At 34.3% G+C, this 275,552-nt stretch overlaps 17 protein-coding genes, 1 long non-coding RNA gene and 3 pseudogenes across 29 annotated transcripts; 9 read left to right on the forward strand and 12 right to left on the reverse strand.

The window, feature by feature from the left end:
* Window positions 1–456: 456 nt before the first annotated feature.
* LOC145626577 (uncharacterized) lies at window positions 457–6,622 on the reverse strand. The gene is made up of 3 exons (XM_081679031.1): window positions 6,331–6,622; window positions 3,588–4,340; window positions 457–3,172 (listed from the first exon to the last, which is right to left on the reverse strand). The coding sequence occupies exons 1-3, from the start codon at window positions 6,331–6,333 to the stop codon at window positions 1,244–1,246; spliced, it is 2,685 nt and encodes an 894-aa protein (XP_081535157.1). The 5' UTR covers window positions 6,334–6,622; the 3' UTR covers window positions 457–1,243.
* A 19,976-nt stretch (window positions 6,623–26,598) lies between these two features.
* On the forward strand, window positions 26,599–29,111 carry LOC145626578 (putative methyltransferase At1g29790). Its single transcript, XM_081679032.1, has one exon. The coding sequence runs from the start codon at window positions 27,583–27,585 to the stop codon at window positions 28,984–28,986; it is 1,404 nt and encodes a 467-aa protein (XP_081535158.1). The 5' UTR covers window positions 26,599–27,582; the 3' UTR covers window positions 28,987–29,111.
* A 576-nt stretch (window positions 29,112–29,687) lies between these two features.
* Window positions 29,688–34,148, forward strand: LOC145626579 (small ribosomal subunit protein uS8my-like). Its single transcript, XM_081679033.1, has 3 exons — window positions 29,688–29,956; window positions 32,898–33,058; window positions 33,777–34,148. Exons 1-3 carry the CDS (start codon window positions 29,827–29,829, stop codon window positions 33,873–33,875), a joined length of 390 nt encoding a protein of 129 aa, XP_081535159.1. The 5' UTR covers window positions 29,688–29,826; the 3' UTR covers window positions 33,876–34,148.
* A 732-nt stretch (window positions 34,149–34,880) lies between these two features.
* LOC145628812 (CAX-interacting protein 4 pseudogene) lies at window positions 34,881–38,144 on the reverse strand (annotated as a pseudogene). Its single transcript, XR_014111492.1, has 3 exons — window positions 37,940–38,144; window positions 36,313–37,310; window positions 34,881–35,152 (listed from the first exon to the last, which is right to left on the reverse strand). The product of XR_014111492.1 is annotated as a CAX-interacting protein 4 pseudogene (transcript).
* A 5,205-nt stretch (window positions 38,145–43,349) lies between these two features.
* Window positions 43,350–43,889, forward strand: LOC145627576 (nuclear transcription factor Y subunit B-4 pseudogene; annotated as a pseudogene).
* Window positions 43,890–53,105: 9,216 nt separating this feature from the next.
* LOC145626580 (uncharacterized) lies at window positions 53,106–56,584 on the reverse strand. The gene is made up of 4 exons (XR_014111032.1): window positions 56,465–56,584; window positions 53,810–53,909; window positions 53,344–53,567; window positions 53,106–53,236 (listed from the first exon to the last, which is right to left on the reverse strand). It is a non-coding gene; the product is annotated as an uncharacterized LOC145626580 (long non-coding RNA).
* On the reverse strand, window positions 54,217–56,393 carry LOC145626182 (uncharacterized; annotated as a pseudogene).
* A 2,048-nt stretch (window positions 56,585–58,632) lies between the features above and the next one.
* On the reverse strand, window positions 58,633–61,113 carry LOC145626581 (uncharacterized). Its single transcript, XM_081679034.1, has 3 exons — window positions 60,959–61,113; window positions 59,745–59,805; window positions 58,633–58,863 (listed from the first exon to the last, which is right to left on the reverse strand). Exons 1-3 carry the CDS (start codon window positions 61,016–61,018, stop codon window positions 58,643–58,645), a joined length of 342 nt encoding a protein of 113 aa, XP_081535160.1. The 5' UTR covers window positions 61,019–61,113; the 3' UTR covers window positions 58,633–58,642.
* Window positions 61,114–62,414: 1,301 nt separating this feature from the next.
* LOC145628813 (cyclin-H1-1-like) lies at window positions 62,415–70,164 on the forward strand. 5 transcript variants are annotated; one of them, XM_081681218.1, is made up of 14 exons: window positions 62,415–62,529; window positions 62,666–62,818; window positions 63,648–63,720; window positions 63,810–63,928; window positions 64,023–64,096; window positions 64,351–64,471; window positions 65,266–65,334; window positions 65,461–65,502; window positions 66,290–66,367; window positions 67,654–67,712; window positions 67,820–67,904; window positions 68,531–68,619; window positions 68,717–68,805; window positions 69,757–70,164. In XM_081681218.1, exons 2-13 carry the CDS (start codon window positions 62,708–62,710, stop codon window positions 68,802–68,804), a joined length of 1,008 nt encoding a protein of 335 aa, XP_081537344.1. In that variant the 5' UTR covers window positions 62,415–62,529; window positions 62,666–62,707; the 3' UTR covers window position 68,805; window positions 69,757–70,164. The 5 variants fall into 5 exon arrangements, with proteins under 5 accessions (XP_081537344.1, XP_081537343.1, XP_081537347.1 ...); XM_081681217.1 differs by having other exon boundaries at window positions 68,717–68,800; XM_081681221.1 differs by having other exon boundaries at window positions 68,720–68,805.
* Window positions 70,165–71,970: 1,806 nt separating this feature from the next.
* On the forward strand, window positions 71,971–76,615 carry LOC145626582 (cyclin-SDS-like). Its single transcript, XM_081679035.1, has 7 exons — window positions 71,971–72,789; window positions 72,908–73,078; window positions 74,649–74,815; window positions 75,220–75,348; window positions 75,529–75,709; window positions 76,160–76,204; window positions 76,317–76,615. Exons 1-7 carry the CDS (start codon window positions 71,971–71,973, stop codon window positions 76,347–76,349), a joined length of 1,545 nt encoding a protein of 514 aa, XP_081535161.1. The 3' UTR covers window positions 76,350–76,615.
* A 2,355-nt stretch (window positions 76,616–78,970) lies between these two features.
* Window positions 78,971–84,099, forward strand: LOC145626583 (cullin-1-like). 2 transcript variants are annotated; one of them, XM_081679036.1, is made up of 9 exons: window positions 78,971–79,131; window positions 80,485–80,646; window positions 80,732–80,831; window positions 81,755–81,940; window positions 82,054–82,101; window positions 82,189–82,389; window positions 82,513–82,590; window positions 82,787–82,876; window positions 83,742–84,099. In XM_081679036.1, exons 2-9 carry the CDS (start codon window positions 80,519–80,521, stop codon window positions 83,820–83,822), a joined length of 912 nt encoding a protein of 303 aa, XP_081535162.1. In that variant the 5' UTR covers window positions 78,971–79,131; window positions 80,485–80,518; the 3' UTR covers window positions 83,823–84,099. The 2 variants fall into 2 exon arrangements, with proteins under 2 accessions (XP_081535162.1, XP_081535163.1); XM_081679037.1 differs by lacking the exon at window positions 78,971–79,131 and adding an exon at window positions 80,336–80,390.
* Window positions 84,100–86,349: 2,250 nt separating this feature from the next.
* On the forward strand, window positions 86,350–100,035 carry LOC145628814 (cysteine-tryptophan domain-containing zinc finger protein 7-like). 3 transcript variants are annotated; one of them, XM_081681223.1, is made up of 14 exons: window positions 86,350–87,407; window positions 90,161–90,233; window positions 90,318–90,439; window positions 90,528–90,914; window positions 91,005–92,719; window positions 93,650–94,017; window positions 94,919–96,291; window positions 96,383–96,537; window positions 96,982–97,142; window positions 97,310–97,458; window positions 97,928–98,194; window positions 98,321–98,458; window positions 98,563–98,697; window positions 99,499–100,033. In XM_081681223.1, exons 1-11 carry the CDS (start codon window positions 87,309–87,311, stop codon window positions 98,120–98,122), a joined length of 4,797 nt encoding a protein of 1,598 aa, XP_081537349.1. In that variant the 5' UTR covers window positions 86,350–87,308; the 3' UTR covers window positions 98,123–98,194; window positions 98,321–98,458; window positions 98,563–98,697; window positions 99,499–100,033. The 3 variants fall into 3 exon arrangements, with proteins under 3 accessions (XP_081537349.1, XP_081537350.1, XP_081537348.1); XM_081681224.1 differs by having other exon boundaries at window positions 86,351–87,407; window positions 97,928–98,233; window positions 99,487–100,035; XM_081681222.1 differs by having other exon boundaries at window positions 86,351–87,407; window positions 97,928–98,233; window positions 99,499–100,032.
* An 8,931-nt stretch (window positions 100,036–108,966) lies between these two features.
* LOC145628816 (sucrose nonfermenting 4-like protein) lies at window positions 108,967–120,807 on the forward strand. The gene is made up of 14 exons (XM_081681225.1): window positions 108,967–109,275; window positions 109,378–109,736; window positions 109,851–109,938; window positions 111,773–111,955; window positions 112,312–112,437; window positions 112,545–112,604; window positions 117,131–117,220; window positions 118,135–118,269; window positions 119,188–119,332; window positions 119,425–119,598; window positions 119,754–119,817; window positions 119,908–119,977; window positions 120,226–120,343; window positions 120,431–120,807. Exons 2-14 carry the CDS (start codon window positions 109,609–109,611, stop codon window positions 120,520–120,522), a joined length of 1,473 nt encoding a protein of 490 aa, XP_081537351.1. The 5' UTR covers window positions 108,967–109,275; window positions 109,378–109,608; the 3' UTR covers window positions 120,523–120,807.
* Window positions 120,808–124,769: 3,962 nt separating this feature from the next.
* On the reverse strand, window positions 124,770–127,379 carry LOC145626585 (uncharacterized). Its single transcript, XM_081679038.1, has 4 exons — window positions 126,727–127,379; window positions 126,501–126,626; window positions 126,142–126,358; window positions 124,770–125,088 (listed from the first exon to the last, which is right to left on the reverse strand). The coding sequence occupies exons 1-4, from the start codon at window positions 126,961–126,963 to the stop codon at window positions 125,012–125,014; spliced, it is 657 nt and encodes a 218-aa protein (XP_081535164.1). The 5' UTR covers window positions 126,964–127,379; the 3' UTR covers window positions 124,770–125,011.
* Window positions 127,380–140,644: 13,265 nt separating this feature from the next.
* LOC145628817 (protein ALWAYS EARLY 2-like) lies at window positions 140,645–157,741 on the forward strand. 3 transcript variants are annotated; one of them, XM_081681227.1, is made up of 19 exons: window positions 140,645–140,838; window positions 141,402–141,500; window positions 142,601–142,699; window positions 143,051–143,113; window positions 145,006–145,083; window positions 145,605–145,773; window positions 145,902–146,140; window positions 146,254–146,599; window positions 147,801–147,878; window positions 149,344–149,474; window positions 149,557–149,610; window positions 151,033–151,335; window positions 151,438–151,616; window positions 151,702–151,984; window positions 153,029–153,229; window positions 154,104–154,265; window positions 155,077–155,268; window positions 156,247–156,537; window positions 157,169–157,741. In XM_081681227.1, the coding sequence occupies exons 2-19, from the start codon at window positions 141,408–141,410 to the stop codon at window positions 157,331–157,333; spliced, it is 3,126 nt and encodes a 1,041-aa protein (XP_081537353.1). In that variant the 5' UTR covers window positions 140,645–140,838; window positions 141,402–141,407; the 3' UTR covers window positions 157,334–157,741. The 3 variants fall into 3 exon arrangements, with proteins under 3 accessions (XP_081537353.1, XP_081537352.1, XP_081537355.1); XM_081681226.1 differs by having other exon boundaries at window positions 145,902–146,143; window positions 157,169–157,740; XM_081681229.1 differs by having other exon boundaries at window positions 145,605–145,767; window positions 145,902–146,143; window positions 157,169–157,740.
* A 24,099-nt stretch (window positions 157,742–181,840) lies between these two features.
* On the reverse strand, window positions 181,841–188,473 carry LOC145628819 (uncharacterized). The gene is made up of 5 exons (XM_081681232.1): window positions 187,734–188,473; window positions 186,654–186,771; window positions 185,859–186,211; window positions 184,758–184,856; window positions 181,841–184,109 (listed from the first exon to the last, which is right to left on the reverse strand). The coding sequence occupies exons 1-5, from the start codon at window positions 188,396–188,398 to the stop codon at window positions 182,585–182,587; spliced, it is 2,760 nt and encodes a 919-aa protein (XP_081537358.1). The 5' UTR covers window positions 188,399–188,473; the 3' UTR covers window positions 181,841–182,584.
* A 1,208-nt stretch (window positions 188,474–189,681) lies between these two features.
* Window positions 189,682–219,462, reverse strand: LOC145628818 (DNA polymerase zeta catalytic subunit-like). 2 transcript variants are annotated; one of them, XM_081681230.1, is made up of 23 exons: window positions 219,229–219,462; window positions 219,014–219,096; window positions 218,259–218,316; window positions 217,330–217,379; window positions 217,117–217,229; window positions 210,709–210,751; window positions 210,144–210,212; window positions 208,959–209,099; window positions 208,397–208,568; window positions 208,222–208,313; window positions 207,753–208,127; window positions 206,077–207,415; window positions 205,523–205,741; window positions 205,028–205,338; window positions 203,750–203,892; window positions 202,930–203,521; window positions 197,069–197,215; window positions 196,624–196,899; window positions 195,003–195,110; window positions 194,302–194,507; window positions 191,721–192,024; window positions 190,690–191,307; window positions 189,682–190,186 (listed from the first exon to the last, which is right to left on the reverse strand). In XM_081681230.1, exons 1-23 carry the CDS (start codon window positions 219,344–219,346, stop codon window positions 190,013–190,015), a joined length of 5,751 nt encoding a protein of 1,916 aa, XP_081537356.1. In that variant the 5' UTR covers window positions 219,347–219,462; the 3' UTR covers window positions 189,682–190,012. The 2 variants fall into 2 exon arrangements, with proteins under 2 accessions (XP_081537356.1, XP_081537357.1); XM_081681231.1 differs by lacking the exons at window positions 210,144–210,212; window positions 210,709–210,751; window positions 217,117–217,229; ... (2 more) ...; window positions 219,014–219,096; window positions 219,229–219,462 and having other exon boundaries at window positions 208,397–208,564; window positions 208,959–209,498.
* Window positions 219,463–220,519: 1,057 nt separating this feature from the next.
* Window positions 220,520–226,856, reverse strand: LOC145626586 (putative linoleate 9S-lipoxygenase 5). Its single transcript, XM_081679039.1, has 10 exons — window positions 226,506–226,856; window positions 224,136–224,425; window positions 223,795–224,035; window positions 223,040–223,381; window positions 222,869–222,954; window positions 222,604–222,711; window positions 222,213–222,517; window positions 221,827–222,090; window positions 221,185–221,704; window positions 220,520–221,095 (listed from the first exon to the last, which is right to left on the reverse strand). The coding sequence occupies exons 1-10, from the start codon at window positions 226,708–226,710 to the stop codon at window positions 220,862–220,864; spliced, it is 2,595 nt and encodes an 864-aa protein (XP_081535165.1). The 5' UTR covers window positions 226,711–226,856; the 3' UTR covers window positions 220,520–220,861.
* Window positions 226,857–237,769: 10,913 nt separating this feature from the next.
* On the reverse strand, window positions 237,770–243,173 carry LOC145627577 (putative linoleate 9S-lipoxygenase 5). The gene is made up of 9 exons (XM_081679945.1): window positions 242,792–243,173; window positions 241,360–241,649; window positions 241,013–241,262; window positions 240,432–240,773; window positions 240,229–240,314; window positions 239,941–240,048; window positions 239,516–239,823; window positions 239,165–239,428; window positions 237,770–238,775 (listed from the first exon to the last, which is right to left on the reverse strand). The coding sequence occupies exons 1-9, from the start codon at window positions 243,171–243,173 to the stop codon at window positions 238,037–238,039; spliced, it is 2,769 nt and encodes a 922-aa protein (XP_081536071.1). The 3' UTR covers window positions 237,770–238,036.
* A 2,176-nt stretch (window positions 243,174–245,349) lies between these two features.
* LOC145628820 (putative linoleate 9S-lipoxygenase 5) lies at window positions 245,350–250,417 on the reverse strand. The gene is made up of 9 exons (XM_081681234.1): window positions 250,063–250,417; window positions 249,000–249,289; window positions 248,649–248,895; window positions 248,199–248,540; window positions 247,996–248,081; window positions 247,775–247,882; window positions 247,358–247,668; window positions 247,005–247,268; window positions 245,350–246,376 (listed from the first exon to the last, which is right to left on the reverse strand). Exons 1-9 carry the CDS (start codon window positions 250,253–250,255, stop codon window positions 245,626–245,628), a joined length of 2,592 nt encoding a protein of 863 aa, XP_081537360.1. The 5' UTR covers window positions 250,256–250,417; the 3' UTR covers window positions 245,350–245,625.
* Window positions 250,418–256,452: 6,035 nt separating this feature from the next.
* On the reverse strand, window positions 256,453–263,548 carry LOC145628821 (putative linoleate 9S-lipoxygenase 5). The gene is made up of 9 exons (XM_081681235.1): window positions 263,293–263,548; window positions 259,904–260,193; window positions 259,521–259,767; window positions 259,068–259,409; window positions 258,867–258,952; window positions 258,304–258,411; window positions 257,908–258,215; window positions 257,550–257,813; window positions 256,453–257,448 (listed from the first exon to the last, which is right to left on the reverse strand). Exons 1-9 carry the CDS (start codon window positions 263,444–263,446, stop codon window positions 256,695–256,697), a joined length of 2,553 nt encoding a protein of 850 aa, XP_081537361.1. The 5' UTR covers window positions 263,447–263,548; the 3' UTR covers window positions 256,453–256,694.
* Window positions 263,549–275,552: the final 12,004 nt, after the last annotated feature.

A 275,552-nucleotide genomic window follows, 5' to 3' on the forward strand; every position in this document is an offset into this window, starting at 1 on the left:
ATTTATTTAATTCATTTGGACCATACAATTTCCATCCCACACACAAATGTAATGTGCCCACTCCCATTCCACCCCCCCCCCCCCCTCCCCCCCCCCCCCTCCCCCCCCCCCCCCCCCCAAGGCCCCAATATCACTTACATAACATATTCATGCCACATTTTATCGATTAGTAAGCAAATGTTTTGTGCTATGTCCTAGATCTTGAACCCACAAACTCACTACATTAACCAACAAAAGTTGAGTAGCTTAACAGAGATTTTTAACGATGCCATGAATACAACGATGCTATGTCTTAGATCTTAAACCCACAACCACCCCAACCCCGTACCACTCCAGTAAGATTTGATTCCAAAACTATTGCACGATCAAGGCACGACACAACCATGACAACACAGAGTTCCCCCAAAATTCAGCAACTCTATCAGCATTCAGGACTTGGATAGTTGGATGCTCCTTACTACCAGCGACTACAACAGACAAAGGGAGCTTAAAAATGATCAAAAAATAATTCTTGACCTCTGAGAGCACCGTAATTTACACAATCAGGAGCCAAAAGACGAAACATCAGTCACAAGCTACAAGCAAAATTCCTACAGAGTAAATGACTGATATGCAATATGAACATGAAGCTGTGAATTATTCACAGCTGGAAGGTAATTGGGAACTTTAATCAATTATATTTAGACAGAATCCTAAACCAACATTGTCGGAAAAAAAAAAAAAAAAAAAAAACTACGAAAATTTGTAACAAAAATATTACATTTATTAACTGTAAGAGACTGGTATAAAAGGAATTGTCAATCAGCAGGAATAAAAGAACTCTTTCGGGCCTTTTACCTGTGTTGAGACATGCTATTATGAACAATGCCAGTGAATGGATGACATTTTGGAGAACCAAGAGCAATGAACAATTGCTTGCTTTGAATTCAGAGCTAAAAATTCCGGCTTAACTTTCAACTTCCCTTCTCTGCTGTGATCTGCAAACTCAAGACTGACTGCTCTAATTTCTGCCTATGACTTTCCTTGCTTTTTGTGCTGTATATACAGTATCAGCAATGTTTATCAGTCATAATCAATCAGCTGTGAATTAAGGCATGCTTGGCCATATGACTTCATGTGAGCACCAGAAATTACACTTCTAACACTTCCAATGAATTCTACAGCAGGTATCAGCAAACCCTGCTTGCTGAGAGGTGGACTTTAAAATAGGATCAAAACTCGTCAAAGTAACATAAGAGCTCTACTATGTAAACATCTCCTTTGACGAGGCTGCAGGTGGAAAGGAAGTTTCTGGAAGCCCTAACAATTCACGAGTCATGGCTGTCTTCTCAGTCGGGGTAGCATTGGTCAGAACACCTGAATTCCCATTACAATTTTCATCAGTTGATGCCCTGACCTCAAAATCCATAGCGGGGGGGTACATGGAGCTTTTGCTGCGTGGTTGACGAGTACGCTTTGACTTTTGATCTAATGTAGTAGACGAAGAGCGCTTTCGACTATGCCTTACTGGGCTCAAGAACCCAATTTCAAGAGCTTCAAGGGCTTTTGTTGTTAGTGGACGATTCCTAGTGCTTTGCCTTCTTGGTTGTTGGTCTAATGAGTCTCCAACCTTGTTAACAGGCCCCACAGCAGAACTGGATGAGGGAATCTGCACAGCAGAAGAGCTGGATGAGGGAATCTGCACAGCAGAACAGTTGGATGAGGGAATCTGCACAGCAAAAGAGCTGGATGAGGGAATCCCCACAGCAGAAGAGCTGGGTGAGGGGAACCGCACAGCAGAAGAACTGGATGAGGGAATCCCCACAGCAGAAGAACTGGATGAGGGAATATTTTCTCCTTCGTGCTGCTTTACTTTGTCATCACACTCAGGTTCAGAAGAAACCTGAGGCAAGTTTAAGTCAATAACTGTCTGATTAATAGGGTTTGTTTCATTTTCCTGGGAAACATCGGAACTAACACGGTAGCTTTGGTCCTGATCCTGGAGAACATTTTCATTGGGATGTCTTGCAGCTGATTGTTCCATAGATACTACTTGCAAATTGTCAAACTGATTCACACCAGAAGGAACGGCATCATCATTTGTCATCACAACTCTAGAAGCAGCAGCCTTTTTTTTCTTTTTAGCTGGCAAGCTCAAAACACAAGTCAGATCCGCCTCAACACAAGAAGCTAATTTCCGTTTTTTTGTGACAGAGCAGCTTGAGGGGCCTGATTTTAAACGACGGCTGAATTGATGTTTAATGGTTCTCGACTTGTGGTCTGTTGGTAGATTGGCATCAGCTGGCTTTTTCAGAGGTTCTAAGTTAATGCTGCCTTGTTCGCTTCCACCAGCAACACTCTTTGATTCTTTTAAATGAGCGTGAAGAGCCGGGCTTTGAAGACTATTTCTCATCGTATCAGTATTAACCTCCGATTTCAAATCAGATTTTCTGGAAGATCTTTTAGCTTCATGAGGTAAACTCCTCAGTTCCCTCACCTTAGATGGGTTATCTTCATGAGCCAGACTGGTGTCAACTACAGTGAACTTGAAAAGATTTGAAATTTCTGAGGAGACTCGAGGCTTGAGGTAACAGTGACGCTCATGGTCAGAAGAATCTTGATCATCATCTGATTTCACTGCAATGGACCACCCATTTTCTTCTATCTTGGAGCTGCTAGGTTTAATTTCATCAGTTTCCAGCTCAAGAAGCTCTGGATCACTGGCAACTTTTGCTAAAACATCACTGATGGAATCAAAGTAGTGATCTCCCTTTGAAAGCTTCCTTCGTGAAAACTTCTTAATCCCGGGTATAAGAAAAACCAAACCGTTCTTTGTGCTAGCATAACCATCACCCCTAGGCTGCTCAGAGTGCCAACCCCTTGCTAACAAACGAGGCCAAACAGCTTCCCAGAAGAGATCATTAGATCGAGCTTTGCTAAGACGGAAGTCTCCTGTCAGATACTTTACTATCTCAGCACAGGTTAGAGAAGAACAGGCCTTGCCAGAAGGAATTTCAGGTCGATTAGTGAGTATTTGGCTATTTTTTGAACCATCCAAGATAAATGTCGTTAGATCCTCCTTTCCCTTCCCAATTCCAACAGCTTCTACTAAACCATGGATTCCAACCAAGGCTTTGAGTGAGAAAACATATTCATCTAAGGTCGTCCTTCCCTCGGCAAATGCCCTAGAAACCTGAAAATAGTTCATATGGATTTTTGTTAAGAGCAGCAAGATAAAAGAAAAAAAGAACAAACATGTAACCAATCAGTGTCTACAAATCCATCATTATAGTTTTACAAGTTAAAGAGGTATTGCATGATCTTAATAGTTTGGCTATAACAAATGCTAAAATGAGATGTTCAGTGAAGCTAATAAATGTTGAGAAACTGAGATGCATAAAATAATAAAAAGGAGGTGATGTGATCTTTTCTACTCTCAGGCTGAATCACATCATATTCTGATGTCTTTTGCTTTCTGTATCTTTCTCTTTTTGTTCTGGATTACTGCCTTCCTCCAGAGATGAAACAGACAAATAGGATAAAGACTCCATGCAACTATACTCCTTGTACTTTCAAGTAAAAAAAATAGCAGTAAACTAGTGGAGTACCTCCAACAGATTAGTTTTGGATTCTTCAGAGAGACGAGGGGCTAAACGAGCAAAGAGTTCATGCTGCCTGTATCCTGTGAAAAATCTATGTCCAAGTACACACTTCTTGTTCCTCATCTTTCGACACTCTGACCATCTACGATATCCTCCAGACCCATAAAACCTTCCATAATAGTACGCCAAAATTTGTCCCATACCCTTGCTCTCCATGAACCTCATCACTTGGAGAAGATTCTTTCCAAATAAATACAACCCAAGAAGGAAGCTATCAGCTTCAAACTCACTCCACAAAGCACTTGATTGACCAGGGACAAGCCAGTATGTTTGTTTCGGAACCTCAACTTTGACATTTGGCTCTTCTGTTACTGAAGAAATCTGGCTAATTCCCACATTCTTTTTAGACTCCAAAAATCCATTTGTGTAAATTGCATGAGGATCATTAGGGCATTCCATCCTATCCTTGATTATATAAGCCTGATTACAGATCCACATCACTGGTAAGGGGAGTCCCATTAGAAAAGAATGTGAAGAATCAGTACTGCCTTTTGATTCAGCTGGATTTTTCATCAGCTGACGAAGTTCAGACTTGTTTTGTAAAGATGGGATTTCCACCTGGTACTCATCACCAACTCGTGGATGCACCAATGGTTCTCCAAATATGTCATTTGAATCAGGTGAATCTGGAGAAAGGGATGAATCTGAAAGCGTTTCAGGCGAGCTTTTGCCCACTTGATCCAGGTGACTTTGGTCCATCTACAGCAGGAGTTGGGAAGGTTACCACATGAATATCGCAAAAGGCAAAACAAAATGTGGGGAGGGGAGGCAACATGTGAGTGGTAATCAGTAAAAAAAATCATTGGAACAATTTTTCTCAATATGCTGTACACCGATATCCAAGAAAAAAAATTCAAAATACAAGTACAGTCTATTTTGAATACTCAATTCAATAATTTGATGCAGAAATTCATAGGCTAACCAAATTCATTTATCAGATGCAGAGATTCCATAGTTTCAGTCTTCAGGCATTCAATCAAAGATACATGTTCTTAAGATTGAACAAAGAGCAGTCAGTTTCAGCTCAATTATAGTAATAGCACAATACTTGCAAGAAATGGACCAAATTCACTGTAAGAAACAGCTGTATACAGACCAATTTGCTAATAACAAATGGTTGCAAATCAACCAAAAACTATGGAAGAGCAGAGTGCATGAAGATCTTGACACTTCTATAAGTACATTACACACGGCTTGGGTACTAAATGAAGGTTATAATGTATATTGCTCCAGCTCTTTTACCCAACTCACAATACCAGCATTGAGATATAACTATTATATCGTGACAGTTAGAAGCTTAGGTTTCAACGAAATACAAATGGGACTCCTTTAACCTATCAATTTCTGAAAAACAGATCCACACCTATATGCAGGCCTTTTACGAACTCAATGTCACTTCAATAGTCATGCCGCTTCCTTTATCTCAAATGATTTATGCATAACAAAACTGATATAATATGATCAGGTTCAGCACCTAAATGCATACACATATACGAAGTATATAGTAACAATTCACATCATGAACCATTCTGTTCTGACATCTGATCAACATATGTTTCTACCAGTCTGAAGTCGTGAGGATACATTCCTAGAACTCAACAAGCTATACTGAAGAACCAACATAAGACACATTCAGAAAATTCTTAAAAAATATGACCAAATCAACACACAGAAAAATAAAAAAATAAAATACATTCAACACATTCGTGATTTCTTGACATTGAACTTTCAGGATGGGGAAATCATGTAGCAAAAACCTAATTGTCACCACAAAATTCTCTATTTTCTGCTATATCAAATCTGAATATCAATCAAACCCCGTCCTTACAGTCCAGAATGGTAAACCTCGGGACGACAACTCGACAACAAGTCGAGAAGTTCCAAACTTTCTCTCTCCACCTCCACCTCCACCTCCCAACCATTCTCTATAGTAACACACACGAACAGAGAATTTCTCTGCTGTAACAAGCAGAAATTTGACAGCAGAAACCATTTATAACAAATTAACAACACCTACATGTAAACCCAGAAACCAAATTCAACCAAAACCCATTAAACACTTCGATATCACCAACCAAAATATACAAAAACCCAACATTTTTAGATCCATTATTTCTCCAAAAATTTGCAGAAAAACCACCTAAACACGTAAAACAAACATAACAATAAAACATGTTCACACCATAAAATTAGTCACCAACAAACTCATACAAATTTAACTTGCAAAAGCAGCACAAAAAACAAGCAAAATAATAGCACAAAATTAACAAAACAACACCACATACCCAACAAATAATCCTAGAATTTCAAACAAAATATGTAAAAATAATACGTGATCCAAGTTTTTTTTAACCACATAATATCATTAAACAAAAAATACCCGAGAAAAAGTTACAAATAACACTTACATTAACACTTTTCACAACCAAAAATATACATTTGAGTATAAACATTTGCATTGACTATACCAAATTATAAAACAAGATTAACAACATCATAAAAAACGTGAAGAACCAAATTTGAACAAATGGGTATTTTGGATTTTTATTTTTTTGGAATAAAAAACTTTGATTAATATTCTTAAACTTTCTTGTAGGCAAAAAAAACAATATACCAAACCAAACAACACCTTATAAATAAAGAGTACCCAGAAAGCAAAAACTACAAAGAAAAGGGTAAAAGAGTTTACCATTAACAGTTCGAGAGTTGTAAGCTTTTGTTTGTTTGAGATGGGGAGTTTACAAAATATTTTTGAAGGGGTGGGTCGAAGAAGAATAAGGGAGCCAAAGTCTTCCTCTTCTCTCAACTTTGTATAAGAGGAGAGAGAAAGAGAGAGGGGAGAGATTGAGAGATGTATTGTGTTTATGAATTTATTTTATTTTTTTTTAAATTGATGTATTTAAAGAGAGTGAGATGGGGTATTTAAATAGTTTTATGTGTGTTTTTGGGTAGTTTTTGAGATATGATATGACAAAGTTATAGTCGTAACCGTATTTGTTGGGAGAGCTTTCGTCTAGTTGAGGCCTCACTCAGCTCGAATCTAAATATGTCAGGGTCTAATCGGCTTTAAATTAAGATATATGGTTATATAAATACGAAATACGTAGTATAAAACTTGTAGCATACTTGTCAATTTTTTCGTTCTTGTTAATAATATTATGGCCAACCAATTGTCATATAGGGATATTATAGGGATATTATGGACTTTTGGTTAAAAAGTTAGGAGATAAGTAGAATTTTAAATACAATGGGCTTGAACTCTTGAAGGCTTTTTGGTTTTAGTTAATTTGGTAAACCAAGGGTTAAAAATATGTTGCAACATAGTAAAAAACAGAAAGAAAATTAACAGATTATTGTATCAATAACAAGCATTACATTGTTGCAAATTCATAACCCATAGAAAGAAATTATAAATCTCCCTCTCTTAATTGGCAGTGATTAACACTCCCAATCAGTCATTCTCACTATATCAGGCTACATTTCTAATTTAAAATTTCCCCAAAAGAAAAAAAAAAAAAAAAGTTAATTTACAACTCTCAAATTATGAGTCTATGATAGGATTTGATGTGTAGTATCACAATCAGATACTTGTATTCAACAATTGAACAAATCATAAAGATGATTATGGTCATTTAAGCAAATTAGTTTTAAATGACCTCTAACTTTAAATGTGATCGATTAAAGTAGGATAAGGGGATTCAATTTTTTAAAATTTTATAGAAACTATTTGGCATTTTGTGCCACAATTAATTCACTCTCTTAGATTCATCATACATATACTCTTTTTTTCTAGTGTATTCTCCATCTCACAAAGGATTGTTTACTTTCCTTTTTCAATTTCAAACTTTAAAAATAATGACGGTTCATTAACTATTACCAATGTATAGTGGAAAAAAAATAACCATGTGGAATCTTATCTGATTTATTTTAATGTATATCATGTTACGAGTAAAATTTCTATATAATACGTAATTAAATATATTTATGGTCCTAGTTAAGGATTGAACTATGTATTCTTATATGACATCATAGTCATTGTTCATGACCTATTTCACTTATTGAAAATTAAATGTTACACTTTATGCTGGTTCACAGTTCACACACTACTCCTCCCTCCTTCTCCCCCTGTCCTCCACGTAATTCACCCAGCCTATGTAGTTAGTAACGTACATCAAATTAATTTCACTTTTTATTTTTTATAAACTAAACAGAAAACATAGATGCGCATGCATTGTGTCAGTAATCACATTATTTAACATCTCTCCGATTCAACTTGGATTGGTTACCTTTTTCTTTTAGACGATTACATATAATGAACCAAATTATAGTGAAAACCAATGCTAAAATAAGAACTGGGAACTAATCTAGGCCCTTAGATCATGTTAATCTATCGAATGTCTCACATGCTTCCCGTGTCATTAATGGCTTTTTTGTAATATTTTAACTTTATAAAGTGATTTTCAGTTTCATTTCTAAAAAGTAAATGGAAGGTTTGTAAAAGTAAATGAAATAAATCATAAATAAATGAAATTGCCTTAAAATTTAAAGGATTGGAAAAAAAAAAAAAAAAAAAAGTTTAAAATTTCGCAAAATTACAAAAATATCATTAATGAAAACGGGTGAGATGTGAACCATCGAATAGAGCACGATTAAAGGCTGAGATTGGTTCCTAGTTCCTATTAGTTACCTTGGTTCTCACATGATCTCAATTCTATATATAATAATATATTATTATACATATAATAATATACATTATAATAATTCTAGCTTCTATTTTTAATTGTTGACACGTTTGGACTTTTATGGAGTATTACTTTTAAATAACTCTACATTAGCAAGCCTTTTGTGATATATTGATAAGAAAAAAAAAAAAAAAAAAAAAAAAAAAAAAAAAAAAAAGAAGGTATATATTCATGTGGGATTTTGTTAAGTTCTTATTAATGTACAATTTCTAAAGATATAAGCTTTATAATTTTTACTTATTAATAATTAGAGTTATCTATGCTTGAATTTAAATATTAGTAAACGTGCATGATTACAGAAACATGTCAACTAATTTGGAATGGAACTCATTACCTTGTTGTATTAATTTTAATTGTAATGTTACACCCTTACATTCTATGTTGGTTCACAATTCACACGTTGGCTCTCCCTTTCTCCTCCCATACCCCTCCCTCCCACATTGTACTCCACGATATTCATCCAGCCTATGCAGTTAGTAAAATCAAATTAATTCCTTTAACTTTTGATATTTGATTGTTGTGATGTGCAAGCAATATGTTAGAAGTCACATTATCTAGCACCTCTCTTGATCAACCTGATCCTAAAGCAAAGTAAGAGCAATTACCTTTTCTTTTGGATCGAAGATTACATTCCATATATAATTTATATTTTCTTCTATCCAAATTGGTTGAAATGTTTTAATTTTACTTTTAATTTGTCAATTTTCACTCACACTATTTTAACTATAGCATCTTTTGTGGTTTATTATTAAGAGAAAACATATTCATTTGAGAGCTTGTTAAGTTCCTCTCAATATATAATTTCAAAATATTACTTTATAAATTTTACTCATTAATAGTTAGAGTTATTTACAATTCAATTAGAATGTTAACAACTGTACGTAATGAAAGAAGCATGTCAACTAATTAAAAATGGAGTTCATTACCTTATTTCATTTACAGTAATTGTAACGTTACATACACTCTATGAATTGGTTCACAATTCACACAAATACCCCTATGTATGTTCTCCCCCCCCCCCTCTTCTTCCCTCCTACTCAAAATCAGGGGCGAAGCCAGGATTTTAAAACTTTAGGGGCCGACTAACACTTTAATAAAAATAAAATAAAATAAAATTAATGTGAACATGGTTGGATACTCTAATTGTACGGAAAAAAAATTCATTCAATCTGTTTTTAAACCATGCATTCTACTAAAATATATACGAAGAATTTGTTAGATTATTTTGTATGAGATATCCTACATATCACAATTATCAAAATAATAACATACATATCAATCTTAATGATATACAAACAACTTCCTCTATTCTTCTTGCATATATGCCTAGATTTATTAAGACAAGCTTCATAATATATTTTTTTAGCTATCAGTATATCTAATTAAGTATAAACATTACCAAAAAAAAAAAATAACATACGAAGTATTAATAAATTCAGATGAATATAATAAGATAATTTTTAATTATAATGTATCTTATATATAAATAGGAAATGACAAACAAAGTAGCTTAGGTGAATAAGGGTGAAAAAATTAAATGGATCATCTAAAAAAGTTTAGTAATGAGTAAACTAATCCTAGTATTTAATCCTTAAACCTTAGCAATTAACATAAAGAAGAATTTTACAAATTATTTTAAAAAATTAAGAAAATAAAATAAAATTATTGATTGAGTAGTGAAACAAATAAACAATGACGAAGCCCTCGGTAATTTGAAAAAGAAAAGGAAAAAAAAAAAAAAAAAAAAAAAAAAAAAAAAAAAAAAAAAAACTAGTCTTGTTAGTTAGGAGGCTTGATCCTAGGACCTTATTAAACACCAATAAATGAGATTCAAACCACTATGGCAAGCCTTTAATATATGAAAATAAGTAACAGAAATATTATTTATTCTAAATATTTATAGGGGCCAAAGTTAAAATAATAAACCACGAAATTGGGCCATGGGGGGCCGGGCCTCCACCCGCCCCCCATGTAGCTTCGTGTAATCCCCCGTATTTTTTAAATATTTTATAAATGAAAATTTATTTTATTTATAATATTTATTTGTTATTTTTCATAATTTAATTTCAAAAGTTTCAAATTATTAATCTGGGTCGAAATTTATTTGAACAAATTATTTTATGCACCTTTATTCTACAATTTATGTCCAATCACACAAGCCTAACCCATTTGTAATCGACCCATTATTTTTACGAGGCCCAATCTTCTCATTTACCCTACAATTCTCTCCTATAAATACTCCATGAATCCCCAAAAAATTTCCCCACACAAAAGGTTAGTCTTATTTTCTTTCTCCTTTGTTTTATTAATTTGTGTAATTATAATTATTGATTATGGGTTTTGATTTTATTGTTTGAAATTAATTTAATTAGTATCAAATTGTATTTTGATGATTAAACTTTATAATTTCAGATTTTATAAGTGTCATAATTTTCAGATTTTGTAAATTTTATAACCTAGGGTTTTTAATTATTGAAAATCATGATTTTAGGGTTTTTATGAACAATTGATTTAGGGCTTTTATAGTAATGATGTTTTGAAATTTTGGTGATTATAAGTACTAATTAGTTTAACTTAATTCCAGATTGTTTTGAACACTTAAATTCGTGTTTTAGTTTTAAGATTTTCGTTCATTAATATTAATCCCGTTTTAATCCCGATCAGGTTCTGAACTCATCCGATTTTGACAAAAAAGTAGTGTTTTCCATGTGGAAACAACGTTTTAAGAAAGACTTACTACCTTTGGTAGTGAGCACCACCCTCTCGTGGCCAAATTCAGCCTTTAAATATGATTTTCGGGCAGTTTTTTATTTTAACGAAGTTTTTTATACTTAAAATATTATCCTTGAGTTTGATTAATAAAATTAATTATGTTTAAAGTTAATTAAGAATAAATATATTTTTTTATTGAAGTTTTAAGTGCTGGAAATAGTTCCTAAGTACTACTTTTAATGTTTTATAAAGAGGGTTTAATCACCCATTAAAAAGGGAGATTATTAGAGGTTTTTAAATAATTTTAAGATTTTTATTAAACTTTAAACTTGCTGTAATTTCATGTATAATGATGTATTTTAAGGTTTTTATGAAGAAAATTTAAAGAACTATATATAAGCCTTTAATTTTAACTAAAGGGAGGGTGACAGGGTAAAGTCGTATCCCCTAATCAAAAGTAAATACCTAAGTCCTCTAACTAAAGTAGATAGGGAAGTAGGGTCGATCTCCACAGGGAAACAAGTCTTTTTACTCCTAATTAATTAATATAATCTAAATTATTTAAGTAACCAATATTTATAATTAAGTAAGAAACTAAACTACTAAAGTTGAGAATAGGAAGAGGGAGAAAACAATATATAAAAGGATCTAGGGCATAGGTGCACCAATAAATAATACTCCAGGGTAAAACATAGTAACCAATCATTGACATTGCATAAATAACATGATTAACAGGCTCTCGCAATTTATTAATCAACATAGATCTAACAGGCTCTCGCAATTTACTAAATCTAAGTTCTTATTGAAATTAGCCTTTAATATCAAATTAACATCTGCTCGATTCATCAATTTAATATTGCTATACTTTTACAAGCCGCAATTGTAAAACATTAAAACAATCCAATAAGAAATTATCATGCAATACCAATAATCAATAATAGTTAATCATCAATGCATCAATTAACCAGATTGTAAAGGGCTCTTGCTACATATTACAATCACACAATTAATTTACCGGTATTAAATCTCATCTCTCGAATCTTGACTTAACCATTTATAAATTAACTTGCCTATTGAAACTAGACCTAAACATTAATTCTCATCTCTCGATTCTTGAATCAATATTGCCAAACTCATGCATAAAAGATAGGCCTAATCTAGACACAGAGCATTAAATCAATCAATAGGAAATTAATCTAGCATTGATAATCAACAACAATAATTTACCCCTTCATATTATTTATTAGATTCCCATAAACCCTAGAAATTAAACTACTCACACATATTAAAAACTAAACTAATCAAAGTAATAAAATAAATCATGATGAAAGGAATAAAATAAATAACTAAGATTAAGGGAAGAGAAATCATTACCAAAATAAATCTGGAATTAAGGAAAGAATTAAGAACAAAAGTTTAGAGAGAGATTAAGAGAGAGAAAACTAAGTAGAAAGAGAAAGTCTAAGAGAGAAGATAAGTCCAATTAATCAACCTCAAAAAACGTACTTAAAACCTAACTAAAAAAACTCCTAATTAGAAACTAATTGCTCGTCAAAAGAGCCTTTCCAGAAACACGCGCCCGATCGGGCGAAGGGCCGCCCAATCGGGCCCGCCTTTTTGCTAGCACACTCTTCTCAGCAGCACCGCCCGATCGTGCTAAGCCTCGCACGATCGGGCGCGCCTTGGGCCACACATCCTTGGCTTGCTGCGCATCTTGCCCGATCGAGCTAAGCTTGCCCGATCGGGCCCTTGTGGCTCCTCGAGGCTTTGGAATTCCGATTGAGCTCGACTCCTCGGCCCAATCCGGATCTCCTCTTCGGGTCTTGAATACTCGGTCCAAACCTCGGTATCCCGATTACCGAGCCCTTAATCACCGGCTCTCACCGGTCTTGGGCTCCAAAAGTGGTCGTGTTCCTCCAATGCTCGTAGTTGCTTCATAAAAATCCCGGGAAAATGCTCCAAAGGTGCAATTCCCTGCAAAACTCAACCAAAACTACGAAAACACTGGAAAACACCGATTAGTAATAAAAGTGGCTCTAAAGAGCCAAAAACACTACTAATTACGACCAAGGGACGGGGGTAAAATACTATATAAAATAGACATATCAGAGGGTTTTAAAGTGTTGTTTGATTTGGATTTTGAAGGTTTTAAAGTAAGTTAGTGTTGCTGTAAATTTGATTGATTGAGTATTGATTGAGATGTTATTGTTTGGTTTAGGAGAGGGGTTTATTGAAGGTGATTTCTAGTTTTTAAGTGGCCAACCGAATTGTTTACACGAGGTACGTACATGTCTACTTCGTTATAAGTAGTATCATGTTTAGGTACCAAAAGGAAAGAACTTAGTTTCATGATTAGGGAACACTTGGATGGAAATTGTTTGGTTACACATTGATTTAATTCATGTGCTTATGTTTATGAGATATGTTTTGGTGAATTGATTATGTTTGTATGGAATTATGGATGCAAACATGTTGAATTATATTGGATTAATTGTTTGTATGGAATGTTGATACAAACATATCTTATTGGATTGGTTTGTTAACCACATTTGGATTATTAAAGGATTGGAATTTAATGGTTTAAGTGGAATGAATTTATTAATTATTCCACAAGGTTATTATTTATTTATTTATTACTCAATCATCACTTGTTAGTATGTTGAGTAAAGGTGGATTAAGCCGAAATGGCTAGGTGGGTTGACTATGTTCAACAATTTTGAATAATTTGGAAGTTTAATGAAATTAAAGGTCAACTTGTGATGTGATCACCATTGTCCTAAATAAGATTAAAATTAAATTGATGTATGATTTTTATGTATGGTCTATTTAATTGAGTCGGCTATTAATAAAATTGTAATCACGTAAAGTGAAACATGGATGAGCAATAAAACTCTGGAAAACGTGCACTTCTGGAGTATTGACAATTATGGGTTGGGGTACACGGTGGTAGCCTGTGGCTTTTCGAGGCTTGTTTGATCAACATGTCCTCTTCTTTTTTGGTATTTACATTTTTATTTTATAATGAAAGTTAGATGGGATCCTAGACTAACTTTGTGAGGATGGAGTCGCGCCCATTCTTGCATCGCGCTAAACTTTTATTTTAAATGGTCATTTGAGACCAAAATGATTTGGTGGATTGGACAACCTCGTCTATTGCTTACTCCAAATTAAATTAAATATAAAGAGTCAAGTGTTTGGAATTGATTAGCAAGTATGTTGAGTCGATTGAATTGTTTAAGTGTGGAGTCTAGATTAATGAATTCGTGTTGTATGTTTATTTACTTTAATTAGTTGAGCATGCTAGGTTTTGTGCGTTGTAGCTTGTATGTACTCAGCTTTGCTGATTGCGTGCTTTTGTGTGTTTTCTTTTGGTCATGGCCTTCGCCTTTCAATGACCCTGTGATGATCCAATTATTACACTTGTATTATTGGGGAGCAGTATTGCACAGGTTAGCTTGATGATGTGAAGTTCGGGGATTTGACATACGCATTGTCAAGGGATTGGTGTGATTGAGAGTATTCGTTCTTTGTGTTAAACTTATTTATGTTTTACTATTCTAATTATGTTTTGGGATTTTGATTATTGGTTTTTAAATAAGGGTCTTTATGGTTCCAATTTGTAAGCTTTGACTTATTGGTTTTCTAAATTACATTATTTTAAAATTTAAGTTGGATTTCCGCTGCAATACTTTGATAAAGCCTTAACATTTTAACACGTGGCGGTAACATGCCAATGGTTCTCCTCTATTTTTATTTAAAGTAAGTGGTTTAAAAAAGGGAGAATTATTGGGGTGTTACACTTCGCCCTTGCTCAAAATGCATGTATCCATATTATTCACCCAATCTATGAAGTTAGTAACATCAAATTGATTCCTTTCACCTTTGTTATTGGATCAATTTAGTATACAAATTAAAGATGTGACACGCGACTATCGTGTCAGTAGTCACATTATTTTACACCCTCTTAATTAATTTGATCCTCAAGTAAAGTGAAATCGGTTATATTTTAGTTTAGATGATTACATTCCATGTATAACTTATATTTCCTCCATTCCAAATTGGTTGACATGACATGTTCTGACTTTTACTAACAATTTTTACTAAGGGCCTGCTCTCATAGACTGAACTCAACTGAACTGAACTAAACTGAACTGAAATGAATATTTTATAGAGAGGGAAATTAGGAGTTGAACTGAACTTCTCTTCTTAAGTTAACATATGTATCTTAGATCTTCTTAAGTCTCTCTCAATGTGTAATTTCAAATTATTAACTTTTATATTATAATTTATTAATAATTAGAGTTACTTACGCTTTTTACGATCGGACTTAAGCTCTAACAAACATGCGAGATAAAGTATACGTGTCAATTAATTTGGAATGAAGCTGAGACTTCATTGTTCATAGCTCACACATGCTGCCCCCCTCCTCCTTCCCGCTCCTCTCTCCCAGATTGATTCCTCGCTTTATTCACCCAATTAACCTACGTAAGAATAACATCAAACTAGTTTTAGGCCCGGGCGATGCCTCGGTCATTTTTTGTATATAAAAAATTATAATAAATTAAAGTGAAATCTATTGGTGGTTTTATAATTTAAAAAAAAAAATTATTTTTTAAATATTATTGAACATTATTAAAATTCATTAGTAAATTTGCAGTAATCTAAATTTTATAATTCATATTAGTTTGTTTTATTTGTTAAAGGAATTTTTATCTACCATTAAAAATTTATCCAAGGTAAACACATGTTGCTATGTATTTTTGTGTTACATATTTTAAATACATATAACGATTAGACGACGTGGCATGATTTACAATTCTTCCCATGACTTTTAATTATATATAGATTGCTTCATTAGCTTTCACTTTTGATTTTAAATAAGTTCAATAGAAAGATATGAAATGCATGCATTGTGTCTTAATTTTTTTTTTTTGGTGTTTAGAGAGCCACAAGGGCGGGGGTGAGAATCGATCCCAAGATCTCTTGGAATCGAGAGGGAAGCTCTGACCACTTGAGCTATCCCTCACTCTCATTGTGTCTTAATTTAAATCCGAGTAATATATACCGTGCAATGTTCCAAGAATTAACCTACCAATTTACTATATGAAAAAATAGCATGTACGACATAACATGTTCTTCTATAGGATGATTATTTATAGTTGATATAAATTTTATTTTGTGATTTGTAATTAAAATTTGTTTTTGTGTCAAAAAAAAATTAATTTGTTTTTGTTTATTTTTTATTTTATTTTTGAGTAGTGTAACTATAATTTGTTGGTCCATAATATCATGGACCAAAAAATGTGTTTTATACCAAAAAAAAAAAAAAAAAAAAAAAAAAAAAAAACCCTCCTAATCCTAGATGACTTGGTGTGCTTTATTTCCAGTTTTCTTCATGACTTTTCCATGGTCTTTTCAAAAATAGAATTTTGGGATTTTTGATGGTTATCTTAGCTTCCGGAAAGCTTCTTGACCATTGATCAAAGCTACTTCGTATGAATAAAATAAAGAACATTAAAAATTTGTTCTATTATAACTTGGTCTTCTCTATAATTACTCTTCCAAAAATTGATATTTGCATACTTAAATAAACCGGGGATCTTTTACCAAAATGGCTAATTTTACAAAAAATATTTACCAAAACGGCTAATTATAAATTTTAATTCCCAAACTGGCTAATTTTATTACGAGTAACTTGGAATGAATTTATCTATTTCTTATATTGCATTGAACCATTTTGGTTCACATTATGAATTTTTTTTTTTTTTTTTTTTTTTTTAAAATAATGTTTTGGAATTTTGTTTTTCTTTGGGAAATTATGATGCCATAGTTTAAAACTAATTTAAACCCTGTGCTATGTACAGTTTTACACTATTAATTCGTTTATTAAAAAGAGTACAAAACGAAATAATTAGAAGTAAAATAAAACATTAAAAAGTATAATAAATATTGTGATATACCATAAGATTAATCTCAATGTCTAATTAAATTTATAGTACAACTAATTTACTAATGTGAGACGGAAAGAGTAATTATATTTTACTATACTATTCGTAATAAGAAAGCATAAAACTTGTTCTTAACTAAAATTACTCAATACTCACTATTCGTGTTAGTATTTTATATTATTATGCAATATATCTTATTCTTTACCAATATATTTTTAACTTTTATTTAAATTATTAATGTTGGGTCTCACTCCCAAAATATAAAGTCAAAATTTCTCACTGAGATATAGTAATAAAACTTCTTTCAATAAAAAAAAAATAAAATTATTTAAATTATTAATGTTGGGTATCATTTCCAAAATACTAGGTTAGATCCCGTGTCATGCACGGTTTTTCACTCTTTATTAGGGTGTATTAATTAAAAATTATATTTAAATATAATAAACAATATGGTCTAAAATAAATTTCTTATTTTATAATCAACCAACTTAAAATATTTTTTCCCTATCGTTTAGGATTGCATGTTTTATTTTACATTCAATCTTAATTATATTTTGTACCCAAATGGCATGTTATTTTTTATTCTATGTTTGAAAATTTGTCATTTACTAATTATTTTAGCTTGAAAGATATATATTCATGATTTTTTTTTAATAAATAATCACTATACATTTAAAAGTAATTATTTATACAGGAATTTAAATAAAGATATGGTTAAATATCTATGTTGGTAAATATATTATTTTGTGATTATTTTTTCTTAATTTTAGAAGAAAATATTTGCATATATTCTCTATCAGTTGTTTTTCAATTATTTTTTTAAAAATATACTAAGGACACACTAAAAAATGACACATGTCATTGATGGTGTGTCTTTTAGTATATAATTATTGATATTGATTATTGATGATGATTTGCTCCGAAAAAAGTTGAACAATACTTTATTTCCTTTATCGTGGTATAATTTGTGATAGTCTTGATAAAACAATACTACTTGAAATTTCAAATTTTTGTGATTGGTATGATCTAGATGCAAAAAATTAGGGCTTTTTTAAAAAATTGAAATTAGAGTTCTACCACTGCATACTCCGTATTTTTGTATATTGCTTAAATTTTTCAACTCGAAAAAAAAAATCTTTATGAAAATTAAAAAAAACAAAAAAACAAAAAAAAAAATCAATAAATTAAAGTGAACCAAACCAGTTCAAAGAAAAATAAGAAATAGATAAATTACTTCCAAGTTAATAATTTAGCTAGTTTGGGAATTAAATTTTATAATTAGCCATTTTGGTAAATATTTTTATCAAATTAGCTATTTTGGTAAAAGATCCTAATTAATCCGGGAACATCTTATAACTACTATCTCTGATCTCAATATTTCTTTCTTATTATTGTTTATGCACATTGAGACAATTGAAGAGAGAGTTTTGGTGTTGTAACTTGTGCGTGGATGTAAAATAAAAAAAATAAAATTAAAAAAAAATATAGATAAAGTGAGAGGAGTAATTAAACTTGTGTAAATATAATTTTTGTAAAAAAAATTAAATGATTTTTTTTTTTTTTTTTTTTTTTTTTTTTTTTTGTTGGTAATGGTAAGGAAGATTTGATTACACTTCAACCCTCGTGATTTTGGACTAGACACTTGAGAATTTGAGAGTTTGAGAGTAAAAAGTAAAGATAAGGGATTTCATATCCCTGGTATTCTCACTTGTTGATAGAATTCAAACCTCAAACCTTTAGCATTTGAGGTAAGAAATTTATTAAATGAACTAAAACTTTGTAATAAAAAAGAATATGAAACTAAACTTTGTAATAAAAAAGAAAGCATAAAGAACTTCAAGATAAGAAAAGAATATGCAGTAGACATGTTAATGAAGTTCTATATAGATGTCAACCAAAAGAATGATCTCCAACCTTTCAAATTTAAAGCGTAATAACGCATTGACTATGAACCTATGATTTTTATTGATTCAAGTAAACAGTGGGGGCCTTTGCAGCTTGCCGCCCGATTTGTACAACAGTACAATAATCCACATGATTTCATTAAGTCGTTATATAATGTTATATCATTCTAAACCGAGCAATGTTTGATCTAGTGTTTAATATTTGATTTCTTAAATTAAAGGTATGGTTATGAAACTAAATTCTACTAGGGGTTCTTGGGGTTATAATTCCCTTATTCTTTTCACTTGTTTTCAATAACTCTGACCTATTCCTTCAGTCCCTTTATTATAAGATAGTTTTTAATATTTATTACTCATATAATAAAGAGAAATAGACTTTTAATTTAGAGAAGGAGGGAGTATTAATTTTAATTTTACTAAGCTGGACTTGTTAAATTTAATTTTATTTTGAATAAAGTCGGGTGAAATGAACGGAGTTTGAAATTAAAGTAGATTGACCAATGGGAGACTAGGAGTTATCGACAAGATATAATTTTATAATATACATAGAAGATTTATTATACTATAATATAGTAGTAGTGCACTTTGCGTTTTGATTTTGGTAAGAAAATTAGTGCTTTTTATAAGGTTGAAAACAAGGAATCATGTATGGGTCAATACTCAATACGGTCAATATGAATTATATGATGAGGGTATTTAAAAGGTAGTTAACCGATTTAATATGTTTAGGGTCAATATGGTCAATATGATTTAATATGATTTAAAGTTGCAGGTTATATTATATCAATTAAACTGCCAAAAATTATGTGGCGGTTAAAGTGTAACACTTACTAAAACATAGAGGGAGTATAATTAAAGCTAATACGGAGTACATGAATAGTGAAATAAATATGTTGTCTCAAATATTCTGGAATGGAGGGAGTTTCTATATACACCCAGATATAAGGTGCATCCAAATGTATTTTTGCTCAATTATTTGATGACTATTGCTCATTTGGTTGTACTCATTTAATCATCAAATTAAATAAACTAAAAATAAAAATAGCGTCGAGTACAAGGTGCGTCCGGGTGTATATACTGTTAAACTTTTCAATATACGATTAATTTACATATTTTACAAAAATACTTACATCACGTACAGTACATAAATCAAATACATGTATTTTAAATAATAAAAACATTAACTTAATACAAGTAGTTAACTAAGCTACCTCTCCTTATCAAAATGCTTTTTATTAAAGGAAACAACAAGGAAGCCCCGGTTAATCAATATGATAAACAAAATTTGTTTATCAAATGGCAAAATGGTAAATAAAACAACATAAATACCTAGTCATCATGACATTTTCGTAAATATATCAAAAACAGTGGAACCCATATTTACTAAAAAGTTGTTGATTTATTTACAATTTTGCCATTTGATAAACAAATTTTATTTATCATATTGATAAGCTTGTATTTTCTCGAAAATAATTAGTCTCTCCTATATATTATGACAATTTTATGGATTTAAAGATTGAGGGACTACTTAGTGTTTTAGGGGTTGAGTACATTAATTAGGGGTTGAGTACATTAATTAGGGGTTGAAGTTTATTTTAAAGTAGTAGTTTAACTTTTTAGTGTTGTTTTTTTTATAATGAAGAATATAAGATTGTCGGTGTAACATGTAAGTACATGCGTTGCAATTATTTTTTCAATTAAAACTTTCCTTTACGATTGTTAGCCAACTTGAGACATACTACTATAATAAAATCTTGCTTACATTAATGACCTCTATGTATTTCATTATTATATATACAACTATACAAGTTCGCATATTAAAGTATATATACAACTATACAAGTTCGCATATTAAAGTGCTACTGTAATATACTCGTACATACATGTCACAACTCACAACTAAATATCTCGGATCGGGTTGATCCATGATGGGTTCTAATTCGATATCAAAAAAAAAAAAAGGGACTTAATTAAGTAAATAAATAATGTACATTCGCCAAATTAAACCGCAAATATACTTTGGTATATATAATTTTTAAAGTACGGATATATAAAATTCGAAAAAAAAAAACATCTTAAAAAAAAAAAAGATGTGTTATTGAGTAAAAAACAATAAAATAATCATAATGTGAAATTCGTGTCAACAATTTCAAACTTCAAACATAAATTTACCAACTATGGAGTATGTAATATAGAGAATTCCGAACTAAAGTTCGTCTCTCCAACAAAATTCATCACCATATTCATCAACACTAGCACGAACGTTGTTGGTGGTCGAGGCGGAAGGCGGAACATCATCACTATAACTCTTGGAGAACATTGATGAAGAAAAGAAACGACCAAGATTATAAACTTGTTCTTGTTGATGAACTTGTGCAAGAGAAAGATTGAAAAGAAACAAACCAATGCTTAGAAAACAAAGCATTACGATCCCAAACCATAACACACACGTCTCTTTCTTAGATTGTCCTGTTGTTCTTCGGTGACTCATTGTCGATCACGAACTTTTGAACTAACGTTCACGTACCCTTGTGAGTTGTGATTATGTAGAAAGTTGTCGAGTTCTTGGAAAATATAAACGGATTTTAATCCTATTTATAAGCGTGTCATATATAAAAAAAAAAAAGCCTAATCGATAAGTATACTTATACAAGTTCACAAACTCGTGTAATAAGATAATCCTATGGCAATTGAAAAACTATTAAACTTTCTAAAAATATTTAACAGCATATAATTCTATCTTTACTTAACACTTTTAAAAAAATTTTGTGCAGCGGGTCACAGTGTGTGTGGCCAGCTGCCAAGTCAGTAAAAATAACGGATTCAGACACGCACATAACGGGGTTACTATTCACGCGTATAACGGAGTTACTGTGTGGCCAGCCACATACAAAAAATTGTGCATTAATTATCATATGATGTTAATTTTTTTTTTTTACAAGCAAACAATAATCCAATAAAACATTGCTATAAAAAACAAGAAAATAAAAATAAAAATCATACTTTTTAACTAATTAACTTAACTGATTTAGCCTGTTTATACATAAATAAATAAAAAAAAAAAAAGCATTAAATGAAACAAAACCAATTAATCTTGCGTCTCCTATGAAACCTATTTTGAGATGTACACTTTTTATTCTAGTTATGCTGTCTTATTATTGTGGTTGTGGCCGTGGCTGTGGCTGTGGCTGCATCAATGATACACTATTTATGGCCTTAGGACTTTAGGAGTCGAGTGGAAATCAAAACATTAATAGTTTAAAGTTGAAATTTACTCTTTATTTAAATATGAGTTGGAAAGATTGATAGGGTGCATTTTTATGTACAGATCACTTATATGAGTTTGTTTCAACTTTTTTTTAGGTGAAGTTAGCGTTATTAATCCTTATAATAATAACTTATCACATTATAATTCCCTTTTTTTTTTTGAATAGAATCAAATTATAATTCCTTGGCTTATTTTACCTCGTTTATACTTATCTAATTGTTTATTTATTTATTTTTAATTATTTAAAAAAAACGATATTCATCTCCTATAATATATCATTAAAGTCCTAAGAAAAAGGAAAAATAAAGATCAGATTTGATTTTTTTTTTTTAAAAGAACAGTGCGTCTTGTGTGTGGCTGACCACACCATATAGCCACTTATTAAAAAACAAAGTAACCACTCCTTTTTTTAAAATTGACAACAGTCACCTGTTATTTGACTTATTTCAGCTTAGCTAAAATGTTGCTAGTTCTCCTTTTAGTGCTTGAACTTAACTGTGCCAAATCTGTCCAAATAATCATGTTGGCCCTCCATTCTGCCAAATTTATTTATTTTTTATTATTATTATTTTTTTTAGAGTTAAAAGGGACCTAAATACCCGCGTGTACAATGCACCCAGTTAACCAAAGTTAGTTTTTGCTCTCAATTGATGATTAAATGAAAAATAATCATCAAAGGAGAACAAATTATCTATTACTCCGTATATAACGGTCGCTACACAAAAGTAATAGTGAAATATTAAGAAGGAATTAAAACACTTCAATTCCTATGTGTATATGTTGTTTGGATGGAGAAAGCTATAAGGGTAAATAATGTAAACGAAATTTCATCCTAGGTCATAAAGCTATAAAGGTAAATAATGTAAACGAAATTTCATCCTAGGTCATGAAAACAAGTACTACCTCTGTTTCTTATTATTGACAATAAAGGAATAAATTATGTTTCACAAAATAATATGAGTAATATTTTATTGCACATAATGAGAAACGGAGGTAAATTATTCTTTCACCCTGCTTCATAGTATACTTATAATTAGGTAGTTTTCATGTTGGTGCTTTTGAAACAGTGGCTAGCTACTTTATCGGTCAAGATCACGTCAACTAGCATAAGAATTTTGATCTAAATAATATTGTAGTTTGGCTCAAATACTAATGAAAATTATGTCCCAATATGAATTTAAAACACAATTGAAGATAAATTGTCTTATCATAATTTCATAATAATGCCTTTGGATGTACATACTATCAATAATTCAAAATCTAAACAAAACAAAAATAAAATTTTCCTCTTAAAAAATAGTACGGAGTAATAATTAATAACTAATAATCTCCACATTTCCTCAATTTTCACACCATTGATTCAAACTTGACGCTAACCTAACAATGCAACAGTATACTGTTTATCATAGTATTAAGTTCGTGTCAATAATTTTTTCAAAAAATTAAAGATCATACTCGTCGTAGTATAAATCATCATAATAATCATCGCCATAATTATTCTTGTCGTCGTTGCGATAATTAGCCCAATGCTGCCCGTGGTAATCAATCACACCATCTTTGTTGGAGACCGAGTAGGAATTATGAACATCACCATTAGAATCGTTGTTATTGATAGGCGAAGAATCATTATTCTTATCGTTAGTACTATTGTTAGGAATTACTTTTTTATGACGAACTTGTACAACAGAAATATTAAAAAGAAAAAGACCAATGCAAAGAAATCAAATCATTGCTATTCCAAACCAAAAGTTACGTATCTCTTTCTCATATGAGCTTCTTCTTCTGTAACTCATTGCTTCGGTCTTTCCCACTTACAACCTTTGTTTATGTAATTAGAGGACTAGAGGGTCGTTTAATTATATTACTCCGTGTTTTATTGTATGCGTATTTATAACTTTATAAGGGATATGACTTATAAGAAACCTAAAACTACTTGGATTATAACTTTTGTACCAGGTATTATACGAGATAAGATAAGAGAATACTTCGTAAGAGATAAACTATTTAATTTTCAGAGCTTTTTTGGTGGTGTGGCCTGCTGTCAAATCAGTGAAAATAACGGATTATACAGTATAACGGGGTTACTATTCACTCGCATAACGGGGTTATTGGTTTTGTCAGGGTTACTTGTATTTTTTTTTCAGGGGTTACTTGTATTTTTTTTTTCAGGACTTGTATTTTTTTTTTCAGGGGTTACTTGTATTTTTTTTTTCAGGGGTTACTTGTATTTTTTTTTTTTTTCAGGGGTTACTTGTATTTTTTTTCAGGGGTTACTTGTATGGATTACTTATTCAGGGGTTACTTGTATTTTTTTTTTCAGGGGTTACTTGTATAGTTGTATGGATTATTTATTCAGGGGTTACTTGTATTTTTTTTTTTTTTTTCAGGGGTTACTTGTATTTTTTTTCAGGGGTTACTTGTATGGATTACTTATTCAGGGGTTACTTGTATTTTTTTTTTCAGGGGTTACTTGTATAGTTGTATGGATTATTTATTCAGGGGTTACTTGTAATTTTTTTTTTTCAGATGTTAATTGTATTTTTTTTTTTCAGAGGTTACTTGTATGGATTACTTATTCAGGGGTTACTTGTATTTTTTTTTTCAGGGGTTACTCGTATTTTTTTTCAAGGGTTACTTATTCAGGGGTTACTTGTATTTTTTTTTTCAAGAGTTACTTGTATTTTTTTTTTCAGGGGTTACTTGTATTTTTTTTTTTCAAGATTTAGTTGTATTTTTTTTCCAGGGGTTACTTGTATTTTTTTCAGGGGTTACTTGTATGAGTTAATTCAAGGGTTACTTGTATGAGTTATTTATTCAAGGGTTACTTGAATGAGTTACTTATATGAGTTACTTCAAAGGTTACTTGTATGAATTACTTATTCAAGGGTTACTTGTTACTTATTCAACGGTTACTTGTAAGCCCCATACCAAACCAGTAACACCCTACAAGTAACCCTTGAGCAAAACTAGTAACACTCTACAAGCAATCCCTAACCAAACCAGTAACACCCTATAAGTAACTCTTGAACAAAACTAGTAACACCCTACAAGTGACCCCTAACCAAACCAGTAACACCCTACAAGTAACCCAGGACCAAAACTAGTAACACTCTACAAGCAATCCCTAACCAAACCAGTAACACCCTACAAGTAACTCTTGAACAAAACTAGTAACACCCTACAAGTAACCCCTAACCAAACCAGTAACACCCTACAAGTAACCCCGGACCAAAACCAGTAACACCCTACAAGTAACCTGACCAAACCAGTAACACCCTCACCAAACCAGTAACACCCTACAAGTAACCCCTGACCAAACCAGTAACATCCTACATGTAACCCCTGACCAAACCAGTAACACCATCACCAAACCAGTAACACCCTACAAGTAACCCCTGACCAAACCAGTAACACCCTACAAGTAACCTGACCAAACCAGTAACACCTTACAAGTAACCCCTGACCAAACCAGTAACATCCTACATGTAACCCCTGACCAAACCAGTAACACCCTCACCAAACCAGTAACACCTGACCAAACCAGTAACATCCTACATGTAACCCCTGACCAAACCAGTAACATCCTACATGTAACCCCTGACCAAACCAGTAACACCTGACCAAACCAGTAACACCATCACCAAATTAAACCAGTAACACCCTACATGTAACCCCTGATCAAACCAGTAACACCTACAAGTACCCATAACCAAACTAGTAACACCCTACAATTTTTGACGTAGAATGTTTGATTTAAGATTCCACGAAGAAAACGAGCTCACATTTCTTTGGTTCTCATCAATTTCACTACTTCAAATGTTGTTGGTGATTTTAAGGATAATTAATCACAATTTTTCACAGCAATTTAACACCCAATTTCTACAATTTCCGGCTTTAATTGCAGCAATTTGACAAAGAGGAGAGAAAAAATGGGTGGAGTAGATATATGGTTGTTGGTGATGTGTGGTTTGGCTTGAAGAAGAAGCTAAAAAAAGAGGAGAGAGAAAATGGGTATAGTAGAGATATGGTTGTTGGTGATGTATGGTTTGGAGAAGAAGATAAGAAAAGAAGAGAGAAGATTTGTGATATTTAAAAAAAAAAAAAATAATAATAATAATTATTGTGGCTGGCCACACGGTGTGGTCAGCCACATACAAAAATTTGTCTTTAACTTTAAAGTTAAATAGGATTCTACATAAGTCAAATTATTTATGAAAAACACGAGTAACTCTGGCCAACCACGTATGAAAGTTTATGTTATGAAAACTATTTTTGTGTGCCACGGAGTCAATCGGATAAATTTATGACTTGGATTGAGCACATATCATATGATTTTGCCGTTAGTTTAAGTTTTCCTCGACTAATCTAACATGGCAAATTGCCTAAAACGAATAGTACCATTTACCAAACTTTCTAAGAAAACGAAAAATATCCCAAAAAACAGTAAATTTTTAATTGAAGAAGATCCGAAATTTAATTTGGATTTGGAAAAAGACCAAACCCACTTATTATCAAATTTCCCAAGTCAACTCCATTTATTGGGTAGTAATTGAATCACTCAATGAGAATTTTTAAACTTTTTTTTTTCACGTGATTGGTTTCGTAAAATTTCATTTTTTGAGCTTTAAATTTCATGTGTTTGCCTAATTTGTGATTCAGGTGGAGAGAGAAAATTTTAATGAAATTTATAAATTTTCCAGCTTTAAAGAGCTCATATTTGCTGAATTTGTAAGCAATTCTGGGGTTAAATTAATTAATTTTTTAAGGGTTTTTTTTTTTGTGGGTTTTAAGCAAAATGGGTTTAGTTATATCATACTTAAAGTGGAATTCTTTATCCTATTACAAAAGTTGGGTAGAATTCCAATATTATGCTTATAAAATTCTCATTATTGGAGAGTTTTTATCACATTTTGCAGGATTCAAATTTCTGAGGGCTTTTTATTTGGAGAGAAATTAAATGTTGGTAATTGTGATCTTTCCCCTTTAATTTTTAGTGTTGTATTTTGTTTTTGAGTAATTTGCATGTATATGATTATGTTATGATAGTTTTACCTTGTTTTTTTCATTGTTTTGGTAATGTTTAAGTAAGGTATGATCTTAGGTATTAGTTGATTAATTTGGTTGATTTTGAGTAATTTATAATGTTGGGTTTTGTGAATTTTGAGTAGTATGAGGTTAGCTGAGTTCTTGTAGAGAAGGGAAACTAAGTTGGTTGATCTTGATGATATGGTTATTCTAATTATCAGAATCCTCAAATTTGGCTGATTTTGGGTAATATGCAATTTGGACCTATGAATTTAGTTCGATCTTAGGAAGAATTTAAAGGAAGAAAAGTAGTATTAGAGGGTCATTTGGATAGAATTAGGCATGGCAAAGAATCCGAAATGGAGATTTAACCGAATAATGGGATGGCTTCAGTTGTTTTTGGGAGTGCTTGTTATCATTGTGAGCATTTCTAGCCTAGTTAGATTCTATCATGCTGGATTTTTCTTTCATAGTGAAGATATTTGCCGTCATTTTTATGGGGAGAAGGATGCTTTCGAGGGGTTTGATGCCAAGGCGTTGTCTAATCGTATTGAGGAGGTGCTTGAAAAGATGGAAAATTTGCAAACCAAGCTTGAAGCCTATGTGCAAAAGATGGAGAAAGACAAAGATGATTTGGAGAAGAGTAATGTGTCAAAGCTAGAGTTTAAGAGGTACTTAGAGGATGAGGTTATTCAACCTCTTTACGACTCTCACATTACACTTAGACAAATCAGATTACCAAAAGTGGGAGGTAGTGGAAACACGACTTTTATGGAGGAACCGTTGATTAATAATTTCGTGGTTGAGGAGATCAGAAAGTATATCACCCCGAAAGAGAACAAGAATGGGAAGGTTAACATTTTTAAAACAGAGAGGATTTACAATACGATAGGCCATGCTTGTGTTTTAATGAAGAAAGATTTAGAATTTTACATGGATTATGATGTGGGTTCTTATTGCAAGGATGACTGGAATCTAGCTCAGAAGCTTATGCTTCATGGATGTGATCCATTGCCTCGAAGACGTTGCTTGACAAGGGCCTCCAAGACCTTCCTCAAGCCAAAACCAATCAATGAATCACTATGGAAGATACCAGATGGAAGAAATGTCAGATGGAATCTCTACAGGTGCAGGGACTTTGAGTGCTTATCGAGCAACAATACTGATCGAGGTTACACCAAGTGCACAGGATGCTTTGAGATGGAAAAGGAGAGGCTTAAATGGGTCAACAAAAGCTCTATTTCTCCTGCTGAATTTCTCATAAGTGATGTTTTGGCTATCAAGCCAGGGGAGATACGGGTTGGCATCGACTACAGTGTGGGTACTGGTAGTTTTGCTGCAAGGATGATGGAACAAAATGTCACCATTATTTCAACTGCCCTGAATTTGGGGGCACCTTTCAGTGAAACGATTGCACTTCGAGGGTTACTTCACTTGTATGTAACACCTAATCAACGGCTCCCATTCTTTGAAAACACGATGGACTTGATCCACACAACTGGTCTCTTGGATGGATGGATCGACCTGCTACTGTTGGATTTCATATTATTCGATTGGGATCGAATTCTGAGACCTGGAGGTTTGTTATGGATAGATAGATTCTTCTGTAATAGAAATGACTTAGATGATTACATGTACATGTTCCTGCAGTTCAGGTACAAGAAGCATAAGTGGGTTGTAACTCCTAAGTCAAAAGACGAGGTTTATCTATCTGCTTTGCTTGAAAAGCCCCCTAGGTCCTTGTGAGTTTATTGCTTGATACTCATTTTGTTTAGTATTCGCAGCGAAAATTACTAATGTAATCATGCAAAAATTATGTTGTATTGAACAGTTTATATTGTTGCTCCTTTCCCTTAATGATTCAATTTGTTTCTTTTCTGATATCACCTATGCTTTCTCACAACTAGTTGAAATCTTGTGCCCTGTGCAAGGTTGTTTCACCCTAGAGCCACGATTATGTGCTTTTTCAAGCATATGGTAATTAACTTTCATGTCAAAAAAAAAAAAAAAAAATCAAATACATCTGTAATTAATTTTCATTTAAACCCTAAAGAATTCTTATTTTCACTTATGGACACATTTATAATGATTAAACGTCTTGAATGATAGAACTATTGTACTTCTTTCTTTTATTGAGAAGAAAAACATCTTTCGTGAACAACAATAGTTATATACGCATAACATAGATAAAATAAACCCATATATTAAACAAGGAAAACTAGTATATAGTATAATATTATAACTGTCATAAACCAACATGACCAAAATTATCTTGACCAAACCTAAAATGATGCGATTCAAAATACAATTTTACTCGTAATTGATCCAGCATATCGAGAATTCAAGACGACTCGAACTTCACACCCAATTTGACAACTCTCAATTTCCTCCTTTAAAAACCTCACCAACATGCTATACATGCCCTCATAGTCACAACTCACAAGTGACACAAAGAAAAAAGGTCCAAAGAAAAGAGGCCCAAAAAAGACCCCAAAAACCCTCTTGATTTCAATCACACTGAAATAGTGAATTCCCTAAAACCTCATTCATCTTCAACGAGCAAGCAAGTGAAGGAGGAGAGAGAAAATGGGGAGAAGAATACTCAACGATGCACTTCGCACCATTGTTAACGCTGAGAAGAGAAACAAAGCTACCGCTGAACTCCAACCCATTTCTACTGTCATGTGCTCCTTTCTCCACATCATGAAAAATCGAGGTCTTCTTTTTTTTTTGGGTGAATTTATGCTTGTGATTTGATTAAAAATTCTATTTTTATGGGTATGTTATGCAATTGAATTTGACCCTTTAAGTTGCTTCTTTGTTTGCATCTTAATTTGGTAATGATATTTTATTTGGGAGTGATTTTAGCTCGAAATTGATGCTTCTGTTGAGATATGATTTCCCCTTTTTTCTGGAAATTTTGGGTTTTTAGGAAGATAATTGTATTGGGTTGCTGTTGAATTTGTTGTTAATAGAATGATTAGGAAGTTTTATTAGGAAGTTGTATTAGGAAGTTGTTAATTGTATTGGGTTGATGTTTATGCATAGGATGAGAGTTTGAGGATCATTACCACAACAAACAACCTTGCAAGATCTACTATAGCTAGTGACTATTGTATGGTCCTTGAGCATTCCCTCCATTTGCAATACGGCGGAACTCGGTTGCAAATTGCTTTACAAAGGGTTCTTTTTTTCACTTGTTGTGAGTGTTGAGAGCAGTGGTTCGGACTACACATTAATTTCTTCATTATAGTGGAATAAGAGGGGAGTAAGATCATAAGAGTTGGATGTCTACGGAATTGGTTCTTGGAAATAGGATTTAAAGTATTGACATTTTGAGTTGGAAATTCAATTTCGTGACATATCGAGGTAGACAATTTCAAGGGCTTAAGACACATTCTTGGGGGTTAATGAATCACACTCGAGTAAATTTTCTAGTTTAAACAGTGTAGGTGTATATGGAAAATAATGTAGTACTCATAAGTCATAACATCTGTAACCTAAAGCTCCAAACCCATTGTTGCGAGGGCAGTTAGACCTGGGAAAATTTCAGTATTTCTCATATTCGTGCCTTGCTTGGACCTATGGCTATTGGCAGTATTTAGTATTCAATGGTTGGGGGTGAGCATAAGGGAAACATGGTAAATGTTTGGGGATTAGATTTCCATCCACGGATCACATCACTGCAGCTTCCAAATGGTTTCTTCATACTTTTAGTGCAAAATAACCTGTTGCAACATTAATCTGTTTTACGCTTTCCCTTATGAACTTGAAAAGAAAAGAAAATTGTTTAAGGTGCTGAACATTTCTGCCATAGCAAATGTTAGCGCTGTTAGAAACATTGGCCAGTTATGTATGATTCTGGCAATATTAAGCCATCAGCGACCTGAGTTGGAGAATGCATGTGGGAAGGATTGTATTGTGCCTGTGAATTTCTTCAAAATCCTTTACATATAGGTTTATGTTATGCTTAATCATCTAGGATCATAGATTGAATATGAACTTTAGCTCATTTGACTTTATAATAGCTTTCTTAAATCTTAACCATGACCGGTGAGTCGATGACGTAAAAAATCTTGGGGAATGAGATAAGCTACCAGATTTAGTTGGCAGAATCTATTATTTAGAGCTTCCCACATGCAGCACTTTTGAGATGCTATAAATAAATCTAGCTGTCATTGGTGATAAACTTGTGAATAGCTAATCGGTAATACTGTAATACATCACTAGGAAATTATTTGAACTGCACATGTTCCCTCCAAGAAATTCTCTTATTGTTATGTTACTGGGTAGCTTTTATCATCTGTTGCTGTGAGCCTTTGACTATAACTTCTATCTATTGTCTTTTGTCAGTTTAGTGAAGCCTGTAATAGTATCCTAATTTCTAAAATAAGCTGATTGAGTCTGAAATCTCCACCCTTTTTGTACACTTTGATCCAAATCTAAACTTACATACCATCTTTTCACCCTCTTAGAGACGACACTGTTCCGATAGGTCATGAATAAATTCATATAAATACGTTTTTTCCACTCTTGGGCTAGCTCTTAGTTTTAAAAAGCGCAAGGCGCACCAAGGCACAAATGGTCCTTGCAGCCTAGGCGTGAGGCGCAAGGCAAAGGCGCGCGCCTTTTGTATGCAAGGCGCATGTATTTATATATTTATTTCAAATTATTTTTTACTTTGATAGTACTTAATACCAATTGAAAAGATTCATAATAAATTAATAATGATATATTTTAAGCTAAGGTAGTCTGAATTTGAAAAAACGTCCATCACTCTTCAATTTATAATCTTAAATCTTAGTTATTTTCCTTGAGGCGCAAAGGCGCGCCTTACCAAAGGCACTTTGAGGCGCACGAGGCGCGCGCCTTCCGTAGGTGACTGAGCCTCACCTAGCTAAAGCCCATTTCCCAGAGCCTGGCAGTAAGGAGCGCCTAGGCGCGCTTTTTTAAACCAAGGCTAGCTTACTCTAAACTGTTGTCAAATTCACATCTTTGTATGATTGCATGTAATGGTATATTGGTACATATACAGAACTACTTTTCTATCAGTAAGTCAATTGTAAACTTGGTCAATGACTTATATTTTTTTGTGTTCATTAAACACTACTAGAAAAGGTGATAATATTAATGTCTAGGGGCTTGTGTCAATGGACCTTAGATATAGGAGAGATTGGAATGAATCAAGATGGATATGCTGAAGCTTGGTGCTGCGAGTTACCAGACAATCTTCACAAATCCTTGCCTGATGGAGGTTGGTGAGGTTTTGGTAACCAAGGCATGGTGTTGCGTTATTTGGATATGCTACCAGTACAGGTTTAGCTATGGGGAACATTATTGAGAATGATGTTTTGTTCCAGTTCATGTAGCTGACCTTATCATTTAGATTAAAGCTCTGATATTGTTGCGGTCTATACCCTAAAGTCTATGCTTTCATTGAATATCAAATGCTTGATTCTTTTTTTCCCCCACTTTAAAATCAGGCTTTTGCTATTAAGTTGTTTAGCCGTTTTTTCAAGTCAAAATTACTCTCTCTCTCTCTCTTTTTTTTTATTTTTTTATATTTTTTTATGGGAAACACTCACAATTTTATTAAACTGATACAACTACCCCTGTACCTCTTTTTTCACAAAGAAAGCTGGTTATCTTATTTGCAGGGTATATCAAAGATTTTCAAGTTCACGATCTGCATAGAGTTGGAAAGGCAACTGTAGAACTTCTAGGACGGGTGAATGACTGCAAAGCTCTCACTTATAGACAGGACTTGAAAGCAAAGGATGTTGAAAAGTATAGAAAGGAGACTCTCCCAACACGACAGGTGTGTATTTTCATACTCTGAAAGCATTCTGACTAATGTCCATGTGCTCCTGATTGCAAGAATCAAGTGAGAGCTCAACACAAGGTTTGGGTTTGTTTCTAATGTGCTCTAAGCTCATTGTTGCTGAGCAATAGTAAGTGGTTGAATTTTGTCCAACTTTTCTTTTACCCCACTTTTGCACTCAGCAATGGATGGGAAGTGGATGTCTCACCCCTTACTGCTCTCCCAAAATAAAAAAGAATTTTTTAAATTCCTGGTCAATGTAGAACTCTAGAAGATATTCAACTTTAGAGCTTGTTTGTGAAGTTAATTTTCTCCTTCTGTTCAAGCATTTTGGGTTGTAAAAAAAGAGATTGAATAGGAAGTACATATCCCAATTTTTTACCACGGATCTATCTATGCATTGGGAGGTAACGACTTTTTCGTTACCCCAGCAATTGATCTAGGATAGTTATACTAGACTTAGCAATTAATTTAGGCTAGGGAAGAGGGAGTCATTCGCTGTGCTTAACTTAGCAATCTTGAATACTTAACAGTCATCACCGAGAAAGAAGGTTGGTTAAAATGAGTCCTATTCAAAGAGATACAATAAAGGCCTTAAGGGAGGGCTATCTTAAAAAGTTTCATTTTTATTTTTTACTTCGTATTTTTTTGGGAGGGGGTTTGTTCTTGGGTCTTCTCTGATGTTTATCTCTTTTTTTATTTTTTTTTTGTGCAGTGGGGCTATGTTGTAATTACAACTCCGAACGGTGTCCTGGACCATGAAGAAGCCATCAAACAAAATGTGGGGGGTCAAGTTCTTGGTTATTTTCATTGATTACAAACTTGATATGACTTCTATAGTCAATTTACTGGTGGAAATGATTGTGTTTATGAGATTGTAGCCATTTTTTAACAAAGTTGCATGAGACAGAAGTTTGAACTACTCAATATCACATCATTTTCATGTTTGAAGATGCTACTAATTAGGTCTTGGCCAAATATCATGTATTCTTCATTGTGTCATTTTCCCGGATTAGTTTGGTGCAGAAATGATATTCTACAGAAATTCATGTGAAAAGAATTCCTATGCCTACAGGGGCTTCAGCAATTACTGTATAATCTTCTAGTGAAAACTTGAAATCTAGTGGAAACTTGAAATTTCGAATGGTTTTTTGCTATTATTTGAATAAGCTCATAAACTCAAGATATGGCTCTAGATCTTATTTATTTATGTCACTCTTCAAGGATAAAATACTACAGAGTAACAAATAGGGCTTATTTTACTCAAATTGTTCAGTATTAGACTAAATTATTGCATTTGACAGTAAAGATTAGTGAGGTATTGAAGTATTGACAGCAAAAGGAATGATGAAAGGTTGATTGATAACTAATAAACCATGACAAGAAAAGGCATTTCAGTGATTATCATTAATTGAATCTCTTTGGAAAGGCCCTACAGCAAGGCTGTAACACGTTGCCTATGATTGCAGCAAACTAGAATTCTTCATAATAATGGTTGTTTTTATTTCAACGAAAGAGGAAAAAAACAATAAAAATTGTAAAATATGTACTGCAACATGCTGCTGGCTAAATTGTAAAATATGCTGCTGGCTAAATTGCTTTATCAACATGCTTGAATTTGATGCCAAATGCCAATGCATCAAAATTTTGTTACACTTAAGAACCAGTGTAGAATAAGATCAACCTGGAACTCTGGAAGCTGAAAATCTTTTAACATCAGATGTTCAAGATATTTGATGGGAGATGCAAGAAATATTGAACATTGCGTACACAGACAATACACATTTGTGTTCAAGTCTGTCCACGCTCATCGTGGATATTCTCAGTAAACACATAAGATTATATAATAACAACTTACTAAAGTCATAACCATTCACCATGTAGGTCGAATAAACAAGCAAAATTAAATGGATAGCTCCGTACATAAAGGCAACCAGTTTCGTTACAACAGAATACAAGGGGCAAGAGCCCTACTACTATATTTGATTTCCATTCCTCAGAAACATGGAAGATAGATGGCATATTTCACAGGGCTCAGCCATATAACTTTGCAGTAGCTAGTTCAGATGACATGGTACATGAATCCAGTCCCTGCAAGATAGTAACCACCACAAATTATTAATCTGTTTAACTATTTTAGATAGTGAAGATAATGGACAAAAAACCGGGGGAAACATATTTAAACACACATAAATGAACCTACATATACTAAACACAGTATAACCTAACCAATGTCATTATTATAAATGACTCGTTATAAACAGCGAGCTGCATAAACATCTCCCATCACTTCAAGTTGGACAAGCATAAAGCATACAGATGAACCCATTACTTCTACATGTGGAACAATTGAAACCTTTCTTTTTACTTGTTTGTCCTCCCCTCCCCCTAATCCTTTCTTCTTTGGCCCACGCCATGGCCAGATTTAGAGGTTGTCTATAAAGGAGGCGATAAGTTTATACGTAGTATATGCCAGCATGATGCCTTGTCAACACTCCCGTGGTATTGGAGGGCAACATAAGGCATCAATCACATTAACAATCAATAATGTGAGCGAACTTATGGTCTCAAACTGGATACATCAATAAATGCCTTACTTGGGAGTTGGGACCATCCAAACCATCAATGACATGGGGTCCTTCAGATACTCCTTATTGTAGCATAGTTAGAGTCTAACGAGTGATATTAAGTTAATGCATGCTTCGAGTTTCTAGATTCATCAAAAAATACAAGGCTAAAAGAGTGAAAGATAATCGACAACAGCAAAGTTGGAAAATAGCAGGACAGGAAGAAAACAAAAGATGCAATCACTCAATTTAAAGAAAAGATAAGAGCAGCTACAAGGTGCAAACTGCAAAGCAGTATATACAACCGGAGCCTCAATTTCCACATGAAAAGCAGATAATATGACGACTTCAGGTGCCCGAAAGAGACAATAAACCCTTGTAAATTTTTACTTTGTGAATACAAAAGACCAAAAAAAAAAAAAAAAAAAACATAAACAATAGGATTTTTCTTCATGAAATAGAAAAAAAATCTCACTCTTGAGGAATAATCAGCAAGACATGCACATCTCACTTTACACAAAGGCAACCATTGTATATGCAAGTCAAGCAAACATATAAGAATTGTAGATTAACTGTAGAATATATAGAAGTAACCAGCAAGGACAACATAGAAAAATGATTTGATAAATACAAACTTAATACAGCATTAGTTAAAAATAATAGATTACTCATTGAAGCTCATACCTGAAGATAACAACATCACTCATCATCTTCATAAGTTCGTTTCCGGCTCTTCTTATCTGAGCGCTTTGAGTGCCTTCCAACCCTAGAATCCTCTGAGTCACTGACATCGGAATCAGAAGGTGACCTAGCCCTCCTGCTCTTTCTCTTACGCCGCTTAGGAGATTCATCAGTATCATCTGAATCATCTGCATGTCGATGGCTCCTCCTCCTCCTCTTTTCCTTCCTACTCTTCCTTTTTCGACGTTCCTCCTCTTCATCAGATGATTCATCCTTCTTCCTTCTCTTTTCCTTTCTCCTCTTCCTGCGAACATCATTCTCATCATCTGAATCAGTCCCTGATCTTTTCCCACTCCTCCTCTTCTTTGACCTACCCCTTTTCTTCCTCCTTCCAGAATCAGAATCTTCATCATCCGAGGAATCTTTCTTCTTTTTTGTAGACTTCAATTTGCTACTGGCCTTCTTCTTCTTCCCATATCTCTCAGCAATAATCTTCTCCATCTCAGAATCTTCACTTGAATCAGAGCTCTCAGTCTCATCATCCACCTCAGAACTCTCCTCTCCGCTCTCAGCAGCCACTTTACCATTCATTTTCCCAAAACTACCCTTAATTTTCTGCAGCCCAGCCAAGACATTGGCCTGAATCAGATCTTGGTCTTTCTCATCCTCCTTAACACTCAGAAAGTTCCTACACTGAAAAGTAAGATGCCCAACACGGCCACACTTCTTGCAAGCACCACGGGCCTCATCGTTATTTGAACCAGTGATTCGAGCAAGAGCAAGCAAACCCTGGAAATTTGCATAAGCATTCTCAGGATCTTCCTCAGTCTTGCTCTGAGAAGCCACCTTGGAATCATCTTTGGTGGGAGCATAGGGATCATAACCAATCGCACTCTGCCAAATTCCGTGAGTCTGAAGAGCAGCACTACTGTGCACCCGGTTATTCGCGGGCATACGCACCCTACCTGCTGTAGCCGGCATTTTGAAACCCGAATCTACAACTATAAAACAACACAAGGGAAACAAGATCAGAATTTAGAAATAGACGAACAACAAGGATTTCAAACATGAATTCCCAACAAATATCAAAAGAGAAACAATATTTCAAACACAAAATGTGTCAATGGATCCAATTAATTAATCAGACTTCGTTTTCCCTACCAAATTCAAATTCTAATCTTCCCAATTCACAAGTTAACCATATGAACCTTTTCGCCAATTCAAGTGTTAAATCAATGTTCCAACTAATGATAAGGCAATAAATTTCGGGCATCAAAATCAATAGAACAAAAACTAGTCATTATTATTTGTTAACCTTCAAGATTAACCCATGAAATCAATTTGAAAATAACAAACTCATATCTAAAAAAGTAAAATATCATCAATTAGCTAAACAATTAAACGCTAATTATTCAACCCTAATTCCAAATTCCAACCTATTCAATGCTATGTATAATACACACGCGTATTCTCTCCTTATTTCTGAAAAGATTACAAAATCATCTTCTTCTTCCCCCACATCCAGGCAAGATCATACGATGTTCATAGAAATAAAACATGAATTCCTCAAATTTAAAACGCAATTAATCAGAAACAATTGAGAAATTAAGAAAGAAAGCTGAGAAATTACCGAAATCAAATTAGGGTTTCCGAGGCGCTTGAGAATGGAGACGACGGAAGCGAGCGCGAAGGCCGAGGATCAGCAAAGATGAAGGGGGAAATGGCGAAAAAGCTTGAGGTTTGAGCTTTAATGGCGTCTAGATGAAGAGAGGGAATTGATGAGGATGAAAAAAGGAAAAGAAGGCAAAGAAAAAAAGTGTCGGGCAAATTGAAGAAAAAGTATATTGCATTACTATTTTTTCTAATTTAAATTCTATGGTTTATATTAATTCTCACAATTGAAATTTACGGATTTTGACCTTTTTTTTTTTTACTTTATTAAATTTTACCAGCTATTATTAATTACCTTAGAGCGGACCTAATTTTGGAGAGTCCTTCACTCGTTCTCAAAACAATCCTAATGGGAATGAACTCGACTATAATGGATAAATAACAACAATAATCATTTTCTATTATCTTCTGATACTCCTAAGTCCTTATCCTTGCGTATATTATGAATGAACTTGAACATACACTTTATAGACTTTGTTTTTTGAAAGACATATCCAAGTGAACTTGAACATACACTTTAGACATCCAAGTGATCATTATGAGTTTATGACACATGAACTTCGTGCTTTGGATCTATCTAGTTCAAGAAATATTAATGCTTCGATGATTACAGATTAACATAGTTGGTGCAATTGTAAATCCTAATTCCTAATACGTAACACATATTAATTATTTGCACAATAGGACAATTTAATATTCCTTAGGATCAATATAAGGGGTCGTTTAGTTCACCCGGGGTAAACGGAATGGAATGAACAAAGGGAATGGTAGAGAATGGAATGAAATTACCTAATATTCTCTATGTTGTTTGTTTTAAAAACAAAGGGAAACAATCCCATCAACCCACCACCACACAACCACACACGTTCCACCTTTTCTAGCCACCATCCGACCACCAAACCACCAGCCACACCTTCGCCGTCTTTCCCCTCACCGTCGCCTCCCATTCGCCGGCCTCCGCGCAACCGTTTCTTCCCCGGAGATCAACCCCGAAAAACCCTAGAAACTCCCCTCCCCCGAAAAACATCATTCACTCCCTGAGGGCGCGGCGACGCAGCGAGGGGAAGGGAGGCGCGGCGACGCGGCGAGGGGAAGGGGAAGGGAGGCGCGGCGACGCGGCGAGGGGAAGGGGAAGGGAGGCGCGGCTGGTTGTGAGGGGAGGGGAAGGGAGGCGCGGCTGGCTGTGAGGGGAAGGGGAAGGGAGGCGCGGCTGGCCGTGGTGTGGTGGTGCGGGTTTCCGATGAGTTGAAAAGGTGGAAGGGTGGTGGTATGGTGGTGTAGTGGTGGCCAAGGAATGGGAATGGGAAAGTCTAGGGGGGGTGGGGAATGGAGTTGGAGGGATTTTGGGGAATGAAGAGGGGAAAGGGAATGAAAAATATGGTCTAACAAACAACAACAAAAGGAATGGGGGCAGTTGATTCCCATTCCCTTTGATGATTAACCCCAACCAAACGGCCCCTGAGTTTAAGGGTTTACTTTACACAATACAAATGAAAACTGTATCATCATTTTTTGTTTAAAAGGTAATTAATACTTTTCTTATCACCTTACATTTTTACAAGTGTCTTTTAAGATTATGCATACTTATTAAGAAACTATCAACTAACTACATTTATGTTAAATTTTTTTTTGAGAAAACTAGCTTTCATATCACACAGGCCCTGTTCTCTTCACCTTCAAAAAATAATATTAAGTAAAAATAAGTTCTATTCAGTAAAAATAAGTTCAGTTCAGTAAAATTAATTTCAGTTCAGTAAAAATAATTTCAGTTTAGTAAAAATAAGTTCAGTTCAGTAAAATTAATTTCAGTTCAGTAAAATTAATTTCAGTTCAGTAAAAATAAGTTCAGTTCAGTAAAATTCAGTTTTCTTAAAGAAAAATTATAACAGAAAATCAGTAAAAATAATTTCAGTTCAGCAAAAATAATTTCATTTCAGTAAAAATAATTTAAGTTCAGTAAAAATAATTTATGTTCAGCAAATATAATTTTGTTTCAGTAAAAATAATTTCAGTTCAGCAAAAATAGGGTGAAGAGAACGGGGCCATAGTATATTGGCATATAGTCCGGAATATAAAATGATAAAGATGTTGGTTAATTTGTTTGCTACTATAATTATTTAGAATGTGTGTTTACATTTTGTTGGGAAAAAGTAATGAAAGAAATAAAAAAGAAATTTTAAAAAGATATTGGTCTCCAGTCTCCAGAAGGACCTGGACTATTGTAGTACATTGTGGTGGACTTAACCAATTGGTTGTTGGTGTAGTGGTGATTGGGACTACACTTGGTAGGGAGGACCCGTGTTCGATCCCCCGCAACAACAATCGGGAGGGGACTGGAACCTAACCACCCAGAACTGATCCCCGAATCCGAATTAGCCCAAAGGGTGAACCGGATGGAACACCAAAAAAAAAAAAAAAAAAAAAAAAAAAAAAAAAACATTGTGGTGGACTTTGTACCCGACCTGATCATGCAGATTGTTTTGATTTTGGGCCTCTGAGTCCATCTGTTTTAAGCACGGCCCAACTAATTCTAAAAAAATTCCACTGAAAACTATGAATAGACAAAAAAACCAAAAAAAAAAAAAAAAAACACTTGATTTCATGTGACTATATTTTTTAAAATCACCAATGCTAATCAAAGTGAAGCAAATGAATACTACTATAGAGCAAAAATCATTGAGAGGAATCGAACAATATCCCATAAGACTCCTTTTTTTCTTGTCTATTTAGATATTGCATTTTGTGGCAATGTGGCTACATAAAGAAGTACGTGTAAAATGTTATCCTAAAAAATAAAACAAAGAGCAACCATCTTTGTGTTCAAATAAAATCTTCTAATAATAAGTTAAAACTATCAGTCTATCACCACATCGAAGAGTACAGTAGAGGTTGTAGAGCGTAACTACTTATAAAGTCATAAGTTTAGTGAGGGCATGTTCTCTTCAGCTTTATTTAAGTTCAATTCAGCTCAGTTCAGTTCAGTTCAATTCAACTCCTAATTTCCTTCTCTCATAAAATATTTAGTTTAGTTCAGCTCTAATCAGTTCAGTCAATTCACTTCAGTTCAGTAAATCAGAACAGGTCCTGAGTTAGGGCATGTTTACTTTAATTAGTTCAGTTCAATTTAGTTCTTAATTTCCTTCTCTTAGCTCATAAACAATTCATTTCACCTCTATTTAGTTTAGTTAAGTTGGTTCCAGTAAATTAAAACACACCCTTATGTCACCTATTGACTTAGAATCGGCTTAGCCCAACAGTGATCCAACAATTAGAACAAACAAAGAAATATTGGACAGCATTAATTTATATGGACCATTTATTGGAACATATAATTATATTCTCATCCAAACTACATGGTGCTGTTTGACATGAAAGGTAGTAATTTTTTTAATCATTTAATTTATTCCCATTAAGTTTTACATGGATTTATTGAAATTAGTAGCAACTCTAGATTTCATATGAATGCATTATGGTAATGCAAAAGTTAAGAGAACTTATAGGATTAGCTTTACTCGTACAATTCAACTCTATTGTTTGGTTGATGAGATGATACTTCTTCGTAGGTTTAAAAACTTAATATGTAAGATACAACTATATATAAAAGTATCATTTTTAAATAAATAGCAAATTGATTTAAGAGAATAAGAATAAGAAAAATAAAACTTTAAAAACTAGTAAAGTAGTGGCTATATTATCCGTACCAAAATACCTTGTATATTAATTAGACTAATATTTTTTTGTAAAATTAAACAAAAATTAAAATTATGATCGACTTGTATGAAAGGTCGATGATGCCATTAACACTATATATGGAATGAAGATCCAACAAGCTATTATTTCAATTTAAGAAAAAAAAAGTTCGAATGTTACACCTCATTATTTAAAGGCCTGTAACAAAAGCAGGACGAATAATTCGTTCACTACAAATAATCGTCACACGTATGGTAACCACTCAAAAGCATCTCATAAACTAAAAACTCAATTTCATTGGTTAAATTACTAATTAACTAATTAAGCTAGCTAGGAATTTATAAATCTAGACCTATGATGATTAGTAATGGTGTTATAAAACGCTATTCAAAGTTGACAAAATCCCAAGTATATATGCCATGAAAGGAATTGCACAATTAGCCATGCGTCTAATTACAATTGGCTACACAAAGATTAGCACTGTAATTAGTACTAATAGTAGAATTAACTAGAAGATTAAGGGACCCATTAACTAACTTTAGTACAACTTAAACTTCAAAAAAGGAAATGCTTTGCCCCCAAATAGAGTGACAAAAACTACTATTCAAATGGGTTAATTTATGCAATGTAATCAGACACTAGGGTTTCCCACTTAATTGGCTTTTTAGGTATGGTTTTTAGTCTTTTACTTAAACCCATTACTAAACATACTTACTTGGACAAATGTCGACCGCCCATTCGTGTACTTGTACTAATTTTTTATACTTAATTTTTTGACTAATGGAAGCATTATTTCATGCAAAATGAGAAGGATGATTTGAAGGAGTAGGGGACCATTGTTGTGTTATGGTAGATAAGCATTTAAGCAGTACAATTGTCGGAACTCGCCTTTCTATTAGCCAATTAATTATTTTTTAATAATTAATTCATTTTTTAATTAATTTGATTTTAAATTGAATTAATGTCGTTAAATTAAGTGAATTCAATTGTTTTTATTTAATTTTAAGGGGTACGGTTCATACATAGATAGAAACCCTAATAATTGTCAAGTATATATATAAATCTTAAGCTAAGTTTGAGAGTGCATAATGCCTAGAGGGCTAGAGGTGATTATATATTATTCCAACTTGTTTATCTACTTTTTTTTTTTTTTTTTTCATTATTCATTCTTCAAATTTTCATCAAAGAACATGATTATGGCTTATCTATTATCTATCCATCAATACCATTTGATCCTTTTAGATCAAACAAAGGTGAGTTTTCTTGAGTTATATAGATCTATAAAGTTTGGATGTATGTATGTGTATGTACTTATTGCAAATGTTGTTGACTAAGAATTTAAGCATCAAGTGTTTCCTATACTTGGGCCGCTTTACTTTTTGTCGATTTGTTTATACCAAGGAATTTATACGCTCAAAAGTTTTTAATAAACTTATTAGGGACCATTCTAAATAATTTATTATCCACTTGTATGACGTGGATGAACATTCTATATTCTGTATCATTCTATATATGTATGTATCTATACACATATACTGACAGTTGTAGCGATTAGGAAAGAGCTGCTATAGTGATATACAGTGATAAATTACAGAAACGAATTAACCAATCTTGAAATTATCGATTCAATTTGTAGATCGATTTAGATCTAGCTAGTCGATCAATCTAAGTAAATTAAAATGGTAGATGAGACAGATAGGTTGCTACCAATAGCCAACGTAGGAAGAATCATGAAGCAAATACTCCCCCCATCAGCAAAGATCTCCAAAGGGGCTAAGGAAACAATGCAAGAGTGTGTAACAGAGTTCATAAGCTTTGTGACCGGGGAGGCGTCCGATAAGTGCCACAAGGAGAACCGAAAGACGGTCAATGGAGACGACATTTGTTGGGCTCTAAGCACTCTAGGGTTTGACAACCATGGAGAGGCAATAACTAGATACTTGCACAAATATAGGGAGTTTGAAAGGGAGAAAGCTTGCCAAGGCAAAGGCGGCGAAGAAAGTGGAGTAGTACTACTTGGTGTTGTAGGTGGCCGCGGTAGCAGCAATAGTACGGAAGAAAGAGATCTTGATGAAGAGACAGCAACAAAGTTTGGAAGTCATGGAGGAGGAAGGGATCATCATCATCAACTCGATGTCGAAAATTCGGGTTTTCCCTTGGAGTTTAGAATCATAGATCCTAAGGGTAAAAGCCCTTTCAGAAACAACAACTCATCTTAATTGTAAAAGCTAAATCATAAGGTAAACTACTGCCAGCATACTTAGCTTATTTAACTACTAAATGATTTCTTCCTTTAATTAAATTAAGCTTGTTGATTTACTCATTAACTTTTATTAGTTCACATGAAATGATCAAATTAAAAGAGCAAGATAGATGTTAATGTAAGACTAATGATTTTCTTAAGAAAAATATTCTGATGTAATCTTTATTAGTTTCAGTTTATTATTATATCTACATTTATATGTACTACTTTGTTTATAATTTGAGAATAAGAAATGTATGTGGTAAGCAATTAAAACACACTTAAAAAGTGCTCGAATCATACCGGGTTTAGTTGGTTCTGAATTTATAATCTAATCCCTGATGATGTTGATATAATTGATTTAAGGGCTTGTAATAATAGTATTTATTTGTTTCTACTTGTATAGCATATGTATGCTTATAATTATATGTTGCTTGCTCTCCTAATCAGTAGCACACAATCGCGTTTGAATCTATAAAACAAACAGCTAGCAAGAACAATCGAAGCCTTAAAACACATATTTGCGTTTGAATCCAAGCCATAAAACTAAAGGTCTGTTCACTTCGGCTTAATTTCAGTTCAGTTCAGCTCTAATCAGTTTAGTTTAGTTCAGTTCAGCTTGCTCCAATCAATTCAGTTCAGTTCAGTTTAACTCCTAATTTTCTTCTCTCGTAAAATATTCATTTCATCTCTATTCAGTTTAGTTCAGCTCCAATCAGTTCAGTTCAGCTCAGCTCATTTCAGTAAATGTGAACATGCCATAAAAATTATTAGGAGTAAGAGAAGTACGAGTTATAATCTTAGGCTTACTTCAATCTCTTCCATGCACTAATGTACTTGTATAAGCTAGTGATAGATGCACGCTAACAGAATTAACTAAAAAAATGATATGATTCAATTAGTTCATTCAATTGATGTTGTCCATAGAATAGTTCTATACTAGAATTTAGTTCAATTAGCCCTTTTGTACGGTTTAACAAACTTTAATTTCTATTTGAATCATTAAATCTGTAATCTCAATGTATATAAATTAATCAACATTCACCACGTATAATGTTATTGGTAATGATAAATCTGTTACATTACAATGGCTAAAGCTACACTAGCTCTTGATCACAACGACTTATTAGTCATTATATTTACACTAAACAACTTAATACGTACATGTAGACGTTTATTTCTTTTTATTACGATTGTTTATGACTTTGCAATCGTAGCCCCATTGTAAAACCTTCTCATACCTAAATCATCTATCGATAAAAATCTATACTAATATATTAAAAGACGTTTGTAACAACGTTCACGTGTCACGTAAGCTCCCCTCACTACGTCATGTCATCCATTTAAGTACTCATAACGCCACGTGGCTCTCTCTTCCATTGATTTTCTATACATGTCATACACTCATAATAATTATTAAATAAAAAAGTTCTCCACATGATTTGAACTCGCAACTTCTATTTCAAGAACTAAATATCTTACCACCAAGCTATGTAATTCTTTATGTAATTTTTTGAATACAAAATATTAATACTTAGCAAATGACAATATGAATAACAAATTTTATTATAAGAAAATTAAATCATAAATTACAATGTATATTAATGATCAATTAGTTTCATGTAATAACCCGGGGCATCGTCCGGGCCCAAAAACTAGTAAGGATAAGTAAATGGGGCTATGGTTGCAAATAAAGTCAGATCATCCCCTCACAAGCCTCAGAAGTCAGAATCATCCCCTTTAATTTAATTTGCTCAATAATTAATTATGCTGATTATCTCCATGTGCTTTAATAGTGTTACGGAGTAACCTATGAAATTAACTAGTCTCATAATCAATTAATAATTAATAACTAGTTATTTGTCCGGGCGATGCCCCGAGTCAGTATGAATTTATTACTTTAGTCGAACTATATATATTTTGGCTTGTTTGTCATTGAGAGCTTAAGTGATTTTTTTTTTTTTTTTTAATTTTTTTTAATTTTTTTTATTTTTATGATAGCTTAAGTAGTTTATTGCTTGTATGAGCTGGTTTGATTATAAAAATAATTTTTTTACATTAAAATCATAAAAATATGATAAATCAAATCTTTATAAATTTGATGTCAAAATATATACTACTCCATAATGCACAAAAATCTTTTACTCTATGATTACAATTTTATGAGTTAATGCACAAAATAAAAATGGAGTAATGTTTAATTTCTTACAAACTCTATTATTGTGTAATTATTAAGGAGTTGCATTCCAAGGGAAATTGTCATGCATATGAAGAGTTCATCAATTAAACTTAACATTAATACATGGAAGTTAATGCATGGAGTTTTTCAATAATTAATGTTATGGTATGATTTGGCGACACATCATATGCCAAATGGCAAAATTGGTGACACATGGCAAAACATCATGTCTTGCCATGAGTTTTAATAATATATATTGATTGATATTGATGCATTACAATACATTCAACCTAATCAAACTGTTTTTCAGAAGTAATTAATAAATTCAAATTATGTGGTTAAGCACTTAATCATCATACACGAATATGGATTAGATTACTTTTGTTGATGAGTAAAATTTGCAATGTTTGTGACGTATTTATTTCATTTTATGATCAGTTTGATAAGTTCTGTCGATGATTAATGAAATTTCTAAATTATTGGAGTATTTTAGTACACTGTTCTTTCAAGAATTGGAAAACAACAAATTAAATATTTTGAGATTTTAATTTAAAGCTTTGAAATTATGTTAGGTAACTTAACTATATACTCTTAATCCAACAAAAGAAATTAAATTTCGTTTGATTCACTCTTTTTCACAGTTATTATTTCAGTCTCTTAGTACAGTACACTTCATCCGCCTCTATGTGTTTTTTATATTGTCTCATAAAAAAAAAGTCAATGTAGAACTTATTTACAGACGTAAGAAGGATAATTAAGTCACTAGCTAAAAACCAATTATTCAACTTTTAAAAAAAAATTTCCTCTTTGTATAAGAGAAGAAAGCCACATTATTAGTTATATGATTTTTTTTTTAATTTTTTTTTATTGATTATTTATTATGTTTTTTAGTTTTTACAAAGTTTTATGAAGTTAGTCTAACAATAGTTTGTTGCTTTGTTTGTTGTGGGAAGAGCCAAAGAGGAGCCTTTAGATTTGATGAAGTGGGATATCACCGAAAAAAAGGAGATAAAAAGAGGGGTTGTTTACTTGTATAATAGAGCACTAACTAACATAGACACACATAATAATTAAGTGTTAAATCATCAATTGCATACCATTCCTTCCAAATCATTTAGGATTATTATATATACTTGTTATGACCCAACAATCTACTTTATATGAGAAAAGGCAAAAACTTGTTTAGATACAAAGTGCTTAGTCACCAAATAACCTAAAAGACAAAATTACAAATGAAGAATGAATTTAAATTTATGTTATTAGGAGTGACTAAATTGGCTTGTATATGGAGTTGTATCTTATAATACATTGTATGATGTTAATTAGAAACCGAAATTAAATCCTTTCACGTGTAGTAGGAGAGAAATCATAATGATAGACTCTGATCTTATATCAATGATCTATTAGTAGAAAACTACTATTAATAGATCAATAAAAACTACTGATGTTGTGTCTTATGACATATATAGCCTATTTCATTTCTATTTTATATAAACTCTATGTTAGGCCCTGTTCTGTTCACCTTATTTTTCAGATAAGTTCAGATAAGATATGTTCAGGAAAAATAAGCTACCAAGTATAATTTATAACTAAAATAAATTCAGATAAGTTAAGATAAGTAAAAATCAAGTGAATAGAACACACCCTTACTATGTAAATTAAAAAAAAAAAAAACTTATTCGTGTAAGACATAACTAACGCATTGTTAGATAACTACATTATATATTTGTGTGTATTCTTGGTGTTCATTATTTTTTTCTTTGCATTACATCCATGATCCATTATATTGTAACAATTAGACAGCAAATCTGATTTGACTAGCATATTAAGGGGCCGTTTGGTTCGCACGGGATAAACGGAATGGAATGAACAAAGGGAAAGAAAGAGAATGGAAGGGAAATACCTCAAATTTAGTATGTTGTTTGTTTTTAAAAAACAAAGAGAATCAAACCACCAATTAAACCACCACATCACCACCACACACAACCTATATCCTTCACTTCCCACGTTTTCCGGCCACCACCCAGCTACACCACCGTTCGTCGCGGTTCCCGCATCAGCCGGCGCGATTCGCTGCCCTCCTCTCCCCCCTCAAACACCTTGCCTCCCTCGAAAAACTTCACCCAAAAACCCTAGAAACCCCTTCTCCCTCCCCATATAACCATCGTACGACCCTCCCTCGACCGTGTAAACCCTAGCGGCTAGGGGTTCGAGGGTAGGGGAGGGTCAGGCGACGGTTTTACGAGGAGAAAGAAGGGGTTTTACGGGGAGAGAGAAGGGGGTTTTACGGGGAGAGAGAAGGGGATTTCGAGGCTGGTGAAGTTTTTCCGGGGGAAAGGAGGGGCGACGAGCGGCGGGGGAGAGGCGGCGAAGCGCGCCGAGTGGTGGGGGAAGTGCGCCGGCTTGGTTTACCGGTGGTGTGGGTAGATCAGGGTGGTTGTATGGTGGTGATATGGTGGCTAGAGAATGGGAATGGGAATACCTAAGGGGGGTGGGGAATCACCTTAGAAGGATTTAGGGGAATGGGGAGGGTAAAGGGAATGGGAAAATATGCCTAACAAACAACAACAAAGGGAATCTGTACACTTGATTCCCTTTCCCTTTGATGATTAAGCCCAACCAAACGACCCCTAAATTAATTAAACTTGCTTTGTATAAAATTTGTCGGAATTTTTGTAGTTATGACACAGAAGCTAGCTAATTGGATTATTACTCTAAGAGGTGTTTGGCCTTGTTACATTGTATGTATACCGTACTTTCTTTTGAACAACCCACTATTTATCAATATTTTCTCTTATTTAACATATTTGAAGAAGGCTGAATTGAAGGAAATAAGAGGTCTCATAAGATTTGTCCCTAAATTTCAAAGATATATATGAAACAGGGAGCGATGTCATTACTCTATCACCTCAACTTAACTTTCTCTTCTAATACTTACTAGCACAAGCTCCTTATATGCATGCTCGGGTATAAACCTAGAGCTAGATGTGCTCACATTTATCAACTGCATGCTTGTTTAGGGTCATCCAAATCAACAAATACAGTACAAAGTAATTAACTATGAAGTACGTACATTGTATAATAATAGGTATACAAGTATATGGTACACCCACATAAACTCAAAATCATGCTCCCATCCTTCATTTGTGGATCGGAAACCGAAACAATTTTTTTAAAAATAAGACCACCTTGTAGATGAGTAGGATCAAGGTTAAAGAGAAATTGAGATGTATAAGAGTACATGTTTGAAGTTACTCACAAAAAATGATCTTATGATTGTAAGACGTCTAACATAAATAATGTTTCTCAATAGATTATCAAGAACTTTTTCGTACTTCAATTTGTATTTATTTCTTAATCTATACAAGTATAAAGAAAATCAATTAAAAAAAATACAAATCAACTTACATATTGAAAGTACAGTCTAAGCAGCCTTATGAGGCTCCCTTTATGGCTTTGTGGTCCATCTCCATGTGATCTACCAATCTCTTAATCAACCAAATTAAAGTTAATTAATCAAAAGTTAATTAAGTTTAGTGCTTCTAACAAGGGAGTCTTAACCCTAAGCCATAAGAAATTTGGGACCATTTTTTATCAACTTTATAAAACCATGATTTACTGCGAAAATTTCACCCATCATATCAGCAAAATGTTCCCATTTTATTACCCTTCCTAATTAATTAAAGCTTAATTATTAATTTCTTCAATATCAAAAGAAATTTGCCCATCATCACCCATATATACCAAACTGACAAATGAATATCCTTTTGTTTATTAACTATATAATTAAGTTAACTATAAGTACAATCCTTACTAGTTACTGTACTAATTATTATAGCCAAAAACAATCAATTAAGATTAGGGTTTATAATTAAAATCATGAAATTTAACATAGGTTTTTTTTTTTGGTTCAAGGGACCTAATATCACCAATATTATCATCTTTGATTTAATAAATAACTTTATTATTATTTTTTTTACCATTTATTTTGTACTTGAAAAGCCATATCTCTTTGGCTTTAATTTGCCTTTTATTCTAAAACAATGCAAAGATATGAAATAACTCCTTTTCATGTTGACAAAGCATGCTTGGAAGTACAATGAGAGTAAAAAGCAAGAAAAAGGTGAAATTAGATGCATGTATTATACAATTTATCTACATGTCTACCAATGCATATTGTACTACATATTCATATACAATTAAGTATATGATTGATTAATTAATAATTATTTGCATTTTATAATAATTATAATTTTGGATTAATGGTTTTCAATTTAGTTAATTAGGGCAAGGAATAATCCTGGCATCAACCTTGATTAATTCATTTGCTTCGACGCGTGGCTCGTTGGCAATGGTGAAATGTACTTATTAATTTTTGTTGTAGTCAAATTACTATGTATAGAGGTGCTATTTTCACTCATGATGCACCTATGTTTCCAAGACATGAAGTCATCTTGTCTGGAAATCTCCTAGAAATTCTATTTGCTGGGGAGGTGCATCCCTTTGCATTGCCAAGAGCAAACTAAACTAAAACCTAGGATTGAGATTTAAATGGTTTCCATAAGGTGTGACTCTTCCTAAATTTGTTCCCTTCCAAAAGACACATACCCTTAAAACTCAATAGCATATACTACAAAAATATATACAAATCGAGAATACAGAGTATTTCTTTATAAACCGATTTAAATGATAGAAAACACTTCTGTCGTCAAAAAAGAAAAAAAAAAATCCATCGTATATTGTCTATTGTTTTCTCTTATTTGAGAGGAATTAATTTTTTTTTTCTTTTTGCATCTTTATATAAATATATAAATATACTTCAAAATTAATAAATTATGATTTTCATCTTATAATAAAAAATTAATACACTTTTTTTTTAAAGAGGTCATTAATATATATTTCATAAAAAATAAACACATAACCTTATAAATTTATAAATTTTATGGCGAAAATAAAAAAAAAAGAAGAAGAAAAATTTGGGAAAAAATAACACTTGGCGATTATCAATGTTCTCCATTGGAAATAAATAAATAATTACTAGTTTACAACCAGCTGAAGCTAGGGCAGAAATAAAAGTGTATGTGCTACACTAATTTCAACTCCTTTGCAAGAAAACGTTTCGATGCCGTTGACCTTCATGATGCATTTTTTTTTTTTTAGCAATTTTTGCAAAGAGATAGTTAGAGATCCAAAGCAGGGAATTGCAAAATACACTATCAATTCATACTTTGCATAATTCGAGAGTTACAGTATGTAGCAACTAACAAGTAAAAAGAGTGGAGAAAGTATAACTTATTTCCAAGAAATCAAAATAAGTTTTATTACATGTTCATAAAGTCAAGTTTAACATATTTCAAACAAAATATATAGGAAAATTTTCATGAAAGGGACATATATATATATATATATATATATATATATATATATATATATATATATATATATATATATATATATATATATATATATATATATATATAATGATTATAATCAGGGCCGTTTCCAATAATTTAAAGGCCCTGTTCAAATTATAATTAAGAGGCCCTTTAAAATAAATTTTTTTCATTTTCAAAGATTAATTTGGTATGAGTATTGTTTCTTGAAACTTAAATTTATTTAATTAATCTATAATACTCCAGTGTTTATCGGTTGTCTGACTTAATTTTGGGCTTAAAATAAAACTTGTATAATGTTATTAGTAATTACTCCGTAATATTAATTTGGGTAAATAATAATAATAATTATAATGTTAGTCCAACATGTTTAGTTAATGAACCGAGCCTTGAAAATTGAGCTCGGCTCAAGCTCGAGTGCTCCAAAAAGTGGAGCTCGGCTCGTGGCTCGTTATTGGCTTGAGTCATTATAAGCTCGATATTGAAAGGCTTACCCAAACAACCCAAGGCACAAAGTTTAACAGTGGGTTGTTGAGTGTTGACCTCTTGTTATTGTTTTTATTAACAATTTTTTTGACAATATGCTTATTAACTTATTTAAACGTAAAAAAAAAACCATATAATTATTTTTAAAAAAAATCTTCGAGCCTCTTGCGATCTTTTCGAACCGAGCCTTGCCTGGCTCGTGTATCGTCTTGTTTAGTCTTGAGCTTAATTCTAACTCGAGCCTAACATTGACCAAGTGGAGCTCGAACAGTTCACAAGCAACCTCAACAGAAAATTAACAATAAATGAAATTTTGAAGTTTTGACAACTTTATGGGGGTAATTAAGTTCTAGGAATCTTGTATAATTGTGTTTATTTAGCTCTGATTCGCGTGAATACAAGAAGTAAGTGGAAATGGATTTTTTTTTTTTTAACAATTGGGCTCCGAAAATGTTGGGCCCTCGATATTACGGGGCCCTGTGCTAAGGGTCTGTTTGCACAGGCCCTGATTATAATTATAAAGTATATTATCTTGAAGCCACAGAAATGATGATCGTATGTAAAACCAATAATCCAAGATTTCACTTAATGGAGCATGTTCTCTTCCTTGTAATTTTACTCATGAAGATTAATAAGTTACTAGTACAGTATGCCAAATTTGAATTTGTCGTAAATTCTTAGCATCAAATTAAATTTAATTTTGTTGTATGCCAAATTTGATTAAGATTACTAAAATAATTTTTGGTTAAGTATGCAAGTGGTGAAGATTGTGTATCTTACTCAACCTTGAAATTGTAGTATCAATCTCCAATTCTCCACTTAAGTGAATTACTTAATCCTTATTCATGAATCGATACATTTTTGTTACGCAAAATGAGGCACTAACGTTATTTTTTTGCTAATTCCGATCTCAATTTGGATATTTAACGCCTAAATGACCCCTAAAATCTTAACCGAACATTTTTTGACATGTAAGCCGATGAAAAAGTTGAATCAGATTGTAATTTACAATTTACACGAACTTTTGGGCTGCAATTTGCAATTTTTCTTAAATGGCTTCAATTTGCAAAATACGAACTTTAAATGACTGTAATTTGCAAATTTTATTTAAAACGGAGTACGTATAAAACTTCTGGTCCACAATACGTATAAAAACTTAATCATTAGAGTACGAGTAAAAGTAATAAAAATCAGTACTTTATACTTTATAGCTTCAAGAACTACAGTCATGGCTGCCACAATCGCTGTCAATTGTAAATAGATCACCTGCACATTTCAAGGTATTTGCAATTTACTCTCTTCTTATTTACTTTTATGAATTGGAGTCTGATTGCCAAATTGTTGTGAATCAGCTATCAAGAAACGCAACTCACCTCACTGACCTTGATTCTGTGCTGCGCGATGTGATGGCTCAAGTGGTGCACTACTCAAGCCTTCAATGGAATCATGTGAGACGAGAAGGCAACACTGTGGCACACAACCTTTGCAAAGTATATTCCTTTCAATGCTGAGCAAATTTGGGATCATTGTGTTCCAACTGATGTGTCCCCCTATGTACTTATGGATGTTTTGGCTCTTTAATTGATTCTTTGCCCCCCTTCAAAAAAAAAAAAAAAAAAAAAAAAAAAAAAAAACTAACTGCAATCATCAATTCTTTAATACTACATAAACAAAGAACTGAAAAAAAAGAAGAAGAAAAAAACGCAGCATTAAACAAAAACCGATTGATAGAAAAAAAAATAAATAACAATCCAATCCGATCAAATAAACAAGCAACAATGAAATGCAAAAGTCAAACGATAAATTAAAAAAAAAAAAGATCAAAATGCAGAAAATTACCTGATGGAACACAGAGTATGTCAATAATCTTGCTGCACAGTGAGTGCATAAAACTAGCCTGGGCATGGGAGGCTTGGGACTGCTATTTTAACCCAGCTATCTGACATAGAAATAGCAGATGCATGTCACCGCCATTGGAATCACCAATCCATGGCTCAAAGAAGTACTAAAAACAAGTCTTGCTGTTATAGATCGTAGTGCTAGTAACACACAATCACCTCCAAACAAATTCTAGCAGTTAACTATACTCTTCAATTCTGACAAATATGATTACTCATCATGGGTTAGATAGTAAGATATAGCTAAACTTGAGCTCTGGCTCCATTAATATTCAAAGGCTAATGCAGATACCAAGTAAACACACATAAAATTAGTACAATAGGTCAAGACACATCTGCTTCCATGAGCACCATTCAAGTAAAAGCAAGCCCAAAAAGAAGTAAAATCAAATGTTCCAAATCACAGATGTTAATACAAAAATTGCATTGTATACAGCATGTGTGGTTACCCCTTCGCATAGTAAACAAAATTGCTGTTATCGATCTATGTCTAAGATATAGCTAAACAAATGCAACTCAGTGGCAGATGGCTAGCAAACACCGCAATTGGATACAAAATTTACAGGTTAATCCACATTTGCTTCATAGGTTCCAAATCACAGGAGTTAATGTGTTTGCCTACGATCAACAAAAAAAAGAAAAATAAACTATAACCAATTTACAATGATCACTCGTGATGTAAATGATTTCAAACCAATTTACAATGATCACTCATGATGTATATGTTTTCAGATCACTTTCACAGCTGATCATATATGCTTTAATCATTGCTCCTTCCACCTTTGCTCCTAATTATCGCTCACTCAGTTGTCAATAAACTCTTTCAGCAAATTCTTGTCTGCATCACCAATATTTGGATCAGTAAGTAAGTCCACAAATGATGATATAGTGTGATTATTAGCAGGCTTCTCATTAACCTGACAAGCTCTAATGCTCTCCTAATGTCCTTTCCATCAATGAATCCTCTAATAATTGTATTAAAGGTGCATTTATCTGGAAAGCATCCATTGTCCTCCATATTCTTCAGTAATTCATCGGCTTTTGCTAGCAACCCTTCTTTACAAAACCCTTTAATCATTATGTTATATGCACGCACATTAAGTAGCCCTTTAGTTGTGAGAAAGGAGAAGATGTCCACTGCTTCTGTAAGGCGATTAGCTTCACACAACCCATCTATTAGGATACGGTATGTAACAATATTAGGGACCACTCCAGTATTCTCCATTTGCTTCAATGTTGCGATTGCCTCATCTATTTGTCCATTCTTACACATGCCATCGAGCAATGAGCTCCAAGTGATTATATCTGGCTTTAGTCCATGAGCTTCCATTTCCTCGAAAAACTGGTGTGCAAGCTTGAGCTGATTGTCCTTGGACAAGGCATCTATAAGAGTGCTGTAGGTGATAACATCAGGGGATAATCCGTTACAATGCATTTCTTGGAGCAGACCAAGAGCTCTGTCTATGTTTTTAGACTTGCAATAGCCATTGATTAAGCTGTTGTAAGTAACTACATCAGGTTTGCAACCATTTTCAACCATCAAATCCATAAGCTTTTCTGCCTCATCCATCTCACCACGTAAACAATATCCATCTAATAGAGCGCTGTAAGTGATGATATTAGGAACAAATCCTCTTTCAGTCATGTGAACAAAGATGTCCCTTGCTTCACCAACCTTGCCATCTTTACAGTACATATCAATCAACATGCTGTAGGTCTTAGTGGTAGGAGGTATGTTGTCCCCCAACATCTCAGTCAGCATTTGTTGAGCCTCTTTCTGTTGCCCCAAAGTGCACATACCTCGAATTAAGGTATTAAAGGTGACAACATCAGGGGAAATTCCCTTGACTTTCATCTCCTTGAAAAGGCGGAGAGCCTGAGGTAATAACTGGTCTTTACAGAGACTATCAATGATGGTGTTGTAAATGACAACATTAGGCATACAATGGCCATAAGACTCCATATTTCTGAGGAGTTTGAGAGCACCGGCTTGAGAATGTGGGTTGGTAGCCAAGCTTGAGAATTTTATCCAATAAAGGAACAGCTTTGTCCAAGTGATGAGTATGAACGAAGCCGTTAATGAGGGTATTAAAGGTGACAATACTAGGCTGAAAACCAAGTTTAATAATGTTGGCGAGCACAGAGAACCCAAAATCAACAAAGTTCAAAAGACAGTAGCAATTAGCAAGGATGGTAAGGGAGTAATGATTTGGGCGAACACCTAACAAATGGAGGTGTCTGTAAAGAGAAATGACAGTGGAGAAAGGGGGGTGGGGTTTAATCTTGGACATGGCACTCAATAACATACAGAAATCAATGATACAAGGAAGAGGTCTCATCGATATCATATGGTGGAAATGGGAAAGGGGGATTTCAACATTAGTAAACCCTAATTTGGATTGTTGTCTAACAAATTTGAGAAACAATTTGGGGTCATCATCAACATCAGCATCAACATGAAAATCAAAATGTTTGGAACGATAAGAGTAAAATCGGGAATGAAATAGCAATGGAAGAGGAGAAATCAGAAAAGAAAGTGGTGAAAAATTGAAAGACGAAGTGCAGGAAGAAAGAGGGAAAAAAGGAGGAAGATTACCTAAAAATGGCGAAGAAGATGCAGAACCAAGCAAACGTAGAGCTTTGCTCCTCATCATCGTCTCCACTCAGTTTTCACATCTCAGACAAATACCTGCTACTCTGCTAGTGTTGGCTACTGCGAAAAGATGGTCATGAACTTATTTTATTTTATTTTATTTATTTATTACGAAAAGATGGTCATGATTTTTTTTTTTTTTTAGGAAAAAATGACATGAACTTAACTACTCTAATTCAATAATAATACAAGTGAACCAAATGGCTGTTGGTGTAGTGGTGATCGGGACTACATTTGATAGGGGGGACCTGTGTTCAATCCCCCGCAACAACAATTGGGAGGGGAATAGAACCTAACCATCGGAAATTAGAAGCTAAACTAAACTGAAAATAAATGTATGAGAACATGCCCTTAGTAGTGCCATTTGGGGTAAGGTTGAAAGGGTGAATACATATGGACTTTCCCAACCCTGCCTTAGAGGGATAACTTGGATTACTACTGAGTTGTTGAATGATTAATAACACTGATATCTGGTTTTGTATATTCCTTAATATGAACGCGCCAAGGATTATTTCACTTTAAGTAGGTTGCAGTTAGGATTGTATATTTTTTTCACAAAACAGTCTTATGACTTATACCTCAATCTTTATGACTTATACCTCAATCTAAGGGAGGCTATGACGTTTTAGGATTCATAGGGTTACAAAATTTTATGAACCTGCTCATCAAGCTTTGGAGGGTGATCGAAAGCAGACTGTTTGGGGGTTTTTATGTTATAGTTTTCTATATGCATTGTATAAAAATAGATCTGTTTGGTCTTTTTTTCTTAGGTTAAGTTTCATCATGCGACTGATGTTGACCTTTGTGGTATTCTCATACCCGTGAATGCATTCTCTGAGTTTTGTGAATTCTAGTTACTATTGATAAGCTCATGGTTTCTACGCTTTCCCCTTCATTTTTTTGGAAAGAGTCAAATTGTGTTATTCATCATTGCAATATTTTGCTGTGTTGGTGCTCTTGCTATAACTGGATCCCTGCATCGTGTTGACAAGGACCTTCTTGGCTGGTGGTTGTGTGAGCGCCGAGTGAAATCAGGGCAACACTGATACCTGTGGTTGCTTTCCGGCATCTAGGCTGTTAGCTTTAGGCAACACTGTTTCAGGGCTAGTCTTTCCTTGTTTCTTCCATTTTGAGGATGTACACTTAGCATCTACAATCCTGCGTTACGTTCCAAAGCTCTTAACGTTTTAGTGATAGCCTATTCTGTCAAACTCGTAAAGTTCTACTAAGCTCTTGTTACATTATACTCGCTAGTTTTGCTTGTAATTAACTAATTCATATTTGTTCCTTTATGTTACTCTAAACTTATCAGCATTTTGTTATGCTAACCCCATCCCTACATAATATTCTATTAATACCTTAAATATATTATTTCGTATACGAAGTATATTGATATGAATATATGATGATGTATAAAGTTTTACTAACGAGCTCCTACAAAATTGCCTCATAATAGTGTGTGTAAAATGTAAACGACCAGTCACATATACAGAGTAAGTCTGTATAGTCCAAAACAAGTTAAGCAAAAGTATCAGTATCAACGCTGGCTAGTGTCATAAAACCCTAGAGTAATTTGGAGTTCAGAAGCCAATTATATCTTAGACAAACATTGAAGTCCATTACTATCTTGCTTAAACATAAAAACTTGACATTTCGAGTGAGCTCACTCGGGTTGGGTCAATTTTGACAAAATCATCCTAAACCAATGAATCGTTTTCATGTTGTCGCTGCACCATTAAGGGCCTATAATTTCATCAAAATAACCATGTGTCATTCATGTAAAAGAACATTCTGGTGAAGCGATTAACAGAAGGAAAGCAGCCGGAAATGCCAGAGGAACAGCACAGAGAACAAATCTGAAGCCTTCTTCTATACAGCCCTTTCATGGTCGGATGATTTAGGACTTAAAATTTCCCTCAATACTATGCTTCCATCTATATTGGGTGTGTGCACGAACAATACTAATGGAGAGTATCTTACCTATTGTGCTTCATGATTCATCATGAACCCGCTCACTAATCACGCAATCAGCCCAAATATGCATCAATTACTAGTTGTTCAGACTTCAGAGCCAAAGAGGCAAAGAACACAAAAAAGAAATTATGGATAACTGACAAAGAATCAAAGAATTATATCAATAAAAGCTTCTACAAAACCCCAACCATCCTCAGTATCGGGTCCAACCCAGTAGCCAGTTAATGTTTGGGGACAGTAACTTACATCAGAATAAAGGGGTGATAGAACAAATGAATCCCTAGATGGTACTCTAATCAGCCGCCCTGAGTACAGACTCTGTACAGCGGTGTGATTCCTGATGCAGGCAGAGGAGATGACTCTGAATGCTGCAAGCATAAGATACGATTTTAGAATAAAAATTCAGTTTAAACTTTATAAGCAACTCTAGCATAAGCAAGTTTGAAATCTATCATTGATGATATGAAACCATATTGAATGTATCAGCATTGTATAAGACATCCATGCTTGCAATATTTCTCTAGGGTAAAAAGAATTATATAAAGAGTAAAATAAGGTGAGAAGGATCAAAAATAAAAGAAAGAAAGTGAGAGGGGTCAAAAACAAAAAAATGTAGGTAAGAAAGGTCAAAAAGAAAGAGAATACACGAATCCTAGTTGTTAAAAGTATAATCTATACCAAATTACCAAGCGGCCAAGATCATAAGTAATTAAGTATAACATCAAAAATCAGTTTCTCATATACATGATGGTAATATGGTATATTAGTATCATTGTTTCTAGGCTTCATATTAGTCCTGCTCCAAACCTGACATCTTGTTATAAGACATGTGATTCCTAACATACATCAACAATCCATACCTAAACCATTGATCAATCTCATCCGGGTCAGGAGCTTCACGGGAATTGCTTAAATGTTCTCATGTTGCCTTAGTTATGGGAACTTGGGAAGTCTCATCAAATAATTAGTAAAAATGAGTTACAACCATAATGACATGGATAGTCAGCTAGAGGGGAGCAATATAGCAACTTTAAAGAACCAACAGTCTCATGCCACCAGCTCCATAGTAAGCAAATTAAGACCATGATAAACATGACAAAACAGACATTTGAAAGTTGATATAAAAAGCAAAGGTGGATCAAGTCAAGCGCCTTAGCTTACATGCTCTATTATAGACCATAGACTTGAAACCATGTAAAGAAATTTGTAGCGAAAACAGAAAACCATAATGGCACAAAAAGAAACTTACATGCTCTTATAGACCATGGACTTGAAACTACACGGTGATCACTTGTTTTGGGCTGTAGCTCCTGAAGTGAATAAATTACTTAGTCAGAAAAACCAATCATCAAGCCTAAAACAAATAAATAATACGAGCAGTAACAATGTAAAAGTTGCTAATAAATTTTGGTGCTTCTACAAGAGAACAATCCCTTCTCACCCTTACCCCCAGAGTAATCACATGAACAGCCATACACCCCCACCAACTTCCCTGCATCCAGCAGGGGATGGACTTAGCCCCATAGCTTCTTAAAAGGGGAAAACATCGAAAAGAAGCTCAGGGAAGTAGGAAACTCTTGAGTTATTGAAAATGTGGGCATTATATATTGCATTCAGATACAAGGTAACGAATGAATCTAATTAACAAAAGTATTGAGATATGTGTATTTTAAGCAGATACCAAGTAGAAAAGGACTAATGAACAAAGCTGATTAGCAAAAAGAAATGAGATATTACTCTAAGCTGCATCCAAAAAAACCTCCAAAAGACTAACTCCAATCTTACTCACTCGGACTCTTCATTCCAACTCGAAGTTCCCATACTGCCCAAAACTTCGAAAATACACAATGTCACAAACTCTGTATTCATTTGGGCACCTGATAGTAAAATGAAAATAGCTGCACAATTTACACCCCAACCTCACACCTAAGTTCTACAACTATAAATGACCTCTTTCAATCAACAACAATTATAATTGATTTTCTTGATACCAACAATTATAATTGAATTAATTTCAGCCTGCAAATCCGAGTCTCATCTAAACATTTCAATAATTTCATACTCCCTCCCAGTTAATAAGATATGTACATTCATTATTTGCTACATACTACTAAAGTTGTCACGATTCCTAAAACAGTATGATGTATAGTTAAATTCCTTAAAAGTTACCTACCAACTATAAGTTATAAGTATATCTAATAACGGCCCAAATTTTACATAGTCCCCTATTAATTTAAGGGTTTGAAACAATCCAACAATAACAAAATCAAATGTAATAATGTGCCTTACACTTTGAATAAAATGAGAAATTGGACATTTAAATGAATAACATTATACAAGTAAGTTACAAAATACATCAATTAGCCTTCAAATTCATCAAAAGAAAACTTGTGAAATGTAAGATAAAATTAGCTCAAATTAAAATTTAATAAAAAAGCGCAAAATTGAGAAAGAGAGTATTACCCTGAAATAATAAGAGACAATTGGAAAAGGAGAGAAATTAACAGCAATTAAACACGCCATTTTCTTCTCTCTCCAAATTCTTATGCTCTTTTCTGCTACTTTGAACTGCTTCAAGTTTTCTTTTGTTGCTTCATAATTTTCCCAGAGAGATGAAATTTTAGTTCTTCATAAAAGATACTTGGGCAAGTAATTCCAACTTTACTTGCCTGGGCCGATTTTGTTGCATTCTTACAACCTTACATATGCGATGGCAGGCCCAACCTCAATTGTATTACGAAGTTTAAAGATGGCACTGACATGACTTACTAAAAGAAAAAGCATAGCACACCATGGTATTGTTCGTGTTGGGGACTTGGGGTGAGGCCACATTTATTTTGGAAAAACACGACAAGGCATAGCCTGACACATAACTTGTAAATCGACCTTAGCTAGGATTGGTACGAGGATTGACTTGCTCGCTTGGCATGTCCTATTACCATATGTACTTCTAGTTGCATTATTTTAACCATACGTCGTTTTTTAACCTTAAATATTTTATTTTAATACGAAAAAAAAATTATGCCTCATGTATTCTAATCCAACAACAATTAAATCATTGATAACAAAGTTAATATGAGAATAGTGTAAAAAGTCCGTATAATGCAGCTGTTGTGAAACAAATGAGGTATGTTTGTTGTGAACTTAGACCATACCCATAGTTGGATGATCCGGAATGGACTTGACTTTGGGCCTATTCACATTTACTGAAATGAACGAGTTGAAATGAATATTTTATGAGATAAAGAAATTAGGAGTTTAACTGAACTGAACTGAAATTAAGTTGAAGTGAACATGTCCTTAAATTGATTTGAGTGGAAATTAAGTGCTTCCTTTGTTGTTTTTTAGAAGCATACTTTAAGAATTTAAAAGATGTAAGCGGGTCAATACATCAAAAAAAAAATTAAATATAAACAAAATAAAAATAACTAGTAACTAGGAAGATAAAGTATTATGGAGTATTATTTTTAGAAACCTTTTAAGTGGTCACATTAGTGAAAAAAGTCTTTTTAAATCAAAAATTGTGAAAAATGACCTTTTAAGTGGTTTTAGATTATGAGCTGGGACCTTTACCAAAAATCCGAGGAGCCAATATTGAAGTCCGACCATCTCCCTTAAAAAAAACAACCTTACTTGTACGGAAATGTACTTTATTTCTAAGTCCACGAAATTTGAGGACAAAATTGAAAAAAATAAAATAAAACATTAATAATTTCACTTTGCATCATCAAGAAATGCCCTTTTTTTTTTTTTTTTTTGGGTGTTTCATCCGGTTCACCCTTTGGGCTAATCCGGATTCGGGGATCAGTTCTGGGTGGTTAGGTTCCAGTCCCCTCCCGATTGTTGTTGCGGGGGATCGAACACGGGTCCTCCCTACCAAGTGTAGTCTCAATCACCACTACACCAACGACCAATTGGTAAGAAATGCCCTTATTTGACATAATAGAAATCGGCCATTTCACTTTCAGTCTTTCACCATCTCTCTTTCTTCCTTCCGGCGTTCCCCTTGCGACATTTCCCGACGCTTTTCTCAAGTTCGTCTTCTTTTTCTTCCTTAATTGGTTTTCTGCATTTCCCCTGTTTATTTGCGTTAGGTTTTTTTTTTTTTTTTTTTTTTTTTTCAATTACAAATTCAATTTTTTAAATTCACAATTGAGTTTTCTGTCACAGTTTCGTCGGAATTCAAAGCGCCGATTATAAAAAGTCGTTGTAATGGCGGATTTCCAAACGTCTACTCAAAGAGCAAAGTGGATTTTCACTCAACAAGAGTTGAATGACAAGTACATAGCTCATAATCAAAGAGCTATAGAATCATTAGAGAAGGTAAAGTTTTAATCTTTGGACTTTTTTTTTTATCTTCTTTTTGTGTAATTGTTAGCATTATTGATAATTATTTGGTTTTCATGGACATTGATTGTTGTAACAAATTGATGTAGTACGAACTATAGTAAATCGCCATGATTGTAGTTGTATTTGGCACTTCCGCTGTCTAGAATTAATAGTCGTGTTGATAGTGTGATTTGAACTAGTAACTAGTCTTTTGACCCGTGCAATGTTGTATCGATAGAAGTAGGCAAAGACGAATGAGAAACATAATTTGATTGATGAAAGTTACAAATTAAAGACTACCACATTCAGTGGCCTAGATTTTCCTAAGTTGGACTTAGTATTGACTGGTCATATTTTCAGAAAAGAAGGTTGCATTAACAATTAGCTTAGAAAATAGTCTATGCAAAATTACAGACAGAGATGCAAGGAAACAATTTAACAAGATTTAGTGATTTTCATTACTAGTTTTCTTGGGTTTTTTTGCAAAAAACATGGCAGAAATTAGTAAGAACGACGTCTTTACCATTGCGTTAGGGTTTTAATATTCTAGGTGTAGGTGTAGATGTAGATGTGACAACTTAATTTAGATGGAGATAGTAGTTCGTGAAAAAGCATTGGTCATATGCGAGGAGTATTGGGTTGATGTTAAATTGTTAAGAGCATTACACGGCCTCGTTTCATTAATCTATGTTTGAAGTTGTAAGCTGCTTCTAACTGTGAAGAAATTGCAGTTCATGGAGATTCCTGCTCATTTTTACTAGATTTCATTATATATTTATCTTATATAGCACTAATTGATGTACTAATTTTATGCATCATGAAGTATGGTACAACAAATTTGGCTATTGATGCTGATGGGTCTTTATCACATCCTAGAAACCAAAAGGATACAGGTGGTAATGCTAATGCTTCTTTGAGTTTGGACCGCATCAATACGTGTTTTGTAAACTTCCATGTTTGTGACTGCATTTTATGTTTCACTAAGGTGTTAAGCAGTCTCGTGCAAAACCACTTAGTGTGGAAGAAGAAAAGATGTTCCATGTGTATTATGAAACCAAGATTCAAGAAGTATGTGGAGCCTTCAAATTTCCTCATAAAATCCAGGTTTGCAGTTTTACTATGTGGATATCAAAATCTTTCTACCAAAGTGGAAATTCTCATTTTAATCATCTATGTTTTTTTTTTTTTTTTTTCCAAGGCTACTGCACTTACATACTATAAGAGGTTTTATCTCTGCTGGTCAGTCATGGAGCATCACCCAAAATCTGTTATGTAAGTTATTGTATTATTGTTTCTATTAACTCGGTATTTGGCTAATATATACAAGTAGAATATTGTCCTTCACCACTTATAATTACCTTGTACCTTCCTGCCCTTATTTTGGTTTTGATTTAGAATGTGTTGGAGATTACTAGGAACCAGTGGTAAGTATGTGAATGAGCACTGTCTTCTGTACTTTTCTAATTTAGAGATTTATATCTGCTTCAATAGTGAAATATTAAGTATTTTGGTATGCAAATATGTAGGTTAACATGTATATATTTAGCTTGTAAGATAGAGGAGAACCATGTCTCTGCTGAGGAGCTTGGCAAGGGTATCCAGCAGGATCACCGGATGATTCTAGATAATGAGTTGCTAGTCCTTCAGGTACAATAAATTGCTCTTTCAATGATCTCTCGCTTCCCATGTACTCTTGCATATTTTCTGTAGATATGAACTGTATTGGTGCCCCTATACCTTGACCATACTTCACTTTGTGATTTCAGTCTCAGAGATACATATTTTACTACTCTTTTTGATCACAGTGAATGGAGATATCCTGAATGAAACTTACACCACTCCGGCACTCCCCACAAAATCCTGTCTCTCCTTCTCCTTCATTAGCGTACCTTCTTTCTCTGTTTACTATTCCATCTCCACTAAAACTAAGATTCTTAGAATATATGTCAAATACTGAGATAATCTGTACTAAAACTAAGATATGTCAAATTGGCCCATAAAAAAAGAAAAAAAGAAAAAAAGAAAAAAAAAAAAATAAAAAAAAGGTATTCGGGGCCCTGCTAAGAAATCACGGTCTTTGCAAGGAATTGGGTCAGTCTGCAGTAATTTCCCCCCATTGTCACGAGCCACAGTGGTCTTCTTTTGTTGTACCAGTAGAATTTTCATGATAGTGTCTGCCTGTGTGGTGGGGCTAGCCATGGGATATGATTTGTGGGAGTGGGGGCGAACTTGAGAGTTTTGTTTAATATATTTAAACTCGAAAAACTCTTACTCAAAATTGCTAACTAAATTACATGTCATCTCATATTTGAAAGGACACAGTAAATAGTCAATTGGGCAATTGGTGAGGTATATCCAAAGCATAGGGAAATGCAAAATTTGATATCCCCTATAATATCCTTTATTTTTTAATTGACATTTATAATTATGTAATTTTTCAGAGTCTGGGATTTGATCTAATTGTATATACACCATATCGATCAATTGAAGGTTTTATCAATGATATGGAGGTATGGTAAATCCCAATCTATTTGTTATAGTATATCCTCAATTTGCATATGCTCCTGTAAAATTTCTGGTTTTCCACTTTCATTGAGCATTAATGGCCTATTGGTCTGTTAACTATGATTTTCTAGGACTTCTGCTATGCGACAAATGGTGAAGTTGACATGTTGCAGGTATACATCATTATTATTTTGAGACACATTATTCTTTTGTTTCCTTTTTAGCTTTTTATGGACATAGAATGAAATGTGTCTTGCAATATATCTTTCTGTGGCTGTCATGCTTTTTACATGACAGACTGGATCATAGTGGTTTGATGTGGTATTTTGCAACTGATCCTTTTGGTATCGATATTTTCTGAATGGTTTATCTGTATACCTCCTTTATTTAAGAATAGATCATAATGTTTGATGTGGTGCTTTGCGCCCGTACGCATATAAATTGATGTTATCTCAATGGATTAAAAGGATTAATTTCACTTCTCAAAAGTGAATCATATTGTTGATTGTTTGGAAAGGTTGATGTGATAGAGGAAGCACAACTTTCAACTAATAATAATAGCCATGGAGGAGATGATTATGATGTACTTGAAAATTGATTTTCCATTTTACTTTTGCTCGCAGTGTGTTTTAGGATGATATACTGTTTGTAACTTTTCAAGAAAGCCAATAAACCCTTAATTCATGTTAGGTAATAAAAGCGGTGCATTTGTACTCATATAGCTAATAGGATCCCTAAATAATGCTGTAGCTAAACCTCTTTAGTGATTGGTTGCTGCCATTATTTATAAGACCCGATCTTGAGACTGTATGAGATTTATTTATATGGTGATATCTGTATCATTATATGTGTTATTTCTGTTGCTTCATATATTCTTGTTTTAATTTTTTTTTTCTTGTATATTTAATCTTGATAGCGGTGTTGCTTATTCACTATTTTGGTATCTTACTATCTTTCCAGGAGTTAAATCAGAGAGCGGTCTTTGAAGCTGATAAAGCAATGCTTACAGATGCACCACTTTTATTTCCTCCAGGCCAGGTATTCTTTATCTGAAAAGATTTAAAGGTTGGATGAGAGTACTCATGCTGAGGCTTGCCTAGGTCTTTTAGGAGGGCATCATGAACTTTATGATAATGCTTTCACTGTGGATGTTGCTGAGAAATGTCACTTGTTAATGGTGATAATAATAAACCCCAAAACCTACCCCATCCCAAACTTCATCCCTCCACAGTATAACTAATAAATCTCAAAATAATTCTAAAATAGTATGTGTACATTGATTAAATTTTGAGTTTTTGGAGCAAAGATTACACAGTTAACAAGCATTTTGCCCCATGGTCGTTTTTGTTACGAGTATTTTTGCCTTAAGTTAATCAAAGGCAGCAGCAGAAGGCAGTGAGCTCCACAGCCTGCAATGTTCAAAATCATTCTATCTTTCCTTTTCACTTTTTATTTACTTGAAGAGAAAATGTGGATAAGCTTTATTAAGAAGGATATATGTGACTAACCATTAAATTTCCTCAAAACTAGATTTGGAATTGCGTTTTATGGTGCTAGATTTGATGCTTTGCCCATGTTGATTCAAAAGAGATTTGCAAGCAGTCATTTAGGTCTGACATTTTATGGCTCTAAAGATACAGCAATCAAACTTGAAAATCCATTACATCATTGTAAAACCTAGGATCAATGATAGTTTATATCTTCAGGCTTTTAGCTCTGTACATGAAACCCTCTAATAATTCATTTGTTAACTCTGCTTTGTACACTTCAATGTTGAATCTGACCATTGATTACAGATCTTCCTTTAGTTCCTTGAGCAGAATGTTAAACATTAATCTATTTTCCTTTCTTACTCATTGTCTCTAATCTCTGCTAATTTTTTCCATGACACTTTCCTAATTGTTCCTTCCATTTCATGTAATCATGTCAATATGTTAATGCTAAAGAGAGCTTGATGTCTTGAATTTTTATGCTTATGACATTGGTCCATAAAGGAGAGATGGGTTGAGTGCTACAGTGGCGAGGGTAGTCAACAATGAACTTTATCAAACCCGGTGGGTTTATCTGGACTATGGTACATTTTCCGCCCCAAGTTCACCCATATGACTTGGTTCAACCAGGACTCCCTTAAAAAAGGCTCAAGAAATGTTGAACGATGGACAGTGAAGGAAAGAATATTTGTAGCTCATAGGAGTTCATGTTATAGTTTGCAGTGGTCTCACTATAAATGTATGATTAGGATTGTGTGTTCACGTGTTTTTCTTTAGTCTTCTTTCAATATTACCTGTCTGACTTTTGATTTTGCATACAATGTTTCTTTGCAGTTGGCATTGGCTGTACTCCGTAGGGCAAATTCTGAGCTCTTAGTTCTAGATTTTGACAGGTATTAGACTGCTTATGTTTTCTAAATATAACGCTGAATATTTTGCTGCTTGGTTTATTTGACTTTTCATTGATTGTAACTAGCTAAGAAATACACTTATTATGCAGATATCTTAATAGCATTCTCTCACGCCAACAATCTGAACACTCTATTTCAGAGTTGGACCAAGGCCTCAATGCTATAGAATATCTGGTACTTCTAATAATTCACTTGAGATTCTGATATTTTAATATAACAGTCTGTCCATCAAATTTTTGGTTGATTGTTATTGACATTGTACTCTTTGCAACGCTGTATATTTTGATAATGCATCGTGATTGATAACATTGATGAAACCTTATTTTGATTAGTCAAATGTTCTATATGTAATGCTATGGACAATTGAGAGGCATAGTATGTGTCAAACACTAGTCAGAGCATGAGAGATTTTAGGAGAAACATGTAACGAACCAACATAATATAGATGATTCTAAGAGATGAATGTAATGATTATGACTGATAAAACTTATGAACTGGAACATTGGAGCAGAAATTTGTCACAATCTGTTAGTATGTCAATTAACTGTATATTGTTAATCAAAACTTAGTGTCACAATTTTTATATCTTGATTTTCTTCTTTGGGAAATATTCTGATCATTGTCAATTATTTTTTTTGTGGATGCACCCGCTAGTGGCTAGTCTGTTACAAGTGCATTTAGTTTCTTAATGTTCAAAATGTTTGCTTTCCATTGCATGACTTATTATTAGCAGTATAACTTGTGTTGACAAATAATGATAATGAGCACCTTTCTTTTTCTCCATCCACAAAACAATGCAGATAAAGACAATTAAAGTGGGTGATAATGATGAGATGAAACGCGTTGCTAAGAAGCTGAAATTATGTCAAGATTCTGGATCTCGTGACGAGTAACTTGTGCTCCTTCTATTGTCAATTTGAATTTCAATTTCCATCGCGTTTCAAGCCTCTTTTTCTATATCTAATACTGATGAATTGTGGTTTCAGCAGTAAGAAGAGAGAGAAGAAGTCAAAGCACAAGTCTAAAAGAAATCCACAAGAAATGCAAACGACACAATCTGCTGCTGCAGAGTAAGGTCCTGTTGATGTGTATTTTAAATGAATAATTAGTTTTTAAGCCTGGGCGCCCTGGGGCAATATATCTCTTAAATGTTTAACTATTAATATTTTACTTTAAGGAGATAACATCATTTATTGAATAGTTTAGTGGATAAAACTTTAATGTATAAACTTGAGATCACGAGATCAAATCTTGTATTAAGCACATTGCATATTTTTAATTGTATATGTATGACTGGAATAAATCACCTAAAGGGAGGGTGACACCTGGCGTGTTTAACCAGTTAGTGAAAGTAAAGTATTACCTTTAAAATACTCGAAAATATATCAAGCATAAATCTCTAGGCTTTTACTTATTCATAACAATGCTGTCTAACTTCTAATGAACTAAGATAGCCCAATAATCGACACTTATAGCTTGGAATATAGACCCAAAACACCTAAAAAAAGTCTAAATAATAAAGATAGTTATAAAAGATCACTTGTAAAACCCCTAATTTTAGAGTAAGGTAATACCAATAGAGTTTAACTGTAAATCTGTAATGTTAGTTCTGTAATGTTAGTTGGAAGGAGTCTGGATTCACATAACCTGTGTGTGTTGTGTAAGGTTTCAGCCTTTTCGTCAGACTTGTAATATTTATTGATACAATCTTTTGTGATGCGTCATGTGTGTGCGATTTGCTATAATATGTGAAGTTGTTTACGCTCAAGTTATCTGAAATATGCTGTAATATGCACGAAATTTGTTTGAGGGCGTAAGGGAAGTAATGCTCAAATTTTCTTACCTATACTTCTACAGTAGGAAATGTGAGGTTATTGTGAGTTTGAGATGCAGTACTAAATTAGAAGGGAATCTCACCCTTTTGTTTCGAATTCTAGGTTAATCTTGATATATAAATAGGTATGAGTACATGTTATGAATATGATGTAGCTAAGCAGCTGATGTGCTTACTGGGTTGTATATGCAGGTGATATGTATTGCAGTGAACTCTTTTTGGCTGTATGACGCAATAATTGATCGGTTGTGTGATACGAGTACACTTGCAATCTATCTAGGCCTATAAACTATGGCCTCACCAGTTTACATCAGTTCATCCTGTCATTGAAATCAACAGCTTTACCTGAGGTGATGCCGCTTGCTGTTTGTTGGTGGAGCGAAGCAGTACAAGGAGCTATTGAACTGGTGTAATCCGTAGTACCATCACTTTCTTTTACTGCCCTTCTCATCAGAAAAACATATTTTGTCGTCCATTTATTCCTATTCCTACCAAACAGAGATTCTATATCAACTTGTATGAGGAATTTACAAGCTTGTAAAAGGAAGCCCTTCTCATCAGTCATTTATATGTATTGCAACATTTTAAACTCTTGTTATATACTGTATTTTTAGGTGGATTACAAGTTTACAACCGTTATGAAAATAACAAGTTCAGACAGAAGTTCCTACCAAAAAAAAAAAAATTCATTTAATTCAAATAAAATAAGTGCAAACAAAAGAAGTTCATGCAAACTAAGTTTATAAAAGTCAAATAAAACAGGAAATTTTGTCAAAAATCACCTACTAAAAAAATATATATATTTTTTTAATGAAAAATCACCCACAATAAAAAAAAATGTTATAAAAAACCACCCAAACTAATAAAATCATTGACCATATTTGTCGGTGTTGACTACCCTCCTCGTCCCCTCGCAAACCCCTACAATTCACAAGATGAACTGATGTAGACTGGTGATGTCCTTGCAATTTACAGGATTAACGGGGCAAAAGACTAGTTCAAATTAATTAGCCCTTTAATGATAGTGGATCAGGTGAGGAATTGTAGAATAATACCCTATCTTAGTAGATCGTCTTTAGTCATATTTTCACTACTTAGGAAGTTATGCTACTAAGGGTATGCATGTCATTTGTGAATAGAGGTGGTTATTGGGTAGGGTAGTCCAATGAGAATAGGGTTAGGGCCAAGTTTAAAGGGTTTTTAATGGACAGAGTCTTTAATGGATAGGGCCCTATATTGACCTTGTCCAATAAGGGCCCTGTCCATTAAAGATTCTGTCCATTAAAAGCCAAAATATTTTTCCAATTTAATTGATAAAGAAAATAGATAATGTAATAATAATTACATAGATAAATTTATATTCATATATACTTAATAATAGCTTTGTCCAATATTTTTTTTAATTGATATTTTGTAGGCCCGCCCATTATCGACCCGCTATTGACCCGTGACCCGCATTAGCCCGACCCAATATTGACCCTATAAAACGTGACCCTCTTTGACCCGACCCGCCCAATAACCAGGTCTATTTGTGAATATAAAAATCTATACTAAGGGGGTATTCTGATTGACTGAGCTGAGCTGAACTGAATATTTTATGTGAGAAGGAAATTAAGAACTGAAGTGAAAATAATCTGAATGGAACAGGCCCTAAGACTCTTCTAGCAATGTCTATGTATGGGCATTTTAAACTTCGGGGGTAGCCCAGCATCGGGGAACACAACCAAGGAGGATGCGCCCACCAAAAAAAAAAATGTCCATGTATCACTTGACCCTCTACTCATATTGCAGGAAACCTCATGCCAAGTAGCTAGAATTGAATATCAAGCAAAGTTTGGTAGATTTGGTCTTGTGACTTTAAGGTCACGAACACGAATTTGAGCTCTACTTACTACAAAATACTTGAAAGTAGGGGATTCTCTTATCTTTCCCCTTTATTCTGAAGCGATGAACTATAGGGTTGATATCAAATCAAACCAGATAAATTTATATCAGATAAGGTTATATGTATCCACGTTCAATATAAAAATTGAAAAAGAAAAAAAAAAACTTGTTTAATTCAAAAAATAAATTACTCGTTTATTTGAATAACTTAATTAAATAAAATAATTAATTAAACATAGAGAAAGTACGTTGACACTTATAGAAAGTGGACCACTGTCCACTAACCCATTATAACCATAACAAACAGTTTTCTCTCTCCTCTTTCTCCCCCCTCACCCTTTTTAACCGCACAACACACGTTCTCCTTCTCCTCCCTCTTCTTCTTCTTCTTCTTCTTCTTCTTCATGCAGTTTTACTTTCTCTCTCCTCTTTCTCTGATTCTCTGCAAATCTCAACCCTAACTTCATCCTCTGACAAACTTCAACAACAAACTACTCAAAACTGCCATTGTTAAATTCAAAAATGAAGCGAAAAACTACTCTACAATCTACTCATACTGCTACTGTTGCTGTTTCTGCTGCTGAATTTTTGACGAAGAATGTTCGATCGAAGATTCCACGACGTAAACGAGCTCACATTTCTCCAGTTCTCATCGATTTCACTACTTCAAATGCTGCTGCTGATGATCTTAAGCTTAATCGCAATTTCTCCTTCAATTCTACTTGTGATGAGGTTTCCTGCAATACGACGCTTGAATCGGTTGTTTTACCTCCAAACGGTGCGTTTCAGGCTGGAAATGAAGTGATTCTGAAGCCGTTGAAGAAGGAGGTTGCTGAGGTTTCAGTGTCGGAGAATTCCTGTGTTGAATCATGCTCTGTTGTTGCGGAGTCGAAGCGAAATGACGTCGCTCCGACGGAATCCACGGCGGCGGTGGATCCTCCGGCGAATACGACGGTGACGGTTGAGCAGAGGAATGTGAAGCATTATTCCTGTGATTCTGGTGATTTTCAAATTGGATCAATCGGCTCTGATTTGGCTTGCTCTGAGCAATTTTCGTATGATGATTACGAAGTTTCGTCGGCAACGAACTTCTCCGAGCTTGAATCGCAGATTTATTCCGGTAATGGTGAATCGGATTTTGATATTTTCACTGATGAATATACTCCTTCAATGTGGTTGAATTCCGGCAGCCAATTCTCTGAGAAATCCGGCGATGATTCGTCTTCTCCTTGTTTCTCTCTCTTCAAAGAGTATTACAAGCAATTCTTACCAATGAGCTCTGATTCTACTGATTACGAAGTTACTTCTCTCTTCGATGATCAGTATTCTGATGAACTTGCTGTAAGTATTAATTTAATTAATCATTTAATTTATGAAATAATTAATGTTGTATTTTGCTAAATAATTTTATTTTATTATCAATTAATTAATTGATGATCAATTGTGTGTTTGTTCGTAGTACTGGAAATTTGAAGTTGAGGAAGATGAAGAGAGCTACAGAATGTTGAGAAGTAGAGAGAGAAATCAAGCGGTGAAAGCGAAAGACTACGTTGAAGAGTATGATTTTGCGACTGATTTCGGAGAATTAATCGTTGAGCAACGATTATTGATGGTTAATTGGATTATCGAGGTGAGTTAATTTCGATTTCGAATCGCCATTGTTGAAGCTTGAATTTACAGTTTCATAAATTCTTTGACGTCAGCAGAAGTTGTTTTCTGGTTTTTTTAGCTTTTAATTCAATCAATCAATCAATCAAAACCTTAATCCCAAAAGTGGGGTCGGCTAACATGAACCAAATTTGATTATTCCGTGTAGTCATCAACATAAATCTTTCTCCTCCATCCCTTACGATCCAAAACTTCATCCTCACGTAAATCCATGCACTTCATATCCTTCCTCACTCCTTCCAACCAAGTCATCTTTGGTCTCCCTCTTCCTCGTTTAATCCCTCCATGGTCCCACTCTTCCACTCTTCGCACCGGTGCACCCTCGGGTCTCCGTCTTACATGTCCAAACCAACGCAGACGATTTTCCCTTAATTTATCTACAATGCCCGCCACACCTACTTTCTTGCGAATAACCTCATTTCTGATTCTATCTCTTAAAGTGTTTCCACACATCCACCTTAACATGCGCATTTCCGTAACCTCCATCTTTTTTTAGCTTTTAATTATTGTTTTTAAATTTAATTTTTGATTTTTTAATTTTTGCAAACGGTAACTGTTCGTTAGAGAGAATAACAATCAGTGTGTCACGTTTGTTGCTATATAATTTAAAGAACATGTCCAATAATATATTGCCACGTAAGGTATAATTTTAATTTATGTTCCTGATGGTGTAATCTTCAGACTCAAGGTACACTGTCAAAACGAGTTTTCGCGTGTAAAATGCCAAAATGTTGTGCACGAATCATGTCCTCAACTAGATCTGTTTCTTTTAATTATTTTATTTTGGAAGTAATAATTACTTGTAGTTTTGTTGCTAGAGGTAAAATATGTAAATTTTGATTATGTGTTGTTTTGATAAGTAAGGTTTTCAATTGATAAGTTCCTAAATTGACCCTTCTAAACAATTTTCGAAACATGTACTATTATATAACTACTCGGAGATGTGATTAATTAAACTCTAAAATTATCGTTGTTTCTTGTGTGTTCTCAATTGAGAAAGCACAATTTGGAATCGTGTTCATATGAGAGTGACTGTAAGAATTTTTTGTTAAATGCATGTGGAGACTCCATTAGGAACATGAAAGGGTCCTTTTAAATCGAAGACACGGTATATGACTGCATAAATTGCTATTCATTAGGAAGTAAATGCTAAACAATCCTATGAACTAGAAGAAGGGGTACTTGTACTTATTGGGACAGCTGAATTATTACTTTGATGATTAATGATTATTATTGTAAAAGGCTTTTTACTCGGTATTTACTTTGATCATTGCACGTTTTCTCACAACTAGATGCTATGCATTCAGCCATTTACGCAAGATTTTGCTCTAGTTTTCCAATTATTTGTGGATTAGGATAGCTATCAACATTGCCTTCAAGGCTAGAACATTTAGTCTGGTGAATATAGCCCTTTCTAAATGGCAATTTACCTGCAGCCTTGCTTTTCTTGGACATATTGCTTGAAATTTGCCTTTTACTCCAAAAATAAAGGAGATGGTTAACTGACTACAATTCATGCTTTGATCAAACAGCTAACCAAAAAAAAGGATCTCCAGAGTGAAACCTTGTTTCTTGGTGTGCGCCTCCTTGATAGATTTCTGAGCAAAGGATTTTTCACAAGTAGGAAGAACCTACAACTACTTGGTATAGCATGCTTCACCTTAGCAATCAGAATTGAAGAAAATCAGCCTTACAACAGGTTTCCACAAATCTATCTTAAAGTTGTTTGTTTAATCACATTTATAAGATGACTTAAAGCAATTCAGCTATTTTCTAATCATATTAGTTCATCAATTCATGCCAGTTCTATTATTGGAGTTTCAAAGCTTTCACCGATTGAGATATTGGTCTTAGTCTCCTTAGGTCAGGGTCTCAGATAGATAAGATATGAGTCATATGACAACGAAACATGTTTAATACAATATAGCTTCAGATCATAACTCAACTAAAGCTTCCTAGTTTGTTAGACTTGGTGGATTCACAGTGTTCTGCTTGTAGCTCTTCTTTTCATTGTATTATGTTGGCAGTATCATCTTGTTGTACACTGATTGCAATTATATTTTCTCAGATTTTAGATTAATTATGAATCTAATTGAATTCCAGTGTTCGGCAAAAGTCTTTCTATGTGGGAAGCAATGTGTACAGCAGATATGAAGTAGTGGCCATGGAATGGGTAGTGCAAGAAGTCCTTAAATTTCATTGCTTCTCGCCAACAATCTACAACTTCTTGTGGTACATACAACTGTCCGATATTCTTTTGATCTGCTTCCATTAGATGCATAGATAGATTCGATGATTAAAGATAGTATACATTGTTATTTCACTGGATATGATTTGCAGAACTGGATTTAAATCCCTATGGGGTATAATACATACTACTGATAAGTGTGATTACCTTCTCAAAAAACTCAGGTTTTATCTAAAAGCTGTGACTGCTGATGAAGAAATGCAAAGAAAAGCCAAGTACTTGGCTGGTCTATCACTACTTGATCATAGTCATCTCAGATATTGGCCCTCAACTGTGGCAGCAGCACTAGTTATCCTCGTCTCCCTGGCAGCAAATCGAGATGAATTCAGCCTTAGGATCATGGAGGTATCATAACTTCAGCTTCTTCTTTTTTCTTTTTTTAAAATACTGATTCTATTGCATTGCATCATGTTTAGTACATCCCTGATTGACATCAATCACACAACTAAGAGGAATGCATGATTTAAAGTAATTGCTTGCCTTTCTGTTTTTCCTGTTAAATTAGTCTTTGAGATTTGACTTTAAAAATGTACCATTTTCCCACATTGCAATTTGTTTTTGTTTGGGACTTTGTAATGACTGGTACCTATTGCATCATGTTTAGATTAGGCGTATCTTTTGGTTTCCTTTTGCTTGTAAAAGATAGATTTGGAGTTTGAATTTAGCAGTAATTCCATTTATAATTTCAGAAGGCAATGCATTTTATGATGGAAAACTAAAAATTAATTTTGTCTTCCCACATTTTATAACGAGACTTAATCTTTCAATTGTCTAACACTATGTCAACCTATGCAGGCTCATGTTAGAACAAAAGTTGACGATCTACCTGAATGCATTAAGGTATTAAAAAAGCATTCCATAATTTCTAATCATTCATCAAAGGTTTTCAAAATGTTTCGGCTAGTAAAGCTCACTGCAAGTCATGTTCTGATCTTTTGATTCTTTTTGACAGAGCTTGGAATGGTTGGCTAAGTACTCTTGGTAAAGGTTAACTTTATTCCTGATCAGATTTTGTGGCCATAATACTTGTTAACACAGCACATAGAAGCTATGAAGATCCAATATTCGTCTAGTATATAAGAATTCCTACACTGTTTCTGTACCCAATTTTTTGTGAAGTGTACCTTCACCTCATAAGACTGAACAGGAAAAAGTCCTTCAAAATTCATTCTGGGATCGCCTGCATATACCATCAGCATCAAAGTCCAGCCTAAGAGTTCAGCTAAGGTAACTCACATGTATTGTTCGCGACACAAATTAAAACTTTGTGCTCATAACAGGAACTCGTCTACAACATTATTCTTTATGTTGATAATTTTTTGCAAATTGTATAGACTATAGTGATAATGTGTCATTGTAGGAATTTATACTACAGCAAGCAAAGTTTGCATAGTGTCGAGGACATGAACGTTATTGATTTGGTTCGGCTTTTTGCCAAAGGCATGAAGCTTTGATCATTAGTCTTTATAGAATCCAAATTTTGAACAGTTGAGTTCAATTTGCTTTTACATCAATCTAATGAGAGATGGATCCTCGTTAATTTCATATTGTTATATCAACTATAGTCCATGAAAATGTGGAATCACTATATCATTAGTACTTAATTTCTGAGGCTAATTTGGGGATTAACTATATTGTTAATGCTTTTGGAAGCAGTAGCGTGGAAGTTCAGTCATGCCTTGTTAGTTTCAATCCTCTAATAAGAAGCATGATATATGATTGTTTAGAGAATGGACACATATTCAGGCTAAGGCTATCATCATTCAATTACTTTATTGACTTCTTTTGGTTTGTATTTAAAACTCGGTGTGATAAACCATAGAGGACAAAATGACAAAATTAATATTTGCAAAAAGATGTTGTACAGAAATCCAGGAAAATTAAAAAAATAAATAAATAATTGGATTTTTTTTGCGATAAAGAACAATGATGTATACGTAATTTGACCCAAAATTTTGGTATGCCTGCGGATTCATATGAAAGGAGGTAGGCATCACTGCATCAACCAGACAACCATAACATAAGGCTAGCATTATTATGTTTCATTTGGATTTTGTATATAAATCAAATGGGCCAGATATCAATTGGGAATAATTCCTTTTGTACCAAGAAGAAAAAGGATTGTTCATGTTAATTTAGACATGCAATTTTCTATATTTCTAAATTTGTTATAAATAAACATATATACATATTGTATGAGAAAAACTTTCTTTATTTAACTTTTAGATATCTAAGCAACGTTTGAGAGAGGGATAGATGTGAAGTGCGCACCCTTCAAAATCTAAAGATTTCAAAATAAATATTTCTCTCTATACTTACCTAACATGCGGATATTAACATTTGTTCTTTTACATAATAGGTGTATCATTTTAAAAATCTTTAAATATAAAGAAATGAAAATGACTTTTATTCGTTTGTTACACGAGTATATCTTTGCCAATAAATCTAAGGGCCTGTTCACATTTACTGAAATGAGCTGAACTGAACTAAACTGATTGCAGCTGAACTGAATATTTTATGAGAGAGGAAAATTAAGAGCTGAACTGAACTGAACTGAACTGATTAGAGCTGAACTGAACTGAACTGAACTAAAATTAAGTAAATGTGAACAGGCCCTAAGTTTCCATGCCTCTCATTTTTTTTTCTCCCGGTTTCTTGTATGTAGCCACCTAAATAAAAGAGTAACATATCAAAAAGCACATGGTTCGAGATTTCCTCTCACAAATGAGTGTTCAAACTCTTGAATGTTTATTCTCTCTTCTCTCCAACTATTGCGAAGGTTTTGTGTTTGTTGTTCAATTTCTTCTCTCATGAACTCCCGTGTTTATAATTTATGATTATCTTCTCTACTCGAACAAAGGTATTGTATTTATGGTTAAATCTCACTATTCAAGAATTATTGTCAATTCCCTGAAAATCCCCTAAGCTTTTGATAACCTATATTTTAGCGCTATGTAAATTTAGCCCATGGATTTTTTAACAATAGCAAATTAGCAACCAATCATGAAAAAATAATGGGAAAGCATAGGATCAATTAAAAATTATAAAGAATTCTGATACCATGTTATATTAACCACAATAATCTCATATCATATCACATATCACACCATATATCACAATTGAATATGATTGTCAAGCAACCACTAATTACCAAATTAGAGACTCCTTAGTTTTCGAAATTTCTTCACATGAATTTTCAAAACCTTTTGTCTATTTGAGCATTCACAACACCATTTATTTCCCTTAAATGAGTATAGTTAATCATATAGCTAATTTTTCATTTCCTATTGTAAGCAATGCATAAAACCTAGTGAAAAGATTTACGAGTACATATTACAATTAAGGTGATAAAAGAAGTAGATACCCTTCCTCAATTCCTAAGAAGCCAAACCCGGTAGCTCAAATCTACCTATTCCGTATAATATTTCAGCTCAATAAAACCTTCTTCAGAGTTCTCACCTTAAAACCCGATAAAATAAAAACAAATACTCATGTATAAATGTCTAATACATTAATGATTTTGCATTGGGTTTAATGAAACACATTACGAGTAGCATATTCCAACGTCGACGTTTTTTCTTGAGTGCATAATTTATTAATACCAACAACAACCCCACTTTTCACTCATTTTTGTTGTCTCTTTCCTCTCTACATTCACAGTATTTGTCCACTCTCTTTGCCGGCCCGAAGAGGAGCCAAAAAGCAAACGAAATTCCGGAATTTAAATCAAATTCCACCAATTCATCTTATACCCGCCTCCAATTCTGGTAAAACTATTTCTCCCATGTTTTTGATCTTTTTTTTCATCATTTTTTTTGCTGTGATTTTTTTTTTTTTTTTCTTTTCTGAATATATATATATATATATATATATATTGAAGAAGTGAAGAACCAATTTACTTTGATTCTGGGTTTTTGATTTTTACGTAGTTATCTAATTCTGGTGAAATTCTACTGTTCAGATTTCTAGGGTATTCTGATTTTCCCCTAATTTGTTTTTATCATGATTATCTGCTTCTTCTTTTCTTTTCTTTTTTTTTTTCCCTATTTTGGGAAGTGGGGTTGGAGGTTTAATTTGTGGGTTTGATTTTTTATATATATTTTTTAATTTTTATTGATCCTTATTTTTTAATTTTTATTTGATAGGGTTTTGAGAATTTTGTGAGTACTTTAGTTGTGAAAAGAATTTTTGTGTTAATAATGGGTAAGCTGAAATGTAGTGCAATTTCTGATGATTGTAGTATATTTGATTTGATTTTTTTTAAAAAAAAAATTAGTTAAATGTAGTACACCTTTTTTAAGATCAAATTGATCCTTAGTTTTATTTCCTCATTTCTGGGTTTTATGAAGGTCATAGTAACTAAGTTTTATGGACAATTTAGGTGTCTAATTAGATTCATTTGTGTTTGATTTCATATATTGCATGCTATTTTTCCAGTGATTTGGTCAATGAGGTTGCTTACTAAGCTCATGGAATGCATGGCCTTAACCACATTATGTTTATGTGAGGGCATTGAAGTGCGCAGGGCATCGAGTTTGGGCATTTGATCACGGGTTTTATAGAGCATCACTGTAGTTTAATTTATGGTTATTTTAGATGTCTAATCTATTCTATCATAATAGGTTCATCCTCAATTGATTCCATGAGTTACATGTTATTTTTCAGTTTGGGTTCATGAAATGCGTGGCACGACTTTAGAATTCCCAGTACAGCTGAAGTACATTGGGAGTTTACATGTGAGGGCATTTAAGTGTATAAGGCGTTGAGGGAAGTGTATTGTAAATTGAGTTTAGGCTATGAGATCATTGAGACGAGACTATGCTGGGACACTGTGAAATCTAATGAACTTGTTTGCTTGGCAAAAAGGGGTTTTTCTTTCTTTCACTTGTTGGATTTCATTTGGTTTTGTTCTTATATCAATCTAGTTATTGGATGTTCCAGCCATATATAATATTAAGTTTGTCTTTGTGAATAAGATATTTTTTAATTTTTTGGATTTGTTGACATCCTCTTTATGACAATCATGGTATGCACAAGTTTGATTTATAATTCGTGAAAATGGAATATTTCTGAAGTTTCTATAGTTTCAACTTAGTTAACGATTGGGTTGATCTTTCCAGATTGTTCTGCGGTGTGGGTTTTAAGTTGTCAAACATGGTTAGCAATCTAAGTTTGGGAGATGGAATGATGATATTGGATGAGGCATTTTCGAGAACAAGGAAGATTATGGAAGGATATTCTAATGTTAAGTTCAGTGCAGAGGAGTACCAGAAATTTTATGAGTATCCAATTTGGCCCTTGTTTTAAATTTTGGCATTAGTTGTCTTCCTTTATTCTTGTCAATCTGTTTCTCCTTTACTTTGGTAGATGTGTTTACCTGCTGTGTGTCCAGAGGACTTCTTTTGACAATTCCAGGATGCTCTACGAACGATATCAGAATGGTTTAGAAGAATGCATCTACTCATTGGTAAGAATCAACTGCAGACCATTAGGATTCATGCTGCCAATTTTTTTTCTTGTTGCCAACATTGAATTTACAAAAAATATCTTTTAATCTTTAAATGTAGAGCTACTTCAAATTCATCATAGTCAGACTCAGACATTATCAAACTTTATGCATTTTTATTCTAGGTTATATTTATGTGTATATTATTTTTTAACATAGGCATGGCTCAAAAAACCATGCTGTACAAATTGAACTGGTGAAGTGGTTGACCTAACTATCAGAAATTTGCTAGTCAAGGTCTGTAGTGGTCTTTGGTTTGCACAAAGGTTGAAGCTGTGATGTACAGTACATTCTTAAATACTTGGGTCTTATACAAAGTGTTCTAAAATCAGGTCAATATTCCATTTGATTAAATGAATACTCTGGATATCATGCTGTATCCTTGAGTATCTTTTCACCTAAAACTTAACTACATATGATGGTTACTATTCTCTTATTTTTACCACAAGACACACAGTATACAGGCATAAAAGTATCCATCATCCCAAAATAAGGTACAAGTAAAAGTTTTAGAGACAGTGTTAAGGGACTCTTGTTTTGGCATAATGGCATCTTCTGTCTGTGGTTTTGCATATACTATTTTTGCTATGTTAATTGCTCATACAAATTTCTTCTCTGAGTAAATGAACAGTCAATAATGAGTCCAACTTTGGAAAGCTACGCTACTGAATATGGTAGTCTTTAATTTGTGAAATTTTTTCTTTGAAAAGATGGTCTATAGAGCAAAGAATACGTCTAAAAAAGATTCATTTATTCAAATAGCTGATTCATGATATTAATCAGTCGTCAGTACTCCTATATTCTGTTTAGGATACTTGTCCTTTTGTATATGCTGTTGTGTTTTGCTACTGTGTTTGATTGTTCTGCGCCCTTTTTTTTTTCAGGTCCTTCCATCGTTGGAAGATAAAAATGATGCTGCTCTCTTGACTGAGCTTGTGGTGAAATGGTCTAATTATCAATTGATGGCTAGGTGGCTGTCTAGATTCTTTTGTTACCTTGACCGTTTTTATATCCCCCGTGTTGGAGCTTTTGGCCTTTTGGAGCTAGCTATTAGATGCTTTCACAATCTGGTAGGCTATTTGTTCAATGTATAATCATTGCTGCTAGTTGAAATCACTAGAGGCCTTTTTTTTTTTCCTTTTCCTGACTGATAGCCTGTACCTCAACTTGTCATATATTTCAGGTGAATTCAAGGTGTAATAGTAAATTAGTTCCTGCTGCAATAGCATTGGTAGGACAACTCTTCTTGCTTTTATTAATTACTTATTAGTCTGGGCATTATTGCATTTCTTTAAATCTCCTGTTCTGTCAATTTTAGATTAATCAGGATCGCAATGGAGAGAAGATTGATAGTAACATACTTAAGAATGTTGTGGAGTACTTTGACATTGTAAGAACAGTAGGAGGAACCTGCTATGATGAATTTGAAAAGGCCTTGCTTGCAGATTCTGTTGCTCACTATTCTCAAGTTGCTTCACATGGGCTTTTGAATGATTCATGTGCTGATTATACATATAAGGTTGTTTCCAAAAATTTTAGTATCTTGTACTCTTTTCATGTTGATTTTCTATCAACCATTTTTACCTAATCTATAATTCTATAATCTATCTTATTCAATTGTGGGGTTTTTGTTAACTTTCAGGTGCAATGGTGCCTAAATCAGGAATCTGAAAGATCTAGTCAATTTCTCAACCCAACTTTAAGAGATAAGCTTCTGCAGGTGCGTTTGTGTCTTAAGTATGCTCCTACTTTGGTAGCAAAATCGATTTAGACTAATTGAGAAATTACTTTGATCCCCGCATATATGTCAAGTTATATAATTTCACTTTGATTTGACTTGATTTAGAAATTACTTTGGAATTTACTGATGAGGTTTTTGCTGATACTAAATTTTCTCTGTGGCCATTTTCTTGAAGGTGGTCAAGTCTTGCTTAGTCGATCAGGTTGTTACAAAGTTTGCTGAGAAGCAAAGGGCTGAAAACCAGGGCAAGTCAGCAGATTATCAGGTATGTAAATTCAAACCAACAGAGGAATCTGTAAAAGTGAGAATTTATAAACAAGGACGATATCAGTATAATTTGTTTCTGAAGCATAAAGACTTAATTGAGTTGATTTGTGAATTGGGTATAATTTATGTTGAAATTGAAAGATACATATAGTCATATAGATACAGAGTTATGGAAAGCTAGTTTTTTAAAACCAGTACATTTATTGTAAATACCAGCTAACAACTGTATGTACTAGTTTTGGAACATAACTATTTTCTGGAGGGGAAAAAAAAAACCTTACCATCACCGACCTAACGATAATTTTTGTATGGAAAGCTTTCAAAGAAGTCTGGGTGACACTCAACAACGTTATTCAGCTATTGTATATAACTGAATGTAGGGATTAGTTTTGGGTTTATATGAATCATTTTGTAACCCTTTACTTTCTGATATTTTCCATAAGTCAGAAATCAAACACAAATCACTGATATGGAATTAGTTTTATGCTTGCCATTGATTGTCTTTTAATTATTGCTTTTGTAGTTTGCTAATGTAATTTGCATTCAGCTCAATCCTAGTAGATACCTATACCTTCTTTCATTGGGGAGGGTAGATATGTGTGACTGTTATGCTAAATTGAAAGCAAGTAGTTTTCGCGATAAAATAATTTATTTTACAATAAATTTTACTCTACCTGAGGTACATATATCAGATATATGAACTGTAGGCGACTAGGTGTCCAATGATCTAATCTATTCCCAATGTCATATTATCATGTTTATTTGAATTGTTTCCATGATCTCTAAACCGGATTCTGGGTTGATCCTGCATGATTCTATTATCAGACCTGATTTATCAATTATTATGATGGCTGATTTTGTAGGATCTGCTGTCTAAATGTGCTGATCTCAATCTTGGGGATCCTGGTACGGATCAAAACTGGAATATGGTGCGACAGCCTTGATGTTAGTCGGAACTCGGAAGTAACATATAGTGCAAGAGATTGAGATTCCTCCATACAGTGATATCACCATTTTTTCTGACCGATATTTAAGGGTAGTAATACACAATAGAATTATGTTTAAGATGCTAGATAGTTACTGCAGGACTCTTGTAGACATCCTGTCGCCTGTGACTGTATGCCTGTATATATAATGTGTTTCAACATTAATATCTTGTCCATGTCTAGTTTCTTCAATCTCCAAAAATGCTAGATTTCTTATTTAGTTTGTCCTATAGTATCCGCAATCGTTTTCCTAATTTAGTATGTCAAAATTGCAATTCTCGTCTTTTCTGTTAAGTTACTCTTAGAGGAAGACTTAGAGTAAGGTCATTCAGAATGAAACATTGTAGATTTAGTATACTTATTTAAAGGAAATTCCTTAAAAACAAAGCTTGATGTGCAAAACAAAAATGGTGGATGTACATATAAGCAATCTTGGATGAACATAAGTAATATTGTAATTTTTTTATTTATGTCCTAGTGTATTACTACTAAGGGTCTGTTCATATTTACTGACTGAGCTAAACTGAACTGAATTGATTGGAGCTGAACTGAACTGAATTGAACTAAGCTGAAATGAATTTTTTATGAGAGAGGGAATTTAAGAGCTGAGCTAAACTGAACTGATTGGAGCTGAACTGAACTGAACTGATTGGAGTTGAACTGAATTGATTGGAGCTGAACTGAACTGAACTGAAAATAAGTAAATATGAACGGGCCCTAAATTTACTATTCCATCTACTATACAAAAAACAAAGTTCCAACTTCCAAGTATATCGGCCTAGTTTGTTATTATATTGGACTTATTTTGGTGTTGCTCCATTGGACAAGCAAGGGTGGTGCTGGACTGGACCTTCTGGTGTCCTAACTCCTAAGTGACTCCTTGTCTTTCAAGGGTAAAATTGTCAATGTGCCTAAATGTTAATCCTTGGTTTTTTAATGTACGTAGTAAAAGGTTCGTGATAGTTGAAGGAAAATTACTAACTATATTTATCAAAGCTAATTAAATTTGTTTTCAAAAAAAAAAAAAAAAAAAAAATTAAATTTACTACTCATTACTAAGTTTGCTCAAACTAATACTTGTAATAAATTATTCATCCATCCATATTGTTCCTTTTACACAATGATAGAGTTTAGCTATCTACTAACCATTACTTCATCCGTTCCTAAATTATATTCTTACTTCTAGTATTTATCCCTCACATAATAGAGAGATGTAGGAATGTAATTTAGGGATAGGGGGAGTAGTATTTACCAAAAACTTTCATATAAATAGCTTATACAAAAAAGATTTGGGAAAAAGAAAAGGCCTTTGCTCTATCTACTTTTTTATTTTACTTCCCAATAATGAACAATAACTCTAATAAGATACGAGGAATAAGTTATTGATTTTAGCATACTATATCGAGTGAAAAAGCCTAAATAATTTTATTTTATTGAATGAGATTATCTTTCTCGGCTAAAAGAAAAGTAAATTAGTAATAATTGCAAATATTTCTTCTACAAAAATATTGCTAGATGTCAATATGTCACAAAACTCACAATAAACAAAATATGTATGTGCTAATAATTAATAAAGATGACAATGTATGCTAATTTTATGTATCAACTATTGTAGTATTAAAATAATACTCATATGAAGTGAATCCCTAGTTAAACTTAACAAAACTCTACCGATATGTACTATTGGCTTAATAATGGAAATACCACATGTTTATTTCATTCCATTAACCGATGTAAAATTATGAAAATGTCAATTGTGGTTCCCATAGGAAAGAGACACTTAATTATAATTTAATTGTACTCGAGTTATACACAAGACATTTACAAAACAAGACATTTACTTGTACGAAAATTAACTTGATTGGATATTAATATTTCAATCGCTGTTTTACCAAACGTTTTTACTATCAATTATTACCTTAAAGCCTATCTATACACAATTAATTGGCAACTACTCGTTAGTCTAATATCTACTTACTACCACGAATCTTGTCAAACGAGATGAAAAATATAGATAAAAAACATTATTTGGATTTTGATATGGCCGGAGGTTACTAGGTCAGGTTAGGGTTATATTGTCATTTAAGCATGACATTAGACATGCTCTAGCGAATACATCGCTATCGATCTCATTTACTATTTATTTATTAGCTTAATGACGATCCTTCTACATTTATGGAATTGAAAGCGAGTTTATATTTACTGTAAGCTTGTAACTGCTTAACTATGCTAAATTTTCTCCGACAAAAAACAACAAAATTTTCTCTTTTTTTTTTTTTAGCAACAAAATTTTCTAAAGTTTTTTTTTCTAACCACATATAAAACCCACCTACCTAAAAGTAAAAATGTAAAATGGTAAATCAAAACAAAAGAAAAAAAAAAAAAAAAAAAAAGAGAAACTACAAGTACAAGTACCAAAGTAGGACAATATATAGGGGTTAGTCATCAACACAAAAGAGGAGCAAACAAAATGAAAGAGAGACATCACACCCAAAGGACAATCAATTTTGACACTTATCTTCTCCAAGGGTATTTTCGTCACTTCACATCACAGAACACAACACCTCAACAAAAAGGCAAAGGCGTCGATAGTTAAGTAAGTCCACGTACTCTATATGAAATGACCAAATTACCCTCTAATTCATTCTCCTAAAGAATTAAATTCTCTTTGGCTTACGTCGGTCTCTGGAATAATTTTTTATTTTTACCCACCCAGAAAAAACATACCTTAATTTTTAATTATTTTTTTTATTTAATTTTAAATATTATAAATATTGTTTTTAGTTTTTAATTTTTTTTCTGTGTTTTTCCTGTTGCTCTGTTGAAACACCACTCAGAAAAGCCTAGACAGAGAAAGAGGAGAGAGAGTTTAGAGGGAGAAAGAAGAAGAACAAACACAGGAAAAAAAAAAACCAAAAAAAAAAAAAAAAAAAGCCGCATTTGTTAAGAATAAACACTTAATTTTCGTTTTTCCTAATAAATTTCATTAGAAATATATTTGATTGATGATTTTGGGTCAATAAATTTCTGGGGTTTGGAGGAGTTTGATTAACTTTTCTGGGCTTTCTTGATATATTCGGAATTGATTGATTGATTAATTGTTCTTGTTGGTTACATTTTTAGGGTTTTTTTTTATATTTTTTTGTTTACTGGGTAGAAGAAGGAATTGTGGCTTATAATGGTAGTTTTGAGGGATTTGCTTCATGGGTTTTTCTGGGTTTTGGATTTCCGAAGTGGGTTTCTGAAATCTCTTTGGATTGATTGAGAATAATAAAGCAATTCTCTTTTTCTGGGGAATTTAATTTTAGGGTTTTTTTTTTTCTTTGAAGTTTTGAAATTAATTTAGCTGCTTCAATTTAGATGGTATTTTAGGTGCTATTAGGTTGAGTTGGGTGTTCTTTCTCTCTCCTGTTTTTGTCTGTTCTTGAGGAGGGGTTTGTGAAGATGAGAGACATTGAGCTTGAAGAAGGAGAAGCTTATTTGTTGCAAGATGATTATGATGATGATGAAAACATTGATCCTGACAAAGATTTCTCTTACATTGTAAGCCTAAACTTATTGCTAAAATTTTCTGCTTAAAACTTGTTTTTCTTCAATCCGATTTCAACTTTGTAGGTCTGTTGTGTAGAATACCTGATTAGTAGGGTAGGTTAGGTTAGGTTAAGACGTTAAATTTCTTAAAAAAAAAAAAAAAAAAGGTTAAGACGTTAAGTTGAGACATTATCGACATGATCATTCTAGTGATGTTAATGGGTGATTTGAAACTTAAGGGTTTTATGTTTCTTGGCCTCCATCAAAAATTCAAAACATGGTGTTTATGGAATTCATCTTGATGACTGTTATTATCCTGTCTCGTGTTCATCTAATGCCTGAAAGTTGGAACAATATGCTGTCATTGTTGATATTACATTGATCTATCTGTGTCAATTAGTGTTAGTAATTGAACTCATTTCCTCCCTTTGAAATTCGGGTTGGGAGACATGTTCAATTGGTAATGTGGTCTGATTGGTATGTGAAAATAGCTGGTCTGACTGCATGATCATTGTTGATATTGCATTGATCCAGCAGCGTCAATCAGTTTTAGTAATTGAACTCAACATTTCTCTTCCCTTTGTAGTTTGGGTTAGGGGACGTGTTCAATTGGTAATGTGGTTTGGTTGGTAAGTTAGCATTGTCTTTGTATATGATTAAGCCATTGTCAATTCTTTTTAGCACTGGAATTCTCTCTTTTTTATTTACATTTTTTTTTTCCTGGGAATTTTAATCATAGCATTTTGATTGAAACCTACGTTGGGTTTCTGATAATGTCTTAGAATAAAGGGATTAGTCGTATCACTGAGGATGATTTTGAGGGTGCATTTGCATGTACGTAACTCACGTGTCAAGTTTGATGTTTGAGTTGAACTTTCAATGTCGAGAGTGTGAAATTTAGATCAGTGATGAAGTATAAATCAAGCTACTGTATCAGTTACATTTATAATCCGAATTAAATTCTTGATGTGCCTTCCTCTGTATTGGTTTAGCTAACTTGAATATTTCAGAGAGAAACATGTTGGTTCTGCTTCTTTATTGAATATAGTTGCTCTAGTCTTTTAACCTGTTAATAATCTACCACTTTTTCTTGATCAACATTCATATGCTTGTTGTAAATGTTTCTCACGGTTATTGGAAAACAAGAATAGCTCGTTTACGACTTTGATCACCAAAGCATCCTACCTTTCTATTGTTTTCTTTTTGCTTCCTATATACATATTCTCATCTTAGCTTTGTGCTGTACAATCATATCCATAGAATACGTTAACCCCTATCATTCATTTCCTTAATACTGAATGGAAAAGGTTATATCACAGTGTAGTGTATAATTGGAAACTTTGGGTTTTGCAAAATGAAAATAGCTTTTTTACAGCGTAGATCACCATGGCATCCTACCTTGTTCTTGTCTTCTATCTACGTGAATTCATATTCAAATCTTACAGGCTTTATGTAGTCCACACAAATCCTTTTCCTCCTTTTTAGTACCTTTTATCATTCCTTAAGAATTAATGGGAAAGAGGATTAGGAAATACCATTAAAAGAAGTGCACCTGATACATACTTACACGGCGCTATTGTATTTTTTTAGCATGTCAACCCCCTTCCCCACCCACCCCCCTACCCCTCCTGTCAGAATATCTAAGGGGGTGAGATGCCCTCCTCTTTTAATAATTATCACTGCTGTAATCAAATGTGACTTTGAGGTGTTAGATTTCTGGAACATTGGAGAAGTGGAGACAAAGGCTTACTGAAGAATTCTATGGTCAGGGGATAAGTAGTTTATTATTTTGAATCTGTGGTCAGCACCTGCTGAAAATTCTCATTTACGCTTTATCATATTGGAACAAGTGTCAAGAGATACAGTTGTAAACATTAAGGTTGCTCTTAGGATTGGTTTTAACATCAAACAGAAACGCTTAGTTTTACACCTATTTTCGTTGGACCAGATTTTTTACTACATATGCTCTTGGTCTTTACAGAGCCTTTTTGTAATATCATGTGTCTATAAACACAATTAATGGCCCAGCTCTGAGCTACTGAGTTTAGCTAGCGTATACATTGAATTAGCTGGCCAATGTGCTGTTTTTGTCAATCCAATGCGAGAGATGCACTTTGGGTTCTTTATCGTTCAAGGTTCTTTGAAATATTTTAAATAAAAAGGGCCTCTTCTTGCAATCCGACATATTCTTCGTTCACCATAGATCTAGCTATTAACGGTAATTGCTGGTAATTTTGTTCCAATTAATGGAGATAATCAGCTTAAGATACATACCATTTTTGTAAAGAGAAAATGAGCAAAGTCTAGCAAGAAAACCTTTTATGATTTGTCTCCCAAACGAAGTCTGTATAGGCTGTGATTCTTCAATGAAGTTTTCCAGTCAAAACAACTTGAAGTATGGAATTTATTTTAGGATAATAATTTTTAATGGTTTATGTGAGGAGCTGCAATATTGTATGTGTGAATTTTATTAATTTTATACAAAACCTTGTGTGCTGCCATGGATTCGCATCTGGATGGTTCCTTTGACCTAGTGTTTGAAATATTAGGTTTTGTTTTGGGCGGATTTGAAGTTCTATATTACCGGGTTTCTTTGTGAGTTGGCATGATGCTTTACTTTTTTTTTTTTTATTTATTTATTTATTTATTTATTTATTTATTTATTTTTTTTATATTGTGTGGCTTGCTTGTTAACTGCATTTTTCTGTGGCCCATACCATCTATGTGAAAGTTATTTTTGATATTGTGGTCTTGGATATCTGTAGGACAGGAAGCTTGAAGATATCTTGGGACATCACCAGAAGGAGTTTATGGGTGGGGTCTCAGCAGAGAACCTGGGTGAGATTTCACGCCATGGAATTATTTTCTTTGTGCTAGTCCACATTTTCAAGTAATTCTATAGCAATTGTATAATCTTGATAGGTGCAAGATATGGGGGCTATGGATCATTCTTGCCAATGCAACAACGTACCCCTCCTACTCTGCCTAATCAGAGAAGCCAGAACCATGTTAATTCTAAGTCTCCCCAAGATATATTGTTAGAGGTGAATTTATGTGGAACGGTATGCTATATATTGCACTTATTATTCTAGCTTTCATTATAAACTTTTTCCATATTTCCTTGTGGTGCAGCATTTCCATCAAAACCCAACAATTACTTCTAAGAAGTCACTGCCAATTAGATCTATACCTTCCTCAGGTGACCAGACTGAGGAAGCAATGTCTGAATCAGGAACTTCCTTGATGAACAACCAATCCAAATTTCAAAGTTCTGGAGAGGTCGTTTCTAACAACCAAACAAATAAACCGTTGAAAATGGTTTCCAAGAATACCTCCCTGAAGTTTCGAGTCAAGATGGCATCTGAGACTATTCCATCTCTGGACAAATCTGCTATCTACAGTGGCCTAGGTCTTGATATGTCCCCTTCTTCCTCTCCCGAGGGTAGCCCCTCAGAGAATGATAGGATATCAACTGGCTTGCAAGAAATGAATTTGGAATCTCCTTCCTTCATTCTCCAGGTCAGCTTAAATGCGCTTTTATGCTGTATGTGTAAATTACTGGGTAATTTTTTTGGCTCATGCTAAGCTATTATTGTTCCTCTGGATCAGATTATGACGACTTTACCTATCCCTAAGAAAGACCTGCTTTCATCTCTTCCTGATAACCTTGTTAGTTTAAGGGGTATGGAGAGCAATCTTAATACTGGTTCACTAGGGACTGGGGAAGTAAATCCTGCCAATGTTTCTCATGAAAGCATGATCTCAAAGGGAAAGAAAGAAGCAAGGAAGGAGAGAAAAGCAAAGGTGAAGGGCACAAGTAAGGTCAAGAAATCAAAGCACAAGGGAGCGAGTGAGGAGAAGAAATCAAAGCAAAAAAATTCTAGTCTGAAACCTGTGGAATTGATGGAGAGTTGTGAATATCCTGCAAATTTTGGTACCTTGAATGCTACTAGAAGGGATGATAATGGAGCATCAACAGACAAAGAGGTTGCCTTCAATGCCTCCATTAATGCAGTTGCTGCTTATTCTGAAGAGAATGAACGTAATTTCTTGATGAGCAAGAGCATCAGCTCAAAACGTTCTACTGTGTTCAATAAGAAAACCGAAGTTGGGTGTTTGGGTGAGGACATTGGCAACCCAATGAAACCGGTCTGTGTAGCTAGGCCTAAGGCAAAAGAGGAACCTGATTCAGCACAAATGAATGAAGTGATGGAGGATGATGTGAATGCTATTACCTTAAGAGGGGAGATGGAGAAGGAAAAAAATCTAAATTTTGTTCAGAGGAATGAATTCACTTCTGAGAAGAGGGATGAAGTTGGATGGAGACATGATGACGTGAAGAAGCTCTCCAAACAAAATTACATTTTGAAGGATCGAGTGAAAGAGGAAGTGCTTGATTTAGCACAACCCAAGGACAAAAATGTCATATTGATTTCGAAAGGTGAATCTAGTACAGAAAAGAGGAATGAAGGTCGAAGAGAGAATGAGTTGAATAAGTTTCTAAAACAACAGAGCATGGCATTGTACAAAGTAAAAGACGAAGTTCCAAATTCAGTATGCTCTATTGAGGCTGGTGTGTATAGCAAGGAAAATGGAAATGCGGAGATGATTCCTAAAGATGAGGAGGTATGTTTTCTTTCTGTGAAAGATGAAGGAAATGGTAAGTGCAGTGATGTTTCTCAGGAGATGAAATACGATAATGTGGTTGAGTCCTTGAAGCAAAAGTCACGTTCCAGGGAAATGACTCACTTGCCGGCAGAGCAAGGATTGCTTAGTGAAAAGGAAAATCCATCCTCTGTGGTCAAGAAAAACTTACAGGATGGTCAGATTGAAGGGGTCTCTGCCACTGAGGCACCAAGAAGCTCAATTATTAGCTTGTCAGCATCAAAAAATGAGGCAGTCATTTGTAAAAACAACATTCCTTCTAAAAGTAAAAAGGGTGGCACTGATTTACGTAAGGATACGAGAAATAATAGTGAGGCTGTTGGTAAGGCAAATCGAAGGAAGAAAGGAAAAGAGCTGAACTCAAAGGAATTGGTGATGGAAATTTCAGAGCAAGGGCCACAAGCTCCCACAACAAAGCTGAAGGACAAGTCTAGCAGTAATAAAACTAGTTCTGCTGCTATTGGTGGACCTAATATGGGAGATCTCCATGGTGTTAAGGTTCCTGTTGGGGATGTGCCACCAGTAGAGAATCCTCCAGTAGTGACATTGGAAGATTGGGTTGAATGCGACAAGTGTCATAAGTGGCGGCTTCTTCCTTTAGGCATGAGCGCAGGTTCCTTCGAAAATATGAAATGGACTTGTAGCATGCTTACTTGGCTGTAAGTTTTTCATCTTAAATATGCTATATTCAGATCGCTTTCATTCTTATGATAAAATTACTGTTACTGCTTCAATGATGAACTTTTAAATGCTTTTAGACGTCTTTTCATGTGGTATGGGATAGAGATATACTTCTCCGTTTCATTGAGATTGTATTAGTATGACTGACACATTTGCTAAAAATATCTTTAATTATGTAGCATTAGTGTAATTTATAATTTTAATACATTGAAATTATACATTGAGATGAATCAACATCTTTCATGACATTTGTTTTCTACTCCCTCCGTCCCCGAAAGAACGACCGTTTTGAGTTGATTTCGCAGGTATTAATAAAGTTAAATAAAAACAAGTAAAAGTATATTGGAAAGATAAATTTACATGAGGTTTACAAAAAGTAGAGAGAGATAGTAATAAAAGTATATGGAAAAACAAAATTTTATATGGAGAAGCTAATTTTGTACAAATATTGTTGCAAATTGGTGGGTATTTTAATGCTAATGGGTCATTCTTTTTGGGACTAAAATTAGGCCAAATGGGTCGTTCTTTCGGGGACGGAGGGAGTATATATTACTTAGAGTTCAAGCTAGTTTGTGAATAGTGCAAAAGTCAAAGTGTTGCAATTTTGAGGAACCAATGAAAGTTCTAGTTATTAGATGAAACTTACAGGAAGCTATCAAACTATCCAATTGCTTGACCAGAATATGTTCGTACCTTGAGTTGTCTCTCTGTCTCACCTCCTAGTGCTTGCTTTTTCCTCTACTGTTGGTTAGATTTAACAGTTTAATTCTGAAGACATTATACAAGTACATACATTTTTTAAACTTTTAAAGTGTTTAAATTTTCTTAGATTGACTAGTTATCTTTAAGCTTAATATCCCCTCCCGTATCTCTGGCTGATCTTTTCATGGCATATTACTGTTTTCTAGGCCTGGGATGAACAAGTGCAGTTTCACTGAGGATGAGACAACTAATGCTCTGTACGCATCGTATATACCCCTGGATCCTGCTTCTATGATTCAGAATAATCAGCCACCTTATCTAGATGCAAATGCATCCGTAACAGCCAGTGCCGTTCATGTTAATGTTCTTGCCAGTCAAGCTCGTAGTTTCGATGTTTTGCCCTGTGGAAGCAAAAAGAAGAATTTGGTGAAAACAGAAATAGAGGCAGCACGACGAAGTGGTGTTCAAGACTTGCATCATCCTGTCAAGAAGGATCAGCAGCGCTCGGGTGAAATAAGGAATATGAAGAATCTTAAAAAACTTCCTCGGGAGTTGGATCCTGTTCAGAAGAGTGGTAAGCATTCAATCATTCTTAATTAAACTCATTTGTTAGTCCTAGCTGTTGGCAGATGGAAGAACTCTGGCCTATTGTGTCTTCGCCTTAAAGCCTTACTGAATGCCCAAAATAATGTGAAGTAGAAATGCCTTTTGTGGAAACCATGTTTTAGAGAACCATTAACAACTCATTTTACTGACTATTTTCTTAAATGAATACAATTCTGAGATTTTGTATGTATTTTCAGATGGAGGAGACTTTTTCATTGCTGTTCTTTAAAATTGTCTCTTCTCTACTTTTTAAAGATCGTATTACTTGCCACTATTCAAGTTTCATAGCATCGTTCCTAATCTGTGCTCTTCTGCAACTTCTGTCGGTGGATTATTAATATTTGATAGAATTTCAATGTTCATGTTAATGTTGCACCCCCCCCACCCCAACACACACACGCCCAAATTTAAAGAAGTGGACTGATTCTTATTACCAAACGTCAATCAGTGTATTAATTTCATTTTCTTACTTACTAAATGTGAAGGGAAAAAAAAAACGCCAAGATGTTTAGCAGGTCGCAGTTGGCCCAACTACTATTTGACTACCAGTGAGTTAGAAAGCTAAATTGCTGGATTATGAAAGATTTTCTCTCAGTTTAATCTCAATATTTTCCTATTTTTTAACGAATTTTATGTCGGATGTATTTGAAATGAATTGTGTTCTGTTTTGTTGCTGTGGGTATATGAACAACCCTTTTAATTCCTCATTATGGAAACAAACTTAAATGTGGTTTGCTAGATTTGTTTTTGTGCCTTTCCTCCTTCGTGTTGCAGGTATGCAATTGTTAAGAGGATTTCTGCTTGGTTCTCAGATGTGATATTTCTTACATATATGCAGCTTTATTTAAATATTTAATGTACATCCACAGGTGATGGCAAGCCATCAAATATTGTTAAGAAGAGGGTAGCAGATGTTGAGGCATATGGAGCTTCTAAGAAAATCAAGAGAGTGCATCAGCAACCTATGGAAGAGTTTGATCCTAGTGTTCCACAGGATTTTGTGAAGGGAAGCTCAAAAGATTATCCTGTGAAAGCTAAAGACAGGGCTCGCTATGATATAACTTCCAAGGATAATGAGATATATAATGTGTCTGGGACAAAGAGAAAATTGAAGGACAAACAGCAACGTGTTAATCTTTCAGTAGCGCCCTCAGGCAATGGAGAACACTTAGTGAGTAATTGGGAGGCCGGGAAGAATAGTGTTTCTGCACACAGGAAAGAGAAGAAGTCAAAATCTTCAAACTTTCAGGCAATGGAGAGTAGTGCAGACAAGGGAAAAGAGAGGCTTTTGACTCTTGATGCTAAATCTAATCTTGGTGGTTCTGGTGAAAGTGGGCGACGCAAGGGAGGTATGTCGGATGGCATTCCTTCAGAGCAATATCATGTGGACAGGGTTTCTCGAAAGACTCCAGCAGGTAGAACATCTTCTGAGATGGCTCTTGATTTAGGTTTATCAGACAATGCAACCACCTCTAGCTCTTCAAAGATTTCTCGCAAAGTTAAATCAAAAGTGCGTGAAGTGAAATCTTCTCCTGTTGGGTCAATATTATCCTCTCCAAAAAAGGTTTCTAGGACTGATCCTGATAAAGGGACAAGTAAGAAATCTTTGTTATATAGCGATCAGCGGCCGAAAGCTGGAGCAGAAAGTGCTGCAAATGAGTTTGCACCACATAACGACGGGTATAGAGATAGAAGATCTAACCTCTCTAGAAATTCTGGTGTCTTGTCTGATGCAATCGATGAGGATCAATTTGGTAAGAAAGTTTCATCTGGGAGATATTCCCATGCAATAGATACCCAACATAAAATTGAAGATTACAAGGATAGAGGTGGTAAAGCGGACATCACATATGAAGGAACATCGACTTCACAACAGAATTTGGTTGCTGAAAGTCAGATAATAAAATCCCCAAATAAGTTGCATTTTGATGGAACTAATTCTGTGAAAGGAAAGTCACATATTTCCAAGATTGATAGGGAAAAGGAAGTATCATATAATTTGCATAGTGCTCCTGAAATTGGAGGTAGTGGATCTAATGGTGGGAGAGATGAAGATGTTAATGGAATTCCCTTCAGGCAGGTTCCGGCTGGTCGTGTTAGTTTGAGACAAACGCAGCATACTGGGCAAGTGCCCAATGACGTTGAGGCTTCAAGTTCTAGAAACAAAGATAACTTCCATCGGGCTGCTAAATCTGCGTTGAGAGAGGCAACTGATCTTAAACATTCTGCTAATCGTATGAAGGTGTGTTGTCTATTCCCACTATGTATGGTTTGTTTAAATCAAACCTACATTAGTTAACAACTTTTCTCACTATTGTTCGGTTTGCATTAAGGTTGCTGGGTCAGGTCTAGAAAGTACTGGCATCTTCTTTCAGGCAGCACTAAAGTTTCTTCATGGAGCATCTTTGTTAGAACCTGGCAACAATCAAAGTAGAAGTGGGGAGATGTCACCAAATGATGTGTATACCAGCACTGCGAAGTTATGCGAGTATGTTTACTTTTGTGCGAATTTTCACTGCTCCCTTTTTCTTATTATAGTTTGAGATTCAATTGATTTGAGCATGACAAAGCAAGCTGCGTCTCTCTCTTGCTGAATAGACTGTTTAGACCCTGAGGGTTTAATTGGATGTTTGTACTTGATCTAGTTCTTTTTTTGTATATGATAGTTTAGGCTACCTCGCATTTGCTGTCGATGTTCAAGTGACTGAAAAAAAATTCCTTTAAGTTGTTTTAGTTGTCTACTTGTCTTAACTCTCTTTAATGCACCAATTTACGTTTGGGTTGTGAGTCTAGTGACTATGTGGCATATGATACATGTACTAGTATTTGTTCTTTACTGGAAATCATAGATAGGCAAATTTTCATACAACTAGTCACATCTGCCTGATTTTGGATGTTTTTGATAAACAGTTTTATTCATTGTGATTTGCAGATATTGTGCCCTTGAATACGAACGATGCAATGACATGGCCTCTGCTGCTTTGGCCTACAAATGTATGGAGGTAGCCTATATGAGAGTGGTATATAGTAATGATTTTGCTGCAAGCAGGGATCGTCAGGAGCTGCAAATGGCTGTAAGAGCTGCTCCTCAAGGTAATGAGACTGGTAGATTCTAAATTCTGGTATATATATATGTTTTATTATTTTTATTTTTTTTAAAAAATTTTTGCACGGGGTTTCCTACTCTTAGTGGGATTTCTAAATTTCTTTTGGATTTTGTTCGGCTTGCTAATGTTAAGTATCTCTTGTTTTAATCACAGTGGAGTCTCCATCATCATCTGCCTCGGATATTGATAATTTAAATCAAGCTGTCATAGATACGGTCAAGGATGGACTTTCTGCAATGGATCATCGAAGTCATGTTGTTTCTGCTGGAAACAGGCCAAACTTCATGCGGCTGCTTGACTTTGTATGTGTACCATATCTGAGACAGCCACTGCCTGCAAACTGTGCATAGTGTACATTCCACATAATATTCATTTCCATATGAACTACCATCCTCAGCTTTTCCCTATATAATATGCTTTTATGCTAAAAATATGAATAGAACGGAGGTATTTTCTGAACTAAGGGGAAAATTGGGGGTCTTTTCGAAAGTTGAGGAGAACTTGATCATTGTGTATGTAAACAGTTTTTGTTTATTGCTGTTATGATCATGGAATTCTTCTCCACCCCTCTTGTCTCTTCTCCACTTATGGGAGGATAAATTGGTTAATTTGGTACTATATTATAATCAGAATTCATAAATTGATAGTGGATCCTTATATTATGATCTTGAGGTCTGCCCAACAAAATCGTGATTGTCCTAAGAATTTATGTATGTTTCATTCAATTGCTCAACTTTATCTTGAGTCTAATAGGCTCTTGCTTGATTACAGACACATGATGTAAATCTTGCAATGGAGGCATCCAGAAGGTCACAAAGTGCTTTTGCAGCCGCGAAGCCAATCTTTACACAGTCAGGAAATCAGCATGGCATAAATTCCATTAAAAGTGTTCTGGATTTCAGCTTCCATGATGTAGATGGTCTTTTACATCTGGTGCGCCAAGCAATGGAGTCTATCAAGTCTTAATGTTGAACATGAATTCGCAGTTCCATTCATCAGTGCAGTGAAGCTGAGTTTTTCCAAGGGGGGCTTTTTCTGGTGCGTATAATATTTCAGATCCCAAATACCTTTTTTTTGGTACGTCTTTTTTTCCTTAAATGCATCGAGACTTGATAGCAGGTGATTAGTTTGTCAAATGGGCTTATGAGTTATCTCTTCTGACAGGTGTATGATGTAAAGTCACTCAGTTGGCTTCAAAGCATGTATAGGATTTAAAACCAAAACATGTACAGAAGATAAAATGGGTAATTGTGAAAGGATTATTTGACTGAGATTAATTGCATATCCCCAGAAACAACCAAGGTATGTAGAGCATTTTCAAATTAACAACACATTGTGGTGCCTTATATTTTTTAAGCATCTTATTGTTGTAGCTTATTATTTTCTCTTTTGTTCTACATCATCAGTTGAGGAGCATGGGGGATGTTCGTTTTTTGTAAATATTCAGTAAAAAATTATTTACTCAAGGAAAGCAGTTAACATTTCTCTTTTGGGGTATTCATGCTGCCTTGCTACCAGCACTCGGTTGAGAGAAACGGCAGGTATATATTTTCCCTGTAAAACTTTTTATGGGGTGATATGTCAGTAGTGAGTGCTTGTAACCCAGTTTGATTGTTTAGGGAATATGTGGCCATTTACTGCAAAATTGACAAATTTCTTTGGAAAAATTATCAAAAACTACACTTTTAATAAGGGTATTTGTGAACAACTACTCGCTAAAAAAAATTTATCAAAAAAACTACCCCTAAATTTTAAAACTTAGAGTAGAACTACCTAACTTGTTCAATATATTTGAAAATCCCTAATTGAAGAAGTGCATTCAAGTGGAGTTTGCAATTCATAGGTAATTTTTCTCTTTTGTTCCATTAATTATGAATTTGGATGTTAGGGTGCAATGATTAGCAAAATAAGGGTTCTTAGAAATTGGGGATAATTTGAAATTGGTTGAATTTGTTGCTTTTAATTCAAATTGATTATTTTAGGGTTACGAATTAAGGTCGAATTTGTCATTGTTTCGTGTCTTTTTGGAGGGAATTGAACAAGTGGGACCCACACATCGGAGTTTGTTGTCGGAAAGTTGAAATGGATAGTGCTACTCTTAAGTTTTTAAATTTAAGGGCACTTTTATTTGATAAAATTTTTTAGCGAGTAGTGTAGTTCCTAACAATTTTTCCAATGAAATACCCCTATTAAGCGTGTAATTCCCGACAATTTTTCCAATACCTTTTTTTTTTTTTTTTTTTTTTGACAAAGTTTTCCAATTCCTTTATTTGATTAAGAAATGTTGTGTTAGGTTATTATCTTAAACAACACTTACTCTGCTGATCAAGGTTCTGTTGCAGGTTTGATCACTTGGTGCTGAATTGATTAATGGCGGCAATTTTGAATAATAGAAGATGAGTACCCCTGGAGTGATTTTTTTTTTTTTTTTTTTTTTTTCATAGCCATTTTTCCCATATATTGATACAAGTACATAAAAGGGATTTTTTCTTCTTCTTTTTTCTTAAGTTCTTTTTGGTAGACTTAGATGCACATATTTTATTTGGTTGGTGCTCTTGAAATTACATATATATATTTCTTTTATCTTGTAGAGAGAAATTACTAAGAGGAAAAGAGGGGTTTTTAGTTCAGTTTTTTGGGGCAAAACTATTTGTCAAAGGCTCTGGGATGATTACACAAATTCCAAATTGTCCCCCTCCCCCACTTGGAGTGTAATTATTTAATATGTCTTTGGAATAGAAATTGTCAATACACTATTTCAATTTTTTGTGATGAAAAAATAAATAAATAAAATAGACTGACTTTTTCTTTTCCCTAAAATAGATATACACAAGAAGTAATATTTATACAATCCACATTGAGGTGCCATTACGGTTAACCCTCCAATATTTATTCAAAGTTACAATTATTATTTTTTTTTTTATAAAGAAAAAGTTATAATTATTGATATAAATGAAATATTATAAGCTTATTGAAAATAAAATAAAATTGTAATGCAAAGTAACATTTTTATCCTTAAAAAATATACTTCCTCCGTTCTTTTATTATTGCACCACTTGCCTTTTTAGGAAGTTTGACAAGTATTGCACCATTTCCTTTTTAGGAAAAAAAATTATTTGTGTTCACACTATAAATATCCAACATACCCTTGTTTTTTCACTTACTTTTTAGTTTATTAATATGTCACATAAATTTTGTATTTTTACCTTTCTCTCTCTTACTTTTTTCCATTACCAAAATATTTATACCCAACTCCTATGGTGTAATAATAAAAAAATTGGAGGAAGTATCTAAACTTTGTTTATGTGACATTATTTTTGTTATATTATCACTTAGTTAAAAATTTCATCTTATTACTTGTTTTATATATATATATATATATATATATATATATATATATATATATATATATACATATATATATATATATATATATATATATATATATAAAATTAGTTGATAAATATTAGGGGTGAGTGAAAAATTAGGGTACTTAGAATCTGAATCTGAATTCAGTAGTAAACTAAAGAACCTGAACAATATATCTTTTTTTTTTTTTTTTTTTTATTTACAACAGCAAACCACAAAACTAGATATTAAAGGAAACATCAACTAAACATAAAATTGTCTCAAAGATCCTAGCAAATAAATTAAAATTTTTTTTGGGATATTATTTCCACGAAATAGAGTGCCATTGTCCGGCAAAGGCACATTACTGACAATACTATTGTAGCATTTGAGATCTTTCATTCAATGAAACGTGGCGGGGAAGGGAAAGAGGGCAACATTGCTTTTAAACTAGATATGAGCAAGGAGTATGATCAGGCGGAATGAATTTTACAAGTAATGATAAAACTGGGTTTTCGGCAAGTTGGATACATCGGATAATGTGTTGTATCAATAGTGTTTCCTTTGCCTTCAAGATCAATGGTGGTATCTTAGGGTATGTTGTTCCGTCAAGGGGGTTACGTGAGGGTGACCTATATCTCTGTGCTCATTTCTTTTGTGTGCAAATTCTTTTTCGACTCTGATTACTAATGCGGCAAATGATAACCTCATTCATGTAGCTAGAATATGCAGAAATGCTCCCAGGGTCTCATTTTTTTTTTTTAATGATAGTATACTTTTTGCTAGGGCTACTTTGCAAGAATGCTCAATTATTGCTAATATTATTAGCGAATACGAGGAGCAAAACAGAAGTCTTTTTTAGCAAAAAAAGTGTGCACAAGTTGAAAGCAAAAGATTATTGATATTCAGGGTGTTCGGGAAGTTGAAAGATATGAGAAGTATCTTGGTTTGCTGACCATTATTTGAAGATCGAAGAAAACGATTTTTGCAGGGTTAAAGGAAAGATTGTGGAAAGAGTTGCAGGGGTGGAAGGAAAAGCTCTTATCTAGATCGGGTAAGGAATTTCTCATTAAACTGTGGCTCAAGCTATCCTGACATATATGATGATCATTTTTAAGCTTCTCGAGGGCCTCATTGATGAATTACATGCTAAGCTTGCACGATTTTGGTGGGGGTCAACGGAGTCTACAAGTAAGTGCAATGACAAAGGTGGGATCACTTGGGTCAACCAAAAGCTTAAGTGTTTCAACAAAGCCCAACTTGCCAAACAAATTTGGCGGCTTCACCACAATTTAGGTACTATTAGACCATCTCCAATCGTGAGACTCAAATTTGAGTATTGAAATACAAAATGAGTTGTTTTTTTTACCTTCAATGGTGATACAATACTCACTTCTCAATTTAGCAACTCATGTGAAGCCTAATTTTCCAATGGTGAGACTTTCTAAAATATACAAATGTCACTTTCAATTATGGCTCACCAAATCCATTTCTTTTTTATTAGGGAAATTGTTCCGTGTACCCCTAAGGCTTTGAAAAATGTACCATGTACCCTTGAAAACTTGCAAATGCGCCATGTACCCTTGAGGTTTGTAAACAAATGCAGCACATACCCTCATCGTCTTACAAATGCACATATCATTGACTTATCAAACTAAAATTATGCCCACACACTGACTCATTTTTAGTACTTTATATTTATGGAGTAAAATCGCCTAAAAGCATAAATTACATCAAAATTTGAACTCCATCGATCATTCTAAATCCTAAACTTTACGGTGTTAGAATTTGATTTATCAATTAAGCTTGCATGATAATTAAATGTTTTAGCATTATACTAGCATTACACTGTAACAATTTAATAGAATTTGATGCTTATAGCCCATATGGGATCTCAATTTAACAAAATTATCATTTGTTATATGAGTCTAGGGGTATTTGGTGCAAATTCGTACAAATCTCAGGAGTACGTGGTGCATTTGAAAGTTTTCATGGGTGCACAGTGCATTTTTTAAATTTATGGTTTACGACAAACTCCACGAGCTTTACTTCAGAGTTTTAGCTAACCTTAAGGGTACACGGAACAATTTCCCTTTTTCATTATCAAATATTGTAATATTAAAAAACAAAAGGTAAAATTTAAATAAATTACAAAATATATTAGAATATTAACAAAGGGCACACACTTTTTGTTAAATGAGATTCAAAGTTGAGTATCTAAACTTGACAACTTTCTTTTGGGATTGCTAAGTTTAGATACCAACTTATTGGTATACATTGAAAAAAATACTCTCTCTCTCCTAAAAATACTCACTTGAGTCTCAGCATTAGAGATGGTCTTATTCACTCAATTTTAAAAGCTAAATATTTCAAAAAAAAATGGTTGTTGTACTTGAGGCAAGCCTAAGATATGACCTGAGCTATGCTTGGAGGAGTATGTGGAGTTTGAAGGAGTTGCTTCTTGAAGGTCTTAAATGGAGAGTTGGAAATTGGTGCAAAATTAACGTGTGGAGAGACGCGTGGTTGCCACGCAATACATCTTCGCTTGTGCCTACTCCAATGGCTAAAAGTAACATGGAGATGCGAGTTTGCGAATTGATAGATCACCAAAACAACTCATGGGATGTTGATACTATTTCCAACAATTTTAATGTGGAAAAGAAGCATATGATCCTCTCAATCCGCTTATCCCCCAATTGCCCTCCTGGTACAATGTATTAGTGGTTGTCTAAAGATGGCGCCTGCAATGTTAAATTAGGGTATTGGTTATTCAAGAAGGCACATAGCTCATCTGATACAGTAGATATGTGTGAGGTAAATAAGCTAGTTTGGTCCTTGGTGTGTCCCAAAGCTCAAACATTTTTTATGGAGAGCTTGCAAGGGATTTTTTGCTGTTAAAGAGCGTCTTTTTTTCCGCCACATTGTTACTGATATGACGTGCTTAATTTGTGATTGCCCGGAGGAATCCATTATACACACTACTTTTGAGTGTACAACTGCTAGAGAAATTTGGGAAAGCTCTTACATGTCTCTGATTCAACAAGCTCCCATGTTGAGCTTTTTGGAGAGATTCTTATGGTTGTCTCATAAACTTGGTTCGTGAATGAATATGCGGGTATGGTCTTGACCTGATTTGTCCTACCAGACAACACATCAGCTAGTTCTTGGAGATGTTTGAATCAGGGGTGGTGATTAGGGATGACCATGGGACTGTTTTTGCGACTGTTGTACGACAGGAATCTGCAGGTTGGGGTGTGGAGTTAACTAAAGCTGCTGCTTGTTTCTTCGGGTTGGTGCTAGGAAGAAGATTGGGATATGAAGAGTTCACCTTGAGACTGATTCGCTATGGGCTTCTCCCCTGTTTATTTTCATGTTTTATGAGGATATTAGTCGCTTAGCTTTATGTTTTATTGCGTTTTATTTTCCTTATTTTTCTCATGTCAAGCGTGCGGGTAATACTTTAGCACATGGGATGCTAGAGGTTGTACTGAATTTGCTTGTCTTGGTCCTTTCCCTCAAAGTCTAACAACTTTGGCGAAAATCGATCTTATTTAATGAAATTCGCAACTTGGTTTAAAAAAAAACATTGGTTAGCTATAAGGTTAGCACTTTCTACCTGATATTGCAACAAGTTTTGGTTTAGGTTCTCAGTTTCTTTTAAGATACCTTGTAACCCGACAAACCTGTCATTTAAACCCAAATTATACATAAATTCAAGCCCATTTTTTTAAAAAAAATAAAAAATGTAAATAACAAGCATAAATATTATGTAATAAATTTTTAAACAATTTTTTTTGGTTTATTGTATTTGCAAGTTTAAAAATTCTAAATTTGTAACCATTTGATTTTTTTTTTTTTTGAAATAATTTTGCAAAAAAATACGAAGTATTTTAAAAAATAAGTATCGGTTCCAGATCACATTTAAACCTGTTCCGGTTCCTATTTTGAGGAACTTGCTGCAACAGATTCAAGTTTCGATTTTAGGAGTATTAATAGGGCACCCAGTTATGCTCACCCTTAGTATTTAACAATAATAGAGATTTTAGGCAAACTTTATTCGAATCTATATAGTGTACTCCCGTATAAGGCCCTATTAACTTCACCATAGAAAAATAATATTTAGTAAAAATATTTTTATTTTTGAAAGAATTAGTAAAATAATTTCAATCCATTATTTCTTTAAAAAAAAAAAAAAAAAATTTCAATCCAATAAAAAAAGTTCCGTTGAGTAAAAATCAATAACTTCAAAGAAAAAAAAATATTATAGAGAATATGTAAAAGCAATTTCAGTTCAATAAAATAATTCCTGTTCAACAAAAATAAGGTGAAATGAACAAGACCTAAGTCTATTTAAAGTATTGTAGTTATGACATATTCAATCATTAGCTAAGTGAATTTTAATCAAGCAAAATATCTATTTATCGTTGTTTAATTTGTTTTGGCCCTTTAATCCATGATTAAGTTAGAGGCTCGTTCTCTCGGCTACAACGGATCGTTAGGTTGCTCTTTAGAAAGACTATATTTTTCAGCGATATATGAAGGATTTATGTCTTCGACGTGTGCAATTACTAGATATATAAGGGGGCGTATGGTTCGCGGATTATAGGTATGAGGTATGGGTTTAGAATGATCAAAACCCATACCATATGTTTGGTTGTCAAAAATATGAATTTTAAACCCATACCTCAAACTCATGAGGTATGGGGTTTAGAAACCTTGGGGGGAGGTGGGTTTGGCTCATTCCATTCCATTAGGTTCAAATATATAAAATTAAGGAGATGATATTCCATTCCAGAAGTGAACCAAACACATTGTATTAAGTATCAAGTTCCAACCCGATACCACCTTAACCCTATTCCTGATTCCAAACCTATACCACTCTGCAAACCAAATGCCCCCTAAATGGATCAAATTATGGAGATAATTAAGTTCGGACATTTGGGTCGTCGTTTTATCATAGCTAGAGGTACTAAAAATCTTTGGGCTAGTAAAATAGCCCAAAGTCCAATTGGATGGATCCTATAAGGTCACACAAAGGGTCTAGATCGGGCACGAGAGGACAAGGCACATGATGGGCCTCATCCTCTAGTATGGTCGGCCACATGGAGTGGATTGAAGGGTTTTGGGCTTCCTAACCCTAGTCTAGTTATATTGTGATTATAAATAGACTAGGTGCCTAGGGTTTGCAAGTAAGCAATTCAGTGATCAGTAAGATCAAACCCTAATTAACAAACACGAGACCAACCCCTCTCAAACTCTCCTCTCTCTCACGGCTCTCCCTCCTCCCTCGACGCCAGTGTGGTGGTTCGTGGTGGTGGTGGATCGTGGTGGTCAGCTTAGTCCATTAAAGGTGGTGTTCACGGTTTTCCTCAATCACTCGACCAATCTAGTAATTGTGGACAGCTCGTTCGAAGCTCGTGGACTAAGTAGAGGAGCAACGCTTGGGGCTCTATTCTCTCCCTGATTTGTCAATCAATTGCTACGTGGAATTCACGCTACAAAGGTATGATTATGTGTCTTGTGTGTTATGCATGTGATCTTGGGATTAGGTACTTGATTGAATGTGATTCATGATTTTCCGCTGCGTAGTACCTATAAACCCCTACAATATAAGCGTCAGATGTTTCACATTGCAAAATTTGTTTTCGACAATCTTAGTTTTAATAGAAGAAATTTTTATTTGATTCAAATTATGTATTTATTAAACTCGATTATCGTTGTAAATGTCGTATGACTTTTTATTACTATAATTAATTATAATATTCCAAAAAAAAAGTTAGAGGCTCGTGTTATATTTCACTATTATTCTAAATTCAACACTATATTTGTTGATAGAATATGTAAAACATGTTCTTGAGCATCAATCATCAGCTTAAGCTTTTAGTTGAGATGATCCTTTAACATGGTATTAAGAGTTAACGTGACACAAAAGTCACACATCCACATTTGAACCTTATCCACCCATCCTTTTAAAGTGGAATTTAAGCACTAGGTATGATAAGGGCACTTTGCCGCATCCACCTTTCAAGCCCAAAGTGCTCTCATTTGAAGGGGCGTGATAGAATATATAAATCGATTTTAAAATAACCTTGTATATATTCACCTATATACCCTTTAAGCCTCCACCAAGGAGAATCACACTAGTAATTTTTTTAAGGAAGTGAATCACAATTATGAAAAAAAAAAGTGAATTTGCTTAGGAAGTGAATCACAATTATATGAATTGGTGAATAATTTTTGTAAGGAAGTAAATCACAATTATATGAAGAAGTGAATCACAATTATATGATTTGGTGAATAATTTTTTTTAGGAAGTAAATCACAATTATGTAAAGAAGTGATTTTTTTTTTTTTAATTTTTAATTTTTTTTTAGGAAGAGAATAAAAAAAAAAGTTTTGGAGGGGAAAAACAGAACCAAGAAGTGACACGTGTCATTCTTGGTATTTGTTTAAGTATTATGTTATTGAATGTTGCATTAATTTTTTTAGTTGAAAAGTCTGAAGTTGTTATTACTTAAAATATTTTTGGGATATTAATATAAGATATAACTATAATTCATGCTCCGCATTAGGTTAAGAACTTTACATTTATTGTTATATCATAATTTTGCACAATGTTGTATTGGTAAAGATACAATGTATCTAGTAGAGGTTAGATCTGCTTTTCATGTTAAAGAATTACGTCGTAAGGTGTCTGATACAAGTACATGAACAAATAATGAGGTTGTTGGATTAGTAGCCAGTTAAGGAAAGGGTCGGGATAAGGAAATCCAAGGAGTAAGAAATTCAAAAAATTGTCTTCTAGAAATCTTAGACCTGACAATGTCTGTAATTACCGTAAAGAAAGGGGCGATGAATTATTCCAATAAGATTAGACGACAAGATAAATTTGAATTTGTCGTTATAGCAGAAGAAGATACCAATTCAAAAGATGATATATTACCCTAGTTGCTAATCAACATACGTGTCACTATGATGTGTATGTGGGTTATTGACTCTAGGGCGTTTTATCATATGGGTTCTCGCATAGAGTGGTCTATATATAGACTACAAGGAAGCCGAAGATTTATTACAGTAGTCCAATAATGAAGTTTACAATACATACGGTTGTTTATGTTCCATCAGATCATGAACACATGATTTAAATTTGTTTGTTGAACAATATGAGGCATGTTCCATGTACTTGTGAAGAAGAATTCGACTTCACTAAGTCTTTTAGACATCAAGGGGTTTGATTTCAGGTGAAGGTGGAGCGTTTTATGTTTGCAGGAGTTCATAGATATTTTTAAAGAAGAGAAAGGTGTTAAACGGGAGACATTGAATGTGTTGCAAGGGTACAATCTTTGTTGTATGGACCTTTTGTTGTCATGTTGTCAGTTTGTGGTAGTGTTGTGTGGCAGTATTGAGACACAAGTGGAACAATAGGTTGCTCTAGGTGAGAGTGATGAACTACATTAGAGAGAATTTAGTCAACACCCACCATAATAATTTGAAGCACTAAAGTTGTTGTTGTCAGGATCGATTCAGCCTAATTTAGCTCTAACTTGGCATAAGGTACAGTTGTTAAGACATGGTGTCTTATGTATTAGTGTAGCTATAGAGCCGGATATATCTAAGCTGCCCAAGGAATGTGTTGCGGAGTAGTGTAGTAGGTAGCTCAGTGTGTGTTATGCTTTGCAGTAGGCCAAGTGAACGTTCGAATCTAGTTTTGTAGAGTATTCTCCAAAGTTGTTTAGACTTGTTAACTACTTGAAGTTGTTAGTTGTCCTCCAGGGCAAATATAAGGCAAGAAGATCCTTTTTTTTTTTTTTGGGTTTTTTCGATTGTGTTTCATTCATCTAATTCTGATAATGTTTGATGTAGATCAGTATGCCTATCATTGTGATTCATGCATTTGGTCATTTCTTTTTATTATTGTGGAGAGGGATAAAGCCAAGTTGAATATTTGTCAAATATGCGTTGAATCTAAGTATTAATTTTGGAATACATTTTGTTCGTGATCCCCTGTAGTGCAAAAAAAGTTAAGTATTATAATTCATGAATATATACATATAATACCTTGTTTATTCTATCTGATAGGATCCAATTGACCTACGTGTTTGTCTTTTCGTGAGATTACGGAAATAATTCCTCATTAATTCCTTCATCAAATTTGTTACTCCGTATTAACTTTATGCCAAAATTGACACTTCCACATGTAAATACACAAAGAATCATCTCACTTCAAATCCATTAAGAGTAAAAAATGATTTTTTTTTTTTGAAAGAATAAAATAAAAATACTACCCCTAAAAAAATGTAAAAGAAATTAGATAAGGGAGTAAAAAAAACCACAAATCACACAACACAGAAACACACGAGTGGTACAAACAACCAAAAAAAAAAAAAAAGAAAAAAAAAAAATTACTCAAATTTTATCTATTTTCCTCAAAATAAAAAAACAATAAAAAATAAATAAAAATTTCATTCATAAGATTGGAGGGAGGAGCAGAAGTTCGGGTTTTTCTTCATCTCGTTCTTCTGTTGGTTCTTTCGCCGCCGGCCGCTATTTATCTCTCCATTTTCCCCTTTTCATTTCCCTTTTTCTTTAATATGTTAGAAATAAATTAAAAAAAAATTCAACCCAAAAATTAATAAAATCTCCGCCGTACGACCACCGTGGTCTCCGCCATCTTCAGCCGTCGATCTGGTGGTTGTCTCGCATTATTCTCTTTCTCTCTCCTCAAATTAGGGATTTTCTGATTTGTTCGATGTGAATTTTCTTTGCAATCGGTGAGAATTTTCTCTCATTTTTTCTGCATTTTCTACTTCAAATTAGGGTTCTTATTTCGCTTGATCCTATGAAATTCAATTAATTTGATATAATTTTTCCAGGTAGCTGAAAATCGAAGTTGAGATTGGGGCATGGGTCGGAGTTTGGTGAATCGGCCGACGAATGAGTTGAAGATTAAGACATTGTATTTGGTTGTTAGGTTTAGTTGATAATTTTTGCGAATTTAGGGAAATCATTTTGCTGCTGCTGCTGTTGTCGTTGTTGCTGTAATTTGGTGGTGTTTAGATTATAATTAGTTGTTGTTTAGATTAATAATTTGTTGTTGAGGGGCAATGTTTGGATCCAATCCGGATTCTGGTAATCATGGTAACACTGGACTTCCTGGGAACATTTTAATTCCGTTTCGTTTCGTATGGCCGTATGGAGGAAGGAGGGTTTACCTCACCGGTTCGTTCACCGGGTAAGGGGCTCGGCTTTCGACATAATTTATGGTGTTGGATGATGAATTATTGATGCTAACTGTCGAGTTTGAAGTGGGTTTTTAATTTGATGTTTTTTTGTGTAATTGATGTAGGTGGTCGGAGCATATACTCATGTCACCAGTGGAGGGGTGCCCTACTGCATTTCAAGTTGTTTGGAACTTAACCCCGGGATATCATCAGGTTATGTTCGTGCTTTTTACTAGCTTCGTAATGGTTGTTGGAGTTATTACTTGATTATAGTCAAATTATTGTGCTTAGTATTGGTGTATCTACGTTAAAAACTGGTATAGGTTTCAGTGGCAGTGTTTGATGGTGATCTGTTTGCTGTATGCAATAGGATGAAATCATATTTATAATTAGGGCTGTGGTAGTGCCACGAACATATAGCACTGTGAACATGATTATGTCCATTTATTTCCCTCTACCAGTGATTAGTTATTAGGGAGGAAATCTTACTGAGCTTAAAATCTTGTGGCTGATATGTTGAAATTAGTATTTCAAGATCTTACTTTTAGACTCAAGAAGAGTGAAAGTATCTCATTCACGTGCTTGGAGATTTTTATTCACAATAGGACATACAATAGGACATGAATTTATGGTCGCTTTTGTCACTTAATTGTCCAATTAAACATCAACTTAAGAGTTTTATTTTGTTGAGACAGCATTAGGCTGTAAACTTTAATTGCAGTGAGAAGTGGAGTCTGGCCTGCTGTTGTTCATCTTTTAAGAAACCATTAACTTTTTAGCCTAGGTTTGTTGACGGATTCTCCTTTTTTAATGAGTTTGTTGCTCCTAAATCTCTTTTATGGTTTTGTTTACAAGGCTTTAATTTGGTGAGTGATAGCAGATTTCGTTGCCTTTTTTTTTTTTTTTTGGGTTAGCGTTTAGGGATTTTTGTTCTTTGGGGTTTGGAACTCTTCTCATTGCAGATAAAGTTTCTTTTTACCTTATTTTTGTTTTTAACGGGGTACATAGATGGAATAATTAGAACAGTTCTGAGAATTATACTGGTGTGTGGTTAAGCTTATTAAGTACTCTAGGTAGGATATATATTGGGGCTTCAGGTCATTAAAACACTTGCTTATATATATGGACAAGAGTGTAATTGTCATTGATATCGGAAGAGAGACAATGCTAAAAATTGTCACATTACTGTGATTTTGATGGAGACTGTAATCCGCTGAACACATCTTTATAAAGGCATATTCTAGCACACTGTATGCTGTTTTATGGGGCAAGGTGTGAGAATAATGTTTTTCCCTTATCCTTTCAACCTTTTTTTTTTTATTATTACTTTATTATTATTATTATTATTATTATTATTATTATTATTATTATTATTATTATGGAGAATATAGATCATTAGGTGTTTAGGTTTACTTATCCAACATCACTTTCCTTTCCCTTGTTAATTGAGCTTTGTTATTTGAATATCTTATGCTTTTTGTAATCTTGCAACTCTCTTCGTCCACAAATAATCTTCATGTTAGTTTCGACACACTTATTAAGGAATTTAGTAGGGTGGGGTGATAATTTAGAGAACGATGGTTAGTGGAGGGATCCACGTCAGATTGGTTTAGTGGGAAAGATTTTCGTTTTAAGTAACAAAAAGATTTTGGGTGGACATCCTTAAAAGAATCTCAAGAATATTATTTGTGGACATAATTTGTGGACAGGGGAAGTAGTTATTGCTTTGGTAGTCTTCTTCATTTTCTTGCATTCTTAGTCATGGTAATGAGTATTGCCGTGTATCACTTTCTTTGCTCGGGAAGTATGCAATTTCTTGACAGCTTTAAGCGATAAATTGTCGGGTTAGTTGTTTGGAGTAGTCTGTTATACCTACCTTGCTACGCATCATGCGAAATCTTTCCAAATATGTAAATGTAGTAGTTTGCATGGCAATGATTTTATTGCTTTGCCCGCCTGTCTAAGTTGCATAACCAAAGTTTGATTTCTGTCTGGAATGTATTGAGATGCCTGCTGTTTATTTGAAGCTATTTTTCTTTACATGCAGTACAAGTTTAATGTTGATGGTGAATGGCGTCATGATGAACATCAGCCTTTTGTTAGTGGAACTTATGGAGTTGTCAACACTGTGCTTCTAGCGAGGGATTCTGACATGGGTCCTACTGTATTCAGTACTGATACTCCCGGTAGATCCAACATGGAGGTGGATGAGAACATGTTTGTTCGTGCGGTAAGTATTGTGTTAAATAATTTAATGATATTTGGGATTGGTTTTCTCTTGTAGCATTCCATGCTATTATTTGATGGTAGAATGTTGGTACATGGTATCTTGTTTGATGAAGAATATAGTTCTCTCATTTTTCTGATATCTGAGTCGGAGCTAGGTGCCTAACAAACATGACATTTTGTTACCCCCTTAAAATCATTTTGTGTGAACTTTTACTTACAATTTTGTGAAATTATGAGGCTGGTTTGATGTGCTTGTATTTCAAGTATAATCAGTATCCTGTCATCTATTTATTTCTTGAGGTCTTAAACAAATGAGTTTTGCCTTAGTTTCCTCTTTTGTCCCATGAATGGCAACAGGCGGCTACACCTGATGGAATGTTGCGGGAGCAAGTTTCAGATGCTGATGTACAGCTTTCTCGTCATCGTATATCTCTGTTTTTGTCACAACACACAGCATATGAGTTATTGCCAGAGTCAGGCAAGGTTTGGATATTTTTCCTTCTGTGATCTTCTCATTTTCCGTTCTCGAGACTTGCATTCTTTTGTTAGATGAGGTCGGCCTTTGACACTTGTCTGTGTTGCCATTGTAGGTTGTGGCCTTGGATGTCACTTTACCGGTTAAACAAGCTTTTCATATCCTTTATGAACAGGTTTGCAATATCCGTTTTAATAATAATGTGCTTGCTAAGATTATGTCTTCTTTTGTATTTGTTTGTGATTTGTCCGAAAATGGAAAACTATGACCTAGCAGTGTTTTTTCAATGAATGAAGTTCAAGAAAAAAAAGTAATTGATTGTATTGCTGTTTCTCTCTGCCTTTTTGCAATTTTACTTTTCTAAACATGGGAACGTGAAGCGATTAAAAACAAGTCAAGAATTTGTATAATCATCATGGTCGAGGCAATCTATCTGCCTAGCTGTTCAGCCATCTGTGTTCAATTTAGTTTATTTGCATTAGGTATGCGGAGAATATGCATGGCAATAATTGCTTACCTGTCATGGCATGAAAATGCACGAGGTTTTGGGTTAATATATTTATGAGAATTAACTAGGCTAATCCTTCTTCAAGCTCTCATGCAAGGCCTGCCATGGGACATGATAAAGAAATTTTTTCCTACTAATAATGTTAATTGCTAACTTTAGTCCTGAAATATTACAGTACACATTTATGAAGAAATTATCCAGTAAGTCTCCCACAATGTCCCATTTAAAATATCACCTAGCGAAAATCGTTCAAGATATAGTATTTTCTAAATTAATTGATCAAACCTCTTATACAAGAAGACTAACTTTAAATTTCTGGAATGTTTGATGTTCCTTTTGCTAACTATCAGTTTGATTTCAATACTTCCAGCATCTCAGATTCCCAGTATTTGCAAAAAATTAATTCCCAGTGATTTGAGTTTTTGGATATTTGTTCTCTACCTGTGTACTGAGCAAATGTAAATTTGTTACTGATAAGCTGATAATGAAGTTAGTTTGGGCTTTAGGTTTTTTTTTTTTTTTTTTGGTAGAGTAATACCTTTTTAATTGCTATACTGCCTGAAAAACATGTTTTGTGATGCTGTGAGGCAATGATGCTTCATTTTCTGATTTTTGATAAGCCATTCTGTCTGTCTTTTATGGACCTCCAGTGTAATGAAAATCCTTTTTGTCATGTCATGGAGGAAATTTTTAATCTATTTCAGGCATCCTCTCACTCTTGTGTCATACGTGGAAGTCTTTGAATGAAAGGCTTGCAGTGTCTTTACTGTATTTATAATTTTTTATTTTTATTTATTTTTATTATTATTGTGAATTACATAAACCTCTGCATCCAAGTCATATCCAGTTTTATATAAATTTAGAGATTAGAGATGAGGAGCTCCTGATAAGACGAATGCTTTACCTTTTGCAGCTTTTCTGGGTGAAATATATACATGCACTTATGCCTCCGTGATTGACCTTCCTCTTTTTTTTAGTATTTATTTTTTTTTTATTATTATTTTATATATTCTAAAGCTCTTTCTTGTTGTGTCTGATTTCCATCATAAGCCCTAATTCATGCCAGGCATCTTCATTTCAACATGTTCAAGTTCCAGAAATTCCCTAAAAAGGGGAATTTTTATGTGTACTTTTGAATTTTAACACAAGTCACACTATACCCTTGTAGTTAATTGAAAGATAATACAAGTCTGAATTTTACTATATGTAATCAAGATAGGGAATTAAGGAAATTATATTTTTTAATTCAAATCTACTATATTCACTGCACTGCTATTCCAGCCGTTATTTATCGGCAACAAGTCCCAAAAATCAGCATACCTTCACTTTTTTTTTTCAAGCTATGGCTACCTAACTTACCTCTGCTACAATTTCTATGTCGTAACCTCCCACCATTCATCTCTTACTTCTGCTTTCATGGCAGCCTTAATTTTTTTTCCTCGCATCTATGTTCTCCCTCACCTTCCTCATCACAACTACCTTAAATTTCCCCTTTATCTCTCTTGAGACATGTTTGTCATTACTATGAATAAATCTGTGTGAACTTTGGCTCTTTGGTGGTTGTTAATGACTAAAGTTTAAGTTTGAAACTTTGCTCTTTGATGTGAATGACTGGCTGGTGGGCTGGCATGTTGTGAATGTTGAAAATGAGAAAAGTTAGGAAGGTGCTGATTATTGGCATGTTGGGTTGGTTGTGATGGTAGTTTTCACTGGTGGGATGATGGTGTTGGTGATGTGATCAAACATGGGTGGCTGCCGGAAGTGGGTTATAGGTACTCATGGGTTGTTGCAGCTGAGGGGCGGTGGTTGTTGGTGGCTGGAGGTGTTAGAGCGCTGGGGTTGGTGGTAGTGGTGGTTGTTGAATGGTGTGGGTTCATTGGTAGTTTAGGGTGGTCAAAGGCAGGAGTAATGAAGATGTATTACAGGGTATATAGGTCCTGGGGGGCTGGTTAATGGCAAAGATAATAAACCAGAGAACTCCAAAAATTAAAAGGGTGAAATGGAAAATAAAAAAGGCAACCTAAGTACCGAACACTCATAGGTTACGTAAAGGGGGATTTTAGTTCCTTTTTCTTTTCCCAATTCCCCTCAACCAAACAATGTCACAATTTTGGGGTGCTATGATTTTTTCTTTATTTTGTTGGTAAAATAATTACATTGTTATTTATATTATATACTTTTTTTAATACATGGGGAACAACCAGGTAATTTTCATTAAAGCTGGCATTCTTGGCAAAAATAATATAAAGAAGATAATTTAGATAAAATGATTGAATTCCCCCACCAAATTATTCAAAGAAGTGAAGAAATAACATAAGGCTATCTAGCTTTTTGATATTGATAGGATGGTAGGTGTAAATAAGATTGCAGAAGAAGGCATACAGTAAAATGATAGGAGTAAGGAGAAGAAATAAAAAAAACTGCTTAGGATTGGTTCAGATGCCTCACACCTCCTTTTCCATAAGTAATCAAAAATAAATTGAGTTGAATCAATCCTTTACGCGACAAGCATAACAGAAAAAATTGCCAATAAAGACAGAGGTGCATGCATGGCCAGAGAAGACGCCCACAACAATGCACAGACTACACTCACTGCAGCATATGCAATGTTTTAATTGTCAGACTATGCTCTATATATTGAATCTTGATTTATAAAGTTTCATCTTCATGATCTAGGGCATGAATATTGAATTGTGAACTGGAACTTTTTTTTTTAATCATGATGTTTTTCATGGCAATAAACTTGTTAAGTATGGGGTTTATGGTTTGAAAGCAATACTGAAGTTGATCTATGTTTTGCACCATCCTAAAAAGTGCCAATTTTATATTCCTTTAGGGCATATGACCGTTTTGTCCTGCTGTGTGGCAGTTGGAGTGTTGTTGAAACTGATACTTAGGATTCAATTGACAAGTTGAAGTAACCAAGAAAAAAGCTGGATTTCTCTTGATTAAGTGTGCCTGCTGCTGCTTTGGGGATGCATGCAACTGGTGTGTCTAGACAATTTGAACATGGGATCTGCAGTTTGACTTGTGTGATCTTCTGTAGTGAAATAAATTTACACATACATGTCTATGTGTATTCTGTTTGAATATGAAGATTTTCCAAAGAAAACTATATTATTGGTGTCTCATGATCTCTTGAGCAACCTCATCACTAATGTGAGAATGTTGGTCATCGTTTTTTTGGATATCTAGATCTTAAATTTTTTTTCCCTCAGATACAGAAGCTAGTATCTTTGTGTCTGGTTTCTTTATTGGAAGGTCTTGTTGCAGTGAGTGTGTTTCAGTGAGTTATGGAAATTAATTCTACATAATTTCAAGATCATACTATCAGCCCCTCAATTATGATTAGAGCCGTTGTTAATTTAAGTACAAAGCTAGCATATTCGTGTCTGGTTTCTCTGTTGGAAGGTCTTGTTGAAGTTAGTATATGTCAGTGAGTTGTATAAATTAATTCTACTAAATTTGTAGCTCTCCATGTAGGGAAAAAGGGAATGTCATTTTTTTGTTTCTCTTCTAATTTGCTAGAAATTACTATGGTTAACCTCTTGTTCTATGCTTAAATCTTGTAAAAGATAATAATTATCTTAATGTTCATATTTTTTAACGTCAGTCACCATTGATTTAATTAACTCCATAGAATTCAAAGTGACGTGAATGGCTTATCTATAATATGAGAATAAAGAGTCAAATCAGCATATCTTTCTCAAAACATGTGCAGAGCATTGTTGTAAGTTATCATTTTTGGGACATTGGAAGTATTTTAATGTTTTCATTTGATAACCTTTGTTCCAATTTTGAGAGAATATTTGCTATTTGTGAGATTTAATTATTTAAGTATGCGCTGAGACTTGTGTGGAAAGGAACGTTTTAGTCTTGATCTCCTTTATTTAGTTTCACTTTTAGGTATTGCCTTCCCTTCTACCTGTAGATCTCCAGTTATTTTATATTGAACTTACCTTCCTCGCTTCTCCATTGTTTTACCCTGATCACTCTTGTATTCTTGCCTTCTTGAGCATTGGTGAGAAGTTTGCTATAATTTAATGCTGTGTATTAATAGGTGTTTGTCTTCTTTGTTCATCAGCTACTCTGTTTTGTGTGTATGTTTTAGCTTGGTGCTTCTTCCTAGACAACTTTTTCCTTTGCCGATCTTGTGAATAACTTGTCTAATTATGATTTAATCTTACTTTCAGGGAGTCCCTGTTGCTCCTTTATGGGATTTTGGCAAGGGTCATTTTGTTGGAGTTCTTAGTGCAATTGATTTCATTCTAATCTTGAGAGAGGTATGTGGTCACTTGCACTGTTGGTGCATCATTCATTTCTTATAACCTCCTGCTGCATGTGCCTATCTTTTTATTGTTTTCTTTGGTAGGTGCCCCATGAGAACAGTATTTGGCTGTATCTTTCCCGGCATTATCTGTTAATTCAATCAAATGTGATGCAGTGATGTTGAGTGGTTTGTAAATTTTTTTCTGTGTTGCTAAATTTTGTCAAGCTGTTTTAGTTAATGCAAGTATTTTGACTGGATATGTTGTAGGTTTTGAATTCGATATTGCTTAGTGAGCTCCATGACCATATGGGTTAGATCAACGAGAGTGATCTGTTGCGCTTTATTTGTGTACAGCTAGGCCATTGTGAAACTTTGTGATCTTAGTCATTTTGATAGAGGCTAATCCTTAGAACCATTCATTTGATTCTTTTCTACAATTTTAAATTTGTGAGAAAATCTCTGCTGGCATGTGATACAAGTTTTTCTTCTAGCCATAAACACAACTTTGGTCAGAAACTTCTCAATTCAAAAGACAATGCTTTGGACGTGGGTCATAATAAGCTTAATAGCTGTGGATATATACTCATTCAGTTTTGTTATATATTCCTTTCCCTCAATCTTCACTGCTCAAGGAAATATATGGCACTGATTTCACTTGTTTGCGAAATCTTGTCAGACATCCTATATCTTCATTTTTCTTGTAACTAAGTTATACTGTTTTTTTGTGTTTCTTTCCTAATATACTTTACTGTGTTCTAAACATTAGGATTGCTGATTTTTTATTTGTGCTAAGATAATTTCTGCCCTATCTGGTAATGTCCGTGATGGAATATTGAACCATTGTATTCTTTGTTGCTTGCGAAAGATCTTATGTGTGGTTAGTTTTTTTGAATACTTTCCTTGTTATTAACATTGTATAATTTTTAGCTTGGAAATCATGGTTCAAATTTGACGGAAGAAGAGCTGGAGACTCATACGATATTGGCATGGAAAGATGGAAAAATTCGTGTCAACAGACAAATTGAGAGTAGTGGGAGGCCGTATGCCAGACAGCTTATAAATGTAAGTGCTTCCGCCTTTAGCTTATGAAGGTGCCGCTGTGGAATGATTTGTCCTATTTGTACAGCTTTTGTTTGAAGCATTTATGGCTTGCAGCTAGTGTTTCCAAATTACGATGCAGTAAATCATCTATATCCTAGGACTCCATGTTGAAATCTTCTCAGACTTGAGTTTTTGAAGGATGTGTTTTGTGGGTTGGAATGGGTGGTTCTCATCTTTCTCTAAAAATTTGAGTCTTGGTCTGTTTGCCCTCTTTGTAATTGCTGCCTTATAGCTCATCTGTTAGTGGGAAGGTTTGGTGATTCTCTTACTAGATCTTGCGGTCTTTTTAGTTCTTTCCAGTTGTTGGTGATGCTTATAATTCGTTTCATTTATCATCAAGGATTAACATCTGGTAGTGACAGTTGTTTCAAAAAAAAAAAAAAAAAAAGAGTTGACAGTGCACTTCTTATTGAAATATCAAGTAGTGATGTACTCTAGTAAATTGCATAATAGTTCTGGCCTGAGCCGGTTCCTGTCTTCTTTATGCAATGTAAATGGATTTGTGATAATAAGGAACTTTTTCTTGAGCTATAAAGTGATTTATAAGATGCTCAAATGGTTTTGACCTAGTCACTGGAACTGGCTTCTGGGGTTTATTTAAGAGATACTCAGCATTTACTACATGTATTTCGTGAAGCTGCAGCTTTTTCGTATCTTTCATGTATAATACATATCTGAATACTGATCTTTACCGTCCTTTTTATTGGAATTGCAATGTTTTATAAGTTGCTTAAAAGAATAATGAATGTTTACTCATTTACATTTTAATCGTGCTCCAGTCTTTCTGCTTTCTATTGGTCTTCTTATAAAAATTGCTGGGGTCAGGGATGTTCAATATGGTTAGCTAGATTGACATCTGTACATTTTAAACCTGTGTAGGCTGGGCCTTATGATTCATTGAAAGATGTGGCTTTGAAAATTTTGCAAAACAAAGTATCCACAGTTCCAATTATACACTCATCGTCCCCAGATGGTTCTTTCCCCCAGCTGCTACATCTTGCTTCCTTGTCTGGAATTCTAAAATGTAAGTTTCCTACCCCCAACTCCACCATTGCAGCTCCTTGCTACATCTTAGCTTGATACTATAAATCACTGCTTTCCATTCTATTTTTCCAGGTATTTGCAGACACTTTAAGCACTCTAGCAGCTCTTTGCCTATTCTTCAGCAACCAATTTGTTCAGTTCCTTTGGGTACTTGGGTTCCCAAGATTGGGGAATCAAGTCAACTGCCATTTGCTACCCTGAAACCAAATGCCTCTCTTGCGGCTGCACTGTCTTTGCTTGTCCAAGGTTATTTTGTCTTTGATGCTTCTTGAATCAGATATCTAAGCTTTGTCAGTATTTTGTTTTTGTTTGGGTGCCAGTTAACAGCGAGTTTTATTGAGAACTCTCATAACTCTACACAGCATGACCCATCTTATGTTAGTTTTGCGCTTATTTTGCAGCGGATGTGAGTTCTGTACCTATAGTTGATGAAAATGACTCGTTACTGGATATATATTCTCGAAGGTATTGTTGTGTATCTATTTTCATTTTAGACGGTTGATCCTTCTGTGTATGCATTTAAATCATCTGATATTTTTTTCATCTCTTTCTTAGTGACATCACTTCTTTAGCAAAAGACAGGGCGTATGCACAAATTCATCTTGATGAAATGAGTGTTCATCAGGTAATTTGTTAAACAAAATCCCTGCAGTAAACTCTCTCCCCCTGTGTTTAAGTTACTTTCTCTATCATAGTTTCTGTATGTTTGTTCAATAGTGCCTAATATACCCCCCCACACACACACACACACCCCACCCCAACACTCACAATGAAGAGAACAAAGCACTTTCCGGTAACGGTAAAGGATTCATCTGATATTTAATATTACTTGACTGAGCTTTTACTTACACAGCTAATTTTGCTGTTGTGCAGGCACTTCAACTAGGACAAGACGCCACTTCTCCATCAGGAGTATTCAATGGACAAAGATGTCAGATGTGCTTGTCCTCAGACTCTCTACAAAAGGTCATGGAGCGGCTTGCAAATCCAGGTATGCCGATACTACAAAACACATTTTCACATTCATGTAAACTCACTTTGGCCAAGTGATCATTTTGCTATTGATCCTTGTTCTCAGGTGTTAGAAGGCTTGTGATTGTGGAAGCCGGCAGCAAGCGTGTTGAAGGCATTATTACATTGAGCGATGTATTCAGATTCTTGCTTGGCTAGCGTTCTGCTTAAATGTTCTTGGCATAGAAACTTTGGAGCAATTCATCCATAATGTAAACACCCCTGTTACTCTGCCGTGCCTTCACATGTGACAGATGGCTTCATTAGTTGCATTAGTCCTTGATTGTTCTTGTGGGCGATGTTCTTTCGAGCCCCATTGTTTTTAGGATACAGGGCAAGGAAAAAAAAAAAAAGAAAAAAAAAAAAAGAATTTGTAAATTGAAGAGATTGGAAATTTTCCCATTTCACCTTTTTTTATAACCAGAATTCATGTCGATTCCCTCACGGTGCTGCATTGGCTTACCACTAGGTTTACGTAATAAAAAAAAAAAAAATCAAAATATCAGCCACTTTGCCTCTCCTCCCCCCTCCCCCTCAAAAGAAAGAAGAAAATAAAACTCATATATCTAATGCGAGTGTATTTGTTGCAGCATTCATCTAAATTGGTAGGATGAATGTCCTCACAAGTCACAAATGCTATGCGAAATTTACCTTGTGCGGAGTGCTTCTATTTTTCGCAATGTGCTCTTGATACTACATATTCAAAATTATGTAAAATCACATATCAAAGTGTTTTTTAGGACTAGTCTTGAATGAAAACCAGCAAATTTATGAACCTTTAGATAATATGTTGAGGATAAAATTGTCATTATGAATCACATATCAAAATCTTAATTTGCTGTGGTTATAGTAGTGTTAAACTTTTATAATTTTTACTTATAGAGTATTAAAGTTATTGATGGTTAAACTTGTGCATCGTGATAAAAGAAACAGGTCAAGTAAAAAAGAACATAGGAAGTATCATCTAGACACGTTTGCCAATGTATAATTTTAATGTATACTTCGATATCTTTAGTTATTATAAAAAAAATAATAAAATTTTGACATCTATAAAATAGATATTGAGATGAATCTTACAACTATAGGTTATGTAAATAGTGGATCAAGTCAAAACGTGTCTACTAAAAAAAGCAGAGGTAGTATTACGGAGTAACAAACTTTGTGGCTGTAAACCAACTTACCAAATAAGACGACACCCTAGTATCAAAGTGTGTAAAGAAGGGTTAAACTTACGTTTAGGGATCTCCGGCACGTATGGTGGCTTTGCTGCCCCTTCTCCCACCTACAGCAGTAGCTCAGAGAATACCCTGGTAGCAAAATTTTATTTGTAAATGACAATTTTATCCTCAACATAGTGGTATAAAGTCAAATATGTCCCTTGATATATTTTACATGTTTATCACAAAAACCAACTTAAATATTCTCTTTATTTGTACCTACAACAATTTTATTAGGAAAAAATTTGTTATATTGGTCCTAGGGGTAAGCATAATAGGGTACCCCGTTAAAATTCTAGAAACGGAATCGGAACCTGTTGCAACAGGTTCCTTAAAATAGGAACCGGAACCGAAATGTGTTGAACAGGTTCCGGTTCCAATTTAGGATACCCTGTCTTATAATATACTTACTAAATTTTTGCATATTTTTTTTTAATATAATACTGGTTGGTCATTATGTTAATATATATATATATATATATATATATATATATATATATATATATATATATATATATATATATATATATATATATATATATATATATATATATATATATATATAATTTTGATATTTATTATTTAAATAATAAGTGAGAATTAGTGTATAATTTGAAATTAAGTGATACTTTTATCAGGTTATAGGGTACCCTACATGTTCCGGTTCCAAAAGTTAAGAGCCTAAACCGGAACGTTTTGCAACAGGTTCTCCAATTCGCTATCCGAAACCGGAACCTCTTTTACAAATATTAACATAATGATCTTTATTAAACTAAATTTTAGGGGGTATAAATATCCATCTACTATTCTTAAAAGTTTTATATAAAAAAAAGACATTTAACAATAATCAGGCAAATAATTGAATAAACAATTTACTCGTAGAATATAAAAATAAAAATAAAAAAACATTTAATTTTAATAAGGGTAAATTGGTAAATAAACAATTTAGAAGATACTCAAATGAATTTTATTTGTTACATCATTTGGCGGATTGGTGGTAATACAAAGAACATCAACATACACACAGTACACAGTACACACTACACACTCGCTCTCCAACGTCCTGCCAGCTTTCAACAATGGCTTCAAACGAAAATTGAACCGAAGACTGTTCAGAGAAGAAATTTCGAGCTCCAAGGAAGAAAAGAAGTCGAAGGTAGAAGGCACAAGTAAAAGGCCATTTGGTGGGTTCTTTTGAAATTGGTTGGAATGGAATTCCGTGCATTTACTTATTACAGTTTGTTATTATAGATGCTGTGTACTTGGTATTAGAAGGAAATATTCTTAAAAAGCGATATTGTATTTACTTTCATATTGATGTTTGACCTCGAATATCATTCCACCTATATATTGAGTACTAATTAAAATGGAGTGTAAAAGTACAGAATACATCAATGGAATAGAGTCCAATCGATCTCTTATATGTATGTTTATTAGTTCCCTAACACTGTTGTTTAAAATACAACTATCTGTTGGTAGATGCAACTTTCTGAATTACAGAAGTAATATGACTTGTTTCAACTGCGACCACCTGATGAATACATGGGGAATCAGATGCAAAGCAGGCAGCAGAGACCAGTGGAAAAAGCTCCAGAAAATTAAAGGAACAGCCTGGAACTTTGATTTTGATGTTGATGAATCAGATGGGGCAAATGTGAAATGAATGAAGATCATCATCTGGACAACCAATATGGATTCATCATCAGAACCCCAAGAGCCTACAATGCCTGTGCAAGCAAAACACTGATGATTTTGACAATGACATTGATAGCTAGATAATCAAAACAGAAATCAGAACCAGCTTCACCTCATCGCTTTTCTCATGTAAAAAATGATGAAGGATAAAGCTTCTTTGGGATCAACTTGATGGTTTGGATCCTTTTCCTTCTTGTGTTACTACAGGTTGCTATTGTAATCTAACTCAACAATTGTTGAAATCACAACAGAATCAGAGGTTGATACATTTTTTATCAAAGTGGATGATATTTATGCTCATACTAAGAGCCCTATCCTAATGAGGAATCCCTTGCCAAATATATCAAATGATGAATCCAACACTGCTGCAAGATGAGAAGCATCAAGAACTCGATCAGTAGTCAATAACATTAGAGGAGAGGATTTAGCTAAGAATATTGCTTTCATGGCTAGAAGGAAGTGGCAACATGCAAGAAAGCTACAAGGCTCTCAAGTGTCGAATCCCCAGTTGATCAATATACGCACTTGCTAGACCTAATGAAGCAGCAGCTGCCATAGGAATATATTGCTTGCTTTCTGCTTCTGATCATGTGTTCTCATCTTGATTTTTGTAATTCATATAAAGACATAGCTAAGCCAAACATTGAGCTTAAAGTGGGTGAGATTGAATACTGATGGTGCTTTTAAAGGAGATCCTGAAAGAGCAGGGCTGTAGAAGTAATAAGGGGCCACAGAGGTGCACCTGTAATAAAGCTGAATTACATGGTGTTTTGCGTGGATGGAGGACATCATAAGGTTCAGCTTACGGTGAATTCCTAGGTGGTTGTTTGTGTGTTGGTTGAGACAACTCCAACCAACTCCCCTGGAATACTATTTTTTTTTTTTTACCAAGAAATCGAAAATTATATTACATCAAGTGAGAAAAACTCACCAAATAAAGACCATGACGGAGTTCAAAAGAGGTAGGCCTGTCGCTAGTAAGGGGAAAATAAGCAAGCATGCTACCCACCATCGCTAGATGGAAGCTTAAACCGAAATTACAAGACTGAATAATAGAGTACTTAAAATTGAAACAAAGTTTGCAGAGAGTGAGGAGCCATAACAAGGCCCAGGAGGCGCAGCAGCATCAGGTTGTGGAGTTGCCATTCATAATGGCCATAGTGTTAGCCAATTCTTCACATTGTTTTATTGAGAATCCTAAGTGGGGGTGTAGTGGCGTGGCACGAGACATCAGCTAGTAGATCTATTATAATTTATAAGCCAGAATCATAATTCAGCTGCCAATTATAATTTTTTTTTTTTTTTTTTATTTTTTATTTTTTTTTTTTTTTTTTTTTGAGGGGAAATTATAATTAACTTTATGACAAAGTTTAACTGTAAAATTTCTACAAACAAACTGTAATAGGAGCTGTAATAGGAATTTTGATTTTACAAAGGGTGACTGCCTGATTGGTCAAGAACTACAGAAATAAATGTTAGTAAATAGTTAAAATATCTTTCAAATACCTTTCATATAATTTTACTTCATACTAGTATTATTTAAATGTAAATAACCATCCCATAAATTCACACAATATGCAAACTAGGAATCTAAGCATAGATCATAGGCTACAATCCATGATCACAGAACGGAGAGCAAACTGCAACTACAAATCAGAGTCAACTTCGTCATACTTCACCGGAAAAGCAACATCAGAAGCAAATATATACACATAACCATTCAGATGTACATCCGTCTAAGTCTTGAACAAGACTTTCTCACCAACTTTCTTCAGAACGTCCTCAAGTTTTTGAGCAACGACTTCAGTAGGTGCTGCATTCAGATATAAACTAATGTTAAAAGCTACTACAACTGGACATTCTTAATATGGTGGCTTACTCATAGCAAGATATACAACATGAATAAAAAGTATTAAAGAATAGTTTATCGAAACAAGTGTTCCAAGAGAATCAAGTGGGACCACAATATTATTGTCATATGATGACCAAGTTAAATGAAGACTACTTTTAGTATAAAGACCTTACATTTTGTTCTTACAGAGTGAAGCTACTTGTAAATTGGTGGTGTACAAGAATCCTATGAGGCTCTAGTTTCATGAAATTAATTGGCCATCCCAAGAGTTGGCGTCCAGAAGTATCATATCAGCAGGGGTGTAACAAAGCAGCATTCATAAGCATATGTTGGCTATATAGTATATTGTACACAATGTTTTCAGCAAATGGAAGACTCTAATCATGATTATGGCCAATTAGGAAAGTGTCAGATTAATAAAGGAAATGGGAACTGCTTGCATATACAAAGTACTAATTAGGAAAGATAAAAGGATAAATCATCTACTTGGAAGTCCGGGTTCTCTGCAAAAACTTTACAGCTCTAGCTAACTGGTAATAGACTAGTAGCGAACTAGCAATGCCAAGGGCGTCATCATTATAGACAGGATAGAAGGCTATAGGTCACAATTACCTCTCAATCACTGAGTTAACGATTCACTTGGTCACATTAGTAGCTTAATAAAAGTACATCTACTTGACAAAAGTCGTTGAAATAAACAACTAAATTACACCAAAAACATGTCAATGAAAAACCTAATGGCCATGACATGGAGCAAAAGGTTGATTATAATTAAACCCTCTATTTAGTAATGTCAATGACAATCACACACAAAGCAATGATCTAAACTGAAGTTATTTTTGTCTAATCTGATGTGAGCTTATTTCTTCTAAAATAAGGTGAAGTAAACAAGGCCTAAGACCTATAAGTAAAAAAGGAAAAATGCATAACAGGAGCATAATAGAAAATGAGAAAAGCAGAACATCTAAAAATAAAAATTAGATGGTTTAATGATGGTAGGTATGTGTTACAAACCTTCCTTAAATCGGATAATTGCCAAAACTTTATCATGAGAGGCATCTCTAAGCATACCCAAGAGAAATTGTCTTGGTATCCCAAATTGCAAAACCATAGCTTGAAGGGTGTTCTCATTTCCATCCACATCAACCACTGTAAAAGTTAGATAATAGATGGGTTCACATATAGGAGAGCAACTCATCTTAGTGACCATCTTCAACTTGACATCAGAACCCTACAACAACATTAAATAAAGCATGATTAGGGGTCGGCTAACATGAATATTCATATAATATATAGAAAGGGGATGCATAATCTTAGATTAGTTGAACATGAGCAAATGAAGAAAGATGCAAGAGAAGAAATGGGTGACATACACATAGGTATACATCGCGATACCAGGCGAATGCATACTCAGCCGGAGCTCTATAAAATGCAGGTATATATTTGCCTTCCATGTGGAAAAACCCACCCATAGCCGGCATTCCCGGATGATCAAATATCTAATCATAAAACATCAGTACTATTCACGATAGTTTCCCATTAACTCAAAATCACACAAGAATCAATACATGGTAAAAGTAAAAGTAAGAAAGAAATCACCTCCAAAATATGCTTATTGAGGTCGAGTCCTAGAAATTGGAGGTCTTGAAGATGATTATAGATGATAGGAAAAGCGTCAATGGTGTAAAGAGGCTCAAAATCACAGGAAAAAAGCTTAAGATTTCTATCAATATCAATTTTAGTTTTAGGAACATATTGTTCAACAGGTATATCGTCCTCTTTAAATTGCGGCCGCTTCAGCTTCCTTCGTGGCCGCGATTTCATCCTCTGCGCCATCAGTGGCGGATCCAGGATTTTTAAGGTGGTGGGTCACTGTTACCTATCAATCATCACCCATCGACCGCATACCGAAGGTGGATGAATTTTGTGATAGAGGATGATTTTGTGAAGGAGGAGGATGCATATTGGGACTAAAGAAACTTGTTTTATCATATGTTTTTTTAAGAAAATTAAGTCACAATTTCAATTTAATTACTAAATCCAATATTATCAAAAATAGATTAATTCAATCTTTTTGCAACTTGTCTATTATATACCCAATGAGTTAATATTTTTTTTTTAAAAAAAAAAAAAAAACCAATTTAATTATACAAATATAATATATACAACACAAATTAGAAAAACCACTTAATCACATGATAATCGAACTCAAGACCTGAGTGGTTGGGCCCTTGCTTGTTAGGCTTTGTCTCAATCCCTCCAACCACTATGCTACAAGTTTGTATTGTTAAATAATAACCAAAAATAATCTTTATATCTTATTTTCAAATGGGTGCCTTTTTTTTTTTTTTTTTTGCTAGGTCACGTGACCTAGCAGGACCAAGGCTAGGTCCGCCACTGTGCGCCATGCTTTCGCCGCCTTTCATACCACCAAACCCTAACCCAATCTCTATCAGTATTTTATTTACTTGTAACCAAATCTTCACCCTTAGGAGCCTAAATTCATTAATTAGGAGGCTTAGGGACATATTGGTACTTTCACTATAAATACATATCCTCCCCAATATTATAGGAGATTGGGAGGCACTACTTGTACTAATAATAAAATGGAAATTTTGACTTTTGCTACCTCACAAACACCTCAATTTCAATTTTGCTACATATCAAAACTTTTATTTTATTTTGCTACCTAACACATGCCCTTTTTTAAAATTTTGCTACCACTGAACGGAATCCGTTAAGTGGGTCCATAACGACACGTGTCGTGTTATTATTGGCCAAACAAATTAAAAAAAAATAACAAAAAATTTATAAAAAAAAAAAGAAAAACCTAAACTACCCAGCCACCACCCCCTTTCCCCCAACTCACCGCACCCCTCCCTGAAACCACCACCCGCGTCGCACCACCAGCCCTAACCCACCTAAACCCTTCCCCTCCCTTTCCCGCAACCGCGTCGCCCCCAAAAACGCTAAACCCACTTAACGGATTCCTTCATGTAATCCGCTTTTGTCATTACATTAAGTTAAGGATAATAATGTCATTGCACAGAGTAATGGCGTTAGTAACTAAGTTCAAAGGCCCGGCCCAATTCCCCAAATCCCCACCCTCCTTCTCTCTCCTCTCTCTCAAAGTTCCAACAATGGTGGGTGTGTAGTAGCTCCGGTGATGGAGGGTGTAGCGGTGACAATGAAACTGAAATTAGTTGGGCGACAACTAGCTATGACTCCGGCAACGGGTGGTGGTGGTGTTCGTACTTAAATCGATCTCTCATCCGCCAACGTCGGCAAAAATTATGCCCAAGAGCTTCTTGAAATAAAAAGCTCCCTAGGTTAGTCATTTCAAGGAAAAATGGTCACCTTTAACCTTTGGGGTTAACCAAGCCCTTAATTTCACCTTTTCTTCTTAGGGTTTTCGTTTAATTCGGCGGCTTTGCCGCCGGAAATGGTGGTATTGATGGTGTCGATGGTCGGTTTATTGGTTGAAGCTTGGAGATGATGAAGATTGTGGTATGGTAGCTTCAATGGAGGAAGCAGCTTGAACATATACGTATCCTTTTTTGATTTTCTGCTTCTTCGCCGGCGCTACTGGTTTTTCCTTTCTCGGCCTCTTATGTGGCGGAGCTACTTTTGTATCGCCGGAAACAACCAGTTTCGTCGCTCTATCTTTCTTCATTGCAATTAGCCAATAACTGATACTCGTAGTAATAAATATTCGAGATAACAATTTTTTAAAAATTTTCTCTTTGGTGAATTTTTATTTCAAAAACGCTAAACTTTTAATAATATATTAAGAAAAACTCGGAAAAAGTATAGGATAAACTCTACTTTAGCGTCTTTTTTTTTTTTTTTTTTTTTTGTATGTTAAGTACAAAAAACGCATATAATTGAAGTAATTAAGAATAATTTTAACTATCATCTTACATTTTATGCATAAATTTAAGGGAAAAATTGGTCTGGTCCAAGACCGGTTTTTATGGGGTTTTGGACTGAATCGGACCGAAGACCGGAAAAAATAAATTTTTAGGCCCTGAGACCGGACCTGTTAATTCAGTCCGAGGTTGCTCCGGTCTGGTACGGGTCTTTTTTTCGATCCGGACCAATTTTGAAACACCCCTAGCCCCCACCCTTGAAACCCAAATAAAACCTCTCCCTACCCTTGCTAGGCCTAGTCTAGTTACGGTTTCGAGGGTGGGGGCTAGTTTTAAGGTGTTTAGTGGGGGGAGGAAGGGGAGGTTTTAGGGAAGAGGGTTGGGTGGTTCGGGGATAGAGACAAGGAGAGAGGTTCAACGCGACGCTGGCTAGGGAAGGGGGGTCTAGGCGCCCCCTCCCCCAACGCTGCATCAACCGCCTTCGACCATCTGTCGCATCCCCCCACCAAACAACGAACCCCCTTCCCCGAAACCCCATCCATCCTCCCCTCGTCAACGCACGATCTCCCCCACTTCTACCGCACGTACGCACCTCACCCCTTTTCCTTTGAACTACCACCCCTCTTCCTCGAAACCCATTTCTCTCCCTCCCACAAACCTCTTAGAAATCCCTCCTTCACCTCAGCTACCCATCTCCATCCTCAAAAACCCTAGCCGACCCTCCCTCCACCCTTAAAAATCCTAGTCGTCCCTCCCCCCATCCTCGAAGACCCTAAGAAAAGGAATAGGTTGGTTGGCGTTGGGCGCCAACGTCGGAGGAGGGGGTTTGGACGCCAGCAGGGGATGCGGGTAGCTCCGGGTTACCCCTGTCCCCTCCACACAAAATTACAAAATATTCACCAATGTTATCTTCGGATTAAAAAGTTTTCCTCTTTATTTTTTATATTTCTTTTTTTCTCAAATCTTCTTAAACAATATTCTATTAGCTAAGATATTTATTATTAAACCTGTGCGTTGTACGGGTTTTAAGCTAATAGAGCTCTAATTTGTAGTCAATTCAGCTCATGCATGCTTCGCGTGCACAAATGGCTAGTTTCATATTGACTAAGGAGCTTACGACTGTTACTCCTTCCGTCCCCAAAACTTCGACCATTTTGGGTTGATTTCGCGGGTATTAAGAAAGTTAAATAAAAAAAAAAGTAGAAGTATATTGTAAAGAAAATTTTACATGGGTTTTGTTAAAAAGTAGGGAGAGATAGTAATAAAAGTATATAGAAAAACAAAATTTTATATTGGGAAGCTAATTATGCACAAATATTGTTGTAAATTGATGGGTACATTAATGCTAATAGGTCAATCATTTTGGGACTAAAATTAGACCATAAGGATCGAAGTTTTGGGGACGGAGGGAGTAGTTATTAATAATTACAAGTACTTAAAATAATTAATTTTAACTAGTTTTTCTTTTTTTAAAAAAAAAAATCCAATTATATATTATGACAAGTGTTATAATTAACCCAGTGACAAGTGCTTACCTATACTCTCCCTCAAAAAAAAAAAAAAAAAAAAAAAAAGGAGTATTTGGTTCTCACGTTTTAGTTTTGAGTTTGGAGGTGCTTATTAGCTGCTTTCTCATACTCTCCCTTCTCCAATGATACTCAAAAGTGAGGAGATGCTGAAGAAGATTCGAGACGAAGGGGGTAAAGTATTGTATATGTAAACAGTAATTGGGGGTGGGAGTCTGGGAGATGAGATGCAAGAATTCAAGAAATTATACACTTGTATTATCTGCCATGTTTGAAAGCTTGATAAGATTAGCATAATTCGAGCACGATTTGCCAGCATTAGTTGCCAATATGATCATATATACGGCAGTTGGAGATGGTCGAAAATTCTCTTCCTGATTACAAACCACAAAAGAGAGTTCAATCCATATAAATCAGTTTGGAGGGCAAATACTACCTCCGTTAAATGTTATGTGCAACTTTAGGGTATTATTTGCGAGTTATAAAATATTCAAAGGTTGCACATAACATTTAACGGAAGTAGTATATGTTTTTGGCTTCATTCGAAAATTATAGAATCCATAATTTATTAACTTCAACTTAGTGGCTTCAATCTTATAACCTGCTCATTAATAACCAGAACGTGTCTCACAAGTCATAGAATACAATTTTCTACCATGTAGTGTTCAGAAACAATGAATATATTGGAGGTGAATAAGCTACCAAAGTTCTGCTTCATGTATGCAGAGAAAGACAAGTCAAGCTCTTTAAAATATTGTACATGCATGGTGAGAGTTACAGTACCTTACCAGTTACCAGCACATAAAATTTAGAGAGCAAATTACGTATGAATATGTTAAGCCTAGTCACACACCTAAGCTTTAAACCAGCATCAGAAGCCCTATATTACGTATGAATATGTTAATGACAAAACCCTCATAATTGCCCAAAAAGATACCCTTTTGAACAAGGTCGTCTTGGACGTCGAGTATGATGGGGATAGCACTGGTGGTGTCATGGATTTCGTTCTTTTTGTTTTTCTGCTTCTTCGACACCTTTTGATCATCATCGTCTTCCTCCGACGAACAACTCACTGCTACTGGTTTATCCGATTTTGGCCTCTTGTGTGGCGCCGCCATCTTTGTTTCGTCGGCAGCAACCAGCTTTGCCGCTCTATTAATTAACTTACCGAGTATTTTTTTTAGTCAACTTATTTTTTTACCTTTTTTGGGTCTAAAATTACCATAGGGAAAAGTACCTTTTTTCTTATTTTATTTAGTTTATAGTCACCTAGTAAAAAAAAATTTACAAAAAAAACCCACTAATTAAATGTTGCCGTCAAGAAACCAGTTAATTTACATGAGATTTCCTTACATATTGCTGAAATCAAAATTAATTCCTACTTTGCATTGTTTTAAAAACTTATTCCCTTGTCAAAAAAAAAAAAAAAAAAAAAACTTATTCCCTGAATGATGTCCACGTACGATCGGATATTAGCATTATTTTTTTTTTGTTTTATTTTTGGTCATGTGTAAAGCTGCAATTAATGAAAGTGGTTTTACATGTACAACTACAATTGTTGGTAACGGTTGTATTTGAAGAACCAATATTGCTAATTTTCTATTGGCGTTTCTTTTTACAAGTTTTTTTTAACCATCCCACTGATAATCTGATATAATCTCACCATTTAACCCTACAAGTTTTTGAGGTTGAATGCTTTGATATTCCCCTAAATTTATAATTGTATAAAATTACCCAGAAAATCAAAACAAAATCACAATTAAAAGCTGAGTTTAGAGAAAGGAAGAACAGAGAAGATCAAAGAAGAATTGAGGTTTACAATTAAGAAAACAAGAGTGAAAGTAGAGGAGAGAGAAAATGGGAAGATAGAGAAGAAAACGTGGTAAGAGAAAATGTAGCTTCCTTTTTTTTTTTTTAGGGCCCAATTTGAATTTTTATCATCATTGTACAGTGTATTCGTACTTTACTACTACAGTAGTATCATGTAAATCAGTAAAGGTAAAACCGCTATCATTAATTGCGGATTTGTGGTTCTACACACAACCAAAAAAAAAAAAGAACAAAGCTAATATCCGATCCTAAGTGAACACCATTTAGGGATTAAGTTTTTAAAACAATGCAAAGTAGGAATTAATTTTGATTTCAACAATATCTAGGGAAATCGTTCTAATTTACATGCATAGTATTTTTTTTTTAAAAAAAAATATAGATTTTCATGTCAAAAATACAACCTTTTAAAATTTTAAGACCAAAATTAACGAAAAACATTTTAAATATCTCGTTTTTGCGTGCTAAGAAATACCCGATTTTCTTTTAAATGCAATACTTTGTTGGGGAATTTGTGTATGATCAAGGGTCACAAAAATAGCAAACAATTGAACCGGAAAACTTCAAGGCGTGAACGGAATCACTTTCCCAAAAGTATAATTCCGACCCTAAACTACAACCGGGTTTTCACGGAAATTTACTTAGGAGATACAATGAAGAAACAATTGCAATCACAAGTAGGATGATTACAAAACAATGTAAATAAGCCTTTGGAATTATGATGATGATGAAAAGTTGCAAAAAAGGTTTCAAGAAAAATAAGTTTCTGATTTTTCTCAAGTATCCAACATATGTTCTTTGAACATATATATATTAAAGCCTAATTCACTTCAAAAGCCACGAAAGTAACTGATTTCTCTAAGCAAAACTGACGAAACTGTCAGTTTCAACTTCCTCTCTGACATGCGCCCGATCGGGCCCGCTTCCGCCCGATCGGGCGGATATTGACGTCCTTTCCAGGTGTCTTCTCGCGCCCGATCGGGCGGTTATTGCCCGATCGGGCGGCTGCCCCAAATTCCAGAAGTGCATTCTCGCGCCCGATCGGGCGGCGGCTGCCCGATCGGGCGGTGAAGATTGCAATTTTCAACCTAGCCTCGCGCCCGATCGGGCGCACCACCACGATCGGGCGGCTGACCAGGCGATGTACAGGGGCAACAAACTAGAGTTTTGAGTTGATCTTTATCAACCTTTAATCAAGGTTAATTGCTTTAATATTATATGATAATTAAATTACAACACCATAACCTAAGTAATTCAATTATTTACTTGAAATTTGTCTCCAATTCTCAAAATTATTCAACAATCCTCCCCCATTGGAATTCTATTAAGTTTAAAACAACCTCTTTTCATCACAGAAAAACCGTAACTTTACCTTGGATGAATAAACAAGTTCCCAATCAACAATTAAGAGAATTAATCTCATTGAACTTAAGACCCAACGTCTTATTGGGCGTTAAGTTGAGATTCTCCTAATTGTGATTATTTAGGGTTCCAATCCTAAACTGATTGTCATCCTACTGTTAACATCTCTAGCCAATGCCTTTGTAAAACAGTCGGCGAGATTTAAATCCGTTCGAATATAATCAATAGTGATCACACTATCCTTGATAAGTCCTTGGATGTAACTGTGTCGTACTCCAATGTGCCTTGACTTACCATTATAAACTTGGCTATAAGCCCTTGCCAACGTAGCATTGTTATCACAATGTATCACTATTGGTGATATCGGTTTTGGCAACAAAGGAATCTCAAACATGAGATCCTTCAACCATTCGGCTTCTTTACCAGCCGAATGTAAAGCAATGAACTCCGATGTCATTGTGGAGTCCGCAATGCAAGTTTGTTTCTTTGAAGCCCATGAAATGGCACCTCCCCCATATCGGAAAACCCATCCACTTGTGGAGGAATGATCTTTGTTAGAGATCCAACTTGCATCTGAATACCCTTCTACAACCGAAGGATATCCACTATAAGACAAATCAAATTCCTTGGTTTTCTTCAAGTACTTCAACAAGCGTCGAACCGCTTGCCAATGTTGCATACTAGGCTTGCTAGTGTACCTGCTCAGTTGACCAACTGCATAAGCAATATCAGGTCTAGTACTTGTCATGGCATACATCAAACAACCTATTACTTTAGCATATTCAAGTTGTGCAACTGCATAACCTTCATTAGGTACCAACTTTATGCTAGGATCCATAGGTGTTGAATAAAGAGAAGTAGTGTCTTCACTCACATTGAATTTCTTGAGCACTTTCTCAATGTAATGAGATTGTGACAGGATCAACTTTTCTTTTTTCCTCTTTATTCTTATGCCCAAGATGACATCCGCTTCCCCCATGTCCTTCATGGAAAACTTTGAACTAAGGAATGACTTTGTCTTTTCAACTTGTGACAAATCAGTTCCGAAGATCAACATGTCATCTACATATAGACAAATTATGACACCTTGACCGTTGTCATCAAATTTGCTATAAATACACTTGTCGGAATTGTTCAACTTATAACCATTAGAAAACACAACCTCATAAAATTTTTGATGCCATTGCTTAGGTGCTTGCTTTAGCCCATACAAAGATTTAATCAACTTGCAAACCTTTCCTTCCTGACCTTCCACAACAAACCCTTCCGGTTGTCGCATGTAAACCTCTTCCTCTAAATCTCCATTCAAGAATGCTGTCTTGACATCCATTTGATGGATCACAAGATTGTGGATAGCCGCAAGTGCTATCAACAATCTTATAGTTGAGATTCTAGCAACAGGTGCATATGTATCGAAATAATCGATACCAGGTTTTTGTGTAAAACCTTGTGCCACTAACCGGGCTTTGAACTTTTCAACCGTTCCATCAATCCTCAATTTCTTTTTGAAGATCCATTTGCACCCAATTGGTTTACATTTTGGTGGTAAATTAGCTAAAACCCAAGTATTGTTTCCCATGATGGATTCTATCTCATCATTAATAGCTTCCTTCCAAAATGGAGCATCACGAGACCTCATAGCCTCTTCATAGGTCAAAGGATCATCTTCTACATTAAATATGTATGGAAATTGTGTTGAAACAGATTCCCTTGATCCTTCAACTAAGTATACATGAAAGTCCGGGCCAAAAGATTTTTCTTTCCTTGCCCTCTTACTTCTCCTAGGTTGAGATGATGATGTAGATGCCTCCTCTAAATGAGTTTGGTCATCCACCTCTTGATCAATGTCAATTTGATCAAAACTTTGAGCATCGGTATTTGGAGTTATGTCCTTTGGTCTAGGAATTGAAGAAAATCGATTTTCATCAAACAATGCATCCCTTCACTCAATGGTGGTGTGAACTGACCAAAAGTCATTTTGTTCTATTACATAAAACCTATAGGATTTGCTATGATCCGCATATCCTATAAAAATGCATTCAACTCCTCTTTCACCTAACTTTTTACGTTTAGGTTCCGGCACTTTTACAATTGCCCTACAACCCCAAACTTTGAGATGACTCAAGTTTGGTTTTCTTTTATACCAAAGCTCATATGGGGTTACATCTTTCCCTTTCATGGGAACACGATTTAACACGTAACAAGCCGTTAAAACGGCTTCACCCCAAAAACCATCACTTAAACCTGAATATGACAACATAGAATTTACCATTTCTTCTAGTGTCCTATTCTTCCTTTCCGCTACACCATTTTGTTGTGGCGTATATGCTGCGGTAGTTTCATGTACTAAACCTAAAGATTGGAAATAACTTGGATCATAGTATTCACCTCCTTTATCAGTTCTTAACTTTTTAATCTTTTCATTAGTTTTCAACTCTACTTCATTTTTGTAAACTTTAAACTTATCAAGGGCTTCATCTTTAGAGAATAACAAATAAATGTAACAAAACCTTGAATAATCATCAATAAAAGTTACTAAATATTTCTTATTCCCTAAAGAAGGTGTGTTATGAAAATCACACAAATCACTATGCACTAAATCAAGCAATGAATTATTTTTCTCAACAACTTGAGGAAATGGTTTCCTTGTGATTTTAGTTAACATGCATGTTTTACACTTCTCTATTCTTGGATCAAACATAGGTATCATATCATGCTTTGACATAAAATATAACTTTTTATAATTAACATGACCAAGCCGCAAATGCCATAGAGAAGAATTATCATTAACAACAAACATTGCATCATTCAAAGTATTTGAAATACTTAATTTAAACATACCATTACACAAATAACCAAGTCCTACAAATTGACCTCCTTTAGACAAAATAAACTTATCTGACTCAAACACCATCTTAAAACCTAATCGATTCAAGACCGCACCGGATACAAGATTCCTCCTAAGTTCGGGAGAATACAACACATCCCTTAAAATAAGAGATTTTCCCGAACTAAAGACTAGCTCCACTTGTCCTTTGCCAAGCACCTTAGCTGTAGAATCATTGCCCATATAGAGAATTTCTCCATCATCAACCTCCAAGAAGGTCTTGAACAATGACCTATCCTTGCACACATGCCTCGATGCTCCCGAATCGATATACCACGAACAATCAGCCTGTACACAATTGATTTCAGAAATCATACACATATAATTCATAAATGAATTAAATGAAATTTGTGCACAAGATTTACCTTGTTTGTCTTGGGATTGGCTAGCATTGCCATTCCCATCTTGAGCCTTCTTTTTGCTCATCTTTTTCTTCCAGATTGTGCAATCTTTCTTAAAGTGACCAGGTTTACCACAAAACCAAAAAGCACGTGACTTTGAACCATCACCGCTTAACTTAGGCTTCTTGCCTTTATTTTTGTTTGAGTCATTACCCCTTTTCCTCACATTTTGTTTGGCATCCTCCACTACATTTACCGTAGTAGAACTAGGATTTCCATCCTTATTTCCTTCTTGCAAACGGATTTCTTCCTCAATCCGAATGTGTGAAGCCAAACTCTCAAGGTTAACATCATCCTTCCTATGCTTTAAGCCACTTTTAAAGTCTTTCCAAGAAAAAGGTAATTTGTCTATTATTGATGACACCACAAAAGTCTCATCAAGAACTATGTTATGTTGTCTAAGACTTCCTAAAATTCTTTGTATTTCATGAAATTGCTCCATAATAGGCCTACTATCAATAATTTTATAATTATTAAATTTACTAACAAGAAACTTCTTGCTAGAAGCATCTTCAGCCATATATTTAGCCTCTAATTCATCCCATAGAGACTTAGCAGAATCATTGAACTGATAGATATCAAAGAGTTCATCAGACATACCGTTAATAATATGACCACAACAAATATAGTTGTCATTCTCCCACTTGCTGCGTTTCCTTGCTTCATCAATTGTTTCCTCCTCCTTTTCCTCGGGTTTTGGAGTAGCAAGAACATAAGCCACCCCAACTGTAGTCAAGAAGAAATGCATCTTCCTTTGCCACCTTCGGAAATCAACACCTTCGAACTTGTCCAACTTTTGAATGTTGGCCATCAATTCCTTAACATTTGCCATTTTTGTAGAAATTATACTTTTGGATTGTTGGGGAATTTGTGTATGATCAAGGGTCACAAAAATAGCAAAAATTGAACCGGAAAACTTCAAGGCGTGAACGGAATCACTTTCCCAAAAGTATAATTCCGACCCTAAACTACAACCGGGTTTTCACGGAAATTTACTTAGGAGATACAATGAAGAAACAATTGCAATCACAAGTAGGATGATTACAAAACAATGTAAATAAGCCTTTGGAATTATGATGATGATGAAAAGTTGCAAAAAAGGTTTCAAGAAAAATAAGTTTCTGATTTTTCTCAAGTATCCAACATATGTTCTTTGAACATATATATATTAAAGCCTAATTCACTTCAAAAGCCACGAAAGTAACTGATTTCTCTAAGCAAAACTGACGAAACCGTCAGTTTCAACTTCCTCTCTGACACGCGCCCGATCGGGCCCGCTTCCGCCCGATCGGGCGGATATTGACGTCCTTTCCAGGTGTCTTCTCACGCCCGATCGAGCGGTTATTGCCCGATTGGGCGGCTGCCCCAAATTCCAGAAGTGCATTCTCGCGCCCGATCGGGCGGCGGCTGCCCGATCGGGCGGTGAAGATTGCAATTTTCAACCCAGCCTCGCGCCCGATCGGGCGCACCACCACGATCGGGCGGCTGACCAGGCGATGTACAGGGGAAGCAAACCAGAGTTTTGAGTTGATCTTTATCAACCTTTAATCAAGGTTAATTGCTTTAATATTATTCTATGATAATTAAATTACAACACCATAACCTAAGTAATTCAATTATTTACTTGAAATTTGTCTCCAATTCTCAAAATTATTCAACATACTTCTCATTAAATTACACGTTTGTCAATACATTACTTCAATCATTAATGTAATTTATTACTATTATGTACAAAAAATATTTTAAAAAATTAATTAAGTATAAACCAAGATGAATTTATGTTGTATTTTGTTATAAAAAAAATAGAGGAAGTATATACGTAAAAGAGTTTTTCAAACCACAAAATTAGAATTAATTTATTTCACATTACAATATAACCATCTTAGAATCATAGTGAACATAATTACAAAAGTAGTACGTGTAAATTTACTTAATGAGTGGTACCCAATTAAAATTAAATATAAACAAATTCTTTATATCATGCCAAATCTTACTCCAAAGCACAAGCTCATAGCTTCTTCTTCCTCCATGAACGCCACTAACAATGGCCCCTTCATCCGTAAACACTGGCATGATGGAAAATATAAATAAACCCTAAAAAAATGCAGAGTATATAAATAATGGGAAGTTTAACCCAAAATGGTAGATTGGTAGGTATATTTCGACGGTACTTGGATTTTAACAATGGAATTTTCTTGGGCCCGATTTGAGGAAAATCAAGCTTGAAGAAATATTTATGGGGTTCGATCTTTGACAAGAAGGTTTATTCTTTCCATAAATGCCAAATTGCTCATGACAAAGAAGTTGCTGCTACTCTTTTTCGGTGGTTTGTTGTGAACTCGCGATAAAAGGTGGTGGTTGTACTATGGCGGCGAATATGCCGATGGGCCTCTATGGTTGAAGGTTGAAACTTCAATGTTCGAAAACAACATTTATACCCTGTATATAGGGCGTGTTCGGCAAAATATAGCTGTGAAGGTAGCTGTAGTTGTGGAGGTAGCTGTTAGCTGTGTAGGTAGCTGTTAGCTGTGAAGATAAATAATTTAGATATGAGTGTTCGGTAAAGTAGTGGTTGACTAGTTGTTACATATAAAAATCAATATTTTATTTTTAAAACTATAGATTAAATTTTCAACAGCTACTTGAAAAGCTACCTCTAATTTCAAAAGCTAATATTTCTAACTTTTCACAAAAGCTACCTCCACCACTAAAAGCTACCCTAACCACTACTTTGTCAAACACTCACATTTTTTGTTGAGTAGTGATTTGACAAAAGCTACCCTAACCACTACTTTGTCAAACACTCACCTTAATTTGCTACTCAAAAGCTAACGCCGAACACGCCCATAAACAACTTTTATTTATATATAGGGTCTAAACTTGTATTTACTATTACTCAATTGCTCCCACTTAACCATGGAGTATAATTTTTATCGAGTAAAAAAAGCATAATTAACATATACTTGTAGTTAAAATGGTAAGTCCAAGTATATTTTTATACTCACATATTAGCAACACTAACTAATCTAAATCTAGTTAAGAAGAAATCAAAGTTTTTTTTTAAAAAATAAAAATCAAAGTTAATAATGAAAATTTTATGTGAATTTAGTGTATAAAAAGTCAGAAAAACGAAAGGATTACTTTTACATGCTCGTTAGGCTGCACATTAAAAATTGGGGACTTGAAAATTTCCATGAATTTGCATAAGAGCTTGTTGTTTGGTTGACAACAAAATGCAATAATGCCTATAATGGTGAAATAAAAAAACTCCGTGTATGAGAATTTTCATTTCCCACCCAACATGGAAAATAAATTACCGAATCTAAAACCAAATCAAACAAGATATGAAAAAACCCATAAACTTTATCACATATTTTTTTTTGACAAGATTTGAGAATTAAATTCGCATAGTATCCAAAATTATGTAAGATTTTACTTCCGTATGAATTAAACACTCCGTTTATAAACTCCCCCAAACAAAACCGCTACGTTCCATCACCCTAACAATTCAAACACCTTACACCGCTAAACCCCAAAATCCCCCCCAAAACCCAACAATATATACGACGAAAAAGGTGCACAACAAAAAATAAACCCAAAATAAAATAAAATAAAATAACCCATATTTTTTTAAACAAATAAAATTAATAAAATATTCTCATGACATTTAAGTTTTTCGCGGCAACGGCCCCCCTTTCACTCTATTCTCTTTTTTTGAGTCATCGTCGTCTTCCTTTTCTCTCTCTTCTTCCGCCGTTTTCTCTCTCCTCCTTCACTCTTACGCTTCATCTCAATTTCATATTCCCCATTTTTTCTTCAATTCTTTTTTCTAATCTAAGGTAATGTAATTCTCTAATTTTATGCCACTTTTGATTGCTGATCTTTTCAATTTTTTCTAGGGTTTTACATTGTTGATTTTCTTAAATTTTCTGCATTTCCCCCTTTTTTCAAAATTTTGTTTGTTTTACTTTTCTTTTGTCGATAACAATTTGTTGTTGTTTGAATTTACTTATTTTTTTTTTTCGATTTTTTAAATTTTTTTTCTTTTGTTCAGTTGGTGGTTGAATGTGAATTTTGTTTTATCTCTCCTCATTCTCCTCTTTTTTTGAAATTTGGTTTTTGATTTTACGATAATTTGAAAATTTGATCCTTTTTTACTTATTTTTTTGGTACTTGATGTTATTTAATTTAACTTGATAAGTGATTTTTAATTTTTTTTTATAATTTTTCTCTCTTTTTTAATAATTTTTAAAATTGGATCTTGATAATGCAAATTCTGGTTGAATTTTGGTGGTATTATATATTTTTTTCCAAAAAAAACCCTTTAAATATTTTGATTTCGACTTATCCGATGATCAGGGCTTGCTAATTAATAATTTTTATTTTTTTAATTTTTTTTTAGTGAAAGATGGCGCCAGTAAAGAAGTCGAGAAGTGTGAATAGAGTAATTACTTCTGCTAGTGATTCATCTCCAAGTAAAGATGAAAAATCCAAACAAAAGGTGAGGTTTTTATCATTCTTATTTTTGTAAGAAAATATTATTTATAATGATAATAATTTGACATTGAGTAGGTTGTTTTCTTGTTTATTTGTTGTTAGTATGACTTATTTTTGTTGCAATTTAGGTATGTTATTGATATTTGAACAGTTGGGTACTATAAATAATTTTTTGTCGAATAGTCTGTTAAACCCGTGGCGAAAAATGGTGTGGGTTTGATTTTATTAACCTATATAGGGGTTTAAGGGTTCATTACCATGGTTTGGTTGGTGAGAAATGTATGGTTTCTACTTAGTCGGATTATTTGGTGGTTTGGTTCGTGATCAAAGTATCATATGACTTTCATTCTGTGTAATAACAACTTGATGAGTTTTGTGAGTTGCTTTTGATTATGTTTTTCCGGTTAATGATGGACCATCCTAAGATATTGTCTCATTTTAGTCATATGTTGAGGTACTTTTTAGGGGATAGAGTTGCAATGTTGCATAACCATGAGTCTGAACTGACATTTCATTACAAAATCATTTGGGACTCATTAGTGTTACCCTATTTTAGCAGTATTGAATAAGCATTTTACTTGCTCGCAGATTTAATTTGGTCATTTGCAAATAGAAAATTGTTGGTATTCTGCATCGGTTTGTTGATACATTTGCGCTATCTGTATATTCTACTAGGCAATATACTGAATTGTTGTATGCTAATGTGTTTACTGTTTAGAGCATAGAAAGTGTGAGGAAGTAATGCCATATTATTGCTTCAGTTTTTAGTAAGACGCTGATGTACCACCTCTGATTTTTACCTTTTTATCCGAGGCTTCCGAGCTCTTACCTTTACTCTTCTTTTTGGGTGATTGAATTTTAATAAATATTTCTGGTGTTTGTTTGTTTTTTTGTTTTGTTTTATACGAAGCATACTTTTCTCTTAGCTTTTGATATGGTCATTGGCCGTCTTTTTTATTTGTAAACTAAAGGATTGCCTGCAGATCTCATATTTTATGTTTCTTATCAGAGTTCTATTTTCTAGATTTATGTATGCTTGTTGTGTGGATTTACTGGGGAAATTTTTAGAGGTTTGACGTAGCAATTTTACGTTTTCTTATTTAGAAGCGGAAGTTATCTGATATGCTCGGACCTCAATGGAGTAAACATGAAATTGAGCGTTTTTATGAAGCTTATCGGAAGCATGGCCAAGACTGGAAGAAGGTAAGGGTATTAGCCAATGCTGCCTGAATCATACTTTTAAATTGTCATTGTGGTACCTTCTTGTGAGCTTGCTGGGATGCATTCATAAACAATACCGTGCATGCATCTGTATCAGTTTCTTAGGCTAATTAGCTCATTAATATAACTATACCAAATAAAAAAGCTATAAGTGTGGTGGGACCCAGATTCCTAATTATTGGTCATTGGGTGCTCTCTTTCTAGATTTATGATATCGAATGATTTACTCTTCCCCTTAGTAACTCTTATTGTACTTGCAACTTATATCTTCCTTTTCATGCCATCACCTTTTTCCCCTTCTAATTTATTTATCTTGCTCATGGTTAATTTCAGGTTGCCACTGTTGTGCGTTCTAGGTCTATAGATATGGTTGAAGCATTGTACAATATGAACCGAGTAAGCATTGTTCTTAAATCTTTGAAAGTCAACGACTTTAACTTAGCTTTAGTGAGGAATACGTTTTCTGTATTTCAATATATTAATGTTGTAATTATCAGATGTGAAATATTAAGGCATTAGTGATTTACTATGGCAGTTTACAAAATGCATTAATTGCTGTTGAAAAAAGGAAAAGTTTAATAGCAATTTAAATTGGCATTAATTGTTTTTTTTTTTTTTTTTTTTTTTTTTTTTTTTTTTTTTTTTTTTTTTTAAAGTAAATGGCGAAAATAAGCCATTAATGGGAGTAGAACCCCCAACATCTACTATCTACTATGTATCTATAAAGTATAAACACTAAACCACTAAGCCACGTTTAGTATGTATGTATATTTAATTATTTATTGCAGTACATCGTAAATTAGTAATTATATATTGACTTGAGACCCCAATCAGAATTGGGCTGTGTGCGGCTGCATGGGCTGCACTGGGTATGAGTCGTATGACTGATTTCTGCCCTGATGCTGTCCACCTGATAAACTGCCTATAATGGGATGACTGATTTCTTTGAAACTAGGGTTTGTTCTGTTAGTTGTTTTGTTTATAACATCTATTATATCCTAATTTGTAGTTGATAATACTGCAAGAGTAATTTCTGTAGAGAGTGAATCTAATATGGGATGGTCATTGTCAATAAAGAAACCTAATGTTATCAATTAATTTAATTTTGTTTGAATCAACAAATCATGAATTTATTTGTCGTGGAGGAGAGAGTAGCTGTCTCTAAGTTGTAAGGAGCTGTCATATCTCAAAAACAATGTGAATCACCGATATATAAATATTACAGTGATTGATACGTCATATTATAGTATGTGATAAGTCATAAGGACCGGAAACAATGCACCGTAGATTATTTACTGTATTAATGTATTGATAAGTTTCTTTTGCTTGGCTCAAATCGTGGTTAGGCAAGTACTGATTTATTTTAGTGGTGAAATGCTAGAATTTTGGGATTTTGCCTTATATCTCGGGACAAATTGGATTTGGAACCTAGTGAAAATGTCAACTGTAAAGCATGCCAAGATCTGAAAGTTAGGAATATTTGATATTTTGAGAACTCGTCACAATTAATTTCTCTCTTGTTTCATTGAGTAATTGTTTATGCGTTATTGTAAACTTAAGAACCTTGTGTTTTTGAATATATGTGTTTGTTAACTCCTCCATTTAGAGGTTCCTTTGACAGTACACTTTTTATTTGTGGACATTTAAAAATGAGTTACTTGTATTACTTACCTTTGAAAAGTTGGTATCTTGAAAATTGAAGATGAGAATATGCTCTTAAGAGTTTTAACCCCCACTATCCTTGCTAGGCTATGTAATCTATGCTACATGAACTTAGATATAATTAACTGTCATACAAATTCATATCTATATGTCCTAGGGTTAGAATTAGTCAATTTCCTTGAATTTAGTTTTTTGAGCTTATCACTTTCCTTAGTAGAAGTAATTATTTTCATGTTAATGCCTGATTATTAAGTGTCAATTCCGGGTACTTGACATGATACCAAGAATTTATATCAAGTATATGGCAAGGCATATGGGTTTAAAACCGAGTACATGATGAAATATTTTAATATCTATGGGGGGTCAGTGCAGTGGAATGGCTTTTTTTTTCGTTTTTGTTGACTGTTAAAGTTTTTCAAATGAAAAGATGTGCAAGCAACATATATACTAGCAGGAAGTATAGGTAAGATGATATAATGAGTGAATTGTTACTCTTGACTTTTGCTTTGATTTGATTATTTCTCTGTACCTTCGGTGCTCTAGTTTGTTTATTTTCATATTATTGTAGAAACATTTTGATTGTTGTAAGCATTACTTATAAACATCTGCATGCTCTTGCTCTTCAGGCATACTTATCTCTACCAGAAGGCACAGCTTCTGTGGCTGGACTCATAGCAATGATGACTGATCACTATAATGTCCTGGTAAGATCTTAGCTGACTCTTGATGGATCTTTTGGTTGCTCTATAAAATTCTTTTCTTACCCAATTCTAACTGAATCCTATTCTAAGGCCAAAAAGTAGTAGGAAAGTCCTATATTAATTCTCCTGAGAGGTGACTATGATCTGCCTTGAGATGAGTGGTGCTTATTTCTTTTAGATAATGGTATTAGTGACAAATTTAGTTGCTGAAAAATTAATGTGCATTTTATCCGTTCTTTGTGTGATCAGTCGAGTGCTGTGATTAGTTTTATAATTTATATGTCTTAATTTCTGATTAAGACGTGTAAATTGGATATTTCTCATTGTAGAGATTATTGTCTGCTTTTGCTTGTTGCTCTTCTAATTTATTTGTTGTGATCACAATAAGAGTTTATAGGGTTTTTTTTTTATTTTTTTTTTTATTTTTTTTATTTTTATATATATAATTTTTTTTTTAGTTTTTGTTTTTTTGGTAATACACATTCTTCCTTGTGATCACTAAATTGATTTCATCATATTGGTAGGAGGGAAGTGGCAGTGAAAAAGAGATTAAGGGGCCTGAGGTAATGGCTCGAAAGATTCAGAAAAATACTAAAGCAAAGGGTTTGCTCGACTCTTTTAGAGATGATTCTAAGCTTCAGTCTACAGGCTCAAATGATGGCTGCTTATCCTTGCTAAAAAATCGTGGTGATGGTATTTTCCTCTTGCTAATAATAATCTTGTTTCAATGTGACATGTATCGTGTGAAGTTTTAGTTTGGTTTTATAGGTTTGATTGCATAACCAAGTTGCATTGAGCTTTGATCTTACTCAAACCTTCAGGTATCCAGCTGAATTTCCCTGTAAGAAAAAGGACACCTCGTGTACCTGTTTCATGCTTGGACATTCATCCAAATAAGAAGTCTCGAGTGTCGGGGAAGATTGCAAATGACACTGGTGTTCCATATGGGGATTTAAGGCCGAAAGAAGCATGGTGCAATCCAAATTCCCCACATGGCTCACAAACAATGTACAGAAAAAATGAATGTACAAGGACTTCACAAGTCTCAGCTAGAGAAGAGGTGGTATGTTTATGGCTAGTCTCTGGCCTAATGGTTTTAGAGGTTTCTAAAGATATCTTTCAGTTTCATGCAAGGTGTTTAATTGTTTTTACTTTTTTATGTTTGTGTTCCAGATGTCACGATCTCCTGTTCTGAAGGTCAGGAATGGTGGATTTGCAGCAGACAGAGATTTTAAAGAATGCAGCTTGGGCTACAATGAGGCCAAAACTGAAAATTGGGCCAGGGATAGAGTGGATATAGGTAAATCTGCTTTAGCTGAGTACAAGAAAGGGAAGAAAGGAAAGAAAGGAAAGAAAGAGGAAGTTCAGCACTCCGAAACTACGTTATTTGATAATATTAGAGAAGCTTACAAGTATGCTGATAAAGGACCAAGAAGAATTGGTTCTGATGGAAAAAGTGCCGATATTTGCAGATCAACTTCTGAGGGCCAAAGTAGAGGCAAGAAACTGACCTTTGAAGGTAGCTATGCTCTTGTTATATTGTTTTATATCTCTCCTATTTTTCCTTCTTTAAGTCTGGGGTAGAGAAATAAAAAAGCATTTTTTGATTGTTGGGGATGCAGAAAAATTGGTTTACGTAGGAAACAGATTTGACAGAGGGAAGGACCAGCTACGCTATAGTAGTTGGGAAGGCAGAAGCAACTGTGTTCCATGCATCCTTGCTTTTTAAGATGGCTTAAAATTCTACGTAAAACCTCATGAGCATTGAACTTGAGATTAAAAAAGAAGCTAAAACCACTTCTCATTCCTCCAGCCTTCAGTCTTGTATTTGTGATAGCCAATATTTGTTGACCATTAAAGCACCTTACAACCCTTATTTCTTATCTACATTAGCCTCAAAATGGTGGCTGAAAACATCCAAGTACCCACCAGACTTTAGTATATGTAAAGTTTGCTTTAATATTTATGGAGGCCAACATTTGCTGACCATTACAGTTCCTTACACCCCTTATTTCCACTGAAGCTTATATAAGATATCTCGTTTTCTCTAAACTGGTGGCTGAATACATTTAAGTACCCACAAACCTCAGTTACACTAATGAAGAATATGACCTCTATTGAGCAACACAATTATTAAAAGTATTTGTGCAGAATAATACATGGGTCACTGCCAGCAAAATCTAATGTAACTAGAAAACATTATTTACATAACAATATAGTTAACTACTCCAGTAGTTATTTATTTATGTTGTGAGAGTAAAAAATCGTGGGCCTGTTGTTTAAAATAGTAAGCTTTAATTTGTTGTTATTAAATGAAACATTATATATATATATAGGGAGTATTTCCTATGTGTGTTTTTTTTTGCTTTACCCATTGTTAGGGCTGTTCTGTTCACCTTATTGTCACTTATTTCAGGTGTAATAAGTTCCGATAAGTTAAGTTTAGTTCAGGAAATAAGGGTTACCCAAGTACAAATCACAACTAAAATATGTTTTAGTAAGTTCAGATAAGTGAAAATCAGGTGAATAGAGCACACCCTTAGTGTAGTATATAGTGTGTAATTTGTGTTCTCTCTCTCTCTCTCCCTCCCTCATTTTTTTCTTCTATATTTTCTGGTTGTGTTCTACCCAGTTCTACTTTTTGCCAATTTTGGCACACCCATTTTACCATCTTATCATAATATACTTTGGTGGTATAATGCATATCTGTTGCTTGGCAGATGAACTTGCAGCTTGTGATGCGTTGCAGACTTTGGCTGAAATGTCCTCAATGATGCCATTTATTGCTGCAGAACCTGGTAAACCGTCTTTCTCTCTTTTCTGCTGAATCCTGATATTATGATTGCGTTCTTAGCTGTGGCACAGAACGCAGATACCATCTATAGCTTATATCTGTTCTCTTTCTATGTTCTGTTTTTTTTTTTGTTTTTGTTTTGTTTTTTTTTTTTTTTTTTAAATGTACTCTAACCAATATATGAAAAATGGTTTGGGGAGCATTTTAGGGGGCAACACATTTATGTTGATTTTCTTTCTGCAGCTTCTTGAGCCCTCTTTTCTTGTCCTTTTACTTTCATCTCATCAATTCTTTTGCATTGTATCTGGAATGTTGTCGTAGGTTTTTAATTCTCTGCTGTATTTTGTTTTTAATAAAGATTTTTATTTGTTCTATCCTCTGCCTTGTTTGCTGTTAAAAAATTTAAATTCTCATAAGTGTAGCTGTAAATGTAAATTACATTGCCTGGTGTATCTTGTTACATGTATATAGAGATTTTTATCTGATTGTTTTACTTCTATGTAATCTTTCTATGTCAAGATTTATTTTTAACCAATGCCCCGGGTCATTACATGAAGTTAGCAATCATACATTTAATTCATGACTTAATCTTCTCTAAGAGTGTGTTTGGTTTGATGTAATATGTTTTTATAGAAAAAGGCCCCCCCCCTCTCATTTTTAGTTGCTGTTAAGATCTATTATATTCCATAGTGACTGGTCTCCGAGCATATGTTTTTTTTAAATGCATTTGTTCGTTATTAAAATTATTTCTATGTTTCTTGTAATGCCCTAGTTAATTGTTTAGGGCATGAAATAAATTATAAGCTGTTATCTAAGGGGTATATCTCTATTTTTGCATTTGAAGTTATAACTAAAATCATAACTTTCTCAGAAGATCAATGACAGGGTCTGATGTTTTTGGCCTTTGGTATATGGCTCTATATTCATCTATTTAACTATATAAGTGACTGTACATTTGAATAATTTTGCAATGCAGATGCAAGTAAGTTTTATTAATATGTGGGTTTCTGTTAAGGTCAGACTGTGTGATTCTGTCCATAATCTACAAATCATATACATATATATATGGATTGTAATCTTGAAATTAAAGTTTTCTAATTGGTTAATACATGTGTTGACAGTAGTTCCGAATTTCAAATGTCTTTGGTACAGCACTTTCATGGCTTTGTGAACTTTGCTGTCATGTAACTCATGTTTGTATTATTTTTCTTTGGATTTAGGCCATGGTGAATGTTTCTGTCATGATCATGCTCTCTCCCTTCGGGTTTAGGCCACTTTATATGTTTCTCTGTATTTTTGGTGATGTGTAGTTTATAGAATATATATGCAAGAAAATTTTCCAGTTAACAGAGCATGGATGTTTTCTTTCTGACAATCTTGTCGATATTTATTTGGAACCCTGTAATGCTGTTTTGCTGTATTTGGGCTTAATTACTGATCATTATTTTTACAATGTACTGTCTTTGAAGCTGAGGATGCTGGAGATTCTGTACTTGTTCGGGAAACTGTAGTTAATAGTGTTGCTTGTTCCAATATTGCATTAAGTGATGAGAAGGCCAGTGTTGAGTTAAAGAAGAAACGGAAGTCCCAAGCTTTAAAGGTAACGATCCAGCTGCATTTTTTTTTCCTTTTTTGTTCATCTAATTGTCTTTTAAACATTTACTATCTTGGATGCGTCGCAGGTGCCAAAGGCTGAATTTCCCAATGATTTTTCTAAAAAGCCCACAGAAGATGAGGTAGGAAATTAATTACTCTCGACACTTTTCTGTGTGAATTCTTTGATGCCACTGTGAATCTGTGATATATGTGATAGTTTTCTCACTTTGTTTGTTCAGTTTAATTTGATGCGTGTCTGTATTCCTGCAATGGTTTCAGCATAATGAAATTTTTTTAATACCTGTAATTATTCTTAGTTGATTTGGTTTTGCCTTATAATTTTCTCATGTTTAAATTTATATTGAAATCAGAAAAGAGGCATTCAGACATAATCTTTTCTGTTCTTTTCACCTCCTCATTCGACTTAATCTCTGGATGTGCATCTTTTGGCTGGCATTTTGTTTGAGTCAAGGGGATATAATATGAATTAGTGGTTAGAATGTTAAGCACATGTATTTTTTAGCTTAATATTTTTCTGTTAAAATCTCACTTTTAGCAGTCTTCCAGTGCATGGCTCATAGGATATTCAGATATTGTATATCATGAACTTGCTTGTGAATACTCCCTTCGTCACAGAATAGGGTGCCTATTTTCATATTTATAGTCAAACTTTTACAACTTTGATAGTCAAATGTACATCTTTCAGAATGTGTAATACATACAATGAGCATACTATCAACTTTTATAATCTCAGCTATTTATAATTTTGGTTAATGTGATTCTAAAGGTATTGATAGTCAAATGTACATCTTTCATAATGTGTAAAATGAAATAGTCTCTATATTATAGGAGGGAGGGAGTAATTAATGTGGATGCTGACCAGTGTAGAAATCATCAATGGTGCTGGGAAGTGAAAAGCATAGGTTTCTTGTTTGTGCTTAGATTTCTGAGAATTCGAATTAGGTTTTCTTCATGTCCTCTAGGAGTCTAGGTTCATTGTGTCAACAAGATTGGGTGTGCATTTCCCCAACTGCTTATCTCTGGGCTATGGATTTGAGGAAGCAGAAGATGACTGGAACAACTCAGCTACAGTTAATGAATTAGGATTAGCTCTTTGTTGGTTATCAATTAACTTTCTATCTTTATAGCTCACTGACTATTGTAATAGATAAATGAACCAAGGTAAAGGGTACATGGGGCAAAACATGTTACTACCGCAAGTGATTGATTCTTTTATATGAGGAAAATAAACCAATGGATTGTCTGTAAATTTTTTCGTTGGCAGTTTTAGTTGGTGATTGCTAACTTCTAGCGGCATAAGTGATCCTGTGGTTTTAATGTTGATTTTGTATTTTGGATTTCTCAATGGTTCTTGACTTGTTTGTTTGGTTTGATTGACTGTTTTTTTAAATTGTATTTTAACATTGCAACTTGGTGAGGCTTGCTTTTGACAATTTGTTTAGGAGGATGAGTTAGCTATGATTCTATGAGATATCTATGGCCTGTTTTGTGCTTATTTCTTGTAGCTATTTGACCTTTACTGCTAAATTACTGTTTTGTAGAGTGTGGCTGATGAGGATGTGAAATCTGGAAACAGTAGTGGACAGATCTCTGTTGTTTCCAAAAATTGTAAATCATTGGTTAGGTCTCCAGACGTGTCTTCTAGCAATGACCCTCATACAGGAGAGGCAGAAGTTGCAGTGTCTAGTGCACATGTTCACCATGCTAGCCAGGTTGTTAACCCTACAGGAAGGAAATGTAGACGAAAACGAGACAGAACATTCCTTCTAAAGGACAAAAATTATACTCCGAGTTGTTCTAGTGATAGCTTGTCTGTACCTCATGAAAGATTGCAGGATGTGAAGGTCAGTTTGCTTATTTCCAACAATAATTGACTCAGGATTCTTCTTTCTTCTCAATTATATAACCTATGCTTATTTTTCTATCCTGAACAACTTAAATTGTAGGGAAAGCTTTTGCATTGTCTTTCCTGGCATGAAGTACGCAGATGGTGTGTGTATGAGTGGTTTTACAGTGCCATTGATTATCCTTGGTTTGCTAAGAGGGAATTTGTGGAGTACCTAGATCATGTTGGATTGGGACATATTCCAAGACTTACTCGTTTTGAATTGGGTGTTATTAGAAGGTATAATTTTTATTGTTACTGTGAAAAGTTTATCTCTCTTGAGAGGAAGGGCTGTTAAGTTTGACTGAAATATATATGATTGCAGTTCCCTTGGTAAACCTCGGAGATTCTCTGAGCGTTTTCTACAGGAAGAGAGGAAGAAACTTAATCAATATCGTGAATCTGTTAGGACTCAATATGCTAATCTTCGGGCTGGCCTTGGGGAAGGACTTCCAACAGATTTAGCTTGTCCACTGTATGTTGGACAAAAAGTAGTTGCTATTCATCCAAAAACAAGAGAATGTCATAATGGCAGTGTCTTGACGGTTGATCGTGACAACTGCATGGTCCAGTTTCATCATCCGGATTTGGGGGTTGAACTCGTCATGGTATATTCTAATTTCCCTTCTGAAATGTCTTGATGCCTATAGCTCAAGTTGTTCATGTCTTTTAAGGCCATACTTCCAGAATCTTGTCTTGAAGGGTCATACTTAGAGCATGGTTGTACAAAATGTAAAGACGTCTTGCTGTCAGCTAAACACTTTATTTTTTGCAATTTTCTTTAGAGAGGGATGAAAAGTGATACATGTGAATTCATAATTGCAAGGTTTCCAACGAGACGGAGTAAGAGTAATTGCAGGGAAGAAGAGAAGAATAGAAATCATAAAGAAAAAAATTATGTTGATCCTTTTCCTGTGAATTTATTTGTTAAAATTTTATGAGTATGCTCCTTAAGGGGGGCTTCAGTTTGGGTAATAAAAGCTGCATGGGCAATAACCCCTTTTGTTCCCTCTGCCTTGCTGCCACTTGAAACTAGATATCAATTATCCAGCTTAGGGGATGATGGTTGGTTCTTTGGCTTCCTTTGATTTAGAGATTGTAATGTTAAGAGTATAGAATAAATTTCTGTAGTTATCTCATGATGTTATGATTGGAAGGTTCTGCATTTAATGAAATATTACACTTATTTCTCCTAAATTAAATTTGGACTAAATATGCTCAGTTAAGTCAAGTCAATATGATGCCCCTACTAATGGGGCCATTTTGAAAATTTATTAAGGTTAATTTTCCATTATCTCCAAAAGGATGTTACCTTTTTTTTTGGTTCTTAGGTCATTCCAGAAAGAATTACTATTAGCTGTAATTTTGACAATATTCCCGGGTACTTATAACTCTAATCCCGTTTATAATTTAGGTGACCAATATTATCCCATGCCGAACGACTAATTGTTCTCAGTAATTGAATTTCTTAATAGTCAATTGTAGTATGTTATGGACATTCTTTCCCATGATATAGAATATTTCTGTGATGAAATACATTTATATATTTTTTTATACTTTGTGCAGATTAGTTAATTAAGCCATTTAGTGTTTTTTTTTTCAATTTATTTATTTATTTTGGTATTTTCAATTTTTTTTAATCTCTGAAACAGGATATTGATTGCATGCCTTTGAACCTGTTGGAGAATATGCCCGAAGATTTGAAGAGGCAGAATATGCTATTTGATTACCGCTGCGTACAAGTTCCTAAAATAAACGGAGCAAATTTTTCCGCTTTAGAGGAGTACAATAAAAATGTCAATCACCATATAAGAGTTCCTTCATTCAGCCCATCAGTTGCAGCTGATATGAAGGTAATTTGCAACTTTTTTGAGAAAAAAAATATATTACTGTGATATTGTTCTTATGTGGTCTCTTGATTGAGGATCATTTTGTTTATAAAGAACCTCTGAAGGATGTAAAAGAAAACTGATCTTTACGCCATTGATTTTTTTGTTCAGCCTAGGTTTGGGGGATGATAATATGAGTTAGCTTGAGCTTGGTGCACAAATGCACAATTCATTTTCAAGCCTTGAATTTAAGGCTTAGCTTTGATTGTATATAATTATAATAATAATTTGATGATGGATTGGTACCCCATTTACATGTGGAGTTAGAATGCCTTAGTTCTTGTGGGGGATGGCTATCTTTTCCTTAAAGGAGAGTATGGGACTATGGCACTGTTTTTCTCATTTTGATTTAATTTGTCTACATTTAATGGAGAAGTAAATTATTATACTCTAATACTCTATCATATCATTGGGATTCAGTTTTTTTTTTATACTAATTTTGAATAATTGGTTGCTGCATTTAGGATTTGCAACCTATAAGGAACAATCAATTTGTAATCGCCAGTGTAAGGTTTTATGAATCTTAGTCATCTTTACCCCACCCTTGCCTTGGGCCTGAACCTTTTATGGGGCATCAGGGTTAATAGGTACCAATAGAGTGAATGCGATATAATTAAATTGAGGGCACTGTCTTTTGGCCCTACCTGCTAAAGATGTCAAATTGGGTGTGTGGATTGTTGGATCGGGTTTGGGTTATGCTATGCTGGTTTGTCAGTGCTGATTGAATTATGATTCAGGTCACTCTGGGTTGGTTGGGATGTTCTTGGGTTGGGTTTACAGCCCGGTGATCCTACATTGGACTTCTATCCTGATTTGTTGGAAATTTGTAATTTTGCAGGCTAAGCCAGCTTGTCTGAGTGCATATGCTAAGGTAGTAGGCTGTGGAAGTTTCCAGATACCATCAGCAACCCAAAATAAATCTTACAATATGGCTCAGTTGCACCTGCAGGAAGGTCATTTGCGATTTATTCCTGGGTTGACTGGGGGTCTAGATCAAAAGGTATGCTTTCTGCTGAAGATATCATTGAATGATATTAGAGTATAATATAATTATTCCAAGTAATTGTTAGAAGTTTATGGGAGGATGTAACTAGTTCAGGCCTTCTGGCTGTTGATCATGGTCTCTGTTTTGTTTGGAGAATTTTTGCTGATGAACCATCAAAATAAAATTCCAATGAACTATGGTAATAGATTTGATTTTGAGCTGTGGTGTCCGCACTTGATACAATTTTAAATTCTAACTTTATTGTTGAATGATTGTCATGCGAGAAGAATCTTCTGGTTTGTATAAACTTTGTTCTTTTGCTTGTAGTATCTGTATTATGATTCATTAAGAATTGGAAGTTCATCTAATTTCGCACTCAGTTTTGTTCAGTATCTGTGCTTTATTATATTGTGTAGTAAACACACACACACCTTGACTGCTTATGTTTGTTTTCTTTTTACCCTTTACATATGCAATGAGATAGAAGTCATTTAGTTTTCTTCCTGTAACTTTCAAAAGTTTTTTCTTCCCCTCTTTAGTTATTTGCTGCTGACCTGCTGTTTATCAACCTTTCAGGAAACAAACTGAGGATGCATGTTACTAATAGTTTTTAATGTAATTATATTAGAAAACTGTGCAGAAACATTTTGAGATATTGAGATCCATTTATCTCAACCATAGATTTGTATGACAGAATATGATTATGGTTTTTGGAATATTTGGTCATGTAGTGAGATTTTGTGCTCGCCTTCTTAGCCTTTTTCAGCCATATCAACTGCGTGTTTTGATTTTATTTTTTTTAATTTTTTTTTAATTTCTTCTACAGGTGTTTGGTCAGAGTTGCTCAGAAAGTCTGCCTTCTTGGCCACATCCCACAACAGAATCAGTGGGTTTAAATGGAAATATGCCATCTTTAAACAATTCTGGAATCAGTTGTCAAGAAACTGCATCCAATGTGGCAGAAATTGTTGAAGTATCTAAAGATAAGGCACAAAAAATGGTAGATACTGCTACAAAGGTACAGAATGGACCTGAAATTGCTGTAGTTTCATATGCCACCTTACTCTCTTTTGTAGTGGTTTTTTTTGGTCATATAACAGTCTAAGATTAACTGACTAAGGATTCCCACTTGATTTTTATTTTTTTGGATTTTAAGAGAAATGATTCTAGTAGCTAGTAAGAAGAAGGTGCTTTTCCCCATTTTTCATGGCCCCATATCAATCTTCGCTGTTGCTTCCTGTGTGATCCAAAATTATTGTGGTCTAAAGGCATTAAAACATCAAGATAAGGACTAAGGAGAATCAGAAAGAATATAATAAGAAGATGAACACTTAGATTCATGAAAAAATTTTCTCCTCAAACTCTGTTTATTTCTACCTGAGTTCTCATGGGCTGGAACGAAAGTTAAACTTAGCGTGTTGCACCCAGATTCCTGAACGAACTGTTTTAATTTGCATAGATAATTATTCTTATTCCACCCCCCCCCCCCTCCTTTATTTCTGCTATGTAAACTGCATGGATATACAGATCACCTTTCATTCCTTGCAATAGTAGTAATAACTATGCAGAATCAAAGATATTACTTATCTAATAGGAGGAAGAAAATGTGGATAAGCATTTCATTGTTTCAGGAATTTTTTTTTCTTATAAAGTCCTCTTAGTAACAAAGAGATTTGTATGAAGTTATAATATGAAGTTTTGTTGGTAGACCTGCTGTATTATTTTTTTTTTTATTGTTCATGGCTAATATACCTCTGCACCACACTATTTTTCACTTTTTGTCGATGTCATAAAATTCAGATTAATTGTTACTACTCTGTTTATTGGGCATCTTCTGCTTTGAAAAAGCGACCTTAGCCTTGTCCCTTTTTGGCCTGGGGAGGTTATAGTGGAGAAATCTGACATGAGCATGGTGATTACCATTGTGGCAAAGATCAACTTGCATACTGTTCATGGTGACTAGCAGTTAATAAATTACTCTTGATTATTATTTCAGGCTATATCTAGTATTGAAGAAGGTGAAGATGCATTTGGAAGAATTAGGAAGGCTTTGGATGCCAGTGGCAAAAGTGAGCGTGTAACTAATTGCAGGGCGTCTATGATACCATCTTCAAATGCAGTTCGAGGAAGTTTGCCTCATCAGAACCCACTTACTTCCTGTGCTTCTGAGGCCCCTCTGTCATGTGATGCTTTTACTGAGCAACCAACTGATCATTCTGTGTCAAATGATCTTCAGATCCCTTCTGACCTTATTACATCATGTGTTGCTACTTGGCTTATGATACAGGTATATTTCAATAATTATGAAACTATGTTATTTTGTTTGGTTTGCGATTGTTCTATGATTTGCTGTCTCACCACTTGCTCGAAATGGATCATCCCAGTATTGCTATTAATTTTTTTTTATTTTTTTTACTTCTTACTTCAGAAGGTAAATCATACTTCAAAAATTGTTTTCGATTCTAGTACCAACCCCTGTTTCCATGTCTTATTTGGACTTACTGCCCTATCTGGCAACAATTTTTTTTTTCTCAAGAGACTATTTAACTATTTTGTAGTGGTTGTTGCCTGGCCTTTTTACTTTCTGTATTCTGGTGGAATTCAGGCTGTCTTTATGGCTGGAGGGGTACTTGATGATTTTATAAAACTTGAACTGAATCATTTTGCAAAATATCGATGCTGTTGCTAATTGTTACCATTGGGGGGGGGGGGGGGGGGTCCATGAATTTTAATCCTTGAAAGGATCACCATCTTGATTGAAATTTTGTTACCTAACATAAATTGTGTGGTTTAAATGTTTCTTCGTCCTCTAGTTAATTTTTGCTGCTTTATGATTTCTGCATGTTGTAAGTTAAATGTCTATGATACGTTATTTCATTGTACATCACTGACCATTTTTTTTTTTTAACAACTTGCAGACTTGCACTGAGCGACAATATCCACCTGCAGAGGTCGCGCAGATATTAGATGATGCTGTGACAGGTTTGCATCCATGCTGCCCGCAAAACCTCTCAATTTACAGGGAGATACAAATGTGCATGGGAAGAATTAAGACCCAGATATTAGCTCTTGTACCAACATAACAGTATATATCTGCACCTATTTCTTCAGGTGGGCTTGTACATAAAAACCATGAGATATCCTCTATAATTTTTGTAGTTTGCTAACCCTAAGATAGATTATTCAAAGTAGATATTTACCGATTCATATGACTAGGAATGATAGGAAGGAATTTTCCGCCGGACCAACTATTGTGATGTAAAAATTATTTATGGATGGGTTCCTTCACAATAATAAATCGATGTGAATCTAATTTCACAGCTTGGATTTTGTATCTTGGATGATCTAGGCGTTTTGTGAAATTTTCAGAGTTATCTGAGATGTTCTCAGAAGCTTGAGGTCTTCAAATATTTTGGGATTGCTTTTAAAATCTAACCTTGTTTACCTTCATTGAATACTTTCATCTTGATCTATATAAGTATACTTCAGAACTTCTACGCTCCATCATACATTAATACTGAATAATTCAGAATAATCCAGAAGCAATATTGCCAAAATTTAGGAAAGAATACAACTTGAGCTACAAGAATTACCAAAAACTAATTCAATCCTTAAAATCCAAGGGAATTACACCGACTAAAAAACCTTATAAAAACCCCATCACTTTCATTATTTTAGTCCACAACTTTTTTATTTCACTCCTTAATTTCTCTCCTTACACTCTCCTATTATTAGTCCATCAACCAACCTTCGTAACAACAACAATGTCTACTACCTCTACACCATCAATTGAGTCTTCCTCTCCCAAATCAACCCCGGCCGGCACGAATTGTTACCCTCCTAGCCAAGAAAGTCGAAGCACGTATGCGTACCCTGATTACGATTGGATTCCAGTACTCGACTTACCACCTTCAAACCAAACTCAAGAAAACTCTAACGTCAACCAAACTCAATATTTGCCTCAACAGTATTACTCGAGTTATGTCTACCAAGTTCAACCGTCGCCTACTGCTATTTTAGCTTCACAACTCTACGTCGTACAACCTGCTCCTGCTATGACATTTATTCCTCGAGTTGAGTACTCGTACTGCTGCTGCTGTGGCGCGCCAAGGATGGTATCCATGACTTGAGATTAAAGACTTGTCCTCGATTTAATTGATTTGATTATGTACGTATGTTAGATGATATTATTGTTATAGTTTATTTTCTTGTATTATGGTTTTAATTAGTTACGTATGTATTAGTAAAGAATTTAAGTAATTCAAGATTGATTTGATCTTGATGGTTACTTTTATGAACGTTTGATTATGTTTCATAAATATATATTCGTATGATTTAATTTTATTTTGGAACAAATTCAAGTGGAGTCTTTAGTATTTGGGGTATGTATAATGTTAAACATGCATACTCAAACTTGAAATTTACAAGTATTGACCATCTTGAAATAATATTTGTTATAGTGATTATAATTTTAGAATTTTAATAAGTAATTAATGCATCTATCATTCCATTGATAAGTTATCTCATCAATTGATTAGTTCCATCAGCAGCTTATCTGAAACTATGGAGTAATTTGTTAAGTATTTGATCCATATTTTTTTTAACCACTTTTTTTTGTTAACAATGTTATTTTTTTTTTTTTTTGTTAACAATGTTATTATATAACCTGACAAAAGCGTATAATTTATACTAACAAGTAACAACAAATTATTGCGTAGATTTAGTAGAATACTAATAGCCAAAAATTAACACGTAGCATAAAAAAAAAACGCAGAGGCAACTAGAAATAATAATACGTCAAACAAAAATAAACTTTCGCATATATATTAACTTAACTATAAAAATTAAACAAACTGTTAATTTCCCTTAGGAGAACTATCAGTACTTACTAAAATATGTGACTACCACATTTATGATATTCTAAAGCTCCTAATGACTATTATTGCGTTATATAAAAACATAATAATAATGGAGTAAAACTATTGCATGCTAATTACGTATTAATAATTAACTTCTCATGCGCTTGGAGGAGATGCAGCACCACCGGAACACGCTTGTTTGTAGATGCTCTTGATTAAGGGACTTGGGTCGTTTTCGAGTAACGAACAACATTCATCACTCAATGAGCCTTGAGGATGATTAATAAGATAATTTCCGACTTCATTCTTGCAATCAATGCCAGCAGGCAATGGAGGCAACGGTGGCAAATCGGCCAATGGTGGCAACGCCCCCATCCATCAGGGGAACATGCGGCGGGGGTGAGCTGGCTTAAGGTGAGGTGGCTTAAGGTGAGGGTGAGGGAGCGGGTGTGGGTGTGGGTGTGGGTGTGGGTGTGGGTGTAGGAACGCCTCCGGTTGCACTTCTTGGGCATAGGTTCCTCCTATGAAAAGAGCTAGTAAACCAATCAATATGATTGTCTTCATGTTTTTGTTTTGTGTTTTGGCTTGCTTTTTCTCAATAATACACAAGAGGGTTTGAAGGTTGATTTGTGTGATTTTAAAGCTGAGGTATAAAGGGGTTTATATAATGTGTTAAGTAGTGATTTTATAAACTTAGAACTCTAAAGATTGATATTATTAAGCAATACTATGTTACTATAAGATAAAATTTTAAGAGTTTGTATTCTTTTGAAACTCTAACTATGATATTGCATACATGCGTTTATACTACCTATTAGTATAAACGCATATATATATATATATATATATATATATATATATATATATATATATATATATATAAAAGATTATTTTAGAAATACTAAAATATTCTTATTCATGGAGAAAAAAAAAGGTTTAAAAAAATGAAGAAAATAAAAACCCTATTGTGGGATTTGTGTCAATAAAATTTCTATTATTTCCTTTTATCATTATTTTTTAAATAAGTATTGATAGTTGTATAATTTTAATTAGTTAGGCCTTGCTCACTTCAACTTAAAAAAAAATATTCATTAAAATAATTTCAGTTAAGTAAAAATAATTTCATTTAAGTAAAAATAAGTAACCTTAAAAAGAAATACAAAAAAATACTCCGTATTTCAGCAAAATTTCAGTTCAGCAAAAATAAGGTGAAGTGAACGCGTTAATAATAAAATGAAGATAATTTATTTTTGAAAAATATTTTGTTCCAACAAATTACAAAATCCAAAACAATAATTATCATTAATAATTCAGAATAATCCAGAAGCAATCATGCAAAAATTTAGGAAAGAATAGAACTTGAGCTACAAGAAATACCAAAAACTAATTCAATCCTTAAATCAAAGGAAATTACACCGACTAAAAATTAAAAAACCTTATAAAACCCCCCTCACTTTCATTATTTTTGTCCACAATTTTTACTCAATTCCTTGCCTTAAACTCTCCTTCATTGAAACATAAGCCAACGAACGTAACAACAACTAACAATGTCTACTGCTTCTACACCATCAATGGAGTCTTCCTCTCCTAAATCAACCCCGGCCGACACGAATTGTTACCGTCCTAACCAAGAAAGTCGAAGTACGTATGCGTACCCTGATTACGATTGGATTCCTGTACTCGACTTACCACCTTCAACTTCGAATAATAATGACAACCAAATTCAAACTCAAACTCAAAGTGTAGCTCATAATAATCAATATTATTCAAGTAGTGTCTACCAAGTTCAACCGTCGCCTACTGCTGTTTTGGCTTCACAACTCTACGTCCTACAACCCGCTCCCGCTATGATGTACATTCCTCGAGTTGATGAGTACTGCTGTTGCTGTGACGCGTCAAAGGATGATATTCAAGACTTGAGATTAAAAAGTAGCAGTCCTCGATTTAATTAATTTGATTATGTACGTTAGATTATATTATTGTAGCAATTTATTTCGTTTTATTATGTTATGTACGTATGTAGTACTGTTATAAATAATTCAATATTGATGTGATCTTGATCTTTTATGTTAGTTTGAGGATCTTTTACCAAAACTATTTACTAATTTAAAGAAAAAAAAATCAATAAAGTGAACCAAATCGGTTCAAAGAAAAATAATAAATAGATAAATTAATTCCTTCCAAGTTAATAAATTAGCTAGTTTGAGAATTAATATTTATAATTAGTCATTTTAGTAAATAGTTTTGTAAAATTAGTCATTTTGGTAAAAGATCCTTCGTTTGATTGTAAAAATTCATAAATATAAATATAAGTTCACGTCGAGTTCTTAATATATAATCATAATCGTAACTTAATAATAATGATTTTGGGTGTATAATGTTAAGGGTTAAGCATATACCTGTAAAAAAAAAGTAATTAATTTGTGCTAGTTTGGTTATCTTGAAATACAATTTGTGCTAGTTATTATAATTTAAAACGTAATTAATTAATGCATCATTTTATTGATAATCTAGCTAAATTGAATAGTTCCGTCTTCAGCTTATATGAACTAAGTAAATTTTAATTTGTGTGTAACTAAAATTTTGTATATGATACAGAGTAAATTCTCTTTCTTGTTAATATTTATAGATTGTACCCTTAATTAAAATTATTTTTTTCACTCTGGCTTAATTTGTTGACATTGAAGTAAAAACTTGGTTTTATAAAAAAATTACAAAAAAAAAAAAGGCGTTGACAAATATGAAGTTGGTATCCATTGACATAGGTAAGTTTGTTAACTATGCACGCTTGTTTTCTTTTAAATAATAACTAGCCTTCTATTGTATTGAGAGATAAGTGAGGAAATATCACTAAGTCATTATAGGGTATGATATGTAATCGGAAAAATTGTATTTAGAGATAAGTGAGGAAATATCAATAAGTCATTATAAGGTATAATATGTAATCGGAAACATGATTAAAGAAATTAAAATTTTGGAACTTTAATCGAAAAAGAGGCTTAAATAGAAGGTGGAAGGGCTAGAATTAAAGAGAGAATAGAAAAAGGTTGAATTAAATGGGAGAGATAAAGTGTGTATGAAAGATGAAGTATAAGTTTAATGAAAGAATTTAAAAAAATGGTGTAATAAAAAAATTAATAGTGTAAGATGACATGTGGATGGGGACATGTGGCTTTCTTAGTTTCTTGGTTATAGTTTTTAAATACTAAGTATAGATATAGATATAAATTAGTGTGGGGTTCGGGCGATATCCCGAGTTTTTGTTCAAATACAAAATGAAAAAACTGCCTTAATTTTAAATAATATTTTGAAAACATTATACTGGTATAAAGTTCAAAATTAATTCAAAAATTAGAAAAATAAATGTATGGGAATTGAAAGAGATTTAGTAGTATTCATGTAAATATTACTATGTGCAGTTGCTTAACAGGTATTTATTTTAGAATATTACCCGTACCATCTATGAAATTAACAACCATTAGTATGTGATTAATTTCTTACAAATTAATTTATAGTTTATTATTGTGCAATAATTACTTAGAAGTTACATTCTGGAGAAAAATTAAATAAGATGGTTACACTTATTAGAGTGATGACACATGCATAAGGTAACACAGGTGATACATATCGATGATGTGACGTCAAATCATGTTAATGCAACAGTGACACATGGCGTCACCATGTTGTCCCTTTGCGTTTTAATAATATTACTAGTTTTGGCCCTGTATAATGCACATATTTATAAAGTATGATTTATTAATAATAATAGTCAATTGAAATATTTCACCAAAAAAAAAAAAAAGTCAATTGAAATAGAGTTAATTAAAATTAATTAAAAGACTTATGTAACACTTTTTTTTTTTTTTTTTTATATTTAAATTTATTAATGTCTATCCTTTAAATTGTTATGTGTTAAATATATCTATTCCATTAACTATTAATAAAACAGAAGTTGTTGACATCACTATTGCTTACGTGTTGCTTTCGCAATAAAAATTTTCCCGCCTAAATACAATGATGATGTCATCTTTTTTTTTTTTTTTTTTTTTTTTTTTTGTTTTTGTGGAAAGCTATCATACTTATGAAATTTAAAAATTGGAAGCTTCTATAGCACACTAATAAATTAAATGACCTCCTACATTGAACTATGAATTAGACAACGTTGAACGAATACTATACTATAATTTTGATTAAAATACATAAAAATTAAATTACAAAATATATGTAATTCTTATTTATATTCAGTATAATAGCGATTTATTTTTAAAATGTACAAATTAAAAATAGGATTTATATAAACCGTGCATCGCACGGGTTTTAACCTAGTATATAAATAAAATTTATTAAACGGTTTTTTTTTTAAAATAGCATTTTGGAGGAAAATTTTTTCACAAAATTATGCCAAATGTCCTCAACACAGGCTCACCCATACCTGGTGCGAATTAATTCTACTTTGAAGGAGGAGCGGATGAGATTTGAACCGGTGACCTTTGTGTCACGCCGGCTCCGATACCATGTTAGTGGACCAACTCAACCAAAGCTTAATCTGATGGTTGAGGCCCAAGAATATATTTTTATACACTATCACTCCTACAAATTTTTCCCTACACCCAAGCTCATCTATCTCTCCTTGCACCCCCCCTACGAGTACTACGTCGTTTTATACTTCAGTGCCTTTTGCATGCTTTTTTTCCCCCTTTTTATCTTCTTTCCTTGTTTAATTTTCAGTTTAGTAACTAATTTCTTTATTCAATATGTTAATTCCAGATCTTTTATTTTCTCTCCCTCTCCTCTTTTTTAGTGATTTTATTTTCTCTCTCCTCTATTTTAGTTTTATTTTTTTAATCGTATTTCAATTTCTCTATCTTCCTTCGTAAAGATTTCTAGATTAGTTGATTTTGATCATGATTGTGCAATTATTTTTCCTACTAGAGTTGGATTAGATGCTTTAAAAAATCAATTTCAGTATATTTTATTGTTAATGTTGATTAATCAATTGATTGTGTTTATTTTTCACTTTAATTTTGATATTGCTCTGTTTTTTTTTTTATTGTTTTTGTTTTATTTAAGATTCGATTCCATTTTTTTGTTTATAATCATATTAGTTTTTATAATTTTTTGTTTTGTTATTTGTTATTTTTTATAATGATTATTGTTCTTATATTTGATTGTTATTTCTTACTTCGTTTTATTGATCTTATTTTATACTTTGGATCCTAACTTTATTATTTAATTTTATTTTCTTGTTATTGATCTTGTCTAGTTTCTATTTTAATTTCTATTTTTTTAATTCCTGTTATGTGCATTACATGAACATTGATAGTTTCATAATTTTTGTTATTGGATTGTTTTAATCATTTTTCTGTGTTGTATTGGTACATTTATAATTAATTATAATGTTGTACACTTTTGTAATAGTAAATGATCATTTATGTTATATATTTATGTTCAGTAATCAATTTTATGTTAATTTTGTTGTATTTTCAATATATATGTGTATATGTCTATTTTAATGATAATCATTGGTTTGTATTTGTTCATATGCCTTTTAAATAATGAACAAATTTTATTATATGTTAATGTGTAGAGTTATAAAGATGTTCAGTTATGTAATGATAAATGATCATTTATGTAGATATATATGTTTTTTAATATAATAATAATATAATTGAACATTATTGATATTAGATTTGTTTATTATAATTATTGCAGCCGATATTAGAAATGTTCAAGATGCTCTTATTGTTTCAAGGAATGTTCACGCTGCTTCTAGCTAGTGCTTCAACAAATGTTCAAGCTGCTACAAGTGTTTCGAGAACTGTTGAAGCTACTACTAGTGTTAGTTCTAAGAAGTGTTCGAAGTGGTTTAGGACAGACTTCTATTAAGTATGATAAGTTCTTAGTCTTTTTTGATACAAATGTAGCTAAGAGGTTCACTAGTAATGGTAAATGAGGGAGTACATTAGGAAACCATAGCTTTTAAATTACTACTTTCATGAGACTGCATTTTATATTTTTATCATGTAATGGATCTAAGGTTGTGTTTCTATTAAGCAATGTTGTTTTTCAACCTTAATGTTGTTAGTGATGAAAATTATTTGCAAATGAACATTTCATAGATACAAAACACCGAGTTGTTAAATATGTTAAAAAAAGAAATACTAGCTATTTAACATACAGTATTAAAAAAAGAAATATCAAATTCTATTAAAAAAAAACAGAAATACCAAATAAAGATTCTTAAGCGAGTAAAATCTATAAGTTCTATTAACCACATATAAGAACATATATCTTTGTATAAATGAACATATATTAATTTATAAATGAACATGTAATACTACTCTTTTGTAATTTTTCTTGATAATCTTTTGTTGATCCTACATTCAGTGTTTTCTTCAAAAGCATTAGTTGAGTTGTGTATTGCATCCTCAGCTTCGTGATTTGGTCTACCTGTTGATAAAAATGAATATATAATATAATATTAATTGTTATTTAATAATATATAAATGAACGATATATTTTAAGTAAATGATCATTTGATGGACTTACATTGTTTGGGTTTAAGTCACAAATCCATTTTTTATTTTGATCACCAGTGAATGTTTCCATGTGTTTCATAATGTAAACTTCACAATTTGTGTAATCCGCATTACCACTTTAAATGACACATCACTACAATATAGATTATATCAGTTTATATGAAGAAACAAAAATGTTCAGTATGTATTTCATATATGTTCATATATGTATCTACAAATGAACATTATTTTTTAATATAAATGGCATATTTTTTACAGGTAGATGCTCATATATGAATTATAAAATATGAATAACATATCCATCTCTAAATTCCATCAAATATTTCACTTAAAATGGTATAAAACTATAATCTAGCTTTGTTTATTATGCATTTAAAAATGTTCATATATGTATGTAAAAATGCTCATAATATTTAAAAATAATGAACATATTAATAAATGTAAATGCATATATATAAACTATTAAAAAAACATTTGAATGTATTACCAAGTTTTGTATGCATGCGTTCATAATGTTTTATACAAATCATTAATACATATTTAAAAAAAAAAAATCAAATCTGAATATGTTAATAAATACATATTAACATGTAATTTATAGGTAAACATGTGAATATTTTCATAATATGATATGAAAATGAACATATAGTGCTTTATAATTGTTCATTTTACCTAAGCATCCGAGACACTATTTTTACATCTGCAGCCTTAACGCTTGTATATCTTTGAAAGTGTTGGATCTACAATAGGAGATTTTTGTTCGCCGGTTTTTTTGTAGAGGTGTTTCACCATCATCTCAATTTTTACATTATAAACCATTTAATAAATTTTTTTAATAAATTCTTGTAAATTTAAGAGGTTTGAGTAATATACTTACATTTTTGAAGAATCGTTGTTTTTGTTCTCTGAAATAGATTTCTCCAAACTGAAAAATGAAATTGAAGCAAGTAGATGTTAATTTTACTAATTATTCGAAATAATCACTTTGAAATTGATGAATTATTAACATAAATACTTACATATATACATTTTCAGTGATTAAACTATCAATTTGTTTCCTGAAACACAATCACAAATAAATTCTCAAAAAATTAGTTTTTTTAATTTTTTTTATACTTACTCTTTTGATTTTCGCTAGTTTTTTTCGGTGAAATTCGCTTCGATTGTTTGACTTCGTCTCTAATGTCCGCCATGGTTGAAGTTTTAGAGCTTAGATGAGAGAGATAATGGAGAGGGAAAATAAAGAGAGATCAAGATGTTTTTTTTTTTTTTTAATTTTATTTTTTCCGGGTATATATATTTGTGGGATAGGGGAAGTTACTGAATTTTTTTTAGGATTTTAGGGAGTAATATTATGCTGCATTTTGTGAGGGTATAGTACTGCAGAAACTATGAAAGTAGGTAGATGGGGGAAGGGGTGTTAAACGATGTGTTTAGGGAGGGGTGTAGGGGATGATGCCTAGACTAGAGTCTAGCCATAAATAATTACTATCACTCCCCCTCACATGACAGGCCCTTTGGGCGATTGAAATGTGGATGCAACACAGACCCATTGGCGGATGTATTTGGCTCTCAAGGGGAGCACTTGCATCCCCATTTCGTAAAAAATTAATGAAATTCATGGGTCATGTATAATTTTTAAAATTTATTCTAATAGTTTTTGCTCTCCCATTTTTATAACTTGATCTTCTTAAAGACAAAACCAAGCAATAAAAATACATTCTAAATATTTAGCCTTATTATTTCAATTTTCATCTTAATTTTGCCGAGCTTAAGTTATTCTTATTGAACTAAAAGTAACACGACCTTCGTAATTTTTACAAAAAAAATAAAAAAAAATTATAAATATTTTATCTATATAAACTAATTACTCGATATATTGCATTGTTTTATAAATATTGTAATGTTTGAACCTTAACGCTATGTACATCGCTTTTTGTAACCACAAATTGTGATTTATACGTAAGGAAAAATATAGTCGTTTGTTTATTTTTTAGATTCGTACTAATACAAAAGGAACGGAGGATGTATGTAAATAAAATATATAACCATATGAGCTGAGAGGCGGATGAGATTCGAACCCGTGACCTTTATATCACGCTGGCTCCGATACCATGTTAGATGACCAACCAACTCAATCAAAAGCTTAAACTGATGGTTGAGCCCCAGGGATATGTTTTTATATACTCTATCATATAGTATACATAGACGTATGATAATCATGTTGGTTCTCTTGCGACAAAGCATTGACGTATATCACCTATGCATAGTATCAATGCATAATTGCACAAGATTTGAAATCTAAATGGATTAGCCCCAACACCTACGACCACGTACTACTAACTACTCCCATCTCATCATCAAGAAAAAAGAGTTATAGGAATATTACTATATTAGCCATTGAAGTCAATTATTGGTTTGGTAATAATTTTTTTAGCATTATAAATATGTGTAAAGATTGATAGATCAATGACACAAATTCTTTAAGCTCAAATATATTTTAGCTATGGAGAGAATTACCATCTTTGCCATCATTTTGCTCGTGTCTTTGGCAGGTTCAATTCATCAATAATCTCTTAATTCATACTTCTTATATTTTAATTGATATTATTATGGTTGCTTAATTATTAGTTGTTTACATAGAATGGTACCCATGCATGACTTGATATTGTGTAAACTATGTTTATTTATGACATATTTTAAAAAGTTGAAAAATTCAATCTAATATGATTGTCATGTTGTACTTCATAATTGGTATATTTTTTGTGGTAATTAGCTTTTAGCTTGTTGTCGCAAAAACTATAATTTATGTGTACACTCATTGATCAACCACATACATATGATAGTGCATGCAGTGCCAACATGGGCAAGCAGGAAAGGAAACATCGTTGACACAACAACCAAAATGGAGAAATTAGACGAGGCGATGAAGGTGTTAGAGAGAGAGGAGTTAAAGGTTTTACAAGAGGTTGCAAGAGAAGTAGCAACGGCGGAGCAACAACCCCTCAAAGCTGTGCAACAACCCCTCAAAGCTTGCGCAAATCCGGGGGAAAACTGTGCATTTATCGACTGTTGTGACATTAGTGGACATAATATCGACTGTCTAGGCAATCGTTGTTATGACTGGAATGATCGCCCCTATCCTCCGATCGATATAAACTTATCTAATAATTAAGCTTATTACAAATAAAGCTTTAATTTCTTGTGCTTACCATATATCACGTAGCTTACATAGTTACATGTATGGCTCTATGAAGCTACGTGTACGTATTAATGAATAAAACTATAAAATTGGACGTTGTATCTTGTATTCATGTGTTTTATATGAATTTATATTAAAGTTGTTGGTTGCCTAAGTACGAGTAATAGTTCTAAATAATCTACTTTACTCTATGTTTTACTAAGTTATTATTGTTATTCTTGATTTCGACATACAAATTAATAATATGAAGGGCTGAAGGGGAAGTAGGATTTTATAGCTAAATATGTTAAATGAAAGAATAAAAGAATAGGGAGAGAATTAGCGTTTGAAGCTCAATCAAACACAATTAGTAAATGACATTAGTTGATACTGTACTTATTATTACTTATTAATCAATGTTTAATTTTTTGCACTCTAGTAATCATTAACATTACTTTGATAATTATGAAGTTATGCCATTAATTTGTCAATCAATCAAAATCTTTGGCATTAATTTGCCAAAAACGACACTATTAGAGGTCAAAATTTCAATGTCAACCGACATAAAATTTCATTAAAAAATGCAAAATTAAAAATACTCTCATAATTAAGTCAATGTCTACCTATATTGGACAATAATTATGATCTGATTTGTAAACTATAAGTTTGTACTCTCAAAATGATGATTCTACAATATAAAAACCACGTCATGGTCGATTCAAATTTTATGTATGTAGTAGGATTTTATTGTTTGAAGGATCCTATTTGGATTATTTTTTAAAAAAATTGATTCTAATAATTTTTTGCCGATTCGTTATTAATAATCTCATCTTTTGATTGTTATCTAATTACCCAACTCTATTAAAAAAAATAATAAATAAATAAAATCTAATTACCCAGCTTTATAGGCGACTAATTTTGTGCCACGACGATGTCCGGTCACGGACACGATTTTGGAGTGTTTGATCGTGATCGAGTCTTGAAATTTTTTTGGCAACAAATAAACTCAGCTATTTTTAATTAGCCAAATTTGGTTTGCTACTTGTCGTACATTACAAAAGCATATTGCCCCATATGTGATTAATATATGATAGTATGAAACCTATCATGAATTCATGATTAACCTAGCATCTCACGTCCAGTAACATTTTGCTACTTCAACGTATTTATTTATTTTTAAATAATTTGGGGATAAGCTTTGAAAGCTCAAGTAGTCAGTAGTAGCCACGAAATGCTGAACTACTTTCGAAGATAAGTATTTATTTTGTTGAGATATTTTTGTTGGGGATAAGTTTGATCAACTTCTTGCTTATCTTCTTGGCCCTTTTGCCACATTGATCCTCTTAGATATTGCTCTGCTTCACGGTCTATAAATACTACCAAGATGATGCATAAACCTCACATTACCCTACATAAAAGAGAAGCACAGATACACGGAAGCCTATTAGGATAATAAGGGAAGAATATATTTGATAATATTTGTTATGTGATAAGTTAGAATATTTCCTATCCTACTTGCCGTAGGATTAGGAAACCTCCTATGTATAAATATTGTCCTCTGCCAATTAATGAGATCAGAAGCTTCAATTTAGCTTTACATGGTATCGGAGCGGTTTTTTTTAACCTAGAATTATGTCTGGCAACGACACCCCGCCACCACCACCAACACCACCAGCAAAAATCGAACCTAACTCCCCTTTCTATCTCGGCGCACAAGACAAACCTGGTGAATTCATCACCCCTATGCGTCTAAAGCTTGACAATTTCGATGATTGGGCTCACGCAATTTATGTGGCTCTTTCGTCTCGCCGAAAGTTTGGTTTCCTTGATGGTACGATCAATGATGTCGTGCCTCCTGCAACAAAAGACGATTGGGTCACGATCCATTGTATGCTTGTTTCGTGGCTTATGAATACGATTGATCCCGAGGTGAAATCCCTGCTCTCGAATTATGACAATGCCAAGCGTTTATGGGATGACTTGAATGAGAGATTTTGTGTCGTGAATGGTCCACGAATACAATTATTGAAGGCTGAAATTAATCGGTGTGAGCAAACAAAGACCATGTCTGTCGCAATATACTTTGGTAAATTGAAAGTTTTGTGGGATGATCTTGCAAAATACGAACCCCTTATAAGCTGTAAGTGTGGGAAGTTATCTTGTGGTGTAGGGCGACAACATGAGATGCGGCGCAAGAATGATCGATTGCAACAATTTCTATTAGGGTTATACTCAGAATATTATGGCTCTTTGCGTTCTAACATTCTTTCGCAGGATCCCCTGCCTTCTTTAAATAAAGCTTCTCAACAAGTTTCGCAAGATGAGAGGGTGCGTGGCATCTCACAGGTGCGAGAAGAGAGGTCGGAAGTTGCGGGCTTTGCTGTTCGTATGGAGTCAAGGCAGAAGCCGCGTCTTAGTCGTGCGGAGAAGGCAGCCCTGACCTGCACACACTGCCATAAAACAGGGCACGACACCACCTCTTGTTTCGAGCTTCATGAAGTTCCGTCTTTATACTCGGAGAAGTATGGCTCCTCTACTCAAGACTCTAAAGGTGTGGCAAAGGGAAGGAATGTGCCTTCTTCTGCTGGTCGGGGTAGGGGTGCTATCACGGCTAATGCAACCTCTACACCACCTGTTGGCGCAAGTACTCCACAATTATCGGGTTTCTCTGCTGAGCAATGGCAGTCGTTGGTTGCTGCTTTTGGTACTCCTCCACCTCCTTCGAATTGGTTAAATGGTGAGTGGATTATCGATACGGGTTGCTCGCATCATGTCTCTGGTATGTCGTATCCTATAGCACATTATGTTAGTTGTGACAAATTTTCTGTGAAACACCGAAATTTTATTGTAGCTGTCACAACAGGGAAGGAGCCTACCTCTTTCAAAGAAGCAATGACAGATGAAGGATGGTGTAAGGCTATGTAAGAGGAAATACATGCCTTGGAAGACAATGGTACATGGGTGATGGAAGACCTTCCCTCAGATTAGAAAGCTTTGGGGTGTAGGTGAGTATATAAAATTAAGCACAAGTCCGATGGTAGTATTGAAAGACTGAAGGCTCGCTTGGTTATCTTCGGCAATCATCAGGTTGAAGGGATAGATTATGATGAGACCTTTGCCCCTGTAGCAAAAATGGTGACTGTTCGTTCTTTTCTGGCAATTGCATCATCTAAGAATTGGGAGCTGCATCAAATGGACGTCCACAACGCATTTTTGCATGGTGACTTAAATGAAGAGGTATATATGAAGCTCCCTCCAGGATTCAAGTCTGATTCCCCTGGTAAGGTTTGTCGTCTGAAGAAATCTTTATACGGCCTAAAGCAAGCACCTCGATGTTGGTTTGCCAAATTGGTTGCTGCCTTGAAGAGGTATGGATTTTTGCAGTCATACTCCGACTATTCACTCTTTACATATACTAAGAGTGCCATACAGTTGAATATCTTGATTTATGTTGATGATTTGATAATTTCTGGGAATGATTCCGCTGCAATTAAGTCCTTTAAAGATTATCTTGGTTCATGTTTTCATATGAAAGACCTTGGAGCTCTGAAATATTTTCTTGGTATTGAGGTTGCCCGTAGTTCTGAAGGGTTATTTCTTTCCCAACGAAAATATGCTCTGGACATTATTAATGATACAGGTTTATTGGGTAGTAAGCCTGCTCCAACTCCGATGATTCAAAATCATCACCTTGGGCATGCAAATGGAGCAGTCTTAGATGACCCTGAGCAGTATCGTCGATTAGTGGGACGTCTTATATACTTAGCAGTTACTCGTCCCGATTTAGCTTATGCTGTGCATATTTTATCACAATTTATGAATGAGCCACGACAAGAGCACTGGGAAGCTGCATTGCGGGTAATAAGGTACTTGAAGGGTACCCCAGGACAGGGAATACTACTTCGTTCAGATAGTGAGCTTTCTTTGAATGGTTGGTGTGATTCTGATTGGGCAGCTTGCCCTATGACTCGACGCTCTCTCACAGGTTGGTTGATATTTTTGGGGAACTCTCCTATTTCCTGGAAGACTAAGAAGCAAGGCACAGTTTCCACATTATCTTCAGAGGCCGAGTATCGCTTTATGGCTGCGATCACTTTTGAATTGAAGTGGCTCAAGGCTCTATTATTGAGTATGGGTGTACATCATCCGAAGGCAATACCCCTCTATTGTGATAGTCAGTCTGCGTTGCATATTGCCAGGAATCCGGTTTTCCATGAACGTACAAAGCATATTGAGGTCGATTGTCACTTTGTACGGGATGCGATTCAAGAGGGTTTGATTGCTCCCTCATATGTTTCGACGACAGAACAATTGGCCGATGTTTTTACAAAGGCTTTGGGTATTAAACAATTTGAGTATTTACTTGGCAAGTTGGGCATTTGTGACTTACATGCTCCAACTTGAGGGGGGGTATTAGGATAATAAGGGAAGAATATATTTGATAATATTTGTTATGTGATAAGTTAGAATATTTCCTATCCTACTTGCCGTAGGATTAGGAAACCTCCTATGTATAAATATTGTCCTCTGCCAATTAATGAGATCAGAAGCTTCAATTTAGCTTTACAAAGCCGCACACGCTTTAGAGCCATACATGGAAGGAGTTGTCATTCGACACCATCTACTTTGACTCCGTGGAGGAGTTGCCACACCACAACAACTCATTTGATGCCACAACTTACCATCACGGCTTATTTGATGCCACGCCGCAACACCACGCCAAGAAGATGAGGAGCCAACATCGGAAGTCATTGTCTTCGTCGATGCCTTAGCTTGGCCAGCCATGACGACCCTTTTTTTTTAATTTTTTATTTTTTTCAGGTTTGTGCGTGATCTTTCCTTGTTCCATGAAGGCTCATCACCCATTCACCCTCGTCACGGAGTCATGTTACTAATCATGTATTTGAGCGTCACAACTTAGCTTGAAACTCGGCATCACATCATGAACTTTGATATTGCGGAGTTATATATATATGGAGCCTCAAATACTCGAGCATCGCAGATGTGTACATGGTACAACCATCACTCACCCGACACTAGAAGGCTTGAAGACGTGAGGAGCCAACCATCAACCTAAAAAGCGATTTATTTTGTTTTGTTTGTTTTCTTTTCAGATTTGATGATACTCCGCCCTTCGTTCAATGGAGAGCTACATCCTTCACTCACGGAGCTATGAAAAGATGAATAGTCGAAGACCACCTAACATACACCAAGTTTGATTGTGCTTCTATTGATGCCCCCTTGACGAGCTTTCGATAAAATATCCTTTGGAGGAGCCTCACTTACTAGCTAAGTCGCAGCTTGAAACATCATGCAACATGGTGCCAAGCCTCACAAGTCCATAATCACACGACCCAAATCTTGATATTTGAGCATTGTATAGTTGAGCCTTGCTACTTGAAGATTGCTATAACCGATATTTGAGCGAGCCCCGCAACCTTGACCATAAAAGCTCTGGACACTATGTAGAAGAAAGCCGTTAAATGCATGTTTTGCTCCAAAAATTTTGTCACTGCATGTATCATGGCTGCTCTTTTTTTTTTTTTTTTTTTTTTTTTTTTTTTATGGTTTAATTGAAAAGTGATGATAATCATGATATCATAAGATCATATGTACACTTTATTTACTTTGCCAACCATTTCACGTGATGGCAAGGTTTTTTTTTTTTTTTTTTTTTTTTTTTTTTTGAATACATAAAATGAAATCATGTATATACTAGGTGCAACAACCATGTTCTTGGATGACTTGATCGCCTTTTGACTCGGAGGGAACCATGTCAATCACAATGCAATGAATGTGTACTCCAAATGTGTTTATCTCCTGGCTAGGCATTGTTTTGTTGATGCCGACGAAGAATGAAGTGCTTTGACTACATGGAGTGGGAGGCAATATCGCTGAGAAGAAGAGCTGACAATTAACACTTCTTGTGGTTCATGAATGCCCCTATTGACAATGGTGACAATAACTTGCTGGAAGTCTTTTTCCATGTCAAATTGAGTTTGCTTATGTGACTCGGTGGTGCAATGCTCTCTTCGAATCTTAAGCCATCGGTACTTAGCTTGGAGGCTACCTCAATTTTTTTTTTCTCCTGGTCTTCAAAATTTGTCGATGAAAAATTGGTGCTTAACGGCTTTCTCCAACCTTTGTGTTTAATGTTTTGAGTTGACCTCCGGTGCATGGAAGCTTTTTGGTGCTTGATAGCCTTCTCTCCATCTTGTGTTCAACACTTTGCATTGATGATCTTTGGTGCTTAAAAGCTTTCTCCAAATCTCAAGAATTTCGGTGGATCGGTGCTTGTAGCTTTCTCCGATCTTCATGTACAACACTTTGAGTTGATGATCTCTGGTGCTTAGAAGCTTTCTTCAGATCACAAAAATTTTGTGGACCGCTGGTGCTTGGAAGCTTTCTCCAATGTCCATGCATGTTCGACAATTTACAAATCTCCGGTGCTTACAGCTTTCTCCGGATCTTCAGTAATTTGGTGAAGTATTGGTGCTTGAAAGCTTTCTCCAATCTTCAATAGATGACATCACAACTTTGTGGGAACATTCAAACTTGCCCCCAATCTTGCATTTTTTTTATGGCTTCCCTTGAATAAATATTTATATATCCAAGATGCCTACGTACCAATAATAAATTGAAATTTACTTTTTGGATCAAGCCAAACGTAGTTCAATGTGCAATTGTGCGTCTTTTTTTTCTTTTGTGCAGTTTAGGCTCTTGCTTAGGAGCTTTGAGGAACGCTTTTTCATCTTTTCCCCCTTTGGATGTTGACGACCATTTAATCAGACCTGTATTCACGATTAGCTATCGTAAACTCCATCTCATGAGCTCGAGTCGCCAAGTCTTGGAATGTTTTGGGCTTGATTCCTTGCAAAATGTAAGCAAGATCCCAATTCATGCCTTGGATGCACATCTCGACAACCGAAGTTTCGAACAAATGATCTTTGTATTGAAGGCTTAATTCTCGCCATCTATTGATGTAGTCCACGACTGGTTCATCTTCCAACTAGTTGGTTTGTGTCAACTCAGTCATGCTGACAACACGTCGAGTGCTGAAGAAGCGATCGAGGAACATTTCTTCCATTTGCTCCCAACTGTCGATGGATTTTCGAGGTAGATCTGTGTACCAATCAAATACAACAGTCTTAAGAGAGCGAACAAACTGCTTGACCAGCAAATCTCCCGAGGTCCCAGCATTATTGTAGGTCTCTATGAAGTGTGCAATATGTTGCTTGGGGTTGCCCGTCCCATCAAATTGCTGGAATTTCGAAGGTTGATAACCGCTTGGCATTCTCATTTTGTCAATCCTCTTCGTGTAAGGTTTGCTGTAGCAACCATCTTTGTCAACGTCTCTACCGAGCTGTTGCTTGATAGCATTGGCTATCATCTCTTGGATTGCTTGGAAGCTAAATGGATCAACATGGGGCTTTTCACCTTTTGAACTAAGCTTTGTCTTAGTGCTAAGTTCTGACTCGCTTCTATCATCTTCACTTTCTTCAATTGGGCGTTTCTCGAGTCTTCTTTCGAGTGCAGCAATTTGTTCGCTTTGGAGCTTAATTTGTGCCCCATTTTCTTTGTTGTCCTTAACGAGTTTCTTGAGAAGTAGCTTCATATTTGCTAACTCCTCCTTGATGGTGTTTGCTTCGATTGCCATGACATTTACAACGACATCGTCTTGTGCATCGTTCTTTGTCATCATTTCTTCTACGTGCTTCGTCATTTGATTTGTGGAGAAAGAGATGAGAGGTAGAAATTGTCCCACCGAGCGTGCCAAATTTGTAAACGCAAATTTTAAATCTGTAAAATATAGATTTAAAATAAATGAAACAAAGTGTAAATTATATTAATGTGATAATTTTGGTTACAATCTCTAATTTTCTCCTCTGATTCGATCTCCACTTTGACTTTGACGTAATTCACGAATTGACTTGATTCTCGAACGAAGGTCATCGAGGCTTGATCTCGATCAAATATTTGATGTAGAACTTTGACTTATGTTGATGTAGAACTTTGACTTATGTTGATGTAGATCTTTGACTTGCTGTTGATGTAGACCTTTGACTTGAATTCTTGATTGAGGGCCGACGAGGCTTGATCTCGATCAATGACTATTTGATGTAGAGATTTTGATGATTTGAAGTCCTTCTTTCCTCCGTGTTGAAGGCCGTCGAGGCTTGATCTTTTCCACGAATGATCTTCTAGAGTAGAACGGCACACCGGATGCTTGTTGTTCTTCTTCTAGGTTTTGAGAGGATTTCTTTGGAGAATTTTAGAGTATTTGATGAGAGGTTTTCTCTGAAAAGGTTTAGAGTATTTGAGAGTTTTTCTCTGTATTTTAATTCTCTCTAGTTTTCTCTCTCTCTAGGTTTTCCTCTGAATTTTTCCTTCTTTCAAATGATGTGAGAGTGCTTTATTTATAGAGTGAGGACACCCTAGGGTTAGGGATTAATGTACATTGGATGTTGGGCTTGACAATAATATAACAATAATTAAAATGGGCTAATTTAAGTTATTTCACCCAAAATAATTAATAACAATTAAAAGTCAAATAAACATAAGTCAATACTTGACTTTTGACCGCATCATATCCAATGTGGCACTTATATAAAATTTACGTGCCTACACATAGTATATAAACTTAACTATAAAAACAATCTGCTAATTTCCCTAAGGAGAACTATCAGTACTTAACTACTTACTTAAATATGTGACTACTACATTTATTTTATTCTTAAGTTCCTAATGACTATAGTAATAAAACTATTTCATGCTAATTACGTATTAATAACTTCTTATGCACTAGGAGGAGATGCAGCACCACCGGAACACACTTGTTTGTAGATACTTTTGATTAAGGGACTTGGGTCATTTTCGAGTAATGAACAACATTCATCACTCAATGAGCCTTGAGGATGATTAATAAGATAATTTCTGACTTCATTCTTGCAATCAATGCCAGCAGGCAATGGAGGCAACGGTGGCAAATCGGCCAATGGTGGCAATGCCCCCATCCATCCGGGGAACATGCGGCGGGGGTGAGCTGGCTTAAGGTGAGGGTGAGGGAGCGGGTGTGGGTGTGGGTGAGGGTGTAGGCGCGGGTGTAGAAACGCCTCCGGTTGCACTTCTTGGGCATAGGTTCCTCTTATGAAAAGAGCTAGTAAACGGCTAATTCCCTGTTCCTCACCGTGAGAAACAAGGAACGTTTCTTATGGGGGCTGAACAGACATTTCTCTGCTCAAAAGTCACTTACTGGACATGTTGATGTGTACTCATTAATACTACGTGTCTTACTTTGTTTGCCAACTGTGATATTGGATGAGAATTGGTCTTGACGCCGTTAACTTTCAACGTTTAATTGATTTTCATAATTTTGAAAGGTGAAGAAGGCACTCGTTTCCACTGGCTTGAGAAGGCACGAATTGTGGCTGGAGAAGGATTGGCTGATTCATATGGGTTACTGTTGAATTCTGGGCGAACACAAGTCGAATACGCAGTTCCAGGTAACGTCTGATTTCCAGTCGAACATTAATTTCTGCATTCCTCCTTTTTTTTCCCCAATTTGAACGCTTGTTTATATGAATGTTGTTGGGGTAGGTAACAATGGTATGAATTGACAATTGAATTGGTAATTTATGGAATTAGCCATTCGAATTGAATTCGTAATTTATGGAATTTGCGACTCGAGTTAAATTGTGAAATTAGGGAATGAGCATAATTCGAGTATATCAGTAAAATTTTGTGTTCCCAGATAATCAATCAGCCATTTCTCGCCAATATCAAACCAATTCTAACAGAGGGAGTGATCCTAATCCAATTAATTTCAAAATTATTCAGATTTCGCTGGGAATTATGAATTCAATTTCTTGAAATGTTGTCTAATCACATAAGACCACATCAAAACCCTAGAACTGAAAAATTGAACAGCTACGAGGAAAGAGAGAGGAGTAGAAAACTACACTTACCTTTTACTTCAAACGAATTATAGATCATCACTACCCGTGTTTTGCGTCTGTAATCTCCACGAGCTTCGTACAAGGTAGATCGCCATTGATAGAGAGAAGAGAGAGAACTTAACGGCTAAAAAGGATGAGAGCTGTGAGATCGTTTGCTGGGTAACATTACTCAAACATATTGCCACATAGGCTGTCCCCACATAATCCGACTCATCAGCTCAATAAGTGATAAACTTGTAAAAAATTTCCAAAATGCCATCGTGAGAAACGAAATTGTTTCTCACCGTGAGGAATGGGGGCTCCCTCGCTAGTAAACCAATGAATAATATGATTGTCTTCATGTTTTTGTAGGGCTTTTTTATTTTGTGTTTTGGCTTGCTTTTTCTCAATAATACACAAGAGGGTTTGAAGGTTGATTTGTGTGTTTAAAGCTGAGGTATAAAGCGGTTTATATGGTGTGTTAAGTAGTGACTTTATAAACTTAGGACTCTACAAATAGATATTTAAGCAATATTATAAGATTTTTAAGAGTTTGTATTATATTCAAACTCTAACTCTAATATTGCATATATGTGTTTTTAGGTTCCTGATTTTTATCTTTTTTTTTAAAAAAATATCAATCAATTAAGAAATCAAGATATTTTTTTTTTGAGATCATTCGAGATATTTAGTACGGAGCATTATTTTTTTTTAAATAAGTACTAATAGTTGTATAATATTTTATTAGTTATTGTAATGATAAAATGAAGATAATAATATTTTTGAAAAATATTTTGTCCCAACAAATTACATAATCCATAACAATAATTACCACTAATATCAGAATAATCCAGAAGCAATTATGCCAAAATTTAGGAAAGAATAGAACTTGAGCTACAAGAAATACCAAAAACTAATTCAATCCTAACAATATATCCAAGGAAATAATTACACCGACTAAAAAACCTTATAAAAACCCCATCACTTTCATTATTTTAGTCCACAACTTTTTTTTCACTCCTTAATTTCTCTCCTTACACTCTCCTATTATTAGTCCATCAACCAACCCTCGTAACAACAACAATGTCTACTACCTCTACACCATCAACGGAGTCTTCCTCTCCCAAATCAACCCCGGCCGACACGAATTGTTACCCTCCTAGCCAAGAAAGTCGAAGCACGTATGCGTACCCTGATTACGATTGGATTCCTGTACTCGACTTACCACCTTCAACTTCGAATAATAATGCCAACCAAATTCAAACTCAAAGTGTAGCTCGTAATAATCAATATTATTCAAGTAGTGTCTACCAAGTTCAACCGTCGCCTACTGCTGTTTTGGCTTCACAACTCTACGTCCTACAACCTGCTCCCGCTATGATGTATGTTCCTCAAGTTGAGTACTGCTGTTGCTGTGACGCGTCAAGGATGATATTCAAGACTTGGGATTAAAAAGTAGCAATCGTCGATTTAATTAATTTGATTATGTACTTAGATGATATTATTGTAGCAATTTATTTCCTTTTATTATGTTACGTATGTAATACTATATAAATAATTCAAGATCGATGCATGTGATCTTGATCTTTTATGTCCATTTGTTTTAAAATTCATAAATATAAATGTTTGATTTCCTTTTGGAACAAGTTCACGTGGAGTTCTTAATATATAATCGTTACTTGATACGGAGTATTGATTTTTGGTACAAGTATATAATGTTAAGGGCTAAGCATATACACATATCGATCCCTATTAAAAAAATAATAATAATTTGGTTATCTTGAAAAATAATTTGTGCTAGTTATTATATTTTGAAAAGTAATTAATGCATCATTCTATTGGTAATCTAGCTCAATTGAATAGTTCTGTCTTCAGCTTATATGAATTAAATTATTAAAAAAAAAAAAATGCTATACAAAGAAAGTATTTGCGAGTCAGACACTTTAGGAGAGTGAGGGGGAAGGGTAAGGATCCCCACCCTAAAGATTGAAAGGTATACATAGCCCGTAGGTATGACAAATATGAAGTTGGTATCCATTATTGACACATGTAAGTTTGTTGACTTTGCTCGCTTGTATTCTCTTAAATAATAATACGAAAGGGAAAAAAAAATCAACATTATTTTTAAGCACTTAAATTAATATTATTACAAAGTATAAAACAATTACAATCCTCAAATACTTATTTATTATTATAATAATTTTCAATGTAAACAAGTACAACGATTAATAATCAAGCTAGCTTTACATGAATGTTATATATAGTAAACTAACAGTAGTTACAGTACAATCTATATCATATATGCATTTATAGCAAACAAATAAATGAATACAAGATTAAAATAGTTATTTTATAGAACCACTTATTAGAACCACTTATAAAATTAACATTTTTTTTTTCTCATCTTATCTTAGCTTCTGTTATTGCAATAGCTTGTAGCTCATAAGGTTAATTTAGAAGTAGGGACGCTCAATGACTTCCAGGTATAGGGATATAACTTCTACTACTCGAGGATGATGGCCTTGAAGGTCGATTTTTAGGCTTGACATCCGATATCACAAGAGTAGCCTCCTCTTGTTTCCATTTGTTTTCCACAGCGTTACTGTCAACGTTGTGGTTTAGCAACCTACCGTTTACAGACTCCATAAGAAAGATAAAGCTCAGAAACAAAATCAAGATCATCAACAATTTAATGATCTTATTATAAGCAAGACTCATTTTTAACTTGGTTTGCAATAATATAATATAATGTAGGCTTGTTATGTATTTTGTATATGTATGAGATTATGTAACAAAAAGCATAAGAGATTTATTTAATACATGCATAGGTTATATGTATTTATATATGCATGGTTTCAACCAACTTGTACGTAGGGTAAAGAGGAGGTCGATCTTTGATTTTGAATATCTTGTATTTTGATTTTTTCAATGCATATGGTAAATGAAGAAGAATTGAAATTTTGAATAGAATATATAAGATATTGAATTTTTGTCATGAAAATGTGATAGTCCAATGAAGTAAATTACAAGCAAAGCCAAAAATCAGAAAACCATAAAATTGGTTTTTACAAATCTATTGCTAATTTTCGAAATTATCATGATTTTAATAAGTTTGACCAATTTTGATTCTCACATAATCTGCTTGGCTGGTCATTGTAAGATAATGTGCTTGGTTTGACCAATGAAGTACTAAAACTTTAATGTTTCTCACATAATCTGCTTGGCTTGTCATTCTAACAAGGCTCTATAACATAGGAAAATGTTTCGCAAAACTTGTAACAAGGAAAAGAATATCAAACTAATGAAGGTGAGTACTTTTTTATTTGGGTGTAGTGACTGTAGCCTAAGGTCATCTATCATTCATTTACACTCTGCAGGCAGATACACATACACAGATTATCAGGTGTATGTTGGAGCTTGAAACCGCCGAGTAATTTATCAACCCAAAGTGTGACATATGAACACAAGGATCTTGTGCACGGTGCACTCCGTAATTTTTATTCTTAGTTATGCTATCGCATTTGCTCACATGCGCCCACAAGCAGGCTGCAAATCTGCAATAGATGAGGAATCCCTCACTTCTGTTTTTCTTCCTTTATGTCGAACAGAGAGCAGTTCCAGCCAAGCTTACAATTTCCAGAACTCCGTGATGTAACTACCTCATATTCAGACATGATGAATATATGAAAGCATTAATTTTTCTGTCAGAACTGAATATTATCAACCTGATATATAAAAAAACCATGGATTCTAGTATCAAATTCAAGATACTGAGAGAACCAACAGAGATGATCCATGACTCCATGTACACTCAGGGTTATCATCTAGCATTTCTCCGCGGCCTGGAGGGTCTATCATGATCTGACCAATCGTTATCTGACTCATTAGACCTCTGTCTTCCACGTCCTGCAGATGTTTTAGACCTCTGTCTCCCGCTCACACGTCCATTGTCAAATGAGCCCCTCTGACTATCACGATAGCCTCCCCTCATTCTTGAATCCCCACGTTCATTATCAAATGAATCCCTCCGACTACCACCAGGGCCTCCCCTCATACTCGAACCCCCACGTTCACTGTCAAACGAACCCCTCCGTCCACCACGAGAGCTTCCCCTCATACTCGAACCCCCACGTCCACTGTCAAATGAATCCCTCTGTCTACCACGAGAGCCTCTCCTCATACTTGAACCCCCATGTTCACTGTCAAACGAATCCCTCTGTCTACCACGAGAGCCTCCCCTCATACTCGAACCTCCATGTTCATCATCAAATGAATCCCTCTGTCTACGAGAGCCTCCCCTCATACTTGAACTCTCAAACGAATCCCTTTGTCTACCACGGAATCCTCCCCTCATACTCGAATTCCCACGTACATTTTCAAATGAGTCCCTGTGACTACCGCGAGAGCCTCGAGAAGATCTACCATAGTCATGATCAAAGTCATTGCCCTTTACAAAACTTCCATTAAACCCACTACGGTTTCTGGTTTGGTTATAATTCTCACCGTGTTCAAGGCCGCTCTCATCAGAGTCATAATGGCTCTCCCTACGCCGTCTAGATGATAATCTTTCTTCAATATCATCATCGCTCCCAAAAGCAAGCTTATCATCATCTTCATCAGAGTCAAAACTCATTCTTTTTGATGCGTTACGTGAAGCTTTATTTCTACGACCAGAATCAGCAACGTGACTTGATTTCCACTTAGGGTGAACTGGAAGGTCCTTATCTGAATCAAAATCTATATCATCATCCCCTGAATCAGATACAGAACCTTGTTGATTGAAAGACTTGGAATAGGAACTAGATCTTGGTCTGCTAAATCCTGGAATGTCATCTTCTTCAGCATCGGAATAACCTTCATTTTCCACATCAGAAAAGCGAAGAGGTGAAGCTTCCTGGTTCTGATTTCTGTTTTGATTATCTACTTCATAGCTATCAATGTCATCGTCCTCATCGTCAAAATCATCAAAGCCAGTACTGTGTTTTGCTTGTACAGGCATTGGAAGCTCTTTCTCTTGAAACCTTGGGGTTCTGCTGAACCCATATTGGTTGTCCTGAGGCCTATTGAAGTTACCATTTTCCGGTGGATTATCCAGATGATGATCTTCATTCATTGCACGAGCATCTGCATACTCAAAAGCTGCAACATCTGCCCCATCTGATTCATCATCATCAAAGTCAAAGTTCCAGGCATTGGAAAGTTGTTCCCTATCCGGAGCCCTTTCCATTCTTGTAACTGGTCTCTGCGGCCTGCTTTGCATCTGATTCTCCATGTATTCATCAGGTGGCCGCTTATGTTCGCAGTTGAAACAAGTCATATTTCTTCTGTAGTTCAGAAAGTTGCATCTGCCAACAGATAGTTGTAGTTTACACAACAGTGTCAGAGAACTGATAAACATACATTCAAAGGGATCAAGGAATAAGAAGACAAAGGTACAATTCCGAACAGAAGATTGACTACTCTTCTGAGAATCAGATCACAAATTTTCAATGAACAAATATACAGATTGTAGATGCTGTAGTTGGTGTCCCTTAACAAGTAAAATTGAGAGTTGTTAACCAAGAATTGATGTAGAGTTTGTAGACATCTAATTACAGGATATTCCATTATTCTTTCTGTCTAATGTTCAATAACATTGAGTGTTTTTTTTTTCTTCTTTTTGAGAGGGAGGGGGGGGGGGGGGGGGGGGGGGGGTGTTATAGAGAATTCTTGGCCTGGGTCTCTAAAACCATAAATTTGATTTAATTTATAGATCTCTAAAGAACTACAGGGCCTCTAACATTGGAGGAGAGGAGGAGACTAAGCTGAGGACAACCTGGAGGATGGATTCAGAATATGATAAAGTAATTGCTTGTCTCATTAGCTTGAGGCAGATTACTTCATGGGAGTAAAGGGGGAGAAAAAGAATTAAAATCAATAGCAATAAATCCATGTCACTATTACTAAGTCATCAAATATAGGACCCAAAAAGCCAATATAGGGAAGGAACTCACTGGGGGCATTCCCATTCTCCTGGCAGCAGCTGCCTCTTGGGACGCTTCGCATCACATTGCAGGCAAACATTATTCTTTGCAAAATTCATGAAATTGCACCTGCAGTCAGTAACTACCAGAATTAACAGATCAAAAGAGAAAAGAAAAAAAAATTATGGTAAAAAACAATATACATCGTGGAGGATGCTAAGTCTATCTCAACAAAATCTCAGATTCCCCTTTACAAGATTGGAAATTCAAGCAATTCTAAAAACTATCTGTAAATTACTGCGTCATGCAGCCAAAAACATAGCAGACAAATAGCCAAATTATTCATCATTTACCTCAGAAAAGTCCTATACCCATTTTTTTACCCCAAGTCTCATCATTTTTGAGCCATACCTTTTTTCTCACACTTTGACCAAACCAACCAACAAACCAATCATTATCTAAGAAATTCTACTCCTCTTGCTGTAAGAACAACTTATATACACCTACTGACCTACACCTCCATTCCAGAAAATTCAACGCATTCATCACACTTTTTTCTAGGAAAGTCTGGAATAATGAGTGAGTGTAATAAAAAGGTGGACAAACTAAGAGAGATAAATAGATGGTGGGTGGGTTTAAGAAAAAAGTGGATAAAGTAACACAGTGGGCCAGTGTGGGGAAAAGGTGTACTGAGAACTGATGCATGAATAGTGTAAAATCTCAAGTGATGCATTTAAAAACAAAAACAGAGGGAGTATATAGTGTGGAGTAAGAAGGGGTAAGGTAGTAAAAGTGGCTTGCCAAAATAAAATAAAGTGAAGGCGAGTCGAACTTTTTGAAACACCCAAATTGGAAAGTGAATATATATAGCAATTCCCAAATATCAAAGGGAAATTGATATAAGAGCAAGGGTCTACTTTTTGAAGATCACATTCCTAGAAATAAATCATGGTAGGATCTAGGATGTAGAATCATCAAAAGTGACAGTAAGCTTCACAAGTTCAAGACACAAGGATAGATAATGATATATAAAGTGATACAAACATAAAATGCGAGTAAACAAAACCCCTTTAACACACAGAACATAATCAAGCAATAAGGAATTCAATCTATATGTGAAGAGAGACATACTTTGGACATAACCAGTCCCCCTTTTTCATCTCAATGTCATCACGTCCCACTCGTCTCTTGGGTGGAGGTGGTGGCTGCTTCACCTTCGGTGGGCGCTTCTTGATCACTGGAGGAGGGAGATTGGGATCTATTGGCACTGCACTTAACCTGACAACCTCATGAAGCAATTTCCGGACTACTGCTTTCACAGATTTGTGCTTCAACAAAGATTTGTTTTCAACTGATCCATTTATAGGATCAAAGCCATAAGTTAATAAGACACGCATCACATCAATCGTCCTCGCCTCATCTTCCTTATTTGTAACCAAATACGCCCTTTCACATTTGGTTCTCAAATTGCAGGAACTGCAAACCTGAATGCACACAAAAACCATTGATATAAACACACTATAGAGACAAAAAGCACAAAATTAGTGAAACATATACTCATCAAGCTTGAGTTTGATGGTGAAAGCACATAGTAAACTCCAAAAAACGGCATTTTGCAAGCCTCTCAGCTTGTAAGACAAACAAAGTCAATATTGTCAACGCCTCAAGGGATCAAAGAAATACATTAAGAGCCCTGTTAAAACTTGCAACAGTAGGGTTTGGGGAGGGTAAAATACTAACATTTACCCAATCAGGCAATCACAAGTTGAATTAAAGAAAAAGACATCAACCCTGGATACAAACTTCAACTGTAAACCTCCCAAAGGTTTATATGAGAATCAGAGAGGTAACTGCAAACCTCCCAAAGCAGTCATTTCATTGAAGTATGGAGAGCTATAACTTAGCAACAAGTGAAGCAACACTTACATCTCCTTCATCAAGATGAGCATGTTTCCTTAACAGTTTTGCAGAAAAAACCACCTTTTTGTCTGCACTGGGACATCCAAACCCGACAAATGATTGAATATCCTGTCTCGACAACGACCTGAAATTAATTCCCAGTTTAAAAAGAATAAAATGACTCAAGGGAGAAGTCCATAATATTACTATATAAAACAAACTACCAGCTAAGATCCATTGCAAGATCATAATGGATGAGTTTAAAAAAATGACCAAAAGAACAATACAAGAAAATCTGTGACCAAAATCTACACAAGAAGATAAATACTGAGAGGGAATATCTGTCTGACATGAAAGAAATAGGGTCTGAATTCTAAAAATAAAACTGATGCCAGCATGGAGCAATAAAACTTGATTCACCTCCCAAAAATGTAAAGTTCAAGGGAATGCAATGTTGTCACATTGTCACCTTATACTCACCAAAAATAACTAGTACATTAACTATGTGAAAACTGACGCCTAATCTAATCAACCAACTCTCTAAAACAAATGAAACTCATTAACGCTCAATCCTCTGAAGTCTGAACAAACTAAAGTTCAATCCTCCCTTTCAATTTCTCAGTGAGGTCATATAAATCCACATTGTTATCACTATCGACGAAACTATTCTACATGTCCACCAATGTAAAACCTCTTTAGACTGCCAATTCACAACAGCAAAACCATTCACCCCTCCACCAAATTGTGCTATTCCTTCCACTCCAAATTCCCAGTTTTCACTATAATTAAACAACCCGATTTTGTTCAAGTTTCCATTCTCCATTCTTAAATAATCCATTGATAGCATCAAAACCATTTCTAGAAATCAACTAACTACAAAGATTAATCCTCTAAGTTCCTACTCAGCAAAATAATGGACAAAAATGCAAGTTCTTACAATTCTAAATTTCAATCTTCATTTCTAATTTTCTATTATAACCAAAAAAATCATAGGAAATCAAACAAGCAACAAGCAATTAGATCAAAACATTTCCTCTCTATAAGTTATTGGGTGGGGAAGGGAGGTTAATAAGATGATCAAGAACAAGTAGAGCAATGAACAACTACCTCAAAATATCGAACCGATCTTTCCCAAAATTAACAATTGCAGCATGAACAGTCCTCCAATCCCTAGTAAAATCAAACCCCTCTTCTTCAGCAAACCCAGAAACATCAACCGAACCCAAACACTCAATCATTTGATCCTCATCTTTCCTCCTATGATCAAAGTAATTCTGCTGCACCAATCTCTCCATCAACGCAACCCATTCCGGCCACGGGTGCGCCAATTCAATCTCTTTCTTCATCAATCCCACCTTCTTCACCTCCTCCACCCCTCCACTCTCCACAACATCAAAACCCCTCATTTCTTCACCCCCATTAGCACCGGAATCACTAAACCCTAACCCTAATTTCTCATTTCCGACATCATTCACACCACCACCACCATCATCAGATTGCTTGAGCTTCTTCTTGGATTCCCGCCAAGCTCGAATTCGTTGAAGGGCATCATCTTTCTCACCGCGCTCCTTCTCGATTTCGTCGATTTTGTCGAAGACGAAGCTTAACCGGGAAGTAAGAGAGGAGGGTTTTGGTGGGTCCGAGGAAGTGGTAGTAGTGTTGGAGTGAGATGGTGGGGAGTGAGAGAAGTGTCGGATGAGAGGAGAGAGAAAATGACGGCGGTGATAATGGTGGTGGTGGCGGAGGAGGAGAGAGAAAGAAGAAGGCGTCATTAATGGAGGAAGAAGAGTTGTTAGAGGTGAGTAGAAGCTGTAAAACCCTCCATAAACCCTTGACTTTCTAAGCTGTAGAAGTGTGAATATTGAATGATTATTATTGGTAGTAGACTTTTGAAGAAGAGGTTGAAGGGATATACTTGGTGTCTTGTTTAGTTATAATGGGCCTTAGAGGGTGGAGGGTCTTTTGACTCTTTTCCATCCTCTATATTAGCGATTTATGAATCGGTATCCAGATAAGAATGCGTATTTTAGTTTCAAATCAACATATATTTTGTAATTTATGTATGTGATTTGAAAGTTTTAAGATATTATGAACATATTTTTCACCAAAAAACATGTAATGATGATTTGTGTGTTAAATTTATAATGTATGTCATTACTTAAGGTGGGCACAAGACGTGATGCGTAGGCGCATATGTTGGATTAGCGTGTTTTGTGTTTAAATGGGTCGTGCTTAGACTGATCAGGAAATAGTCATATTGGTCAGGCTTATGCTGATCTTTTAACTCGGAGTCCATGCACGATTTTGTACTTGTGTTGTGTCGTACCAACATGCCTCCTAAATAAATTTTATATTATTGCTAAATTAGTCAAAAAAAACCGGCCAACATTTGGGTGACTTGTTCTCTGCGTGTCGAGTTTTTGCCAAATTTTGCGAATGATGTCCAAGCACGGCACATGACCTACCGACGTGCTTTTCATGTCGTGCTAGGCTTTTGACAGTTTGGTGCCAAGTCAAATCATTTTCATGTTATGCCTAACCGGCTTTCGTGCTAGCCCAAACTACCAAATCAGTACATGTCTAGTTTTCTAGTTAATATATCAATTTAGGATAAGGATATGCAATGTGGTTTTAAGATGAACATATAATAAACATTATTAACATGTAATTCAAAAGAATTTCCCAATATTTCACTAGAAATCTTGTTAAAATTTATCTTAATTTGTACAAGTTTAATATGCAGATGGTTGACAAAATGACAATTAGAGATATACTGGTTAAAAATTTGAAATTATGAATTGGCAAATCTGAAAAGAAAAAAGTGTCAACTAAAAAAAATAAAAATAAACATGTATATTAATTAGGTCTTATACATCCTGCTTAGGAGTTAGGAGAGGTCGGTACATGGGGAATTAACCATGTAAACTCACACTTACCCGACTTACCTAGTCAAATATTACATTCTTCAATTTTCTCAGCAAGCCAAATCATGGGATATGCAAGCAGTCTAATTAAAAAATGAATTCGAAGTAAATCAACATAGAAGAGCAATAGATTGAACAAAATATAAACACTTCCACTGTTACATTTACAATGAACAAGAGATACAACAAACAACAGTATATTCCTGGCTTCTAATTCTGTATACACACACGAAGAGATGTTCCTACACACTACAGATTAATCTGTACAAAATATATGACCATAATATCCATATACATCTGCATCCGTACACTGCATTATACGAGTAGGAAAAAAAAATACGTAGTACATATTCACATTTAGTTGAAGAGGGCAGGAGAAAAAAAAAAAAAAAAATCCCTACCAAAACCTCACCTATCCTATAATCACCTTGCGGTTTCTTTATAGGAAAATGATGAAAACATTCAGAACCACTCCACCATACACTTAGGATAAAAACCTGCTTCAGTAGCAATACCAGAGAAAGCCCGCAGTTCTTTCTGAACTTTCCGCCTCTCATAATATACCGAGCATGCTAGAGAAGTACACTTGACGCCACTTTCCACCAGCCAATCTCCACCACCACAATGCCGACAAATCTATAGAAGGTAAATCACATAATTAGTCATTTCATAGCAGAGAATATCACAACTTTGAGCCCAAATTTAAAGAGCACAACAGCAGTCAAAGGCAGGTTTTGACAAGAAATTCTTCAATATAGGTGAAGGAACAAAGGAACCAATAGATCACCACTCAACTACTTTACTATGATTTACTTCCTCTGTTTCCCTAAAATTGCACTTGCCTAAAATTTTAACTTTCAAAATTCTGCGACATTTCCACTTTTGTACAGTTTTACTAACCTAAACACCACAACTCCTTTACTTTATGGACCGGATACGAGTGGTGCAGATAAGGGTAGATGGGTAATACAGAGTGGATGAAGCTTTCTCTCATCTTTACTTGAAAAAAATGTTGTCATTCTTAGGCGAATGATGAGAGTATATGGCTTTAACATAAGGGAACACGTTAGGTATAAGAAATTGCAAGTGTGTGTGAGAGAGAGAGAGAGAGGGGGGGGGGGGGGGGGTATGATACTCACAGCAACAAGGTGTTGGATGTCTCTCTCCAATTTTAAAGTTCTTCCAGTCATAGCGGCAACGGTAACAGGGCCCTTCTTGGAACATTTTTCACAAAAATAATTAGCTGTTTGGACAAGTTCTCCGCAGAGCACACAATGTTTTGAGGAATAGTAATAATCAATTCTAGCTCGGAGAGAATTTACAGCACTGAAGTGTTGCTTTGCAGGAGCATCCCTAACAGGCCGTGGCATATCCTGAAACCACTGCCTTAAATCAGCACCTATAAGCCCAAATACCCGCTGTAAAGCTGGTATTATCTGCTTTGTGATGTAATACAAATCATTCAGTCTATAGGGAGACTCCATAGACAAGAGTTCCTGTGGGTCAACAACCATGTCAACCAATCGAGCACCTGGTTCTCCATGGACAACAACATAAAGGATACGCTCAGCATATCGAGGTTCAGCTCTTGGATCAACTCTCATTGCTTTAGAAGCAACAATTGCTGCTGGAGGCAGTGATGATGAAGCCCTTGTGCTGTAAGTCCCCAATCGGACCTCTTTTGCAAAGACAAAATCTTGAATTGAAATCCTTCCTGAAAGGATTCTGGACCATTGGCGCTGAAGATAAGCTTTAACCTGCAAACAACCAGATAGAGCGCAACACGGTGACATTAATTTTAAAAGGTATAAGTCATGAATGCAATGCTGGTATCATGGGGGAGTAGGTCAGACAGAACACTCAATCATCAAGAGAAATTCCTATCCTTAAAAAATCAGACAGAAAACATCTCAGTAAAAAAATGTTTTTTAAAATCCTTTCTTCAGAGTAAGCCAGCTTCAAAGTAGCAGACGTGATGTTTAGCAATCTCCTCAATTGAATTTACAGAAAATAACACGCATTGACTATACATGACTGATACGACCATATTTGTAGAAAGAGTGATCCCAACATTTGCTTCTCATTAAAAATATAGAACACGAAAACATGATCAGAAGTTCAGAACCAATTTCCAATTAAAAAAATGTGACTCCAACTACCCAGTATTTACCTTGGAAATGTCCTGGCATTCAAAAAACATTCTCAACGACTTCTCCAAGGTCTTTGCAACAGCAGGACAAGTGTCTCTACGAACTGTCTCAATACCTTTAGCATCAAACATAGGTGCTGGTTGACTGAGGCTCTCATAACTGTATCCTACATATCGCTTTTTAGTAAGAAGAAAGCAGGACTGGTAGACCTTCTCCATCTTCAATTTGACAGGATTTGGATTCATTGCTGTAATTGTGGAAGCTATCTCATTTCCAATTCGAAAAGCCTCTTTTAAAGTGCGCCCTTTAAGAAGAACAAACATACTGCAAAAAACAAAGCAGTGTTTGCAGGATATATAAACAAAAGTAGAAAGGAATCAGCAATTGCCCTCAATTAATAACAGTGAGGAATGCAAAAGCTAAAATAGTAACAACATAAATGAACTGCCAAAAGACAGTACAGTTAGATGTGTAAGAGAAAATTTCCCACATAAGGAAAATTCTTTCACACAGCATGGAAATAAAAGAAGGCATTTATCCAGAAATAGATTGGTTGCCTCGTCGGTAATGCAAAACAGATAGCAAGTCAAGGAAATTTTGAGTAAAGAAGGCATGTGATACTGCCTCGTGTGATATTTTTAATTTCCAGTGTGACTTTTTTTATTTTATTTTATTTTTATTTTTTTTAATAAATTTAAATTTAGTTTTGGAAGGCAGTGTCATCAGGATGTGAAGGTTTGGCTGATCACCACTCCTCCAGTTAATTTTGCATACGTTTGGAGTAGATTGTCAGTGTTCAAGAAGAAGGTTGCTTTGGCTGCTATAACAGATTAGCAGCTGCTCTGTATTAAATGCAGAATGTGAGTAATAAAGCCCTGTAGGAGTTCAAGTTTGCAATGGTTGCTGCAGCTTTCAAGGATGTCAGTAATACTGTCAAGCTCAGAATTCGAGACATTATAGGGAAGATAGTTAAAGTTTTGAAGAGTAGTAGGTTAGATACTTTGCAGTGAGTGTTATTGATGTTGTATGTTTATGGGCTGTCTTCTATTTTTTAGTAGAGTTGAGGGGTTTCAATTCAAGATTTTGTCTGTCTTAAACTCTTCATTTGGACTTCCATAGTTGGACACTGAACACTCTGATAAGGGTATGGAAGTCTTACCCGATACTTCAATGGTCACTCAGACACTTCAATCATATTGAACCACATAATCACAATAATAAAAACTGTATAAATGCTCAAAATAGGTTTCACGATGGGGACTAGCCCCTCGTTTGCACCAAAAAAAAAAAGGGGGGGGGGGGGGGGGGGGGGGGGGGGGGGGTTTCAGAATTCAGATAAGCATTTCAATAAGATTTAACTATCAAGTCAGGCTAAAATGTATGTATATGTATTTGTACATTGAAATCACGCAGAAAGTTTTCTACAAACATTAAAACATTTCATTTATACAGTGTCCCCACACCACTGTCCTATTTTAGGACATAATTTCTGTGTTTAAATCTAACAAGCTACAAAACACACGCTATGCGTGTACTATATAGGAAATTTATTATTTTACTCATTGTTATTGTAGATTGTTTTGAAAATCAATACTTACATAAAATTTTAATTTAAAGGTTTAAATTAAAGATCGAAAAAAAAGTCAATAACACATTTACTCCACTTTTTGTACCTTAACTTTAAAAATTTTTGTTGATTTTTGATTTTTTGTATAAAGATTCAAGACTTTTTTTTTAAAAAAAAAAAAACAATATGAACGTTTTTTTATTTTATTTTTATAGAACTATATTGGTATTAATATTATATGTAACAATAAAAATATATATTAATAAAAAATATGTACAATTATCATTTAACAAAGTTAATTGTGGTTCTTTTCAATAAAAATACTCTGTAAAAAATAATGTGGGTAATAATTTTTATTTATTTATTTATTTATGAAAAGTACAGATAATTTTAGTTTGTGGGTAGTTAGAGTCTTTTTTTTTCTTTTTTCTTTTGTGAGTAGTTATGAACTATAGTATATAAGTAATTTTATAAGTTGAGAAGGGAATTTTGGGAAAAGGCAAATTTATCACCCAAAAAGCCCTTTCTCTTTATATAGTACTATAGATTTGATGTGTTACATACTTGACCTGCACCCAAAACTCATACCCATGTCTATGAAAAAAATGACAACTTACGAAACCCAAAGCGTCAGTCAACTACCAACCACCTTCTTTTGCTCTGGGAAGATCCAATTAAAATAGTGAGAGAAAAGGTAAGCACAGACAAACACTCAAGGTGGGATATTAAACATTGCCATGTCAAGAATGTTTTTGAAGAAATATTATGTGTAGTACAGTAGTAGTAAGAAATGATTGTTAAGAGGGCATAGACTCTGAATGTAATTTCAAGAGACTTAAAAAAAGAATTTCAAGAGGCTTAAAAAAAGAATTTAAAGCCAACTCATTCATATGGTGCATTGTCTGCAGAACATCTGAAAACTATGGTGTGGTTAAAACAAAGATCACTCCACTTTTGAGCTCTCAATTCTCATAGAAAACATAGTTTCAGCCTTCAGGATAGTAAGACCAAATAATATAGATATTTTCACTTACCTGTCAGTATCACCATACAGAACCCTAGCATTCCATTGATCATGTTTGTTGACCAATAAGATAGCATGTTCAAGTGTTTTACGACCACACTGAACAATGCTGTCTGCCAGCTCTGCACAAGGCATGCGACCACTAAATCCAGCAGCTGTGTATCCGTAAGTTACATTAGCTATTAGCTTTAATGCAAGCTGTCTGGCATTAAATATCTGTAAAATATGAAAAAAAAAAAAAAAAAAATCAGCATAATTCTTCTTTCTTACAAACATGTTCATTAAAAGAAAAACAATCCAAACACAACAATTACAACATACTAGCCCAACCCAAATATACATATTATCAGTTCCAGTAAGCTTTGTAGCTAATAAGTATATAGATAGCTTCTGTACAAAGCTACATTCATTCATTGAATTCAATATCAGGCAGCCACAACTTCCATGCTTGATAGTAGAGTTGCAAAGGGTTGCTCAAAGTCAAATAAAGCTGTCAATCAGTTTGAGAATAGTCAATGGATAGGATATGGGATTTGGCCTGATTTTTTATTGAAAAAGGAAACTAATCTAAGGGAATGTTGGTAATTGGTATAATTAATTAAATAAAAGTAAATACCACTCAATTTTGATTAAACACTTCTCAGAGCCACAAGAAATCTTTTCTCACATTTTAAAATACATGCAAAAGGTTTCAAGTCTTGGAAGTAATACCCTCTGAAAAACTTGCTGTGAAGGTGCCAATGACTTCATTGCTTGCTTCACCATAACCCTAGTTGATAAAATTTCTTCCAACAGCCGAGGTAGAATTCCTTTACGCACCTACTTAGAGTGGTACAATGGAGTCATAATAGTAAACAAAGTAAGAAGATAAATAGAGCAAGCAGGGAAAAGTGCATGCACAGAACCTTCCCTCTTCTTTAAAGATAAACGAAAGCATAATAAAGCTATATATAGATACTAGATCAGAATTAGAGGCTACAATTTAAATTGTCATCTTTGGTGGATTACTCATAATGTCTTTTACGAATACATTGTTTACCAGATAACCAGATTTCATAAGCTATAATATGTTAAGGCAAATACAGGACTAAGAATGCCATTAACAACTACAAAAATCCTAAACATTGATAACTGAACTGGACATAAAATAAGCTCTTATACATAACTAGAATTAAGTACAAAATTTATGAAAAACTCATAGGATGATCAGATAACAAGTGATACATAGAATTCCCTACCAACATCTAATAGAAAAAACATCATCTCATTGGAGATTAGGACAAGAACACATGCACCAACAAATTGATGAAAGTTAAACATCATTACTCCGGTAGAATAGGGGAGTAATTATGACCGATTAGTGAACAGTGAAGAAGCGATGGAGACATCGATGATGCAAAAAGTTTAGTGACTGATTATAAACCAGCACCAAACTATGGAAAAAGCCATCTCTAAAAGGATAGGTAATATTGTCTCAAAGAAGTGATGCATAAGAAAGAAATGAAGCATAAGAAAGAAAGGCAATATGATTATTAAAGATCAAATCAAAATATAGAAGGGTATATCTGTACTTCTTAAACTATACTATAATACTTCCTCTCTTTTTCTACTTGCAACATTTCAATAGTGTAAACTATTAACATACTCAACTTCAATTACATTTCGTGATTTATAATTAAAGATGAACAATCACATAGGATCTTGTTAGATTCATCACAATGTGTACTTTATTAAAATCTAATTCTGAAACAGTAAAAGTAAGTTTTGATCAATAACAATAATTGAAGTTTAGTAAAATTATTTACTACGCAAGTTTGGCAAAAATATGTAAATTCTATAAAAAAATATAATCTCATTTCAGCAAAAATAAAGTTTGAAGAACAAGGCCCGACTATATATATTCTAAAACTCACACTTTGTTCCCCACCATATAGTTTTTCCTAAAACTTTATGTAATTCCAACTGTTGCAATTAATATAATATGGAGGGAGTATGTAAGGAAGTTCAACAGAACAAGTAGGTAACATAATATTAAAATAAGGAGATACATGGAAACTACTAAGGTACAGAGAGGCATGGCATAATAGATCAAAATTTTTTTTTTTTTTTTTTAAAAAAAATATTTAAATAAATAATTAAATAATTAAGGAAAAAAAAAAAAAGCAATTCAGAGCAAGCTTGTGTAAAAGAACAAAAAGAATGTTCATGTGCAAAGTGCAGCAGCAATTCAAACTTCAGAAGCAATCCTCTATTCCTCTATATATCATATCCTTTTATGAAAACTGCAGATCTTAAAGCACAGCTCACAAGTCAGTAGAAGATGAAAATTTACCTCAGACGGCACATACATTACACCATTAGGGGTAACCAGTATCTGTTGATTTAAATCCTTCAAAATTTGCAAATCTGGGGAGTATGAGCTGACCCCAAGGCAATCGGCTTTTGATGGGACAACATTGCCAAGGCAGGTAGAAAAGCAAAGGTTGTATGCAATAATCATGGACGGATAGAGTGACTGAAAATCCAAAACAACAACTGGATCTGAGTAGAAACCAGATTCTGGCTCCATTACAAGAGGTATGCACTCCATTGCAGGTTGAGAGGCTACCTAATAATACAAGGTTAAAATATAGGTCAATGCAACACAGACAAGCAGCATGAGCACCGGAAGATAAAAGCGCGAATTGTTTGAGACTTTGAGTACAGTAAGACATATAGTCATAGGTATTACTGTGACATAGGAGGAAGAAAAAAAAATAGAAGAAAGAAAGCCAAACCTGTTGATACCCTGGAGAAATAAGAACATAGTTCTGTGTATGAGCCAACCTTACAAGCATGGATTCAACACGATACTGAGAGCCACGAGACAAAACAGAGAAAAAGTCGATTCCAAAAACACGAGCTAGCTCTGATGTGCGGTTTATCTACAGAAGAAGCAAGTCTCAATTGATAGTAAGAAAACAAAGATAGAGCAATTGAAGGGAAAAGGTATGATGTCTCCAAGAATGGTCATAGGGAAATTCTCTTTGGTAGACTTGTATTATCAAAAATTCTCAGTGGTAAAAAGCCAAAAAACTTATTATCTTTGGTAAACTATGTTTTAAAAAGATTAATCTATGGTAACACTAAGCAAGGTTATTAGGTATATTTTAACCATGGTTAAGCATTGTAAGTTAAAAAAAACCTGTCATGCCTAAAATACCCCCATTTAATTTTACCCAACCACAAATGTCAAATCATTCATTGACTGTAAACGCTGAGGCTTCTTCATCTTCTTTGTTCTGCACTCGACATTGATGATTGCTCAACTCCTCTTCAATTTGCAATTTGATTTTTTCTTTTAAAAAAACTAGGGCTCTTGTAAACAATTAATCTGGGTTTTTAGTTGTAGTTAGTAGTGGTGATTAACAGATTCTGAGTGATAATTGAAGAAGGTGTGAGGGTTTTTGTGTTCGAGAAAGTTCGCGGGTTGTGGAAATCGATTCTGGGTAAGACGATCTGCATCAAAAGTTCGAACTTTTTGGGGGAATTCCACGATTTAGACTACATTGAAGGCAGGTATGTGTTTTTTTTTCATATATGGTTTAGCTATGCTCTGTTTTATGGTTAATGGGGTTGAAAGTGAAATGTGATTGATGGTATTGGTTATATTTGTTTCAATTGATTATGTTAATTGCTAAAGTTCAATTTTTAATTTGTTTAGGGTTCTGATTATGTGGTAATTTGTTGTTTATTGTTGGATTGGTATGCAATTTAGGGCACATTCTTATACAATTATTTGTTGGATGTTGTTTGGTTTGATTGATGCAGAATGGTTGATAAAGTTGTGCTACAATTTCAGTATAGGGGTGTTGATGTGACTGTTGTGGTTGATGATGTTGATAAGGTTAATTTGATAGATTTGATTGTAGAGTACTGGGAAAAAGCTAAGGAGAATAATATTGAAACACCAAAAAACCCCACTTTTCAGTATGTGTATAAAATGAAACATGTAGCTCTTCTAAGTGATGCTGACTTGATGAAGATGTTTGGTAATTTGCCTGAAAAAACTGAGATATACATTTGGGTTGGGGATGGTCTAAAAGACACTAAGGTTGTTGCAGCTGCAAGATCATTAATGAGTGGAAAGGGAAAGCAACAAGTAGCTGAACCAGTAGGTGAGTTAGAAGTGGAACCAGTAGCTAACCCAGTACTTGTACCAGTAGCTAAGGTAGTGGCTGAACCATCAAATAAAAATACTAAAAAAGTCACACCTAGGAAGAATAAGCAACCTAAGAATGTGGAAGCTTTAGTAGTTAGCAAAGCTGACTTTGATAGACATGTGAAGGCTATAGGACAGTCAAACAAGGTTACTGGTCCTGTGCATTTAAATTATGATCCAGATCAAACATGGGTTGCGTTAGAAGCTGAGTTAGAAGCAGAGAGGGAAGCAAACCCTCAAACTAAGGGTAGTGGGAGGGGGAGAGGGAATCAAAGAGGGAGAGGGTGAGGGAGAACATCTGAGAGAGGGAGAGGCAGGGGTAGGAGTAGAGGGAGAGGTAGATCTTCAGGGAGGGGAAGAGGGAATACCTTGGAGAATTGGTTCAACATTTCACCAACACCATGGAAACTGACCATCAAAATCAACCTCATGAAGAGGATCAAACTGCTGACCCAAATGAAACTCAATACCAAGTGCCCCATGATATCATCACACAAAACACCCAAGCCCAACCATCTACCAGTCATTGATACCTCCTTTGCAAAATATTGGTGAGTTTGGACCTAGGGGTAACTCAGGTGAGAAGCAGTCATCTAATTCATCAAGAGTGTCTGCCTTTTTTCAAAAGAGAGTGCCTAGAACTACTGCTAAGAGAAAAGGGATTGTGATTAGCACAAGTACAAGTGGGGGGGATAGTGAGCAACAAAATGGGGGTCAGAATAGGAGAAGGGAGGTTGCTTTTAGCTTAGGTGAAGACAATGATACTGATGTTCTGCCTTTAGTTGGTGATGAGGGGGACAGTGAAGATGATGGCTATAGTCCTAGTAGAGGGGTTTCTGATGAAGACATGAGTGATGGGTCAGAAAATGTGAGTTTAGATGCTGAAGATGACTTGGCTAGGGATGAGTATGGGCCAATTATTGAAGACAGTTATGATCCCTTTGAGGATGAAATTTTTTAGTGTGACAATGAACAGGACAACTACTTAACAAAGTTATATAACAATAGAGAGGTGTATAAGGATGAGGGCTTTGGGAAAATAGTTCTCAAGCCATGGCAACTGTTCATGGACAAGCAACATCTCAGGGATGTTGTGAGGGATTACTGCATCCAGTGTGGATTTGCAGTAGTTGTTGAGTGGGCTAGCAACAAGAGGTATTGTTGTAGATGCTCTGATATGAACTGTGGCTGGAGATTACATGCATCTGTTCTTCCAGATCAGTGCACTTGGGCAATAAAAAGTATACAAAGCCCAGAGCATACATGTGCAGGACTGGAGACAAGAAATAGTATGGTTAATGTGAAGTGGGCTAAGAGAGTCTTACTTGAAGATATAAGGGCAAACAATGATGTTCCTGCCAAGGCATTGAATGAGTTACTTTGGAAAAGGTATGGTGTCAATATGGCACAAAGCACATTGTACAGGGTCAGGACTAAGGCATTAGTTGAGATTCATGGTGGCCATGATGTCTCTTACAAGGATTTACCTATGTACTGTGATGTAATCAAGCAGCTGAATCCTAATTCATTAGCACACTGTGCATGGAAGAATGTAAGACCTGACAGGCCCATGGTGTTCAGTAGCATATTCATTGCATTTAAGGCTTCCATAGATGGGTTGAGTGATGGATGCAGAAGCTTAATTGGAGTGGATGGAGCTCATCTCAAGGGCAACTATGGTGGGGTCTTATTGTCTGCAGTAGCTCTTGATGGAAATAATGAGATATTTCCTATAGCATGGGCAATAGTAGGAGCTGAAGATACTGACAGCTGGAAGTTCTTTCTGTATCACTTGAAGAATGCTTTACAACCAAGTGGCAGGGGTGATAATTGGTGCATAATAAGTGATAGGCAAAAGGTATATTCATATGCCCCTAACATGCTTGTTATTGCTTCTGTATGTTTGTTTAACTTAGGCACTAATACATTTGTTGATTTCTGAAGGGTATTGATCCTGCCATTAGTGAATTATGGCCAAAAGTAGGCAGAAGATACTGTTGCAAGCACTTGGTGAAAAACTACAAAGTGGAATTTCCTGGTCTATTGATGTTCCAATTATTCTGGAAGGCTGCTGGAGCATTCAATCCCTTCACTTTTAAAAAAGCAATGGAAGCATTGAAGAAAGCCAATCCCCTAGCTCTTGTTTGGCTGTCAAAACTTGGATCACAATCAAGATGGTCAAAGCATGCTTTCAATCCAGATATGAAGTGTGACACAAACAAATCAAACTTTGTAGAAAGCTTTAATTCTACCTTAGGCATTGATAGATGCAGACAAGTCCTTACTCTGCTTGAAGGTATTCCCTTTACTTATTCATTAGTGTTAAGTTGTTAACTGTGAGTACTTATGTATTTACCATTGCTGACAATGCAGGTATTAGGAGAGTCACCATGGTTAGAATGGCCACCAGAAGAGAGGCATGTGAGAACTGGAGAGATGATGTGTGTCCTAATATCATGAAAAGGATGCAAGTTATTAGCCAAGAATCTAGGACATGCAAAAGTTTGAAGTCTGGAGATGGAGAATTTGAAATACTTGATGGAAGATCTGTGCTTCCAGTCAACCTAAGAGAGAAGACATGTGTATGTAATGCTTGGCAACTTACTGGATTGCCTTGCAAACATGCTATGAGGGCCATTTTGCACTCAAATGAAGACCCTAGGTTGTACATCAGTGAGTGGTTTTCTGTGACAAGGTATAAACTGGCTTATGGCAACTCAATCAAGTCCATACCAGATGTGGAGCAATGGCCTGACAGTCCTTATCCAGAGATTGCCCCACCAGCTATGAAAAGAGGAATAGGCAGACCTGCAAGGAATAGGAGGAGGGAAGAGGGTGAGCAAGCCAAAGGGAAGAGGTCCAGGACTGTCAAGTGCAGCAAATGCCAACAATTTGGGCACAATGCACAAACCTGCCAAGGTGGCTTGACTGGTAAACAAAAGATGGCCCTAGGTGAAAGCTCTGCAGGTCAGACCAACAAAAACCCACCAAGCAAGAAGGGTAAAGGGGCATCTATGAGCCAACCAGAACCAGCAACAGTGGCATCACAGACACTAAGAGTGTCACCAAGGAACAACAGAGCTAAGGGACCTATCTCAGCATCACAGCCACTAAGAGTCTCACCAAGGTCAAAGAGATCTAAGGGAGGGATCTCAGCATCACAGCCTGCATCATAGTGTCTTAGGAGTAGTTGTTCAGAATGGTGCATGATTTTTTGCTTCTTAGTTGACTGTATGTGTCAAACTTCAATAGTATGTGTTTAAATTGTTAAATGCTGTTTTTTTTAGACAAATCATTGAGCTTATGGGTTGATGTAATGTTTTTCTTTTGGCAAATCAATGAAATATCAGCATTATTAGTAAGTAAAAAAAAAATTGCAAACACTTATATGATCTGCCAAACAAAAGAAGTACCAATTTTATTCATTCATAAGTCATTAAACAAACTAAAGTACATTAGTTTTCATTCATTAAACTAAGGCATCTCCAACATCTACATTGCAATTATTCATCAATCTAATCAATCTAATTCATCACTTAGAAACAACAAACAGCAAAATAAAATACATAATCAAAGCCATCTTCACAATTACTTTGATGAAATTCACCAAATCATCCAGCCTTGAAGTAACAGCAGCAATACCACCTTGTTCAACTTCCAATTCATCACCAACCCTTATTATATCCTCCTCCTTCAACCAAGCAAAAAAATCGCATTGTCTGCACTTGAAAAATAGTCTTCTAGGGTTCTTCATGGTATCTGAAATCTTCACCGCAGCCACTTGAGGGGGAACACAGCCGCAACGCATATGCTTAACCCAAGCAATCCTATCATCCATGGTTATTGGCTTCACTGAAGAAGATGAACGACTGTTCTTCATTGCCTAAAGATCGAGAATTTGGGGAAATCGTGAAACTTAGGGTTCATAAGATTTGGGGAAATCGATTTGGGGAAATCGTGAAACTTAGGTTCATAAGATTTGGGGAAATCGATTTTGGGGAAATAATCGATTTCATAAATAGGGGAAAGGGAAATCGATTTGGAGGGAAATCGATTAGGAGGGAAATTCTGTCATTAGGGTCAAATTAGTAATTACATCTTTAGTTAACCATAGTTACACCCAATATACCTAATAACCTTGCTTAGTGTTACCATAGATTGAACTTTTTAAAACATAGTTTACCAAAGATAATAAGTTTTTTGGCTTTTTACCACTGAGAATTTTTGATAATACAAGTCTACCAAAATAAAAAAAATAAATTACAATGTTATAAGAATGCCGAAAGCCCGAAACCAAAGGGAATAGTTAAATTGCAAATTAAGGGGAATTAAATCACAGTAAACAAGCAAGACAAATCAAATAACACTAAGAGGCAGATGATGCATGGAAAACAAAATGAGACCTTTATGAATAGAGCTACTAAAAGCAGCACTTACCATATCAAGCTGGTTCACAATATCAAAGTTCAACTTTACTCTCTCCACAAAATACTCAATGCAACGGAATCTTGCTTTCCCAGGACCACTTGAGAACCATTTGTTCAATATGTTCCAATGAATCGACGGAACTTTTCGTCTCAAAACAGCTTCTGCCACAGCCTCTAGTGAATACATATTTAATTTAACTTCACTACGCACGAGTCTCCAAACATTGAGGACTATTCTTCCAGTTACATGGACACCGCTTGCATGGGTCCTACCCCATTCATCCTCAATTATAGTATTATCATCGAGAACAGTATCAGACATCAGAGAATCAGAAGATACAGCTGCAGCAGTTTCCTTGTCAGAAGTATCCAGGTCTCTGTTGACTGCCTTTCTTTCTGCTGGTGTACGAGAGATCTTGTTAATCAAGCTAAGACCTAAGTGAGAAGCCCTTTCAGCTAAAAATCCAAGTGAGTTGCCTTGGACGTCCCATCCAATTAAGATATCTGGATCAATTGAGCATGTTATACTTATAAATTTGTCAAGCAAATCCCTCTCTTCAGGATAAACAAGCATCCTGCATCCTGATATTCCATCCAAGTTTCTGCAGTACATAACAGTAGCTATTATTCAGAATCCAATGTAATTGCCACAACTAAAACAAATGAGAAAAAGAAGGCATTTCTTAAAAAGTTCCAGAAACTTTATACTTCATACTTTAATGTTTAGCGGTAACATAAAAATGTTTTTAAAAAATAAAGGCAAAATAAAAATTTAACATAGGGCACAACATGAACGAACTTAAAACTTTTAGCATTGATACGGATGATACCTTCCACAACCTTCAGTTGAACCACGCAGAAGTGCATAGATGTCGACAGATGGACTACTATCATTTTGGACTGCTATAACAATAATATTTATACTATCATGCCGTGGATCAGGACGAAGATCTCCCCTGGATTCTGCTTGGACCTGCATCGATATCTACATTCAATCAAAACCATCTCACAAAATATATATATAACTAAGACCACATATCCATGCCAGAAAAAATTTTAAATTTGCCTCACAAATAGAATAATAAAAAAAAAACAACAAAAAACCACAGCATTACTAACCAAGAAGGTAATGACAGACTCAAGAAACTAGGAAGCTGACAATATTGGTACTTATATACTTTGCAATGACATTATGATATCAAAAATGCATCTGCAACTGCAACTCTGAAAGTAATGCTAGTATAATCACAAAAACACCAGCCTGATGATAAGCACATAATCACAAACATTAGCCTGAGTATGTACTATACCATGACAGCTGAATAGCTGTTAGCACTTATACACTTAACTTTAATATAACAAAGCACAGTTTTTAAGCACCATCATAACATCAACCGTGAATATTGAAAAAAAAATAATAATAAAATAAAAATAATAAAATAAAATAAAAAAAAAGAACAACCACACAAGAAACACAGCCACATGAAAACTTATTTTACATACGTCCAAAAGCACAAGCATTACATTCTAATTTCAAGAGCAAATATTAGCTCAGGTTGTATGCCATTGGCCTAAACAGATACTAATTCGGGACAGAGGGAGTACTTCTATTTGACCATATGTTTCCCATAAAAAAGCAGACGCATACAAGCACTACATAGGAGGTGCAAAAGTTCAACATATTAGGTACAATGGGTGACAATTTCATCTTGCATCTGCCAGTCTTCAAGCAATATGGGAAAAATGCCCATCATAGTTTTTTCTAAAAAGAAGTTATTTTGCAGGGATAATGAGTACCAATGCCAAGTCACTCAGTCAGTCAAGTATTATGGGTCCCATGCATTCCTTGCATGTCAGTCAACAAGCAAAAGACAAGGCAGGCAGATATTTTGAAGGATTGATTGAATTCAATGAACCAAGAATACAAATGTAATTGTAATTCTACCACATCATGACAATAAAAAATATGTTGGATAGATTTTTTTTTTTTTTTTTTTTTTTTGGGGGGGGGGGGGGGGGGGGACACGAATAAATAACATGTCATCTTACAATTTTGAGGGCACATCCCCTTCAAGAAACATATGTAAGTGGATTCTAGTATACCTCACCTCTATACTCAACAGTGTCAGTTGTTGGCCAGCGCCAACACTGGCAGGGTCTCTAAAGCCGATTTGACTGAGAGGAGTAGACTTTGACTGCCCACTGGGTCCTGAGATCTGAGAGATGTCTTGTGATAACTTTGTCAAATTTTTTTCTTTCAAAGAACTCCCTTTATCAAGGCATGGGGCAAGCTCATCTTTCATTAGAACTCCTTCCATGTCTAAATTTCTATGATTTTCACCATCTAGCTGATTATTCATGGGCTCCAAAAGTGTTAATTCAGAGGAATCATCAGGTAAGGGCTTTGCACGTGTACGTTCTGGAAGATAAATTTTAAGCACAAATCAGTGATGAGCAAAAGATGCTAGAGACCTAAAACTTAGCTGCTAAAACAGCTCACATCCCTCAAAAGGGCAAATCTTATCATTATGAATTACAAAAAAAAATCATGTATAAAACTCTTCCAACATAGAATAAGGAAATAAGACATTTGCTAGCTCTACCTTTTTCTTCAAGCGCTAGCCATTTAAAAACAGAATCAACTGATGGAGGTGAAACTGCTGGGGTCAATAAATAAGCATAAGAACCATCATTATAATAATGAGTAGGAACTCCTATGAGAGAATCCTGACAGAAGTCACCAACACCATGTGATTCCTGGGAGACACTTTTATTGGAGTCAGTAAAAAATGGGTGAACATCTTCTGGAACTCCACCCTGCACTGCAAGAGAGAGAAAAGCATGAAAGATAAGACAACAATAGTCAATAACATAAGCAAATTAAATCTAAATTAGCATCCTGATAATAGAGTGTATTCAATGTAACAATGAACATCTTGATGAGGTAGCAGAAGCCAAAAAAAAAAAAAAAGGGAAAAAAAAAAAAAGGATTATAAAAAAGGAGGTGATGAGCAGAAAAGAAGATCGTAATCTAAGAGAAAAAAAGCTTAACCTTTGCATTAACTTAAGAACAATGACAAAACTTTCTAACAATTAGTTTAGTTTCCAAATGGACAATATACAATAACTAAGAACACATATAAAATAAAATATGAACCTGATGTTCCTTCATCGTCACTGTCATCTTTGACAGAACACCAACGGGAGGGAACAGGTATTGATGCTGAATTTTCAGATGTGCCATTTTTCCAGCTAGCTAACGGAGGTTTCTTGTGGAAAGTCATGCTGATATATCCTACGGACTCTGTCTCATCCACGTGGCCAAATGCAAATGGTGGGCTCACAGACGCATGCTGTTCTACAGAGTCAACTTTGACAACTTCTGGATCAGCTACAGATGAGTTTGCAATACCTTGCTTCTCTTTTCCAACAAGACAATCAGTAGCAGATTGTATAACTTCACACACTTTTGTTTGTTTGTCTATCTGCATATGACTAGAAGGAGAAAATTCAGCAGCCATGAAATTTTGTTCTTCTGATGGCTCTGTATGAAATTCCAACTTCCTCGGATAGAATACATTATTTTCCTTTAAAAAACCTTCTCCCACACTTTTTTCTGAACTGGATGATCCAACTCGGAAGCTTCGCTTTTTCCTCATCAAGTCTCGTACAGAACCGCTGTGTTGTGTTCTTGAGTCAACTACATAGCAGCCACTACCATCTGCATTCTTAGTTGAAGGATCAGAATGTATATTGGTAGTAAATTGTTGGCCTTCAGAAAAAGGTAGAGGACCAAATTGTAATTTGGACTTGTTTTGCTTGTCATGAAAGCTAGAACTGCTATGGGGAAAAGTGTGGCGCTTGGAAGACACTGATTCAGTGTCCATTTTCTCAGGTAAATTAGCAGCAGAAGTTAATTGGTGACCAAACTGTAATTTGGGTTTTTTTTGCTTGTCATCAAAGCTAGAGCTGCAATGGGGAAATGTATGACGCTTGGAAGACACTGATTCAGTGTCCATTTTCTCAGGTAAATTAGCAGCAGGAGTTAATTGGTGACCAAACTGTAATTTGGGCTTTTTTTGCTTGTCATCAAAGCTAGAGCTGCAATGGGGAAATGTATGATGCTTGGAAGACACTGATTCAGTGTCTATTTGTTCAGGTAAATTAGCAGCAGGAGTAAATTGATGATCATCTCCAGCACCATCAAACTGTGGAATTTTTGAGCCAGATAAATCTTGACCAACAGAAGTTCTTTTTCCTTTTTTATCATCAGAATTTAACACATCTACAATTGAATCAAGTATGTCCTGACACTCTTGCTGAGATTCATTCTCATAATCTGTATTAGCTATATCCAACACTTTATTAATGGTTGCTGCTGGCAACAGGGGATTTAGAATGGTCTCCTGGTGAAGTTCGTCATCTGAGTTCATATCTACTGCAGCCTGTGAGGAAGCTAGCCACTTCAATAATGCTACATCCTCTGAATCTGTACCCTGAATCATATAAATTGAACATGTTAAGAGAAGGGGTAATCTGAGCAAGGAAACAACAAAGGCGAAGAAGCACTAAATACAATTTCCATAATTACAACTTTTACGCATCATCATCAAGGGATTAGATTAAGAAATATTTCAGGTCATTCTACACCAACAATGAAACCAAAAAGGTACGGGAACAGGTAAAAAAACAAAATAAAATGGTACTTTCTTGAAAGTTGATATTCAAACTAGGGCAGTTATAAACTTTCGAAGAATCCAATTACTGCAAGACAGCAAGGAGGAGAAAAAAGGCAGAGAATTTCAGAACTTTTGTATCAACTCTTTCCATCACCTGAAGAATATCCAATTCATCCATTTCAACTGATTTTCCCAATAATGCACCTATAGCGTCAGCGGGCACTGATTGCTTTGGTGTCACACAATGCTTGATATTTACATCTTCAGAGGATCTCAATACTAGCTCATTTGAGTTTTGGTTTCTTGTTCCCATTACACTCTCCTCTTCTATTGGACACTGTGTTGGCACCATAGAATTCACATCTTCAGATCTATCTAACAAATTGCTTTCTAATTTGCTATACAAACCCTTAAGGTTGTCCATGTACTCGACACCATTTGACAAGGTTTTCAAAACATCTTGAGGAGGTGGCCGACCAGGATCAGCCAGTATTTCTGCATCATGAACTCCACTCCTTTCAAACTCTTCCTATGAGTTACGTGAAAAAAAACAGTAAATAACAGAACAGTCCACATTACATGTCATTAACAGTGAGTAATATATTGCTGGGATAAAGCTAAACCTCCCATATAGGAACAAGCGACTGAACCATTCTCACATCTGAACGAGTTTGTGAGAGGGATGTATACATTTTCAACTGCTGATTCAAAATGTCTGTAAAACTATATGGTGAGAGTAATAATTCAAACTGAAACAGGGGGAAGAAACCTGAAGGCAGGGTATAAATAACAGCATACCTTCTACAGTGGCATCCCCCTCAAGTTCACAAATACTTTGACGATTTACAAAATTGTTGACAGGAGTTGATGAAGCACCACTTACGGAAGGATATTGCCACATCCATTCATCTGGAATTGTTAAAGACCTCCAAACTAGTGGCAATGGATGTGAACTAGAAGCCACATCTGCCTAGTGAAAAGGATTCCCATTTTAGTGTTTCAGATACGAGAAACAATATATGAATATGTAATACTCCCTCCGTCCCCGAAAGAATGACCCTTTTGGGTTGATTTCGCGGGTATTAAGAAAGTTAAATACAAAGAAGTAAAAGTATATTGGAGAAATAAATTTACATGGGGTTTGTAAAAAAGTAGAGAGAGAAAGCATTAAAAATACATGAAAAAACAAAATTTTATATGGGGAAGCTAATTTTACACAAATATTGTTGTAAATTGGTGGGTATTTTAATGCAAATGGGTCGATCATTTAGGGACTAAAATTAGGCCAAAAGGGTCGAACTTTTGGGGACGGAGGGAGTAATAATCATAGATCAGTAACTCGGTAAGGCAGTCACATGACCTGAGAATAAGAAGACTTCCCAACAAAAGTTTCTGGATTAGAATGATCAGCATTCTCAACACGGAGATCACCAGGCACTGGATGACGAAACTTCATTTTTGAAACATGCATATGGCCCATGCCATATAAGTTGTAGTCAACCTAATGCATTTTAATAACAAACAATATAAGTGAAGACAACAAAATCAGAAAAGTACGAGGGCATAAACACCCAAAAATAAGCCCAAAAAAAGATTTGAATTTGATAAGTGTTTATAGTTTAAACACCCATTCAAAAAAGATGTCTCGTAATTTAAAAATAAAAAAAATAAAAAAAAAAAATTATAAAAAAAAAGTGTAACATTGCATTCATTTAAACACCAGAAATGTCTTCCATTCTATTCAAATAATCAAATCTAAAAGGTACTGACTAGCAAATCCAATAATCCAATACAAACTTGATCTCAATTCCAAAGCCTTAACAGAAGATCAGATATACTCTACTAACAACACTTTTCTCAAAAGCGAAATTTTCTCAAACAAAAATTAAATGAATAACTAATGCCCTGCTAGTCATATACCCCAATTATTAACCATAAAAATTAGTTGGCATCTGCCACAAATGTCCTTATGGTACATCTGAAAATCTGAAATGTCCAAAAGCTAGTCAAACATATCTGACCTATCACTGAACTCTTTCTTTCTCGTGAAATAAGCTTCCATCGCAAATAGAGGACTAGAGTTTCTCGTTTTTAAAAAAGCATCATAAACATTTTTCCAAAACCAAACAGCTTTTTCCTACATATCAGATCAGTGTTTCATTGTCCTAAGTTCGTAACAGTCACAACTAAAATGAACAATTTCTGCTCACTCTTTCTGAGAAAAAGAAAATGTCTACTTTAAGTAAATCTCTAAAGTACGATGAGACCAACTTTACCCACCTATCCAATTTAAACTCCCAATTCTTGAGAGTTGAGACCTACCATCAGCTCACAACATATAAAGAGGACTAACCGACTAAGCCAATCAAATCAAATCAAATCATTTAGGAATGAGCAAAAGAGGTCAAGCAAGACTACTCTACATAATTGCAGCATGTATATGGATAGCAATGTATAGAAAAGAGTAGTCACAGATATAGCAGCAAGACATGGAATTTTTCTTAATTCTAGAAATTTGAACTTCACTTCAAGTTGCTATTAGTACCAGAAATTGCAGAAGGAAGGGAATATGTGATTCATAGGGCTGTAGACACTTCTCAAAGACAACACCGCTCTGCAAAACATATTTTCTGTAACAGTAAGAATACAGTCATTTTGAGTAAACACACACAATACTCAACCACCAAGAACAAAAGCTGTTAAAGGCTAACAATTTGGTCAACTTGATACTTTGATAGTGAAGCAGTTAATCCTAAAGTAAGCTCACCATAATATTAACGATAATTTCTTGAAACACACAAATAATCCAAGATTTTTAGTATAGTCTAATCTATAATTCAAAGGAACAGAACAGACTATATTGGAATTCCACTGAAGATTGCAAAATCCTGAAATTAAACTTTTTCAGACAAAACCAAATGATTAAAATAACAGTTTGTGCAATACAACTTAATCTTAACAAGTACTGAATGAAGATGATAGCTAACAGTTTCCATTTAGGATAAAATGGCCAGTCTAAAGAGCAGTCTACAGAAAGATGAAGATTTCAGCAAGACTTTGGTTATTAAATTTATGTTTTCAACCAATATTGGCAAAAAAAAAACACATACCAGCAGAAGATTAGCAGCACGAGAGACATCATGGGGATGATATCTTTCACCAATCAAGGACAACAAAGAAAGGACAAAAAAAAAATATATGTATGCAAAGCACAAGAGCATAACTTTCAGCAACCTGTTAATGATTGAAGTCATCAGACTCAACACATCACGAAGTTTTAGTCCAATTACAACTCAGAAAACTAACAATGAAGCCAACTTAGCCAACTTGTCAAGGCAAAAGATGACATAAAGTGGTATATCACATATGTTTAGCCTTCTTACTTCTTAAACTTTGAATATACAGCAATTAATCACTGACTTATCTTAAATGCAAGTGTGAGCAAACAGTATGTTAATCAGTCAATTTTATGTCAAACTTTTAGTAAACAGGTAAACCCTAAGACATTAAATTAAAAAGATGCTTCCTTTGCGCTCTAAAAATTGCTACATGTATAGGTGTCTGCAATGCACCCTTACCCTTCACCCGTGACAGTGGTGTATCAAAGAAGACACAAACGAGGGCAGCAACTTACCAACAGCAAAAGCAAGACAGAAGCAGAGCAGGGGAGGGGAGTGAACCGTTGAGGAGCAGCAAAAAACAGAGGAGACAAGCAGCTTTAACATTTTGTTGTATTAGACGGAAATAGTAAAATGCCAAACTAGTAGTACTTGTATTAATTAAGGCTTGATTGCCATTTTTATGTTTGTGGTAGGAGTATAAATAGTAGAAGCATAGGAAGTAAAGGGTATCCAGAAAATTGTATTAGAACTTGGAGAGTCATGGCCTAAAGCCATGTTTATCACTCAAAGCCTTTGAGCTAATCGATCACAAAATCCGTCCTTCTACTTGATCTTGTTAAATACACGTATTCCGTTGCAATTGGTATCAGAGCCGGCATGCCGCCGACACCTCTGACCGTGACGCCGGAGCGGGTGGCGGCGCTCGAAGAAAGAATGGAAGAAATCGTTGACAAACTCGGGGAGGGTGAAAATTCCCTGCAACAAGCGTTGCTGAAAAGACAGGATGAGTCCATTGATAAGGTGAGACAATCAATGGAGGGTAAAATGGATCGTTTTAGGCAGGACATCACCCAGCAACTATCCATGACGACGAGCAGACATGACAGGGCACTGGACGAGATCCGCAGCGCTCTCAAGGCATTGGGAAAGCAGCCCACCCAACCCTTTGCGGTTAACGAAGAAGTGGAGCAACCAGTGAATCGCAGCGGCTTCAACGACTCACCACCACTAAACCGTGGGCTCAACGAAACACCCCTCGGAGCAGGAGCCTTCAATGGTTTTCGGTTAGGGAGTTGGGAACCAGGAGCTGGTGGTCAGTACCGTCAGCACGAAGAGAATCACGACAGATGGGGAAGTTGGAAATTTAGGAAACTTGATATGCCGATCTTCGATGGGTCCGATCCAGACGGATGGATACTGCGAAGTGAACAGTACTTTCAGTTCTACCATCTCACGGAGGTGGAGAAGTTACAAGCCGTGGTGGTAGCTATGGACGGGGATGCCCTGAAGTGGTACCAATGGGAAAGCCGGCGCCGACCACTTGGTGGTTGGGATGACTTGAAAGGGCGCGTGTTAATTCAGTTCAGGCCGGTGAACGCCGGAACGTTGCACGAGCAATGGTTGGCAGTGCACCAAACCACCACCGTCGTCGAGTATAGGAGGGTGTTCATAGAGAAGGCGTCACCATTAATGGACGTGCCTGAAAGCTTAATGAAAGGCCAGTTCATAAACGGCCTTAAGGAAGATGTAAGGGTGGAGATCCGATTACTTAACCCGTTAACCCTTGAAGACGCCATGGATCTAGCGATTCGGGTTGAAGAAAGGAACCGGGTCAACAGTGCCAGGAAAACGGGTGGAGCTTTCACCAAACCCGGACCTTACTCGTATTTTAATCGGAGCCCCGCTTCAACCCTATTAGGAGTTGGACCAGCCCAACCAAACACAACCAATACCCAAACACACAACTCGACCCAATTCCCATACAGCCCAATTCGTAACCCCCCTCAAAGCGGCCCACCCCACACAACCCACACACCACAGTCGTTTGTAGCCTCAGCAAGTAGCCCAGCTCGTTCGTTTCAGACCCGAAACACCACCACCACCCAATTCAACGGCGACGTACGGCGGCTGACGGAGAGAGAAATCGCCGACAAGAAGGCGCGTGGCCTGTGTTTCCGGTGCGACGGTCGATGGACCGGCCCCACCCATGTTTGCTCCGCTAAGGGTTTAACCGTATTGTTGGTGGAGGATGACGAATCTGACGAGGCAGGGGAGCTGGTGGCGTTAGAAGCGCCGGAGGAGGAGGAGGCGGAGGAAATTCCGACTTTCGTCTCCATAAATTCGATAGTGGGTCTCACAAATCCGAAGACTATGAAGCTGACTGGGGTGATTAAGAGGACTCCGGTGATCGTCATGATTGATCCCGGAGCCACACATAACTTTATTTCCGTGGGAACGGTGGAGAAGTTGGGGATTCCAGTCACCGGCACAAACTCATTTGGTGTGTCGTTAGGCAATGGAGCGGCGGTTAAGGGTCGAGGAACTTGCCAAGGGGTTCTCGTGAAGCTTGGAGAAGGATTCGAAGTGGAGGAGGATTTTCTACCCCTTCAATTGGGCAACTCTGATTTGATCATGGGTGTGCAGTGGTTAGAGAAATTGGGGGAGGTGGTGACGAACTGGAAACTCCAGCGAATGAGCTTTAGGGTCGACGGCACAGAGGTGGTCCTTCATGGGGATCCGAGTCTGGCTCGTACAGGAATCACTTTGAAAGCTATGTTGAGGACGTTGAAGAAGGAGAGTGGGGGTCTGTTAGTGGAAATGAACAATATAGAGGAAGGAGGAAAGGAGCAGAATGTGGACCAAGCACCCGCCTTTTTGAGAACAGTGTTGGGCGAATACCAAGGAGTGTTTGCTGAGCCCAATGGGCTGCCCCCAAGCCGTGGACATGAACACTCAATCATTCTCAAGGAAGGAAGCGATCCCGTAAGTGTTCGGCCGTATAGGTATCCTCAATTTCAGAAAAACGAGATTGAAAAGCTCATCGGGGAAATGCTTGCGGCGGGAATCATTAAACCTTCAACTAGCCCTTTTTCGAGTCCCGTTCTTTTGGTCAAGAAGAAAGACGGATCATGGAGGTTTTGTGTGGACTATCGGGACTTAAACAAGGAGACCGTGCCCGATAAATATCCGATACCGGTGATCGATGAATTGCTTGATGAGTTGCATGGGGCTCGGATATTTTCGAAGTTGGACCTCAAGGCCGGTTATCATCAAATTCTTGTGAGACCGGAAGACACCCATAAGACCGCTTTCCGCACTCATGAGGGACACTACGAATTCCTTGTCATGCCCTTCGGTCTTACTAATGCACCGGCTACTTTCCAATCCTTGATGAATGATGTCTTTCGGCCCTTCCTACGTAAGTTTGTACTTGTCTTTTTTGATGATATATTAGTTTATAGTAGTAATGATCAAGATCATGTGATGCATCTCAAATTAGTGCTTGCTACTCTTAAGAAACATGTCTTGTTTGCTAACTATAAAAAATGTGAGTTTGGCAAAAATAAGGTGGCATATTTGGGCCACATTATTTCAAGTGAGGGGGTAGCAGTTCACCAAGAGAAGGTGGGCTCAATGCTAAAGTGGCCCATTCCTAAATCCTTGAAGGATTTAAGAGGCTTCTTAGGCCTCACAGGGTACTATCGAAAGTTTATCCGTCAGTATGCTCATCTCGCACGGCCACTCACGGATCAGCTAAAAAAGGATAATTTCGGGTGGTCGGAGGCGGCAGACATTTCATTCCGGGCTCTCAAAGAAGTTATGGTCACAGCTCCGGTTCTCACGATGCCGGATTTCACTAAAACATTCATTGTGGAGTCCGATGCGTCGGGTTTCGGGTTGGGAGCAGTTTTGATGCAAGAAGGGAAACCCGTAGCATTTTTCAGCAAGGTTTTGGGGCCTAGAGGGCAAGGTAAGTCAATCTACGAGAAGGAACTCATGGCCGTTTGCTTGGCGGTGGAAAAATGGAAGCATTATTTATTGGGGAGGCGTTTTGTGATTAGGAGTGACCAACAAAGCCTCAAGTACATAACCCAACAAAGGGAAATCGGCATGGAGTATCAAAAATGGGTTCGGAAATTAATTGGGTTCGATTTCGAATTGCAATACAAACCCGGGGTGGCCAATAGGGTGGCGGACGCCTTATCGCGGCGGGGGAAGGACGAAGAGGATGGAGAACTTGGAGCGTTAATCACCACGCAAGGGGTCAACTGGGAGGTGTTGAGGGCTGAGATCGCAGGAGACAAGGAAATCCAAGGGATGAAAACAGAGGTAGAGAAGGGAAATGGAGCCCGAGGCTATACAGTAGAGAACGACCGACTGCTGTACAAGGGTCGTGTAGTGCTGCCGCGTGGTTCTAGCTTGAAGCAAGCTCTTTTCCAGCTTTATCACGACTCTCCCGAAGGTGGTCACACGGGTGAAACCAAGACTTATTTTAAAATTGGGGCTGATTGGTTTTGGGCTGGTTTGAGAAAAGAGGTGGCTGCATATGTGAGGAGTTGCGCAATCTGTCAGCGAAACAAGCATTCACAGCAAACACTGGCGGGGTTGCTCCAACCCTTACCGATTCCGGAGAGAATTTGGGAGGATATAAGTATGGATTTCATTGAGGGCTTGCCCAAATCGAAGGGAATTGATACGATCCTAGTGGTGGTGGATAGGTTATCCAAGTACGCTCATTTTATTGGGCTCAAACACCCATTCACGGCGTACAAGGTGGCAGAGATTTTTGTTAAGGAGATAGTGAGGCTACACGGAGTTCTAGCGAGCATTGTCTCAGACCGAGATCGAATTTTTCTTAGCATATTCTGGCGTGAATTATTCCGGATTCAGGGGACCGATCTTAAGAAAAGCACTTCATACCATCCTCAAACGGATGGGCAATCCGAGGTGGTCAACAAGAGGTTGGAAACTTATCTCCGCTGCTTCGCGGGTGAACAACCCAAGTCGTGGGCTTCATGGCTGCCTTGGGCCGAGTATTCTTATAACACCACTCCTCAATCTTCCACGCAATTCACCCCTTTTATGGCGGTTTATGGTAGAGCACCCCCTAAACTACTCAAGGCTGAAGCAAGACACACGGCTGTTGGGACCGTGGATGAGTTATTGCGAGAAAGGGATTTGGTGCTTGATGAATTAAAGAGTAATTTGTTACGGTCACAACACATCATGAAGAAAAATGCGGATTTGAAACGAAGGGATGAAGAGTTTCAAGTCGGAGATTTTGTGTTCCTTAAGTTACAGCCTTATCGGCAGAAATCGTTAGCAAAAAGACCGTTTGAGAAGTTGGCGGCTCGCTTTTATGGGCCCTATGAGGTGGTGCAACGCGTGGGGAAGGTGGCCTATAAACTTAATTTACCTGATCATTGCCGCATCCACCCAGTTTTCCATGTGTCTCAACTGAAACGCGCCATTGGGGATGTTCCTAATTCTCCCACGATACCTCAGCAGCTTACTCCGGAGTTGGAGCTTGTGGTTGAGCCCGAGGATGTGCTGGAGGTGCGACAGAAGAAAGGGGCCAGTGGTAGGCTGGAGGTGTTAATCAAATGGCTGGGAGTTCCGGGTTTTGAGTCTACTTGGGAGGATGCCGAGACGATCAAGGAGCGATTTCCCACTTTCCACCTTGAGGACAAGGTGGCACTTTTGGGGGGCGGTATTGCAATGCACCCTTACCCTTCACCCGTGACAGTGGTGTATCAAAGAAGACACAAACGAGGGCAGCAACTTACCAACAGCAAAAGCAAGACAGAAGCAGAGCAGGGGAGGGGAGTGAACCGTTGAGGAGCAGCAAAAAACAGAGGAGACAAGCAGCTTTAACATTTTGTTGTATTAGACGGAAATAGTAAAATGCCAAACTAGTAGTACTTGTATTAATTAAAGCTTGATTGCCATTTTTATGTTTGTGGTAGGAGTATAAATAGTAGAAGCATAGGAAGTAAAGGGTATCCAGAAAATTGTATTAGAACTTGGAGAGTCATGGCCTAAAGCCATGTTTATCACTCGAAGCCTTTGAGCTAATCGATCACAAAATCCGTCCTTCTACTTGATCTTGTTAAATACACGTATTCCGTTGCAGTGTCACGCGCATTAAAAGCAAAATATAGGAAAAAGATAGAGTGATAAAAAGAGGGAACATGGATGAGGAGAGAGAGAGAGAACAAATAGCCAAAAATGGGTATGTAGCAGTTAATATTAACTTCTTAACTTGGGAAATGTAGCAATTAACAAAGAATGGAGGAAGAATAATTCTGAAATTTAGCTTTCCATATCATGCAAGGGTCAAAATATTAAAAGGTGCTCATTCCTAGATTTAAAACAATGCAATGTTAAAAAGGATACAGATTTATCTTTACAAATAGCTCCTCTGATGAATGGTAACCATAAAATTTCTTTGCACGGACTACATTGCAACTATGCACATGCTGCCTTTTTGTACCAGCATTGCCCTTGAGCTTCACAAATCCAAAGTATTCAAATTTTATCAGCAGCTGACGAAACACAATGATGTGCAAAGATAATAAATTTTCAGACAATGCTTAAAACTTAACATACCTTCAAAGCCTTCTCAACAGCAAAAGATATGGCATTCTCATAAACACTACCTGTATTTACAAACAACCCAATCACACCTTTGACATGGACATGCCTAGATTCTAAACAATTCTTTCAGACAGGATTTTACTAGAGATTATACAAAACAACAAACTTTAGCAGCAACTCACAGCTTCAATCAAATTTAAAGTAAAAGCAACTAAAACAATCAATTTTGGTACAAAAACCAATTTAAAGTAAAAACAAGTGAAACATAAAAGTTTGGCAAAGCTTGCTCTAACTTTTTCAAGGTTAGGATAGTTTTGCTTAGGTACCCTGAAAATTTTATTTTCGTAAATTAAGGCTGAATTAAAACTTCGGGGACATGTTGTCTTCCAATGACCCAAAACCATATCACATATTTGATCGTTTCCCTTCTCATTAAACATAAGATACAACAGAAATCAACAATCATTTTCGTTTAGAGAGCCATATAAATTGGCAATTTTCCAGCTTGACTTATTGAACAAATTTCCTCAACTAGTTACCCAACAATATAAAGATTACTCCAAGGGAAACTGATATTTTCCAATGAAAACATGTGAAAAAATTATTGACAAAGTACAGTACCCACTATCCAACAAAAAATACGACGGTGGAAAGTATAAGCACGTGCCTAAAAGAGCAATATAAACTAATGTGCTTCAAGTATATAATAACAATTATAACATCATTCATATGAAAGTGGAAGGAGGATAAGCGACAAAAAATAACATCCAGTTAACTTGTGAAACATGACATTTTTCTTTCATTTTTTTTTCTTTTTTTTTTTTTGGAGAAAGGAAAACATGACATTTCCAACGAAGTACAATAAATATCCAAAAGTTAAAATCAAAAAAAAAAAAAAAAAAAAAAAAAAAAAAAAAAAAAAAGCAAACAAACAAACAAACCTTCTGGATTTAGATGAAGTGGTATATCTGAGCAGGGCACGTATAAATATGGTAAAGCCTACAAGATAAATCAAGTGCCAACACGCCATCATTAAAGGGACCTTTGAAAGTTAACATCTAGACTATCCTCAAAATCAAAATAACCAATTTAGCTAGCATAAAAATTGTATAGAATACAGTTTAAAAGTCAATAAAATTATCCAGCACACAATGGAAGCTTACCAATTTAACCTATTCCACCAAATTCACTTAAAAATAAACTCATTTAGAAAAAGACAACATAAAATCCAATACCTTTTTTATCCATAAATAATTTTTTTTTTTTTGGTGGAATATCAATAAATAATTTTAAATACTTAATTAACTTCTCTCACACTGTTTTCTTGTTAATAACACCATAGAGATGAAAAGATAACCTGTTTAAAACCCTTAATGGGACGTACTTGTAACTCCTAATTGATTAATTTAGAATCATTTTGTGATTAATTAAAGATCAAATTAGGACACTTTATATCACAAGATAGTAACTTACAAGAGTAGTTAGCATAAAACCTACATACAATTAATAATTTATAAATTACAAAAGGAAACTAAGTTTAAAAAGTGTTGTAAAACATTAGTTGTTGGAAAATCTAACTACATTGAACTAAAAATCAAGAACACCAAAAAACTGAAAAACCCCCCAAATTGAGCTAATTCAAGAGAATTACATACAAAAAGAATTCAATATTCATCAAAATTTTACAAAATCTTACTCGATGAACATGCACACAAGCTTTCTGACCAGCAGGAGTGGAGCCAAAGATTCTTATAACAGGCACTTCCTTCACACCTCCACCTGAAAATAAACACAGAATTCTCAGCTGAAACCCTAGAAATTCGTCAATTGATTCAACATTTCTAAATTATAATCGATTTAGGGTTTCGGAAAAATAAAATTGAATTCCGAAAAGATGAAATTGTAGAGAACCTTGGAAGCTGCTGTAAGAAATGTCGAAATCTGGAATTGGAGGAGCCATGTAATGATCAATCGAAACGATTCGAACGCTGAAAACCTTGGAATCTCCCTGCGATGAAGGTTCTTCCATGGCGGTTCTTCACTCACTTTCTCTCTCCTCTTTCTATTAATGGTAACTGATTAACTGATTTTGAATTTTGGGGAAATTAGGATGATTGGGTTCATTTGGCGCGGGGCTTAGGGTTTTTATACGTCGTGCTTGAGAAGTTTCAAGTGGAGGGTAGTTAGACTAGTTACACTTTAAAATACTTCCTTTTTTACCACAAATTTTCACATGTGTCTGATTTGGAGTTATCTATTTAGGGATTGCTTGGTGGGCCGGGGTTATTTATTCAAATGTTACTTGGTGGGCCAGTATTATTTATTCAAATGTTACTTGGTCGGCCAGTTACTCATTCGGTCAGGGTTACTTATTCAGGGGTTACTCGGTCGAATCAGGGGTTAATCTCACGCGCTAACCGATTAAGGCCCTGTTCTTTTCACCTTAAAAAAATAATATTAAGTAAAAATAATTTCAGTTCAGTAAAAATAAGTTCAGTTTAGTAAAATTAATTTCAGTTCAGAAAAAATAAGTTCAGTTCAGTAAAAATAAGTTTTTTTAAAGAATAATTATAATAGAAAATCAGTTCAGTTCAATAAAAATAATTTAAGTTTAGTAAAAATAATTTCAGTTCAGTAAAATTAAGTTCAGTTCAGTAAAAATAATTTCAGTTCAGTAAAAATAATTTCAATTCAGCAAAATTAAGGTGAATCAAACAGGGCCAAGTAACCCCAAAATAAGTAACTTTTTATCAACTAAGTAACCCTAAACAAGTAATTTCGGCTACACAGTATGGCTAGCCACAATGAAAAAGTACCGTTTTTATATTTGTAACAAATCTTTGTGACACGCTATTTGAAGATATGATTAGACCATGTCAATGGACAAATACTGTATAACTTTCTTCTTATCGATAATGAAGTTTGTTGTTTTCGCATCCTCCGTATGAAGAGTCCTTTTCAAACTTCATGAAAACTCTTATAATGCATTTCATTAACATAACACTCACTTATCAAAACTTATGTTAGGTTTAAAATGAACTTGACTTAATCTTGTTAACCTTTATCAGTTTATTTGAACTTTATTTTTTGAAATACGTAGTAAATTGGAATTAAAGTAAACATACCAGGTTAATGAACTTGATTGTGACATGAGGGGGGGAGTAGTGCTCAACATGTACAGGAGAGTTGCATTAGTATGAATAGTATCTCTCAAATTATATCACATAAAAGGTTGATATGGAATCAAATTGTGGCTGTTGAGCTTCATACTCTTACAACATATGTTGAAATGAGAAGCTTAAAACATTTCAATCTACTAGACTTAACAATTATGTTCCACAAAAACACAAAAAATACACATGAAAACCCACAATAGTATAGTAGTTTAGTTTCCTTAAACTCTTGTACAGTTGTACTAAATGGTGTGACATAATTTTACAATAATGAATCTTTGCATGCTTTGTAATAATAAAAAGATAGTAATTCAGCTGTACACAAATGTCAAGCTACATGCTTGAGATCAAATAAATCCAGTTCACATACTTCAGACTGATGTACTGTTAGGAATTCCCCTGCCAGTGAGTCCTGCATCACTCGTAGGATAAAGCAATGTGTATGGCATCTTCACTGGACCAACTCTATTCTTCTGTTTCTCATCTTTGTTTCTCTCTACAATCTTGTCTTCGATTTCCTCCAAAATTTTCCCGAATTTTTCAAATGCTTCTAATGGTTTGGTATCTGCAGTCCATTCTTTAGTCTCCCTTTGCCCAAGATAAATCTGTTTGATAAAAACAGAAGAAAATATATCTGTAAATGTATCAAACAACACAAACTACATGATTGACATAAACAAGGTTCAAACAATACCTCATCAGTAGGATGTCGAGATAAAAGCTCTATAAGCGAAATCCCCAATACACTTTGGAACTTGTTTGAAATAGTCTTTAGGAATACAGTGTCAGGCTTTTTCTCAAGCTCTTCATACTCTGGAGTGTTTGGCTCTGGCATGAGCCTCCGACTGACAGTTGGGCGATTTGGGTGGTACCCGGCATAAGGGTACTGCCCGAAATTGACTGCAGCATGGAGGGCTGAAGCAATCCATATAATGGTGGTGCAAGTTTGTGTAAGTTCATTAAGTGTCTTCATAGCTGGCCACCATTTTTCATCCTTCTTATCACCATGGCCTTTTTCTCGGATTTCTTTCCACCATGACTGTAGTTCTCTGTCTTTACAGATCATGTCATCGGACTTGTAGTAAATTGAGCAATATTCTTTCACCCATGTCTCAATTGCTGACCAGATGTCTAGTGCATCAACGGCGTATGGATAGTCCTCTATTAGTAGTTTATAGCCATGAGGGCTATGAGCATCTTTCACAGCAACCCCCCTGATTAACAAAAGTATTGAATACAATGTCAGTAAAACATATTGTTTACTCAAAATTTAGTACAATATTAAACAAAGCATGTACAAAAGTTTGGTTAAACGATTTTTTTGTAAGCACATAACCTTTTAACAAGATCATTAGGAACGGCTTGCTCAGTAAAAACCCAGCTCTTATACACGGCTGATGACAGCTCCATGGAATACTGTCTAGGGAATACAGTTTTCTCAAGGAGTCCTTCCGCATTAAGAAGTATTTGTCTTGCAACTGCGTTTATGTCCATAGTATAACGGAAATGAGGGTGCAGAAGTCTGTGGATTGGATGAAGCACACTCAGTTGCCTATTTGATGCGATCACAAAGGGTTCGATCACTGCATGAGTTAGCATCCTGCAGTAGGCGAAAAAATTAATTGTCAATACATTCCTTGATGACTAGTGAACGCATAGTCACATATGCATGCCGAAGTGAAAATTTTAGATTCTTTGTGACAGAAGTCACAGAACTAGTACCAGTGGCTGACGAGTTGATGGTGGCCAGAATCATTAACAGCAACATAAGCTTTGGCAAGCTGCCAAAGAGAACCTTCAACACCGTCATGAGCAGGTGTAAACACCTTACTAATGGCACCCAATTTATCACCTTCAGGATGTGGTAGACTCAACTCGATAGCTAAAGGCTTCAGAGTACCGTCATTTTGTAAGAACAGAACTGTTCTGGTGGCATAGATCTTTGAAGAAGTTGAGTTTATTCGCCTTACAAATGGCATCATAGTGTCGTGGTGATCTAGAATAAATAGCTTGTTTTCCTTAATTGCCTATTTCAATCAAACACAATTTTGGTTATATATGGAAATTATTGTGAGAGATTACAACAACGAAAAAGTTGTGCTGAAATATTTACCTCATCTACACACAATTCACCAAGGTTCTTCTTGATGTGTTCTTCGGTTATTGAACTGTTTTGGTTTCCATATATTTTGGGATCAAGCTTGCTAACAGAAGGAAAGACCTGCAGAATATGACAGCATCTTTGATTTAGCATAAAACCAAACTTTTTATCCATAATTAGATTTATCTCTCCATATGATACATAACAAGATTGATACATTAACCAAATTATCTTAAGACATGTGAACTGTTTTTGGAAGTACCAAATTATTTCTTACCTCAAGACGACGAATTGCTAGAGGATTTACACCAGCTAACATTTCTCTAGCAAATTCTTCGTCTGTTCTCCAAGCTGACTTATCCTCTGTGATCAGGGCAGAGTCCATTAGACAAATGATCATTCCATGTTTAACATCAGACATATACGAGTATTTCATTCGGATACATACCTTTGATTACATCAGGCATTGGAAATTTTAGAAGTGGAGCACCATCAGTTTGAAGGAAAGCTTTTAGTAATTCAAATGGGATGCTATCCTTTAACTTCTCAATTAGTTCACCCTGTGGTAGCTTAATTCCTCCTTCATACAGATCCAGTTCATCTTGGAAACTATCAAACTCATTGCGATCCTTGTCAAATATAGACTCAAGACCAACAGCAAAGTCCTGAGACAAGGACTTAAGCGCGTAACCCAGGAAATCAGACATCTTTATGTGTCCGAATTTCTCATCTCTTGGAACATATACATCTAAACCCTTCAGAAGTGGAAGTCTACTCTCAGTTTTAGGATCTGCCAGGTCATACAGATATTATTTAGCTTCGGAACCACATATCTCAGGTTGCATTAGATGAGAAAATTATCAAGTTCATCTGAAACCACACCTCTTGTTTATGTCAGTTAAACAAATCTAGTTCTTATTTCACATATTCATTTGATCAGTCTGCAATCTACTGTATAGTGTGTAGGTGTAATCAATTAGATACGACTCTAAAGAGAGACGAAAAGATCACTCTTCTTGCACCGTGTTTTGCAAGTACATTAGTATAACACAAGGGCTGACATTGTTCTGATTAACTTAAAACTGAGGGTGAGTGCAGTAGACTGATAAACTTTTTTTTCTGAGGTTGAAGCAAAACTCGGAATGTGCTGTTTCATGTCAGCTAGCATAACTAAGGCAATGATCTATCCAAACAAAATCTTACCTGTCTTTGTTGGGGTACGGCCTGTTCTTCCCCTGCGAGGATAAGGATATTCAGCAGATCCTCCAAGTACAGGACGAGCATACTTGGGACCTTTATCCGGATCTCCTAGATCATTGTAGTATGCATAGTCATAAACGCGATCCCATTCCTCTAGCTTTCCTTCCCCGGTTCCTCTTAATACCTCCAGCTCTTCTTCTCGATACTTGCTTAAAGGTGCAGGTGTTTCATCAGGTAGGTAAGTCTGTCATACCACATTTGTAACAACATCATACATACTGTTATGTGTTACATAACATTAGAAATTTCAATACTTTGGATGAATATAAAGAATAAAATACCACCTTATTGGTGAAAATAATACGGTCCTTCTTGTAACGATTAGTAGGGTAGACCCATGAGTTACACACGAAGTTGATTTTATCACAACCAGGAATGTCTTCTAAGGTGACAGACTTCAGGTAAAATTGACTGTGATGTTCATTCTTTATGATTACTGCACCAGGAACGCCAATGTCCTCATCCCAATCAAAAGTAATATTAAATGCTGAATCCCCTGGTGTTAAACCAGTGAAATTTTTGAGCCAATCTCCTAGATATGAAGGCTTTCCAAGTTTCCCTTTCGATTCATTACCTGCAAATTACACCATGCATTACTCGTTAAGATAAATATTAATGACTCAAAGCATGATTGTCGTTACTGAGTGTCAACTAGCATATTTGGTTAAAGTCTTAAAAGGTTTACAAAGTGATTCCCTTTAAAAAAAAATTATAAGGTTAAGTATATTTTACTGGGACTGTAACTGGCAAGGCATTTCCCTTACATCTAAGTGGATTCGGGTTTTAGTCACCGACCTTACCCCCTGCCCTCTCCTTCTCAAGGGAGAAAATCGTAAGTTCGTAACCAAATTAAGGCTATGTTGAGTTCACTTGATAATGTTATTTTGCATCACCCATTGCTGATTTGCTACAGCACTACGTACCCCTATTGTTTGTGTTGCTATTTCTACTTTTCTAGTGCTAGTGTAGAAGTGCTAGTGCTAGTGCTAATATGCTAATGCTGTTGCTGTTGCTATTGCTAATTCCTGTTGCTATTGTTATTGCTTTTTGTCATTGTTGTTGCTATCACCAATTCACCATCACTTTGTTGGTATTTTACTTATAATTGCATATAAGAAACTCCTCAATTCCATATAGTATGTTGGTAAACAATTTGACATAACAATAGGTATGCACATTATATACCCAAAAAAAAAAAAAAACCATATATATAACTGTTGCATATGTCATGTGGTACAACCGTACAACACACATCTAAACCAATAAAATAAAGATGAAACTATTATTTATTTTCAAAATTAATTCTCACTTTTGCCTTCTGTGATAGGGTTGTACTATTAATTATTTAACCGTTGTATAATAGTTTAAAGCAATATTACTTGTCAAATTAAAAATTACTTGTAACTTTTTTTTACTTAACTTTTATTAGAAAACACTTCTTAATTATTTTCAAATGGATAGGATAGAATGATAGATTGATTAAGCAAGGACAAAGTATGGATGAGTTGTTAATCACTTAATCATATGATGTGTGAAAGTTTGTACTAGATGTTTTCTTCATTTCTAAATTAAAGATCATGTACATGCAATATGATTAGAATATTACACCTCCATTCATACTTGTTCTTTACACTTTCCACATTAGTCGATTACTGTTACACACCGTACTTCGTAATTTAAACTGTTACTACATTTTTTTACTTTTGGGTTTGATTTTCACATTCCTAGCTTTATAATTCTGAGAGTGAAAAATAGCTCAAATAGTTAGACTTTCTCTCCCGATTCAAGTGATCTCTGGGATCGATTCTCACCCTGCCTAAGTGGGTTTGTGGCTCTCTAAAAAGAAAAAATAGTTCTCATATACGAATCTTTCATTCCTTTTTGTATGTTTTGATTCTTATACTACGTATACAAAGTACTCTTGCAATCTTATATTTAAAAGCCAAACTCAACGTACATGTGATTTACAAAGTTATAAATCTCAATTATCATTAAATATTAAAAAGGCACAAAAAAAAAAATAAGGTTAAAGCTTGCAAACATTATTATTTTGATATAATATAGGGAACTAAGGAAGGAATAAGTGTAATAGACGAAATTCGAATTAAGGAATTATCTACAGCCCAACCTCGTTCACTTTTAAGTTTTAAACATTTATCCAACTAAGCTAGTCTATAGTACTACTGTAAATGAATATCCTAAAGGTGAACACATATTTTAACTCATAGTTAATCGATCTTAGTAGAGTACTTAATAAATCTGTACTAGTATACCTGTATACGTATATACATAGTGGCATAGACGCATAGTGCTATAATTTACTGGGAAATGTGACCTATTTGAATTTTGAAACTCCCAATCGAATGCTATAGATTTAAAATATAAAATGAAGTTCACATTTTTATTACTTTCATTTAAAAACAAGTAAACAACTACGTGTCTACGTTAGCAACACCACCTTAATGATTGAAAATCATTGAATAAATAATCATAATAACTATATTAAATTTTATAAACACTTATAATAAAAAAAAAAAAATTGTAAAAACAATAATATTGCATAAATTCAAAGAAAATTAAAAAAAAAAAAAAAAAAAAAAAAAAAAAAAAAAAAAAAAAAAAAAAAAAAAAAAGTGTAACAGTGGAAAAATTACCTGGGTCGGCGTTAACAGAGCTAACAAGCTGAAATGACACCTTTTTACCAAGCAATTCATCAAATCTATCAAGAATTGATGCATTAAAATCATTGAAATCCAACACATTCTTCTTCATCAATATTACTCTTCCATTTATTTGCTTCTTGTTCTTGCTACTACTACTACTATCTCCTGAAATAGCATCTATAATATTATGAAACATTTTTTTGGCTTTAATATTTGTAATTTTGGAATATGGGTTTTAATTTATTTTTTGGTGAATATGCATATATAAATAGTAAATTTATAAATATGGTTCTTTGAATGATTTTGGAAAGGTGGTGGGTTTTTCAAATGAAAGAAATAATAAAAACTATACATATAATGAAGGGGTATTTATAAGGAAAAAGTAGGTGCCTAGATTTATTGATATGGAGAAAATGTGATTAATATGAATGAATGACCTTACCACGGCAGTGCATGCAGTTTAAGATGATGTAGATTGGTATGTATGCCCATTATTTTTTTTAATTTGTTACATACTTCCTATGTACGAGTAATAATTATGCAATCCGTTGTCTTTTTTGAGATAGTTTTACTTGGTGTTGGTTTTCACGAGGATTGATCTTTTTAGCTACTGACTGCTGTGATCTGGTATGTTCTATTGAAATCTGTTCCGTCTGATGACATCTATTCAGCTCTATTCTGCTCACTAGCCTAAAGTAACTGGGCCTAATTGGTGTATTCATAATTCCATATTAATTAGACATTTAGACATGTATGATTGTTGTATGGGGAGATATTTACATTAAGGCCGATACTGTATGATAGGCCGATATTGTTTGTTAGGCCGATATACTATTCGAATCCGGTTCATCGGCAATTCTTGTTAATATCGGCATTTATATATAAAGCATACATATCGGCATGTAAGCAGCTGACACGTGTCGTTCTCACGTTTGACACGTTGCGAAAATTACTTTGCATACTAAACTGCCACCCGTCACTTAAACAACCTATAAATAATCTGGTTTTACCTCATAAATAAGGTAGCATTTATTACACACACACACACTCTCTCTCACTACTTTCTCTCTCTAAAAAATCTCTTTCCTCTTTCTATAAACACTTACTGACTTAATCATTGGAGTGGTTATCCCCGGATTCACCCCGGGGCTAGCTAATCCCTTCTCTGTGTGTAGGTTCTTGTTTGGCCGATAGGAGCAGAACGGGTTATATACTCGAGCTTCGGATCTTGGAGTTGGGTCGTCGGATTCCTGCAAAAACAATTATATATAATATAACTACACTCAAATACACGTGGGACAAATTATATATAAAATAATTGTATATATATACTTAGACCTTCACTAATGTCTTGTTCTCCGGCTTCTTTCTTGTATCATCGTCAACTTCTTTTCTGTATTATGATATGGAGGATGTACCAATTACATGTAGAATTGAACCTAATATAAATTTTTTAAGTAATCAAACTTTTTATTTAAATAGTGAATTCATGTGACAAACCAACTATTATGTTATGGAGTACGTAACAATTAGATTTTAACTTGTTTTGATGTGAAATAAAAAATTTAGATGCCAGGCACACTGCACTATTATTATTATATATTATACAAGTAATAATTATTTATTTATTTGGAGGGACACATTGCATGCATTACTTTGTTTATGATAAATTATTATGTCATATGCTTTGCTTAGCTTGATGGCCAGTATAAGGTGTACGAGTATATAAGTGCTCCTATCAACGTGGCCACAGATTAGAGGAGAACGTAATAATTAATTATAATATATGAAGTTTTTCATTTTAAGCGCAACTTTTGACCTAATATTAAGTGATTTTTGCAAGTTCTTTTTGTTTTAATAACTTAGCTTGTTGAATTACCCAAGGCCAAATCGATTTTTGAGATAAAGATAAAGAAAAAGAATCTCTCTAAGAAGGGTGTAAAACATTCTACTACAAAACAAACAATTAAAGACATAAATAAATAGCAAAATAAAAAAATTGCAATGGGGCTCGTGATAGAGTTGAGATTAAATAGTCAAATATCATACTACCTCCGTTACACATTATTTGCAACGATTAGACATTTTTCCCCTCTACTTTATGTCAAATCGTTGCAAATAATATGTAACGGAGGTAGTATCATAAACCTACAAATGTAAAAAAAAAAAAATTAAGAGAGAAAGAAGAACAAAGGGAGGAATTAGTGATTCAAACTTTCAAGATAATCTATCTATGTAATTATAATATTGATCTTGTTTGTTTATTACTCGGTAGGTAATTGAATTGGTTGTTAATTGTTTGTTGAGTTCATATTCAAACTGTTTTGACTAAATGGTTGTTTTAAATTGTTGAATAACTAGTTATATATATATATATATATATAATATATATATATAATATATATATATATATATATATATATATATATATATATATATAGTAATATGTTGCTCTAAGTCGGGTAAAATTAGTGTATTTCACATGTATATAAGTAATAAACAAACTACATACAATAGTTGTTCGTTTAATTAATTATTACTTATACATATGAAATAAATGCTGAAAGAAGGTACAAAATTGTCGCCATTTGACTTAATTTTCACAAACTTCTAATTTAAAAAAGTTTATTCCTTTAACTTTTTTTACTTCCTCCATGTTTTTATTTTCATACATTACATAATTATAATGAACATAATTTGCGTTCAATAGTCAATTAATATCCGTCTAATTTCTTTAATTTGTATCACAACCTACAAAACATTTGGTATGGTTATCCAAGCTATTAAAAAAAATTGGTAGAAAATGATACAAAACATAGTCTAAGTCAAAGTGATACATACAATATTACACTTAATTAATAAAAATAATTTATCCACATCGATCTAAACTTGCAAAGAATAAAAATCTTTTCTTCTATGAAGAAATTGTTAGTGTTTATTTTCACTGTTTTCAAATAATCTTTCCACTAGATCTAGACTTCCATATTGAAAAAAATTAGTAGAAAAATAGATCATATAATTGAAAACGAGTTAATTGAAAACATGTACATCATATCATATGGTTTGAATAATTTTTATTTCTTTAAGGAAAATTTTAAGTAGTAAAAAGGTTTTTATATTGCTTTGAAGAAGGTTTTTAGTTTAGACATATGCCCTAAAAAATGAGGAAATTTGTTTATCGACAGAGGAAATAGTACCCTACTTACCAAAAGAAGAAATCGTAAATTTGTAGTTTTGTTTATTACCTTTCCACATCACTAATATCTAGTAAAGGAAAAGCCAAGTAAAGAAAGAGACTACAAACAGTCAAAACATATTTTGCTTTTAACATGATTGATCATTGTAGTTGAAGATTGGAGTTTCCTCTACATTTTGCCTAGAAAGCGATGTTGCATTATAATTGTGAGAATCATTGCTTTCTAGATCTTTTTATTTTTGGGAAATTGAATGAATAAATTTAACTGAAAATGATAAATGATGCCTTAGCTTGATTTTTTTTTTTTTTTTTTTTTTTTTTTTTTTTTTTTTTAAAAAAAACGAAAATTGATGCCTTGATTAAGAGTTGCACTTAAAAATGAATTTTTATAAAAAAAATTGCACTCAAAATGCTATACAGAGTACATAGACTACATACATACCGAGAAAAATAAGAAGAGATGAGAAAAATTACACATTAATTGCACCAATCTATCAATTTGTGTAGTTATTGTCATAAATTTTGAGCATCAATGGAAAATTGTTATTGTCATTCATGACTAGGGTAATTTTTAGCACATACTTCCTCAACTATTTCTTCATATATAGAAGAAATTTTTTTTTTCATCGTAAAATTTAGACGTCCATATTGAGCTCAGTGCAATTGAGTGATTCAAAACAGGCTTAGCTGAATTGAACTGAAATGAGCTGAACTGAATTGTTTATGAGAGTAGGAAATTAGGAGCTGAATTGAAATTAAGTTGAAGAGAACATGTCCCAAATTCATAAATATGTTGCTTTATCTTATATTTTCCTATTTACCGTCCACATAGGCATGCAAGCTGGATTTTTTTTTTTTCTCACGAGTTAACAACAGTATATGGAACTCAATTAGCGGCTCATCACTCAATCAATTAATTCCCGTTAAATAAATTAGTGGTTTAGTATAGTGCAATACTACCTCCGTTTCTTTTTAGTTGACACGTATTCCTTTTTAGGAAGTTTTTTTTTAGTTGAAACGTTTCCTTTTGGGGTAACTTTTTTTACCTTGCATTTACAATCTACCCCACTTGCTTTTTCATTCTCTTTCACTCTCTCTCATCTCCTTAATATATGTGTTTAAATCAAACGCGTCAACTAAATAGAAACGAAGGAAGTAGCTACTAGCTTATTTTTTAAAACCAAAAAACGTAATTAGAATTGATTAGCTTTTTGATATCTTTATTATAGTGAATACGATTAAAAATTGCAAAAATATTTTGAAGTAGATGGTATGTTAGGAATTTTAATATATTTTGCGTGGCTTACCACTAAGCTATGCAATAATTTATATCATCACTTGAATATAAAATGTTAATATGTAGCGAATGACAATATAATTAGCAAATTTAATTGGAAATTGAGTCATAAATTAAAACATATATTAGTAAACAACCCCATGTAATGGCCTGGGGCATTGCTGAGGCTAAAAATTAGTTATACTATTAAATCAAGTCCAATTCCATCAATTCAATGATGCTTAATTGGGATTAAACCTCATTGAATCAATTTTGCTATAGACTCTGAATTTCCACCAGTGTCCTACCTTGTTATTAGGTCAGATGAGCCACCATATTACAACAATGCTTACATAAACAAATTACAATCATTAAATTTGGTCATCTTTTAGCATTATAGACTTATAGTATACACGAGTAGAATTTAAAAATCGTTACAACGCATGTATGTAGTACTAATTAAAAATTAAAATACACCTTAAATAAGTAAGTAAATAAAAAAGAAATAAAAAGTACAAAAAGCAGATTTCCCACCTCATCATAGAGAAATGATGAGAAAGGATCATGGAGTTGCCGACAAAAGTTGTGGGAATTGAATATTCGAAAAAGAAAGTGCAACATATGCCTAAATACTATGCATGGCGTGTTTATAGTAACTTCCTTTCATGGAGGGATTATTTCTTCCCGTAGAGGGTTGAATCATCTGCCTTTTAAGGTATGGTTTTATTATGTTTAGGTCACTCTTTTAAGATAAGGATCTCTTATTTTTTTTGCCCTTTCAATTTTGATTTGCGATATTTGACGTGATACGTAAAGACACATGAATTCGATCTGGTGACTTTAATTATCTAATCTAGTTTATCGTTCACATTTTGCTCACTTTCTCGTTATTTTGATTCCTTTCCCACTTTAATTATCTCGTAGCCCTCCAAGGCTCCAACAAAACACCTGCCACCATCTTGAAATGAATCCTAATATGGTTCATTTGTTAAATTTGTTTTAAAGGCGTACATAAATTAATTAGAGTGACTTTAATTATCTAATCTAGTTTATCGTTCACATTTTGCTCACTTTCTTGTAGCCCTCCAAGGCTCCAACAAAACACCACCATTATGAATCATATTGTTTTACTCCGTATTTGTTAAGTGACTATAAATGATGGTAATGAGAATGAATTTGTATGTAAATTTGTAAAGATAATCAAGGTTCATTTCAATGTCAATACTAATTTACTCTAAATTTTCATTCCCAAATAAAACCTGTTCTAAGTGGTAATGGATGGGAATGAAAAAAAATTGAAAATAACACATGTGTGAGGATGGATGATATAGCATTACCATAGGGATTCCAATGTAAATTTTCTTCCAAATTAATTGACATGGTAAACTTTTATATCATAACTATTATTTTTTTTTTAATTTATTTATATCATAACTATATATGTCCTTTTTAGCATGGTAAACTTCAAAATTAATTGACATGGTAAAACAAAATATTAATCTTTGGCCCTGTTTGGGAGAAAGCTGAAAGCTGAAGCTGATTGAGTTAGCTGATTTTGACTAGCTGATTTTATTAACTGATTTGACTAACTTATTGTATTAACTGATTATATAAAAGTGTTTGGTAAATAGCTGATAGCTTAAAGATGATTGAGTATGTGAAATGACCAATAAGCTAATTGTGGGGTAGGTAGTTTAGATAGGATTTTAAATTAAATGAGGTTATAAATGTCATTTCACAATAATTAATGAATAAGCTAATTGAAAAAGCTCCTAAAGTGAGCTTTTTCAAAAAGAGCTTATTTAGTGGAATAAGCTCTTTCAATAAGCTTACTACCAAACACTTGTATTAGCTTGTTTGACTAGTCAATCAGCTAAAGTTAGTCAAATAAGCTAATATACCCCCAATAAGCTTACTACCAAACAGGGCCTTTATCTTATTATGTATGAATGAATTTTTATTTTATTTTAGGAAAATTTCACATTTGCTACCAGCAAAAAGACCCTAAATCACATTTACTACCGCTTTAATTTTTTATTTTAAATTGCTACCACCTAAATCAGCTTTTTTTTAAATCACTACCACTTAACGGACACCGTTAGTATAACCGTTACCACCACCCAACCACCATCTAGCCACCACCCAACCACCGTCCACCCACCACTCCTTCCCACCCACCAGCTGCCCAATCCACCGCCACTGTTCAACATCATCCCCACCGCAACCACCACCCAACCCGCTCCTTCCCCACCCACCAGCTACCAAATCCCCAGCCGCGACCCCAACCGCTCAAACCACCATCAACAACCGCCAATCAGCAACAGAACCACCATCAATTACCAACCCTTTCGCTTCCTCATTCCCCTGCTCCTTCGCATCACCACCAATTGGCACCAACACCCAATCCCAGTCGCCGCACACAACAATCGAACCCAAATTTGCAACCCTAGCCTCGTAACCCCAGCAATCGGCACACAACAATCGCAACCCCCAACAAAAGTCGGCGTCGCGATCCCAACCCCGTTCGCATCCCCCTCCTCTCGAAAACCTGCCTCGATCCCTGCCAAAAACCCCAATTGAGCAAATCTCAAACCCCAATTCAATTAAGCATGTGGGTGACGAGAGTGGAGAATGTGGGTGAAGGATAAGGAGGAAGAGTGGTTTTTGTGGAGTTTCCCGGTGGCGAGGTGGAGTATAATTGGTTGGGGGGGCGGATTCCGATGGGAGGAAGGGGAAAGAGATAGTTTTGGTTCGAGGTGGGGGTCGGGCAGCGAGAACGGGGAAAGGGAAGGGGGTTCATTGGCTGCGTAGGGGTGGGGGAAAGGGAGGGGGTGGGTTTGCGCCGGCGCCGGCAGGGGGGAGGGAAGGGGTGGCAGTTGAGGGGGGTGGCAGGGGAGGGGGAGGGTGGTTATTATTTTTCTAATTTTTTTTTAATTTTTAAATTTATTTTTTAAATTTATTGATTTTTTATTAATAAATTTAACGGAAATCCTAACGGATTCCGTTAAGTGGTAGTGATTTTTGAAAAACTCTGATTTAGGTGGTAGCAATATAAAATAAAAAATTAAAGGGGTAGCAAATGTGAATTAGGGTCCTTTCCCTGGTAGCAAATGTGAAATTTTCCTTTATTTTATATGAATTTATTAGACCTTACTTATCGTATTTGAATTGATTATAAGATAAATGGGTGTAGAAAACAATACTTCATACATTTTTGACAAATTATAGGACTTGTTTTCTTGAACTTATTTCAGATACTTATTACTTATTTGTTAATAAATTCAGATTAGATTAGACCAAATTAGAAAGATTCAGAGCAGATCAGAACTTTTGATTATCATTTACTTATATATTGTTAAATATCATTAATTGCGTATTAAAAAAAAATTATAAAATTTACATATTTGAAAATTTCATATAATAAGGCGAATTTAACATGATCCATTTTGATAATGTTTTTATTTTTTTAATTTTATTTTTATAGATTAGAATTAAAATGTGGTCAAAATTTAGTTAAATTGTTAAATCATATTAGAGTAGACCAGATAATAACAATTCAGATCAGACCTTAAAAAGTCAGAGCAGATCTAATTGTTTTAGGTGAAGAGAACAAGTCCATATTGTATCTCATAAAAAGACAAGGGTACATTTGGCATTCATTCAATGAATACCATACCATAATTAGCCTATGAAATCATTCAATCTTACGCCACACAAAAGAAACAACAAAATGTGATGCGAGCCATGCGACGGGCCTACGACGGCTACCACTGAAAAAACGTTTATCTCCATTCTCCAATCTCCATATGATTTGTCAAATGAAAGGTTTAGAAAAAAACACGAAGCTTTTTCACTAGACTAAAGTCAGCTAACAATTAATATATGGTCTTTCACAAAATTAAGGGTCCATTGAATTAAATGGTAAGATTTAAAAGGATACATATTATTATGTCATGTTCACCATTATATGTTACACTATCATACCAATTTCATTATAACATTGCTTGTAAGATAACATAATAATTTAGAGTTTAGAATTTGAAGCAATTTCTTCTACAGTATCATTAATTTGGTAGGTTGTCGAGCATTGACGAATTTCTGCATTTATTGATGACAACTATAATTTGATTGATGGCAACTTTCCCAAGTCCAACCATGTGATGTGATGCTAGATTGAATTGTATGGATCGATTATTATCAATATGGTTTGAATACGTATCACGAGTTATAGGAGTAGTAGGGTTGGTAAAATATGGACCATACTCAATCCGTATCCAAATGTTACAAGTATAGAATTAATTATATTAGAGTAAGGATTTCAAGCTATATGCAACTTCAAAGAGAATTAAAAAAAAAAAATACCAAAAATTTGATTTGAATGAAATCTTCATCAACGTTTTAAATATTTGAAGGTGTTATCATGATGAAAATTAATACCATTTGAATTTGTGCAAATTTACAAAATTTGATTTGAATGAAATCTTCATCAAATTGGACCCATAGAGCCAAAATTACTACCAAAAATTCTGGCTTCAGACCAAAAGAGCCAAAATGCCCCCCTAAACCTATGAACAACATGTTTTGCAAAAAAAAAAATTTAACCGTTAAATTTAAGGGCTTTCTTGACGGTTGGTGATAAAAAATAATTTTTAAATTTTTTTTTGGTGGTAAAATAAAATTTTAAAATTTTTTGGTAGTAAAAAACAATTTAGTGAATTTTTTTTTTTTTTTTTTTTTTTTGTGGTAAAAGTAAAAAAAAAAAAAAAAAAAAAAAAAAAAAAAAAAAAAAAAAAAAAAAAATCCTTGTATAATTGTTTTACTGATATTGAATCTAGAAAATTAGCATCCAAGGAATCAACAATAATTAGTGTATGATTAAAGTCTTATTAATGTGCAATTATTTAGGATTTACGTTCTATGAGAGAATTAGGTACAAATGCACACAGGGTTCATGTGGTGCCAATTCATATGAAGGAGCAGTGACAAATGGCAATAACATGTTGTCTCTTTGAGTTTTTATACAATTATAAATTGCTAATAATCAAGAATTGTCGCTTTCAAATTTAACTAGCATTTTGGCCCGTTCGATGCACGGGTTCATATTTAGGTTATTTTATATGTAGGTATGTTTTTCAGTAGTTGAAACTTGTGATATGAAATACGAACTAATTGTTTCATTGCTAAAACTTAAAAGGAAAAAAAGAATGAGGGTAGAAATGGGGAAAAAAATAAAAGAATTTAGTTACATATATATACATGAAGACTATAGGATATGAAATGACATATTGGTTTAAGTTATATTTTAAGTCTATTAGTTGAAAAGACAATTTTTATATAATTCAATTCATATGTTTATGTGATGTATATTAATTGGTTCAACTTTATTTTATTATGATGGAAATGAAACACTTCATTTTCATAATTGAATTTGCAAGTTATAGAATGTATAAAGACTTAAACTAAAAGATTAAAAGGGGTGACATGTGTCATGTGTGGTAGTGAGTGACTTGTGATGACATGTGTCATATGAAAAATTATGGTTTGTGTTTTTAAATACTAAGTATAGATTTGTTAGTTAATTTAAACGGGCTAAATAAAACTAGCAAGTAGGCTTTTTCTACATATTAATAATAAGAAATTATTACTAAAACATAAACTTGGGATACATAATCAGAATTCTAATATGAATCAAAAGTTTGGATTGAATAACACCCATTCAACAGTTTATGCTCATAGGAGAATTTAGGAAACTTGCATTACACTTTAATTCGTTTTTCACAACATCCTGAACAAAATTACAATTAACTTAGGGCCTGTTCTAATTGACTGAACTGAATATTTTATGAGAGAAGGAAATTAAGAATTGAACTGAATTTATTAGAGCTAAACTGAAAATAATCTAAAGAGAACACACCCTTAGCCAAGTTATAGCGTTGTGTAACTGTTCTTGGTGCAATTCACTAATTTTACGGTTATAAGTCTAGATTATTCAGAGTACACAAGGCTTCAAATATTAGACAGTACACTAAAGCAAGAACTGTTATATACTAAAAGATTTTTAGATTGATAGGAAGAACATACCAGGATGCAGGATCAGCATGAGCAACATTGACAAGCTGAAACCTTTTTTCCTACCAGCACATCATCACAACGAAGAGTGGACGATGTCAAACGATCTTTGAAGAGGCAGAGATAGTGTTCTTCTTCAAGATTACATTCATTACAATACCTTCAATAATCACCTTACCAATGTTACCATTACCTAAAGATTCTTCCATCTCCTTCACATCAACAGGTGCACTTTTATCTAAGGTGTAGTATGACCTTCTTGCCTTCCCTTTAGTTTTGAGCAAGAAAAAGACTAAATTTTCTATGAAAGAGAAAACAAAACTGGTTTTCAGGTTTTCAGAAATGTTTGCAATGCAATTTTGATGCTGAATTTCACTAGCCATTTTAATGTACTCAGGTTTGGATACTACTCAAAAGCTCAGGGGAAATTTTTCCCCGGCTCTTTTGAATGTGAATATTGAGTGAGCCGCCCCCACCGGGCAGGCGGCCACGGGTCATAACGCACGTCCTCGGCTTCCAAAAGCATAGCTTAAGCCCCAAGAAAGAACAACTTTATTATTACTCAGGTCTAAATATCATGCATCAAATTATAAGTTTAAACAGATTATGGATTTACGAACCAGACTGTGGAAATTAGTGTAAACGACTCACTTTTTGTTTACTTTTCCACGGTTAAACAACCTAAGACGTGAAAGTAGCAAAATTTGCGAATTTTTATTCAGAATTATTCCCAAAATCAGTAGTATATATTCTAACAACATGGTCTTGACTCCTGAGAGAACCTTACTATATAATCTTTACTCAGTATTGTTTAAAATTTTGCATGTATTTACAACTTCATTTCTTTAATGACCTGATTCATAATCATGCTTCCTAGAATGTCCTAGGCCACTCCTAGCATCTTATTTTCCAGTACAGAAAAAAGTAAATTTATAAACTTACAAATCTATGCTTACTGCTTCATAGTTAGTCAGCAGAGCTTCAAATAGAGACACTGTTAGGAATTCCCCTGCCGGTGATCCCTACTCCACTCGAAGGGCACAGTAATGTGAAGGGCAACTTAGCCGGACCAACCCTATTCTTCAGTTCAGGATCTTTGTTCCTGTCTAGAATCTCTTTTTCTATCTCTTCTAGTTTCTTACTAAATCTTTTAAATGCTTCTAATGGTGGAGCGTCAGAAGTCCATCCAGGCTCTCTTTCTCCGAGATACACCTCATCTTCAGAATGCCTGGAAATAAGCTCGATTACAGAAAGACAAGCTAATGTTCGGAGTTGGCTAGTTACTGTCTTCAAGAAAACACCATCAGGATTTTTCTCAAGTTCTTTAAGTTCCTTTTTTGTTTTAGGCATGAACCTTCGGCTGATAGTTGGACGGTTAGGCATGTGCCCTGAGTAAGGGTATTGTCCAAAATTGACTACTGCATGGAGAGCTGAAGCCACCCATATAATAGTTGTACAAGTTTCTGTTAACTCATCAAATGTCTTCATTTCCGGCCACCACTTCTCATCCTTCTTGTCACCATGGCCTATTTCCCGGATTTCTTTCCACCAAGATTGTAGTTCGGGGTCATTAGCAACCATTTTATCAGTTTTGTAGTAAAATAAGCAATACTCTTTGACCCAAGTCTCGATTGCACCCCAAATTTGTAGCCCATCAACAGCATATGGGTAATCTTCTATAAGTAGCTTGTATCCCTGAGAATCCTTAACAGCCATTCCTCTGAAAAGAAAGAAATGAGATGCAGAATTATTTAGTATTAAAGTTTTGATTGGACATCCATATCAGTATAATTCTTCGGACAATTAAAATCTTTCACGAGGTTATTTGAGTAGGTAAATTAAATTTAACAAGCCTATGATCAAGTTTTGTAACCTGCACTATACTTTGCATTTTTGCAACAAGGAGTGAAGGAAACTTGAATCATTTCTGCTCTAGGTTATTTATACACAACTTCATAAATTAAGATGACAATAATAGCTATATAACTTCTCATGATGCAATTTGCTGTAGTAACTTTTATTCTTTTAATTGTGCAGGATTTCATTTTCTCAATATTTAATAAAATTGTAAATCATAAACACCTCATTATCTCCTTGGATCATGTATACCTGTTAATAAGGTCTCTCGGAAGTGCTTGCTCGGTGAGTGCCCACTTCTTGTACAATGAGGATGTCCAGTGCACGACATACTTTCGAGGAAAGACAGCTTGCTCAAACAATCCATTAGCATTAAGAGCTATCTGACGTGCTACTGTATTGACAGGCATTGTATCACGAAAATGAGGATGCAAAAGTTTGTAAATTGGGTGAAGCATACTCAATTGTCGATTTGATGCAATTATGAATGGTTCCATCACTGCATGGGTGTGTAACCTGCCGAAAGACAATAAATGAACATCATTCCAACATCATTGCCAAAAGATGCAGTTAGTATGAGGTGAAGATTAGTTTAGCTAGTACCAGTGGCTGATAAGTTGGTGGTAAGCAGAATCATTAACAGCAACATAGGCTTTGGCCAACTGCCAAAGGGAGGCTTTAATCCCATCATTTGCTGGTGCATGTAATTCGCTAACAGCACCAAATTTGTCCCCTTTTTCATGCGGAAGGCTTAATTCAATTACCAATGGCTTCAAAGTTCCGTCTTCATTTAAGAAGAGTATTGTACGGGTTGCATAGACCTTTGATTTCGTTTCTGTGTTGATTTGCCTCAAGAATGGCATTACTATGTCATGGTGATCTAGTATGAATAGCTTGTTCCTCTGCATTGCCTGGTTGAGGTAATAAAAGACCAAAAGAGGAAGAGAAAGAAACTCAAGAAGTCATATAATAAACATATCCGATTCAAATTTGTGCAGTACGTTGAGCACTGTCCAAGGGCATTTTACCTCTTCAACACTTAACCCATCTAGGTTCCCTTGTATGCATTCTTTGGTGATTGAGCTGTTCTGGTTTCCATATGCTACAGGATCTAGCCTACTAACAGGCGGAAACTCCTACATTGACGGAAAAGTATTGTTAAAATATGTTCACCTTGGTACATGTAACTTTTACAATAAGTCTTAAGCTCCAATTTAGAAGACTACATAGTGGCTCTCTCTAGATTAAAGAAGCATCTGCCTTCACTAGTTCATGCATGTTCTATGATATTGAAAGAAGAAATGTAGTCATGTTACCTCTAAACGACGAATGACAAAAGGATTTATGCCAGCTAACATCTGTCTGGTGAATTCTTCATCAGTTCTCCATGCCGACTCGTCCTCTGTGCCAAAAATTATAAGACACAAAAATGCAATAAAATTATACCATTTGTAAGTCTCTAAGGACAAAAATTTACAGCACTATGAAATTGGTGCTAATTGTCTAAGCTAATGTTTACCCTTTATAATATCAGGTTTTGGGTAATTCAGAAAATCTGCACCATCACTCCGAAAGAGTGCTTTTAGAAATGCGGTTGGGACCCAATTCCTAATTTTGTCAAATAATGAGTTATCTTGAAGCTTGATTGCTCCTTCATACAATTCATGCACTTCTTTGAAATTGTGAAACTTTGCAGGCGTCCAATCAAATATTGCATCCAGCGCACCAAAAATGCCCTGAGATATAGACTTGACAGTATCACCCATGAAATCAGACAACTTAAGGTGCCCAAACTTTTCATCTCTTGGAACATATACGTCTTTGGCCTTGGCTAGTGGCAACCTGGTCTCGGTATGAGGATCTACAAATAAAATGAAGGCAAATTAACAATCAATAGTATGGGCTAGATGCCTAGCAGTGATGTGCCTTTTTAAGCCCTTTGATGATGATGTTTATAAATGAAGACAAGCAGGGGAAGCTTGAAGATTTCTCATACTTTTTTGGTGAATACAGAACCACAAAGGGCAATAATGTAGACGATTTCAATTCTATCTTGGGGTAAGAATTTCCCATTAAGCCTAAAAGTAATGTAATGCTAACCTTTCTTTGTTGGGGGGCGGCTTGTTCGTCCTCTACGTGGATAAGGATATTCAGCAGACCCTCCAAATACTGGGCGAACATATTTCTTACCTTTATCTGGTTTTCCTAGATCATTGTAGTACGCATAATCATAAACACGATCCCACTCCTGGAGCATTTCATTTGGATCTTTTCCTTTTCCTCTCAATATTTCTAGCTCTTCCTCACGATATTTGCATAGTGGTGCAGGAGTTTGGTGAGGGAGGTATGTCTACACATGATAAACATAGAAAAGATTAAGGATAACAAATAACATAAGTGTTGCAAATGGTTCAACAAAAAATAGCTAGGTAATTATGAGAGATAACCTTGTTGGTGAAAAAAAGGCGATCTTTTTGATAGTATTTAGCAGGATAAATCCAAGAGTTGCAAACAAAATGGATTGAGCCATGGCGTGGAATGTCTTTCAAAGTAATGGTTCTTAGGTAAAATTCCCTGTCATGATCATTTCTTACTATTATTGCTCCCGGAAGATCAATGTCCTCATCCCAATCAAATCTAACTCTGAAGGCCAACTCGTTATCAGCCAAATCAGTAATTGTTTTGATCCCTTTTTCCAAATATGATAGTTTTCCAAGTATCCCTTTGTAGTTATTGGCTGAAAATTTGAACAGATTTACTATTAATATGGCTAAAGCACTAAACAAATATAATAATCACTAGAAGCATCTTACACTTAAAAAGATCATTGCCTGATTTGCCTCTGTCATCATTAGAAGTAACTGTCAATGTTATACTTTTAGTCTGAATTCTCTTCAGAAAATGAATTACTCTAGATCATGTTCTTGATTCATGATTAATAATTTAAGGATGTTATGGAAGGTAACACTATACTTAGGGCCATTTGTCGCGATCACCCTCACATAATTGACCCAGGTCTGCTTATTACAACGAAATCACCCAACCAACCCTAACGGAAACTAAAACACTAACAGGTAGCCCGGTTTTTGAATCCAGAACTGAAATTAACCTATCTCATAACTTAATCCCGAAAAGTGTGGTTAAAATCATACACTTATAGTGGATGGGTGACCTAAAGCTTAACATGACCAAGAGCAACAATTAATTCTTATCCCCAAATTAATTCAATCCAACCAAAAAAACTCATTATCCGAATATGACCTGATATAAATCAACTCAATCTGAATACCCTGTAAGTCTGTAACTCATTTATTACCCGAAATTGATCGTGGATTAATACATTGCTGGGAAATATCACTCAACAACCTGATATCCAATCAACTCAGATATAATCATGTAAGTCAACTTCAACCAAAAATCAACTTCAGAACAATTTCAATCAAACTCTAATTAGTGGATTTTTATCATAAAACAACAAACAATCATTGTCCAAATAAAGTTATTCACAGATTAATCTGTCTCTAATCAAAGAAAAACAAAACAAAAAGGTCCAAAAAGAATAATCAAGATTATTTCCTAAAAAAATTATGGGACCATTGGTCCCATATCTTTTGTACTGTACGTGTAAACACTACAATATAATATTCGAAATAGTGATCCTACTGGCATCTCCTAGACGTGTAAAAACCCGAGACATCGCCCAGGACACACTAGATTCAATCAATACCGGGATTAATGAGTCATTCTCATTACAGTATATCATAAAACAACTATAAAATCACAATCAAATAAAATCAGAATAATGGGTATTATAAAAAAAACACAAAAAAATGGGTTTATAATCAAAGAAAAATAGAACAAAAGATTACAGAAAATTACCAGGATCAGTATTAATAGCACTAACAAGCTGAAATGAAACCTTCCCATTAATCAAAACATCATCACTATGAACAAACTTAGATTTCAAATCTTCTTTAAAAGCAGAAAGAGTCTTCTTCTTCAATACAACAATTCCTTCAACAATCACTTTTGCAGGTGCACGATTATCTAAGGTGTTCTTCACCACACTGTAGCAAGACCCTTTTGCTTTTTCTTTAGATTTCAAACTGAAGAAGATCTTTGACTGATTATGATTTGGAAAAGCACTCAAATTTCTACTTTGGAGGAGAGAGAAAGTAGAAGGATTTGATTTTGAGTGGTGATTAGTAAGTGGGGTTAGGAGATTAGTGTTGCTAATCTCACATTTGAGTAGCTTAATCATGATTATTAAGCACTAATGATGAACTTTTAGAAAGTGTGATTATGGATTTATTGTGCTTGTTTAATGTCACAAATTCACTGGTTTTATAGTAGCATGTGTTTTTGGACACTTTGGTTGTGATCTAAACAAATTTCAAGTTTCAATAAAAATAATTTGATTCCTTTTTATTACAAATAATAGTTTTAAGTTAGTTTATGGAATTTAAGTTGACTTCTAACTTTCTAAGTTTTAATTAGTAAATGATTTTAAGTTACTACCTACTTTTGTTTGATTATTATTTGAATAGCATGTGTCTTTGTCAATGTTTATCATGCAAAATAATTAGGATAATTATAATTTTTAGTGATCTAATTTGTAGTCTCATTATTACTTAAATTAAACTATCAATGTTTAACAATTATAAGTTGTGGTTAGTATTATAAGGTCAATTGTAAAAATGTAAATAGTGTAAATTTTCAAGTATTACAACTAAAAGTGAACAGAGAAAGTATACAAGTACAACTCAATTATACATCAATCAAGCCGAAAAATAACTCATTTTGTAATAGTCAACTTTCATAATCTCTTTTAAAAACAAAACGACAAATTTAAATATTGAATTTGATGTATAATTGATCAATTGCTAAGAGCATCTCCAATGGCAAGCTACAATGCTTTTTAGCTTGCTTTTCCACATCAATTTCTAAGCTACAACACTTTTTAAGCAACAAATTGTTCCAACGGTAAGCCACAACATATTGTAGTTTGCAAAACATAAAATTTTAAAAAATAAATAGATAATTATACACATGTTACAATATGAGTGGAGTTTATTTGTCTCTTTTTTAATCAAGCATGTAACTTGGTTGGGCTACAGTTGCTTGCATGTTGCTCAATATTTTGTTCTCCAATAGTAAGCATGTAGCTAAAAACTTTATTTAAATTGCAAGTAAGTCCTTATAATTGAACCATTGGAGATGCTCTAATGTTTTTCATGTAATGACTTAAGACAACATGCAAGTCCAATTGGTAGTTAGATGAGTCCAAATGATAACTAAATTATCTATTTGTTATAAAGGAAATATATACAGTACTTAAATTGCAACTCAAGTATTATGATTTTTCTTTCCTTATTTGAAGAGTATAAATAATGAATAATTTAGTGCTAAATTGCTAGGGATATGTGCAAATTATGTCATCATGTGCAAGCCAAGACGCAATTTGATGGCTAATAAGTAAGAGAAGAATAGTCAGAGTAGCTTCGAAGAAGTAGCTTTCTCACTTTCTTTAGTACTCCACTAGTCTCAGGGTTCACACTAGTCCACTCTATTTATTTATTTAGTATTTTTGTCAAAGGTACTAGTTAAAATAAATCACAAGCTAATTATTAATTTATCATAATACTATGGTGCAATAATTTAGGGGAGCAAGAATATACCATACCTCCGTTACAGATATGTGCAACGATTAAACATTTTTCCTCTCTGCTTTATGTTAAATCATTGCACATAACCTGTATCGGAGGTAGTTGAAAAATCTCATTACTCAAATTCATAATAGTGTTGTAAACTTGAAACTGATTTAAAATTACTTTTAAAAGACAATTATTTAGTATGAAAGGAGTAGATGATAATTGATAAGTGTGAATTCACATTAGCATCAGTATTATATCTCTAATCCATTTGTTTAGCAATTTGCTTAGTGTATCCTAAGGAGATGTAAAGTGTCCATGTGATGTGGAACAAAGAAAGTTCCAACACTGAGCTTTGACTTTTAAAATGATTAGTTTTTTTTTTAAAAAAAAAAAAAAACTCCATAATTACAGTTCTTGACTGAAAGTATTAGAGAGACCGAAATTTGAATCTTCTCCCTCTTGCTTTAAATTAGTCGCTATATTCCAATATTTAATAAGTAAAATAGATTATTTAAGTTTATTAACTAATTAATTACAATAATTTACCAGGGGTCAGGGCCCTAAATGGCCCCAGTGGAAGGTCCCCCTCTGGTAATTAATATTTAGGTTAAGGGTTTGTTCTCCTTATTTCACTTATTTTGTATATAAGTTTAAGAAAAATAAATTTTGATAAAAATTGTTTATCACACAGCAATTTTGTAAATAAATAAATATTTACGAAAATTTATGTGATAATCAACTTGAAAAACTTGTATTTTCTCAATAAAAATGGCCTAGCCTATCTAAGGAAAAGAAGACACTTTATTTCTTATACTACAATATGGTGTATCCATGATGATACCTTAGTAACCTTACAGTGAACATTTACTTGCTAATTTCTCAACTTTTCATGTATGTACAACCTCATGCCTCTAAAGACAATTGCTCATGATCATGCCTCCTAAACTATTCCAATTTCCAAACATCTTATTCTATAGAAAAATATAGTATCACAATCTTACAGTTTCATGCTTATTTGCTATTATTCTTCAATGTGCTATAAAGCTAGTCAAAACAGCTTCAAATTGAGACACTGTTAGGAATTCCCCTGCCAGTTATCCCAACTCCACTTGAAGGACACAGCAATGTGAAGGGCAACTTAGCTGGACCAACTCGATTCTTCAGTTTTCGATCATTGTTTCGTTCTAGGATCCTGTTTTCAATCTCCACTAGTGTCTTGCTAAATCTTTCAAGTGCTTCTAATGGTTGAGAGTCAGAAGTCCATCCAGGCTCTCGCTGTCCAAGATACACCTCATCTGCAGAATGCCCTGATATAAGCTCTATTACTGATATAGCTGCCAATGTTCGGACTTGGCTTAATACCGTCTTGAAGAAAACACCATCTGGATTAGTCTTTAGCTCTTCAAACTCAGGAGTATTTGGTTGTGGCATGAATTTCCGGCTTATAGTAGGCCGGTTAGGCATGTATCCACCATAAGGGTATTGTCCGAAGTTAACTACTGCATGGAGTGCAGAAGCCACCCATATAATGGTTGTGCAGGTTTCTATCAGTACATCTAATGTCTTCATTTCTGGCCACCACTCCTCGTCTTTCTTGTCACCATGGCCCTTTTCCCGGATTTCTTTCCACCAATCTTGTAGTTCAGGATCATTAGCAATCATGTCATCAGATTTGTAGTAAAATGAGCAATATTCTTTCACCCAATGCTCAATTGCAGACCAAATTTCTAGCCCATCAACAGCATACGGGTAGTCCTCTATGAATAGCTTGTACCCATAAGAGCTTTCCGGGTCCTTGACTGCCATACCTCTGTGAAAAAGGCAGTGAGGTACTAAATATGTTAGTATAATAATCACATTAGCTTGTCATAAGGACACCAGAACAGTAGCTTATGCTTCCAGGAGAATTGGTTCTTATAGGCTCACTAATCATATCTTTGAAATATGAAGTCCTGTGTTCCAAGTTTAACATACACATACTGCAAGTTGATTTTTTCGTAACACCATAACTTCTACTACTGTTTTTGTTTCGTTTCTTAATATAGTAAGGGTTGATATCAATTTCCCAAAATCCACTTACTAACATTGATTAATGAGGAGAATCTGAGAATGGTCTAACAGTTATATATAGAGTATGTGAGTAGAGCTATGTCCTTTCTTTGATTATAAGGAGTTGAGACAATGTAATATTATAATTGTTCACTTGTGGAGGGACTAACATATATGCAAATAACTTAAATAGCTTAGGTGCCTAAAAAACTTAGCTGAAGCGAGTAATGATTTTGTGAAATTACTCTGTGCAATATGCTGATTCGGTGGTTAAACATCTGTATTATAGTTTCTTTGCAAGATTCTGGTATCCTGACTTAAAGAAAAGATTTAATGGTAGTTATACAAATACCTCACTATGGTGAATGGCCATAAATCAAGTAACATACCTCTTGATAAGGTCTTTAGGAAGGGCTTGCTCAGTGAAAACCCAGTCTTTATACAGTGCGGATGTCCACTGCACAACATACTTTCGGGGAAAAACTGCTGCCTCAAACAACCCATCAGCATTAAGAGCAATCTGTCGCGCTATTGTATTAACAGGCATTGTATCACGGAAGTGAGGATGCAGAAGTTTGTTAACTGGGTGAAGCATACTCAACTGTCTATTCGTAGCAATTATAAATGGCTCTATCACTGCATGAGTGTTTAGCCTGTGGAAAAACACATCTGAAATCAGAGCTGTGAACACAACTACTATATGCTGAATAAAGATTTTTGTTTTCTAACAGATATACAATACCAGTGGCTGATGAGTTGATGATAAGCCGAGTCAGTAACAGCTACATAAGTCTTGGCCAATAACCAAAGGTTGGCTTCTATTTCATCCTCGGAAGGCTTATATAATTCACTAACAGCACCAATTATCTGATCCCCCTTTGATTGTGGTTGGCTTAATTCGATTACCAATGGCTTCAAAGTTCCGTCATCTTTCAAAAAGAGAAGTGTTCTAGTTGCATAGACCTTTGAGGGAGTTTCTGTATTGATTTGCTTTAAGAATGGCATTACTGTGTCATGGTGATCCAATATGTACAGCCTATTACTCTGGATTGCCTGGTTGATGAATGAAAAAAGCGTTTAGGAATTAAAATTTCCATGAAGATGTCATCCAATATCATCCAGATTATAAAATTGTTACTAGTAAACTGTAACATATTACCTTTTCCACAGTTAACCCATCTAGATTCTCTTCAATGCTCTCTTTGGTAATTGAGCTGTTTTGGTTTCCGTAAAGTTTAGCATCTAGCTTACTAACTGGTGGAAACTCCTGCAGGAAATTAATAATCACTGTAAAGGGAAAATAAATGGAATTTCGACGTGTGCAGAACAGTCTCAGAAATGTTGCAATCATTGATTGAGCAAAAAAGCAGGCCTGAATACCTCTAATCGGCGAATGACAACAGGATTTATACCAGCAAGCATCTCCCTAACAAATTCTTCATCAGTCCTCCAAGCTGTCTTATCCTCTGTATCAAAAAGTTCAAGACATCAAAAAGCATTAAACTTACACTTCCAATGTAGCATCATAGAAAAATTCTCCCATATTGAACATAGTTGTGTGCTTCATCTTAAATAAAGTGTACCTTTTATTATATCAGGCATTGGATATTTCAGAAAATGTGCACCATCATTCCGAACAAGCGTTTTCAGAAATTCACTTGGTAGATTTTCCCTAATTTTTTCCACAAATGGACTATCTGGCAGCTTAATTCCTCCTTCATACATGTCTAAAACATCTTGAAAAGTGTCAAACTCCTTCGGTGTTTTGTCAAGCACCGCATCCACCAATCCAACAACGCCATGAGTTATAGACTTGACTGTATCAGCCAAGAAATCAGACAACTTAATATGCCCAAACTTTTCATCTCTTGGGATATAGACATCTTTTCCCCTGATTAGAGGCAGCCTACTCTCAATATTAGGATCTGAAAACAATGTAGCCAATTCAAAAATTAGTAGTCTCAAACACTAATGTGCTCCTTAAAGTAGCTCTTTTGCTGCAATCAGCTATACATAGACAAAAAGCTGGTTACCTGTCTTTGTTGGAGGGCGGCTTGTTCGTCCTCTTCGTGGATAAGGATACTCAGCTGTTCCTCCATATATAGGCCGGGCATATTCTTTTCCTTTGTCTGGCTCTCCTAGATCATTGTAGTATGCATAATCATAAACACGATCCCATTCATGGAGCATATCATTTTCCTTTCCTTCTCCTCTCAAAATCTGTAGCTCTTCTTCGCGATACTTTCTTAATGGCTCAGGAGTTTGATGAGGCAAGTATGTCTGCATCATACACATCAAAAACCAAAATTTCAAAATTATTAATCTTAAAAATGCTTTCATACACTTTTGCGAACAAAAACAGCTAGACTACTCTAGGAAATAACCTTATTGCTGAAGAATATTCGATCTTTCTGGTAGCGATGAGTTGGATAAACCCAAGAATTACAAAGAAAATGGATCTTTCCATGACCAGGGGCGCCTTCCAAGGTAATAGTCCTTAGATAAAACTCACTGTGATGCTCATTTCTTACTATCAATGCCCCAGGAACAGCAACCTCGTCATCCAAATCAAATCTAACTCTGAATGCAGACTCATCAGCAGCCAAACCAGTGGGTTTTTTTATCTTTTCTTTTAAATATGCCCGTTTTCCTAATTTACCTTTCAAATCATTTGCTGTAAAACAGAACAGTTTTCGTGTTATATAACAGAAACACAGATATTGATAGGGACATAGAGTATATAAAACCAATCCTAACCATTCGCTTAAGTTTTTGGTTAAATTGATCCTCTAACATGGTATCAGAGCTAACGTGACAAAAAAGTACGGGTTTAAATCTCATCCTTCCCCTCCCTCCTTTCAAGTGGAATATCACAAACAAACAATTTCCACAAGTAGAGTATATGTATGTGATTATGTGTTCTCTCATTATTCTGACAAGGCCTTAACTTCTAGTACAGATTCTCCATTCCTGAAGGTGGAAAACGAGTCGTTCAGATTAGGTTCCATTTTGGGTTCATTCGGTTCAAGTCATATTCGAGTGATAAGTCATTTATTTCAATCCAGGTCATAATTGAGCCTCACATCAATTAGTTTATCATTGAAAAAATTAAGCCAGTTTTCGATACAATTGAAGGTCTGTGTCACAAATTTCCCAGGTTAGCTAATTCAGGCAGTACCCATTACAAATGCATCAGTAAAATCAGACTTTATTGCATAAATTACAATTCCAAAAGCATGAATAAAAACAAACTTCAACTATACTGTTTAATTTGTCTACAAATCATCATAAATATTTGTTTTTTTGGGTTATTGGCTTCATCTTAATCTTACAATCAAGCACAAAAAAACAACAGAATTAAAACACACAAAAATGCAGAACATATAAAAACAATCATAATAAAACTCAGTAACAGAAATTCTGTAACAAAAGATAATCAGAATTTACCAGCAGGATCACTGTGAACAGCACTAACAAGCTGAACATAAATCTTTCGTCGAAAAATGCGATCAGTCAGACTTTTCTTTGTGTTCTTCAAGATTACAGTACCTTCCATACTTCCCTTACCATTTTCTCCATCTTCCTTAAGCATAGCAGGAGCTTTTTTGTCAAATGCATTGATCAATCTTAGACAATGCATATTCAGGTAATTACTCGTAAAAAAACGACCGCCTTTTCGGGTTTTCTTTAATTTTTAAGACTAGAGTTTCTGAGGTTTGAGTAGTAAAAATTCTGAGTTTTTTCTATGAAGAAGCAGAGAAGCTGATAATGAAGCTGGTTTTGTTTGGAAAAAACAGGTTATTATAAGCCATATGATTAAGTTGTTATCTTTCTGTGTATTTTGGGGTAAAAGAAAAATAATTTTACAGTCTTTTTCTTTTTTATTTTTGCTGTTATTTCTGTCAAATACATGTGTTATAGACTTTGTACTACATGGTATTGTCTTCACATATGAATTGACTTTCAACTCTAAAAATTAAAATTTGTTTTACAGAATAAAATCTTTTCCTCGATTTCACACTTTTTTTTTTATTCATCTATCTGTAACAACGTTCATACTTCTTTTTAGAGTTTATGAAAGTAACTTATGCATTATTGTATTTAACTGTTGTAACTACTTTGCTAATGAGATCATTCAAATTTAATTTTTTAGAAGTTGATATCGACACAAATGTAATAATACAACTTATACAAGTATTATCTTACTTGGTAGTTGACTAGTTGGTTTGTTAGTATGTATTGTATGGAATAATAGAATTTAGATATATATAAAAAAATTATACCATCAAAGTTGATAAAACCTTAGTTTTGTTGAAAGTGAAAGTGTGAATTTATTTATATAATTTTTCTGTTTAACGTGAAGCTAATCGCGTGTTTTTATATAAAGTATTATGTGGTTACATCAATTACTCGTAACAAGTTTCATTTTCTAATTAATTATGATTCTCCAAAAGACAATTAACATAGTTTGATGTGAACATCAATTAGTGCTTTCTAGAATTCTTGAGCAATGGTAAAAATATGGGGTAGTGATCACTGATCAGCAAAAAGAAACCGGGTATCTGATTCTAAACCCAAAACTGTAAGGTTTTGCAAAAGCATTTTAAAAAAAAAAAAAAAAAAAAATAGACAAACAACAAATGAACAACACAAAGGTGCAAAAATTCTGATTACTCGGAACTTGAACTAGAATTTATTCTCTCTAACTTCTAGTCATATGAATTTATTACCCCATTTCATTAAAACAATGACATTTTTTTTTTTTTTTTCACTATCTTTAAAACACATTTTAAAGAAATTTAACTACTTATGTATTTTGTTGTGATATCGTAGAACTTAGGTCCTATTCTTTTCAACTATATTATTCTACTATAAGTCTATAAGAGTCAATATAAAATCATAGTTGTACGTGATAATATAACAATGTTAGAAAGAACAGAGGGAGTATGATTTGGATAAAGTATAGATTGTATACCCAAAAAAAAAAGTAAAAAAGTGACGTACGTTTATTTGCCTTTATTCTATTGTCGGCTGGTAGGATTAGTGTTGGGGTTTTGGTCTTGATTTTGTGCTAAACGAATGTCAGAGCATGCTATGGTTGGCTGAATAAAGTTTCTTCCTTTTTGCTTTATCAATTTTTTTGCTATTCATTCATATCAATGAAGTTACCTGAATAGGAGTATACTCTAGGACGGACGTTTCGAATATGTATAAATGTACTCGTATAATACTCCCTCCGTTCTTTAATACAAAATCGGATGAATCATAAAATTATAAATTTATCAAAACTATTGCATTTAATATAATGAGCTGGAAGCAGTGGCAAATTCTAATATCTGTCAATTGAGTTTTCCATATCATAGTGTCATAAATGGGGTAGGGGCGGGACCGTGGGGTGGGTAAGTTCTCAAGTCTATACTATTGGATATAGACTTGTACATATATCGACACTTACTTGATTTGTATGTCGACCTTAAAATGTTAATCTAAATTCGAATTTTACTTGAAAATAAAAGATTTGATTTTTTTACTTGAATCGAAAACCTCTCTACGTTTAGTACATTCTAAAGTGAGGGTTATTAGACTATTAGTTGGGAATGTGGGCTATCCTCGCCCTCACGTGCCATCGCTACCCAATATCAGTCATACATCAAACGAGACTAATATGCATATACTTCGTAGTAACTATGCAAAAGTAATAATCACTTTGATTGTGTAATATTAACTGCTCGTAACAATGTGACAACGAAATCTGAACTTAAACGAATGTACGACCTATAGGTAAGAACTCCTCACCGAAGAAGAGTCGCGGTAAAGAGGAGGAAATTTGGTAATAATTTCAAAAAAGAGGACAACATCTTTGAATGTGACTGATAATAATGTGTGGGGTTAGCTAAGAAAGGTAGCAGTCAACCAACAGATTATTACATACATTAGTCTAAGCATCAACCTTGACAAAAGTTCTTAATTATTTTCCTATAAAATAAGGACAACAAATGGAAAAATATTGAGAATGTAATAATGTAAGTACGGACTACGGAGTATATAATAAACCGCTTGACCTGTGGAATTATGGGTCTTTGACTCTTCGTTGGTATGGGTTGCCGGTTGGCCCAACAAGGGGTCTTATTATCTGGCATACGGTTTCAATCAAATGAAGTGTTCCCTTCGTCTCAAAATGATGTTCATGTTTTGATTTTTATAATCAAATTAAAAATAATTTATCGAAAATTCTCACCAAGTACATATATAAAAGATATGAACTTGTGAAATTTAATAGATTTATCTACATTCTACAATAATACTCCGTATTATTTTTATAATCTATAATTTTTATTAATATATAATTAAAGATATTGATGGTAAAAATATTAAGTTTTAAAGACCATGCAAGTCAAAAACAATTTATCAGCTTTAGAATAGTCCGAGAAATCAAATTTCATCTATATTATTTGTCGTTTTGTTCTTCATAGTAATTATAATAGTAAATGAACTTGGTGATGGAATAAATGAGCATATAAATGTCCAAGATCTAAATGACACAACACACATTGCAATAAGGTACAGTTTTAGGTTAGGGACCATGTGATAGAGCTATTAGATGGACCAGGCTATACGAGAAAGCCTTGGTTGAAAGAAAAGAATCACAGCCAAAATCAAGGATATGAATTAGACGTATCATAAATTGATTAACCAACCCAAATTTAACATAAGGGAAAATGTTTTTTAGAAATTAGGATTGATGTTTAGCTATTGTTAATATGTAGCATATGCATATCATTATTATCATACAATAGAGCACAAAGTAGTTTATTTTTTAAAAAACTCGTTCTTACCATAGATTACTTCAAAGTTTCAAATTATACACATATTACGTGTTAGTTTGTCAAATCCGCCTTACAAGACATGTTTCGTTTACTAGAATTTAGTATGCGTATAATATATGTTATTTGGCTTATATTTTTACACAATCAAGCTCGAGTCCTGTCATCAAGCTTATCTTATTCGATTTAGGTTCAAAAATTATAATGTAATCAAGCATATACCTGTTTGGATACCAATCCTCTTATTCAAATAATTCAAAGTGATATTTTGAAGGGACGTCTACAATTGGCAATTAAAGATAATGAAAATAAATTTAACAAAATCAAACAAGAATTTTAAACCATGTTCATGAAATTCTCTAACTCATGAAAATTTCATGCTAAATAAGCCAAAACCACTAGCAATAAAGATCATACAAGTATAAATTTTAACATTATTGGCCAAAACCACTAGCAGTAAAGATCATACAAGTATAAATCTTGTTCCGGGTGTAGTTTTGGAGCCTTGTTGGGGTCAGACCTGGATGTCGGACGGAAGTTAACTGCACAATAATTGTGGTTATGCCCTCGGGGGTGGCTTCGAAGAACCCCCCTCCGATGCTTAAGTTAGTAAGGCTTTTGATGAATAATAATGGATACGTGATGAAATGTATGTGTCTAACCTCTTTTTCGTTGTACTTAAGTTACTATTTATAGTTATTCTATTCTTAGTGATATGCTGAGCCATGGGAGGCTGGGAGATTGTCCCTGACTCTGACATGGAGCTCGCCGGGGGTCAGCCATGAGTAGGGATAGCAATCCAATTCGGATCCGACCCTAAACCGCCCCGATTCGAGGAAAAAAAATCCGCTCCGAATCGGAGAAAAACTAATCTTAATCCGAATCCGTTAAAATAATCCGACTCTGAGTCAGAGTAGGGTCGAAGTCGGATCCTACAGAAAATCCGAGGAAAAAATATCCGACTCCAAGTCAGAGGAGGGTCGGAGTCGGATCCTACAGAAAATCCGAGAAAAAAAAAAAATCCAACTCCAACAAATGTCCAAGTCTGACGGATTATCCAACTCTTACTCAGATGGATCGTGGGTTTTGGTGTGGGTTGCAATGGCCCAAATAGCCCAATTTCTCAAAGTATATTGAATAATAATAAAATAAGGGGAGTGATAAACGCAACCTGACTTTACTTAGCGCAGCCTCTATTCCACTCATTTATTAGATGTAGGGAGAAAATAACCATTTTATATTTTTTTTTCCTCTCAAGTAATCTCTAATAACAAGAGTGCATTAATTTAACTTAAAATACATTGAATTTGCAATGGGTAATGATTTTTACATTAGCCTCTTCAAATTTGATAAGAATCATACGAATCTATTATGTGTAGAATCAATAAAACCACTTTTCATCCTTAAAAAAAAAAAATAAATAAATAAAACCACTTTTTAATATTTCGTTCAAATTGTATGAAATGATTGAGCCTATTTCGTGTGTCACCCAACTTCATCCGATTCGTGTTCATATTCATTAGATCTCGGAATATTGTTCGCTAATTGATTATGTGAGTAATTCAAATAAACAAAGGTATAAATTTCTGGAAATTAGGTGTGGAAGAAGGTGGAAAGGAAAGCAGGCAGAAATGTCGTGAAGATGATTTTAGCTTAGAAGGGTATTTATGGTGTTTAGGAGGGGTGTATAATAGTAACTAGAGGTTGCGTTTAGCAATCATGTATAGGGGTTTAGCAATCATGTAAAAAAAAAAACTCGAAGTCGGGTCGGATCGAAGTCGGAGGTCGGATATTGAAGACAGATTGGAGTCCAATGTCGGATTCGGAGTCAGAGTCAGATTTAGCCTCCAACTTCCTGTAGGGTCAAAGTCGGATTTAGCATAATCCGCTTCGCGTCCGACCCGTTGTCATACCTAGCCATGAGGCTGAGTTCCTGGGAGGTTTTTCCCTGGCCTTGAACTAGACTGGCATGAGTGCGCACCTCTCAAGTGGTGCTGGGAGCATCGGGCAGCTTCGTAGGAGCTACCCCCTATACAAATCTTAACGTTATTGGAATTCCAATGGATAAGATCTAAGAATTTGCAATTGCTTGTACGAAGTATATTATTTATCCTAAAACTCTCACATAAAATAAAATAAAATAAAATAAAAAAAAAAAAAAAAAAAAGAGAGAGAGAGAGAGAATACGGAGTAATAGACAACTAGCATGAAAAAGTTGCAAAGCCATTCGATTGTCGGAGACCGTATCACCAACGTTTTTCAAACTATCCGCAAGGGCTTTGAGATGTGAGCAATAGGATTTAACACCATCAAATTGGTCAAGTTTGGTGTTTGTGAATTGCGCATCAAGGGTTAAAGCACGAGCAGATTTGTTATTATGGAAGAAATTCTCTAACCTTTTCCAAGCGTCGACAGCCTTGTCATCGGGGTCGGCAATGGTGTTGAGCAAGTCAAAGGAGATTGTCCCATAAATCCACTGTCTAACAATGTCATCAAGGCGTTGCAAGAAAGCCAAATCGGCAGCAGTGTGGTCAGGTTTCTTGGCAGAGGGATCAACCGGAGGAGGAATGATAAAATCAATTATCATATATGTTTGCACGGCAGTGGAGTTGAAAAAGAGTCTTCCATAGGTTGTATTGAGTTCCCTTGTAGTCCAGAGTCACCGGAATACATGTCTTGATGTTGTTAACAGTAGTGGCCGGATGGAGTTTGCTAGAATCGGCCATTGAAGAAGAGAAGAAGAAATTAGCGGAAGAGAGTTAGGGTTTCGGAGTGAAAAACCTAGACTCATGATACCATGAGAAAATATTTGCCGTGGCTTTCTCATTGATCAAAAGTCAATATATAATACAAGCGTATACTAGGTTAGGGTTAAGGCTATATTAGTAATTTACAAACTAATTATATACTAGATTATTTACATATAATCTAACAAAAACTCTCACATAAAATAAAATAAAATAAAATAAAATAAAATAAAAAGAGAGAGAGAGAATACGGAGTAATAGACAACTATCATGAAACATTAATACTGTATACATAATAATTCAATCAAAGAATACAAAGGCCTGATGGAATTTATTATAGGCCGGCCCACATTTACATCTGAAACTAAAAATAAATGCTGAATATATTTTACAAATATCACAAATTGGTATGTAAGTAAAATGTATGTAACCTGAATTATGCTGATCATTTCACTTCAGACAGTTTTTTTTTTTCCCCTGAAATAACAGGATTAAATGAACAGGATTTTCAAGTTGAAATGCTATTTGGTATTCCCTTACCAGTTATTCCCACACCACTTGAAGGGTAAAGTAGAGTGTAGGGCAACTTAGCCGGACCAACCCGATTCTTCAAGCTTTCATTGTTGTTCCTTTTGACAATCTTATCTTCGATTTCCACCAACGTTTGTCCAAATTTCTTGAATGCTTCTAATGGTGTAGGGTCTGTAGTCCATTCATCGATCTCTCGTTGTCCAAGATAAACCTCATCAGAGGAATGACTAGATATAAGTTCAATAACAGATACACCCACCAATGCTTGATTCTGGCTCATTATTGTCTTCAAGAATGCAAGTTCGAAGTTTTCCTTGATCTCTTCGTACTCAGGAGTATCCGGTTTTGGCATGAACCGACGGCTTATGGTTGGCCTGTTGGGTACGTAGCCTGCATAAGTGTACTGTCCGAAATTGACTGCTGCATGGACTGCAGAAGCTAACCATATAATAGTTGTGCAGGTTTCAGTGAGGTCCTTTAGAGTCGTCATGCTCGGCCACCAATCTTCATCCTTCTTATCACCGTGGCCTACTTCTCTGATTTCCTTCCACCAGGACTGTAATTCAGGGTCAGTAGCAACCATGTCATCGGACTCATAGTAAGATGAGCAATACTCCTGGACCCAAGTCTCAATTGCAGACCAAACTTCTAGACCATCAACAGCATATGGGTAGTCCTTGATGTGTAGTTTGTATCCATGAGGGCTTTCTGAGTCCTTTACTGCCATTCCTCTGAGCAATATTGACAGGACATTGATCAAGTTAAAGACAATTACAGTATGTTTTTTATTAGATTTGAATGAATTAGAATGATAAATAATAAGATGACGTACCTCTTGACAAGGTCTCTCGGAAGAGCTTGATCAGTGAAAATCCAGTCTTTGTACAGTTTGGATGACCACACCGCAGAATACTGTCTGAGAAAGACGGCTTGTTCAAACAATCCATTAGGGTTAAGAGCAGTCTGCCGTGCTATGGAATTTATGCGCATTGTATCACGAAAGTGTGGATGCAGGAGTTTGTGAACTGGGTGAAGCACACTCAGCTGTCTATGTGATGCTATTACAAACGGTTCAATGACTGCATGCGTGTGTAACCTGTCCAAAAGAATATACCCCGCCAGAAGTCAGAGCTTGAAACATAACTTTAATATTACAAGGTAAACAAAGCTGTTATAGAAAAGTTTAGTACCAGTGGCTGATAAGCTGATGATAACCAGCGTCAGTAACAGCCACATAAGCTTTGGCTAATTGCCAAATTGAGCTTTCAATCCCATCAGAGGCTGGTTTGTATACTTCGCTAACAGCACCAAATTGATCTCCATCAGGATGTGGTAGGCTTAGCTCAATCACTAACGGCTTCAATGTTCCATCATCTTTTAGGAAGAGGATTGTACGGGTGGCATAAACCTTTGAAGGAGTATTCGTGTTGATCATCGTTAGATATGGCATCATCGTATCATAATGGTCCAATATGAATAGCCTTTTTCTCTCAATTGCCTAATTCAGGGTTAAGAAACAGATAATTAATGTACGAATGAAGATATGAGTAGGAATAATATGATTGGAAACCAGTTGAGAATGCTACCTCATGTACAGTTAGACCATCTAGATTTTCTTCTATAATGTCCTCAGTGATTGAACTTCTGTGGTTTCCATATGTTGAGGGATCAAGCTTACTAACTGGAGGGAATTCCTGCATTTCAAAGGGGAATGCTATAAAATAAAGGGGGTTCCATGTATATAATGATTTGATTCATACGACAAACATCTTGATCTAATCCCGACTGACCAAACAAGATTAAACTGTCAACCTTGTACAAGTGCATTGCACTACTCTTAACTCTTAAGCATGATTTTCTGAAGAAAATGCTGGGCAACCTTGCCCTCAAAACATCACAATTGTTGATATCAATATAGACATTCTTATATTATCTCATATCCACATCAAAGCAACTGAGGTAGACATCTAATTCACTCTATTACAATCGAAGTGTAAACATCAGACAACTTACATATCAGCTGTACATTTCTAGCTTTCAATTAGCAGAAAAGTGAAAAATTTCTCTTGAATGCTTAAAGATTTAGTACACTTATATTTTCAAATTTCATCCGTATATGATGGAAAAAAAAAACATGGCCATATATTACCTCCAAGCAACGAATGGCAAGAGGATGTATTCCAGCCAACATCTCCCTAGCAAATTCTTCATCAGTACTCCAAGCTGACTTATCCTCTGCATCAGCAAATTCAGAAGATCAAAAAGGGATAAGTTGACACAAGTTAATACTTTAGATGCATTTACTTGTACAATGGAAAACACAGGGGCTCTTATATAAGCTAGTGTGTACCTTTGATTATACCAGGTGTTGGGTATTTCAGAATTGGTGCACCATCATTTCGAGTAATTGCTTTCAGAAATTGCGAAGGGAGACTTTCCCTTAATTGATCTAGAAATGGACTCTGTGGCACCTTAATTCCTCCTTCAAACAAATCCAGCACATCTTGAAAACTGTCAAACTCTTTCGGTGTCTTGTCCAATACAGCTCTGACCAAGCCAGCAAAGCCCTGTGACAGGGACTTCACTGAATCACCAAGGAAATCACCCATCTTAAGGTTCCCAAATTGCTCGTCTCTTGGAACATAGATGTCTAGACCCTTGAGCAATGGAAGCCTGCTTTCAATGGCAGGATCTGCAAGGGAATTACGAAGATTATTTAGCTTTCAAATTTTAAACATTGAAAAGGGAGGATGCAATGCAAAGATGAAATGTTATGAACAAATGAAAGTAGTGTGACTGTAACCTGTCTTTAAAGGTGGACGGCCTGTTCGACCTCTACGAGGATAAGGATATTCAGTGGATCCTCCAAAAACTGGCCGGGCATACTCCGGACCTTTTTCTGGCTCCCCTAGATCATTGTAAACTGCATAGTCATAAACTCGGTCACTTTCCTTCAGCATTGCATTCTCTTTTCCCTTTCCTCTCAAAATTTCCAGCTCTTCTTCACGGTAATTGGACAGCAATGCAGGCGTTTGATGAGGTAAGTATGTCTAAGGTAAAAAAAACACCCGAAAATTTGATTAACAACAATTAAATCACCAACAGGATTTATTCAGACAAACATGGCGTTCACAATTTGTATATGTGTAAACAGCGAAAACTAGATAAATGTATGTAGTATGTAACCTTATTGGTAAAGAATACACGATCCTTCTCATAATACTGAGCTGGATAAACCCACGAGTTGCAAACAAAGAGAACTTTTCCATGATCAGGGACATCTTCTAGGGTCACAGTTTTCAGAAAAAACTCGCTGTGGTGCTCGTTCTTAACGATCAATGCACCAGGAGCACCAATTTCCTCATCCCACTCAAATGTCACATTAAATACAGCCTCATCAACTGCTAAGCCAGTGGATTTTGTGTTCCAGTCCTTCAAATAGGAAGGTTTTCCAAGCTTACCTTTCAAGCTGTTAGCTGAAAAACATACAATTTTCCATGTTATTAAGGGACAAATGAAGTATATATTTATAATTTAGATTCTAGAATTTCAAGTTTTCTTAACATGAAACTTCTGCAAGAATAAATTACTCAAGCTTTATTCCTATACATATCATTATCAAGAAAAAAACTTCCTCAGTAATGATACAATACATTGCACTTTTGATCCAATCCCATCATATGAAATTACATACTACGTATATTATTTTAGCTTGTCCAGGTAAAAAATGTCACACATTTCTTAATAAGTAGAGGTTTATTATTGAAACCCCTAATAAATCGTTGTATGAATTAAGGGGTCGAAAGAATATACTACCCCTGATTTTTATTATTTGCAGCTTTGAAATATTTTATATCTCACAAATAATACCCTAAAGTTGCAAATTATAAAAATCGGAGGTAGTAGGATTGATTCAACTACTATAGAAGTTCTACCAATTCTTATACGTACCCCGGGTACACGAAATGACCAAGAACACGTAGAGGTAGGTATACTAAAGGATAATTATATACGAATTTAGTTTGGATCAATTTAGGTTTGTGCTAACTGCTAATAGAATTCGGGTTATTCAAGTTCAATTCAGGTTTTCTTAGTAACTTCATTCAAGTCAAATTATCGGGTCGGATCAAAGATTATCAGCTCTAGCGTAGCAATCATTATTAGAAATTCATGTCAAAAACAGTAAAAATACCCAAATAAAGAAAGTTTCAGATAACTGAATATAATTATATATCAACTACAAATTACAATGGAAATACGGAGTATATTAACTTCATCAATTCAGCAAAATTTGTTTTATTTGGCCCCTTTACATACAAACGCATAATCAAAACAACATTAAGTTTATAATCAACAATTTTGACGGAAAACCGAAAACCTATAAATTCGATTAAAAAAAAATTAAAATTAAATTAAGATTAAATAGGATAATAATGAGTTATAAGGTACAGTACCTGACAAAGGTTAGATAAACGCAGTCGTTTAAGAGATTTGTGGGAAAAAGGTGGAAATGTGAGTTTGATGATGCAAGGTTTGTTGAGAAGGCGGTGAATGCTGATGGAATTTTTTTTCATTTCTTTTCTTTCAACCAATAAATAACTCATTCCCATTTTCCCGTAAAATAATTATGTTTAATTTTCTATTTCCCCTCCTTTTTTTTTTTTTTTTTTTTCTCTCTCTCTCTCTCTCTCTATCAAATAATAAGGAGTATCATTTTTGTAATGTACTATAGTAAAGGGATTAGGGATAGCTCAAGTGGTTGGAGCTCTCTTTGTGATTTTAAAAATACTTATAATCGATTTTTATCAGTCGTCAATTCGTCATTATGGCTCTCTGAAAAAAAAAATGATAAATACGTTTCTAAAATCAAAAAAAAAAAATATAATAAGAAAAAAAAAACTTTAATTATTGAAAACCATTGAGTTGGGAAAGTCAAATAATGTTAAGTTATTCATCATTTTGTGTTATAAAAATATAATATTAATATATTACTATATCTCCCTTCTTTACCTTGTAAAAAGTACGGATAAGATTACTTTACGAATAGTATACTTTCAATTATACCCTTCAAAATGTGCATTTACATACTTCCTTTGTTCTTTTTTTATTGCACCATAAGGGGTTTCACGCTTGCCAATGCATTATTTTGGCTATTAATATCTTTAATTATACTTTTGTAAAAAATTTTAAAAAATGATATTTGAAAAGTAGATTTCAAGACGAATGTAACTAGATCCCACATGACTATGTTTTTCCTAATGGATAAATCACAAAAGATGGTCATACAAGATTAAGTGAATAGTGTAAAAGTCCTTATGGTGCAATAAAAGAAAAACGGAGGAAGTATTTTATTTTGCTTTGTTAATTGCCTTTTTATTTTTTTTTTATGTTTGTGCCTTGGTCTTTTTTTTTTTTTTTTTTTTTTTTGTTAAACTATTTAAAATGGTATGCAAACATTTATACCCCAAATTTGTGTTTACATATTATCCTTCAGTAATGTCTTCAAAAAAAAAAAAAAATATTATACTTCGAGAATGTAACCATAAACTTGAAAAAAAAAATCCTCGGACAAGACTAGCAATGGCAATCAGACGCGTTGCCACCCTTATATACTTAAACATTATATTTCAATGATTTATGTTCATATAAAAATCACCCTTACTTCTTTCAAAATTGAAAATTCTATATGAGAATCATCATTAGGTCGAACTGGGGGATGATAAAGAGTTAAAACTACCCTAGTTTGAATAAAGTAATACCATATGAGTTTAGAACTTAATAGGTAGGTAGTGTGGTTTGAGTCTAGATCCAATATTCTAAACCCATACTATAGCCTATTACACAATTACTAGTATATACTAAGACCCTTGTGGCTTGCATACATTACATAAATTAGTACTTCCTCCGTTTTTATTTACTTGACCTATATCCCTTTAACACGCAATTTAAGGAAGAGATTAAAGAAGATAAACATAAGCTAAATAAAAAAAAATGTCATGAAACCCCAATTTATCCCTTTTATTGGTGGTTTTATTTTTTTGTATTAAAAATATCGTTTGTCTTCTTTAATTAACTCTTTAAATTGTGTGTCATGAGACTATAGGTCAAATAAAATGAAACAGAGGAAGTATAACATTAATTTTGACATGCATGGCAAATTCAAAAGCCAAATAGAGTAATTAAAGGTTTTATTTATTTTATTTATCAACCATCTATTACATACATATTGATTTGCATGGATGCAATATTTAATTTTCTAGGTTAGGTGATAATAAGTTTAAAACTCTATGCTATGATGGAAAGGTGATTCTCTTCTGTTTATCAAAATAGTTTATAATTAAGCTTCAACCCCAAACATCAACTCTCACATAAAATTCGTTACAAAGTTAGTCAACTACTATATCCTCCTATCTTGTGCATATACGAATGCTTTTAAATAGCAAGTTCATGTAACATATGTGCATTATATGTGCTCCAATTCAATCACCATGCATCTATCGACTTCAATTCCATACGAAAGAATTTCAAATTTCCAAAATTATATATTCGAGAAGAATAATGAGAAAATAACAAACCTGGATCAGCATTGACAGCACTAACAAGCTGAAAAGATACTTTCTTTCCTAGCAATATCTCATGAACACCATCAAGAAATGATGAACCCAAATCCTTGAAATCCAATAAAGTGTTCTTCTTTTGCAACACAACTATCCCCTTCACCTTAACCATCTCCTTAATTCTAAATTATTGAATGATTATTCTTGAAGATATATAATACAAGTATATGATTATATATATTTCAATTCTTTTTGTAACAAAATATGAATAATATGTGATGCCTAGTAAGTTTTTGAATATGATGTATGAAAATGATGGTGATGATGGTCCATATTTATAATAAAACCTACACGCGCATGTTTAATTATTTTATTATTGTGTTAGTTGAATGAGTCCCATATAATAAAAATGGCAGCCTCTCAAGTTTGGTTGATTTTATTATTTTAATACTTAGGTTTTGATAAGTACGATGCTTAATTCTTTTTGTAAAAAAAAGTAAGCGTGGAAAAATTATTCTTGTGCAAGACAAGTAATTTAATTAAGGACAAGTAACTTAATTGATGACTTAGCTTCTTAAGAAAAGTGTCTACTATAATAACCCTGTTCGGCAAAAGTAATTGTGGTAGTATTTGATTTACATTGAAAGTTAAATTCTAATAAAACTAACCATAAGAGTAGAGGACCATGGAACACAAATGAACTCGGGTGACTTTTTAAGATTGTTTTATGTGGATAATACATTAACAATTGAATGATTTTTTTATAACTAAAATTTGATAAACTAATAAGAATTTTTTGGAAATTTTAGGGGTATAGGGGTACTTGTATTGAAAAGTTACAGAAATGTTTACCCCTTTATAAATTTTAAAAAATTACGAAAAACACTTTGACTTCAGTTCTATTTAATTATTATACGGCATAAATGTTTTAAACCCGACCCTCCTAGAATTGAGCAAGGGTGTAGAATGGTAACGTACGTGGTTGAACCTTGACCAATGAATAAACAAAGCCATCATTAACCTAGGTCCACATAGGAGGCTTAAATATTCTCACAACTTGCACTGCTGATTTAGTCCAGACTCCGGTGGGTTTTCTAACCAAATTGCCCTCCTTGGAGAAACGCCATCATAGTCTTATATGGGATGCATAATTATTTCAAGTTTTGTATATTTATATTTTTTTTATCTATAGTTAAGAGTTGAATACTTGAATGAACATTTTGTCTATAGTGAGGTTTCATGACTTCAAATTTAGAATATCGTTGTCATCATTAAAAGCTTGATTGAAGTATTCAAATATATTTGAAAAGCCATTTAAACATTTTTTGCCTCTAATCATCAGAATATGAGTAATTAGTTGTCTTATAAAACTGAATTTAAAAAATAAAATAAAAAAATAAAAAAAATTCGCCATGTTAAAGTGAGTAAAATTTAGGTATGTATGAGCCGGCCAGTCGGGTACTGGTACATGCATTTTGTAAATAATTTTATCAAGAAAAAAGATATATGCAGTCCTAATAAATAAACATTATTTACACCGATTTATTCGTGAATTATTGATAAATTCTCAACTAAATACTCCGTACTAAAAAAATAAAGTACATTAAATGCTATGTAGCCCTAACATTTCCATTTTATTAAGGGCTGCGTATAACATTATCTTTTTTATTAATTACTACTGTTTTATGTGCTCCACATATTATTTGGTTATCATATACAGAATTCTACAAAGACCAATCTTAATCACTATACAAATAACAGCTTGAATAATAATGACGATCAACTTTTTTTTTTTTTTTTTTTTTTTTTTTTTTTTTGACGGGGACGATCAATTTAATCAATTGGCAGATGAGTGAATTTGACTTGTAACATATCCATCTGATCTGCATCACAAGATTCACAACTTTTAATTATTACGAAGTATTTGATGGGTTGCTTTACAATATTTCCTCCAATGATGTACACCATATCATATATATATTGATATATAACAACCATCTTAATTAAGTTGTCACCAAATAAATATAAATAGGCTGCATATATAATCGCAACTACACAAGACTTTCACGATAGAAATACATACAGCATGTATCGTTTCTTAATTCCATAAAAGGGTAAGAAAAAGTGGAATGGGTTTTTATTATCCATTTAAATAAAGTAAACGGTCTAGCCATTACTCAAATAAATAATGTCAACCAAAACTCCATACTTTGGTGTATTTTGTTTATCTTATTTTCACTTAATTCTGGTATAATAAGAGTGTTTTATTTACATTATTTTTACTTATTTCCGGTCTAGTAGTTTAGATATGTTCAACTAAGGCTTTGTTTAGTTCACCTTATTTTTACTTATTTTAGAAATAATAATAATAAGTTCAGATCAGATCATATCAGAAAAATAAGTTCAGATCAGATCATCATTTTATGTACACTTTTTTATTGCTAAATATCTTTAATTTCATAATGAAATAAATTATGAAAATCACATATTAATAAAATACACATTATTACGAATCTAACAAAACCTCACTTGATATATTTTTTCCGTATAGATTATAGTATATGTAATGTCAAAGTTTGGTCAGATCTGACATTCAGATCGGATCAGATCAGACCAGATAAGTTCCGACAAAGAAATATAAGGCGAACTAAAACAGGTCCTAAGTTTATCAATTAAGGAAAAAATAAATTTTAATAAAGTTTACCCAAGTTCAAATAAATTACAACTAAAATAAGTTTTAATAAGTTCATATTAGTTTACATAGGTGAAAATCAAGTGAATAGGACACACAATTAAATTCAAATAAGCTCAGTTCTTGATAAAAAAAAGTTCTGTTATGTTATGTTACCCAAGTATAAATTACAACTAGAATAAGCTTTTTTATTTTTCCGAAAAAAAAAAAAGATTTTAATATAGATGTATTAGTTCATATAAGTTCAAGTAAAATCTATTAAATTCATAATAAGTAAAAATCGGGTGAATTGAACATAATTTAAGGGCCTGTTCTCACTGAACTGAACTGAACTGAACTGAACTGAGCTGAACTGAGCTGAACTGAACTGAGCTGAACTGAACTGAGCTGAACTGAACTGAACTGAATTTCGACGTAAGAGAACAGACCCTAAGTCATTTTATCGTCTTATTTCAAACTATATACATGGAAATAAAACCTCTAGCTAGCTTTTAATTTTAAGTTGACCATGCATATGCAACTCGTCTTTTTGTCTTTCCACAAAAAAAAAAAAAAATTAAAAAAAATCTTGTCTGTTTGTCTCACATTGCAATTTAAAATGACCATAAGATATTTAAAAATGTATTTTAGAATAGTTTTTTTGAATAGATTGATGATATACTTCTTAGATAAGATAGGCTTTTGACCAAAAAATATTTTACGTTATATATTCATTGAATTGGTCGATGATCGAATGAAATAGTTGGATTAAAGAACCAACTATTGGCTTGCCAAAAAGAAGAAAATCAATGCAAAATGGTAGTAAGGATTTGAAAATAAATCAAACCAAGTGATAAGTAATTCTTACACGTTACACGGATGGATGACTAGATATTGATCAACTTGTATCACTCGAAGGCTCGAAGTCAATATATACAAAAACAACTTGCATGCCTTTAAAAATATCGATTTGGTATAATCACTATTTAATTAATAAGTTATTCCCTACTATTTTTTCATTTAAATTATATATTAGCTCAAATAACCAAGTACTTTATTTTGGCAAAATAGGTTGGAACAACACCTACCAACTATCGATCTCACGTGTTTTGGTGTTTAGGCAGTGGTTTAGCAGCACAATTTTTAAGTGGAGCAATGCACATTTTAGTATAAAATAGAATCTGATAGTTAAAAATTCAATCGATTATGAAAGCATAATTTATTAAATCTAATTTATACCCTTGGGCTTGTATTTAAGGAGAAGAATTCAAAATGTTATTTTCCTCAAAAAAAAAAAAAAAAAAAAAAAAAAAAAAAAAAAGAATTCAAAATGTTATTAAGTTCTTAACTAAATGTTAACATTAACTACAATAAAAATTCCATCGATTATGAAAATGACGATTTTGTGATGTCGATAAAATTTGTAATCACCGGATATATGGATGCAACACATCCAGACCTGGTGCAAATTAATTCCACTTTGAAGGAGGGGCGGATGAGATTCGAACCCGTGACCTTTGTGTCACGTTGGCTCCGATACCATGTTAGAGGACCAACTCAACCAAAAGGTTAAGCTAATGATTGAGACCCGGGAATATATTTTTATATATACTCTATCAGTTTCAGCGAATTTTACCTTTTTTTTTTTCTCTAGTATGTATTGTCATCATCCCATTACGTATCCATAATAACTAACAAACAAGATATAGGTCATGCGTACCTCAACTCTCAAACTATATATACAAGCCAATCATATGTATTAATTTAAAGAGTATATATCAATTAATAACACTTAGATGTATCTTTATGTGGCTTCCAAAACTCTATGATAATTGAGTTGGATGGTGCATTGTCGCTTTAACTTTGATTTTGGCATTGGGGACGGAACCTAAGATTTGGACAAATTGAACAAAATCTTTATGGTTTAGTATTTTAGCTTAGTTGTTTTGTGGTTTTGTTTTTTTTTTTTTTTTCTGTTTCAGCCTGTGTCAAAAAAAAAAAAAAAAAATAAAATAAAAAAAAATTAAAAAAAATAAAATAAAAAAAAAAAATTCTTTATAATTGTAGCATGGAATACGTACAAGTATAATTCTATATTGATCGATCAATATCATAAAATCTCAAGATTAATAATAAAATGATTAGTGTGTCATGAGCATGGAAAAAAAATATATTAAATTGAAGTGTTTTAACATTGCAAGTTACAAGTAAACAGCGAGCTACATCAAAGTTGAACGTGTGGACAACTACATAAATATATGAGGCCTACATTTTCTTTCATCTCGCAATTTTCATTTGAAAATAAAAACAGGAGAATTGTTAAATCATCAGTAGTTTGTCATAATTTGGACCCTTATTTAGTGGCTTATATTCAGGGAATCAATTAGAAGTTTGTTAAAGTATTTTGTTTGTAATAAATATCCTATTTATATGAGAACTTGAAGGTTGTAAGTTCATAATACAAAATATATTTTTTTTTTCTATTTTTCTTTCTTTTTCTCGTTATAAATTGTAATAGAATCACATACTGTTCAATGCAAAAAATTACAATAATGATCATGACATTTCGTAGACATATCACATGTAATTCTAACTGAGAGCAAGGGATAGCTCAAGTGGTTAGCGTTTCCCTCCCGATTCGAGGAGATCCTGTGATCGATTTTCACCCTCGCTCTTGTGATTCTCTAAACACTTACTCCCTCCGTCCTTTTTTTACATTCCTGCTTTTCTTTTTGGGTATTCCAAATTTACATTCCTCCTTTCCTTTTTTAGTAAGTATTTTTTTTTTCAAATATCCCAAATTATCCCTCTTTTATTTTCTGTTTTGTAATTAATGCTCACTCTTATTTTCTCACTCTTAGTTTCCTATTCTCACTCCTAAATTTAGATGAATATGATTGGTTCTTAATTTTCCAATAGGACCATGTTATTGGTTCTCTTTTTTTTTTTTTTTTTTTTTTTTTTTTTGTGCAACGGATTGATGACATGGCTTTTTTAAATATTAATCCATCTTTGTTTTACTCAAAGCCATTATTTAATTTTTTGTACTTCTCATTGTGTTTTGTTTTATTGTTATTTGTTTTATTCTTAGTTCCTTAATTCCCGTGTAATTTTACAAACATGAATCCATTTGTGAAATAATATCTAATTATTAATTAACCTTTGTTTTGAAACTTTCTTCGTATATATTCATGATTATTATTAACCTTAGTTTTTGAAATTTTATTTGTTCGGAAATTTTTATAATTAATTTGTTTGTTGAAAATGAATGATAATTATTGATTGTTCACAGTTTATTTAAAATAATCTTCTTACTCCGTATATTGTCTTATTATTTGAATTTTTGTAGAGTATGATATTTTTTATTTTATTTTTGTAATTATTCCATGTTTTTGTGTAAATAATTAAATGGCATTTGATCAATGTAAATATACTACCTTTGTTTCAATATAAATACCTTATTTTGGATTATTTTCCTATTTTGATTGGTAAACTTACTAAACTACTCCATAGTTTTTGAACCAAGGTACTAATGCCCTAAATGCAATTTTTTTTTTTTTTTTTTGATAAATCATAAATGCAATATATGTTAACTTCATTTCTCAATATTCTCTTGATTAAATTATACTCATTTTTTCATATTGTCAAAGAAAAAGGAAAAAACATTTTGATATTTTCTTTGCGACTGGGACATGAAGGCTCGGAATTAAGCATTCATTAGCAATTGTCTTATTCAATTTCTAAAATAAGTGGAAATAAGATAAGTATTACAGAGCGTAGCTTACATGCATGACAAACTCTTCCATTAAAACATGCGAAGTAAAATGGATATATTAACATGTCAACCTTTTGAAGTTGACTTTATAACCATGTGGATGACTTTTTTTTTTTGAATGAGCAACAACAATATTACAAATAGAAAAATAAAGATTCATTTATGCGATCGATTAAACAAGATCCTCGATCTTTACCACTTGAACATGATTGTATTTTATTAGCTTAGTACTCCGTATAAAATAACAAATTAAGGGCCTATTTCATCTTATTTCACTTATTTCAGGTTTAGTTTAATAAGTTTAAATAAATTCAATTAAGTTTAGATAAGTTGATGAGTTCAAGAAAAATAAGTTATGATAAGGATTGTCACTCGGCCAAGACTAGATTACAACTAAATTAAGATTTAATAATGTCTATTAAGTTCAAATAAATTCTGATGATAAGTTCGGTTAAGGGCCTGTTCACATTTACTGAACTGAACTAAACTGATTGGAGCTAAACTAAACTGAACTGAACTGAGCTGAAATGAATATTTTATGAGAGAGGAAAATTAAGAGCTGAACTGAATTGATTGGAGCTGAACTGAACTGAACTAATTAGAGCTAAACTAAACTGAACTGAACTGAAATTAAGTAAATGTGAACAGACCCTAAGTTAAGATAAATGGAAATCTTTTGTTAAAAAAAAAAAAAAAAAAAAAAAATCAGGTGAATTGAACACACCCTAAATCAATAGATTACCTTTTACTAGTCCAAAAGCGCCTTCAAATTCTTTGCTATCTCCTAACAATCACCCAAAATTCACTCCATACCTATAAAAAAACTACTTGTAAGTTGTAACTTCTTCCCATCAACTACATACCTAACTTAACAATGTAAGGTTACTAAGGTATGCTACATATAAATTAAAATTCACTTAATATTTTCACAGTCAAGTACTCTTTAATTAAAAAAACCTTTGCCAATTTGGCACACATAAATGTTTGATGTATTAGATTAAAATAAAAATTAGTTCATTCCTACCTTAATTAATCTTCCAAAAAAAAAAATACTTGTACGTATTATATATAGTCTTTGGCCCTTTTAGTAAAAGTCTACTCAAATAATTAATTTAATCTAATAAACTACTCCGTAATAGTTTAATTATTTTGTACATATCAATTACCTATTAAAAAAAATGTTTAAAGTGCCACTGGTAAATTAGATTAGACTGCTTCGTTCAATCTATGACGAAATTGAATCATTCAATATTACTCCTTTTCGTCTGTTTATCATCAAAAAAAAATTTGTCTCTATCTAATCCGTACCTTTTATTATACTCTAATCTCTAATTAAGGATCGGACTAGGTTTGACATATTTCTAAAATTATAAACTTTGTATCATTAATATAATAAACTATATCAAATAAGATTTTTTTAGTCTAGTAGCAAAGACTAAAAAGCATACCAATACGACAAGTCATAAGTCTTTTATTATTGACTATTCAAAAAGTTGTAAACTTCATCTTAAAATGAAATAAAGAAATTAAATTCTAAGATTAGCCATCAACATTCACAAAGCTTAATTATTTTTATGCTAATTATATACGTAGTCATAGCTAGTTGTGCTACCAAAACCAAAAAAATAGCCTTTGTAATAAACCTGATAAATTTATATTTAGTTCCTAATTATAATTGTAAAATTTGTAGTTTAAATAAGCCTAATTAAATGTAAGAGGTTTAATGGTAATTAGCTAGCGGCTAGCCTAATCACTAGTTTCGTTGTCTCCCTAGTCGCCACCATAACCATAATCTTGTACTTTATACAACTAGTTGTTGGCCCGCGCGCGTAGCCCAATTTGGTGATTTCACCTCGGTGATTAGTGTGTAATTAGTCGTTGTTTATGTGTTAATGTAATTGGTCGCATTTTGATTGCTGATTTTGTTTTGCTATGATTGGTTAGCGTATAATGATCACTCTAGCTATACACAAATTACTGCTTCAGCTAAAATTGGAGCAGTTTATAAGATAATGTCAAAGAAATTTGTTTCAATTATAAGAACTTTGCATAATCCGTAGCTAATGATTCTTTATTCAACTTAACTTTAAGCAGGTTATACTTGCTGAGTTTTCTTTTGCAAAAGAAACATAAGCGCTGCACTATCAGGATCAGCAAGCATGGCAAATGTAGTGGCTTTAACTCTGCATCAGTGTCGTACTTATAAGATGAACAGTTCAAGGAAGTTACCGAAGATAGAGGAGCTTGTTAATTAGAGTCTAGGCTATTAATACTTGCAGCATTATCATCAATCTCCATCAACGGAGCTTCAAATAATTTGAAAACTGTTTGAAGTTTAGCCATTTTTACATGGATGATTTTTGTTTGGTTAATTTGGCTTGTTATTGTCGCAACAGAATTTAGGTCTTTTATTTCAAAACTTATCCAGCTTTATATTAACTTGCATTGTTCGTAAAACTATAGTCCTACAATGTCTAAATTGCAGACAAACTATAAACTAATTCAACATAACAAAGTACCTTTTCCTTTTATATGGACAATAATTGTAGTGAGTAGGTTTTAGATGATATATTAGGAAAAAAAAAATTACAACTCAATGTGTTTTTTTTTTTTGTTTTTTTTTTTTTTACCTCGATATTCTAATACCTTGAAATATGTTTCAATTTCATATAACATGCAAAACTATATAAGATTACAAATAACTTTAAAAAAAATTACAACCATTTTTCCCAAGAGATGCTTGGTAGGAGTAAGCTTCATTCGGTGGAAGTTTAAAGGGGCGTCTGATTCGTAGATTTTATGTGTGAGTAGAGGTGGTTATTCAGTAGGGTAGCCCAATGATAACAAGGTCAGGGCCAAACTTATAGGGCTTTTTAATGGACAGGGCCCTTATTGGGTAGGGTCAATATACGGCCAAAATATTTTTCCAATTTAATTGATAAAGAAAATAAATAATGTAAAAATAATTATATAGATAAATTAGTTTTCATATGTATTTAATAATGGCTTTGTCCAATATTTATTGTAATTAATATTTTGTAGGTCCGTCCATTATCGACCCATTATTGACCCGTGACTCGCATCGGCCCGACCCTATACTGACCCTATAAAATGTGACCCACTTTGACTCGACCCACACCGACCCGACCCGCCTAATAACCAGGTCTATGTGTGAGGAATGGGGTTGGAATGAGTAAAACCACTACCTAATTGTTAAGATATATGTGAATATATTTTGACAGTAATGTCTGTTTAAGAAAAATCTAATTTTTAAATTATACCTCAAACCAACAAGGTAGGGGAGGTAAGTATTGTTCATACCACACCTTAAAAAAAAAATTAAAACAAATAAAACCAATCACAATGTATTAAGAATCAAGTTCCAGCCTCATATCACCCTAATTTCATTCTTAATTCCAAACTCACACCACCCTAATTTCATTCATAATTCCAAACTTATATCATTTTGTGAACCAAGCACCCCTTAATTGAATAGCCGTTTAGAAATTATTTATACTTCCTAATTCCTATCATACCTAAAATTTTTTTAAGGAAATATTTTACCAATACATTTGTTAAAAGATTTAGAGATTGTTCATATATTTTTAAAGCATCATAAAAATAAATATCGCTATTAAGTCTTCAGACAAATGTACAGGTATAATCTAAAGTAGTACCTAAACCAGTCATTTAAGTCCTGAAACCATAAAAACACGAACATGAATGAAATGCAAATGTACAGTCCTGGCCTTTTGTTTTTTAAGTCCTAGGTATTTCCTAAACAAAGTCATTTAAATTAATAGGGGTTCAAACTGACTCTCAACATAACATTAAATTCAGTAGCTTTTATAACAAATTGTACAGCTTCTGCTACTTCATCCATTCCTGAAACCATAAAAACACGAACATAAATGAAATGCAAAATAAATAATATTTTATGTCAAATCGTTACAAATAATATGTAACGGAGGTAGTAAAATAAACTCGAAGAGATGGATGTACAAGAGCACAAAGAGAGTAAGACAAAAACTAACCACTCAGTTTTGCGTACTCATCATCAGTAAGAAGTGCTGTGAGCACGGTACCATTGGATTTTGAGCCCCTTATTTAAGCTGTTGCAGGATCACTGGAGTAAAAGAAACACCAAAGAAATTGAGCATAAAACCAAGGTTTGGCAATAGGCATCATCACATACATACTATACGAGTACCAAGGATCATTCAAAACTTTGTACTGTTCATTGTTTAGATAAACATCAAAAATATCATTTAGGCAATTAAAACTAAGTATCACACAATCATTCAACGGTAAAAAATAAAACTTTACAAGTTAATGTCACTTAGTTCTTCATCCTGAGGCCGAGGAGGTGATCCAATATGCAGCTCAGCAAACGCTGGGGTTAAAGTTGACGTTCTGTTGAGAGAAAACAACAAAAAATATGAGGTATAATTTCATAGTTTAATCCTAAAATTAAAGGGTCTTGCAATACATTAGCAACCAAATTTGATTCAATTATCAATTAAGGCTCGAAAAATACATATTTTCGTAAATAACATTTGTACATTTATTGAATTGCAGTTTTTTTTTATTATTAAAATATAAGAAATGGGATTAATTAATGAAAGGAGGTGACATTTGGCGTGATTTGGAGGCGTGATGGGCCGCTACCCGGTATGATCCATACCAAAAGACGAAAATAGTATAAAAAACAATAATAACAATATAAATAAATACTTCGTATATAATGACAGTGTAAACACAAATTTTAAATCTGCAAAATATAGATTCAAAATAAATGAAACAAAGTGTAAATTTTATTAATTTGATAATTTTGGTTACAATCTCTAATTTGCTCCTCTGATTCGATCCCCACTTTGACTTTGACGTAATTCACGAATTGACTTGATTCTCGAACGAAGGCCGTCGAGGCTTGATCTCGATCGAAGATTTGATGCAGAACTTTGACTTATGTTGATGTAGACCTTTGACCTGTTGTTGATGTAGACTTTTGACTTGAGTTCTTGATTGAGGGCCGACGAGGCTTGATCTCGATCAATGACTATTTGATGTAGAGATTTTGATGATTTGAAGTCCTTCTTTCCTTCGTGTTGAGGGCCGTCGAGACTTGATCTCTTCCACGAGTGATCTTCTAGAGTAGAACGGCACGTCGAATGCTTGTTCTTCTTCTTCTAGGTTTTGAGATGATTTCTTTGGAGAAGTTTAGAGTATTTGATGAGAAGTTTTCTCTATATTTTAATTCTCTCTCTGAATTTTTCCTCCTCTTTTTTTTTCTCCTCAAATGATGTGAAGAGTGCTCTATTTATAGAGTGAGTAACTCTTAGGGTTAGGGTTTGTTGTACAATGAAGTTGGGCTTTTGACTTGGTAATCTTAACTCATTTATGTAGCTTAACCCATTTAAGTAGGCTTTTACTATTAAATGAACACAATAGGTCTAAGATGCATCCTTGTGCACCTATTTTAGATGCAACATCAACCCACAAGCCCAATTTCAAACGTGCCCCATTAAAAAAGCCCCAAACCAAAATGAGCCCACCCAAAAACTGAACATATGTTTAAATTACAGCCCACTCAACCATCACTTTCAACAGCTATTATTTTTAAAAAAAAAAACGTCACTCTTAAATTTAAATTTCAGAAATTTGAGATGAATATTTGAGATGAGATGAAAAATCAAACAAATTCTCCCTAAAAAAGGCAATTTAATGTTAATTTTACTTAATTTTTGTTTGAATTTACACGTTTATCACTTAATTTTAAATTTTACTTAATTTTGTTTGAATTTATATGTTTATCACTTAATTTTGTTTGGA

The sequence above is a fragment of the Chenopodium album genome, chromosome 4, assembly GCF_948465745.1.
Source record: "Chenopodium album chromosome 4, dcCheAlbu1.1, whole genome shotgun sequence".
Classification (NCBI taxonomy): Eukaryota; Viridiplantae; Streptophyta; class Magnoliopsida; order Caryophyllales; family Amaranthaceae; genus Chenopodium; species Chenopodium album.

Bases quoted from the DNA above. Each gene is read 5' to 3' on its own strand.
- LOC145626577 (XM_081679031.1), bottom strand. The intron at 3,173-3,587 runs GTACTCCACTAG...AACTATTTTCAG, and splicing joins CCAAAACTAATCTGTTGGAG to GTTTCTAGGGCATTTGCCGA.
- LOC145626578 (XM_081679032.1), top strand. From the start codon at position 27,583: ATGGCAAAGAATCCGAAATGGAGATTTAACCGAATAATGGGATGGCTT.
- LOC145626579 (XM_081679033.1), top strand. From the start codon at position 29,827: ATGGGGAGAAGAATACTCAACGATGCACTTCGCACCATTGTTAACGCT. The intron at 29,957-32,897 runs GTCTTCTTTTTT...TCTTATTTGCAG, and splicing joins CCACATCATGAAAAATCGAG to GGTATATCAAAGATTTTCAA. The intron at 33,059-33,776 runs GTGTGTATTTTC...TTTTTTGTGCAG, and splicing joins AGACTCTCCCAACACGACAG to TGGGGCTATGTTGTAATTAC.
- LOC145626581 (XM_081679034.1), bottom strand. From the start codon at position 61,018: ATGGCGTGTTTAATTGCTGTTAATTTCTCTCCTTTTCCAATTGTCTCT. The intron at 59,806-60,958 runs GTAATACTCTCT...TATTCACTTCAG, and splicing joins TTGTCTCTTATTATTTCAGG to GAGCTACAGCCCAAAACAAG. The intron at 58,864-59,744 runs GTAAGTTTCTTT...TTATGCTTGCAG, and splicing joins TCCATGGTCTATAAGAGCAT to CATTCAGAGTCATCTCCTCT.
- LOC145628813 (XM_081681218.1), top strand. From the start codon at position 62,708: ATGGCGGATTTCCAAACGTCTACTCAAAGAGCAAAGTGGATTTTCACT. The intron at 63,929-64,022 runs GTTTGCAGTTTT...TTTTTTTCCAAG, and splicing joins AATTTCCTCATAAAATCCAG to GCTACTGCACTTACATACTA. The intron at 65,503-66,289 runs GTATACATCATT...CTATCTTTCCAG, and splicing joins GTGAAGTTGACATGTTGCAG to GAGTTAAATCAGAGAGCGGT.
- LOC145626582 (XM_081679035.1), top strand. From the start codon at position 71,971: ATGAAGCGAAAAACTACTCTACAATCTACTCATACTGCTACTGTTGCT. The intron at 72,790-72,907 runs GTAAGTATTAAT...GTTTGTTCGTAG, and splicing joins AGTATTCTGATGAACTTGCT to TACTGGAAATTTGAAGTTGA. The intron at 75,349-75,528 runs GTACATACAACT...CAAAAAACTCAG, and splicing joins ACAATCTACAACTTCTTGTG to GTTTTATCTAAAAGCTGTGA.
- LOC145626583 (XM_081679036.1), top strand. From the start codon at position 80,519: ATGGTTAGCAATCTAAGTTTGGGAGATGGAATGATGATATTGGATGAG. The intron at 81,941-82,053 runs GTAGGCTATTTG...CATATATTTCAG, and splicing joins TTAGATGCTTTCACAATCTG to GTGAATTCAAGGTGTAATAG. The intron at 82,390-82,512 runs GTTGTTTCCAAA...GTTAACTTTCAG, and splicing joins GTGCTGATTATACATATAAG to GTGCAATGGTGCCTAAATCA.
- LOC145628814 (XM_081681223.1), top strand. From the start codon at position 87,309: ATGAGAGACATTGAGCTTGAAGAAGGAGAAGCTTATTTGTTGCAAGAT. The intron at 90,234-90,317 runs GTGAGATTTCAC...TAATCTTGATAG, and splicing joins GGTCTCAGCAGAGAACCTGG to GTGCAAGATATGGGGGCTAT. The intron at 96,538-96,981 runs GTATGTTTACTT...TGTGATTTGCAG, and splicing joins AGCACTGCGAAGTTATGCGA to ATATTGTGCCCTTGAATACG.
- LOC145628816 (XM_081681225.1), top strand. From the start codon at position 109,609: ATGTTTGGATCCAATCCGGATTCTGGTAATCATGGTAACACTGGACTT. The intron at 111,956-112,311 runs GTAAGTATTGTG...GAATGGCAACAG, and splicing joins AGAACATGTTTGTTCGTGCG to GCGGCTACACCTGATGGAAT. The intron at 112,438-112,544 runs GTTTGGATATTT...TTGCCATTGTAG, and splicing joins TATTGCCAGAGTCAGGCAAG to GTTGTGGCCTTGGATGTCAC.
- LOC145626585 (XM_081679038.1), bottom strand. From the start codon at position 126,963: ATGGCGCAGAGGATGAAATCGCGGCCACGAAGGAAGCTGAAGCGGCCG. The intron at 126,359-126,500 runs GTATGTCACCCA...ATGTTGTTGTAG, and splicing joins ATCGCGATGTATACCTATGT to GGTTCTGATGTCAAGTTGAA. The intron at 125,089-126,141 runs GTTTGTAACACA...ATCTGAATGCAG, and splicing joins AATTATCCGATTTAAGGAAG to CACCTACTGAAGTCGTTGCT.
- LOC145628817 (XM_081681226.1), top strand. From the start codon at position 141,408: ATGGCGCCAGTAAAGAAGTCGAGAAGTGTGAATAGAGTAATTACTTCT. The intron at 145,774-145,901 runs GTATTTTCCTCT...TCAAACCTTCAG, and splicing joins GCTAAAAAATCGTGGTGATG to GTATCCAGCTGAATTTCCCT. The intron at 151,985-153,028 runs GTATATTCTAAT...TCTCTGAAACAG, and splicing joins TGGGGGTTGAACTCGTCATG to GATATTGATTGCATGCCTTT.
- LOC145628819 (XM_081681232.1), bottom strand. From the start codon at position 188,398: ATGACGCCTTCTTCTTTCTCTCTCCTCCTCCGCCACCACCACCATTAT. The intron at 186,212-186,653 runs GTAAGTGTTGCT...GTGTGCATTCAG, and splicing joins CTCATCTTGATGAAGGAGAT to GTTTGCAGTTCCTGCAATTT. The intron at 184,110-184,757 runs GTGAGTTCCTTC...ATCTGTTGGCAG, and splicing joins GGAGAATGGGAATGCCCCCA to ATGCAACTTTCTGAACTACA.
- LOC145628818 (XM_081681230.1), bottom strand. From the start codon at position 219,346: ATGGAAGAACCTTCATCGCAGGGAGATTCCAAGGTTTTCAGCGTTCGA. The intron at 210,213-210,708 runs GTATGTGTTTTT...TATGTTTTGCAG, and splicing joins GTGCTGCTAATCTTCTGCTG to AGCGGTGTTGTCTTTGAGAA. The intron at 190,187-190,689 runs GTGAGTATCATA...TACCTTCTATAG, and splicing joins ACATCCAACACCTTGTTGCT to ATTTGTCGGCATTGTGGTGG.
- LOC145626586 (XM_081679039.1), bottom strand. From the start codon at position 226,710: ATGTTTCATAATATTATAGATGCTATTTCAGGAGATAGTAGTAGTAGT. The intron at 222,518-222,603 runs GTAAATATTTCA...TGATTGAAATAG, and splicing joins GTGAATTGTGTGTAGATGAG to GCAATTAAGGAAAACAAGCT. The intron at 222,091-222,212 runs GTACTAGTTCTG...CGCCTACTGCAG, and splicing joins CATCAACTCGTCAGCCACTG to GATGCTAACTCATGCAGTGA.
- LOC145627577 (XM_081679945.1), bottom strand. From the start codon at position 243,173: ATGATTAAGCTACTCAAATGTGAGATTAGCAACACTAATCTCCTAACC. The intron at 240,049-240,228 runs GTAACATGACTA...CCGTCAATGTAG, and splicing joins TTGTCATTCGTCGTTTAGAG to GAGTTTCCGCCTGTTAGTAG. The intron at 239,429-239,515 runs GTACTAGCTAAA...GTCTTTCGGCAG, and splicing joins CACCAACTTATCAGCCACTG to GTTACACACCCATGCAGTGA.
- LOC145628820 (XM_081681234.1), bottom strand. From the start codon at position 250,255: ATGCATTGTCTAAGATTGATCAATGCATTTGACAAAAAAGCTCCTGCT. The intron at 248,896-248,999 runs GTTATTTCCTAG...TGTATGATGCAG, and splicing joins GAATATTCTTCAGCAATAAG to ACATACTTGCCTCATCAAAC. The intron at 248,082-248,198 runs GTACACTTTATT...TTTTTGATACAG, and splicing joins AATGCCTGATATAATAAAAG to AGGATAAGACAGCTTGGAGG.
- LOC145628821 (XM_081681235.1), bottom strand. From the start codon at position 263,446: ATGGTTAAGGTGAAGGGGATAGTTGTGTTGCAAAAGAAGAACACTTTA. The intron at 260,194-263,292 runs GTTTGTTATTTT...TATGTTTTTCAG, and splicing joins TGCTGTCAATGCTGATCCAG to CTAACAGCTTGAAAGGTAAG. The intron at 257,814-257,907 runs GTACTAAACTTT...TCTTTTGGACAG, and splicing joins CATCAGCTTATCAGCCACTG to GTTACACACGCATGCAGTCA.